The 288,358-nt window shown below is 36.1% G+C and overlaps 3 protein-coding genes across 9 annotated transcripts in view; 1 reads left to right on the top strand and 2 right to left on the bottom strand.

The window, feature by feature from the left end:
• Positions 1 to 4,559: 4,559 nt before the first annotated feature.
• Positions 4,560 to 138,097, bottom strand: UNC13C (unc-13 homolog C). Of its 5 annotated transcripts, none has more exons than XM_064668743.1 (33): positions 137,536 to 138,097; positions 125,462 to 128,541; positions 110,027 to 110,049; positions 109,433 to 109,497; positions 104,296 to 104,373; positions 99,555 to 99,624; positions 95,967 to 96,186; positions 89,671 to 89,898; positions 87,602 to 87,743; positions 79,740 to 79,909; positions 78,166 to 78,281; positions 76,698 to 76,861; positions 68,555 to 68,705; positions 66,030 to 66,098; positions 65,193 to 65,282; positions 64,029 to 64,157; positions 55,829 to 55,962; positions 49,947 to 50,032; positions 39,369 to 39,495; positions 38,362 to 38,458; positions 37,797 to 37,940; positions 36,712 to 36,789; positions 33,449 to 33,526; positions 33,059 to 33,088; positions 26,636 to 26,724; positions 24,279 to 24,428; positions 23,230 to 23,353; positions 20,699 to 20,755; positions 19,539 to 19,619; positions 15,732 to 15,879; positions 7,817 to 7,909; positions 6,917 to 7,076; positions 4,560 to 5,961 (listed from the first exon to the last, which is right to left on the bottom strand). In XM_064668743.1, exons 2-33 carry the CDS (start codon positions 128,421 to 128,423, stop codon positions 5,676 to 5,678), a joined length of 6,639 nt encoding a protein of 2,212 aa, XP_064524813.1. In that variant the 5' UTR covers positions 128,424 to 128,541; positions 137,536 to 138,097; the 3' UTR covers positions 4,560 to 5,675. The 5 variants fall into 5 exon arrangements, with proteins under 5 accessions (XP_064524813.1, XP_064524812.1, XP_064524814.1 ...); XM_064668742.1 differs by having other exon boundaries at positions 125,462 to 128,685; XM_064668744.1 differs by having other exon boundaries at positions 99,555 to 99,626; positions 104,304 to 104,373; positions 125,462 to 138,097.
• Positions 136,857 to 172,527, bottom strand: LOC135420615 (protein unc-13 homolog A-like). Its single transcript, XM_064668262.1, has 8 exons — positions 172,301 to 172,527; positions 170,976 to 171,005; positions 167,905 to 168,004; positions 165,941 to 166,058; positions 164,091 to 164,214; positions 160,343 to 160,478; positions 148,380 to 148,446; positions 136,857 to 136,910 (listed from the first exon to the last, which is right to left on the bottom strand). Exons 1-8 carry the CDS (start codon positions 172,320 to 172,322, stop codon positions 136,857 to 136,859), a joined length of 651 nt encoding a protein of 216 aa, XP_064524332.1. The 5' UTR covers positions 172,323 to 172,527.
• A 10,089-nt stretch (positions 172,528 to 182,616) lies between these two features.
• WDR72 (WD repeat domain 72) overlaps positions 182,617 to 288,358 on the top strand; it is a 108,241-nt gene continuing 2,499 nt past the window's right edge. The window contains exons 1-20 of one of the 3 annotated variants that reach the window (XM_064668747.1): positions 182,617 to 182,927; positions 190,779 to 190,940; positions 191,981 to 192,087; positions 195,060 to 195,138; positions 198,032 to 198,206; positions 198,698 to 198,774; positions 200,293 to 200,412; positions 202,291 to 202,436; positions 202,800 to 202,896; positions 205,337 to 205,478; positions 205,769 to 206,014; positions 206,552 to 206,772; positions 208,066 to 208,261; positions 220,263 to 220,468; positions 235,333 to 236,150; positions 239,840 to 239,931; positions 241,553 to 241,635; positions 247,842 to 247,953; positions 282,217 to 282,315; positions 288,117 to 288,358. The exon at positions 288,117 to 288,358 is cut by the window's right edge and continues 2,499 nt beyond it. In XM_064668747.1, coding sequence (XP_064524817.1) covers positions 190,788 to 190,940; positions 191,981 to 192,087; positions 195,060 to 195,138; positions 198,032 to 198,206; positions 198,698 to 198,774; positions 200,293 to 200,412; positions 202,291 to 202,436; positions 202,800 to 202,896; positions 205,337 to 205,478; positions 205,769 to 206,014; positions 206,552 to 206,772; positions 208,066 to 208,261; positions 220,263 to 220,468; positions 235,333 to 236,150; positions 239,840 to 239,931; positions 241,553 to 241,635; positions 247,842 to 247,953; positions 282,217 to 282,315; positions 288,117 to 288,172 — 3,225 coding nt within the window. In that variant the 5' untranslated portion in view covers positions 182,617 to 182,927; positions 190,779 to 190,787 and the 3' untranslated portion in view covers positions 288,173 to 288,358. The other 2 variants (XM_064668748.1, XM_064668749.1) reach the window with 2 other exon arrangements.

The following is a 288,358-nucleotide window of genomic DNA, read 5'->3' on the forward strand; positions in this document are numbered from 1 at the left end:
TGAGCTAAAATCAAGCTAGCAGGCATTGTCTTTGCTTAAACAAATCTAGGAGACTGTTACCTAGAGGAGGGGAGTGTATTCACTGTGCTGTAGTTTTCCATTAGTGTTCTACTGTTCAGTGCATATTTTAGCAATTCCTTTTCATTTTTTTGATTCCACTAGTCAGTAATTGACATTTGTTTTCTCACTGTCGTGACCTCAGGCCTGGAGGCTTAGCTCTCGTTGCAGTCAGCTGCCATCACTCAGCAACTAAAAACTTCCTGCTTAAATGGGTAAATATTATTGAACAAAACGTGTAAGCCCTCTTAGGCTTCACAGGAATGAAAGTTAGAGCTGCCTCTGTTATTGTCAAGAAGCCCTGATATTTTTCTGAGTCTGTTACAGCTCCAGTAAAGTCACTTGTGCTTACCAATGCAGGTTTATTTTTTTCCTTTATGTATATAGTCAAACAACAGTATATGCCCAGTTTACAGACCAGAGCTGGGAACAGCTCCATGAGCTGGTTCTGTGGCCCGGGATGCTCTGTGGTTTGCCCCCTTTGCCTGGAACTCCTACTATTGTTCCTAAAAACCAGATAAATAGGTGTTAACTTACATGAGACTCCAGGGCAATGCAGATCGAGCTCTGGGACTGTATTTAGTCTACTACTGTAACTTCAGTACCGTGGTATGCAGAAATAATAGAAAAATATTAAAGAGCAGACTTTTCTTCCTAGGATTAATTTTTCAAATTATCTTGTATTTATTTATTTGAAAATTAATCTATGACGTTTTAATGGCTTTCATTACAAAGTTTGCAGTATACCCACTTGTTATTTCATATTCTGCAGTGATTAATTAATGTAGCTAAATTCATAGGGAAGGCTTTCAGCTGTGATTGCTGCAGTCTTTGAAACCTGAAACCGAATTCTCATAATGAAAAAGTCGTAAGCTATGAGTCATTTAGGAACAGTTTCTTTAGGGAAGCTGACTTTCAGGCAGAGAATCTGTTTGAAAAAATTCTTTTTCAATAATTTTCTTCTCTATTGGGTTTGTCTTCAAATTAGATTTTGTAGATTCATCATTTAGAAATTAATTCATACTCTGTAGTGTGTGCATGCATTCACTCAGTGTAGAACACACAGGAGAGGCAGATATTCTCCAGACACAGAAAAATTAAAGTATCTCAACAAATACTTACAGTGACATCTTTTTTGGAATACGTCAGTTCTGCTTATTAGGAACAGTGGAGTGTTTGTATCCCATGCCTTGATTATAATTTCTAAAATAATTTAGAATTTCTTTCCTGAAAATTAATTTCCGTGAATTTTTGATACTACAAGTCAATCACACATATCTGGTGTGAAAATGTAAATACAATGGTATGAAAATATCATAAAAATAAGCACATGTAAACAACTGAATGCTTTCCAACACTTGCCCAGTTGTATTTTACAAATAACACTGAATCCATTTATGTTAATTTTGTGTCTGCTGGCTGAATTTAATACAATAATTTAATATTCTCCACATATTTGTTCAGCTCTTTAGATTTCAAGGGATTTGTAAGAAATGTATATTTAATTCAGACTAATACGGTAATGGTAAATTATTATTCTGTTTTCAGTATTTGCCCACAAATTTGATTTCTACAGTCACTAGCATGAGAATACCAATGAAAACAGGTAAAAAAGATTAGAGAAAAATAATGAAAATTATTGGTTTGTTATTTCTGTTCTGTAAGCTTCTCAAGTAATTCAGTAGAGTGATGCCTCCCTAGGCCAAATGGTAGCATTTGCACATGCATTTCTTGAATTCCTTATGAAATCCCTTGGTTCTTTTAGCATACAGACAAACTTTTTACAATTACTTACAATGCAGTAAAATATGTCTTAGGGGGATTTTCAGTGATGGAACATAGGTGACATGAGGAAATTTAAATCTTACTGAAGTCTAGATTTACTTGTATTGAAAAGATTATAGATAGGGAGGAAGTTATTTGAAAAATCTTTTCATATTTTGTTGCTGGGACTGGTTGAGCCTCTTGGTGATGGCCCAATACTCATGAATTTATTATTTGGATGTAAATTTAACTCCCTAGAAGAGACAAAAGGTATGAATAACTATGCACATCTAGTTCCATCTCCAATGTGTTTGCTTTGGTATTTTAGTAGTTTCCTGGGTTCAGAGTACATGTGAAAAGGAAAGGTCAGTTCAAGTGCTGTGTTCTTAAATGTAGGAGTTGTTTAAATATGACAATAGACAAAAATTAAATTATTTTAGATAAGTTGCTTTAGGTTTCAGAATGACAGCTAGTGTTAGCTTCTTATATTTATGTGTTTAATTCACACATTACTAATTCCCTTTTTTGTCAGCTATTAGCTGTGAAACACTTTGAGAAAAATTTAAGTCAGTTCCTATATTTGGTTATTACATTTCCATCCTAGAAAACAAAATAAAAAGGGAAAAAATCTCTCCCTCAACCCTTATGGAACAGTTATATAAAACTGTCAGTCCTGAGTATACTTGTTAACTTGAAGTGCTGTCATATCACAGGCTTCTCTAAACATATTTGTTTTATTCAGGTGCACTTCAAATGGTTCCCATGTAGTAACTGTTCCTTGGAGAATGGAAAATTTGTTCTCCAATTAATCTTGCTGCTCTTCCCTCTTTCTTTTCTCCTTTATTTCTCTAAGTGTGTGTATTTATATTTGCTATCTTATCAAACCAGTACAAATGGCATTCCAGTTAGAGTTTTGATTACATCAGTTGTTACAGAGAAGTGAAACTGCAGAACCATCTGTCAGTTGACCAAGTTTAGCTCAGTTGAATTAAGAAAATTTATTCATAGATTGAAAATATCTTTTTTTTTTTTTTAATGGAATATTTACTTCCCTAGAGGAGATTATAACAGCTTTTTAAACAGCACTGAAAACTCTTCCTTATCAAGCATTTTTGATTACATGAAATGTGTGAGTTCCAACTGCTTGTGCTACAGAATTGCATAGACTTGTATTTTGATTCATAACAATGTTGAAAACAGTCCTGTGGTCTAGAGTTAACATCCTTTCCTCTTATCTTCCACTTGACAAATTTTGATATAGCAAGTAAATATCTCTCTGTTAAAAGCAGTGAAACATTAAAGTGCACTGTGTAAAGCTGTAGATTATAAGGGTTGGCTTTATCAGCTTGCCTGATTACTTCTAGTGCGTGCAGCTAAGAGCCCACTAAGAGCAGTAACTGACCTCCTTCACTAATTCAGTTATTACTCCTTTATAGGTGAATCTCAGGGATAAATAGTTAAGTGGGTGGTGATTACATTATACACCAAAATGTGGGCCATTTTACAGTAGAATAAACAGCTTCAGAAAAAGATGAAGTAAGTGCTTCAGGGAAAAAAACCCAGCAGCTGTTTACTCCAACCTTTCAGAATTCACAGAGCCACAAATGAAAAATTGTGGAATTCTCTTTGCATTTTATCCACAACAATGTTATGTAGCAGGAACCACCTCATCTCTTCATTATTTCTCTTTTTTATTTGAAAAAGAGTCTGCTGATATCTTCTTACATTAATTTTTGTTAACTGTTAATAGATTCTGTGTTTTAAATGCCATCTACTGTTGACACTTTGGGCCATACCTTGCAGAAATATAGTTAGGAAGTGCTGTGAGTGACTTACACATACAAGTGGAAATTTCTGAGGAGGGCAGTATTATACTCAGATTAAATCCTCTTTAATTTGTTTGAAGTTACTGGTGCCACACCTGATACTATTAAAGTTACAAAGCCTGAATTGTTTAAGAAGTCACTTAATGTCTACATTGATGCTTACATTATAAAATGTTTAATTATCAGCCTAACTTTTCACATGGAAAAGTGGTTTTGTTAAGTTGTGACTTAAAGAATGTCCCCACCAAGATGTCCCTCTGCCATGTTCTGCAATGCTTCTCAGCAGGATATGCACTAACAAGATGACTTGGGTCCAGCCCACCCTGATATGATCTTAGTGGAGCATTGTTAACTCTCTAAAGGCTGTGCAGATTTTCTCTAAATGTCTAAATATACTTATGACAAATCTACTTTTTACTATTCAAGCAAGAGGATTGAGGGTATTGAAAGACATCCTTAAAATCTCATCTAAATATCTCCCAAAAGAGTCTCCTGGAAAGAATCTGGATTACCTGTGTGGAGTCAGGCACTACATTTTTAGAAGGCTGGCATCAACATTCCAGCTACATGTCCTCCCTCTCTCTTAGTTATTTCTTCCCTAAGCAAAGCTGAAAACCCCAACCTGTGTAACTAGAACCACTTGTGACCAAAAGCAATGACAAATCTGTATCATTACAGAACATTATGTGTATTATTGCACAACATTATATTATATATATATGTATACCTAATTTATTGTATTTTTTAGGACACTGAAATGTCAAATCTTACACTTATAAAACAGCCAGATGCTAGACAGTGCAAATCTTACTTTAATATATTATAAAGTTATATAGTAAGCCCACTGCATGGGCTTCACATGCAGATAAACCCAATAGTTACATAAATAATATCAAATGACAAAACTAGAAAGCAGTTTCTGCATACTTTATTTTACAATTCCTCACTAAATATATTTACAGGACACAGAGTTTGCTTTAGTGCAATACATAGTAATGTTGCATAAGTACAAACTGTTGAACATTTCTAAAAAAAAATTAAAGAAATAAAGCACTTAACTGATGTTACAGCTAAGTATGTAAAGCAACGTTATAACTCTGAGTGAAAATGCTCACAGCATCTTTTCTTTTCATAAACAATTTCTAGAAACAAACCACAAACCAACATTACATATCCCAAACTACCAACCCTTGTACAGTACCATATCATTTAAAAAATGACTTTTTAAAAGCACATATACTGTACTGTACAGCAGTCTGTTCTACAGATACTGACTTACTCTTTTAATACAAATATGATATTACCATGGCAGTTTTGAAGAACAAAGTTATCTCAAGATATCAAACATCAGTAACAAACTCTGGTAAGCACAGCTTCTTGAGGACCTGCTTAAACAGCATTTCTTCACAGTGATATTTATGAAAGGTTGGAAAAGAGATTAGCATAAAATATTTCCATCCTTTTTCAGTTTTTATGCAAAAATCATTACTTTATATTGGTAATTATAAAATTACAAACACTTTCTATAAGTAACTGCATCTGTAGTAATGATAGAAAAAGTTATCAGTAAGACACCTAAAATGAGGCTTGCATAAAATGACAGTTTGAAGAAAACTAGGTACCTCATTTTTAAAATAATGGTAAAGGAGGTAACTTAATTTAGAATAAGCAACACAGTAATTTAATAGAGACAATCTATTAATCAATTAAAAAAGCTAATTATTTATTAATAAATGTTAAAAAATAAAGGAATTGTGATGAGGTGAAATCAACATTTCAAAAGATATGATGAAACATTTACTCTTAGTTTTGGCACTTCATTGGAACAATTACTTTACCAAAGACCAAAATATGTATAAAAGATATACAGCTCCTTGACATACCTTGCAAATATAGTACATAAGTACTGGCAAACACTGAAAACATAGTTAGTTAAACATTCCCACAGATTTGCACATGCATGCACTATTCAGACAACAGCATTGTATCTATGTTCTGGCGGTGACAATCTCGCATTACTTGGGGATTTTAGGCCGTTTCTTCAGCAGATCTTGTTTCTGTTTTAAGTCTTACAAACTCTTTAGCAACTTCGTCATTGTTCCTCTGAGAAAGTATTCGAAGGATGGTGAGCCCAGTCTCGTCCACAGAGATGTTTCTCAGCAGGGGGTACCAGGAGGCACAGCTCCCTTTCTCGGCGATGGTTTGCAGCTGAATGACCGTCATCCCGATGATTCGGTCTTCCCGAGCAAAGCAGTAATCTTTCACTGAGAGGTGAAGCTCGTAGGCTCCTGGCTTATCTTCGTTACTCAGCGTGCTGTGTGGATGAAAAAATGTGAATTTAGAACAAGGAGTTCAGTTTAATTCCCCCAAGGGATGAATTCACTGTAGAAATCTTGGAAAAATTAAAGTGATAGTGGTAGTTTAATTTCGTAGTTCCATTTTGTTGCAACAAATATCATTTAGTTTTAAACTTCCCACACAGTTAACTTTTCAGATGCTACTGGTGATGTAGCTTCTGTTCCCACTGATCTGAACAGGAACAGAGAATTTGTTCAATGTCTGAAATAGGCAGGTACCTTTCCCTAGAAAGCACATAAAATATTCAACTAGTTCTACAACTGTCAGCACCTCAACTTTAAATCAACTGCAAAAAATATAAAGAAAATCACTGGCAACAAACATCAAAAGTAGCTTTGTGGTCAGACACAGTGATTGAACTCATTCCCAGTCAGGGCTGAAGGATAAGAGGATGAAAATAAACTGGTCTCACTTAAAAAAGGGGAGGAGGAGTAAACATTGAGAAGTGCTGTGAGAAGTACTAAATTTAAAACTCCAGGTTAGGTGAAAGTTTCTAAGTTTTAAGGATTAAATTATACCAGCATTAGATAAACAGTACTGGTAACAATGTGCAACCCTTTACATATTTAGATAGCTCTACAGTCCTAAAGCCCCAGATATGTAGCAGTAATAATCAATGCTTCAGTCCAAATAACTACTGAGGCCAATGGATTCCGAGGTGTAAAACCAGTTATTCCTCTATAGGGAAATGAATTATACATTTTAACCAGCTTTTTCAAGACTGAGAGCTTAGTGGCTGCCATTCATCTTCATATAAAACTAAGATACAAATTAGTAAATACTTTTGAAGTGGTGTCTATATCTATGGATTTTGATGTGTATAGCAGCCTCAGGATGGGTTTTTATGTTCTTACTGATTTAACTGCAAAAATTTGCACAAAATAGGCAATTAGCAGACAAAAGAGACTTACAATTGAAAAGTTTCATTGTATTTTGGTGACCAGGTGTTGCTCTTTGTCTTGGTTCCATGTTTTCTTTTCTTGTCACTTAGTTTAGGACCTAACATGCAAACCTCCACAAATGGCCGGAACATGGCTGTTGTTTGCCAGTTTAGATTATTAATTGCCACAACTACCAAGAAAGAAAAGAAACAAAGTTAAATAAAATTCCATTGGAAGAGTTCCAATTAATTACCCTCCATGACTTTGTATAGCCAACAAAAGGTGACCTGAGAGCTTTCCTACAGGATACCAATACCTGGCAAGCCCAGGAGGAGCTTTGCCTGTTTGCTGCCAAGTAAAGATGTCTGACTACTTTTGAGCTCAACAGTATCAAACACAAACATATGTTTTACAAATCCTTTACCATTTACAGCTTTTTTTTTTTTTTTTTTTTTGCCTGCTACCTTCACTGTAATTAAAAAATCAGCTTATACTAATCTCAGTGATACTGGGTTTCTCTCTGAAATTCCGGTTGTGCAGAACAAAGACATTTTGTTAAAAAGGCAAATTCTTAATACTTAGTGCAGTCATTCACCACCCAGCTTTGCTGCAGATTTTAGAGAGTTAAATAATATGCAAGCAATACACAGGATATTTTGACACATTATAGCTCCAGCTTTATAACTTAAAATTTAACTGTCTACACAGAGAAGCACAGACAGTACTTAAGTGCATAATCTGGACTTCTGCTGATGTTGAGAAAGGAAAAAGTACATTCCCAATCACCTGAAGCATACTCACAGCTTCACGAGTATTGCAATACATAACATTTGTTATTTTATTATTGGTACGTTTTACTTAGGATGTAGTGCTTGGGGGGTTTGCTCTTTGTTCTTGTTTTCTTTTTAAAGGTAGCTGCTGGAAACTTACCTTTTACAGTGACTTTATGCTCCCCAGTTCCAGGATGTGTGGAGACATCCACCTGTATAGATATCTCACCCACAGAATTATTAGCAGTTTGAGCTGAAACAATAATTAATAGGTTAGCACATCTGGCTTCAAGAGAAATTGTGGAAGTTGAGTGGTGTTTTCTCTTCTCATCCAGTCACTCATAAAGTTATTGCAAGTGGTAACTAGCAGTATTTTTGCCCCAAAGTAGTCAAAGACAATAAGCTAGAGTCTGGAACAGTTTGTATGATTGTATTAAGTTTCTAAATCTGTGGAGGCTTACATTTGTTTCCTTTTTTTTTTTTTTTTTTTTTTTTATTCCGGCTTTTAGGGTTCAGGATTTCAAGACATTCTTTACCTCTCTGAGAATTAGAAATCTAGCTCTGAAGAAAAACAACTACCTGCAAACAAATCATCATGCATGACATGATTTTATTACCCAAGACTTAGAAAAGCTCACTGAGCACTGTGAGCCAGGCAGGAAAAGCAGCTGACCTGGCAACGTTGCCTGTGGTAACCCTGCCCTACCCTACCCCATTTGCTCACTAGCTGCTTCAGCATAAAGCTGTTTATTTAAACACTGGACCTATGCTTTGACCTTATTTTCCATACAGGATGTAAGAAGGAAAAAGCTGAACAAATATTCAAGCTTCCACAGTGCCCAATGCTCCAGTAATTACACAAGCTATGAAATGAGCACTTTAATTCAGACAAGCATCTGTCATCTTTTGATTGATGATGCCAATAAAATACATATATTTGTCTGGCGTTCATCTACTAATTTATTAGAAGATAAGAGTGACTCATTGAGTTGTTTTTCACAGGATCCTGAGACTCTGTGATTTAGAGGAAAATCTTGAGTGCATTTTTAACCCTTCCATTTAATTCAAAGAGTAAGTTAAAGCTGAAATGTTAAGAGAAAAGGAAAGCATGAGGGAAACCTGATTTTATCGTGATAACCACACTAACTACAACATGTGCTTTGCTTTAAAAGGTTGCTGTCCAAATGGTTGATAACTGTTTGTTTTGGGGGATTCTGAGAACCAAGTCCAGTTTCTTGAAGGCTGACTTCAGCAACCATTTATTCACCAGGCTGCCACGAAAAGATTGAAAAGATTTAGAAGGTTTGTATTTGATTAGAAAACGGAAGTAATTTCTCTTACGGATCGCTTGGTGTGACGGAATTAAGGCTGACAGGGGATTCGGCAGCATCTGTAAGCCTCTCTGTGCAACTGTACAAAGCCACACTATCAAAATACATTCTCTCCTACTGGAATTTCTGTGGTGTCAGACAGAGCGATTTGAGGCATTCAGAGAGCATAATATAAAAGCAGAATATTACAGTGTTAGCAGAAAGTACTGGTTTGAGTGTCAGAGTGGAAACCCAGTTAAGGCCTTTCCCTTCATCTCTGCCATGTTTTACACAGCAAGGGCTGGAACTGAACAGCTCCACCGTGACCTTCCCTTCTCTGGAGCTGCTGCTCTGCCCGTGTGGTGAGAAACATGGATGAGGCAGCTCTGATCTGGGAGGAGTGTATCCAACTGGCACATCCCTCCATGTATATGTATGTGTGTGTTCTGTCCAGCATTTTAACCAGGCAACATACAGGCCTCTTAAGAGATTTATATATGTATTGAATGCTCCACTGATACTAATAAGAAGTTATTTTTAAAAATTAATGACATATAATTGATGGATATCTGTAGCTTGTGTTTATTTTCTTGAAGACTTAGAGGGAACTGATATACAACTTGTTTCTAATTTAGGTGCTTTACTGTGACGTTTAAGGAACAACCAGACATCTCCTAATGTAGCAGCCTCTTAGGTGAATATTTTGTAAAGATCTTCTGCTTTACCAACAATCTGGTTTTCTATATGGGAACTTTAAAAGTATTTGTTTTCTACCACTATTCTGAATGCATTTATTTTGTTATCAGCATACACTAGAATATTTCTACTAGTTGTAATTCTACAAGTTTCTTCATTGTTATATTTCCTGCTGTTTGTTCCTATACAGAGCTTGCAATTGTGCACTGATTCCTGCAGCTCGTAATGCAGGTCTGGTTTTTTTCTTTCATGAAATAAGGTTGTGTAACACACGATTCTGACCTCAATTTGAAACTACAGTGGATGAAGCAGGGATTATTTCTTGAGTTAAATTCTCTCTGAAGTATAGGTTATGAGAGAACTGCAGGACTTGAATTTCCTGATAGAATACAAGTATAGCTTTCAAAACATGACAGTTGATTGTAAAACAGTTTTGACAAGCAAAAGCAGAAACAAATCTTTCTTTTTGCTCTTCTAAGAGCTGCTAAACAATTTTTATTTTCTTTAATCTGATGTCATCTATCTGCTTGCCTAAACTATAGTTAACTAGCAGTTTATTATTTTAATGTGATTCCATATATTTAAAAATATATTGAGGTTCTGCTTTGCCTGGTACCATTACAGGTTGCAAAGGAACACAGAAATGAATTTTGACTTGTCAGTTGCAAAGAATTTCTCTTCAGTTTTGTTTGTGTACCTTCCTTCCCTGTGTAGGTGACTTCACAAGACGAGTGTGGAGCTCCTGTTAGAGATACTCAATCTCATTAGGTAAATATGCTTATTATATTTTCTTGGTTTCAGATGCATCTTCCCCTTTTGCCTTTCAGTTGTCTGTCTCAAGAATGAAGAAATCTGATACAGACCAGCTGATGTGAGAGCAAAGCCTTTTCTGCAGCCTTGTAAACACACAAGTAGGGATTGCAGTATGAGCTCTGTGTTGTGAGATGAATATTGATTTTTCTGCTTAAGTAATACAAACGATTTAAAGTCAAGCTAAAAAATACATTGCAGTCCTGCCACTACCTATTACTGTCGTTTATCTTGCAATAACTGTAGCATTCTCTAATGAGGTTTATTAAACTAAGCTAAGCTGCCGTAAATTTATAAGAAAAAATATTTCTCTATTTCCAATAAGTAACCATTTCTGATGCAACCGTGATACTTACTTTGGAGAAATTAGTGCTAATAAATGAGAACTAATTCAGGACACTCTGTTTGAGGTGCTGTCTTTTTATGTACATTGCTAAAGCTAAAATAATATTTGTTCAAGTGTTATTAGAGTTTATGCTAACCAAATGTAAATATTCACAACACAGAGTTTATGAAATTACTGAAGATTTAAGGCACTTCCTTAACTACAGGCATAAATCTCATTTTAATTTTGATAGCCTTTAAACTAAGTAGTTTAAGAGGTGAAAGTTAATTCAGTAAAAAGGTGACTGCCTCTCTGGTTTTTTAGGAATTATTTTAGAGAAGCTTCTGCAGTTCTGATCTCAGCTTTGAGTAATGGTGAGGCAAATACACCACAGAGTAGGAAAGTTTATACAATAGGCCGGTAGCTATGGATGTAGTTTTACTTCAGCATTCTGAGTCTGTTCCCTCTCTTCTGAAATACAGAAATACAGTAGGAGTTTGCCCTTTGGTTTCTATAGTTTTGCCTTCATTGTGAGAATGTAATTGAATTTAGCTCAAGTTTACTTAAAATTAGCTTATCCTGCCTGAACTGAGATTTGACCATTTTGTCTAGAGCTGTTGTAGGTTGATAACTTGAATAAATACATCGATATACAAAATATCTTGTCGTTTGCAGAAGGCTTGGAGCTTTCCCTGATACTCTGGGCTGTTTTGCTGGCTGCTTTCCACCTGTTACCCAGACATGGTGTGTTCTGGCCATCCAGCACTGAACCCCCAGTTCCTGCAACTCAGTTGGGTTTTACAGGTCAGGCTTGGCAATGTGCTACTATTTTACAATCGATTCATTCTTGGCACAAAGTGCAGTATGCACAAGCAATTGTTTGGTTACAAAAGATTTTGAAAACAATCCATATTATAGACTGAATTTATGCAAGCATATTATCCTGCAGCTGAATTTAGAGAAAAAACCACCCCGTTTTACAACATGTTTGTTATTATTACTTTCAATCTAATAGTGACAATTTACAGCTGACAGAAGTCCAGAGGAAGGAAGATCAGTTTGAGATCTGAACCTCAGGTGATCTACTTGGTAATGGTGTACTTATTCCACAAGATCCTCACTTGGCTGTGTTTTATATGCTCTTTGCAGAGGTATCAATGACCACAGAGCTTGTTAAATACTGATCACTCAGGCTTTGAAATGCAGTTCTCTTCACTAAACTGCCTTCAGGTTTTAAAAAATCCTTGAGGTGTATATCAATGTCCATTTTAAAGACTCCAAAAGTGACCTGCTCCATGAACTGGTTCTTGGCAACATTAGCACCAGTGTATGGTTGAATAAGAAGAAAACACTGATCCAGAAGAATGCGCTTACAACAGGCACTGCAGCATCACCTGACTACCTCCTGGGTAATGTTAAATGTGAAATTCAGACAGGTAGAACGAAATTCATTAGCAATTTATGATTCATCCTATGTAGTATTACAAAAGTTTTCCTACCAAAAAGTACTGATAATTTATTTGCCAAGGAGAATGCAATGCTGCTCTGCGTGTTTTCCGTGTGTGGGTTGGTATTAAAACAGGACAAGTGCTAGCAGGTTTTTCTTATTTTTCTGGAAATTTTTATACTAAGGGACAATTAAGAGATGAAAGTCCCCCTATTGATACCAACTTTAAATCTGTAAAGATCAGAGTTTCTGCAGTATGTAATTTCCAAACAAACAAGTTGAAAGTGTGTGGCAGATCTGGGATAGCAGTAGGGATGTAATTGAGGAGAAACCTCTCTCTCCTTTTGTGCCAGGAAGAAATCTAGGTTTTAATATGATAGCATATGACAGAACTTAAGCTGTCACTAAGTGTGCTAATCTGGTACCTGTACTGTCTGTATGAACTTTAAAAGATAGCAGAAAAATGTTGTCTAATAAATAATTCTCATAGTGTGGTTACAGATTTGTTTCCACAGTGCTGTGTGAGCATTAAATTTACAACTTTCTGCAGCATAGAATTGTTACAATTGAAAAAGATCTTCAGCCATGATAAATCTTTATATGGAGAAAAAAGAAAAGCAAAAAAACGCCCAATATTTTCAGTTACTGAAACAGTTACTGCTGGCTTATGTGCTCAGCATTGTCATTTACTTATTCAAACACTTGTCTGCTTTGAAAACAGTCTGTGGTGGTGCTTTGAAGAGGAAAAGTCATCAGAGTAAGATTACAGAAGTTAATTTCCTCATTTAAAAGCAAGTGTGATAACTTGCTTTTAAAGCATATGTCCATAATGATGTAGTCTCATGATGTATTTGAAAAAGGCAGTAAGAGTTTAGCTTTCAAATATTTAGTGTAGTTAAATTGCCACAGGAAAAACTATGAATCCCTGAATCATCATTTTAAAAGTTAGGAATGGTTTTATTAATATTGTCTATGCAAATTGCTTTGTTGCCAAGAAGTTCTTTAGGAATGTGTAGGCACAGAGGCTGGGAATGGAAATGTTGGTTCAAGCAGTCATCCTTCTTTAGAAATGGTGCAAATCATAGTCTTGGATAATGTGGTTATTCCTACTGAATTTGATCCTGCTTCTACATGAATACAGGATGTATCAAGGGCCATAACATACACTTTTACAGAGCTATTATCATGGAATCACAGAGTCCAACCTTATGCTTTGTGTGTGTAACATTAACTCCCCCTTCTCACACCAATTAAATAAATTTCTTAGAAAAACTACAGCTTAATCATGGTAAGCGAAAAAGTATTTTCACCTGTGGTTGAGTAAGCCTGATTGTTGTCTGATTCCAATAGTCATTAGAGGAAAAACTAGCATCCACTTTTTTCTAGTCACAGTTACTCAATATGCTATTTTCTTTTTATTTAAAATATTCCTTTTTTTCCATTGCTTTGAGTTTAATTACATCCAACTATCTATTGATTATGGATTGGAAATGTGCACAAATATGAGGGCAAATTTAAGTCCAGTTATACTCCAAAGAAAGTTTCTGCTTTGTAAAGAGGGTCATTTGAACTAAATGCCAATGATACAGCTACAGCTGTGAGGCTGGAGGTCATAATAGATGAGGATTTAATTCTTTTAAATTAGACATTAAAGGATAATGAAAAGCTGTGAGTCACTTCTCCTTAACTTTGTTCCCAGTGCCTACATGTCTGACAATATTGGTGTGCAAATAGAGGCCTGCTAATGTGTACACAGAAATGAACACAGACCTCAGGCTGAAATCCCAATGAAAATCAGAAAATTCAATTTTGCTGTTCAGGATTTATACAAGATCTTTACTTATGGCTACAACCTAGATAATTTTTCGCTCCTGAAGTTACAATAAAGGTATCAAGGTATATAGAATATAAAAGTATAAAGAAAAGCAAAATATACTAGTAAGTCACAATTTTCTGCCTAAATCCATATTGTTAATCTCCTTTTTTTTTTTTCGAGAGAGGAAAAAAGAATCTATTCCCTACATATTAGAGTTTTACAGCAATTTTCTTGCTTGTAATATATGAATTATTAACAGAGATATCCTCAGTTTAATACAGAAATAGCTTAGGAAATCATTCCTTGGAATTAATCTTGGGGCAAACTGCAAAACTCATGTTTCATGGCTTTTATACTGTGAGTAACATCCTGTACTTTAGAAGTAAAAGCAACTGATTTCCAGCTTAACTGTCAAATTAAAACTCTTCTGATTCTTATGAGCAGGGTGATTTATTATAGATCAGCAAATTGTATTCCTAATTTATTATAGATCAGCAAATTGTATTCTTCCCCAAATATACTAAATGGCAGACAGGCCATTTTTACAAATGCCCATTTCCTTCAAAAGAAATCTAGTGAAGATTACTATTGTGCAAAAATTTGCAGTTTCTAGAATAAGGGAAACATTCAGCTTGGAATATGGTGCACATTAGCTATATAAAAGCAGTTCCTGAATGTGCTGTCCTAGATCCATAAGACCTACTTTTGAAAATAGAAGGACTCTTTGCCTTAAAGTATAACCGTGAACTCTTGTCCTCTTTTTGAAACCACAGAAAGTCCTCTCCTGAAATAAACCATTAATGAATTGCATGTGTATTTTAAATGAAGAGAACTTTGTACTTCAATTTTTTTGGTGCCCTACACCAAAATTCTCAAGCAGGAAAAAGTGGCTTCGGTGTTACTGATGTCCAGATTCAAAGTATATCTAATACCACACTCTTGCACGTTCCCTGCCTTGGTTTACTTTTGGGAAAGTATAAAAACTTTGAATTTTGAATAGCAGGCATAAAAAAAAAAAAAGTGCCATTTTTAGCAGAGTGGCTTTGAATCTGAATTCTGAAATGCACACAGAGAAAAAAATCTAGACAGGGAAAATCATGGTGAATTTTAACCTACAGAAACCTTCTAATCCTTTTGAATCCAAGATGAACTGCTAAAAGGAGAAATGTGGATTCTGTAACATGGAATCAGTGTGCTACATTAAGGGCATGTTGCTCATAATTTATTGTCCTTAATCACAAAAGGAAACCTCCTAAGGGTTTTAACCTTCTGCAGTTATCTGTGATTAGTAATTAATATCCTCCAGCTCAGAAGTTATCTAGAGCTGCCAATACACTCGATGAATTTACTGTTTCTGCAGTTATAACGTGCACTCTGGAATGGCCTCCCCAACCCTGGCTGTGTGTGGAATGCTCCTACAAATAACCCTGATGTTCAGTGTTCACAAGAGCTCCAGACCTGTGCTCCCTGGGAAGTGACAGCTCACTAAAGGAACTGCCCTCAGAAAAGCTCCATCGATTGGCAACAGCATTGGATGTGGGATAACGCCACCATTTGTGACAATAACCTCTAAAATACAACAGTGTGTGGAGAACATGACTGGCATTCAATCATTTAAAACACTTAAAAGATAATCTGATGTACTTTTTATGTCCCCTATAGGTCACTTACTTTGAGAAGTCTGAGTGTTTATAAACTTCTTTATCAAGGCGTCAGTAGTTTGTGTGTAAAGGCTCAGAGCGTATTTGAGGGACTGTAGGTCTGGGCTCTTTTCCAGGAAATTCTTTTTCAGCCCACTCCCTCCAGCATGGAAGTATTGCTAAAATGAAAAGCAAATATGGTTGTTCATAGAGGAAAGTTATCTGAGAAAGCCCTCAGTTGCAGACGTACAATTTTAAGTAAAATTCTTAAGTGAGCTTTTAGAAATAACAGCAGGCATGTGTAGCTGGATTTATGACTAAACCATTTGATAACTGTCATTATCTCTGCTACAGAGCTTCTCTACCAGGGTAAAAAAAAAAAGTGTTGGGGGAAGAAAAAAATACAAGATTTTAATTTTGGTCCTCCAGATTGGAAGTACTTCTCTGCCAAAACTGGATAAATATTTGCAGCATTCCTGTAGGTTGCAGAGAGTGGAATCAGTTTAAATTCTTTATCTAAAAAAACCCCAAACACCAAACTTTCAAATCAAGGCATATTTACAAGCACAAGTAAAGAATATATTGCTTTTTGCCCCTAAGATGTGGCAGTTCTTCCCTCTGCAAGCAGCTGCACCGGTGTAGAGGTCACTGCCAGCTGGGCAGCAAGGCCTGACAAGACAGCCCTGCTCCTTTTGCTGTCCTACTTGTCCCTTGAGTGGTCCCTCCTTCTTTCATTAAAAAACCCAAACAAACACATATATATAGATAAATACATATTAGCAGAAATACCTAAAAGAGAAAATGACTACTGATCTACTAGATTTGGAACAAAACCTGTTTACCTCTTTGATGCCATGCTGTAAACTATATTTATATAAAATATATGTAAACTGAATATAAAAACATATTATAGTCCCTTTTCAGTCCCAAAGCTGACTTCAGAAAACTTAGGACAGATTCTTCTCTTCTTCCTCCCTCAATGAAGAATTTTTCCTAAAATTTCAGGCGACACAGTCATTGATGAATTAATGCACTTAAGCTCCAATGAAAAGATAAATGTGCTACATACACTCATTTTGTTCAAACACCTTGCAAAGCATTTTGCAATCTACGTTACAGCTCTAGGTCTCAAGATCAATAAAGCTCCCATTTACGGCTAATTAGTAAAAACAAACAGTGTTTTTCAGGAACACACTGTGACTACTTGATGACATGGTCCCCTCTGTCCAGGGAGTGCTGGGGACTGTAAGCAGAATCTTCTGGCTGCCTTTTTGGAGTGTTGCCAGAGGAATATATGCAATATACACTCTCTACATACATATATATCCACTAAATGCTGTATCCTAAACTTATGTGGACAGTGCAGACCTACAGTCCCTTTGTATTTAGTGTACACATTCCACCTTCTGATTCTCAAGGTTTTGCAGGAGATGAAACATAAATGTACTTTTCATAACAGTTATTATTTACATTTCTGTGTTGAAGGATGCTGGTCATCATAGGGAAAAAATATCTGTAGCAGCAAAACAGGATTTGAAATCATCAGGCTGCAAAGTTTTATATATTGCTCTATCACTATGGGGGCACTTTGTGTCAGCTTAAATGGTTCTGCCTAAATCACCTCTATCTTCTCATCACTGCATACTTACATAAAATTTATGTCTTTCCTAGCAAATTATTTCATACTATATATCCCAAAGAAATCTCTCTTGTCTTAATTGCTTAAAAGTGTAGTCATGATTTCACTAAGGATAATAATCAATTTATAAGCAAGTGTTAAAAGCTGTTAATATTTCTTGGTATTGTGACAATTACTGTGTTTTTTTTAAGTTCTGTCTCCCAGTAAAATGTTATCTGCAGTAGCAGCTGCAAATGGCTAAAAGCTCCATGAAAGCTAACAGATAAACAAGGACACCTGACCCTTATCTTCCTGAGTTTTTTACATTGCTTTGCTTTTGCCCATAAATGGTAAATTTTGCAAGCAAAACCAGTAATGTGAACATATCATTACTGTATGGAACCAAATATAGAAAAATAACGAGTAAACAGGGTTTTACAGATTCAGCTGGATGAGTGATATCCTGCTCCTGAGAGATGGAAACCTCAAAATAATTCACCTGCTCCTCATGTTCCTGTCTGAGGGGTTTCAAGGTTTGTAGGTGACACAAGAGGTTTGAAGGGCTCAGTGACAAATGAAAGGGGCAGATGTCAAGTATATGGAAATCAATGCAGGAGCCACTGCAGTCTCAGCCCAAACTTGACAAATGTCACACAAGCCCTTTTGGGTGTGGGTGTCACTCTGCAGAGAGCCTCTGGGTGCACAATGGAAACTAGGACAATAGTATCAATATACATATTCTCTGGGCTGAGATAATGAGACAGCAGAGAGAATTCAGTTTGAGATAACTGAGGCCGGAAAGCCACTTTTCCTAATAGTAAACTGCAAAATAAGATAAAAAATTTATATATATATATATATATTGCTACAGTTCTTTTTACATAATATAAAACCTCATGATATGCTATATATATTAAAGACAAAAAAATGATTCCTTTATTTTATATTCTTTGAAGCCTTAATTACATCATCAACTATTAAATGATAATTGTTTCTCAGTGAATTAAATGAAAGGAAAAATAAAAAAGTCTGCAAATACGGACATACTCCTCCCTGTAATACCTTTCCTTACCATAATCATGTACTTAATTTCTGAACACAAACCATATGCCATTTTTACCATTCTTCTATTCTTATTTGGGCAGCCTTGTTTTTTTGCTTTTAAACGAACCATATTTACTTAGCATTACCAAAAACATTCTATACTTTGATCATTAAATTTATGAACTGGATTCCTAAATCAACAGAGCAGTCTTTTTTTCTTGAGGTAACTCACAAAGTTTGTCTTTCACTTCCTACCAGTGTAAGCCCTATTTCTGCATAGTCAAGGTTATTTGCTTGGTATTTTGGAAAGCAAAGATTTTGCCATATCAGGTTCCAAGTACAGTAGGCAGTTATAATGCCATGTCACTGCCTTAGCATTTGAAAAGAGGTTTCTCAGAAAGCATTATTTAGCTCAGTTATGTAGCACACAGAGAGAAGAATATTGAGTTAATAAAGGTTTTCCCCTATTTAAGCATTCCCTCAATTTCTGGACTTTTTCTTTAGTAAAATGATCAATACCTATCTCTGTCTCTTTAAGTGCTGGAAACTCAGGCAAGGTTAGAGTTTAGATTTTTCGCAACTTTCATGTGTTTAGAACAAACGCCTTCAACGGAAAATAGATTCACATACTGAACAGAAGACTTCACATGGCTTAATTTGGGAGCCTGCAGTACTTCAACATTTTGTTCCATTTATGTTTCCACAACATTAGTAATCCCCAAAGATTATTTTTATTTCTCAAAGAAATGCCAATTCCACTGCAAATCAAAAAAATGCAATTGGGCAGCCCTCTCTGATGCTTTTTTCTTGTCCTTTGAGACTCTATTTTGTTGCTTAAGACTTGATCCTAAGTATTTCCTCGTATTTATATCTTCAACTTTATACTTAGTAGCTGTCTCCTTACCTTCCTGATGTGCTGTCTCTTCACAGCAGACACAAAAACACGCTGTTATTCTAGTAACTGATTGCTTTTAAGTTACACCAAGTAATGATACAGGCCAATGTGAGAAACACTGATAAATACATTAAATGATATTCCTTAATGCCTTCTTTTGACTTCAGAAACCCAATCTGTGAAGACTGCATGAAAGTCTCTAGTTTTTTTTTAATCAAAAAAACTGTCAGTCATGTTCTTGGTCATTCCAGCACAGAACAGAAAAACACATAAAGCTGTACCTTTATAGTAACCAGTGCTACTTCCATTATTGCACATTGCCTCAGGGTCAGGCTTTTGGCTTCCTCTCGAATCACATGGTCCTGCAAAGCAAGTGAAGACTGCAATTGGTTTTGAAAGGAAACTATTGTGGCTTGGTCTTGGAAAAACAAATACACAAAAATTCTGCCAAATGCCCTCCAAGGACATATGATTAACAGGCATTAACTCAACTTCAGATTTCTTTTACAAAAAATTATAACTTAGAGCAGTCTTGTTGTTTCTTGAAAATATGGACTGCAGGGGAAAAGATCCCCTGTTTAGTACTGAGTATCTGCATAGCTTTATTTATTTTCCTAGGATGTGTTATTTCTCTGTTCTAGGGAGTAGGGGAGAGGTTAAAATTGAAGTTCAAATAATTAGATGATACAGAAATTATTACTCTTATTAATAAACATGAGAGTTTAACTAATCTTTGTTAATGCCCCATGTTTTTTTTAAAAGAAGGGGCTCCTGTCAGAATATGTTAAAGAGTCATAAAGTGATGCACTCCTGTGAAACCTTTGTCTAATGTAAGCACCAGTGACTTACTTATGTAACATTTTAACTCCTCTAGCAAACAAAACAATTATTCATAGAAGCACGAGTTAGCACATATCTGCACAAATCTGAAGTCCTAATGGCAAAATTAATTGGCAAACAACTGACTTCAGTATCAAACATCTCAGCTCTCCATCAAGTGGACTCCAGCACTGTACTGCTGAAGAGTTTATTGCAGAGGTAAATACTGTGTTTTAATGCACACCATAAATAGTGCACAGAAAGAAAATTAATAGCTTTCTCACCTTAGAGCTTTTTAGAACTGGTTCCAGGAGGTAACATAAAGATCTCATATTTTTTTTGGTGATGTTTCATACTTTTAAAGCCTAGTTTTGCAATATGGGAATGATATCTTCTTGACCCATCTAGTGATCACTTACCATATAAGTAATCAGTCATTTATTCATAATTGGGTTTTGATGAAACTGTAAAACCATTATTCACCTTCCAGTAGTTACTGCCATGTTCAACCTTATTACAGTAAATAAGAATGAGGCCTGAGGTTTGGCCTCACAATCACTAATTATCCATCTATTTTTTTTCATTAGCTCAACCCATTCACAGCTTCATCTGGCTCCATTACCTTGAGTTTTGACAGTTGTCCAAGATCTTTGGCTGCACTGAATATCATCTGGGGCCCCTGTAATCACATTGAAAATTAAGGAAACAGACTCACTACGGCGCATTTGCTTTTTATGTCAACATGATCTTATTGTCTGTCAGGACATCAGCCAAAAGTGTTTTGCAAAAACAGTGTTTTGCAAAGCTAAATAAAAGTTTCAATTACACGTGAGACACATTTTCCCTCAGCTGATAAGGCCAAGTAGTTGAATTCCTCAGCACGATTCCCTCCAGGATCCTGCACTTGAAACAAATATTGCACATTCTGCTGATAGTGGTTTCGTGTCCTCCTTTCTGCTATCTCATTTTGTGTTTAATATTTTAAGCTGAGGCTGTGATTGCTTTCACACAGAGTGTCAGTGAGATATTTGTGTTTGACCACAGCTCTCAGGCATTATGCTAAAATAAACAATCATCCTGGGAAGTGAGCAGCCCCGAGGAACCTGCAGAAGCATGACTGCCTACAGTGAAATCTCAGTTGAATAACACTCAGAGGAAAGGTGGACTGTTAAGACAAAGCCTTTTTAAAAAAAAAAAGAAAGCAATATTTTACAATAGCAAACTCCTGGCATGACACCAAAGGCTGATATCTACATTTTTGTCTCAAACAGAATCCTACTGTAATTCCATGCTCACATCTTTTATCACAGTTACTCCAAATAATATAAATATTAGTGCAGTTACTTGGCAGTTCAGCAAGACATAGTTCTGAATAACAGGATTTCAGAGAAAAAAAGGTTCATCCAACTTTCATTGGACTAATTTTTCATCAGTCTTTCTGTACCAACAGGTTTCAGTTTCCAGAAATAACTTGGCTTCTATATCCTTCAATTGAAGAAGATGCAATATAAAACTGCAGCTTAAATCTTCATTATTTATTAGTAGTGAGAATGGTAAGATAAATATGAAAATTAAAAAATAAACCCTGCTTCTGAATACCTGTGCCTCTCACCCTCAGACAGAAAGAAATAATCAGGGCTAGAAAAGGAAAACATTTCTCATGGTATCCTACTTTTTATTGATTTTCTTTAATTGTGTGTTTAATAGTAAGCAGAAGTGCACCAAAATAAATGCAGCTAGTTAATACACCTTTCTCCTGCCAATGGAGACACTTTATATAAAGTCTACCACAGTAAAGCTCACCTCTGACCCATGCTGTTCTATGAATGGAAGTGTAACAACTGATCCTGCATAAAGCTAATAAAAGCTCCTAGAGCATGATGGAAAATGCCAGTGTTTACCCAATGTAAATTCTACTTACGTATTTGCAGATAAGATTTCCCCCCAGATGTTGGAAAAGCAAATTAAAGATCTCAGAAACATAAATTTGAAACACTTGTTCATTGAAAGAGAGGCCGTTTCTGATTATGCATAGTAAACAACGCCATTATGGTAAATATGAAAAAATTAGGTGATTGGAGTCCTGGCTATGATTTTAAAATTAGCTCTAGTCTAGAATTTTTAATAGCTCAGGTCATTTCATTACTACCTTAGCACCATTTATACATGTCCTATTAGATTTTTTTCCTGCCTCTCCAGCAATATTCTTTCATGTATCTTTAATGTATGATATGATTTTATAATATGCCTTTAACTTATGGACACTGACTAATAGATTTTTAGCAGCTTAACTGATACCATAGGAGGTACATGGCAAAATTTCCCAACACTATGACATCATCATGATTATCTCGTCGTAAGATGGTCAATTTATTTTAAACAATATTGAAAACAAGAAGATTTAACAGTTATGTTATCCTAGTCCCTAAAAAACACAAAAAAGCAATTAAAAAAAGGCCCTCCAAGCCAGGCTCTTTTTTTGTTGATCCTTAGACAGAATCAGGTTTTACTGGTCAGCTCAGTCACCACTCAGAGCTCATGTCAACGATCAACATGGGTCTCGTGTGTAGCAGCCCTACTTTTGTATTTACAGTTTTGTTCCCTGTTCTTGTCAGGCTGTAAATGCAGTTCTGCCCAAAAAGGACCTCCCATCAAGCCTGCTATTAAAATACCCCAAAACTTTAGAGCTATATTATCTTAAGCTTCCTGATGTTAATTAAGTGCTGCCTCAAGATGAGGAATGGCAGAGCAAGCAAGCCTGGAGACTGGGATGGGGCGTTCCTGCCTTTCTGAAACCTGCAAAAATGGAAAGGATTGAATTTCTGCTGCAACAGGGAAGGGCAAGGAATATACTTCATGTTACTGTGCACAATGAAGTCAAGAGCAATCAAACTTAAAAGCCCTTACACGAAAGCACACTACTAAGTCAGTGATGCAGCTTCTTTTACATGACTGTTCACAAAAACTGCTCTGAGTCAGGGCAGGCAGTAAGTGGCAGGAGCAAGGTCTTTCCCACCACCTACATACAATCCATGTGTTATTCCTCCTGGTCAAGGTACGGAACAGGACAGTGTCAGACCCCTTGGCAAACAGCTGATCAATCACTTTATTGCAATCCTCTAGAACACAGGAGAATTACTGTTGAACACTCACGGTTTGGTCTGTCAGTGGTGGAAGCACAATTTGTTTTTCTATTTTGTTTAAGACCAACTTCCAGAGCTCTTTCAAAATCCGTTTCAGAACTGTTTTCTCACAGATTTTTGCCGAGATGCTTAAACTGGAATAAAACAAAACAAAACCAGTCACTGAAACTCGTATTAAGACCTCAGAGGTTCTATATTAATGGCCATTAAGGCTTAGCTTTTCTCTACCAATAAAAATTTCTCAGTAACTTAGCTATTTTACAATATTACCAGTAAATATTTTTGGTAAAAATTACTTGCAGATTACAAACTCATGTAAATCTCCGCTATCTAATTGAATGCTTAGTATATAACTGATGTATATTTATCAGAAATGCATAATGATGATGAGTTATAAAGTTTGATGGATGATAGAATTTAGCACTCCCACACCCTTAAATTAAAGATTTGACATATAATTTGTGTCTTAAAAATAAAAAACAAATGTCTCCCTTATTTTGTATTTCTTCTGGGATTTAAAACTAGGTGCTGACAGCTAATACAAATTCACAGTTACTGCTTGGAAGCATTTATTTCTATATACTGACATGTTTGTGCAATTATGCTATCTATTACTAACAGTAAAATTACATTTTTGGAGCACCTTTTCCATCTTAACTCTGAAAATGTCTGGCTAGGGAAAATAGGCATGAGGAGCCAAAAGGGTATGTAATTTGTGTCCGTGTGACTGCAGATCTGAAGTGCAGGATCAGTGCCAGGCTGCTTGTTCAATCACTTCCAGTGAAAGGCCACTGGTGTTTCACAAGTACCAGTAATGACATGACTGTACACCAGTTCCTTTGCAATGACTCAAAACATGACAAGACACAGAAAGGCAAGTATGTAGCTCATGTAAAAATTGCTTAGCAGAGGTAAACAGGTTAAGCATGGTATTCTGCACACATGTGAGTGCTGCAAGTATTAAAAATGCTACAGAGTGTTTCCAGGTATTAACAATCCTTCAGGGTAAAACCAAGAATGCCTGACTGCAGCATCCAGTTCCTAATCTGCCACACTTACGTTTTGTCCAGGAAATCCATGAGAGGCCGAAGCACAATCTCAGCATCAATGGCTGCACTGTTCTTGTTGGCTGCTGCATTCCCATTGCCTCTCATTTGGTTCAGTTCATTGCTCATTTGTCTTACACAATCTTCAATAACAAATTGGAAACTATACGATGAAAAATAAAAAAGAATAAGGGAAGAATTCAACATTTATCGTTTTGCATCAGAGTCTTCAGCAAGATTTAAAGCTTTTCTGCAGTGGTGCAAAGTTCATAAATGAAGATACTGTGGTATCTGAACATAACTTTACTAAGAATCATAGCTCATATGACTAATCCATGCAGTGTTCTGATCTTTTCCCCCTTTTCTATTCTGTGATGCTTTTCATAGCCTTGTAGAGGTGCCAAATATTTATTTTCCCAAAGCACCAGATGTGTCAGAATCTGTAGGTTAGAGTATGGTTGACTACCAGCTAGGGACGGTTTCTCAAGATTTGATTTTTAGTGTCAAAGAACAATAGGAACAGTTGACGATTAATAGTTTTTCTCTTGATGGTTAATATGAACCAAGCTTTGATATTCTGCTTGAGGACAAATAGGAAACTTCTACTGATTTTGCCCCATTTGGCTCAATTTGACTTCTTATGGGCATCACACAAAGTCAGTGCCATCAGAAGCTTTGTGCACTTCTTTGCAACTAGACAGAGCTAAAGCATTTGGACTGTTTAAAATACCCTTTTCAAAAACCCCTGCTTAAAAAGTACTGAAACTTTTCCTCCTGGGAGGAAACTTTTCCACTTCAAAGTGACTGTGAACACATTCTCGGTCCTCAAGTTTGTATTTCAGCTTTTCTGAAAGCTATTCTCTTTTCTAACTTATCTGATTAAGTGTCTGACAGTCTTATAGTGCTACTGATGTGATAGTCTTTGGTCAATATATTATACAATGCAGAACAGCAGTAAATCAGAATCATCAGTTCACAGGCAGAATGAGTCTCTGCACACATGGTAATTTGGTTTATGGATTGATTTATAATGAAGTGAAATGGTTTAGGATTAGTTTATGAACAGAAATGCCAAACAGAGGCCAAAAATATATCAGGGCTATTAAAGTGAAAAGATAAATGGCAAAGATTAACTTGAGAAAAGTGAAAGAGAATTTACTGTGAGAGAAAAGAAACATTATAATTAGGCAGTAAGCTTTTCCAGTGACATGGCTAATCATAAAAAGAAATTGCAAACCTCCTTGTGAAAAAACTGGAAAACTTGGAAACTTTTCCAAGTACTCTTGGAAGTATACTTACCTACACACATCAAAGCCCTAGACAAAATTACATGAGGTTGCTGGTGATGCTGCTCATGTACATCCTTGGGACCAGTCCCTCCAACAAGTGCCAAAATAATTCATTGCCTTTCTTGACATTAGCCATCTTTCTAACATTGTTAACCTCACAAATCCAAGAAGTAAACTGACCCATGAGGAATGTTCTAGCTACATGGAGCATATCCTAGATTGAGCTATTCTGGGTTCTCTTTTGCAGAAACCCAGTCAGCTCATTCAGAAAGAAGCCCTGGAAAGAAATAATATTCATGCACTGTCAATGATCCGAGAACCAGGGCCTGGGAGCAAAAATAAAGCAAGACAATACAGCAAACTAAGCACACAGAAAAAAGCAAACACTGTCCACCCACACAGTTCATTGGTGGATTAAATAAGTAACTACAGACTCTGCTTAATGAACACCACTACAGCACTAATCCCTCTCTCTTAGATTTCTTTCTAATTTGAAGCAAAAGTAACTTACTGCTTCTTATACCAAAGGCACTCCTGGCACAGCACCATACTCATTCAAGACTGCACTCTGACTAATGAAAGATTTTGAGAGTAAGGCTCAGTAGACAATTCTTGCAGAGCCACAGGCAAGCAAATGACGCAAGAAGGCCATTCATGATGACCATTTGAAGCAGGCTAAACACAGGCAGACACCCCTGATTGAAGCAGGCCACTTGGAAAAAGCTGTCAGTCTCGGGAAGTAACAAAAACATGGGCAGAGAGAAAAGTTTAACATAGCATCAGGCAAGACCAAACCAGCGATTTTGCTTTCCAAAAAGCAGGACAAAAGTCATCATGTTACAGAGCCTCACCTCTGTAACACACTCATGCCCAGAGATGATGTTCAGTTTTCTTTACAGCGAGGTTAATGTTGCTTGTTTCAGTCTAAACACATACACAGACACAAATGCACACACCACTTCACCAGGGCAGAAGCAAGCCATGCCTTAGGACATCCAAACAACCACCCAGACTTCATCAGCGAGGTAGCTTTTTGAGCAGAGATATTTCTCTAAGGTTTGCAGTAAAATGGGTTTGTTACCTTGCAGCATATGTTACACTGAGTTCATCCAGTACATTGCTAAGTTTCACCTGAAGTTCTTTTAGAACAACACTAGCTTCAGGATCCAACTGCAAAGAGATAAATAATGTTATATTTTACTTATACACTAGGTTTCTGTGTTTTCCATTACAATTAATTAATTGGGAATTATGTGCAATGATACACTGCACTATGGAAAACCAAATGTGGAAACACCCGTTGCAACACAGAATTGCTTTAGTAGGCCTAAAAATCCAATTGTCATTTAAAGAAAAATATGGAAAATATTTGATTATGATAGTGAAGAATTATATTGTTAGGAATCGAAACTGGGCCATTGAAAAATGACTTCCTATGGGATTGTGCAAATAGGGTTGTCAGTCACAAGGACAGAAGTACCATTATTGGGCAAGCAGTGTTCACAAAGCACAGGAAGGGAAGGATGCATAAGAAGTTAGTGCTTATGTTCATAGGACTGCAGATGTTTTTATATTTTTGTTGGTTTTGTATATGTCATCACTTGATATTTCTTTTTTTGTGATTTGCATTGAAGATGTTTCCATTTTTCCATTAATGCAGTGTAAAAGTAGAACAGCCAGCACTGGAAAAGATGGCTTGAAGACTATCCATGCTGCTTCTACTGATATAGTATGCAGGAAGGGAACCTACCAAATTCCAGTACTGCTGTTTCTAAAAGCCATTAAGGCATACATAATTCAAGCACAGAGCAACACATTCTGATGCACAGGGAGAACAGCTCCTGTACCTCTGATACAGGTTTACTGAACACAGGAAAAAAGAAAATGCAGGGGAGAAATATATTTTTTCACTTACAGAGATGAGGATCCATGCATAGATATTTAATCAAAAAGGTACCATGTTGATATTGATCAGCAGTTTGTTTATTTGCTATGCATTCTTTTTCAAATTAAAAAAACATAATTTTTTCATCTCCTTGATCTTTAGTATTTAGGAAAAATAGTGACAGCCCATTGGGAGATACGACTGATGATCATCAGGATCAGCAGCTGAATGTGAATCAGTAGCTCATGTTCCAGGTCTTTCAGTTATCTACCCACAATGTTAAGGAATGATTTGCAATGATAACCCTCAATTTCTGGACTCTGTTCTGCAGTAAGGTCAGGTACAGATCTGACAATTTCAAAGGACCTGTGCATTTTGAATATATAATCAGCTCTGTCTCTATTTGCATTTTCCTATCTTTCAACTGCATGAGTAGCATTTAGTGCTTATCCTTCAGCTGGTGCTTCAGAGTGCTGTGGTGCAGCAGGTCAGTTCTCATAATCACACTTCAGAGACAAGGGGAAGCTATCACAGCACATTGGATAATTTACATGAGACTACACAGGAATTCTGTAGCAAAGTAAACTCTCAAAATAGATCCAATGATCTGCTCTGTTCTGTCTTAGACCATCCTTTCTCTCTTTCAAGATTGTGTGGTCTAAAAACATAGAAAATCCAAGATGTTCACTGCAATTTTTGGCAAAACCTGGAATAGGTGACAAAGAGGGTTTATCACACATCCTTTAGAAGATACTCAGCACTCTTCTAATCTGACAAGCTCACTTTTTACTATTGCAAGTACTTACTGTGGCTACTTACAGATTTAGTTTTGAATTACTTTGCATTGAGAGTTCTGTTGCTTCTCTATATCTTAGTAGTTTTCCTGGCAGATACACTGTGACAGTTCATACACTTAAAGTGATTGTTTTCCTTCATATGAAAAGCAGGGATTAAAGAGCCAATTTTACTGCAATGTCTACATTAGTTAATAGAGTTAGAGTTTACTAACAAAGGCAAAGATTTTTCCAGGAAATGCATTTCACTAGGGAGTTATACTGCCTCCTTTGGTGGGATACAAACAAAACACAAATTTAAGACCAGAATATTAACATAACTAGAATATTTAAGACTAGAATATCAACATTTAACAAATATTGAACACATAAGCATTCACACTGAACATGGCACATATCAAGGAAAGCACAAAATACCAGGCAGGCAGAAGACTCAAAATTTCTTAGCAGGTCATGCACAAGCTAGAGAATCACCTTGTTACTGGGCCTACAGAGGTCAATGGAGTTACTTTCTATCAGAGGTTGTTGTGATAACCAGAAAACACAATACATCTGCTAAATTCACCTAGAATTGGACTCAGTCTGGCCAAAATTGGATTAAATACTAATGCCAGATATAATGACACACTATAAAAGGGTGCATGCAAGTGTTAAATGTTTTAGAGGGCTTTGTGCTCACAAATTGCATGAACAAGTTTGTGTGTGCACAGCTGGAGGCATCTGGCAGGACATCCAGCCTTGTGTGGACACGTGCTCATGCTTCTTAATGCGGTGTCAGAGGGAGGAGTGGAGTATAAAGAGGTATGCGGGCTGCCCACCAGGTGCTGGACACCTGGGGATGCTCTCATGGCTAAGAATATGTTAGCAAGAGTTTTAAATGTCACTGTTCCTTTTGTTTTACTGGAAAATATGGTGATTTGAGGGTGCACTTTTCATTTATTTTAACCTGTGCCTTCTATGTGCTATTGATTGTCCTTGGGCATCACCCAAATGTACCAGAACCATGACCTGCCTTTTATTTTCTGCTATGGTACAGCTAAGGTGGGAGCATGAAAGTGAGACAGTAGGCAATGCTGATCAGCATCCAAGATGATGTCATACAGGGATATACAGATATGAAAATGAAGTATCTCCAGTATTGGGGACTTTTCTTTTTCTCCTCAAGTCTCATCAGCTCCACTGAATTTGATGAAGAAGGAATAAAAGCCAACAAACTTGCCTGAATTATTTTTCAGGAAAATAAAAGGAAAAAAGCCCTAACTGGGCAGATTATTTTTGGGAAAAAAAAAAAAAAAATGAGTGTCATTAGTGTGCCATATCTGATTTAAGCATCAAAAGAGAAAAGACTGTTTATCCCTTAGCTCTTTGGATTTCATTTCCAGTTCATGTGTGGGCTAGTCTTAAAAACATTCATAGGTTGCTTAGGTATCAAAACTGTAATTTTTTAAGGAGCAAACTGAATGTGTAAATCATACTTGTCTACCAATTCTAAATTTGCTTGGCTTTCTTAGAGTCATATTTCTGTTATTTTACCACCTTCTTAAATAATTGAGTTAATTTTTACTCACAGTAGAATACACTCATAAATTTGTTGGCACATTTCATGAGATCTGTTAATTATGGATTATTAAACTGACAATTAGAACTTTGATGTTTTCTGAGCGCTACACAAAAACAGAGAATATATTTGCTAAACAGCTGAAAAATAAGAAATACTTGAACATCACTGTTTCCAAATGCTGCCTGTCTAGAACTGTGACTATTTTTACACATACAAGCCTTGGAAAAGAGTTAAGAATCTGATGAATTTGGCTGCTTTCAACATAACGTGTTAGATTGAGGCATTCCCTGCTGTAATTTCATGTGTGCTAGTAGGGACATAATCTTGTTAACTGCAAATTTGGTAGTGGTTCAGTAGGAAACCACAGAGATGCAAATTACTTTTGCATGCGTTAAATGGAACCCCTCTAACCTGAATTTAACTATTTATCTGCAATTTCACAGGTTTAACTGCTTATAGTTTCCTAATGCAGTTAATTCTCTTCAGAAAGTAGTTTTACATATTGTATGTGCATCTAGGAAGGATACAGGTATTTATCAGATCCATCACTTCAGTGATTCCTTTTGTCTTTGATACACATCATCCTTCCTCCACCCCCACCCAGCTCTCCAGGGACAGTGAGATGTTTGGCTGCTGCTGCTCTAACTACACTTATGAGCACTCGGGCCTCTGATTTTACAGATTTAAAGATGGACACTTCAGAACTATCCTGCTTAAGTCTGCCCCTCTGTCATCCCATTAAATTCTATAAGGCCACATATGGATTCCTATTGGAATTCCTAAGCTTTACACATAAAGTGGGAACTGAACTTATCAAAGTGGAAATATGACTTATCTACAGTCATTATAATCCTGTCCTACATAAAGCTTTACACCTTTTTTTTTTGATCCTAATTGCTGTAACTCATTTCTGCCATGTTCTGCCATCTGACGAAAAGCAACATAAACATTAACTTTTTTTCTTTCTCTTTTATCAGCTTCCAACATGTCAGACATGAAAAAATTACTCAGTGTAAATGTATGTATTCCTTTTGGATGAAACAAACAGGAGCTAAACCAAAATTTTTTGACGATGAACCTGTTCTCATGTTTTTAGACTTGATTTAAAAAAACCAAAACAAACAGTGGGTTGAATCCCACTTTACTACTCTTTATTATGGCAGACTGTTCTCATTGACATAATTTTTAAATACCCTTTCTGCTTTGCTGCAGCAGAAAAGGATAGTTATAAAGAAACTCATATTGTTCAGACTATTTTATTTTAATGGTGGGGATGCTGAGAAACCAGTTTTTTTTCTCTATTTATAGAGCTCCCTGCCCTGCATTATGCAATAAGCCTACCCTGAACATAGGGACTGCTGCTTGATTGTGGTTGGTTTGACTGCACAGTTTGAAAGACATACTGCTCACAGTATGACACTGAGGAGATTAACAGCATTTAATTTTTCTTAGAATTAGTTTTGCTTCAACTGAAATAGGTCTCATTATTCTGCTGAAAATCATCTGACTTTTATGCCCTCCACAAGTAAAATATTAAACTATTTTTTCCCTGCGAGGAAACTGCTTACAGATTTTATTGCTGGCTTTGTTTCTTATAAGTACCAGTCCAATAAGCCAAATTGGCCATTAGCAGTTGTGCTTTTGGAATAGCTAGGGGAATTAATACTCTAACATGAGGACAAACATTTTAGGGGCACTTCCATGTGGGTGACAAAAAACTGAACATGAATGTACTTTTCCTCAAGAAATTGCCCTAAGGACAAACAAACAAAAGTGTGAATATAATTTTTAGGTCTTTTTTCTTAGACCGTGAATCAGAGATGCACTTAAGGTACCTAACAAAGGGATAATAGAAAAATATATCCAAATTCTCTATGAGGGTTGTATGTTGCACCACATTTGTAGGAAATGTTGCTTTGATACTCTAACAACCTTAATAATTCATCCTCATTAACATCAAAAGGAAAGCAAAAAGGAATGAGATGATCAGCAAAGTGATGAGAGATTTCGAAAGAAAACTGCAATGAAAAAGTCCTAATTATTTTTTGTACTATTATTTTTTATTATATAAGGTGTTGGGAGCAAAAAACTTAATATTTTCTTGAGGAAAATGGAACATTTTGGAGAATCAAGAAAGTATTCTGATTTGAAATTAATTTGATAGAAATAAAGTGCTACTCAGCTTTCCACTGCCCTTGTCTGTATCAGGATTTATGGACAATTAGCTGTTTTTATGAATCATGGTGTTCAAATGTGGGATTGGATCCAAGACCTAATACAAAAGCACTTTGCACAGAACATAAGAACACAGAAGACAAGTTTATTTGTAATATTTAAAGAGTGAAAGAGGATTAAGAGGAGCCACAAATCCAGCCATGTCTGGATGATAAATATATATTCTCCAAGTTTGGTAAGACGTTTTCAATGACAGCAGGGCTGCAGAAGTTTATTTCATGTCCTCTGGAGCCATGGCAGCTTCAAGAAGCTCCTACTGGCTCAGCAGAACCTCCTCACCACGGAGTTAATCTGTAGGTTTATCTGGAGGCTGCAGTTCACTGCATGACACAGGGGACTCTCTCACCTCTGAGTGCCCCACTATGGATGTGGGAATATGAAATGCTGTGTTTTCCAGTTCTCTCTGTAATGTGTCCACATTAGATCAAAGTTTTGTGAACTTTATCAAACTACAGTCTCAATGAGACAGAGCTGACGTATCTAACTTCTTTTTTTAAAGCCAGCTACTGTTAATAAGGGTAGTATGTTCATGGTCTAAACATTGCTTCTCAACAAGATGACAGAATTTTTTCCATGGCTGGAAAATATGTTAATGTCTTCATTATGTTTCAGAACGGTCAAAGACTACAGTCAGCAAAGTGCTGAAGCACATGTTTATGTCCTTTTACTGGTGACAGGACTTCAGGCACTTTTAAGCCTTCTGAAATAAAAAAGGAGACAAAACTAAGCATGTTCTGGACTGTTGAGTAGCAGCTCTTGGTGAAATGGTATCTTGAAAACAAGCAGGCCCTCAGATACTGAAAAGTGCACTTAAAATGTTTTATAGAATTTTTTAAAGCTTTGAAAGACTTTACACTATCTGCCTAGTAAAACTTTCCAATTTAGAGTGTCAAATGAATGCCCAAGCATAGCTCTTTTTGATTTTAGATCATAGGGAATTACACAAATGGAAATAAGTAGAAAATGTGACTGTTCTTAGCCTTAGAAAATAACGGTCAGGAATAATAAAAGATGCTTACTATCACAAACCTCATAAGAGAATCTCTCTCCTTCTTTCTTCTGCTCAGTGGATTGCAAGTCAAAGGCATTAGACAAAGACATGACACATTACAGACAAAACGTACCAATACATAAAAAGCAAAGTATAGTCCAGTACAAACATTAAAATAAAGCTGGCACTACAGATTGCAACACAGAACACCCAGTGCTGACTGAACGTTACAGATCATTAGCATTTTTCTGTGAAATAGAGGTAGGTCTTTCTACTGTTGTCAGGATGTTAAATAGGTCTTGGAGACTTTTTTTCTTAGCATTTTGATTTTCTTTGCAAGTAAAAGTGAAACCTGTTACTAGGTTGCAAACATGGTGCTAATGATCTCTAAGGAACTTGGAATGAACAAAGAAACAAATATGGCTCACCTCCTTTCCTCCCATGGACTCAAACATCTTCTCAAGCTGGACTCTTAATTGTTGAATGTTGTTCATCAAGATACAGGCCTACAAAGAGAGCATCAAATGTGAGGTTGTGCATGACCAACTCTTCAGCAGCCCTGCATTTGTAGAATTATAGAATCATTAAGGTCGGAAAAGATCTCTCAGATCATCATTCATGCAACTATGTTTTTCAGAGGAGATCCCCAAACAGTGCTGCCTTTCCTTTTTCTTTAATTGATGATCAGACCCCAGTGTTTCACATCCTGAGCTGTACATCCCAGGTAGTTGCTACTTCTACTTAGTACAGTTACATCTGGGGATTAATGCAAGTAGCACATCATCATCTCTTGGAGAGCAGAGGCAACAATGATCAAAGTGCTTTGGAGTGACAATAAGAGGGATGAAAGGGATTGCCAGATTGCTTTCTAGACCCAGCCTTCGCAGAAAACTGACAGCACCATAACCTGGATAATGGTTGATGCTTAAGTATTTGAATAAATCAACAGGCAGATCTGCTAAGAACAGAATATTTCAGAAATATGCAGTTTTGCATTACTTTTTTGCATTACTTGAAAAGTTGGTGAATTAGGCAACAGAATTCTGTAATCTCTAGAAATGTTGCTGTTTAAGTACATTTTCTTAAGGCAGAACACAGAGCCAACGAGTAAAAGAGAGTGATTTCTGTATAAATATAAGGTGAAAAATAAAATTAATAAAATTTAGGAGCTTGTTAAAAAAATTCTGGAAGAAAGAATCTATTAGTAGAATTTTGTGTACTCAGATGACCCTATATGCTGGTTTGTTATGATGCAGGAAAAGCAATATGACAATACTTGCTAAAAGAGCTCTGGCTGGCCAAGGCCAGTGTCTTTTAATGCATGTCTGGCTTAATTTAGGCACTGAAGTAGTGCATATAAATAAATAAAACAAAACACATATTTTTTTTCAGACAACAAGAAGGTGATGGAAGATTACAGTATTGATAAACATTTGTACCTTTCTAGTTAATAACATGTTCCAATGTAGTGCTGAAACATGGTGGGAATCAATAACATGATTTAGCTTTAATTATTAATACATTACTCTCAAAGGCATTTAGTATCGGAGTCTTTCTCAACTAAAGGGAAAAAAAAGAAATTTAACTTCTTAATACTTAGATTACTGCTTCCCAGGAAAGCATGCTGTGTGTGCTCCTGCAGAAGGCTGCTGGCTTTGTATAGCAGCTGAAATGTTACCTCTCTGCCTGTCTCTTCTTATATTTGTCTATATACCTTCTATTAATTCACAATCATGTAAGACTGTGCCCTCCTTTCCTGTGCTATCTCCTCTGTTCTAACAGATTCATTATTCTGGAAATTACCTGCAATATCACAAGTCAATAATTATAATTTCTGATGGGGGCATAAGTAGCTGAGTATGACACCTTGGTCCTTTTGTTCCAAACAAATGCAAATGCCTTTGGCAATGTACTGAAGCTACAAGCGAAATGCTTCATGCTGAAGCAGTTTTCAAAGTTTCCTTTGAGGCTGGCTCAGCTGGCTCTTTCAGAGCCTGAGCCTAACTTGGCTCACTGAAAAATTTGCTATTGTTGTCAGTAAAGAACATTACTTAAAAACATTCTCTTCGTATTTCATTATCATCTTGCCCTTCAGAACAGTCTTTGCAGCAGTTTACAGGAATCAGACAGCCAGATGCAACAACACGTAAAAGTGAGTGGCAATTACAATACGTAAACCCGGGTTTGTTTGTAAATGCTGAGAGGAGGTGGAAGATAAGATACATAGCTTTATGAAAAGCATCTTCAATGTGCTTTTTTTTGAACACTTTTTGTGCACATTTTTTAGTGTTTGATAAAATTACTAAAAGTATTGGCTTGAAAAAGAATGCCAAATTCTAATTTTAATAATAAAAATTATTTGTTTAAATGTCTTCTATCTAATCTAGTGCAGGAGATGGACATTTACTGTGGCTGAAATTAACAGAGCAAATGGTCTTTTATTAAGCTAAAAGCTATGTATTTCAGTAGGGCAACTTCTGTTAAAAAAAAAGTTATGTTCCTGAAGGACATTTGATACAATACTTTATACCTGCTCTAGTGGAAGGTGTCTCTGCTCATGGCAGGGAGGTTGAATGTACATGATCTTGAAGGTCCTTTTCAACCCAAACCATTCTGATACTGTGATACTATAAGGAGATTAATTCCATCTAAATCCTTAATAAAGATGGGCATATGAGGATGACTTCAGAAATCCCACTGGACAGGCCAAAAGACTACACAAACAGTTTGACTTGATGATTCAACACTGTATCAAAACTCATTCATTCTAGAAACCAGTAAGCTTTATTTAATATTAGCACTAAAGTTGTAAGAACCACCAATAATTGATATTTAGCTGCAATAGATGTCTTTCTGAATTCTATTATTGCATATTTTGGAGAGCTCTAGATCATCACACTTCCTCTCAATACAGAGAGCACGTCCTCAAGCCACGCACGGATGGGACAGGTACAGGTGAGATCTGTGATGGGCTGGGTGAGGGCTGTACCATGAAAGGTGCACAGAGTGAGGATGGGGCTGCAGTTATTTATCTGACTGTAGATTGTTACAGCTGTACAACATACCACTAAATACAGCAGTCCTAGTGCTAAAGGTTGCCAGTTGTGGGAGTACCAGCTTTGACTGAATATCAATGATACTGAAAAGTCAGTTTACAAGAATAATTTTCCTAGGTCTTGTGAAGGTATTGATAATGCCTCCATCTGCTCAACCACATCTTTAGTGTCCACATCTCATTTAATTCTGAGTCCATGGCAATCTGGTCCTGCATTAGGGACTTCCTTGTAAGCAGTGAGGCACCAGAACAGCATGTGATTCTTTTTCTCACTGCTGCATGGGTAAAGCACAGTGGTAGCAGCAGCAAAGTCTGCACACATTCCCTGCACAGGGAACAATGATCTTATAAACTCTCCAAGGTATTCATTCATATTCACCATTGCATAGGGCTGATGTGTTTGGATGTGTTTGTGGTCATCTTTTTTTTTTTAAACTTTGATACTGAAATTATTAACTAGGATTTTTAACTAATGTTGTCTATTCCATTGTACATGTCAATGTAAGCAGCTATGAAAATATGCTGATCTCCCTCCTTTCGTGCCTTTTCTCATATAAAGAAGTGATCACATTTTCAAAAAGTACAGTAAGTCATTTAAAGGTAATTTCTGAGGCAGAAAAACCCTCAGCTTCTTACCACGTTTTCTTTATCACAATACGAGCTGAAGTAACTTGAAATAATTGCAGCATACTGAAGAAGCACTTTGTTGATAGTCTAGAAGAGGAGAAGAATCTTTTAAATGGTAAATTTCATAATGTAAACCAAAAATAATAAAAAAAGAGGTTTATATAAATGATAGATTTTACAGATACTTACACATCTAGTATATAGTATTGTTTAGATATTATATAAACAATACTGTAAACACATTTTCAAATGCCTGCACAGCAGATGGTGGGTTGTTCTTACTGCAATGTAATCTTCAATAACAGAGAGAGTTTAATTTTAGCTGTACTGTTTTTGAGAAGCATTGAGAGCTCCACTCCTTGGAATGTTCTACATAGTTCTTGAAAGAATAGCAAGCTCAAAAAATCCTCTAGGGTGACAATACATAGATTAGAAATATAATGGAAAAATTATATGAGCAGCACTGCTCAAGGCCTGGCAATATGAATTACCTTACAATAATCATGTAAACAGGATCTTCGTTTGCAAATGGGAATTGTTGCAATGAAAGAACAGGATTAAATATAAATGTGAACTTTTTTAAAGTCAGCAGGACTATAATGGACATCTTGTGAGGAAATGTTACAATACAAATAGAAAGCTGCCCTAAGAGTTGAGTTTATCAAACAGCAGGTAAAAAAACCCGTCACACCTCAGGGCTTCAACCAGAAGTACTTTATTGCCACACCTTGAATTTTTACTTCAGTTGCACTCACTAATTAGCTAATTACACTGAATTTCTCCATTAATGAAACTGTAGTCAGTGCTTAGCAAGGCAATAATTGACTATATAACACATATGTACATGTACATATATGTATAAAATATATAAATATGAAATCTCAGAGAGGACAGAACTTCTCAAACTGGTAAATCATTTTGACAAAGCAGATGAAAACCAGCCTTAGGCCACTGACAGCCTGTCTTTCTGAGGATCCCACTCAGACAGAAAACATTGATTCTAAAAAACATTGGGATCACTTAGCTTTTAAGTACATGACAACACAATGTCATTCTCTCTGAAGCTCAGTCAAGACACATTGATTTTAATTTACCTTTGCAAATCTTCTCATTAAATGAGATAGTGCTTCTGGATTAGGACACTCCAGTTTCCTAATAATCTCAAAGCTTTGATTGAGCTGTGTGAAGACATCAACCACAGAACATGAGAAGAGGGCATGATCTGATGTTTGCTGAAACTGGAAAGAAACATTCAAATGAGTTAATATTTGTTCAGAGATCAAAAATGTATTAACTGATTCTTACACTTGAAATTCTTCCTGGAGTCACAAAAAGTAATAAAGAAAAAAATAATTTAAAAAAGTCTCACTGCTAATACTGAGAAATGTGTCTTTTCAGTGTTTCTGATACTTTCAAACCTATTAAAAATAAAACCAAAATTCTCCTTCATGACCTCATTATCACATCATAGGTCAGTGAAACCATAGATTAAAGTCTGTGGGGATTTAGACAGAGAGAATTAGAGGAGGAACTTGTCTATAGGGTTATCTTCCAAAAGGTCTAACAAGAATACTGTGAGACCAAATGATCTGGTTTTGCAATACTAAATCACTGTCTTAATACTTTATTTATTCTTTTATTTTAAAAGTAAAGGCTCACCCCATCTTTTTTGTCTCTTTCTAGTGCTCCATGAAGAAATTCCATTGAGACATCTTCATTTTCATCCAGCCACTGAATGACAAATGGTTCAAACCACCTGAAAATTAAAAGTAATTTTGTAAAGTAGGTATGTTGCATAAAGATCCTGAGAGGAGAGATGTCATACTACCCAGCCATTTAGCATCTCATGTCTTCATATCCATTCTTATTGCTAAAAAGCCTAACAACCCTGGAAAAATTTTTGTCATCAAAGATGCTGTGGCTGCCAAAAGGTTTTTTGGGCTTCAGTTTCATAATACTGGTGTGCCTTAGTGATGTAAAATTAGCAGCTAATTCTCTACCACATGGAAGGCACCTGTCTTGTCAATACTGGCTTTTTGTTAACATTAAATAACTTGCATAAAACTCTGTTTTAGTAAAACATCAGCTGTGTTTTATTTTTCTATAGTTTATTTAAACAAATTAATGTAATAAGAGGCCTCAAACCATCTCAGTAAATCAGCACACTTGCAGAAGAACAGGGAATGAGATTAAGGATAGCTCACATAAAATGACAGGACTGAATACATTTACTGCAGGGATAGAGGTGAAAATGAAAACAGCAGCTGAATATCAACCCAATGCAGTAAGAATCATTTCAGTAGTGTATCCCATTAGCACTGTATCTTCATCCAGATTTGGGTATGAAACAAATGCAGGGGCCTATAACAGTGCTGTTCCCACATCTCATACCTTCCTCAGACATTTTATGACCAAAATATTTTGTCATTTATGAGGACCTGCAGTTACAACAGTTGTATAAACTCTATGAAACAGCTGATTGCACATTTAACACCTGGGATACTTCACTTGATAGAATGAAGAATTAAAGAGGAGAAAGTCCAAAAAGTAGAGTTGTCAGTGCTACACACCTTGAGATCTTGCACAAACCTGAGCATAAATATTTGACCAAAATAAATCTTGTGCCAAGGCCAAACTCATGGAAGGGTTCCCGATCCAGCACTTACAGAGAGTATTCAGGCACTGCATCCTTGAAAGCAGAGAGTTCTCGCACATATTCATTATAAAACCATTTCACTTTGAAGTGCAAATTCATATAATCTGTGCTTTTGCATAACCGCTGCTTTTCATGTTCTGTAAGAGAAGGAGTGGAAAAAAAGCACTTAATAACATTCTAAGAGTAAATAACATTCTTGTGCCTCCATGCACTGGTGACATAATAATACAGGGCTTGCATTTTAAAGCATAATTGGCTTGATTTTTTTACAGTTAGTAGTACCCACTGTTACAATTTTCAGGTTCAGGAAAAACAAACCAAACCAAAGACCAGACCACAAATTAGGTTTTTTACCTCTCTTCACTGCGATGAGAAACAACCCCCGAATTTGCTGACTTCCCATTCTTTAGATTCTTTGGCTGTTACAAAACGGTTAAGAAGCTGTTGGGTGTCAAGTGAGAAAGGACAACCATAGGCTGTGTAGTAGCCATATGAAATAAGAGTTGTAAATGCCACTCCTGTATGAATCTGCAAAACCTGCATTGGCAGACAGACTGCATTTATCAGAGTTAAGAAAAACAAAGAGGAGACAATTCCACAGTCCTACAGCCATCTGATTTATGGCACAAGTAGAAAAGCTGGCTTAATAAAATGTTTTTGAAGTTTCTCAAATGGACTTCAGCTTTTCACTGTCCTCCTGTTTTCAACATACTGGATATGCAGATGGTCATGGGCGGCAGGGGCCACCTGTAACCACTTCCTGTGTTTTTAAAGTCTGATTTAATTTGTTTGGAACAAATGTCCATCTTTTTGCCAGGATTATGACCCTAATTTTAGCTTATACACTGTGCTCTGTAGCCTCTGCCCAGCTGCTTCACACCTGGACTACCCATCCCTTTGCTCCACTAGTAACAGGCACTTTATTCTTCCTCAAATCTTTCATTTCCTTCTCCCAGTGCATGAAGTCATGGATCCACAAATCTTGGGCAGAATAATCATACCTTTACTTACTGCTCACAGCTTCCTAAAATCTCCACAGATCTCATCTGTTTGAGGTGTCATATCACTTGCACATTCTTCCCTAAGCAAAAGGCTAATTTCTTTTCCCAGCTCCCTTAAAAAATGACCTGATACAGATGCTTAGCAGGAGTGATGTTCTTGTGTAAATAGTATGTATTAAGAACTTATCTTTTTCAAACCTCCTCTTTGCCACTTACTTCTGCTTGCTTTGCAGCACAGTATTACACAAATTTTTCATATATATTTGGATGTGAACCTAATTTACTGTAACAGCAGGAGCATCCTATCCTCTGTCACACAACTGAATATACCATTTGATTCTCTGTCAGTGCAAATGCACTTTGAATTACACATTCTGTGCTTTTCAGATCTGACCAGGCACATTAAAAAGAAATTTTTAGTTTTATTATTATGCCAAATCAGCACTCCAGTAATATCACCATGGCATATGAGGAGTGTTTCAGAAGCATATTATTATGCAATGAATTACTAAGTTTTGTGCAAATCAGCTTACCAAGTGCCCCTGTGGGCTCTTATTGCCTTTTTAGCATTGTGGTAGCATTTTCACCTTCACTGCCTTTTCATCACACTCAAGAAAAATCAGTAAATCAGTTTCTGTCTAAATATTGCATTTATTCATCTTCATGCTACTTGAGAGTACTACAAATTCTGCCCAGTATAATATCATTAGTTACTAGCCTTAAACAGAACCACAGAGAGAAGAGAAAGGGATGTGCCTGCTCTCATGGTTCACGCTTTCTACAGACCTGAGGCATCTTTTTTTGTTTGTTTCTAGGTAGGAATTTTTCTACAGCTTATTATTGTAGAAAGCTAAATGAGCAAATGTTTGCTCAATAAGAGGTGGTTCTTACAAGGTAGACCAGCCTTTCACTGAGAAGAATTACCTTATTGCTGTGACATTCCCTGCACATCTACTGCTTAAGTCAATATTAAAAATCTGACTTGCATTGCATCCAAAAAGAGTGGAATTTCTGAAATGAATAGCATTTTCTTCATTCAAGCATTCTCTGAATGGGTTAGTAGATTATACAATGTAACTTAAGAATGTTTGCTATGGTATCACAATCCAAGCAAATATTTATTTCAATTTTAAAAATGAGCTGTCATTAATGGGCAAACTTGTCCAGGAGGATACAACTTATACACCACCATTCATTGATATTTTCTTTTATAAGTTAAAATTTATAAAACATTAGAAATGAGCACAAAAGTCATTCATGAATAATTGAGCTTTTTTCTCCAGGCTGTTATACCTTGTATGGAATATTTAAAGAGTCTCCTAGGATATTACTTGTGAAAAAATGCATCCTCAATTCCCAACATTAATGAATGAGAACATCAGCAAACACTTCATATGACCTACAAAGTCACTTAGTACCCATGCATATTACCTCTTCAGTTTATATGAGCCAAAGAACAGAGAAAAAGGCTCCTGTATGAGTCAGCCCATGACAATTCTAACTGGAAAATGAATGGGTTTATCCACAGTAACCATGGATTTTGGTTACAAAAGAGCAACATCACTGTAGGTATTCTGAATTTAGGTTAGGACCAACGGATTGCTTTCTTAATTTCTAAAAAATTGGTACAAGTTAATGCAAATTAACACCAGAGGATACACTTATGCATTTTGAAGATCTGTGTCTTTTTTCCTGGAAGGAAAGCTGGTGCCACGTTTCCCTGTACAGATATGCCAATTTTGGACTTTCTGGAAGACAGATTTAGTAGCTGCACCATACAACGTTTTTTAAAAAAGCCCACTCTTGCTTTGCAAAATTATTATAACACTGAGTCAGTCAGTCTGGAAGTAAAGCTGCCAATTGTGTGCAAATGTGCCTGGGAGAGATGGTAACAGAAATACCTGAACTTTCTCATAATCGATTCTAGATAATGAAATCTCAGTATAGCAAACCTAATGTTATTAATCTTCTTTATTTTATGCTGCTCCTTTTATGAGACATTCCTTGTACTGCAGCACATTTTTATAAGCATCTATTAATCTACTGAGCTCCATTAAGAGGGCATTTTCAGTTCCCATTAGGGATCCTGGCATATCCTATGTTACTGTATCATGCATCAGTGAAAAAAATACTGGTAAGATTTCTGCAAACTGTAACATCTGTAAACTTCAGTCTGTGTGAAAGGGGCACTTCAGCTGCTTTTATGAATTGCAGTTCCAGTAAGTGTGATTTTTTTACAGCATTGTGGGGAGGGTTCCATATCTCCTTGTGGGTAATGCTCTAATGCACACCTGCTTTCCTTGGGCTTGCAGTAACAGGCATTGGAACTGCAACCATGAGGAAAACTGTAGAGAGTTGTTTCATCTCCATGGTACAAATTACAGTGACAGTAACACCTTTAAGAAGACTTCCTGCAAGCAACAGTGCTGGGGAAAAAAAATAAATCCGTTCAGGTGTTGTTTGTATAACCAAGAAAGAAGAGAGGGTTTTGGGTTTTTTTTTAAAGGCTGTTACATGGAATCCATTAATATATACAAATATATTTGGTGTGGGATGATATCAGCTACAGACCTGGTGACACTGTATCTTGCAAAAAATCTAATTGTAGGCACCTGTTCTTTTAGAGAAAAATCTATGAAGAGACATAATAGGAAGGACTGTATCCCAAGGTACTTTCCTCACAGGCCTGTGACCAAGCAACAGTACTTTGGAATCACGTTTCGTTTCTTGCTCATTTTCCCAGCAATTGATAAAGAAAGCTGAGAAGATTTTCTCAAAGCTACAAATAAAAGTCATAATGATAACTTATTAAGCAGAAGTAACTACATGACACTAAAGACATAATGTCATTTAACAAACTGGAATACAATTTTGTTCATACAGAATTATTTTTTCTTTTTAACCTTGAGGTAATAACATCACTCTGAGTTTCCATGTGATTTTTGATATGTATTAGTTGCTAAAAAAGGAAAACAGGGTAATCCAGCAACCTTCATAAAAGATGAACATGTTAAATATTCAGATAATCAATTTGATATTTTGTTCAACTCTGATTTTTCCTTATTTGGGTACAAAAACTCAGAGGTTTTTTTTTTTAACAGCAGTTTCTTAGCCACTGTTTTCTGTAACAATGTACAGTTAAACTGCTTGAAGGATTTTAATGAGATGCTTTTAAAGTATACTTCAAATCTTTATGAAGAAGAACTACAAAGAAATTAGTCTTTAAAAAATGAACAAATTGACTAGATACAAATAAATATATATATCTAACAAAAAAGCTTTTCCAGTTTTCAGGCTTTATAGATAATGTTGCAGGGATTAATAATTATTACAAAGAATATTGATGTACAGCAAATTAATTATATCACAACCAGTTGGTTTGACTGCCATACATACTATTGCACTACAGTTTATTAAAACAGAAATGATTGAAACTAAGCATATGGGAATTGTGTTTGGATTAACTGCAAATTTTCACATCAAAACTCAGCTGTTATTTTCAGCCATTGCAACATAATTCCATATTATTTGCAATAATTACTTATGAATTGTTCTAGAGATTACCAGCTGCATATTTTATCTATTTATTTCAGAACTGCTGTTTCAGAAAACCCGTGATTTCCAAACTTCCAGTCGTATAATTGGGAGGTGTATGTGTGACACAAACTGAGTATGGCTAGAGGAGAAAAGCTCCTATAAGCCATGATATTGATTGAGAATGAATTATTATCCCTCCCTCTGCATCACTGTGGGAACATCACACCTGTATGACACTCACATGTTTTGGATAAAAGTAGAAGTTAATGTTTAGTGTACCTGATCCCAATGCATCTTCCCTACAGTGCTATACTATTGCCTTATTAAATGTGAGTATTGTGCTTGCAGTGCTCTTGACTTAATCCCTGTACCACTGAAATAAGCTTAAAGGCCCTGTTTGCATGTAACATAGTGGATCAGGGCACAATGAAGAAAAATGTAAACTCAAACAAAGTTCCTAACTGATTTAGAAGAAGGAAACATTACATTGAACTAGACATTCCAGGATTCTTCTACTTTGCTAAAGGCAGTAGAAGTCACTGGTTATTAACTGAAATACAGAGTAGAACACAACTAATTGACAATTATGTATAATTTACATTGATTTTGATAATGTGAAATACTACTGGCCTTTCTGAAAGGGCTCTTCATGTCAAGATAAATATAATAAACCAAAAACTGAAAAAATTCTGTCATTACCTCTTTTTTGTGTTACACTTACTTCTAATTTACTACTAAAACTCACTCTAATTCTCCTTTTAAAATATATATTGTGTCTTTCATAACAGATTTCTACATATTCAATCTTTTCTCTACATTTGTTTCGAAATTTTCATCAAAATATCTTTGAATGCTTCACAAAAGTAATGGATTGTACCTTGAACAACTGATTAAGTTGTTCGAATGGTGATTAAGCTGTGCCAATGGGAAACCAGGGTGTAGGGAGACCAAGGGCATTTTTTAAGAGAACATGGATAAATTATGAAAGGCAGGGTAGATCTTGAAGATTCCTTAACCATGGAGTCATATTTCCTCCCTGGATAGGATCTACAGTCAGACATAAAGAAGCTTTAACTCTAAGATTACTGTAGACTTGTAATGCAGTAGTACTCACTGTTCTGGCTATGGTTCAATATGTAAAATCCAAGAAAATGGGTTAGAGAACAAGGAAATGATAGATATAGTGGGCACCTCCCCAAGTGCAAGGTTGTGCCATACTAGAGATCACTGAGGTAGTTCCAAGTAAAGATGACACATTGCTACAGCACAATATGGTGCCATGAAGAAGTATTAACTCAGCCCCTGGGAACAGTTCTATCCACTTCCTCTGTCTTAATTACTGGGTCTAATTAACTCCAACAAAATAGTGCCATTTGGTATGGTTACAGTGCTTTATAGGCAAGCCTGGAGATCCCTGTGTTGCACATGATAGGTGTGGATTCTCATACTGGCAAAGCTCAGCTCCCCAGCATGTGCAGTGTGCAGCTGCTGCTGTTAACATCCTTGTCTGTTATGCTGACCAAAGAAACTTCTAACTCCCCTCTTCCACCAACTGTGTCAACATTTTATCTTACTGTCTGCCAAAGAAAAGTTTAACTCCAATTTTAATCCCCTTGCCTTTGCCTTTACAGACTCTGAATTGCCATGGCACTACATATTCCTCAGGTCTCTGAAAAAGCCAGGATGGAATACATTTGTTCAAGTGTGCCAGTGCAGAGATGAGTCTGACTAAATGAAAAAGGTTTCATATTTTGATAGCGATGAAACCCTGCATTCTGGTGGATGCTGCCCTTCTGTCCTTTCCAAAACCTCAGCCTCACCTCCTCAAACCTCCTCTGCAGCCTCCCTCTAAGCCAAGGCTAAATGCTATTCACAAAGGGGTACTTTGTAAATTTGGAGTGAAAATAGACATGAAACGTGCCACCAAATGGCATGACCTTTCTCTGGGCAGCGCCAGCCTTTTTGGTTTTTTTCTGTGCTGTCTCTGTGCTCAACATCATCTCACAGACCTGCCTCTTCGCTTTCAAATCATTTTATCAGTTTTTGTAGTGAAAGAAGTATCTGCCAGAGAAACAGGAAAATGGTGTCTGCTTATGCACTGGGGACAATAGCAAACTTTAAAAGCAAACCTACATTAAATGAATAAAATGGAGGAATGACTTTCTTGTTCCTCTTCTATTTTTATAAGGCCTTCAGAATCTCAGCTCTGCAGGACTGAGACTGTCTATTGCTGTATTTACACAGCAGCTAATTAATTTCTGGCTGGATTCTGCTCTTGACTTCTGGCTACTACTGGAATTAGATTATCATAATAACAGCAATTAGGATGTTCTCCTTCCAACAGACTGGATAGCTTCAGACACTGGATCTGACCTATTCAAAAGTTGGACATCGGAGAGATCTGAAAATGACATTTCTGAGAACAAAGAATAAAAAAGATACTTTGCAATTGTGTGTCTAATTTCAGCTCATTACTCTCTCATCATCTTTTATCCTTTGCATCTTCATACTTGTAAAGGAAAAGATTTGCTGCCATATGAAGTCAGTAACAAATCCCTTGCACTACTGGTGAAATTCTCTCTCTGTTCTTATTTCTTTGTAGGATAAATGCAGAGTAATTGGGGGATTGGACCGTATAAAAATAATACCATCCTATAAGATCAGCTATGCTTGTGTAAATTGAATGCCAAAAACCAGCATATAATATGTCATGCAAACCACTGATGCTTCATGAATAACCTGTAAAGAAGAAAAAAACCTTAAAGGGACCAAATCTAATGAAGTCAGTTCTCAAAGAGAGAAGCCTGTGATACCTTCTCCATGCAAAATCTATACATGAGAATAATCTCAAGCTCCTTAGATCAGAAAAAAAATTAGAAGTAGTGTGAACTCTATTTGTTACAGTTTGCCTAAAACTTTTAACACTATGAAAAGGCTAAACATTTTTATTAACTTAAATTGGAAGAAAATCCAGAATGAAATTATGAACTTGATATCAGAATTTAGTACAGTTTTGTTTCCAAGGCATGTCAGCTTGGCACAGTGCAGCCCTGATCTCAGCAGCTGTGGAGAACTGTGCTTTGTGATGTCCTTTCCTCCCTCACCAAAAGAGTGACAGCAGCCTGTCACATGCCAGTGTTCTTCCTGGGTATTCACAGAGACACACAGCTGCTTTGCTCTTCTCCAGCAAAAGCCACTGCTATGGAAGCTGCTGTCCACTCTGCATTCTCCATGTCACAGCAGCAGCCTCCCAGCTGGACTGTCCTGGGCAAGGAGCGAGGGAGAAGAGAAGGCAGCAGGGTGTGATGCTGCTGGTGTCGGGCTCACAGGGCTGCTGGGTCCTACTGCAGAGGAGGTGGCAGCACTGCTGGAGAGCAGCAACTCTGCCCAGCAGCAGCTGCAGCTCCACACGTCCCCTGGGAAGATACAGGAGGCATCCAGCTCCACAGGGAGGGGTTTAACAGCCATTCTGAACACTCAGGGAAAAGCAATGTACAGTGGATGCTCCAGTACTGGTCTTCTTTTAGAGAATGGAGATATGACATGCTTATTTTCTGAAATTAAGCTGATGGGTGTGGCTGGGTATATTTGAGAATATATTAGGTGGGCAAAACCAGAAGCAGTATCTTGGATGAGCTAATTTAATCTTTTTTATCACAGGAGCAATCCTTTTGCAAACAATGTTGGACTAGTTCATTGCTTCTTGATTGGATGCAGAAAGGAATCAACTTTGTAACACAAAATATGCTGCTTCAGGAGATTAATACTAAATTGGATCAGGGAAAGATTGCAATCACAGCCCTGGACACTACGTATGAACAGATGGTAGCCTATGTTAATAACTTGGAAGGCGAGAGTGGCAGAGCAGAATGCAATGCATTTTAATGAACTCCATTAAAACCAGGAGAATCAACTGTGGCCATATTCAAGGACTTGCTTCTAATCTTATGGAATTCAAAGCAAAAAGTTTTATTGCCATTAACAACTGAGTTAAACTCAGTTTCTAGAATATCTATGGGAAGAATCAATGATTTAAAAACCAGCAGAGCTGGAAAGAGAAACAGAATGCTGATCTATATTTTATGACTAGATTTACTGAGGTTCTTGTTTAGGATTGAGAGTGAAATTGTGTATACTTATAATATTTTATTCTAATTTCAATTTTCATTAATTATTATTTATACACAGGAACCTTTTCACTATTGATTCTGGGAATTACTTAGAATTTCTAATGACAAGAATGGCATTTACTCTACTCAGAGAGACAGTATCCACAGCAACACAGAGATGAGACCATATTCGGGGATAGGTTTGGAATAGACAGAAAGAGTCAAGTGCCTTCTAATGAATTCTCTATATCACTCTCTGCAGAATTAGGATTAACGTTAACATTAATATTTGTTTTAAAGTCCTGATTCAGCCCTACCACCCACACTTCATATATTGTATAATCAACTCTTCCTCAAGAGCTTCCTGTTCTATTCTTTACAATCAAGAAACAAACCGTGGCTTGATCTGAAGACACCTCTGAGTGATCAGCATGCTCTACTTAGCAAGTAGAGTGAATTATGTTTTGTGAATTATCTTGTTGCAGTACAGAATGTTTATAGTTCAATGACTAAAGCACTATGAGCGTTGGGGTGCTCAGGGATGTCTGTGTGCAGACTAAAGCTACACAGTCAAGGTTATGAAACCATGGCAAGTAGTGGCTGTTGGAAATTCTTAGTGATCTGCGCTAACTGTATGTAAATTCAGTCCCAACACTGAGTTGCTGAACAGCAATTTTCTGGCAGCTGTTCTCTAGATAGGAGGTTGTTTCACCAGCAATATGTTCTAACCCAGAACAGTGGCTTTCATTTGGTTTTCATGCTTCTCAGCTCTTGGAAGCTTTTGCCTTCACTGATCACTCTCAAAGGATAATCTCCTGCCTGACATCAGCTTTCTCAGACTTGTGCTTTTGACTCACTCTGACATGACTACAGAACATCACTTTCAAACATTAGTTCGAACATCTCTTCTCCTACTTGTGTTTTAGATTTCTCATCTTCTGTTGTCATTCTACATATTATAATTACCTTCCTTCCTTTCTTCCTGTCTTTTTCCTCTGCTGTGTTTAGTATGCAAGTTCCACATTCAAATAACATAACAAAATAAACTAACATAACAGCAGATGAACAAAATAGTTTTTCCATCAAGAGACATTCTAGTAATTCATCTTTTTTCTGCTTTTCTTTGTCATCATAAAAATCTACCATACCATCAAAGCACCACTACCAAAGACATTCTGGACAAAATAATATAGAAATGATCTTCAAGTATTCATTTTGTTTAAACTTTTATGTCTGTTGAATTGCATTGTTTTTTAAGTCCAACCTCATACTTCTTTTTCACCCTGTCAGACTTGCTCTGTAATTAGTAGCAGACTTGACTAAAGACAATGGCAGTTTCATGCAGGTATTTTTACTTGGTTTTCTGCAGTAACCATATTTTAATGAGTAGGTTTGAAGCCATTAGTTGAAGACTATCTGCTATATAGAAAAAAATGTATATTTTAGCAATGGTTAACCACAGTAATATCCTAGGGGATAAAATGAAACTGCATTTGATTCTGTTGGAACTAGAATGAATACAACCTCCTTTTGAGCACAAAAAGATTTAATTATAGTGTGTGCTTTCTCCATAATTTCATTCTGTAAATGTTTCTTACAGCCAGGTTACCAATTTTCAGCTAGTAAGAAAATATGGAGTGTCTAAAATGCTCTCCAGCAAGGATATTTGTGGTTCTTTGGACACTTAGAATTTTTGTCAGAACTAGGCAATAAGAAACAGCATTTCAAGTCACAGTTCTTTTGTCTCCTTCTTCCACATATACTCACAGTGCAATGATTTCCTTCCTTTACAGCACTTCTTTTTCATTAATCTGTGAAACATCTTAAACAAGTACTCCACAAAGCTCTTACCACATGCAGAAATCTGATGCCAGGTGTCACTTACAGTGGAAATCAGTCTTAGTGAACTCTCTAGTGTAACTAATAGTTTGTTCTAATTACCTTCCAGAGCATATTTCATATCCTGGGCAAACAGAGTCCACATGATTTCAGCACTGATTTTCCCCATGTTCAACTCTTGAGGGAACCTGCAATCAATCACATTACATCAGTTCACCTGCTGTTAGAAATTATGCTTACAGCTGCACAGCAGAAAGGCAAATATTTCCACAAAATAATTCCTCTAGTATGCACTTACTGTATTTTATATTTTGTACAATTATATAAACCATCAAATCTTCAAATGCAAACTTCTTCAGTGCAGAGGCCTGGGTAAGTAATTAGTTGAATGTTGCACAAATTCCCTCACATGACATTTTAAATCAAGAACCATCCATCTATCTTGCAGATGACTCCTCAACTTCAGATAAATCAGATGGCTTATGAAAAATCTGATACAGCTGGCTCAGATGTTTAGCAGCTACAGCTTTTCTTCAATTCCCTTATTACACTGGAAAAGAGTGAAGCTGCCTGTGAAGCTATAATGGTTTTTACTAGTTGAATCCAATTCACTGTCTGAAGACTTCCATCTTGAAGTATGGATAAAGCACTAAAGAATATAACAGGTAGTGAAATGCAGATTTTAATTCAGAATTTTAGTTTTGGTTTTATGCTTCATGTCATCTTAGAGAAACAGTCCCTTTTAGACATGTTCTGCATGTCTGCATGTTCTGCAGGTATCAATTGAATATTTTTTCCACAACTTTTTCATAGGTCCCATCTGCTCCTTATTCTATGTAGAAGTTTTAACCTTTCAGTTACCATCCTCACTGTTAGCTATGAGAAAAAGCTGACATTTACGTGATAGACACTATGTTTTATGTCACATTTTAAAGAAGAGTTATTTGTCTTGAAAAGAAAGAGCCGTTCTTAATGCAGGTGTGGGATGTTCTCAGAAGCAGACCACACCAGGTCATGCAGCTGAAGAGCAGAAAGTACATCACAGAACCCCTGAGTGTTAAAGCAGTTGTTTACACCACAGGGTGCAGTGAGAGCCACACAGATACACTCATAGTTCACTGGGAACACAGGAAGTAAGGAAATTCTCATATTCATGAGAAAATACACTCTGTGACTTTTGTCTTGAGTTTATTACACCGTTTTACACGAGCAGAGAATTTGATCCAAAGTAGTGCTTTTATTAAAGCACTAATGAGATTCAGAAAATATTCTGTAATAATTTTTGTAAAAGTGTAAGAATTTTTAAAGCTCTTGCTGACAAAGAAAGAGTGAGAATTATGTGCAACTTTACAGTGGTAGCAGTATGATCTAATTAATGTATACTTTCTAGGCACATATTTGACCCTGATAATATCTGCAAAGAAAAAGTACTTAAACAGCTCATTAGCTCAGTCACTTTAATAGGAGGCAATTGCTATCTCAGTTCACTGAGCCTTCTTTGTGCTAATGGCTGCTCAGCTAAAGAACTCTGTATTAATTCTGTTAACACAAAATTAATTGCTGCTCAAAAGCTGAAATACATCTCAGCTGCCTTAATTTCTTAACCTTCAGTCCAGTCTGAGTGCTCTCTTAGCACCAGACTTGAACTTTGGCAGTGTTACTCTGAGGAAGTATTTGACAGCTGATTTAACATTGACATTGTCTTTTGACCCTAATGCAAAGCTGGCCAATAAGCAAGGCTGGGTCTGATAAAAATGCATTTTTTTGATTAGTGGGATACATATGTGTATGCATTTTAATTTGTGAAAACACACACACACACAAACTTCAATTATCTGTGTTGTATAAATTGCTGTAGTTCAACACAGTGTCCTGGATTCATCCTACCTGACTTCACTTAGACAAAGTCTAAAATCGATAGACTTGTCTTTTGCCAACTATTTCAGAATTTGGTCCCTAAGCAGCAAAATATCAGAGAAATTTCCTATGCCAAACTCTACAAATTGCATTTTCTAATCTTTGTAAGCCATGTATTATTACATTTCTCAGCAAAGAAAAAGGATGACCAGAAGAGTGCTCTGTTAGTTATTCTTTTTTGCTCTTGATACTGTTATTTGTTCCATAGGTCGTAGTTTCCCCAATTTCTATGTCATTCTTAGAACAATACCATAAAAATCTCAGTTTATCTAGAACAGTTAGGTTGCCCCTACATGATGATATTCATGTATTTCCAAAAAGACTAAACCGCATGTAAAAGGCAGCCACTTGTGGATGTCTTCTCTTTATTGATTTTAATTAAGTAAAAATTTAGTGAAAACTGTTCTCACTGGCTAGTTCTAACAAAGGGCTATATATAAAACCACAGATCAATGGAGTGAAATTGAACTCAAATGAAAATGAAAAGAATCAATGTATAAGCAAAACATAAATAAACCCCCAAAGCATTTATCCCAGGTAGTGCTGCATGTCTCCAGTTAAACCCTGAAATAAGAAAATCCTATCATGACAATTAAAAATGCTTTTTCTTAATTTGTGCTGTCAGATCTTCGGTCTGCTTCATTTTGAGAACATCAAAGTCCCTGAACCTCAGAGGCACATTCTCAGAATAGCTCATATTCCATACTTGGACAGTTCAGTCTCATCCAGGTACTAAATCTCATTGGTCCTGTGCGTGAATACATTCATTTTTGTGCTGTGCTTGCAGCAAGAGGTTAGATTACACCATCTGTGGAGTGCTGGCCATGGTCACTGCTTCACTAACCCTTAAGACAAAAGTTCTATCTGATTTTGGAAAATATGTATTCTACTTAAACTATGAGCAAAGAGTTCATCTATTCTTACTTTTTGTGCTCTATTCTCCACCTAGCCAAAGTTTTCATTTTTTAAAAAGTAACATTCCTTTTCTTGAAGAAAACATAACATGTAAGACAGATACTTTGCACTACAAAACTAATAGTATAACTAATCTGGTCTTTCAGTACTACATGAGCAAATGACAGTGTATGTAGTGAAAAAGCAGAGCACAGCTTTGTTTTGCAGGATAATTTTCACAAGTTAAATGAAAGAATTGATATTCATATGTTTCCACAGAATAAAGTGTAACTGATAAAGGAAAATATCTCTGAATCAAGTCACAAAACACATCAGATACACTCTCCACCATCAAAGAAACATCCTAGAGTTAGCCTGACACAGCCCAATTCTTGATACAGTGTACCCTGACTTTTTTGATCTTCTTTCCATAATTTTTTCCCCACTGACGTACCTTTCATAACTCACAGGTTGCTGTTATGCAATACAAGTTACTATCCTTAACTTCACAGATTTAGCAAACATCCTGGCTCCTGAAGCATGAGGAAATCTGCTCCCACAGATTTCACCAGCCAGTACTTTCCATAGTGTGGAATGGGGAGGGAGTGTGTGGAACACAGTGTGATCACAGAGAAAACAGATCCTTACATTGCAAAGATCTAAGGATCAGTAAAGAACAAACTGAAAAGTCCCACTAGAGCTGTCTTGTTTCTTAAATTTGTGCTACAATAACAACTTGACTATTCTGAGTATACATGCAAGAAAACAAAATATGTGCAGAGGCACAAAGTTTAGATTTTGCTTTCAAAATGCACAAGCATATTTCAGGTGAAGATTTTGTTTTTGATTTGTTGTTCCTTTTATTAAAATAACTCTTTTATATTGATAGCAATTTCTTCTGTCTCACAGCCTGTACAATGTGTATTTACAAGTAACAGGAAGCCGTAGATTTGCCTGTGAATCAGATTTCAAACACATTTTACATTGTTCAACTACTTGAATGAGAATTTCACACTTTAAACACCAGACCATGTTTTTCCCCTCAAACCTGTCGAGTTTCTTATGTCATATAAGAACTGCAGCTTCCTCCCATACTCCCACTGGATGGTCTGATCTGGTCTGTCAGTGGCTGCAGTGCTTGCTGAGGCATTCATGTCATGTTTCATTTGGATTCATAATCTGATACAGTTCAAACTACTGTATCACAGCATAATTTTTGCCTCTAAGGTAGATATAAAAATAGGGTTTCCAAAAATGGTTGAGGAAAAGAATTCTGAGCAACATTATAAAATTGTGAAAACTCCTATCAGAATGCTTGGAGGTCTCCTGAGGATCTTGAGTCACCTCATTTCTAAAATAGATTTCAAATGGATGTAGGCCTGAATATTCCACTGAGACACTCCATGGTCATGTATTCCTGATAAGGAATCATAGTTTTGCAATATTCTTAAGTATTCAGCTTATATTTCCTTTTCATTCATTTTAATCTATTTTCTTTTCTGGGGTAAGCAAAGAGGAAGAGGCTGTCATTTGTTCTCAATAGTTTTTACAAGCTGCTTTTGTTTTAGGAGAAGCTTTTTTTAAAAAAAAGGTATCCAAAGCAACTGAATAGTTTTGCAATTTTTTTCCTCTCACAGCCTCTTCATCTTTTGCTCTTCATGTCTCCTACTTCTCAAAGACATGTTATTCCCTGTGCTCACTCTTCCACTTACAAAACAACAGTGAAAATGGGAGAGAAGTCAGAGACACCAGCTCTCTCCCTTAAACTGTCCCAATTCCGTCCACTCCTGATTCTCTTTTCACATCTTACACAATCACTCAGCTGTACTTTAGGGAACCTACTAATCCCCTTAGAACTCTGTTATTTATCCCTTTACTTTCTCCCTCGCATTTGTATAAAAATATAGCCAGAACAACTTTTTAAGATAATTAACCCCCAATTACACTTGTTTAATTTCAATGAAGAGACTGAAATGAAATGCATGTGTGTATTTGTTTCAGTTACATGTTTTATAATAAGTGTATTTGTTACACAGCTGTCAGACAAAAAATTAATGGAGGAACTTCACACTAAGTTGTAAAAATCAGAAGGCAAATAAATATCTTCCAGGAGGTTTCTTTGTTGATTATATTTCAAGTCCATAAATAGTATGGTACCTTTTATCAACAAATAAACACATCTCAATGTGCAGAGTGCCTTCAGTATTTACCCTATCCTGGCTGAAAGAAACAGGCTTATTCCTGCTCCCCCTCAGACCATTCAGTTAAATGCAACCACAGACACCTCTATTACTTGTTCTGTCATAATACAGCTGTAGGTTTCAATTTTAACTTTTGCATAAGTCATTACAGCCAGACTGTGCCCAGATTTTCTGTCCCTCTGTAAAATAGCTCTGAAGAGCTAAAGGAGCTAAAACATTTCCCTGGGGCCTCATCACGTTGCATTTCAATTAGTGCTACGCCAGTTTCTGCAGCTGTAAGATGTGAAACATGTTCCTTTGCACTCCTATATATTTTGTGTTCAAACCCAGCACTCTGTCTCCTCCTTCTATATTTATTGATTGGCTCTCTCTTTTCTACTACTGCATCAACCTTAAGTTATTTGACTTGTCTTGGTTATTGATTGTACCTCTCTCATCTGTTGCACTGTCAATTCTGAGTAGTCAGCTTCCATCTCTAGGATATTGCTCTCTATTTTATAAATTCTCAAGTCAGTGTGGCTAGGTTTTCTCCCTAGCCAATTGTAAATTTGGAGAGGTTCTTTTTGTGAAGTTCATTATTCTGTTACAAATAAATCCCTAAAACTCATACCTAAAAGACTCTCAGCATGATTTGAACACTATGTGCATAAAGATACTATAATAACATCAATGCCATCACACCTTTTTACTGAACTTTCCCTTCTATCCATTTTGTTCTCTTGCATAGTATTTTGCTACTCAACTTCTTGGGATGGTTCATATACCACCTGTCTTTAGTGTTCCCAAAACAGAAGATTCTCTTTCCATTATCAGAGCACTAAGTTTTTATCAAACTATGCCAATGTTATATCCTGCATAAAACCCTCTAGCTAGATTCTATTTAAAATTACAAGTACTGATTCAAGTATATTTCCTGTCCTTATTTTAATAAATCCACGATTCTTAATTTTTTATGGGGAATTAATTACTTACTGGTTCAAGACTGGTGTATATGCTGTTTTATCTTCATCTATAATGGTGACCATCAGAGTAATAAGCTGTGCCCAGAAATCCAAATTCTTTGTTGTTGGTCCCTGTTCTTCTTTAGGAACTTCTTGTTTCTTACTCTGTTAAAACAAGATTGAATATATTTTTACTAGAGCAATTAGAAAAAATACTATGGATTTTCACCTACAGACTGTTACTTGGCCAGGAAGTGTGACATGCTAAGAATCTTCAGAAATTTTAGAAGAAGACTGGTTATCCAACTCAGAGTAGATTTTTATGGAGTACTGTACTTGGCTGTGGACAAATATTAAAAAACATAGAGCAAAGACTGTCACATCAGCAAAGAAGATCAATAAAGGCTTTATTTTTGGTGTATGTCTACACTTTAATTAAGTACATTCTTAAATTCTTTGTTGTGCTGAAACAGAGTGCAGGTAAAATTTTCTGCTGAGGCAGAACTTATACTCTACACAATAAAGACCAAACAAATCAATGCTGAAGAGTATTAATGTTTTGTTTTGAATTATACACTGAGAATATTCAGCCTAACAGCTGCTACGCTGTATGGTCTAAATGCAGAAGCAGTTAAATTGCCCTTTATTTTTTTGAGAATTTTGTATTTTTTAGTTTAATTGAAATGTGCACTTACAGCTAGATTTTGCATCTACAGTTTTCATTTATGAACTCTTAGCCTACAATTTCATAAACAAAGTATTTTGCACTTCTTTGCCTGACAGAACGGTCAGATTCCTTATTAATGTCCAATAAATAACTTCACTGCAGAGACCCAAAGATGAAAATAAATATTTCTAGCTCTGTATGGATACACACATACATACACACATAATTTCTGCCTCTTCTACACAGCTGTCTGAGATAGAAAGGGGTCTCAGCTAGTAAGTCAGAAAGAACATATGTCTGTGATCCTGCAAATTTAAACATATATTCCCTGTACTTTTCATTCCTAGTCCATATATGACCACTTCAGTGGATCCTGTATCTTTTTGAATAGACATAACATTGTATCAGTGTCATGGCGAATTAATTAAATGTAATTTTAACCTCAATTAACTTTTATCTATTAACGGCATTTAAAATGGCAGAAAGGGAATTTCAACAGCACTTAATTGAAATTGTTTCTGTGGCCACTGTGGAATATTTTAGAAAAGTGTCATTAATCACACAGCTACATACTCAGTTGCACTACAAATGGTACCACTTCAAATGTCTAAAGCAACTGAGATAAAGCTCAGGTACAAGGGAGGATGGGCCTGGTGTCACTGGCAATTAAAAACACATGTTAAGGAGAGTGCTTTTCAAAACAGAAATGAGCATTGGAGCATTAACATCACTCACAAGGGCTTTCATTGGTGTACATTATATTTTTTATTAGAAGGCCTTGTTTCTATATCAAAGATTTATGTCTGATATAACATCTTTTTCTCAGAGTTTTGTGCATGTTTAAATCAAACCAACTGAAAGGCAGTTGTAGAGGACAAAGCCACTTCACATTTATCTCAGCATCTTAAACAAAAACTATATTTCACAGAAAACAACTTGCAGTGAGTGACATGTAGCTCAGAGAGCTTTTCATGACTGCGAATGTGAATCGCAGAATGTGAAATTCATTTTTTAATAGAGATAGTAAAAAGTAACTAATTTACAAAGTAGTAGTTGCATAAAGAGGCTCTTTCTACAAAAATTCTCTGAAACATATATCTCTCAAAAATCAACATGGTCCTTTCAAAAGCCCCAGAGAAGGTATTTTTAAAATAGTCTCACATTAACAGATGGAGTTGTGTGCCTTGAAATAAAAGTGCATACTCTGCCCATGCCCAGCGGTAATTTCAATTCTTTATCCTAAAGTCTAACTAGTGTATTAGAAACACTCAGAATCATTCAAGCTGTTTTTACATTGTTAGCATAGTTGGCATTGTTATTTGTTTTATGTGGTTTCTAGCAACAGTTACCTTCATGGAAGCATTACAGAAACATAGAATACCCTGAGCTGGAAGGGACCCACAAGGATCATTGAGTCCAACTCCCGGCCTTGCGCAGGGCAACCCCCAAAAAATCACACCTTGTGTCTGACAGCATTGTCCAAATGCTTCTCCAACTCTGGCAGGTTTGGTGCAGTGCCATTATAATGGGGTAAAACAATGCTGGAAATCTGATTGCATTGAGTAGTTGCAGGGTTGAAAAAACAACAGAAGAAAGTTCCATCTTGGAATAAAAAATAACTTGAGAACAAGCTATTTTCATGTAGAAAAAAAATTTTCAGTGGTGTAGTGTGTTTGACTTCAAAATGTTTCTATTGACATGACTGAGAGGAACAGTAAACAGCATAACATTGTAGAAAAAGTGAGTGGGGGCACAACATCATATAATTATACTTGCATTTTAATATTTTTGTAACTAAAAGAAACACTTTTTAGAGGCACTGCAAGTTTGATTTCCAAACTGCTTTGCTGAAGTCAGCTTTGGTGACATGGGTTCATCATCAGTGTGTTGCGAACAGTCAGTAAGAACACCCCCTTACTACATAAAAGAGCAAGTTTTTCCTTCACTGTGGTCTCAAAAAACTGAAAAACCAAACAATTATCTTCTCTAATTTTGCAACTGTGATCATAATAACTCATGTCTCGATCCTGTGATTTAGTCCCACATCCAACCAATTCTCCGTGATTTGTGTCCTCTCCCTTTAGGAAATAATACCAGACACATCTACTTAGTACAGAGTATTTACAGGCTGTGCAGAAGTTGTGTAAAGGGGCTTTAAAATGCCAAGATTAGATTAGGTTGTACAGAGGCAAAATATATGCTTACAATAGCTTACAGACTGAGTTTCTGGAGTATAAACATAGTTAACTGTGTGGTCTATTAAGCGGAAAAAGCTTATCTTGGTAATAGTAAGTCTTTTTTCTCACTCTAGTTATATTCATTAGAAGAAACTGTCAGTATAAGAATATGAACTGCTGATATACTAATATACCTGATATACCCAATTAGTGCCATGTTGGCACAAATACAGTGAGAAGATATATGAGCCACTAAACACTGTGTATCATTGCAGAGGATATTAACAATACTGAGAATTTTTTAAAAATAAAACTGCAAAGGTCAAGAGGAAGAGAAAATCTCAATATATCAAGATGACAAAATCATTAATTAAACAGAAGCTATTCATGATTCTTGACTTTTAAAAAGAATAATTTTGTGAAGTGTCCTGTCTTTTGTTTTTGTTTGATCCAGCACTGAACAAGCTGAAATCACAGATGGCACTTACAGTAACCAAGAAACCTTTCAGGAATACTGATACGAATGAAAGTTTGCAGAATCACTTTCTTTTTCACCAGTCTTTTCATTTAGGAAAGTAAAACCACTTAAAATATCTTGATGTCACTTGGGAGGTAGTGCTGTCCCATGCACAGATCCATGAAATGCCATAAGATGTCTTGTACTTAAAAGCTCAACAACTGCCCAAAGGCAAAACAGTGATATTCCTGAGAGGCTTCTGCTGGCAGATCAAACAGACAATAATCCCAGATGATGTCTTACCATCAAGACATGTCAATACAGGTTTTTATACACTCATGTTAATTGACTTGGCTACTTCTTGTATTTAGGAACACTCTAAAGTTGTAGCAAACACCTTATAAGAAAAATATCTTTAGAGAGAAGTCATGTTATTCACTAAAGATTTACAAACACAGGAAATAGTGCAGATCCTATGTTTGTTTGTTTTTTTTTTAATGTAACATCCAAACTAGGTGATTTATAACTCTTTGTCTTTTGCCATAGAAGATACCAAAATCTGAAAGAGGAAGTAAGAGCAATTTTTCATAGGATATGTATCAAAATAAATTCCTGACTTGCATTAAACCATGTTTTCTCAGCTTCCTTTTACTATATATATGAGTATATATATATGACTATATATATGTATTTGCATATATGAACTGAATTCATATGTGTAACAACGGATCACGCAGCACACAGAGCCATCAAAATCAGTTGCTGGGACTTCGATAATAGAAAAATAAAATATAGAGGGATTTTTCCAAGTTCAAGTAAAAAAAAGGCTAAACTGTTGACAAGCAAACATATTTTATACTCTGAAACACTGACTGAAGGTGGAGAAAGCAACAGCAGGCACAGTGGGAAGCAGAATTAAAATCTACATCTGTATTACCCTGAGACAAATCTGTAAAGGCTGATCTGAGGTACACAGGCCTTTCAACTTCTCTCGTCATTGATTTTACCAGTTTGTAGAATGAATGTCTGGGTTTATATTGCTTTGTTTTTATTTTGTTATGTGCAATCAATACACGTTAGTATCTGTGTGACTTTGATTCAAAGTCCAATCCTATGATATCAGAAACTTATCTATGGCTGTCTAATACCCCAAGCTACGTTTTAGAATATGTTTTTTATATAAAGAGTGATGGAGTGAAAACTGAATGGAAACCAGCACAGTAGCCCTGATTAGCATGAGGCTACAGAGGGCTATTTTATATACCAGTCTTAGATGATGAAATATTAATTTTAACTGTACTTCTGTATTTTTAAACTGCTTAGTTAATATTACTTTATTTGGAAGATGTTAAGAATCCCCAGGGGATATACAATATGCATTATATATCAAACATACACATATATAGACATTTATATATCGCACACATCTATTTTTAGAATTTTATATAATTTTTATTTCTTTTTCTGTTTTTTTTGTATGTAAAATAATGAAAACCAGAAACTATTTGCAGACACTCAACATGCATTCACAGCCTGTGAGAAATTTCCCTGAGCAATGCTGTTGCACAGTAACTAACTCCTAAAGTGTTTTCTTATTTGAAACTGAATCCCTATTCATAGAATCATTACAGAATCATAGAATTGCTTGGGTTGGAAGGGACATCAAAGATCATCTTGTTCCACTCTCCTGTAAGTTAAGTCAGCAAGTTATCAAAGTGGTTCCAAAACTACTTTTTCAAGTCTTTTTTTTTTTCCACATAGGGAGACTAAACACTTCACTCAGATCAGTGTTAATTAAAAAGAGAGAATACTGCATCTGCTGCAAAAGGAACTAGGTAGTTCCTCATCAGAGGGCTTAGTCTCAAACAATGAGGACAGTAATATACATGTCAGTGAGACTGTCAGGCTGTCATGTTTTACTCTCTGTAGGACTCATTTGTATTTTGCCATCAGCTGTTCCTTGTATTCTGGTGTGGAACTGTATTATGATATTTTTGCATGCTGCTAACATTTGCTGTGCTTCACCCCAGGAAATATAGCTGTTCCCCAGGGTGATATTTTGCTGCAAGACATTAGCTTTATAACAGTGATTGTGTGTCTGACACAAAGGTAGAGGGTAATAAAAAGAGAGGCTGCCGAGCATATTTTGTAATTTACTTGTTGCGCTTCTTAGAGTGATAAATTCCCCAAAATCCCAGCTTGGGCACCCTCAAGGTCGTCGTTCATCGTTCTATTTTCACCCCAAAAATCAAACAATGACACACATCCAGACATTAAACATTTTCTAGAGCTACTGTGGCAGGCATCTCTGAGAGTTTGAGGTTGCAGAAAAAAGCAAAGGCAGGTGATGGTTGACATGAGTTACACAGAGATCTACACCCTGAGTGCCCCGTGGGCCTGGGCAGGACAGCAGCTGCCAGGTTTTCCCCTGAGTGAGAGCAGGTGCTGACCTGCATCTGAACCATTTCTTGTTGCTTTGGGGTTCATTGATTTCAGTTCTCAGCACTCACAGCTCAAACCTCAGCTGTGCAGCTAAAACATGAGCCTCCTGTGCTACACCTCCCCGGTGGGATGAACTGCCTTCCTGCCTCTGAGAGGAGGAGACCTGATCTGACAGGGAGGTAGGCAGAGATAGGAGAATGGGTAATAAAGAAGGCTTAAGGGTGGAATATGGTGTAGTTGGACTAAGGGGTTTGGACACAAAGCTAATGAAATGTTAATTAAAATATTGGTTACTGCTTCATTATTGTAACAGTGGTACCACAAGGCAGTCACCTGGATTCACTGGAAAACCTCCAGAGCTATAGGTTTGAACAAGCTGTATACTCAGCTGTTCCTAAGAGCAAATGTACATGTGGATATATTGATAGGAAACTATAAGAGGATAATGGTGAACACAGTTCCCTTGTACAACTCTAGAGTTGATGCAGAATTCACATAGTAATTTGAATTATTTTACTCATCTCTCTATTAAAGCTAGACTAATTATATTTCTCAGAATTGCCTCCCACCTGCTGTGAAACAAAGTTTTGTCTGGCATTAAGATTATATATGATTGTTGTTTGATTACTGCTAGCAATTAATTATTTTGAATGCAATCAATTTATTTGTATTTTAAATTTGGGGTTTCTTACAAATCTTCACTGAAGTTTCTTGCACTTCTTAATGATTGTAATTCTATAGACACCTGTCTGCTTAATGTTTCTATGTAAAACCACCCCTGCTGGAGATATTGTGAAAAAGAACACAAGAAACATAGAAATACAGTGAAATGCAGTTAATTCAGTTTTCCAACTGAGTGAATGCTTGTGGATTATTTATTTATTTATTTAATTTCAGGAGTTCATATCTTTAAGTAGATACCTTTATCCTATATTAAGGAGTTATCTTTAAGTAGAGGTGGGTGAGAGAAAAATAATGTAATGACATTGCCTATCCTGCTTCAAAAAGGAAATTGGGAGAGGACCATCACTTAAGTGTGTTTTACATTTGCTACCAAACAGAAGGACTATAATATCCCTGCATTTTAAAACCATCTTTTAAAATAGACAGGCTAAACTGTTTTATGAATTCAGAGAAAAAAGCAGTGAATTTTTTGACTACAGACAAGCTTTTGCAGGTGTTACAATGCTTTGCAGAAGTAAGACCACTTTTAGCTGTTAACTAAAATTGCTGTAATCTGCTGATGAACTGCAGACTTATGTAATACCCAGTGTAGCAGCACTTCATATTATATTTAACAGACAAGATCAAATTGCTGCAGAGTAAACATTAGCAAGAAAACAGAGCAGTTTATGATGTAAATAGATGTGATGCCTGAAGCTGCTCCTTCTACTACTTGATACTCCTACTCAGCTTACAATATAATCTTCTGTAGGATAAACACATCCACGAGCACTAAGGGTGTGGAGTGCTCATGGTGCTGGTGAGAAATTTGTATGTTCAAAGCTACAGATAAGTTTTCTCACATAGCAGGAATCCAACATTAGAAAATAATTTCTCCTTTCAGAAAAGTTGAAGAAATAGCATATACTACCTTTCCTGAAATATAGTAATTAATATTTTGGATTCAAATAAAATGTACTTTCAGATGAAATTTGATGTCTTATATCAATAGTATGAGTGTTCCTCACTACACTATATACTACACAGAAAATGTTCTTTTGTCAAACAAATAAACCTATTCAAGGATGGAATAGTCACTGTAATACCATTTTTTCAGTGTACCATCCAGAAAGAAAATTCAAGAAACAAGAGGCAATGTGATAAAGCAGTGATGCTCCTTTAAGTTCTTAATTTTAATGTTATAGAATGAACTCTGGCCATATAGTAGGAAAAAAATATGCAACATTCTCAAAGATTTTGAATCACATTTGGAATACAACAAATGCTATAATTATTTTGCATTGACAGTTCAGCCTGACAGACTAATATTAAGAATTGTTTTAGAATTATCCTCTGCTTTCTTAAAGTTGTTACTAAAGCTTGGATCCAAGCATCCATCATATATGTTAAAATATAAGGCTGGAAACACAGTATATAATTTTCAGCAAATTATAATATTTTTTTTTTCTAAAGCTGCTAAAGTAAAACATTAGATCTTCAAAAATTATTTTCCAGTTACAGATCTTAAATGAAAAGTAATCAATCTAATGTCATCTTCCCTAAAACCACTGGACAATTTTACAGTCATATCTGATGCGATGACTCAATTATAAGTTAACATGCTTGTTTTGAAACTCAGCTTGGTAAACATTTTTGAGTTCATAGCTGTCTGTGGGTGTATTTATGATATATTGCTCCTTCAACCATAAATAAAATGAAAACAACCTGAGAGCTCTGATATGAAGGAACACTGGAAGGCTTTCTATTCACTTAAGGTAAACTAACAATAATGAATGAGCAAGAAGTAAGTTCATATTGACCTTACCTGATCCACTAATTGGGAGTAGAGATCATAGCAATTGTCAAAAATGTATTTATAAGTTGAGTCCAGGCAGGCTCTTACACAGTCTTTCACCACAGTACTGGCTCGAGGTGGGCTCTGCAATTCCAGGACCTAATAAAATATTTGGTAAATGGTAGAATGTCAGAATTACATGGAACACAGCAAATCCAATCATTGAATATAGTTCTGTCACACAGGATGAAAAGCTTTGAAATATAATAAAATAAAAAAAATTAAAATTGTTTTGACTTAAGATGATCTTAGTTCAAAGATGCATTAAAACACATGCTTAAGTTAGGCAAGCAGATTGTATCACTAAGTTTTATTTGAATGAAATTACTCATATGTTGAAAGAGACCCCAGGGTTTACACCTTTACATCTTAGGGTTTGCATCCTGAAAGTTCTTTGATTATTTAGGAAATAATTAAACCATAAAATTACATGCTTTCCTCTGAATAAGAATATCAGCCAAATAGCACTTTAATTTTTAGAGCAAAGGGTTCAGCTTTTCCCTCCACTTTAGGATACATTAATTTCAACTTTAACTTAAGGGATTATTTTAATTCTCTTTATGTAGTGCCTAATGCAGTAAAATCACATACTATTACAACAACTGTTGTTTTGTGTTTCTGTTTTTTCATTCAGTAACATTAATAAGTATCATTCCATTCCAAAATATTTCAGTACGTGATCACTTAGATATCAACCTTTGGAGTTACTAAGGCAAATAGAGTTATCAGACCTATTTTGCTGTTTGACTTCTATGATGTTACTAAGAAAACATTATTCTATATGATACATGTTCCTAAGGAGTTTAACTGAGTTTGCTTTATGTGGTTTGATTTTAAACTCATTAAAAAGATGTTTGTTTTCTTGAGGAGATGTAACAACATAATTAAAAAAGGAAAATATAGTTGCTTATTTTTTTTAATAATGGCTTTTATCACATTGTGAATACAAAGTATGAATAAAATGATTTTCCTTCAATGATCATCAGTAACCTGAAAGATTTAAATTAAAATCAAAGAAGATTGATTGATCAAGAGTATTAACTAGAGTATGATTGTCCTGGAAAATAAATGGTAACAGCTTTTAATTTTTTTTTTTTTTTAATCTGGAGTCATTCTGCAAATAAAGGACAATACCTTCATCCGAAAAAAAGTAATGCTGGTAAGCAGGTCCACAGTTGATTTAAGATCCTGGAGTCTTTCAGAATTGCTGGCAGGAAAATTATCCTGGTGAATCAGGAAGAGAGGAAGAGTGCAAAATTTTGGTTACAGGTAAGATCCTTAAACAACTAGTTAAAAACCCTCTAGGAAAACTAAGATGCTGCTTGGAAGGATTAGAGGTGTTCCCATGTTACCTGAATTCTGCCTGTGAGGAAGTCAGTGACAAGTATCCCTTTGACATGACTAGGAACATTTTTTATGGTGTTATATTTCCAAAACATGAATGGAGTAAAAACGTACTACAAAAAGACTGGAAACTTGCTAATTTAAATAATTTATCAGTTTTCATGGCACATGCATCACTTGTGGGTATAAATACAGTAGTAATCTTAGTGAAGAAATAATATATATAATTTTTGCTATGATCTCTGGGTTAACAGACTGATGGGAAGTAGTGTTATTTCAATGGGTTCCTACTAACGCAACATGGGCCAAATAACCTCATGCTACGATATTATCTGGATAGCATTCCCAGATGAATTAACTTAATTATAGACTAATTTAATCAAAGTTGTTGAATCATACTCTTTCTTGAATGCCTGGCTCGTCCCTTCACCCATTCTTACCTTTTGGAAAAAAAATAGTAAGTTTTTCTTTTCTTTCTCCCCCCCCCCCCTTTTTTTTTCCCTTTACTTTTTTTTTTTTTTTTCAAATTGGAAAAATATTGTTGTTAAACTGCTTGAATTCTGTAAATTTTTGTTCCAAAGAATTTGGTGTCTCATGTCAGCTCTAGATAGAATACATTGTACATACCCTGTATTTGGATAAATCAATCCTCAGAGAATTGTGCAATTGATCCAGCAGTTTTATGAACTTTTCTCTCTGGAAAAAGAAAACAAGAACAGATTTTGCAGGTTCCTGTAACTGGTGGGGTTTCAGAAAGCTGCTATTCACTTTTAACTTATTGGAAAATCAGGGTTTTTTTCATTGTTTCATATATAAATGCTGGTTTGAAATATCTGTGTTTCAAGGCCAGGCAATGCATCTTTTTTCACTTGATTTTCCCTTTCTATCCTATATTGAGATTTACCTGGTATGCATTAAACTGCAGCTGTGCAATGCATTAGTGAGGTAACACAGACTATCTGATGCAGTATTTCCCTTTCTTTTATTTACCTTGTGATTGCTTACACTCTTGAAGAAAGCACTTCCCCCTCTCTTTAATGAGTGAGAAATTACGCTCATTTACAGCAGAATTTGGCATAAAAGTATGATTGAAAATTATACTTCAGAAACAGTGACTTTTGTAGGAATAAGCTAAGTAATACTAATACTGTGCTGTCATAGTTTTCTGTCTCAAATGTGGAGATTAACTTGTTATCATGACAGATGAAGGTGCAGTGAAAATATTTTGCTGTGAGATATCCAGCTGAGTAGTAATACTAACGAGAGTTTCTAAATACCATATTAGAACATATTCCCTAGTCTGCTGCACAAAAGTGTGCAGAAATCCTCGGCAGCCTATGTGAAAGCAGTAGACTTCTGGAAGTAGCAAGATCTGATACCTCTCAGGATGAACTGATTGTACCCACACCCTCCCCCAGATATGATCGGCAGTAATTTGAAAATAGTCTTTGTGCACTGTCTCTCATCAGTGGAGTACTAACCTACACCAAGAGCCACTAATTTTGGCACAGTTCCCTTAAGGGATCAATCAAAAGGGAACTTTTTGTCATGTTATAAATCTGTACTGAAACATTCAGTCAGCCAAATCATTCCCAGCTGTAGCCTGAGGACTTGAATTTGAGATGTTCTTTTTGATGAATGATATGCAACTATTCACTAACAAATGCCTTTTGACCCAAGAGAGAAAAATAATCTAATATTTTGCCCATAAGTCAATTGTCTGAAAAAAGAGCTCCAAATCTCTATTAGTGATGCTTACTACTATTTTTCCACCCATCTGTTGAACTATGAATTGGATTGGAATTGCGTCAAAGTTAAACTGGCATTAACATCAGAGAAAGGACTTAATCTCTGGGGATAAAAGTAGTTCTGATCATTAGAAAAATGGGAAAAAAAAGAATAAAAAATCCAGCAGAAACATTCTAAATTTCAAAAGTTGCATCAAACTCAAAGGTCTAATAGAGCTTGAACGTTGAAAGAGAAGCCTGGTTTCAACAACAGTATGGAGTCATTCCATAAAAACCCATCAATCTGCTCTAAAAGGAAAACCTGAGTAAGAACAAAGAAATATTGTACTGTCATGTTAATACAATAATTGAATCACAAATGTTCTAATATCGATTTTTGACCATAAAATGTTTTCCTTTAAAGTGAAGGAGCCAGGTTAATATTCCTCTTTCAAAGCAAGTCTCCAGCAGCAGGAGATAAGGTTCCAGTTCAAGAACAAGCTGTCTCCAAACTAAAGACCCAGCCCTGGGTAAATTTATATGTGGGCATTTCCACCAGACTGAACATTTAAAAGAAAAATCAATTGATACTGAGAGTAAATATTTCTCTAAAAAATTACTGTGTGGACTTGAAAATAATGACAACGGAATTCTTAAAGATTTTTTTTACTGGCTTATGACATGCCTTGAATTTCAAAATATATTGTCACTACTACTTTAGGAGTATTTAGAACTGTTGGACTATTTATGGCTGTAAGCAGTAGCATCAGATCCTGAGCATATTCAGAATTCAGTAATAATAACAGAAATCAATCTTTAGTGTGTTTACTACACAAAGTGAATTTAGGGACATAAGTTCTATCTCAAAGGTACGTGTTCAGGAAATACAAAATAATGTTTACTTTCATGTATTTGAGGCCCTGTATGATAAAAGTATGCAGGAATGCTATTCTTAATACACTGTTTGTTACAACCCAAAATTTGTTTTAGCATCCAGAGCAAATATTCTTTGCAAAACTAAAAATTTACATATTTTTCCAGGCAGGAATTGCATTTATTTACCGATGATAATCTGATAATTATGTTTCTGACTTCTGATGGGAAGACAAAAGCAAAACCAAAATTAAGTCTTTCCTGGTTTACTCACCCAAATGTACAATTTCATAATGTTGTCTTGAAAATCCTAAAATTCATAATGTCTCTACTATTCTAATTCTGAAGAAGAGTGCTAGTGCCTCTATCACTACTTGAAACAACTGTAATTTGTGTTAATAAATTTCAATTATGATTAATATTTTATTTCATGTCAATAAATGGTATTTTACGAAAACTGTTAAATCAAAAATACCTTTGATATCAGCCTTAAAAAAAAAAAAAAAAAAAAAGAGAAGACTAGAATTCTATTAAAAAAGAAAGTCCACTTACCCCAAAGTTAGTAGCAGCAAAGCGATCTGAGGCAGATACATTAGTTGCTGCTGTGGTATGAGCATAGAAAGCATTTATATTGGCCAACAATGTGCTCATAACTGCTGGAACACCAGGGCACATATATTTAGAAGATAGACAGGAAAAGTGCCTGCAATTCAAATAAACCAACAGTTATTAAAGGTGGCAAGGAATCTGTTCGTTTTCTCACCACAATTTCTTTTCAGCTCCAATGATGTAACTTTCAAGCTACCTCATGGAAAGTTGTGCAGATGTGTATGAGGAAAATCCAGACATGTTTGATATAATTGCTCCTTCCTTCACACTGATATTTGCAAATTGAACACATCAAATTCGCATTTGGTTCTTACCCTGTTAATCCTAAACAAAAACCCATGATTTAACTATCTTAATTACTACTAAGCAAAATGTTCATTACTAACAAAAACTTAAAACCAAAAATAAAAAACTTATCAACATAAAAAGCCACAGAAATCTACAGCATAAAAGGATTTAATTGTTGCCAACAAAAAGACTCAAGCATTTTTGTGTAGCTTTTATTTTAAACTACATTATTGATGAAAGCAACTTCTGGGTCCACCTTGATTTGATTTAGGCCATAACTGAAATTGTTCCACTTTGATTCAGGGCAGTAAAATTTAGGTAATCAGTCTGTTAAACCCAAAGCAGCCCAAATCAGAGTTGCAATGTAGCAGCAGCAGCACTGTTTACTTGTTTAACACAGCAGGAGATGCCGGATTGTAGCATACAAACTGTTTACAACACAAGAAAACATGAGAGATAAGATGGGTGAAAGATCTAACGCATGAGGAGAGTGAAAACATAAATTCCTGATGTCAAGATTTATAGTTAAGCAGGACTGGGAAGGAGATAAAGGGATAAAGAATAAATGTACATAGATAGGAAAGAGAATGAGGGGGATTAGGCAGAGAAGATGACAGTGAAAATGAGTGTACAGTCCTACAGAAAAGGATGAAGAAACTCCAGTCACTCTGGAGCTCTCTGTATGACTGAAGGTCCTGATTTGGCCACATGCTCCTCTTAGCTGGAGACTCTGGCTCCTCTCTCCTGTTTTTCCTCAGGAGCATAAGGCAGAGCAGTGTGCTGGGCCTGAACCACCTGGGCACTAGTGCCCTTCCAAGAAAAAAATTAACACAAGGTACGACTGAACTCCATCCTGCTGGACTTAGGCCAAGTACCCTTTACTGCTGTCACTGCCCATATCATCTTTCAAGACATCATTCAAGATTATTTTCATCTTGCGTTTGGATTCCTGTTCCTAAAGCTATAAAAAATGAGCTCTTCATACTTTCTTCCAAGCCTGCACACAAACTCACTCTACCTGCATTATTCTTTCTGATACCCGCTCATTGTCTCAGCAGTCCACTACATTGCTTCAATCTGCTATTGTGACTGACCCTATTAATTATATTCCTGCTTTCTGATGTTCCAGGACTGCAGAAACTTGCTTCTGCTGAAGAGACAACAGTATTTTGTTGTCAACAAGTCCCCCATGTCACTGACTCCGTATATTTGCAGATGCCTTAAGTGTATTTGTAGATGCCTTTTTCATAACCCTTGGGGGAAATCTGCAATTTTCCATCTACCAAAAAACTCTTGTTCTGTTAGTCTATAGATTTAAAAGGGAAATTAGAGGGAATGGAGTGAATCACAAGGCAGCATCTCATGAAGTATCTCTTGCTTCTGCTTTTCCAGTACTCCTGTCTCAGTTCACAGACTTTTACTACAGATGCCCATCTATAGATTCAGAAATGGGCGTAAAAGATGCCCTGGGCTGTCAGTCACTCACACCACTACAAACCAAGCACTCTGCAGCTCTTCCATTTAGTTGGCAAAGGAGACATCTCAACTGTAGTTTACTTCAGAAATCTGTGTCAGGTCACAGATGTGTTAAAAAAGAAAACTCTCAATCTCCCCAAGGGCCCAAGCTCAGGATTCAGGCTTCATTAATGCACTTGATATCCATTCCACACCTAGATATCAGAGGCAGATACCATAAAACTATTGACCAAACTGCTCTCCTCAAGCACTTTAGTGAACGAAACAGGCTACAGAACCTGGGAAAAGATTGAAAATAGAATCGGCTACTTGCAGTAAGGTAAATGTGATGCTGAACACATCCACCTCTCACGACAGTTGCATGATCTCTGTGGTCAACGCAGGACCAAAGTTTTCAAGTGCTCTAGACTGAAAGTGTGTTTTAATTACCAGTGAGTGCTCCAAACATGTGTGTGATCTATAAATGAAAGTATTTTTCTATTTATTTTTCCTAAAAAAAATAAAGCACAGGAGATGTATGTCAACTGATCCTGTAATTGAAAGGTAATTGGCAGGAAAACTTCTAAAATGGTAATTTTCTAACTCTTTAGCATTTTACTCAAGATAAATCCACTTATAATTTAAACCATAATTCCCAAGAAAAAAATCAAGTAATTAACTATGTATGTAAAAATACCTAAAGAAAATCCCAGCACGTATTCATGTTTTGCTACTTTATAGTATCATCCGAAATCTCTGACATATTAAAGAGAATCTAAGGCTACAGTCCTCATATGTGTGGTGTTTCTGTATTTGCAGCCTTTCTAGGCCAAGCCAGGTGGTCTTTCTCTACCATTAGACTCTCTTTAAAGTATTTTCAGGCTGGGTTTATGTATCACACAGTCTTGCCCCAATGTAGGGATATATATTGATACTTACAAGTTGTATCATGGTAGTGATGTTCAAAATGCTTTACAAGCATTTCTCAGCCCTCCTGTAAGGTTGATCTGTAAGTTTTGTCATCTCTGTTTTAGAAAACAGAGAAACTGCTCAAATCTACACACAAATCAATCACTTGGGCCAGAACCAGAACTCAGCATTCCCAGCTATGTGCTCATGGGATAATATTATCAAACCTTTCATTCACTGCCAGTACTTTCAAGAAGTACTTTTAAATGCCACTGTGTGAATCTGACAAAAACACAACACAGCTCCCTACCCCTTAGGAGAACCTGTCATTACATATCACATGTTTTCTGTCAAGTAGAAGAATAATAATTTCCTTTGTAATAAAATACAATAGTGATGTCAGGTGATTCTTACCACGAAAGATAACCTTCAAAGTTAATGGAAATCTCTCCTGATATATTAATCACATGAATTTTGAGAAATATAAGTACAAATGAATAGAATTATTTTTCAAAAAAAGACACCAAAATAATGAATATACACTTTTACCGGTGACCTTTAATTTCCAAAAATTTTCTAGTGGACCTAAAGGCCTTTAGAGTATGAGTAACCCCAATGTGGAGATAAGAAGGCACTAATAACCCCACTGGCCTTAGAGTCATACCTATAACATGGCAGAATGGTCTGCTGTGTGAGGAGGCAGGCAAAAGGGGCAGTCAGCAGCAGCTCTATATGAGAAGCCTTTGAGATTGTGCCATTTGCCTTCAGGGAACATGACAGACCACGGAAAAATAGTTCTGGTCAACATTTTAAGTTTGGCACGGCGTCTTCTGCAGGTTCTTCCAACCATTTCACACTGAGCTACCCATGACCTGTACTGAGCTCTTATATTTAAAATAGTCCCAAATTGCACCAATTTGTCGTGAGGAAAATTTAAACCTCTTAGTGTAATTTGTTTATGTCCTCGTTGTATCACTGCACCATTTCACCTGTGTTAGTGAAAATGATAATAAAGTATCAAGCGACAGGCTTTTGTTTCTCTCCTTTGTTTAATTAAAATCTCTCAAGCTCACAGAACCTATTAAATATATCACATGCAATATGGGTCATGACTCTGGGAGTGTTGATAACTCAGGTTATCAGCCACCTGCAAGCCACCTGGCTTTCTTCTGCTTGCTAACATATATAAACCAAAAGGAACCTCCTTCCTTGCTTTTGTAGATCTTTGAAAAGAGCAGCAAAAATAACATGAGTTATTAACAATTTCTAGTGTGTAGAAAATGTCACAGAAAACAGTGTTAAGTCTCACACATCTTAGAGTAATATTGCATTGTTTAAGCTAGAGCCAGATCTAAAACCAGGCCTGCTTGCTCCAACTTTCTTTTTATGCAATTTCTTGACTAACATGCAGTGCCTGTGATTCTTCCACTACTTCTGCTACTGTGAATTGGTGAAGAAAGAAGGCAAATTGATGTGCTGTACTCAGCAAGCAAATGCCATCAATAAAAAATTAGTTTAATGGGCGATTTGTGTGCTTTTTGCAATGTTGCCACAGTAATTGAAGACTAGCAGGAGAACAAGATGACATAGTTAATGTCCATTAACCTGCTGGAATGAGAGCTATGTCACTGATTGAGGAGCATTAGCTTCTACCTGTGGTGACTCTTGCCAGTAAGAAGCAAAGATCTTAGAACTTTTAATGCACTTGACTCCATTACACAGTAAATCCAGGTTGCTGATGTTATGTATAATTTCAGGGTCTAGTCAAACACTCTTTCAATACGTGCTCTGATTTTTGCCTCTTAAAGAGAAATAAATTACATTGAAAAAGGAATGAGAGGAAAAATGTTTGGGTTTTTTTGATGGTGGAGAGGAGGCTTAATATATGTAGGTAAATAAAGTTTCAGTATGATTCCTTCAAGACATTGAATTTACAGCATAAATTGCCATCAATCACCACAGTCATCAAAATAAAGGCCAACCAGATCACTGAGCTGGTTTTCTGCTGTCCCCTCCCGTTTTCTGTGGTAGCTCTTTTCTCTCCTATCTTCTCACACATATATGTTTCTACTTTTGGGAGTTACACATACTAGTCCTGTAGCTATCAGCATCTATCTGGCTGCTATTCATTTAAAAAAAAAATCTTTTCTGAGCCATATAAGAATGACTGTAATTGTCTTTCATTTCTTCTCCTAACACAGACTCCATGATGAGTGGAGGAACATAATAATCATAAAAAAGAAGGGTGGATTATGGAATCTGTCTGGTCAAGATTTCAAAGAACTGTAATTACTGCAACCAAAGCAGACTTTTTGGTGTATTTTGACTTTGGGTCAATGATTGTTTTTCTGCTCACATGAATTCCACATGTGGTGACTTATAAGCAGATTTCCTTGCTTAGGAACTGGGCAGTTGTAAGCTGTGTCTTGAGAGTAAGACACCCCTTCTAAGTGGGCATCTTCAGGGAAAAACTAACTGCATTTATTCTCACAGAAATGTGGATGCCTCTATCTCCAGCAACAGGTGCAATCAAGCTTGAATTCATTCTCTTATAAGTTTAATGAGAAAGGTCTCACTGGGGACAATGACTGAAAGCAGATAAGTAACCACCTATGTGATACCATTTGGGTTGGTATCCACATTCCAGTATGAGTATATTCAGTGTATTTGGAATATCAACAGCATATTTTTTAAGTGTTATTTCTTTGCTCTAAAGGAATAAATATAAATAAATATTGAGAGCCAGGAAAAAATCATCAGGGTTTACCAAGAGGATCACAATGACAAAGCCACCGGTATGAACCAGCAATGATAAACAAGTTGGGTTGTTTACTGCTGTACTGGAACAGGATGCCAAATTGTTCTAGACAGGGATACTTTAGGGAAGCTTAATAAGATTTTTGTTGTGTTCAGAAATACAGAATGGCATTTGTTTCTATTCCAGCATATGCCATCTACCCATACTTAAAAGGGTCAAGACTGACTATCATTAAGTGGCACTGAAGCCTTATACAGTAGCTGATTTTGAAACAAATCTGAATACTAAAAATTACACTCAGACAAAAAGAGCACCTCATTAACAACATCCTAAAACTCATGTGAGCCTGATAAAGAGCATGTGGATGCTCCTGGGGGTCTGGATCATGGAGTATTAAAGCACAGTCAGTTTTTCATTTACAAATGCAAACATTTTAATTTGCAATGTTATCCTGAGACATGCAGTAGAAGTACTGTGCAACTAGATTCTCGAGCAAAGAATGCTTACACAATATTCCTTTGGGCAAAGTGATTACATTCAAATTCCCTCTCTGATATATGGTAGAAAATTGCTTTTGTTTAGTAGGAGCTCTTCATTACCAAATGGAATCTGATAATTTTGTTTTCCAAATCAAGTAACTGTACATTTTCTTCCAGCCACTAAAATTGTTCCACAAGAAAAAGGTGATCTCATAAAAAGAAGTAAAACCAACAGATAATAGTCCAAAAGAAAATTCCTCATGACAGATCTATTTTTTTCACTACTCTTCTCCCCAAAGTCTGAATGCTCTGAGACATGTCTGCAGGTGAATCAGCAAAATGATATATATGAATATGTATTCTTCTCCAAGTATTATTGGAGATTATATTCATTACTGATTTTATTCTTAACTTACACAGGATGAGGCCTTCCCCTCAAATAGGGAGGGCTCATTATTAACAAGTAACATTTAAAAGGACGTGGGTATGGAGGCAGTGAAATCTTAGCTTTTATTTCCTGTGAGTACCAATACTAAATTAACTTTCTTATTATACCTGCCTTCAAATACTTCGCTTGCAGTCACCAACAGCAAGGAAATTTGGTGGAAAAGGTATAGAAGAAAGCAAGAACAAAAAGAGGACAAGGCAAAGTAGGTCATTTAACTTAAAATTTACTTCCTTTTCATGAATATCTCTGTGTTATGTTGTTTACCAAGATAAAAGTTAAGTACCTTCTTTATTAAAAGAAAAGCATCTTTATATGAAAACATAACCTGCTCATTTCTAACACTGGAAGTGAAAAAGTTCTTTAAATGCATCAGTTATATTGCTATTTTTGCAATGGTATTGAGATAACCAACTACTGGGCTATAGTTAAGAGGAAACACTAATCAAGATCAGTACTTTATTTCTTAATGCAAACCAGTAATAACAGCCCTCCCTTGGCATTAATAGCTCTTGAGAATTCATCTTTCATCAAACCTTGAATTCATTTTGATACACACAGCAGGAACAACACTATCATTAACATTTTGGTAAAAACACCATACCATTTTAAATCAAGTTATAAAACTATAATATTGTGCTAGTTAATAAGAGACTTGTTAAGTTAATAACTTAATCAAGATGTAAAAACATACATGGCTAAAGAGAAGTTAAACACGAAAACAAAAATATTCAGGAAACTCAATGCATGAATTTCTCCATATATAGTTAAGATATGTGATACCACACAGGAACTGTCAAGTTTAATAAATTATTCTGTGTAAGGTCCTTGAAGGAAAAGCAATAAAATGTATATATTACAAAGACATCCTCTGCCTTTCTATTAGCTGTACAGTACAATAATTCATAGAGAGCTACATAAAGTGAAAGACATGCTCATTGCAGTAGCAGATGGTGTCATTATATCCTGCAATAAAAAGAAAACTTCATACATTTATGTGCCTTCATACTTATTATATGACTTTTCAGGAGGCAAAGAGATGGTGAAAATGAGAGACACGTTCTGATTCAAAATTCCATAATATCAGCTTTCTGCAAGAAAAAAAATTCTCTATTTCTTCCTTAGAGAACTCATTTGGAGTCCTCTGCTTTCCTACAGCTCCAGTAGGTGCAGAGTGTAGTCCTTTTCACCAGAAAACTTTTTACTGGACAACTGAGAATACATGATGGGGCTCTCATGCCTCCAGGCCTCTAAGCTAAATGGTGCTGTGCTCTAAAGTGTTCAGGCAGCTGCTTAGAATGGACAATGTAGCAACGGGTTTCAATACTGTCAAAACCAGTTTGCATTTATTATTTACATATACTACGGAAGCTCACTACAGACATTGCTGCTGTTCTATGATGATTTCTGTACTCCTGGAAAAGAGCACAGAGCTTGTCAATCCCTGTTCTACCACCCCAGTCCCATCTGGAACACTGGAAGTCTTTCTGAGCCCTCCTATATATAAGTATCATAAGGATTAAGAAATGCATTAGCAGTAATACCAGTAACAGCTCATAAATGCTTATAATATATCTTAATTCCACTGCAGATGAGAAGCACTTCAACAAGAATCAAATGGATGAAAATTACAACAAAAATTTAAATCAGGAATGGAAGAGAAATGGAGAATGAAAGCATGAAGCCTTGGAACTCATCTATTCCCTCAGATTCTTGAGGGTAGAGCAGAAAAGCAGACCTGCTAATACTCACGTCATAGCTTGATAAATATATTCAATTCCATAGCGCATTGCAAATTCATCCACGATTTCTTGTGCAGCATCATCAAAGTACACCTTCCAGGCCTCATCGCCTTTCACCTCAGGGATTTTCACAACCCCGTTAGATTTAACTTCCGTCAAGTAATGGAACAGATTCTAAAGGTAAGAAACGTTTCAAACAGGGAATTTAGGCTTTTAAGTAGCATTCTGAAAATACATCCTATATATAGTCATTAATATATGAATTGCCAGGGATTTTTTATTGTTTATTTTTCTGAAGACTGGCACAAACTGCTCAGCAGGCTTGTGATGCAGAGCATTGCTCTGTCTCCTTGATATGAAGTCCTGACAGTCAAGTGGCACAGAAAGACTGCAACATAAAATAGTGCAGAAACTTATCTATTAATTGCCCTTGTTAATGAATGAAAATGTGATGTTGTAACACTTACTACATAGTGTTTCAACTTTAATTGGCTCTGTGAACAATAAATTTCAAATTCATTATTTGAGACCTGTAAGTTACAGGAAGGTAACAGAAATATGGCAGATGCCTCTCAAGCAGTGCAAGGGGTGCAATAAAATTTATGTTCAGTAACCTTGGGAGTAAAGCTAACTGAGCAGCCAATTTTATTTCCTATTTTCAATGGTGAAAAAAACCCTAAAACTTTGAAATACTTTCAGTTTTGCTAATTAGCCCATAACTGCCTCTGAAAGGATTATCTTAAAGCAATAGCAGGTCAAAATCTATCAGCACAAATGCCCTGTGAATATCCAGCTTTACAAATGGTGAACAAGGGGATTTCATGGATACACACCAGTGCTGAACTTTCAGCCATATATTAGCTATCAGCTTTCAGAAACTGATTGTATTTTCGGAACAGAATTTCTACGTGGTTCACTATTTGAGGGAAGGGGAACCAATTACAAGGAAAATCTTTCAAAAGACAGACTGCTTTGTCAGTGATGATTTTTTTTCCAATGTTGACAAAAGCAATCTAGATGACAAGAAAATGAAATTTTATATTGTCTGTGCTTCTCTTGCATTTTCTCACTGTCTCCAAGATATGAATTAATGTAGGAGGAAATAAATCCTTCAGAGTTAATAGCTCTATTTCTGTAATATACCAAAATGTTTGTATATTCTCTATGTCAGAAAGCATGTAAGGAGCATCAAAGTGCTAAATCCAAACACAGTACAGGGAGAGCTTATCTGGCTCTATCTCTTATTTTTCTAACACCTACTGGCAGGAATGATCTGTTGGTCTTACATTGTTCTGCCTTTGCTTCTGAGCCTGATACGCCATCAGCAATACAAAATGGGGAATCTAAAATAAACTTGTCCTGAGGTATGTCAGCAGTTATTTGTTACAGTGTTCTAATGTTCTGTAGCCTTTTTTCCTCATCCTTGCAACAGCAGAATAGTCATTTCTGTAGAGTATACTTTAACTTCTCCTACATACCTCATGTAGACAGGTGTATTGCACATGATAGGGAGCAACTTTCTCCTCTCCTTCTATTTCAACATTGATTTTCAGTCTAATGGCACCAGAGACAGCTGATTTATCTGTTCGCTTCTCTGAGGAGCAGAAAAATAATACATCAATTAACTACCAAGAACACATGTATGTCATATGAAAAGCTTTCATAAATCATTCTAGTTTAATGACTTTTTTAAAGTCAGAAAGTCCTGCTGTTGGAAAACAGGAATTTTTTAGTACCTCACACATGGTTCAGCCCATGAAATAGAATATCAAACTGTGAAATAATTAATCTTTCTTATTTTATCTGCCATATTCAAATCAGACTGCATTGCAATTTATTTATCACTCTTCCCTTTTCAAAGAAATTATTTTAATTTTCTATCTATTATCCGTACTAATTATTATTATTTTCCTTTATTTATGGAGACTTTAGCAAGAACCTGGACTACTGTGTTTGAGTGTGGTGGGTTGACCCTGGGGAGACACCAGATGCCCATCAAAGCCACTGGATCACTTCCCCTCCTCAGCTGAACAGGGGAAAAAAAACAGGATGAAAGCCTCATGGGTCAAGAGGACAGGGACAGCTCACTCACCAGTTACTTTCATGGGCAATACCAGACTCATTTTTTTATGCTATTATTAAACTGCTTCCTGTCAAATCATTTGTTTTAAAAATCCATTTCATAATAACTTACATCGGTTTAAGTCACTGAAATTTTTGAAGAAATAAAATTCAGAATTCATAATGACCCAATTATCTTACCTTTGAAAAATAACTCATTATAATTAGGAAAAAACGCAAGAGTTTATATTCATTGTCAATAAGAGATCAAATATCTATATATGATCTATATATGAAGTATATATATTGGGAAATGAAACACTAGACAATGTAAAAAGAGCTGTTGATTAGGAAATGAATTTCAGAAAACTATATCATGTAATTCAGCTGAAGTTTTTACAGAGCAGGCTAAATTAAATAAAATAAAAATGTTAATATCATATTTTTATGATCTAATATGGGAGATTAACTTTTAAAATTATTTTATGCTTCAGTTTAGATGGAGAAAATATATTCTGAGACACTATTCCATTAATTTATTTCTGGTTGAAAGACTGATAATTTTAAAGACCTGTCCAGACAAGAAAGTGCAGTCATTGAGGACAACAGAGAACAGTGGAAAACAGATGATTAAGCCCAGAATGGTAATAAATAATTCTTTAAAATATGTGATAAAATGAATGTGAAGAACAATAAAAATATTTGTAAATGTATTTCCCAAAGAATGCTACTGTTATGGGACTACTCTAAGATGTTCAGTTTTCTTACACAGTTTTAATTTTGCTTTAAATGAAATATTTTTCTTTAATATCATTGGGATTAGTCTGCTCTCTGTAATTGTCAGAAACCAAAAAAGGATGAAATTAACCTGCACTATTTAAGATTTTAAGAGCTGCATATTGGTATCAAAGCTATATTTTTTTAAAGTCACAAAATTACAAACACTGAGATTCCACCTCAATTTGTTTTAAGAAATCAGTAAAAATCATACCTAAATTATACCATACATCCATTTCTCCACTCAGTGTTCTTACTTCAATGATTGTTTGCCCCAGGAAGTCATCTGATTCTTTTTTGAAATGTTGTTTTACTCTAGACTTGATGTCATCATCTTCATCCCATACTCTCACTTTTATTCTATCTGTAGAATTATGGCATTCACTGGAAAAACAAAAATAAAATACAAAATGTGAGTAATACACAAGCTATATATCTCTGTACTGCTGTCTAATTAATTGACCTCGATTTTCATACACTTGCTTAATTGCATAAAGTGTCAGAATACAAACAACCTGCAACATCTAGTGGAATAAAAGGCCATCCCATATTGCCAGGGACAAAACTGGAATTGCTATATATATGAGAAAGTAAAGAGATTAACTTGATCGAATTATATACGCACAGAGATTTTATTTAGGAATGTCAAGAACTCCTCATTAAATTATTAATTAATTTAAAATGTGTACTTCTTGATGCTATTATTTAACAAGTATCCTAAGAAAGATACAGTTAGATCAGATTTATTTGTTTAGGAATGCTATATATTACACAGAGCAAACTACAAAATTAGTAGTCTAGAATAATACAAAAAGTGAAAAAAAAATTAAAGAACATTTTTACTGGGTGTCAGGAAGCTTTTGGAAAAAACTCAAGAAGTACCCACACACATCACTGCAAGACAAGAAGGTAAAAAGAAAAATCTAGGGAAATAAGTAGCTTCTTTCTTTAAAAGATATAGTAATTTTCTCCAAGACCTCCATTCCCTGGTAAGGAGGAGGAGTGGAGACAGGTTGCCATGTACTAAAAAATTTATTGCAAATTTAATTTGCTTACTAACCCCTCATGGATTGAGTGGATTTGAGAAACTACTGGATGTGTGAGGGAATGAGGAGGCTTCACTTGCAATCTGCAGAGTACCCAGTGGATAAAAATTTTTTCTCCCAGCTACACCCTGCATGTATTTGCACAGAAATGGAAAAGAAACTCTGTTGCTGCTTATTTCTGTAAGCCACAATGAGGACTATTCACAATTCATCAGTGCTGGCTTTTGGTGCCTTGATTGCAATATCTTAACGTTGACTGCAGCAGTCTGTGGTAGCGAAAACTTTTCTGCTGACATTTGATGACTAGTACAGACACCAGTTATAAGGTATGTCATACTCATGCATACTAGCTGTGTTTTTTAATATCCACTCAAGAATGCTGCAAAAATATTTTAAAAATTACATATCTTTAAATATAAAGCGTAGCAGCAAATTTTTATCTTCAGCGGGGTCTTAGTTTACACTAGATTAAGAGTTTTTACTTGAATTCTACTCAAGCACTATCACTGCTCAGTGATCTGTTTCAGTGTCTCCAGCATTAAAACAGTAATACTCTAACTTATCTTCCAACTGGCACCCCTCAGGGGTATTCTAAGAATTAATTAGTTGTGGTAATGGGCTTTGGAAGAATAAAGTGCTGTAAATGGTATTATTACTGTCAAGACCAATCAGACACTAAAAATGGCATGCACAGTTCTTACTCTGCTGCACTGTGACATCATTCAGTATCACAGAAATGCTTGTGTCTGCCTGTGTTCCAGATTTTAACTTTGCAGATATTTCTGGTAATTAAAACACACACTGTTCTGTGATTAGCAAAACTAATAAAGCCTAGTTTCCTTTTGTCTTATGACTGGCTTCCCTGACATCTAACAAACTGCAAATCACGTACTGAATCTTCCCCCATAGTTGGGATTTTTGTAAATTGCCCCTCCATGTGAACTCCCTGGTGTTTGTTATGGGGTGAGCTCATATTGAGGACACCATCAGGATCTCACCTCTCATCTCTCCCTGACCACCGATTTTCACAGAACGTGACAGGCAATCTGTGAAATTTCTCTGACTGACTACAGAATTCAAAAGCTATTGGCAAGGACATATAAAATATAGGAGGATAGAGATGGATAAAATAAACATCTTTGCCTTAAGAAATGAGACTAAACCCAGAAACCATTTAGTTTTCCTGAAATGTAGCTCTGAGTTATTGCTTAACATTGCTGGAGTCCTGAATTGCATTTAGGTGTGAACCCAACAGAAATATTAAGCAGAGGATTTCGACAGTGGCATAGGAAGATCCATCACTGGTGAGGTATTTATGTGACCCTCATCACCATATCTGTGATTCTAGTAGAAATCTTATTCCTGCTTTGCTTCTCAAGGAGATGCTGCATATAAGAGGTCATTAAGTGGTACTTCAGCACAAATACCATATTTTTATTCTCCTGAGACAGCAACGATTTCCCTCTGATGTATGCTTAGCTGATTAAGAAATATTTATTCAGGTGGTCAGGATGACTGCACTTTTCCCTGATATCCTCAGTTGTCTCTTCCACATCCTTTTCTCCTTTAACCCTAGGTCAGTGAGACATGGTGAGACCCATCACAACCATGTTCATCTTTGTGTCGAAACTTTAGCACTGAGTCAGCTCTGCTATGTTTGTAATGCTCCTGTGCAAGACCACAAAAACAGCATGGATTTGTGTTGCAAGAACTGAAGAGTGGATGAATAAATATTTCTACTGGCCTGTCCTGTGGCAGTGTGACTGCAGGGAGATTTACTATTAAAATCACAGAGCTGTCTCTGCATGACTGTACTTACCTGCCCAGACTCTTAGAAATAGCACTATTTAATGACATGCACATTCTGCCTTAGTCACTGGTAACATCTGTGCAGAAGCCCTGGGTGGGATTCCTACTTCTGCTTACTCTGTCCAGGAAAATCAGCCCAAGAAATTAAAGGCTAAGACAACATATGCTATTTTTAGTGTTCCTGTTCTTGCCATTCTGCTTTATATGCTCAGTGAAAGTGTTCACGGAGATGTGATAGAAGAAGGTGAGAAGTGAATTGTTCTTCAGCACACAGAAAATGAAGATACTGAAAGCTGGGAAAGTTGCAGTATATTTACAGATGCAAGACAGAAGAGACAGTTTTAATAATTTACCAACAATCTGGTGACACATTACTTCTGCATTGCCAGAATGCCACAAAGACACGAAATAATCGTCACAGAATTTCTGCTTATTCAAATGGCTAGAGTAATAAAATTGTAATAGTAAACTATCTCTACAACAGTATCTCAATGTAAATTTAATATTAGATGCACTGGCATGACCTGATTGTACATCTTCTCCAAGAGATCTTCACCCAGTGTTAAAATGACAACTAAGTGATATTATGCTACTTTCAGTAAGTTTAGGAAGCAATTCATTGTTATTATTATCCTCATGTTTATTATTACTGCCATTACTGCAAGCCAGAACCAGATCCACAGCATTGCTATGAGAAGTCTGTCCACTCTGTTCTTATGTGTTTAGAGGTAGTTCCATAGTCTGTCAAGAAATCTATTCCAGTACTTCATTAGCCCCACTATTGGCAAAATTTTCTAAAGTCTGATTTAAACCTCTCTAAATGGACTTTGTGCCTATTACTTCTTGTTCTACTATAACAGTAAGCATGGAAAAGAGATTATTCCTTTCCTCTTTGCAGGAGAAAGGATGTGTTTAAAGACATCCTTACCTCCACTACTTGTTTCTTCTCTAGTCTGGACAGTCCCAATTCTTTAGCAGTGTGGTCACGGGCCATGCTTTCTGATAAAGTAGAATGAGACTAATTATGTCTTTTCTTGCATTAGTTTATTCTGTCATAACAAAAAGAGAGTTGTATAGAATTAATCTGGATTGACAGCAGTTTGAGAAAAAGACTCAGACCAAACATGCTGTACTGTGAAACTGAAAAACACTATTGCTGAACAAACAAGCTATCATTTGAATTGGTTCCTAGAAGTGTTCTTCTCTTTTGATTTGGGCTGAGGCTGTGAGATCCAGTTATTTTAATTAATTAGTCTCTCAGAAACTTGGCTGCTTATTGAAGAATTCCTAAAATGGTAAGTCTAGTAAACTAATATGCAGGTTTTATCACTCAATTGGTTTTATGTAATATAATTGTCTGCTATATACTTTTCTTATGAGACAATCCTTAAGCTATTTCAACGATTCTCACAAAACTGTGTTTAGATATCAGTGGAACACCATTTAGATATCACTGGAACACCATTTAAACAGGTAACCAACCACGTTACCTTCACTTACAGTGAAGTTCATCCTTTTTACAAGTCAGTTCAGCTGATCAAGAATGTATAAAATGACTTATTATAGAAAGTGACTTTGGTGATGTCCTCTTGTATTTATTTCCTATACCTGGCTGCTTATACTAAATATTGCTTTAGATGAATGCATTAATAATTTATTTCAGAATAAATAAAATGTGTGTAATTCTAAGGAAGAACATCCACACCTGGATGCCTGAAATCAGTCTGCTCAAATGTTTTCATGCACTGAAGTTAGCAGTATATATACCAAATTAAGCTACTTATCAGAGCACATATGTGCAAAATAGAAAGAATAAATAATGTAAAATAATAATCCAGTTACTTGAAAGACTTCTGTATTCTACACTTGTATCTGAGATGTTAATAAATGGTCAGAGGAAATGTGGCACCTGCAAAGTCTGCAAGGCAATTAGAGATGTGTGCTTGCCAAACAGTGTCAGAGAAACCAGATTTCTATATCTCAGCAATCAACTGTTGAAAATGGTCAAGAAAAGAATGAGAGTAGAGTTTTATTATAGGATATAGATCCAAACGTTTCTACAAAGCTGAAAACTACACAGCCCGAATATATCTTCCTGTAACTAAAGCTGAAAATGCAGTCCCTTTTCCCATATCAGATACCACACTCAAGAAGGAAGAGAAGGTGACAAACAGCTCCTATCACTGATGTTTTAGTGAAAAAATAAGAACTGCTCTGTTATCTCATTTCTAATGATGCCAGTAGAAAGGACCAAAGCCCTTAACACCTATATTACATTCATTACACGACAATCTGCTGGTCAATTTGCTTTTCTACCCTGTGCACCAAAAAGCTCTAATGGTTTAGGAGTTGCCATGTTAAAATCTCTGCCAATATCCCATTTAGCAGAGGGTCACATTATAGTTTGTTAGAAACATTCACTCTCTGCTTACCATGAAATCATGTCAGGTTATGTGTAACTCTAAGAACTAGAACACTGCCCTCACTTTATCTGTTATGACAGAGCAAATGCACAGTGGGGAGCCAATGTTTTTTCCAGGTCCTTGTTTTGGAACAGATGGGGAGATTTAAATGCATATTTTGGTATTATGAGTAAATATAAGATTGTAAGATTTCGAGACACATTTTATTTCTGCAATTTTATCATTTAGGAGTTATAATGATGATTAATGTTAGATTTTAAATAGGACTGTCAAATATTACTAGTAGAGCCTAATTTAAATCATACTTTTTGAGTCAATGAAAAAATTATATTGATCTATTTTAGATTTAATCTTGGGGTTAAAAATTTATAGTTTATTTAATACACTTTAGAAATTCTCATATACTTTGAATTGAAATCCAATGCATTGAATAAGTCAGGAAGATTATTTTTGAAAGCACAAGTGTTATGAAAACGATTGAAAATACATTCAGTTCAAAGCAGTTACCCTGGAGGTTCATGCTATAGTAAAGTCTGAAGGGTTTTTATAAATGTTATTGCTAGAGCAGCAGATCATAGTAATACTTAGTGATGGGAAAAAAAACCCACAGAATTTTTTCAAGTTTCCAGGGATTTTATTGTAGCCCTGCTCACATCTTTGAGAAAATGCATTTAAAATATCCTAACAAATTTGCTGAATTGCTCATCTAACTTTTGACACTATGCAACTCATACAATTAAATGCAAGAAAATAATTAATCTCTTATCTTTGGTCACTCACGCTCATTCAATGAGGAATGACACTTCAACTATTACTGCAGTAGCACAAATAAGTCGAAAAGAAAACACCATCTGTATAGGGGAAGCCTGCAAAAAGTTTCTAAGTGTGTGTTTGCTCTGAATTATTTCTAATTATTTATTTCTAATAATAATCTGTTTGAATCTGTGAAAGGCATGAGCATATGTAGTTTAATACAGTTGGATCCCCTGATACCTTTTCCAGACAAACAGAAGTGGCACATTGGACCAAACCTCTTTTGAACTCACTACTGAAACAATAACCCCCTCAACAATAAGGGAGCAGATTCCAGTGAAAACCCGGGCAAGAGCTACATGAGAAGAAGGTAACTCCTCATGTTACGATATTGCACCTTCTGGAAGAAAACAGTGCTCTACTTTAAATGCCTGAACCTTAACAGAAATTGTTCCCACTTTTATGTAAATAGGAATAATGGCAACTCATGTTTTCTTTATAGGAGGAAAAAATATAAGAATAAACTAAACAATGTTATAGTCTGAAGACAATTATTTTAAATTGCTGTGAGTGGCAAGTTTGAAATTGCCAGTTGCACACAGGGACCAGCTGGAGCTTCTGAGTCTTAAATGTCTGCAGGATCCTGAGCTACTCTGTTGCTGCTTTAGAAATTCAGCATTGCTTCAAAAAATGACACATTGTTTTTATCATCACTGATACAGTGTTTCATCAAGTTGCAGCAAATTAAGACCCTGTTTTGAATATCACTATTAGACATAAACATATTAGACTTCTATAATGTAGTACTAAAAGGTTGGGCTATTAAAATGTGTCAACAGTTTGCATATACTCTCAATACAAATTCAAATAAAACTATTCTATTTAAAAAACATTTAAATTATAGATCCTTTATTATCATAATTTCTTATTTTCAGAATTTACCATCCTAGTGTTTTCACACAGCTTTCATAAAACACCTCTTAAACTTCACTTGATATTACTGTGGTAAGTGCTTTCAGAGTAGACTGGAACTTTTCTGAACAATTTAAAAAATCTGCCTAAATAAATGTTTCTTTTCCACTTAAAAATTTCCAAAGGAAATCTAGGGGTTTTATTAGCTTTTCAGAATCCTTGACTTAGTTTAATAATAGTAGTTAAGTGCACATCATATACTGTGGTACAGCATAATCAAGTTAAGAAAAGAATAAATACTCAAATACTTCTGCAACACGTAGAGGAATAGCACAGTAAATGGATATTACTGTCAAATCAGTCAAATTCTCAGTCAGGAATGCGTTGCATCCTCAGGCAATATTTTCAGGAAAGGAACAGTATAGTACCTGAGAATTAGATTTTCCTGTACTGTAACATGCCTTTCCAGGGGAAAAAAAAAATCTAGGGACTTTAGCAGAACTGGCATGAAATCCTATTCAAACCTTAGACAATGTATTACAAACTGAACATTTTTGCAGTCAGGGTTGAACTTCTGTGGTGTTCTGACCCCAAACTATACCCTATTCATTCAGAGGCTGTGGCCAAAGAAAGGAGACAGGAAAATCATAACATACTCTCCACATGTCTCTAAAAGCATAGCCATTACAAACAGCCCATCCCAGAGCCTGAAGCACATCAGTTCCTACAAAATTCCCCAGTTTCACTCAGGAGAATCACCACGTCAAATAAAAATGTATTTACCTTTCATGGCCAGTATCTGACACATGGGAAGGCATTACAATGTCAGTACTTGGTATGTAAGGTTGGAGTCTGAAAACTTACTGAAGTTCCCTAAAAAAATTAGAATAAACAGACACCACCAATAGATCCCCCAAAAGGACCTGATTATGAGCTGTGTGATTACTTTAAGATAAAGTCACAAAAAACTTTGATGCTCTCTCCATTCAGAACTTGCTAATGCATTAATGCTATGAATATGCATAGTACAGACAAAAAATATTTTCAAATTAAGTGATTATTTCACTTTGTAGCACTATATTACCTACAAGTAAATTAAAAAAGCAAGAAATAACTGTATTTTCTATACTTACAAATAGAATTTTTCATCCCATACGGGATTCAAGTTTCCAAAAATAGTTTTTGTTCTCCGCTTGTTTTTGCCAACTTGCACAGTAACGTATGGGTCACTTGAGCCAGTTTTGTCCTTAGCCTGCAAGCCCTGAGCACAAAGAACTGCAACAAAAGGAGAGAAATGTGCTTTAGCCCTCATGACCTTCATTATCAAGAGGTAAATGACAGTGACAACAGCAACAGGAAACAAAATCATCACAGTGAGGGCTCCTGAAACAAAGATTTCTGGATTATTTTCCCAGCATCTATAAGTCTGGAGCCTGACAAGGCTTGTCTAACTAACCTTTTAGACGGTATACAATTTTAAAATACAGTTTAATAGAGTAATAAATGCAAAGATTCATTACCAAGCACAAAACAAATACTTTTGATGCATAATTCAAATACTCCTCTCAAACTGAGGCTTAATCAGCATGGCAAACAATAGAATGTTGCTGTATAACTTGGTTTGAGCTTAATAATTCCCTAAAATTCCACAGCCCCCATCCCCAATACAAAAAAATAAATAACAATTTCCAAAATTTCTCCAAACTAACATTTACAAAGTAAAACTTCCAATATAAAAAAATCTGCTCTGTGGATTATGAAACAAAACATGAGGGACATGGCTATGATTTGTTATTTGTTCTCATGTGAGAGATGAACCATGATGGTTTTTGGAATACTTTCTATGCCATTACAGAGAGGATGACAGTTCAGATCAATTATCATGAACTGTTTATGTATTTGCTAGCTTTTCTGACAGTTATTGTGGGTGTATAGTTAATGGCTATGAATTTAGTGCCAAATATAAATCCACCCAATTTGACCATAATTCATAAAACTGGAAACCTCAGGAGAAAGCAGAATTGTCAAAGAGCAACCTGCCAAACCCAGAGAACTGCAGCTAAAACACTTACTCTGTCTCCTACCATCAGCTGAGCTTGGTTTTGTTATTCTGCACATATTATTTAAAGCATCTCAGTGGTAACATTTAGTTAACATTCTCTAATGTCATTCATTTTGGATAATGAAGCTCCCTTGGTATGCTCAGAAAAATGATTACATAAAAACGACACCTTCTTGCTCAGCAGATCAGCTCCTGTGTGGGTTCAGTCACATGTGCTGACTTCAGTGAAAAAAGTGAGATTCTGTCACTCTTTTATGCATCCAATTTCTGAAAAGATTAGCTCTCAGGAACAAACTAGCATATTTTGTCTTCCCCATTCACTCTAAATCCATAGTGAAATTTTTAGAAGGCAAGGAAGTAACCTTCTATGATTTATGCAGGAGAATTAAGTGACAGCCTAGAAAATGTCTTCCAGGGTTGTTAAATTGTATGTATTATACTGGCCTGAACACAAGACAGCCTTCAATATCTTTTAGACGTACAACTAAAAGTAAACATATGAATTAACTCTGTCCCTAGTGTTTGGTGACAGTCCCAAAATTCAACAATTATTCTTTTGAGTTTCGTGCACCATCCCTCGATCTTCAGCAGAAAAAAAACACTCCCCTGTTGGTGAGGTTTTAATTCAAAAACTTGAATGTCAGAGCCAGAAGACCTGGAAATCATCACGAGCAACCAGGCTAATGTGATTGGAAGCCATTTGGAGCATGTTCTGGGTGTGCAGCAGCAGCAGCACTGAACTGGAACACATCCTTAGCTAAACAACATGAATGAATGATGAGTTTCAAACCAATGGGGTCTGGAACTGCAAGCTCAAGTGTTTTTAGTCACTCAAAACCTTTTTGTGTGACCTTTGACTCTTGTAGTTGCTGGCAAAAAGCTCATCATTAGCACAGGAGATACTGGCAGGAGGTAGAGGAGATGCAACAAGGCCATTTACTCATCTTCCTTCCTAGAGCAGGAGAATATAAAGTAGTTTTGCCAACAGATGTAACTTAAAGCTTTTGCAGTTAGCATGCTATAAATTCAACTCTTTGCTGAAGCACCAAGTGTGCAATTGAACACACAGTTCCAGCTCTGCTTGCAATAAATCTTATTCCTGAACCAGGGCATGACTACAAAAGAAAGAAAAAAATTTACCTGTGATGGTTATTTTTGCTGACCATTTGGATGTTCCATCCAAAACACTTTGTTTTGCTGCTTTTGTATATTGTACAAAATCTTCTTTGGAAATATTAAACATTTCCTGGATCACTTCAAACACCTCTGGTCTATTTTTCTCTCTAATCTTCATTCTTTCCTTCATAGCACTAATAATATTCTGTGTTTTGTCTTCTGCACCATGTTTGGAACTTTTTTCAGCTGCTCCTGAAATGAGAGAAAAGGTCACTATTGTTATTAAAAAGCTAATTTAGTTCTTTTTTGCCTCTAGAGTCTCCAGTCAACTCTTGGTACTGCAGTACCTTTGTTTAATCTGAATAATACCAAGACTCTAGAATTTATTCTTTGTGATACCTAAAATTATCAACTGATTTAGTTAAACACGATGGGTTAATATTCAACTTCCATCAGGTGTGTTATACCCAGAAATATTTATTGAATCAGTACTGCTCAGTACTGTGCAAACATCTGAACACATGAACTGAACAGTAGGCACTAAATTGTGGTCTCAAAACTCCATCATTAAACACCACTACTGTGCTTGTGTAGTATTAAACTTTAATGCTTTTCTTAAAACTCGTCTTGAGGGATCACTCAGGAAAATAACATATCACAGGTACAGAACAGAGAGGTTCTTCTCTTCAGTAAAATGGTCATTACTGATAATTTCAGTAAGTATATGAGGATGGTAGAAGAGATCAGAGGATATTATCTATGTGAGAATACTTCTAGGCTATATTACCCTGTGGCAATATGTCAGGTCTATCCTATAAAACAAGTCTGGAAAACACAGAAAATTCTCAGGTAATTTTTCTGGAACATCAAAACCACTACAGATTTTATTGGTTTAATTAAAAAAAAAATAAGGATACCAAGTTGTTGCAGATTTTATTCACAGTTCTTTTCAGAAGTGCTCTGCAGAGATTTCTCTCTCGGACAATTGTAAATGATCTCAGAGGTCCTTTAAAAAAAAAGTGAAGTTCACCTTATAAAGTGTCCTTTGTGTGCCAGAGGAAAGAGTTTCTGATCAATGTCTCTACAATACCTAAATGTACATTGAAAAAAACCCAAATATTGATCTTGCAGTTGGGTGTGAGGAAAGAAACATCAGACCTCTACGATCAGGAGAGTATTACAAATGTAGCAAGTAAAAATTTAAATTCCTGCAGTGCTTAACAGGCTATTCCACCTCTTGATGAGACTAACATATAAAGCAAGATGAATACTACAAATTTTATAATCAGTGACACATTGCCACTTGCTACAGGCATTGCTGAATTCTGGCTCATGTTGTTAAACACTGCTCAAAGGCTTGTGGCACTGAATGTCACAATCATCATCATCATTATCATTAGCAGCACTAAGTACTTTTCCAAAAGCTTCTGGAAACATCATCCAACTAGCCATCCTCAACTCCTGGGAGGATCAAAGTATTATTGTTCCCTTTAAAAGGACAGTAAAATTAAGACAAAATTATGCTGAATAATTTGCTATGAAATTAGAATACAGATATTTCAATACTGAAGAAGAACAGAGTTCTGTCTTTACAATACCATCAAACACCAGTACGTTCCTTGGAAGGAGTTTTTTTGTTGAGTCACTCTCAGCTTGCAATGGCTAAAGAAAAAAAATTATCAACGCATCCACAGAACTAGAAAGGGTCATCTTTCAGCATAAAAATTCAGTGGAGTCTTACTAAACAAATATTTCATGTTTTTGTTTTCCTCATTTTTCAATGTGCCTGAAGGTATCTCAGCACATCGGAGGCAAAGAGATATCTATATATAGAGAGATAGCAAAGTGGGAAGGCATAATGTCATAAGATTGGAAAAGTGTGGGATGAGATAACAGATACCAGTGAGCCCAGATTGTCAAAGGGCTGAATTATATGCCTTCTTCAAGGTGTTTTCCATGGCACTAAATCTTGAAAAATCTTGAAAATCTCTAGGTCAGAATACCTAATTTTTTTGAATGCAGAAGACCACAGTTCTAGTGATTAAAGATTTTCCCGACTGAAAAATCAGGAATTAGTAAAAATAGAATTAAATGCTAACATGAAATTAAATACCAGATAAGGAATTCTCTAGTGATTTTATCACAAAAGGGATGATGGCTGATCTGCCTGGAAGTGTGACAGGTCATTCTTGGAAGATGCAGGAAGGAATATTTTTCATTTTCTCTTATTTTCTGCCCTTCCTCAAAAAGTACAAATGCAACATCAAAACTGAATGATAAACCATGGACACAATATGAACGGCAATAACATATTCCCATTAAAAACCTTACTGATAAAATTGTACAGATAAAATTGAAATATGTGTTAAAATGCAACTTCCTTTAACAAAATAGTCTTCTATTTATATGAAATTATTTATTGCAACTATTTTACATCCTCAGTTGCTGACAGTCTATCAACAACTCTTTTCATCCAGTATTGATCAAATTAATTGAGACAATATCGTTACCTTACATTGCACACAAAGTTAACAAGCCCCTTTTACCTTAGGGACTGATACAAACTCAACATGATTGAAATCAATTCTAACTTAATACTGCACCTAGTACTAGAAAGGGATATCTTGTTGAAGATGAGTGGTCTAATGAAAGTACTACTGATTTTTTTTTAAACTTAATTTAGAACAAGGTTAGATATTGACCTTAAAGAGCTTGAGATGTGACTTCATTTCTACAGTCTACATTAGCAATCATTGCATATGAAAAAAATCACAGAGGTTTGGAGGCCAATACACCCTCATGATTATGAGATGGCCCAAAGAATGACTGTGATAAAAATAACTACATTTCACTTTATGATACTGTTAGCATTAGCTTTCTCAGCAACAGAGATTTAACCAATCGGTCGATTCATTTTTCCAATGTAAAACAACGTGCATGAACCTAATTTTCAAAGCAGTATAATATTCAAACCCACTGAACAATTAATCTGTTGCAAAAAAATATGACAGGACGCTCAAAAACATTTGCATGCTAATGAGAAGAGCATGCACACACCCTTAGGTGTGTTAAATATTTTATCTGCAATTGGCCTTCTAGAGGTTTGTCCTTTCAAGACTTTGTGGCTCAATGTTTTCAAACTGTTCACACCACAGATGACTTCCAATCCTATTTCTTTTTTTGCAGGCCCTCTCTAAGACTTTTCATTTATACATCTATAAAAACTCTTCAAAGACAGCATTTTTTATTTTTTATGTCTTTTTGGGTTAGTGATGTGGGCCAGGGAACCTCTGGGCTGAATTTTTCTTCAGCTAAGTGAAAAGGAAGATAAAAAGGATACTTTTACTCTGTATGCCTTCTGTAGCTTTTCAATTTTAGCCAGATTAAATTATTTCAGGGATGGATACATCTCCCATGCCACCTGCATGATTGTGGCACCCTGAAAAACAGCTCACCTCTCAGAAAGTTAGCAGAGGATTATTGCCTTGACAGTTGGAAAAGGGAAACAGGAAGAGGCATGGTCAGCATGCAAATATGTGAAGGTATATCACCCCATAGAGAAAGGATTGCTTATTCTGAGGAGTAATAACAGCTCAGCTCCTTATTGGTGTTATATTCAGGCCTAGCTGGCTTAAATGTTGTTTTTCAGTGTGTGCAGTGACAAGAGATTTCGTCACTTTTAAGAAGCCTCACAAAGAACAACCTCTCTAACCATTCTCTGTTATGAGAAATCATAATATTACATGCAGCCTGTCAGTAACTTGTAACCCTGAAATTGTCAGGGACATGATCTTGGATCTTGTCTTTCTCACTTTGCTTTTATTATTGAGCAGAAATAGCTGTAGTAACAATTCCAGTTTGAACTGTGACTCTCTCAAACAGCAAAAAGAGATTAAAATGCTATACTTGATATGTGCTAGCTCCTACAGACACCTCAGGAAGCTTTCATTTTCCACTCTTCAAACTTCCACAGGAATGAAAAGACACTGACTTAATCACTGTTTTATTTGATAAAAATGAACCAAAATCCTAGAGGTCAGATCTAAATAGTCTTTCAAGCAGGGGTGACTGTATGTAAGGTATCTCTTAAGAATACACCACTGATCTGTATTGTGCTGTACTTGCAGAATGCACTACAGGACAGAGGATCCATGAGACAGAAATAAATGTTCTTGCCATATGAAACTCCCAATTAAAAAAACCTCCTAAGTCCCTCCAATGTAATTCAAAAGGGGACTGAATGCCATGCAGTAACCAGGCTGGAAATCCTGGTGGAGTAGAGGAGGGTTTTTACATGTTTGGTGAGATGAGAACCACCAAAGTAACAGTGACAGAAAGGTTCCTCCCAGCACAAAGACATGATTACCATGCTCATAACCATTTGATCTTTGCAACACTTCATAACACTACTGTTGAAACAAGGTTTGTTGTATATGTTTCACGGAGCAAATTAATCTTGATTTTCTTAAATTAAAAATATTTCTGAAACAAAGTGTTATAACATGACATGTTATTCTCTTAAATCCTCCAAAATAAAAGGTCCCCTTCTGGTGGAGTAAGTTTCAGCTATGCTTTATTTCTAGACCATTATTGTATGTAATTATGATACGGGAATTCCCACAACGCTCTACAGAAGATTTGATAGTTATCTCTTTGTCACAGAATACAATCAGCCTTTTCAGGGAGCAGCAAAAGTGAGTCATAGCAGAGTAGCTCCTAATCCCAGCAGTAGCCCAGTTCCTGAAGGATGTGTAGAAAGTAACCTTCAATTAGATCCAATGTGGTTCATAAAGACTTGGTTTGTGGCCCCCCTACAAGATTAATCCCACATTACATTTTGTGAATATCCGTATCAATTCAGTGCCCTTCCCCCATGTTTTCTTACCCCTGCACATAAATAGCACTAAACAACATAAGATGCATAAGGGGAGACATTAAATTTAGGAAAGCTATTCCTATTTTCTGCTTCCTCCATCAGGTTGGCAAGTGACTTGCACATATCCTGTTGCCAGCAGAAGTACAAGCTTAACTCATTTCCATGCCTATAAATCCAGGCAGTATAAACCAAGTGATTCCCAGCAGAAACAGGGTGTCAAATGACTACTCAAAACAGAGAGATCAATGGGCTGATGTGCAATTCATTATTATTTTTAGCCAGTCTTAAAACATACCCAGAATGAAATGAGACAATTAGTCAATAAGAGTGAACAGGAATTGACATTCTGAAAACATACCTGCTTTTGTTACTGTCCCAGTAACAGAACTATTTGCACTTATTGAAGAAGCTGCTCACGAGTATCATCTTTATACACCTTTGACTATTCACCACCAACAATCACATTAATGCTGCACAAGCTACTTCTGTACTAGTTGATTTTCAAAGCAAACATTCCTTTCTCACTTGTGAAACTATGTCAAAAGCTTAGTTGTCAAACACAGCCCAGTTTCAGCCATAGTGCAGAATCACAATTAAGCGTAGTTAAGCAGCTTGATTTAGAAATTCATCATTGGTTTGTGCTCCATGGGGTCAGTTGCTCTGAGAAATTTTGATTAGTTCCTTAACAGTATGAACCTTGAGAATCCATCCCTTGTGACAGCTCTTCACACAGAGAACACAGTGGGAAGAAGGAAGACCTCATTGAAATATCTATGTACTTTTCCTACATGTAGAAGAGCAGGAACATATCAGCAGTTACCAATGGGGAATAACTCCAGAGTTATAAAAGCGCCTTTCATCCCAAAGTAAGAATAGTGGACAATTTGCAGGTCTTGTTTTTCTATTGTTTAGAATCTTGTGTAATAATTGTGTTGTAATTGGTTTCAATGTACCTGGTATATTTTTGAAGGAGAATACATGGTGGTTGGAATCAATCTGGGCAAAGAAAAAGGTCCCAAATGACTTCCTAACTAAATTTTTCTTTCCCTTACCCATACATGGTTTGGTATTTTGAAAGGCAAGGTCCTACTCACTGTTTAATATTTTTGTCTATTATGCACCACAATAATATGACTACAATAAGTATCATGAATATTTTTTTAATCTTTGCCATTTTTTGGGCTTAGGCAGTAGAAAGCAAAAAACTCTCTGATGGTACCAAGCATTATTTTGTAACTGACCCACAACATTTGGCACATTTTAAGGACAAAAGCAAAATTAACAGTAGTTGTTTCCTAAAGTTTCTGGCTAGCTTCTCAACTGTTAAACATGCCCTCATTGATTTTGGATGATCTGGTCCTTTGTTTTAGGATATATCTGAGGGTACACACAAAATCAAAAGATGTGAAGTATTGCAATGTTTTAGTCGTCAAGAAATACTCACTCTGTAAACAGTCAGCATTCAGGAGGTCTTGGCACTTCTCATGGCATTTGACACCACACTCAGTGCACCTCATGCCTTGTCTGGCAATGCCCCAAAGTAGACCTTCACATTCATAACAGTATGTGGGAGTTGTAGCTGTCCAAATTTCAAAGTTATGAGGTGTGGTTGATGATATAGGATAGATCAAAGCCTGCAATGTCTTCTTGAAGACGTGTATTTTCTGTTGGGTAAGAAAAAAAAAAATCAAGACTTTGTTTAATACAAGTGAATTGTAGCTAAATTATATGTCATTTACACTTACAATGCTAGAAAATATCAGAATATACATAGAAGTATGAATTTGCAAAATACTGATTTACTCATTTTGCCTTATGCTTTGAAGACAAAAGAACCCTGGATGCCTGAAAGCAAGGAAAGGTCTGCACTGGTTTGATTTGGCAGACCCTAAGGAGGACTGGGGCAGTCACAGCCACCTAACTCTGGAGAATCCCTCTTTGCACGTGTCTCCACCTTCTGCCTGCCATGTCACAACTTGCCAGTCACAGGGATCAGAAAGAAACCCAAGGTGAATTTATGCAGCCTGCTGAGAAATGATGCTTCTCAGAAACCACCAGATATTTGAAGATTCCTTTGGAGGTTACACTGTCCCACTCCTAAACTCTAGTAGCCTCAGTACAAATCCTGCCCTTTCACCCTGTTCAGCTTCACTGTTTTTTCACATTATAAATTATTTTGCCAGTAACTTTTATCTTTTTCTAAAATGTCAGTAAGTAATGAAATGGCACAGCTCAACAGGCCTTGAAGTAAACATTTGAGGGTAAATGAAATTTTCAGCTAAAAGGCACAATTTGTAGATTAGTTTTGCTGCTGAACATGTTCCTTCCCCTGTTGTTAATAAAGCAAATTGCAAAGGAGAATTTTATTTATCTTTCTGTCTAGAGGCTTTCATTCCTATTACTTTTCTCTGTTTAAATGTTTCTGTTATATGAATTCACTGAGCTCTGGGCATGGCAACATTTAGCACTCAATATATAGGAGAATTATCTAGTTATCTGCTTATCCTCTGAATTGAAGTTTATTTCTGTCATATACTACTTGAAATACTTTTAAATGTCATCAATATATTATTTTTACAAACTTGCAGCCCCGTCTCTTTGTTCAGCAAAGCAATTAAATGAATGCTCAACTGAAAACATATGTTTAAGTATTACGCTGTTTAAAATGTTTTTGGACCTGTGCCTGAAAACACACAAACTCACTGTGTCATGTGTGTGCTCTACCAGAAGGCCAGCACTGCCAGGTGGCAAAGCTCACAGCCTTCACCTCAGGTTTTAATTTTTTGTATAAGTGGCATTTGATTTTTTAATAAAAGGCATTAGTTCAAAGAATTTCCATGCTGAATCTAGTCAGCCAAATAACCTGCTCCCACCAGAGTCACTAATATTCCCTCTAGAAAAAGCTGAGGGAGGGTAAAAGCCAGAAAACCTTAATGAGAGGAATAACTTGCCCAAAGGGATTTTTTTCTTTAACTCTCATTGGTGACTGCATTTCTTCATCTGCATTTCACATCTTCATTTTGTGGAGAGTATCTGGAGAGTTCTTTTATGCCTGAAAATGTCTGTCCTTTTTGTTTTCAAATCTTGCTCTACCCTGTTGAATGATGCCCTAGGTTATTAAGTTCAGCTGGCTACTTAGAGACCAAGTACAAAAGTATTATCTTTTCCATGTTTTAAATATCTAGCCAGTGGCTTTCCTGGCTGTAGCATTACATTTATCTGTGAAAGATTACTCACTTTCCTTTATATGCTTAGTGAGGGCTGGCTCACTAAATAATAAGAGGCTTCTCCTATTCACCTCTTCTCTAAATTACCTTTTTACATTTTCTCATCAAATGAACTTTGATATATCTAAATTGTATTTGCTGCCTACCTTTGGAATTACATTTTTATTTAAAGATTTCTTAGGAAATATCTATTTCTGATGCAGAGTTTTTCATATGGCATGGTTCAAAGGGAGGCCAAAGAGTATAAAGGCATAAAACCACACTGAAATTATTTTTCCATATCTCCTGAATCATAGTTCAGTCGTTTCTCCTGGTTGACAGCAAGCATTGGAGAAATGCTTACACTGAGCTGTCTACTGGGATTTGCTGCCTTCTTTTTTCCTCCTGAAGAGTACCCCTCAATAAGAATCTATAAGTGCAGCCCCCATCATTATTTGTTGTCCTGCATTTGTTGGCAATTAATATTATCTCTAAAACTTGCAACTAAAATCAGAGTCTGATAGTTTTTACAGGAAGGGAGGCAGGTAAATGAATAGCTGCACCTATATTAATCATCGTAAAAGGTAATAAATACATACATAGGTTTTTTTCAGTAAACATCTTTTAGTAAATCATATGAAGTATCTTAGTTTCTTTTACTGAACTTGGGCATTTTTGTAGAAACTATAACATAGATGAAAAAAGTCTTTATTTTGTACGACTTTCATGGTGTAAGTTTTTCTGTATAATTTTCTCTCAGCCTTGAACTTCTTCTTAAGATTCAATAGTTCTCTTTCATTCTGTCAACCTTTGTTACTATTTTGAGATAGAGAATAAAACAACTCCTTCTTCTACTGAAAGAACATTTCAAACACCAGCTGTTTTCTACCTCAGCAATCCATCCCTGAGCACTACCAAATTGTTACTTTATGATTACCATATAAGCACAGAAAGTTCACAATAAATCAGGTGAGATGGACGTGTGTGTATTTGTGCTGTGGGTTTCAGTTCCCAGAACACCTGTCAGTATATTCTGTTCTTCCATTCTTCTACTATGGAGCTTAACAACTGTGTAAGAAAAATTCAACACTTCATTTTTCTTCAATGTAGGATATATTTTAGAAGGCTATGTATGCACTAGCAAGTTAAGGAACACGAAATGGGCCTATATTCCTTCAAATTAGTCCTTTTGCTTAGTTTAGCCATGTAAATCTTCTTGCATCACACTTCAAGTATTCCTGAGGAAAATGACACCTTTTGTGGTTTTGTTTCAAATAAATTTCTTTTTCAAAATCTAAGTGAAGTCAATAATGGGAAACCACAATACACAGGTTTTACTAGCGATAAGATTCTTCAAGAATGATGTGTTATTAGTGTGAGTTACATTAAAAAAAGTCAAATAGTGTCCCAGCCACCTATAAGGACTGGGAAAACATAATGATCACAAAGAAATCTTCTTGCAGAGTCCTGTCATTCTGATTGCACCCATGATGTGATGAAGACATAAAGATGCTGAAAGACTGCAGGTAAAGCATGGTATAAAATGCTTCCCCCAAATAACTGCTTGGTAAGACAAAGGTTTCTTGCTCAGTCTCTTCTGACTGTCATGGGTGTGAGTCAGCAGAAGCAAACCTGGCCTTGTAACCGTGGATCAGGCAGCAAATTCTGCTCAGGATCCCTGAAAGTTCCTACACAATAAATGGAATATTTACACACTCAATTTCATCCAGTTTGGAGCGTCTAAGGCTGAAATAAATTTTAAAGATCTTTTAACAAAAATGTCTCCATTGTTTAAGTGATTTAAACGTGTCATTGAACACACTTACCATTTCCTCAGTGTTTATGGAGGTCCGGGTGAGCATGGCCATGGAAATACCAGACTTTCGAGCTGCAAGTGTCTGTTTGAGGCAAATGCAAAATGGTTAAAACTATACTTGTAACACCAGGTGTCAAATCTAATGGAAGGCAATTAGCACTTGATTATGCTATTGGATATAAACAAAACTGCAGAAGTTCCAAAAACTTTTAGTTAATGTTTGCAGCCCACAACTTTTAAGGTTTCAGTACATAATGGAAGTACACCTTCCATCATCATTACTGTTTCTTTCAGCAGTGCCCAGCTGAACTGCCATTTCTAATAGAAAACCTGTTATTCAGAGCTTTGTGACTTAGTTTTTTTAAACCACAGGCTGTCACTGTTTTTCCGCTTTGCCAACCAAATTAATGTGGTACAAGGATAGGCATCCTGCCCTAATTTGGGAGCTGACTGTGCCTGCAGCAACATGGGAGATCATTCTGCAGTACTCTTACAGTTCAAGTTGTCAGTGTGGATGATTTTTGTAACTCACTGAGCATTTTTAAACTGTGCATATGTATAACAGTGTTACTTGTTTTAAATAAAAAGACCTTGAAAAACCTTAAATTCTTATTTTCCTTAAAGAGAATATTAATTTGGTACTATGGATCATAGTATCCATATTTCTCTATATGAATATATGGACACATGGAGAAATACTCTGGTTCCTGGAGGCAAGAAAAAAGGCTGGAACTCTGTTGCAATCTGTCCTCATTTGGCCACATGAGGTTATTGGTTTATGAACACTTCCTGGTTCCAAATACTACACACTGGGTTGTAGAGACAATCTCGTTTGCTCTAGTACAGTACATATGATGTGACTCAAAATAAAGTATTTTCAATATACAATAAATAATATTTCGAATCTGAATATCACTTCTGCTTTCAGTGCTCCTTTTGGCCTGACAGGAACAGGTAAGATTTATTTCACTGTGTGAAATATCAACCATAACGCTGTTCTATTACTGCACTTCACCTGCAATGTTGTTCTCATTCTTCTTTCCCCCTATTCTAAATCATCCCACGTGTGTCCCTATACTTGTGCTTTATCTCTGTTCTTCTGTCACCCAGTATCTGCTTTGTCATGCACTGCTGCCCTCACAGCCCAGCACTGTGCAGATCAATGACACTACCCACTAACCATAAGTCTGTTGTTGCTTTTGTTGTGGGGATACAAATTTTCACCTAACTGTGCAGTGTGTCTCTGTAGTTCACCATTACAGACCTATTACAGCAAAAGTTTTGGTGATATTTTGCATGTGACATTTTTTTGTGAAATACGTATCGGGTCAGAAGCAATTCAGGCTCACATCAACAGAGGAATTGCATCATTAATCTTTGGATGAAGAGACAATTCTAATTTCTTCCCATTTTATCATTTTAAACACTGACATTTAAAATGGATTTTTATTTATTTATTTAGATATATTAAGACTGTTCAATTTTAATTTTAAATGTTCACTTCCCCTGATTCAATTTTCAATAAGTTTCTCTTGATAATAATTAAACTTGCAGATTGACACAAAATTATTAAACTTGTGAAACCAATTATAGGGTAAGAAGTCACCCTTGGTTTAGTAATATTTGATTTGATTTATCACTGTGCTATTACAGTTAAGATGGGATGCAAAGAACTCTCCTTTTCTTTTTCTTTTAAACTCAGCAGTTTACCCTCTCTATGCCATTAATTTGCTATCAGTTTTTCCATTCAATTATTATTGAGTAAATAATTCTGTTTACTTCTCTGTGACCATCTTTTCATTCTATTTCTGTGAATATGGGAAATTCCATCAGTGTGTGCCAATGAGATTGACAAAGTCACAGGAAAGATTAAACAGAGCCCAGAGGCTTTGCTGTTTCAAACTTTTTGTGACAAAACCTAATGCTACAGGACCCATGCATCAAAATAAAAAATGGTAAGTAAAAATGCAATGGGATCATTAAGAAGAATAGAAATAATTTTCATAATCAGTAGAGTTTCAGGTTAAAAAAAAATTACTTTAAAGCATCCATCATTTGATCCCTCTTAAAGTATAGGTTTCTTCTCAAAGTCTTGCATTTATATTTACTTGCCCGCAGTGTGCTAGTTTTATAGTTTTGAACTGTAGACTTCATGTCCCTTATACTTAGAAAGGGATTTGATCCTTTCAGGTCTCAATTGCACAATTCCAGTCATTCCAAGTGAGAGAACAATGTGGATGACTTGTCAGGGCAGGAGTAAAAAGGGCATAATAACATTAACTTGGATTATGGGGCAGTGACTGCTACTGTGTTCTGTCCTCCAGCAATTCATCCAAGTACATGAGCCAGCAGAACTGCAGTTTCATGATATCAGCAGAAGTCAATAAACAGATATCATTTCCCATGAGAAAAAAGGAAAAAAGGGAGGCAATTTTGGCCCTGTTCTGTGTCCTTGATGCTCAGTTCTCCCAATGGGTACTCACGCAATCGTGGAACTTTACCATTTTGCTCCTTAATCAGAAATGTGTCTAAAATTATAGTACAGTGCCCTATATAAAATAACAAAACCTAATAGAAAACAGGTAATTAGGTTGTTCTTAATCAAGTGTTTGTCATGTTGGAAGAAAGTGATGTCCAGAGGGATTTGTGATAAACCAGCATATTTAACAGTCATATGGATTAAATTTACAGGGATTTTAGTGAAAAAAAACCACAAGGGTTATTTGCATTTAGGTATCACTGTCAGAATAAACTGCATCTGCAAGAGAAAGTCCATAAGTAAAATGCTGCTGTTCTGAAATACTGTAGTTGGTGATAATTCAATAGCATTATGCTTGGGTGCTAAACGTTCCTGCTTGTATCATTAGAAAGGATATTTGGAATACATCAATACCTTTTTAACACCTTTCTAATAATATTGGTATATATGATGCAGAGGACAAGACATTCTCTTATGATTAAATTCTTAGTCATAAAATATTTTTCCTACTTTCCAATACAAGGTCATAATAAAATATGACATTAACGAAATTCATAAATGTTTTTATTATCATTTTAGAACATTTATCAGTATAAAAGTACTTACCATAGCCTGAAAAATCCAGCCAAGATAGGAAAGAAATTTTAAAGAATATTAATAATTTGTCAGATTTATTGCAACAGAAATATATATGAAATTATATCTATTTCAGTCAGTATCAAAAGAGTATATCACTCACTTCTAGCAATATTCTCTCTATTTTTGTGAAAGTCAGAAGTAAGCATAAAACAAGGATAATTTACAGTGTATCACATCTCACAAGGACCTGATCATTAAGTCATTGATTTAAATGAGGTGTGTTGGAATATATTGAAAGCTCAGGGCTTGCAGGAGGCTGCTTGAAACATATACCTTTAAATACAAATAATCTTTCAAAGATGAAGACCTACACTAAGCCTGAAATAAGTTCTTCTAATGTTGGTAGAAGGTTTTTAGGCTTACAGATGTAGAACTGAATTGTAATACAATTTACTCTTTTAAAGACGTATATAGTTAAAGAACACATAGCTAAGAATGATACTGTAAGTCCATAATGACTCAATTTCAGAATGAATTTTGGTTTTAAAACTCTGCAATTTATACTTATTAAAGATAGAATTCCTTCAAGAGGAGTTATCTTCCAGGGACTGGACAGTAAAGCAGCAATCATTGACATACTAGAATAATAAAATGAAAGTGTTACTCCTCTCAAAGTGAATAATTAACATTCTGATGTCTTAATGAATTCTGAGCTATACTTTTCTGCAAACAGTTCCAACAATTACAACAGAGTGTCATTTAATATGCATAAATGTGTCATAATGGGGCAGTAGATTATACTTGTGTAATACTACGTCACACACTGTAACATTTCATTGATTTCAGAAGGAATTCTACCCTAAAATGGTTGCTGTACTTTCTCTTTCTGACTGTTCAGATAGCACACTGTGTCACTGAACAGTGTAGCTGAGAAAACACAGCCATAATTTAGCAAAGGCTGATCTTTTAATGACAGCTCCAGTAACATTTACTTAGGTTAACTCCCCATCATTTCTTTACAATGTAAAATTGGTTTGGAGGCTCACCACCATCAGAGACTAAGTATGGATTTTCTTGAATTATGAATTCTGTACTTCAGGAAAAGAAATAGAGAAATGTGAATAGCACTCAAAATTCTTCAGAACAGAGAGATTCTACTTAATCTTGTTTAGGCTGGAAGCCAGAATAAATCTCAAAGGAACTGCCATTCTTTTCACCTTTCTGAAATTTATTTTTCTAGACTATTATTGTCCGTGATGACTGTTAAAAACCCCATGCCTCATCTTGTACCAAAAGTACGCATAAATCTTTAAAATATTCATAGTGAAAAAGGGCTGCTTTTTAAAAGGAACTTTCTTCCTCTTTCAGTATCAAAACAAATCAAGTCAATCACTATCCCAAACCCTTAATAGCACCTGTCTTCATAAGCTAACTTAAAATGAGAATGGGCAGTTTATTATTGCATGAAATGCACATTACTTGATTACACAAGTAATATCTAAATATTCCCTGAGATATTCAGACTTATCTAGTCCATTATAACACTGCCTCATTGACTTTTACTGGCCTCAATCCATTCTCTCAAGATACCTATTTTCCCTAACACAATTGTTGACAAACTGTCACTCACATGCACAGTAGTAATTACCAGAAAGGTGCAGACAACTGACAAACAAATGAACAGTTTCAGGAGTCACTCACCACATCTCGAACAATGGGAAAAGATTTCTTCCTGCGCAGGTCTGGCATGCTGTCAATGCCATACAGTCCACTGCAGGAGATACAAAGGAAAGAAGAAAACACAAACACGAGGCTTACAAGTCTGCATCCTTAAGAACTGCTTATAATATCTGTATTTACAGAGAAAATCAAAATTAGCAGTTAGCAGCTAAAGACGGTAAATGTTCTATTTCTTACAAAAAGCTGGTGAAAGTGTTCTTGGTGCTGCTGTCTTTTACTTCTGGCATTCACCCAAAGCAGAGTAGCTGAAAGGCTGTTTAATACCTCCTAAAACTTTTTACCATTAATTTAAAAGTTAGAACAGTAGCTTTACATCAGAAGGTCTTGTATATCTGGTAGTTGAGATGCGGCCCAACATTGCAGAGAATACCATTGTTGTAATAAATTTGATAAAGACTACAATATCTAGCAAAGTCACAGATTCACATCTCCATGTGAATGTGGAAAACAGAGCTTGTCCCATTTTAAGATACTTCCATGGTGACCATCATTATTTTCTCTTTCCCGATTTAAGCTTTCTCATTAAGCACACAATTAAACTCCAATTAGATCTCACATATAACTTGGAAACAGCAGCAAAGAGCAACTTGTAATCACTTCAAAGAATAAAAGGCTGACACAATAGAATTTGAAAGAATACATAGTGATAGAGATAACAATGTGCCTCATTCTTCCTGAGTCTTCAGAACAGTTAGCACAGGTATTATCCTCCCGAACGTTTTCTGCATTGGATATTGGAAGATTGTTACATACCTTGCCAGATCTAATTCAGAGATATATTCTCAGAGAAGGTGGTGTATAACACAGTTTATCATCTGAAAGTCCTCATTTTATTCGTACACAAAACAATTTTGGGGTGAAAAGAGAGATAACTGAAATCAGTGACAGAATTTTCACTTCCTTTTGAAGGGTCACCCCTCGGTCCCAGGTAGTCCTTTGGTGACTTGAGGATTACAACCCCCACACCCCACCCACACCACCTGACAAACTTTGACAAAAAATTTGACAAATTCTATATCTAAGGTAAGACTCTGGCTGAGGATTCCTGTTGGATGTAGATGTTACAGTTTAATTCTTCTAATGCATCAAGTCCGTATTGACACAGTTTTTTGCACAGAAAATTCCCAAGTTTCCTCTATTAAAATCAAGGCATCCCTCTGTTTTTCTTTGCAGAATTCCTTCTAGTTACAAGAGAAAAAAAGGTCATGCCTTTCATATCTTAGTTGAGTCAGTAAAGCACTTAGAGCATAGGAGAGTTTATTTTAACACTTATGAGAATTACCACTTTCCAAGTACTATCTTAACTCTTACCCTATAAATTTAGGGGATAATCTCTTTCTTTCATACCCCCTTCTGATGCCCCTGCATCATCATCTAAAATAGGGAAAGAATTCATAAGCTGTTTATGCAATTCCTTTATATTTTGATATGAACAGTCTTTGTGAAGGGTTGTGATACTAGAATTTTTTTTCAAGAACATAAAGATCAAAGTAGACCCAAATTGCAACTTCCAGACCTACAAACCCATCAAAAGTGTGATAGAAATAAAATAACATTTCTGAGGTTGTGAAAAGTAAATGTATGGAGGCTAAGAGATAAACTCAGGGCTTTTTGGTACTCAGGAGCAGTTCCATCAGCAGCAAATAAAACTCACCCTGTGTATAAGGAATTCTTATGCCACAAAGAGCTACTTCTGACAGACAATATCTGTAAAATCACTTCCATCTATTATTTTGCTCTGTAACATAAAATACGAGTGAAATGGAGGTTCTTACTGAACTCCTTTTACTGATCATTAAGGAGCAGCACACAGCAAGGAAAAATATCCAAATTCAAGAATGACTAATAGTCTTTTTATGCGGAAAAAAAGTTATGTCTGAGTTAAGCATGTTGATGATGTTACCAAAGAAAGAAAAGGTTGGCTTTTGAGGGAACAGCAAGAATGACAGAATAAAGGCAGATGAATACATAATGCAAAGATATTTTATTATGACATTAGTGGTGTAATTTATGCTCAGTCAGTAATCTGTCACAACTCACACCTCTGTCTCTTTAAATAGCTTAATCTTCTACTCAATCTGTACTTCCCCCCACAATCTTTTCATTGTGATTTTCAGCTCAACTTCAACTTGGCAGAAATATCTTGATCTGCTTTTTCCTCTGTGCATCTCTATGCTATAACAAATATTTATTTATAAGTTATATATGGTGAAGAGGTACCCATTTTGTTATTTTGAAAACGTATTACTAAAACTCATTCCAGTTATCATCTGCAAAGTGGAACATCAATGACATTAAATATTTTGGTTTTAAATGCACTTCACCATCTTTTGTGACAATACCAGGGTGGTACCGTAGCTATTACCAAGAAGTTGATGTATTCCATCAGAAGGTTCTGCAACTTCTCTGCAATTAATTTTTGAAATCTGGTAATGTCAGGAAATTCTTACACATACACACTTATTCACCTGAATACCTTTAAGAGAGTGAAGAAGCTAAACACATTTGAGGGAAGAACTGCAATCTGAAACTGCAGCTTGTGAAGGGAAACTGTCTCCTTTCTCTTGTGCAATGAATCAATGACCAGATGAACTCCTAGAAGACAATAACATCTCCTGCCTCTTGGCTGAAATCAATCTTATTTTTGGAGAACTGCTTACGTAGGACTTTTTCTTGCATCTTTACTGAAAAAGCCCCGATTCTGGGGATGTAAACTAGAAATCCTCCCATGCAAAATTCTCTGTATAAGGACAAATCGATCCTTCTAAGAGCATGTAAGAGGACCGTAAATATGCAAAGATTGTTGGCTATCGCTGGAAGTAAAGATTAATATACTGATCTGGATTGTGAGATCAAATTTTATTGAAAAACAGAATAGCTACTTCATCAGAACTAACAAACTGGGCAATGCTGAATTGACAATGAAATATTGGTCTTTGTGTATAATCTTTGGAACATTAAAGACTAGCCATAGAAAAACTGTTCATGTTAATATAGGTTATAAATTAAATTCTCTACTCCTCTCCCTATGCCCAATTATAAGCCAACAGCACTACCCAAGATTCATGACAAAAAACCCAGCTGACCTCCTTTTACTTTTTAAAAATATGTGAATAATGAACTCTAAAGTGTCTCATTTTCAATGAAATGAAGAAGAAAGTTAAAATGAAGAAGCTCTTATAGGATACTGGTATGGAAGACCCAGGAAAGGTGGTGCTTTTTGCCATTTAACAGAGAGGTTGGATGAGAAACCCCAGGAAAGCTGGGGTTCAAATAGTAACATGTTTTGGAGACTGTAAGAGGAAAAAAGAATCAAAGCTAAAACTGCAGTCAGTGAAAAGGTTGAGGGATGCTGGAATTTAGGATTAGTTTTTGTATGCAGGAGTAGACTGGGAAGTGTGACTAAAACAGAGCCACAGAAGTCTTTGAAATGACAGCATTCTTTGGTTGAGAGAGAAGTTAAATGAAAATTGCACAACAGTTTTCAGGGAGGCCTAGTGAAACAGAGGCTTAAAAAAGATATTGCAGACAGCAAAGGGGAGAGGCCCAATCTACCCTTTGTCAGTAGAAGAAGTAAAGTTTAATCTAAAAACATGAGCTAGTACTGAGCTATTGTCAGTCATTTGAAGTCATCCCATGCAGTGGTTACAGGATGTCCTAACAAAGGATTGACATATGTTATACTCAGGGGATTCAATACTTGAATTTATTCATTTGTGACTGGAAGAGAGGGCATAAAAAGAGCACCTTCAGTCTGTACAGTCACTGTCAGTAGCAAAAGTTCTCCTAACACTTATGAGACTGTTTTGTGAGCAACCCACAAAAAATTAGAATTCTATACACTCTTGTACATTACTTTTTAAAGGCCTGCATCTTTTAGGAAATGGTATTTAAGTAACTGGTTATGGAAAGTAGTGCATATGGCAAAACAGTATGGTCACATACAGCTTCCTGTAGGCATAGATATCCATACCTGATTGTCAGTACCTACACTCTTGGAGTCTGCTTACAAAATGCTCTCCTAAATTCCACAATAACTAGATGTTAAACTGCTTCTTTTCTGGTTTACGTTGAGCAACTAATCCTGCCCGATGTCACATGTGGCCTCACACCTTTACAGCAATTCTGAAGGTTCTGTGCATTGGGAAAGGCAGAAACATAAGACTTCGAGATATGACAAACTATATGGAAATTCCCTAAGCCACTGAAAAGCTGGAGAATGCTCTTAATTTTGTTAGAGGTCTAACAATAAGTACAAATGTTACCTTAACTATACCTTCCACAGAGGCATGTGAATTACATTAAGCGAATAAATGCCATAAATACCTTTTAGGGTAACCCCCACCCCAAAACATAGGAATCTAACCAGGAAAACTTCATAGTATGTAGCATCTGTTGTATAGCCTTTCAGATATAAAAACAAGAAGAGGAATGATTAATTTGATGTCATCACCTTGCCTTTGTAACAAAGCATATCTATAGCAAAAAGTGCTTTCAGAGTGTGCCAGCAAAATGATAATATCCCTTTCAATTAGGTACTAATGTAACTGATAAATTTACCAATGACTTTTACTTCTTCTCCTTTCCAGACAATTCAAAATAGGAAGGAGAGATTTTCCTCAAAGGAAGGAATCCCTACAACTAGATGCAAGATAACTTCATCTGGAGATAACAAAGCAAAATATTCTGGTTTCTGCCACATTCACACTCAGCCAACTGGAAGATCTTTTTCCCTTGACCTTTTAGTTTTTAAGTACTAGACTGACATTATATTACTAGCATTATATTACATTTACTAGAATGAAGACAAAATTGTGTTACAGCTTCAAAGGGCATCTATTTTATATGCAAAAAAAGGTAAAAAGATCTGTCATCCAGTCCCCTTGGCACCCGAACTGTTGTATTGATTTCACAAAAAAATAAGTAATTAAAGAAATTAAAAGGAGAAGAAATGGTCTGTTTTGTTGTGTATCTTCCCTTTAAAATAATGCAATTTCTTAAAATAAGAACACTTAGAAAAAAATACTACAAAGTTATGAGACTACTTTGCAGATATAAATAACAACATTCAAAGTCATATTGGTACTCACCCAGTAAATGCCTGGATTGCATAAAGCTTGGAAGCATCCAAGGAACTTCCACTTACTAACCGAGCCTTTAATAGAGACCAAAAAAAGTACAGTTACTTGGTTGCTTTTAGTAACCTTGGGTCAGAATTTAACTGCATCAAACATATAAGACATATGAAAATGTTTAGCAGGGTCAGCTCCAGGCCAAAGCTAGAATAGTTATTCCTTTGGGATACATTTTGGTAGCATTCAGCATGTAGTGAAACACACTGGAAGAACCCATGGGAAGATAAGGTATTGCTTCCCAAATGCTGTTGTCCTTTAAGTCCTATAGTGAATGCAGTGTAGGTGATAATTAGAGGCAAATATGAGATATCATGTTTGACAGCAGCAGACCCCTGTGTTGGCAATTATGATAAGCACAACAGTGAGGGTTATCCTGTTTATAAATGCAACACATTTGCAATACACTCAAAGGAGAACAAAAGAGTGGAAAGCTGGGAAAAAAACCATGCAGATTTCACAACTAAAATGGAGGAACAAAATAGGTCAAAGAAGTCACAAACAAACATCAACAAAATACATGATCCCTATAGCAAATAGGTGATTTTAAACCTTTTCATCCACAGAACCGCTATCTGAAAGAGAATTGGGAAGAAGGGGAATATAGGTTAGACAAAACAGACTCTGAGAAAATATCTTATGCCATAAAAATCTATCACTGTTCTAATCTGGATTCTGTAGACCAGAATCTTATGAAAGACTGTGTGGATAGTATATAATCTACATACCGTGTCCCATCTCCACATGATTTTTAATTTCATTGTTTTTTTAAAATATATTTTTAATATTAATGAATATATATTGCAGTTTTCAAAAAAATAATGGTCTATTTTCAAGGAAAAGGAAACTGTTTCTACCAAGGATATAAACACACCACAGCCCCCGCTCCAACTCCTGAAATTCTATCACAGCTACTCATATAATGATAGAAATTGTCCCCAATGCCAATAGAAGACCTGTGAAAGTATATGACATATATAATTCTATATTGCCTAATGCAAAACCATGATGTATTCACATTTACTATCAGACAGAAAATATTTGCTGATAGAAATATCTACCCCTTTTTTATTCACTTTCACATTTTATAGTACAGTGCATACATGAAACTGTTTTAATTGTCACCTTACTGATCTTTCCACTTTTTTCCCCCAAAGGGAGGACACATTCTATGAACCCTTTAAGTACTTAGGGTATTTTTGAGGTGTTTGGAGATATCTCAGGTTATATACATTACAAAATAATAATTTACATCTTAAATGTGTGCCACATTTCATTTTTAAACCAGTTTATCTGCAAGAAAATATCACATTCAAATGCATATATAAAAAATATGCCGGCAAATGTAAAGCTGAATACAGTACAGTAGTGACAATCCAGGGAACTAAAAGGCTCTATTATGCCACTAATTTAAAGGCTAATTATGTGATCAAAGTAAAGCACATACACAAGAATGGGCAGAATAGAAACTGGAGACAAACTGTTCAAAATGTGTTTTACAGGTCAAATTATATCTGATTTTGTATTATTCAAAAAGTTTAAAGAGGATTAGCTGCTAGGTATTAGCAATGTCACAACACCAAATTGGAATGCACAGAAAATCCAGCTGTGCAAAAGTCTCTTCTCCTTTGTTAGACCACAAATTTGTCATTTTCCTGTGCTTGAATACAGATCTTAGCTTTCCTTCACTGCTGTTGTGAACAATCCTTTTAGAAAGAGTATGCTTAAAAGAACGAACAATAGCTACTTGACCTGAGGCAAAATAATGCTCTGAGTTTTACATAATATTAAATTAAAACTCTTATTAATAGTAAACTCCACAGTTTAGTGAAAGTACAGTAAGCACATCTCTGTGCACCAAGTATATCTGCTTGATATGCTGTGAATTGGTAATTTTCATAGTTCATCTCCTGAATATAAATGGACATGATATCAATTTCTATTTTCATGTTTTAGAAAAATTCATTAAGGTATTTTGCTGCTGGGATGTGAACTATTCTGATGTTTTCACTTCAAAACTTCCCTACCCTCTCTTCTGAAACGGTAGAGTTTTCATTTAGCCTCAGAAATTAATTCTTGGCTAAATGAAACTATAGTGTTTCAGTTGTCAAATTATCCTCATTTGACTGAGCAGATTTATAAAAATGAGCTTACTCTTAAAGTACCTTTTTAAAATTTATTTATTTGTGAAATGTATTTGTCTGACAACATCAGATATGACTGGCTACTCTTTCTCCATGAGCACATAAAGAAGATTTGGACAACCATATGATCCCACTGTCCCACTACAAAATTATTACAGCATTTCATAAGCAGGGTGGGAGCAGAGCCAGGAGTAACGAGATGACTGGAACTGGGCTGGCTGGAAATAGAAATATGCTTTTATGAGGAGTAAGGAAAATATGAGGAATAGTTAAAACCAGAGTGTTGGAGCAGCATCTGCTCAAATGAGTGAGAGAAGAGGCAAGAGAGCAAATACCAACAGGATTCTAAGCAGGAGAGACTGACACTGCATGAATTCTCACACTTGTGAAAAAGGAAGGGTCCAGAAGGTGAAGAGAAATGAGGGGGCTGAGGGGAGTTTTAAGCAAGACACTCCTTGTAAGTTAAGAAGCCTCATCGTAATCTGTTCATGCAACCTACACCTTCTTTCTAGAATGTCTAATCAAAACATTGGTAATACTGTCATGTAAAGACACGTAATAAATCTCATATTATGTGGAATGCAATTTTTAAATAATGTGAAGGTACTTTGCTACAAGATGTCTAAAGAATCACATGAATTCTATGTTTAATTCACTTGTTTAGAAAGTTATTTTAAAAATTGTTGAGACTTGTCTTCCACATTAAATAGAATCTTGTATTTCAGAGCATGAGAGATGGACATATGAAATTTTCCTTACTTCTCTTGGGTCTCAGCCAACTTCATCAAATTTCACTATGTTTCTTTTATTGGAACCTAATTGTGCCTCAATTTAGGAAGGAGAGTGACAATCAAAAATTAGGGAGAAAATGTGGTTTTTAACTTGCTCTTCTTTGCAGTTGCTACATACAAAAAAACAGACAAAGAAACAAAAAACCCCCACCTATCTAATGGTCTCTTTTCTGAATAGAAATTGCATAAAGCAGACAACTGACGCAAATTTCCCAAAAAGAAATCTTGAGAGCATCTCCTATTTTGTAACAAATGACTGCATCTTCAGAGACTAAATTAGTTTGAAAACTTCTTCATTGTTTACTGCTTCTTCTGAACTCACCATGAGTGAAATAATCTGAATTGTGCAAGTGTTCTCTGCCTGTATGAGAGCACCAAGTCAGGAAGTGTCCAGAGTCACCAAGCACTTCACTTTAGTAGTCGTTAGGCTACCAGAATAGACAGGAACATTCCTTGATGTAGATAAGAAATGAACTGTGATTATGTAAGAGACCATTGAAGGTATTTTCAAATCAGAGATTCAAGGCCAGACATCTCAGATTATACTGCTGAATGACAATGATTTACTTAAAAGAGCTTATCATATGACAGAAATGAGTTTCTGTCATACACACATTCAAAAAACTAACCTAAAAAAGTTATGAGTGTACTAGGAGCAGTGTAAAAAGTGGTTGATTTAGTTAACCCTATAGGATACTTATTTTATTTGACTTAGTTTGCTCCTTAGATTTTTAAGTGAAAATTCACTACATTATGAAATACCAGTAACTGCCTTCATGTTATGCCTCTATACCATATGCCATTTTAGATAACAAGAGAGTGTTTTACTAGAATTATAGGAAAATTCCAAGGAGTGATAGTGCTCCTTAGTTGTTGCTATTTTATCTCTGTGCACTCCACATATACACACTCATGTAGTGGAATGACAAAGCGCAGGGTGGTCATCTGACTGCATACTACTGAACATTATATTTACAAATATCAAATATTGAAGGCAAAAGGAAAATGCTTCCTGATCCCTTTTTTTTAAAGGCAGTTAATTATATTTAATTAGGTAACTAGACATGAAATTAGTTAAAATTAGTTTTTAAATTTCCATTAATAAATTTCAGGTATTAAAAAGCTGAATAATGTTTAGCATAGCCACTAAATCCTGACTTCTGTTGAAAATGGTTCACAAGTATCCACCGAGGTAAGTTCATCCCCAGATGGTGAGAATGGGGAGGTGGAGCGAGAGAGGCTTATTTGGTATTCTTTCAGCACCCTCAAATAAGCCCCCAGGTTATTCTCTATCCCCGTATCAGTTTAAACCAAGGCTAAGTAAAATTTCCAACAAGTGTTTATTAATGTTGCATAATTACTATTTGAACTTAGTCTGAAAACTAACAGATCTTAGAAAAGTTTAACTTTACACAGTTCTCAACTGTTTTCAAATTAAATCATGCTCTAATTTATTCATTTTTAGTAGCAATGTTGCCATCTGTAATTCACCACACAACACAGGAATTCATCATACAAGATAACTAATTCCTATACCCAAACTTCTGAGAAAAAAAATCTGAGAAAGATGCTGAAAAGGCAGATTCTTCCAGTATGAAATATATATTAACAATGAAGATGTAGAAGTGAACCTAGAGACCTTTGCTTTTGTAGCTTGTGATACCATCAGAAATACAACTGGACAATAAGGCTTATCCATCAGCAGAGATATTTATATCAAAGAGGTTTGAATGGTTCTGTCCTCCCTCCCCACCATAATGATCCTTCAAGGCTTGTCTCATTATTTCACTTTTACATTTTTCTGAGCAGCAGACCATAGTCCCACTACATTCCTCTTTCTTTAATGACTGCAAAAATTGAGTTCACCATCACCCCCCGCCACAGCGCAAGAACTGTAATAAGGTTCTAAAAATCTAAGCTGTTAGGAAAGGCCAGGATGGAAATGAATCAAACCCTTGATTTTCCACTCCTGGAAGTGTGCGTAATTGCATAACACTAAATTGGAAAAAGAATTAAAGTTCATCATTCCTTCAAAGTAGCATTTCAATCTTTAGTTCTGCGAAGTGGCTGCGAGAATGTCAAACTGACTGATAATTACATCATTCCTGGAAGCAAACCCTTCAGACAAAATACTTGCTGGAATTAGATAACAATACAGCTGTTCCCTGGAAATAGCATGTGTAAAGTCCTCGTCTTCAGAAGTAGTTTGTAGGTTGAGCTGGGCAATCCTAATCAGCATGTATTGCTAAGGAAGGGAAATAATGGAGGAAAAACCATGTTCAAATAGAAGCAGCACGTTAAAGAAATAGATTGTCTGCCCGAAACAATGACACAAATTAAGCCATGCTAAAATAATAAATGCTGTACCCACAAGCTATTATTGCCACTGCAGAACAGAACATCACGCTGTGCAAGCCTAGAGGATGTTGTATTGCTGGAGTTTGTTCTAGGAAGATACTGTATAACGCTTGAAAGACAATATTAATGCTAGCACATCACGAGAGATGAGTGATGCTTGTCAGACAAAGAGAAGGTCAAACTTGAATAAAGCTTGGCTGACAGGAGAAATAGAAGAATTGCTGCTAGCACTTTACTAGCAGTGATGTAGAAAAATTACTAGCGGATACATTGAGAGCCAAACAGGAGGTCAGTTTGGTGAAGATGAAAAGTGCATTTGTGTCTTTATTAATAAACTGGTCTGCAAATCTGAAACAAAAGGACATGCTTTAAGATCATCTCTGGCACTTAGATATTGAGTCCCATTAGACTTCAAATGGCTTTTTTTTCTACTGTTTTTCAACAGCTACTAGATTCTTCTACCAAATTCTGGAATTTACTTCTGAAAGAATAAACTTTCAAGAGAACTATTTGATTACAGAATGTGGTGGTCTCAAAAAACTACCATCCTCTTGAAGACCAGGTTTTCTTGAAAGTCTCTGGCTCATCTGAGTGATGATAAGAAGTAAAAGACAGTGTGCATTTTAAGCAATCTCTTCTAACCCCAGGAAACATCAGTATGACAAGGCATACATTACCCATAAAGGACAAAAGATCAGAATGCAGTGTCTGAGAAATGGTCACATATTTCACAGCGTAGGATGTTCATGGCTGTTATTGGTATGAAATTGTCCTGTGGAGTTGTATCCAGTTCCTAGCTAATATTTAAGGAACTACCTAAAATAGTCTCAAATACTTTGAAGCTTTTCTTCAAAAACCCCAAACTAGGAGGCTAAAAAATTTAGATAAGCCAAACTAAGTTCAGGACTTACAGTAGTGGAAGAAAAAACGACTATGATCATACACTGAATAAAAAGATGACATCAGCCAGTGTGCTTGCTGACATTAGACAAAGTATCAGATTTTCTTCTGTTGATAAGCAAACAGGCTTAACTGACACAAGAGAAGGAAAATACTTGGAATACCACAATGCTAATATGATTAGCATTAAAACATTAAAAATTATTATTTGCCCCCTTGTCATCTTCTATGTTATAGGTAAAACCAGAATCAAATTACACAGTTTGTTTCAGCTCTGCTTGAAAGTAACAATAAGTTGGAATATTTATGCATAAACATGAAAGAGAGACACAGATGTTAAGAACTATAGACTAGTACACTGGAATTCAAAGCACAAATTTTGGTTCTGTTGGACTTTTTCTGCCTCATAGGACATGTATAAATCCTTCTGAATTGCTCAATCCTTTTTAATAGTTAATAGAAAAAGGCAGGTCTCCTTGCCATCTGCTTTTATGTTTTGGTTTGGGTTTTTTTTGGTCTGGTTTTTTTGGTTGGTTGGTTGGGTTTCTTTAAGGAAATTTCAACCACTATGCCTTTGAAAGTTCCCAAAGAAAATTCCACTGTTTGCAGTATCCTCCTTGCCTTAGGGATGCAGAGGAGCATCAGCTCCATCCTGTTGGTGCTAAACAAAACAGGAAGACCTACAGGATAGGATTAAAAACTGCTTTAGTTATACTCTCCATTTTATAAATATTCTTCTCTCCTGGTTTATTTTGCATTCACTAATAGTACTTTCATCACCTCTGTCTCTTCTTATTCCATCTTGGCCTATGTGCAGCTGAAGGAAAATTCCTCTGCTGAGGCTGCAGTTGCACTGGAGATACTCAGAGTTGTGCATAGTTTAGGGGTCTGGGACAGCATTGACAAATCACTTGCTGCTGTTTCAGTAGCAGCTCCAGAGAATCTGTTGATGTGTTAAGTCAGCAGCTGGCTCTTTACTACTACTAATTTAGTGGAAACAGATTACAGTATTGTCTGTGTTTTCATATCTTCTGGTTAACTTTTATCTTTTTAGACACCATATTTTTTATCAAAACATCTTAAAATGGCTTTATCAGCAACACAACTGTGAGACATGGGCTACCTGGAAAACCTTCTCTTTACACAGCTTTAATAAAAAGATTAGTAGTTTTTAGTGGACTGAGTAAGAGTTTTACACCAGTTAAGCGCAGAGGAAAATTCTTACAAAAATGGTACTTATTAAACAATACAAAAGTGCAGGTGTCTTTATGTATGCATTGATGTTTTTTGATAGAATTGGTTACATGTAAATCAACCCCGTCTTTATTTTCCAATTTACTAAAACTTCTGATCATGCAAGCTACCTAAAGAATACTCTCCACTCATCAAGGAGTCAAACCTCATGGTTAACAAAGTTTCATGAGTTTCAACAATAATTTTACATCAGCAGGAAGTGGAGAGGTTTTGGATATTTTCTGCTATTTAGAGTTCCAGGGAGCACAACTCTGTAGGTGCTCCACTGATCACCTGGAAAATGTGCATAAGGAATAAGTCTGGTACCTGTTCCATGAAAATAATCAGAATGTCCCTCTGGGAGCAAAACAGAGAATCTCTAATTTTCACACTTTATTATAATATTCTATTTCATCAATACACCAGAAGAAGATTTAAGCTTATTTATGAATTTGTGTTTTCCAAGTCATTACATCTTTTAAATGCATGTCTGGATATTTTTTCAGCCAGTTGCTTTAATGAGATTCCTTTTATCCCAAAGCTACATTACAGAATGATGCAGTATTATCTTTACTTCTAAAATACAACGATCTAAAGAAAATGGTTAAAGATTTTAGAAATAAAAATAGGAAATATTTTTTAATCTTGGTGATATAATATTGTCTTCATTTTTACAGCAAAACCAATATAAAAAAGACCTTGGAACTGACACTCATGGTCAGCTCTCCTCTTACTTCTATCAAATTTAAGTTTGTTTAAGCACAAAAAGAGCAGGCAAATTGCATGAATATTTATCAATTTACATGAATTCTAAAGTCAGAGACAATAGTGTTAAATTGTCTTGTTTTCAAAACTCTTAGTAGCAGAGAGTTTCTTCTTTTATGAAGGAAACTAGCAGTTTTAGTTAATTATTTTTCTTAAAACCAGAAGTCATCCTCAAATAGAAAATATTTGGGGTGGTCTGCTTTGCTTTTTTGTTTTGTTTTGGTGTTTTGCTTGTTTTTAATAAACAGCCAAAATACAGATTCCTGCTAAACCTTACTGACTAAGGATGTGAGGGGCTTTGTGTGTTTTGGATTTATTTTTAGTTTTTTGTTTGGTTGGTTTTGGTTGGGCTTTTGTGCGTGTTTACTTGTTTGGTTAGTTTATTTGTTTTTTTTTTTTTTATGATTAAAGAATAGGTATTCTAGCAAAAGGGCATCTGGTAGCAATAGAATTTTTCTGGAATCTGAGGCTGTTACACAACTGTAGTTGTGATACACATTTCCCTAATTTAAAGCACACTGATTCAGCAGGAGTTACTATGCTAAATTAAACTGCTGATCTTCAATCTTTTTGATAACTATCCTGTTTACAAAGAGAGGCAGTATTATAATCTAAGATTTTATGATAAGAATAAATGCTGTAACTACAGAATTAAAGTAAAATAAGCCATGAGAACACTTTTCTGAAAGATATATTAAACAGGTTTTTTAAATAATTTTACTAAGAATCAATGGGGAAAAGCTAACTTATCAATCAGAATTTGCTTTATTTGAATAGTAAAAGTTTTAAGATGATGATCAGAACTCTCAGTGTAATTTTCCTTACTCTAATCCCTCTTTTGACAGACTGAACATGTAGCAAGCAACTAATACAGAGCATCCTTTCATGAAGCCCTTACTTTAGAGTAGGTGATGAAAGTAACTACTTGCTCTTTCTTCACAGACAAGAGATGGACATATCATCTTCATCATTAACTGATTAGATTTCCTCTCATAAGTTTTCTAAAGCAACCTTTTTACAGTCCTATCAATCTCAAGCTGAACAGACTGCTATTTCTGTTTTAAGTGTCTGATATCCCTTTTCCCCATCAAAGGACAGAAGAGAAATAGGAAGGGAAGGGTGTAAAGACTTATGCCTGACTCTGGAGTGAAATCAGGAGCAGGAAAAAAATGCAGAGACTCTTGTGTGTTATGAAACAAGCATATGAGACTCAGTCAAATCAATGTACTTTGGTTCATCTACACCACCCTGACTGAATTCATGGAGTGGTTAATAATTCTCTAGAGCACTATTTTACATCCTGTAATGTTAGTGGAACATTTTCAGAGTGCACACATATGTATGCATATATATACATGAAAAAGGATTTTCTAGAATTTCAGCTAAGCAGGCTGAGTGCAAGAATATATTGTATTTACCAGTTTCTACCCACATCATCTGAAAATGTATTTTGTTCTCCCCCCCCTACAGCTTCCTATCCTACAAAAAAAAAAAAAAAAAAAGAAAAAAGAAGGAGTTAAAGGAGTTAAAGACATCCATCATTTTGTTTACCAACACAAGGTATGACATAAACATAGTGCTGGGAAAGGAAACAAAGATAGCTGAAAAAATGGGATTATTAAATTCTGTAGTTCATTCAATACTGCACCAAAATAGACTTCTTTACTCACAGTAAATCTTGTTTCCTCAGTACTACCCATCTATTCAAATGTACAGCAAGGGTAACTACTTCTTCCCCAGCCTGCTTACACAATACATCTGCTCCATTGTGACCAGCTTCTGATGCCAACACAGAAGGGAATTTACACTGATGAAAACTCCCTGTAATCTGCCTGTTTACATTATTTATATAGGAAGAGAAGAGCAACAGATTAATCAACTTCTGTTGAAATGTATTATGTCCCCAAATCCAGCTCTTTAGAGATGATACATTATGGGAATATATTATTCTTAAACATTGCAGATGAACTATATCGGTCACACCGAATATACAATCAGTCCTTACATTAATTAAGTAATTCATCACTCCTGGTGGGAAAAAACCAAACGAACCATAAACAAATGAGATGTGGGAGAATAAAATCTTGTATCACTGAATACTGTGGCACCAAGACTTTGAAACAGAACAGAAAACCTTGAGGCTTGGTATTGCTGTTACCTTTTATTAACTCTAAGTGTTTTTCTCTGGGCTATTCTTTCCCAATGATGCAAAGACTAATTACAGGGTGCTCACTCATTAACTTTTTTTCCCCCCATCAGGCTAGGCCTGAGATTAGAAAGATGAGAAATGCCATTGGGCTCAGTGAAGGAAAAGCATCGCAAAAAGATCACATAAAAAAAAGTTTCCTTCATTACTTTGTACAGGGTGATGCTAAACTTACAGAAAACTTAGTGTAGCCACAACTCTGCTTCAAGCCTTCCTGGGGGGGCTTCTGGGGAGTGTTTACAGTGAAGTGACCCTGAAGTGTATAAGCTATGTCAACACTAGAACAACTTAAAGCTGTATTAGTTCAAGACACCTTGTTTAAAACAAATTACACCTAAGCTTTCAATAGTGCCACAACACCATTATATGTTAAAGGGTAAGTGTAAACTAAAGCTAATATTCAATTTTTTAACAACAAAATACTTGAAGAAATGAGGTGTAGTGAGAACAGAAGGGTCTTATAGATTTCAAAGAATTACCACAAGACAACAAACTGTTCCTTTTGTTTTAACAAAAGCAGACTGATCAAAAAGGGGAAAAGATGACTGTTATCAACAACTTCTTTTATACTGTCTTAGGAACAAGACTGACTGGCAGCAGCTGTTACTACTGGTCAGTGAAGGAATAAGTAGCTCATTTTAGCACAATACATGCAAATATACTTGTCCTATCTTTATTAATTGCTGTAGTATCTTATACACCAGAATTCTATCATCTGTCTAGACATCCTTCCCTTCCCCAGCCTGCACCAGCATCCTGAGAAGGAACTTTATTTTCAAGGAAAAATACCCCACAAACCTGAACACAACTCTCAAGATGTTAATCAGCCGACATAACTACCTCAAGCAATTAAAAAATAAGATGGGATATACACCTACTTTCCATTTTTCTTTGTACAAACAGCAGTCCTTTCTTAAAGCCCACTTCCCAACACAGTTTATGTAGACTGTGTGTAGAACTCTTTAATATCTAAAAGCAATTTAACTTGTAACAGGCCACCAACAAATATGGAATTTCCATGACCAAGATAATGATTTTATCTATCCTGTTTCCACCTGAATGCCTATAAAATTACTGATTTGTTTACTAAACAATACCAGATAAATTGATTTTCATCTGGACCACAGCACTGATCCAGTCCAAATTCAAGATTTATATTCACACAACAAAACCAGTACAATACTATTAACTATTAGTTACTACTAGCTATCAGTTACCAGTATCTGGGTACCTATGCAAGTGTATTAAAAACAAACATGATGGAGGTAAGACATAAAGGATACAAAAGTCTTGAGTGCCACAAGACAAGATCAGATTAACTTCTAAAGCCTATACTCCTTGGGAAAATACAGCTAACTCAGGCAGTTCTAGCAAACAGTTATTATTAAAAAAGCCAGAAAAGGTGTCAAAATAAGAAAATGTATATTTGTTAAAAAAAATCCAGACATAGTTTGAATAAACAGAGATTGAGATATGCACTGAAATAAGCTTACTTATTTTACTGGCAGTTTTTCTTAATATAGAACAAAATGACCACACCACAAGGGTAGTGAGGTAATATATTACTGGTTCCTTTGGTTTCAGATGTTAGCAAGATAACAGTATTGACATATTTGATCTCTAAGTTCTGTTCTCCAGTCAGACATCATTAAATGTAATACAAATGCTTCCTATAAAACACTGGAAACACTTTCACCCAGTGCTAGAGAGGCAATTCCAATCTCTGGGCCCTGTCCTCTGCCTGGCCACTGTATGTATGTACAGAGCAAGATGAGTTCACTCACCTTGACACCAGAAGCAATCTATGGGTTACTCTGTGGCTGAAAATTCAGACCAAAGGCTTTTAAAAATCTGTCTGATTTTTAAAATCTGATATATCAAATGATCACCAAGATCTTCCTCAACGAGATGAAGAAGTTACTGCTCACAAACTACCATTCATAGAAAGAGACTAAGTTACCATTAAAAACAACTCAGAAGAAGGCATGCAACTCTGAAATCTTATCCAGAGAGATAGTTTTGTCAGCAGAGAAAATGATGCTTATTCTAAGGCACCTGTAAAAGATAATAAGATGGGTGGAATAAAAGAAGACACTAGGGAAGAAGAAAGCTAGAAAAAAAAACAAGTGAGGAGTGGAACAATGAATAAAAGGGTAAGTTATTCTTGATTACAATGTACAAAGAAACAAACCACTGGCTAGCATTTCTTTGATATTTTTCAAGCCATCAATCCTTCTATTAATACACACCTGTCATCACAGTGTCTCTATATCCTTACATAACTTTAAATCTGAGGATTACTCATGTACCACTCATGTCTCCTCTCATTCATATAACACATTAAGTCACCCCAGTATGTTTCTGAAAGTATCTTGTAATAAATAACACATAAGCAATCAGCCCACAGTGTATTTTTTCTCACCAGCTAGAGACGGAGAATAGAACTGTCTGATGGGGTTCTTGTGCACTAATAAATTATTTATGTACCAAAGCTTCATTGACCTTACCTCATGCATTACTAGAATAAAAATCATATCACTCTAGACCCCTCCTTTGTATTAAATTGGAGAACTAACACTGCTGTATTTTAAGGTTATAATTCTGCTTGGCCAGGTTTTTGTTTACCCGCTCCTGCCTACATGGAGGGATGAAACAATTCATTAAAGAATAGATTATGTTTTGGATATATAATGAAGATTAATTCAAAGAACTTGTTTTCTTGATAGTACTTTTCCATCCAAAAGTAAGAATTGGGAAGCTGACTGTGAATGAGTTATGGGGTAACAGAGTAAAAAAAAAATAAACCCATTCGTAAAAGTCATGTAAACCCTAGAGTGTCTATTAGTCACTTTTCTTGAAAGTTATTATTGCTCCTGCAAATATTAAAATGAAGATAAAAACCCTCAAACTACCATTTGCTGAAATACTTAAACTACTATAGCCAAACTACTATTTACTTAATGATAAACTAGGTATTTGGACATGCATGAATTCACACATAAAGAAGAGGGGGCAGGTTGTGATAACTTAGAAGTTACAAACTGTACATGCTGTGAATTTTATAGAACTCCTCTAAGAACTGATTTATAAGATGTTCTTTCCCACAATAATGTGCAATTCAAGTAATAAACAGAAGATGAATGTATTTTGTATTAGTGGACAAACTGACAATAAGAACATATCCTTCTTCAAAGGCTGCATACAAAGGGTTCAAAACTGCATTTCCTTATCACAGAACAGCTGAAGCTGGAAGGGAACTCTGGAGGCCTTGTCTAAGAACCCTGCTCAAATAGGGTCACCTAGAGCAGAATGCCCAGGACCACACCCAGATGGCTTTTGACTGTCTCCAAGGGTGGAGATTCCACTGGATTTCATTATCTGTGAATAGACTGTCTATAATACCAGTTATCCAGCTCAGTAAAAGCAAGCTGAAGGTAAAATAAGGGAATATTTGGCTCCAATAATACTGCATGCCACTCAGCAGAAGTTGTTCTTCAGGCAATATGTTCTTTTAGTAGGCTGCTCCAGCTAGAAAAGATATTTTGAAAGTTTTAAATTCTGAACAATTGTTGAATGTTCTGCAGACATAAATGTAAAAATATCATATTCATCCACTAGATATAAAAACATGAAAGACTTTTTGTTAAGTGTTGCCAGATATGCTAGAGGACCTGAAGATACACTCTTAACAAACCAGTTAGTGACTGCTGAGGCAGAATCCCTGACTGAAACACGTCCTCCTTGTTGGCATGAAAAACAGAGTGTGAAGGGAAAACAAAACTGCTACTCAAGAGTCAACACATACTGTTTTCAGAATAAGCTGAGGAGTAGTGTGCTGTACCAGTTCACCTGTAAATTCTCCTTAGCCACTTGCTGTATTCCTTTTCTCCTTTATAATAATTTATATTATTTTATTTGTGGAAACAAAAATGGAGGTCCTAGTATGACATCTTATAACCATGCAGACACACGTTGCCCAGAGACTACATCCAATAACATATTTTCATAACCTGGCCTTGGTGTCAAAAGGATTCTCTGTAAATATAAGAAATACTTCAGCAATTCAGAAGGAAAAAAACAAAAAGAGACTGAAAGACTTTCACCTGCTGGGTTAAAAGTAGAATCTAATTTATAGAAATGATTGCATGAGATGTAACATCAAAGTTAGTTCTTATTTTCTAACAATGTACACAAATGCACAGACTTTAAATAGTGCAACCAATTTGAGTTTCAATATTTTGGATCTTCCTTGTGTGCTATCTTCAATTATGTCCTCAGACCTTCATATTCTTATTGTACTACAACAACCAGGTAAAGTGACTGTGATTCCCCTCTCTCATGCCTCATAAAAATCAGGAAAAAATAATGAAAATATTAATTATTGATAGCTGTTTCTTCATATATACACCATTCTAATGTCTAACACGCTACTGTAGAAAAATACCTGCAAAATATAATTATATGATCTAGTGTCATTATTTGAATATACAAGTAGACATTAAAGTAAACTCTACCATTAGCAATATTTAAATGCTTGTGTAACAGACTTTCAAGTTGACTATATGTTTATTGTAAATGTAGTTGTTCATGTACCAAAGAAGTTCTATAGTAGCTCACGCTTTGGATGCTCATTACTACGAAATAAAATCTTTGGCTACAGGCACAATTTTTCATCTTTAAAATGAATGTATTAGATAATCACTTTGCCAAGGCAGATAAAGAAAGCAAAGATTCAGTCAAGGTGACAATTACCATCTGGCCAGCTACCGTAATTATTATGCTCCCAATTAAATGCACATGCAATATTATTACATTAACATTATGGTGTATGTTAATATTGAACATCACCAGATCTGTGTATTATTAGAGGTAGTAAAGTTATATATATGTCTGTCTGGTTTGAAGTCTGACAATACATCTGTGTCAACACCCTCTGTGAGTTAAGTTCTTTACTCTTCATACATGGATGCTACAATCTACACTCTTTTGTCTTTCCTCTGCACCCTTCTCTCTCCCAGTTTTGGGGACTGACTACCTGTCTGAGTGCTTTCTGGGAGTACAAATAAGGACTGAATTAAAATAAGGGCAAACATAAAATCAATTTAGACTTTCTCTGTTGTAAGTACCTAATAAATAGCCCAGACAATGGAGAGCAGTGCTCATCAGGGTGAATACAGAACCAACAATGCCTTGAAAACTGCTAAAGAAAGCAGGGTAATGTCTGAACACTCTGAACTGAATGCATACATTTATAAATCTATAAGAAAACCAAGAACAGTGTGCCATTTAGTTCTTTTTTTAAGATTTAAATCTTGTGAAATCTAATTTTGAAATTACTGAAGTTCAAAGCAATACAATAACCTACAAACACGTTTGACTAAACATGTTCAGAAAATTCTTTCAAAACAAACTTGTGAAATTTTAGCCTTTTGACTTCTATGGAACTATTTCACCTCATAAGCAAAACCAGACAGAAGCAGAATTTTTGCCACCAAATTCAGTGGAAGCAGGATTAAGTACTATACAAAAATTAACATCCAACTTTAGTGAGAACAATGTTTTACTTAAAAGAGTATTAAAATATTATTACCTCCAGCAAGGATCTTCTCTTCCAAATCATTCATTTGTTTCTTGTATGCTTTTAAAGCAGCTTCTTTGAATGATGGCCGTATTTTTTTTTTCTTTGGAATTTCAATAACTGTCTCTGGGACATTCTGATTTTCATCTTCTCTTATTTCTACCTCAGGAACCACATCGCTTTCAACTTCCAATATCTCTTCACTGATCACGCCATCAAACTGTGTGTCATATTGCTCCTCTGGCAGCATTGCATACGGAGTTTCATACAAAGCCTGCTCCAGTTCATATTCTTGGACTTGCTCACTAGTTTCACTACTATTAGTTCTGTTTTCTAGTTTAGCAAGCACCTGTTCCATTACTTCTACATAGTCTGTTTCATTCTCACCAGATGGTTCAATTAAGTCTTCCTCATACTCTGCTTTGTAGCAATAAGGCTCAGCATAAACATCTGAATCGAGTGTTGTACTTGACTCGTTTGCAGTAGACTGAGATAAAGTTCTAAACCTTCCCATAAAAGATGATCCACTGTCTTCGTATCCACTTAAACTTTGTGTACTTTTATTCCAGACTACTTCTAAAGCTGACTTAGCACGTTGAAGCGTAGATCCAAATTTAGGAAAGCTGAAAGCCTTATCAGAAAGGTCTATGCTCAACCGGCTATGCCACGATTTAGGGGCTGTTTCTTCTGAATCATCACTTGGTAGTTCACTCTGACTTCGGTACATCATAGGCAATCTGTTTTGATTCTGATAAGAGGACATAGAATTTGTATCCTGATAATCATCATATTGACCAGTCCACTGACTTTGTGTTTCACTATCAAGGCCTGGACATGATGGAGAAGTACCATCTAGGGTGAAATCATAGCTTTCAGTATCATACTGGAGGTCAGAACCTTGGCCCTTTCCAAAATCTGTCTGTTGATCTGAAGGGCTGCTCATATCATACACAAAAACTTCCTGTGTGGATGTGTCTAGGCCCAAATCTGCCCCTTGTTCCAACTGATTCCAGTCTTTCCACGGGGAAAGATCATCATGTAAAGCAAGCTGAGTATCACTATAGTGGTTTCTGTCTCCAGATGCACAGATCATTCCATTGCTTACTCCACTATCAACAGTTTCTATGTTTTCTATTTCATTTTGCTCCGGATGCTGTTCCATGTCTTGGACAAAAGTCTGTTCCTGGGAACTGCCATACCAGTTTGTAGAATCATCTTGCCTTCGTTGCCAAAGTTCTCGATCAGAGGAAGACAACAGTGAACTGCCATTTGTTCTGCTAAAATACTGGTTTTCTGAAAAATCCTCAGAGTAAGACTGACACAATTTTGAGAAATCTGACTCTGAACGGCTGAGCTTTGGTGTTGCAAAGTCATTCTGTAAGTGCCACAAAGGAGTCATGTCTGAATAATAAGCCTTTGATTGTTTCTCCAGATTGTCAAATTCTGGTGACTGATTGCCATAACTTCTATTTGAAAAGGTGCCATTGTCAGCAGTTCTTTTAAGGTCTTTAGTGTTTGGGGACTCAGTAATCCCCTTTGTAGTGCTTGTTTTTATTTGAAATGCTGATTTAGATATCTTTGCATAACTGTTCTTATTTATATCTGATTCCAAGTCTTTATCACTGTCAGGTGACTCCCAGTCATGCATTTTAGATTTTGTCTCCACAGTTAAAAGTTTCATATCCATACTTTCATATGTCTGAGAAGAAGGTAGTCCTCTTTCTTTTTTGTCTTTTATGTCATGGGAAAATATATCTGTAGAAATTCCAATGCCAGTTCCCTTAAGTTTATAAGACTTTTTTAAAATCAAATCTCTCTGTTGTGATGACTCAAAGTAAACAAGAATGGGTCTTGGTTTTGCATTTGGACAGTCTCTTTGTTGCCCCAATCTTTGGGCAAATTCAATTTTAATAGTGCTTTGTGCCTCTGAGAAGCCCATTTTATCTATCAGTATTTTGTAAACTATGCTTTCAGTTTTTTCCAGTCTCTCTTCAGGCACGTTTAGAAACCTAAGACTTGCTTTGTTTCCTGGATGGCCTATCTGCTTAATGTAGTCATGGATGTCCCGGGTTTCTCTTCTGGACTGTACAAACCCAGTTCGCAACTGTTCAATTTCATTTTGCACAACTTCGACACTGCTGGAAATTTCATCAATTGATTGTTTCAGAGCATTAACATGCCCTCTTAATTCAGAGAGTTCTGTTTCAATTTGACTTATTCCCTGAAGCTCTTTAAAGATCATTTCCATAACATCATGGGTTTGACTAATACAACCTGTCGAACTAAAGCCAGGTTCAAGAGTGTTTGATTTCTGGTGACGCCCAGTTCTGTCCAGAGATTTACTTCTTAATCCCCATGTTTTCTTCCATGTACTTAGTTCAGAGTCCGATGAGACACATTCTTGGCTCTTTTTCCATTTCCTTAGTTTTCGTAAAGCTCCCAGTTTCAGTGTGTGCAAAGTGCGTTCTCCATCTGAACTCCCATCGGATGGTGCGAGGCTGCTCAAGCTTTTCCTGTTGCGTCTCACAGGCATCGTGTGGGATGAGTATTCGTCCTTCTTGCTATTACTTTTTATTTCACTTAAAGAGTCAGAACACGAGCTATCATTTGAAGACAGATCTTGAACTATATCTTCATTATTAGTGTGTGCTACCAAAACATGCCTTTGCAGTCCATTGGCAATAGCAACTCTGTAACTGAATGTTGGCGAAAGGGAAAATTCTCTATTGCTTTCCTGTTCTTCAGTGGATAAGTTGCGAGCAGATGGGCACTTGGCAATCTTTTTAACGGTGCTTTTTAAAGTATTTGAAAATTTTGGATTCTTTGTATGTCCAATCTGAGTAAAGTCTTGTTCCTTTTTGCTCTGACAACTCTCTTTCCTTTTTGTACTATTTCCCGATTTCTTTGTAAACATTCCTTTGCGGATCTTATGTATGTAAGATGAGATCAGGCTCTTTAGGAGGGCAGAAACCATGGAGTGTAATTTATTTCAAGCTGTTTCCACAAAACACCATTTTTGATCCAGACAAGTATTTGTATCTCCAACAGGATCATCATCAGTGGGGACCATATCCATATAAACTATTGTTGCTCTGGAATAATTTGACAGAAAAATACAAAAAAAAGGAAAAAAAAAAAGAAAAGAATCACACATCTGCTTGTTGGAAACAAAATCCTGAAGGGGTTTTGTATGTCTTGCAAAATCTCCCTCTGTTGCTCATGGCTTCTCGAAGTGTCTAAAAAGGAGGGAATGATGTTACAATGGCTGCCAAGCAAACTTATCATTCAGTAATACTGATGTTGTTCTAAGTAGGTTACAATGGAAACACAGATGATTCCCCATAATTGTCTGAACAGATTTTTTCATGAATAATTGAAACTGAAAACAGTTCTAGGAGAATATTTTTAACATAAATGAATAAGCTATACTTATTTACAGGCTTCTTCCTCCACTTTAATTCTCTGACTTTAACAGAATATATTCGTATTAATGCTCTGTGTTTTCTTTCAGAGTAATGACATTTCAATTTAGATCCATATGATATACAGCAGAGATCAAAAAACAGACAGGGAAGCAAGTTGTTACTATCTAGTAAAACAGAAGTAGAAAGTTCTCTCTTGCTTTATCTTTTGGACCAAGGTTGGATTCAGATATAAGAAGTGAGTATTGTAGCCATGAAGTACTGTTCTATCTTGACATTGGATTATACACATGACTATGGTTTGGGAAATAAATGCTTTCTTTTAATATCAAACTTTAACAAGGTCTGGTAAGCCAGGACTCAAAGGTAAGCATATCTTCTTTGTTTCTTTTCTTTAAGAAGTAAAAAAAAAAAACAGACAAAAAAGGCATAGAAAATAGCAGAAAATCTTAATGACAACTGATGGACCTTCTCAACTAGGTTACTAAATTTGACATTGTTCTGGTCACAGAAAGAAAACATCAAACCTATACAAAACAATATACAGATATGATTTACAAGTTGCAGGACGGAAACAGGTGCCATTATAACAGGAAAGCTGTTTGATCTAAAAGAAGACTAAGAAAAGATTTCATGAGGTATCTGGAAGCTTCTATTCCATAAAACAAAAGCTTGTATTCTATAGAAACGTGGTCAACACGCTTTAAACATGTAAATGTATTTTTGTACAGCATATAATTCACCTCCCAGTTTCATTGCTGTGGAATAAAACCAAGACAAATAGCTCAGAAAAATCCAACAAAGAAGTTCTTAAAATGACCATTTTGGTTTCTAAAGCAGCTAAAAATTCTTTGGCAGAATATTATTTAGATACATGGTATATGAAGGGTTAAAAATTGCTCTGTGGTGTCTTCAGAGGCGCAAAGAATATGAACTGTCTGCAAACAGCATGGCACTGTGTGAAACATTATGGAACACTCAAACACCTCAAGATCTAGTCTTTGCATAACATGGTTTGTCTTTACTGACCTTACTGTTAAACTCAATGGTCAATAATAAACACTAACCACTGATTCACACTGCAGCAGCAAAATGCACTATGCTGCAGAAAGCACAGGGAGAGCTGCTAAAAGCCTGGTTGGCTTCTGGAATCCTGGAACAGAGGATGTAAACAGACTTATTTCTTTTTCAGTTATAACAAAATTGGAATGCAGACCAAGAGCAAGCAGAACAAGAATAAACAACATTGTTCATCCTTTCCAAAGTTACTACCTTACTATTTTATAAAACGCTGAAATATCTGTTGGATATGAGTCACGTTTATAATGTATCATCAGCACACCCCTTGCCACTTCTTTTTCTTGTAGGCTTATGCCTGAAGTCAGAGTATTAAGAGTGAATTAAGAGCAAGCAACGTTTGGAAGCAAAGGAGTGCTCAATGTGACTGCATGCAATTTTCAAGGAGTGCAAATGGCATCTCTCAGAATATTGCACAGCTTTCACTACAGCCAAGGCTGCCTGGTTTTCACATATTATTAGTAGCGAAAGGAACCATCCTGGGACACTTTTCAATGTCAAAGGCATCTTTCTAGGTGTAGAAACACTTGTTAACAATTCAGCTCTTACACTGAATGTTTGTAACCATTTATTGAATAGGATTTAAGTGTGACTGCCTGCCTTCTATGCACACACAGAAATAGATTTTTAAATGCCTTCTCATATAAACTTCACTTGGATAACTTGGACATTCTTCAAATGACTTCAAACCAAGAATGAATAAACAAGCTAGAAGGCTTGTTTCCTGTCTCAGCCTAAAAACATCAAGAAATAATGAAGTTATCACTGGAATCTGGAATATTTCCATTCATTTTAAATAAGCTTTAATGCTTCTCTGTAGAATAATCTTGATTTCATAGCCAGCCATATATATATATGTTTGACCTACTGTCTAACTTATGCTTTTTATCAGAGATAATTGAAAGTATTACAAGTAGGTACACATTCAGCACTCAATTTGTCAGAAACCCAGTTTCTGACAATGCCATAGTCAATTAAAAGCTGTACTGTTGCAAACACAGGGAGATCTGCTAAATGGAGCAGATTTATGTTCTCTCATGCGAGTTCTATTCCATCTCAGCTGTATTAGTCATATGATCTGTTAATCAGTTTACAGCCTACCATTGCACTGTCAAAAACTCATTTTCTAAAATTGTGTATCTACACACAGAATCAAGTTTGAGTCATTATAGGGCTCATCCATTTCTTTCTGTGAAGATTTACATGGGTTGTTCTTAACGTTTTAAATCAGTGTAGGTTAAAACTTTAGAAAATAAGGAACATTCTTTTAAGAAGCACATAGGGCTAAGTAATTATTTGAATGATCTGAAAGCTGTCATTCAGATATTTTCTGGTTTTATTCAGGTCTCCCAATAAGCCATCAGGACCTGATTTTTTAAATTTTTACTTTCCTTGTTTATTGAATTAAAACAGTTTATATTATAAAGTTGAACACCATTGAATTAACCCATTCTAAGCATAAGGAATCAAGTTGAAATGATACAGTAATGATGTATGGACTTTACGCTAGATGGTTATAGAGCAGGAAACTGGAAAGTCTTATGAATTGTGAGATTAGAATGAAAACAAATTGTTAAAGGGTTACTTCTATAAAGAAAGGACACAATGGCACTTCCATCAACTTTTTACCCATAGCAAGTCTGAAAATGGACATTTGCCAATCAACATGATGGTGAAAAGGTAATTTGGATACTGTTGACAACAAAGCATTGTCAAAATAAATGTCAGTTGGAAGCATCACTTATAAAGGATTCTTTTCCAAGTCTAAAACTAATGTGTCAGGTAGAAGGGGGGTGGAGTGGGCTGGGTTAAAAATTACACCTTTTTAAACAATGCAAGCAGTGTATTCTAGTTACATGTCTGAGCACCAGACCCTCATAGATTCCAATTTTTAAAAATTATTTTAAAAAATCCAGCCCTTTATTCTTATAAAGAAAATTGGATCATCTTAAAAACATGATTTCAGTATTTAAATAGAATAGTTAGATCACTGCTTGAGCTTCTGTTCAGACCCCAGTAAATAAAGCTGTAGAGCAGCAGCTCTCTCCATTCAGAGGTAGCTTTGTGGATGCAGACTGTCCCCTTTAAAAAAAGCAAGAACCAGGCAGAACCACAGCCTTGCTTAGCCTTTACACTACGAATCAACTGCAAGGGGCCTGTGGGTATTGGAAGGGGACAGGGAAGAAGATGAGACACAAGTGCAGTCTCCCTCTATAAAATGCCACACGAAAGTTTGTGTTCCCAACACCAAGACAGTAGAGGAAAACAAAACGAACCCAGACAGTCTTTTTCTGTAGCAATACCACTTTGTATTACTGCCAAAATAGTCACTACTCTCTACAGACAGCAACATCTTTTTTTGATGTGCAAAATGCTTCACAGGAATTAATTAATCACACATAACAAAAAAATGTAAACAATTTACTCTGCAGTCACAGAAACTGAGGCTAAGAAAGGTCCTCTTACTTTCAGGAACACAAAGAATCAATAAAAGAATTCATATGCACAGATTTATTAAGCATGGTATTTTACTAGTCTTAAGGTTGCCTGGGAATAAGGTTATCTTGACATAACTGTACTTGCCCTCAGTGCATGTCTCTTGGGTGAAACCTTTGCTACTTTCCTTTAAACAAGGTGTATACTCCAGAGAGCTTCATTAATTTACTATAACAGTGGCATTATACTGACAATCATCTCAGATGACCTAATTCAGAAGAACTTAATTTAGAACAATTATCTGCTCCTTTACATTCTTCTGAAATTCTCCTCGTAATCTTAAATACTGACACTTTTAATGTGCATTATTGGTGAGTCTTTCAAGGTAAGGTGGTACATCTTAATACTGCACAAGCTACAATGGATGGCCTGCCTGCAGACCCTGGCAAAGGTGGGGGCCATAACAATGGAGTAGTCCTGCTTTCTCTTTTGGATAATTACTCTTTGTTCCAGGAATTCCTTAGATTTTCACCAGTAGACCTTTGTCCTACTGGATTAGCCCCTCCAACATTCCCACAAAAGCGTGGAGTGTTATCAGCAGTGTCTACTTTTGGCTAGAAAGCTATTCTTATTTTTCACCAAAATGATTTGGAAAGTTCACTATATCTGCTTATTTATCTAGTGATATTTCTTTATGGATCCTGCTATTAATGTATCTGACCACCACTAAACATGTTGCATTCTCTACTTATAGGAAGTGTTATAAATACAACTAACCACTAACTTGTTTTTTCAAACCCCAATCTAAGGATCCTACAAGCTGCTTATGTTTTAGCCCACAAGACCTACCACTGTCCTGAAGAGCTTGCATGTATATTCATCAGGTATAAGGTAGAATCCAACCTAAATTTTTAGCAGCTATACTGCTCATTATACTGGTCATTCATAGCTGTAACATTCCTGTTCTTTCAACACACAACTTAATTGAGTTTAAGGATGACAGACTCAAGCAGCACAGGCTTAAAACTGATTTTCACTCACTGCGATTTAGAATAGAGTCCGAAACAGAAATCACATATAGAACTTTGTGCATTAGTGAATGAACTCAGTTACTTGCAATTAAACTACTTTGTAATATATAGAAGCATATTGTCTTCAGGAGAGCTGAGAAGAAAATGTAAATTCCCAGCATGCTAGGATGAGTAATTATTCCGGAAAGAAAAGTCATCTTCACTGCTCCCCCACTGCTATGACCACTATGGGAAAAAAGAGGACTTTTCTGCAGTAAAAGATAGGGGTTTTTTTCAATTACTGTTGAAGACAGACATGAGTTGAAAAAAACCCCTCACTATTTCGCAATAATTTCCATAATTACTTTTTTTAGTTACACTATTCTCCACACCTTTGTGTGTATCTGTAATATTTATGTTTTTCTCTAAGAAATTTTGTTGCACCAACTGTGAGGCTAAAGTTGTCATTCAGTTATTTATGAATTACTAATGAAATTGTTGAAGACAATTTTACAAAAATGAAAATGATATTTGAAGCAATTGTTTTTAAAGGACAATGGCCTTGACTAGAACTAAAACCAAAGGAAGAGATGTGCCAAATATAGCAGATTAATACTTAGATGTAAAAAGCTACTGAACAGATTCTAAAGGTAAAATGTGCTCCATTGGGAGCTGTCCACAGACAGCTTAGCATGGGGTAATTGAGAGTACTAATGCACACAAGAATAAGACTGCAAATGACTTGGAACACAGTTTCAATGCTGTCTGACTAAATGTACTAACCTTTTTCTCTTTAATGTTTCTAGTTGCTTCCTCAACTTTTTCAATTAAAAAGTGTATAAAGAAGGTGGCAGCAGTGACTTTTCCCCCCTTTTCAGCTGACTATATGATGTGTGCTGTCCTACATAAACTTATTTTTAGTCAATACTCTTACTTCAAAAACTGCTAAAATTGAGATGGTTCCACCTAAGAGTTCATTACTATTTAAGTGGAGACTACAAAAGGAATGGAAAATGTGGGAAGGGAAAAGTTATTTGCTGACAATATGGGGATTATTGTATTACTAAGTTGGTACCAGACATATTAACTTCTGAGTTAGACTATTACCTGCATGCTATTATGTCAGATTACCCCAAATGAACAAGAGTTATACAGTACAGAATATATAGAGAGTACAGAATAATCAGAATCTATGTAATGTCTTTTAAAAGATAGAAAGCATCAATATACAATTGACAAAATCTCACTTCTATCCTTAATTTTGTCTATGTTTTAATAAGGAGAGTTTTTCAGACATTACACACTGAGAAGATAAATGATTTAATTTACAGGGAAGCATAACACATATGTAGAGAATATGCTTGCAGTATACTGAGTATATTCAAAATTTCTTTTAATAGTAACATTTCAAACTTTTCAGCAACCTAAACTGGTATTGATAATAATTCCATCAGAAAATATAATTAAAAAAAAACACCCTCAATTTTCTTTCAGGTATAGATTTTTAATCCTCTAACTGTACTGGCCTGAGCCTTAGAACAGGCAACACACTGCCCTGAATTAGATCCCTCTTGGACAGAGTTTGCCATGAGGTCTGTGACCATGTGTACACTACACCACTCTACAGCTTTGATTTTTTTTGTTTCCTTGGGGGTTTGGGGAGGGTTTTTTTAAAAGTATTTACAGAAATTCCTGGTGAAATATTTCGATTAAGAGAACAATTTGATATGGGCAAAATGGTACTTGTAGCCCCCTAGATTCCATCCCATGTATTTTCTAAATTCTAGTAAACTAATAATTACAGGACATTTTTAGAACATAAAATTATGAAACAGGCAGCTTTTATAAAGAGGCCTTTCATTTGATAAATGGTAGCAATTACTGAATTTGAAAAATGCCACAAGCACAAACCACTACAAGTACTGCTGACAACAACATACACCAGGATGAGTAGGCACACACAGATAAAAGCCACGCTTGTTAAACATGTGACAGGACTTTCATTGATGAGGATGGTAGATATTAAACACAATTTTAAATTTGTTGCAAAACTTTATAAGGAAAAAAAATCTCTGCTTTCTTTGCTACAATACAGTGAGTAATACTTAGATTTACACCTGAAAGTAAGACCCTCTGCTTTGGAGATGTCAACTGAAGTGAACGACACAAGTGAGAAAAACAAAACCTGCATAAGAACCTTCTTGGGTGCCAAAGAATTTTTATGCTTCAGAGCTGTATTGGTCTCAAAAGTCAGAAGCTGTTATACTACATTCTTCCCAGATTTTCACAACACTACAGTTAAAAGAAAACTTGGAATTTTCAGTCCTCCTTGATGCTTTAATGAATTGTGAGATATTCTGAGCTATCAGTCTTCTCCTCCTGAGTAACACTCTGGAATCCCAACACTTCACCTGAGATTTCCTAAGTGTTTTCACAGCAATATATGGTCATTATGATAATGTGGTGACATCACTACAGCACCAAGCACATAGATAGTGACAGAAGACCTTTATACAACTCTCCAAGTTGTGTGCATTCCACCTAAGGAAACCTCATATATATTGCATCATGGCTTCTTTCTGTAGGAAAGGTCTTTGAGATGACAGTCAACCATAATTTCTATCCTACTACCCTTTACAAAAATAATTTATGACAAACAAAACATGTTTTAACCTTAAATTCTACTTTTGACTCTTAGTGCTCTTAGACTTAACAGCATTCTCTCATTGCTTTCCTCAGTATGTTGATTTAGATTGTAAGAATTACCACTGATTTTTAGAACATTCAAATGTATCAAGTAACCTTCCATTTTCAATTGTCAAATCATAGCTGTGTATTACACTAAATAAAGGCAACTATTTTATATAATCACCAACAGCTTCAATCAGAAAACAAGCATTGTATCACCTTCTCTGTGAAAACTAACTACAACTTTATGGACAGAGTTTATTTCTACTTCAGGAAGCAATTATTGTTACCCCAATGAATGTTTTTCAGGCATAAGAGTTCCTGCCAACCAAGAGTTAACACCAGTATTAAGATGCTGGAATTGATATTAACTCTTTTTGGATCAACATGTTATTAAAAAAAAAAAATCATCTTTCTTAAAACTGGGCTGCATTCAAATTTGAAATGCAACAGAATACTGTGAGATATTTCAGGACTAATGAACAATCAAATAAGCATTACCTAAGTGGGTTTAATACATTCTACTGGACATTATAAGATGTGTCCTTAGTTTAAGGGCACATAGCATTATGTTCTATTTCACTTATTACATATAATCAGTAGTCAGCAGAAAGAAAATATTCTTAATAAGACAAAAAATGCAAAAAAAGAGCCAGGTGACTAAAGAAAGTTAAGGGTTAATGAATACAGTCAGATTTTTATATCTGCATAATTCTTCCTCTTAAAGCAAAATGAACCCTCAATCTCACAGTAAGGAATTAGTTGCAGCTACTATTACTTGGCCTCTAAAATTGCAGAAGGCAAAATGCTGATGTTATCTTCTTGAACCTAAAAGGATGGACAAAAAAGTATTAAATATCTCTGGTGGTTTTTTAGGTTGGGCTTGGGGGAGGTACATGGAGAGGGTATTCTAAGACACAGATTTAGCTGTGGAACAGAATCAAGCCTGTAGTCTAAGCAAGCTGCCTCTTCAAAAGAAAGCTGCAGGGTGTTCATCTTGAAGATTAATCAAGACCCAGAAATACATAAGCATCCATAAAGCTCAATTTATTACTAATCCTGTCACAAGTTAGGAAAAAAGTACTGACACATATAAGAAAAATATAGTATATTTTCACTGTGTATTTGTATAACTAATTTATTTATCTTTTTATACCGATTAAAATGTTCCAACTCATTGAGAAATCAAACACCACGCTGTCTTACTCAACTTACATTGTGAAGTTGGTACCTTACAAAATTACCCCCCCCACTTTTTAATGAAGTGTTAATTCCAGAAGCCCAGACAGTTTCATCAACATTATAGCATTAGAAAGCAAATCAGTTACAAATCAATGCATTGCATTAGCAAGAACAGTGGGAGGTACATTCAGAATGAAAATACGAAAAGGAAACAAAGGAAGCCGAAAACTGTATGTAGACTAGACACAAAAATAAAAAAAAGCATACATACCTGGATTAAATTCTTCTTAAAAATAAAATACAAATTACATACCACCATCTTTATATTATTTTCCATTTATGCAGAAACACTGTACACAAATCCATTACTATTTTGCTGTTCTTCCTCCAGCCTTAGAAACGGTACGATACAACATGAGGCTGCTGCTCAGTGCTCGCACTCAAGTGCAGTCAGGCATGCTGCTAGTCCGCAACGGTATCTGCCCGAAATTCCACAGTATTCCCTAGGCAGCGTTAAGTGGGGGGGTTTATCCTCCCTCTCCCATTCCCCCCCCCCAACAACTTGTGCTAACAGCTGAGAGTAATCATGGTGTTAGCTACTAATTCATTCCGCAGCTCAGTTTTATTTCTCCTCTATAATAGCAGGGCAGGAGTCAGTGTCCTGCTCCCGTTCAAAACCAACATCAACACGGGAGAACAGTAATCATCCTGGTGTTTTATGTGCTGGGAACTTCACCCACTGCTGTTTTCTCCTGCCACTGCTTCCGAATGCAGCATTCCCTGCAATAGGCACAGCCCTCCTGCGTGGAAAGGCAGCCCCTGTGCTTCACGGAGCCAGGCAAATGGGCTGACTGAGAAAGCTCGCTCACACAGGCAGCACATGCAGTGCGCCGTGAGAGCTGGCAGGTGCACCAGTGGCCGCAAGGATAACAGTGCGAGATGGTATCTCTTGCTTGGCAGGGCCGTGTTTCAGCCTAACCTTTTATTTATCAGTCTGACATGACCCAGAGAAACAACTGGATAGCTGTTCTTTCAGCAGTGCTTTCATCAACAGCTGATCATTTTTGCTAATGAATCTGCTAAATAGCTTCTTAACTACCGTCATTCCACGATGATTTAAGGGTGCTCCAGATAATAGGAAACATATCACTCAGCTTCCATAAAAAGTACTTTGCATGTTCCCAATTAATACCTAGACAATAGGACTCAGTCATTTGTTTACTGCAACTCAAATAGCAGAGTGGATTATTATTGTGCATGCAGTGAGTAAATTATCCTGTGCAGAACACATCGGGCGTTTTTTTCACAAATGTTAACAGGTTTAGCAGTGTGTTTAAGGCCTTGGATGTGTTGATATTCAAAACTAACACCTGAAGAACATGAAGAACTACCAAAATGCATCCAGAATGATCCTATATAAAACCATACTACAAAGTGTACACATAGCCCAAGTGTAAATCTTTCACAAAACAGGTGTACAGGCATAAAACCACAGGTATGTTATTATCCTCTTTAATCTTGGGAGACAGACTGACTGAAATGCCATAACAAATACTAAATTATGTATGTTTCCTGTATAAAAATAAAAACCCCCAAACTTTGGACATTCTGGTAATAGTTGCCACATTTGTAACAGAGAAGCCTGTAATTCAGTTACTTACTTAAAAAACGTATTAAGGATACTTTGAGTAAAAGGCAGCACTTAAGAGTGTTTAATGATTTCTAGTAATAGTTAAAAGTTATTGGTTGTAGTTTTCACTTTGTCCAATCCTTGTATTATTGTTAGCAATGTCATCTTGGATGCAATGCTTTACATACAACTTATCAATTGAAAAGTTCTCTTACATACAGGTGTAAAATTAATATTTTGGATTTTTTGTATATCATTGTAAAAATAATTATGTACCGTTATATTTATTATGTCTTGTTGAAATGAAAGCAACCCAGAAATACTCCATTAATTAGATTTATAGTTAAGAGCCAGATGAATGGATGCTTTGTTCTTCAAATCTTATTGTAGTTATTAGCCTGCAGCAATTACTTAATATTCTGTCTAAACTGAAACCAACTGATTCTTCATATCTGCCATGTTGCATGCCAACAAAATATACAATAAAACTTTTATTGTACAAGATTGTACAAAACTTCTATTGCACAACAGGAGATATTCCACTGGTATCAATACTCAGTGATACAGTCATAACTACATGAGATGTAGCAATAATCCCTCTCAAAATCAACAACACCACTCATGTAAGGATTAAAACTGGTCTTGAGACTACAGACAATAAAACCCATAAATATTGGGACTGTTTTGCAAAAATATAATGCGTTTTCATTTAATAAAAAAATGTGTTCACAAAAAAAGTTAACTCATAACACTTAATGTCATCTTCAAGGAAGTTCTTAAGTATTGATGCTGTTTATACTAATCTATTACATCACCACATGTTGAATGTTTCATGTGGAAGCCACTTATTTGATAGCCCAGCACAAGCAGGACATTTTGCTCTCCCACTTGCATCATCTAATTGATATTTCAGAAAGAAATATAAACCCAGACATCAATCCAAAAACCTCCAGAATCAATCGTGACTTATCTTCCCTGGAATTAAAATTCTATGTAGAACTTGCCAAGGCAGAAAAATGCTGACTTCACTTATAATGAGACCAACCAAACAAGAATCAAGTTTCATATATAAATACCTACTAATTACTCACTTACAACTGATGTCATAACAAAGGTGTCTTATACCTCTGTTCAGCCCACCCTCACATAGATATGATGTCAGGAACTTCCTATAGTAAGTCTCTGAGCAGTATTAATTGTGTCCAGTAGCTAACATTCTCACAGTTCTGGAAGCCAATACTTGTAAGTCAATGACTGGAAGGAAACTCCAGTGAACCTAGAGGAGGCATCCATGCCAGCCTTTGATAAACTAACACAAAGGAGCAGTTTGCATGTGTGGGCCACAAGTGTTTTTGTGGTTACTTGCCAGTATTCTGACATGTCGATGAAGCTGACCTTAGAGAACCATAGCTTTAAGTATTCCCACTGATTTACTGTATTTCCCAAACATAATGCTAAAGATGAAACTCCCATATGTAGAAGGAACAGGAGAAATACACGTATTTACAGGTGAATATATACACAATATACAGAGTTGCAATTTGTTACACAATTCTACCTAATCCCTGTGGCTTAATAGACAAAAAAGTGAAAACCCACTCAAACCAAACACCATCACCACCCACCGCAAACCATATCCCAAACAAAAACCCCAAACCCCAAAGGGCAGCTGCAAGCCTTCATCCAGAAAAGTGTTATTCTATGTGCCTTTTTCCAGGATTACATGATTATGACTTTCAGAGATGATTCTTTGAATTCTTAGAAATAAAAGTCCATCCTCTGAAAAGATTTCAGTAATTTATATCACTGTTTTTGCACAATAAACCAGACATGAAATAACATGTGACTATTTTAGATATTATTTGACAATTTCTATTGTTTAATACCTATATTGAAATGCTGACAACAGTAAACTGACAGAACAACTTCGAAGTAATTTATATTTTGTGATGGATTTCATGATGGAAAGTTGGAAAAGCTGTCACAGAGTTAAGCTCTCTCCCACATGACACCTCCCCAGCCTGCTTAAGGGATGGTTATTTCTTCCCTTTTATCTAAGAAAGGACCGTGTCAGTTCTTAAACCTAATCAATGAATGTAAGAGAACTCTAACCCTGCAGTTAAACCCCGCTGCTGTGGCCGGAGCAGGCGGGGGATGAGGCCGGGAAGGGCCGTTTCCCGAGGGATGCGCCGCTCCCGGCGGCCACGCCGCTCCCCGCGCGCCCCCTGCCGACCTCATCCCGGGGAAACATCCCACACCCACAGCCCTTCCCAACGTTTCTGAAAGCGCATGGAATACATCCTCTCCCCTCCACTTTTTTTATTTTATTTTATTCTTGGAAGCGCACACACAGTTTAAACTATATTTTCCTTTTTTTTCTATGCAATTGTTATTTTACTTACTGTAAAGCTCAGCGTTATCACTAAAAAGATAGGGGCTATGTTTTGGATGTATGCTGAAAACAGTACTGATAACACAGGGGTTTTTGGTTATGCTGAACAGTGTTTACACAGAGCCAAGGCCTTTTCTGCTTCTCACCCCACCAGCAAGTAGGCTGGGGGTGCACAGGAAGCTGGAAGGGGACACAGCTGGGACAGCTGACCCCAAATTACCAAAGGGATATTCCATATCACATGACATTATACTGAGGATATAAAGTTGGAGGAAGAAAGAGGAAGAGGGGGGATGTTTGGAGTGTCACTCTTACCCTCCAATTCTGTCCCCCATCCCACTGGGGGATAAGCAAGTGAGAAGCTGTGTGGGGCTTAGTTGCTGTCTGGGCTTAAATCACAATAGGGTAAACTCATTGGAACAAAAGTGACCTAGAGAGGAAGAATTACAGCATCTCCCTTCCACAAAACCTGCAGTCATATACTTAAATTCAAGTGTATACTTAACAGTGCTACTAACTACAGTAATTAAGAGCTGTTTCAAGATTTGTCAAGAGTGGGAGCAGCACAGAAAGGTACAGCAATAAAGAGCACACCAACAAACTTGAAAAGAAAAAAATTATTTGGCAGTGAACTAAAACAAACAACCCCATTAATCTGAAAATGGTTAAAGAGGGTAGATGGCAAGAAAGATCCATAATGATGAAGTAGACAGATGCTGCAAGGATTCTAGAAAATTAGTGCTTTCAACGATTGTACCCACAGTGCTGGGATTGCCAGAGCCAAGAGTTACATCTTTTATCATAAATCTGGAAGCCAAGTAATTTGCTCTCCTGGATCTCTTTTTCCCAAGCTACTGCTCAGATTCCATCACTATCATTCATTGGCTTTTCAGTGTATGACCTGTCATGGTCTTTGCTGGGACACTGAGTTCCTCAGTGCTCCATTCGTGGCTGCTCTCAGCTCTCTGTCCGATCCCAGATCTCCCACTGATATGACTGCAGGTTATCCCGGTATTTCTCTCTCCTCACCCTAGGACTTCTTTCCCTTTCCTGCATCATGAGAGGTACTCTGCCAATTCTTATAATTAACAACCTCTAACATAACGGATTCTTGCCCTCACAATCCTCACTATTTATCTTCACTGCATTCCAAATGGCAGCTTTTGCCTCCACAGAATGGTGCCCTTAAAGGACAGCCCAGTTGATTCACAGTAACTGGCTTATTTGTCCTGGTTTTTGTGAAACACAGATTATCACTTGTAAACTTTCTCCTATGGGAAACCTGTTGAGTTTCAGCCTTCTAAAGTATTCTCCTTTTAAAAGCATTGCCTCAAATGCTCACAAAACTCTCTATAATTCAATTACAAATACGCACCAGGACCTCTATAATTCTATAGCACATTTAATTAGCCTCAGGTTACTAATAAAACCAGTAAAAAATCCTTTAACAGAAGTCCAAAGACAACCTGCAAAATGCTATAACATGGTTACTCAAAACAGGAGGAAGAGAAAGAATGTTACAATGATCCTTTTTTGAACTATGAAGCAAAGGAAAGAACTGAAGTTTCATTGTGGAAGAGAGCATGTTATATTCCTGTTTATTGATATTCTATTATGACAGTCAAGAGCAAAAGCTTAGGTTTCTTACCCTCTGTTGTGAATCATTGTATCTCACTTTTTGAAGAGAAAAGCAGAGTGATAATTCTTTTTCTGACCTTGCCTAACAGAATCCTCAAATAATGGTGCAGCAGCTCAAAGGTTTCTCCCAGGGTCTATAATTCTTAATACCTTCAATTAACTGAAGAAAGGAATTTTCAATTTTCACACCAATTTAAGAGGTGAAGGCAGGGAATAAATTACAGAATATCTAAACTCACAATACCATAGGAACGTCTAAGTTAAAATAAGTCTTCAAATAAGTTAACTGCAGCTTTATTCAGATAGAAGACCTCTCCATTTTCTTTTATTCACAATTGTATCAATTTATAAAACATTTTCTCCCCAAGAAACTTTCAGAGGAAGTAATTCCAGAAGGGAAAAAAAAAAAAAATCAAGTATGTTAGTGTGTTTACCTAGAATGATAGGAAATAAAAGAAACAAAAGCAATTTGGTCAAAATTGATGGAAGTGTGATTTGATCTTTTTACATGGAATCTATCCTGCACAAAAGTCATAAGACATGGAAGACAAGGTGGTGGAATAAATTTTAACTTAAAACACATTCCAATTATAATTAATCTGAGCTGGATAATTTACAGGGCAGCATAAAACTGCTGTTGTATGGAAGAAATTGCAAGTTATATTTATTGCTTTTTGTGACTTTCCTCCATGCCTCAGATATGGGAGCTGTTCTCCTGAACCACAGCTGAATTTCTAACCCATTATCTCTACTTAGAGCTGTGCATTCCAGGCTGGAATCAGGGTGAAGTTGTGCACGATTTTTGAAGCCATGAAGGAAGATGAATTAATCTCCCATGATCTCTTTGAGGAAAGAATTGATGTTATTTGCAATCATTGTACTCCTTGTTTTGGGTTCACTGGTTGCGAGTGAGATACACTCTTGAACTTCTGCCCTTAATGTGAATCTCCTTTTGCCAAAGTAAACTTTCTAAGCACAACTTTTTGAAAGCCTCAAAAGCAACTATGGAGTGATCTTAGAACTGTCAGTCCAATTGCCCCACATCAACCTTTTTACCTTCATGTAAACTCAGGCAGTTCAGACAGAAGGTACTCAAGATTATTTCTATTATAGAACTAGGACTGCTTGATATAGCCAATCAATAATTTTCTTCATGTAAAAACTGTGATTCATAAAGTAAAGACATCCCAGAAATTCCTTTGAATCATCGGGTATTTTCATTTTCCTCATGCACCAACTAACCTTCTAATCGTTGTCAAAATATCTTCAAGCTGGCAAACCTGCACGGATTCTAAATTCATTTAATTGAAAAGAAAGTGCACCTCAACATTTCTTTGTTTTCGAATTGTCAGTTTGTCAATTTTTTGTTTAAATATTTCATCTTCGAAATAAATTCACAAGACTAAGAAAAGCAGCTTGTTTGTAGCCATTTAGCTCAATCAATATGCTGATTGTCACTTGAACACAACTTTTTAATTGCATCAGGATACAAAATATCTATTATTCATACTTCAAGAAAAGGAAGTAATTGTTTATTTCCACTTCAAGACACACTTGCATACAAAACATTTCTTGGAATGGAGGGTTAAAAGATTGTTCAACTGGAAGATGGATTAAAAAAAAAAAAAGGCAATTTCTTTGGGCCTCCTGGAATATTTTAAAGGGAAGTTTTGTGTTAATCTCATAGCCCCATGGCTCCTAAAATAAGATTGATTTCTGCTTACCCAGCCCTAAATTCCCATTGCTGTCACTGTGCAATACCTGCCTCAGTATTAGTCTATCAAGTTTTGTTTCTGACTAAGACAGTAAATCAATAGTGCTGACAAAATCAGGCACCTGATAACTTCTCTATTAGTGAGCTTTCTCATCCTGAGCTTCACCACTGCGTCCATCACGTAATTCACCACAAATCACAAAGAACAGTACTAGAGCAATCCACAATGAATATTTAATTCTACATAATATTTTTTTAATATTGAAACACACCAATATTTTTTGAATTAATGGCACAATTTGTGGTCTATTGATGTATTATGCTCATTTTGCAAAGTCAGGAATAAGGCATCTAGAGAATATTTGTTGAGGCAAATCTGTACCACTGTCACTGTTGACCACCAGGTTATAAAACTGGTTAATATAGTGCCACTATTTCACTGTCTTTTGTCTCCAGTACTCACAATTGTCAGTAGTTGGGGAATCATAGAAGGGGGAACTTACAAGTGTAGCCTCCCACTTAATGTCAACCTCAGGAATCAGTTAGTATGCTTTGTATTTTATAAAAAGCATATCCATCTCAGAGATGTGACATTTATTTACTTGAATATATTTCAGCAGCAAAACACTCTCTACTCCACTTAGGATTAGTAGCTACAGATATAATCAAAGTGACAGACACAACTGAGGTAGGAGGGAGGAAAGGGGAAAATCCACTTGATTTGACTCATGGCTGACATGGAGTTCAAAGAAAAAAAACCCTCTAAGTGAACCCTTTCATAATAATTGCCAGGACTCCATAGCACTCATTTCTAAGCTGTTAGAGAACTAAGGCAACCAAAAAAAATCTGTTCACCGTTCCTGGCAGTACAGTGAACATGAAACTGCAAGCCAGATCTAGGACTGGGTTATTGTAAAAGAATTGTGGTTTGGATTTTTGTTTTTAATCAATATGCAGAAGTGCAATTAGAGGACCCCCCTAGTGTCTTTTTAGAAGTGATTAATTCCAGATATTAAGTTTTCCCTCAAATGCTTAATTCCTCTCCCTTTTCAAATATGGGAAGGATTTCCCTAATGCTTTTATCTTACTATTGCTAGATCTTATATGATTGCAAAAACATTTAACTATGTCAAGTAGGCATCAAGGCAATTTATTATTTGGAAAGACACACTGGTCAAAACAGTTTGGCACTTTTCCTATCTAGTCAATGTTCAAATAAATATTCATCAGCTACAGTGCCTCTGGTGAACCACTGGGCTGTCATCTCATATCTGATCAGAACAGCCTAATTCAGTTTCTTATTTCCATAGATTATCATTAAAAGCATACATTTCAAATATTCTTACTGGAACTTCAGCCATCTGAATATTTTCTATTGCAGTAACAATTCATGTTTGTTCCACCTGTGAGGAAATACCTGAAGGCCATCAACCTCAGCAAACCACATTCTATTCTATAACCTCCTCTATTCAAGCTAAACCCACTTCCCTACACTTCCAAGAATAGCTAAAAACTCCCAGAAATTTACTGTTACTTCTCTGTTCTTAAAGGCCTCCAGTGATTGATTCCCTGCCTACAGCCTGCTCCAAAGACTAAAAACCTCCCTCATGGTTCCTAAAGGCTGTTATTTCTTTTTCCAGCTCTTCATGGATAGAGAAAGTTCCCTTCTTGTGGGAGTAGTATCTTACAGTAGTTGCCTACATACACAGATTACTTTCAGTGGAAAATTACTTACTTTGCTTTATGTGTTAGTTTGCCTCCATTATGAGGCTCTGTGCATATTGTATCTTCTGCAAAATACATCAGGATTGTCTATTCTTCTGATCTTATTGTGCTGCACAGGTTTTTTTTAATTGATGGCCCTTTTTATCCCCAATAATACTTGCAAGTGTGAAGCTTATTTTGATAGGTATTGGCAGGGGTTCATCCTTCATGCCTCTCAGATTTTCTGAGCAAACAATGGCACTAAGTGTCACATCAATTGTGTTATATCAATGATGAGATGATACCAGTGTACTGTTTCTGAAAACCAGTTTATCTTCAGAAAGAAAAGACAAAGCAAAGTGACCAAGACAATCCACAATGTAAGAGACTGAAGCATAAAGGACTAAAGATGTAAGTGTATTTCAGGCAAAATAATTTTATAAGGAGAAAAAAAATCTCATTCAAATTAATCTGTAGCTTAAAAGAAAGAAAAAGGAATTCTTTACATTTAAGCAAACTACAAAACTGATGTAACAAGTGATCAGACCTTACATTTTGTTTTGCTTTGTGCAATATCTCTTAATGTGTGTATAGGCCCAGGAAAATCAAGAGCTTATCTGAGTAAAATGCTAGCATGTAACTTTGTATTATATACACATCCATACTTTTCACTTTAAAAGGCCATTAATTAGGAATAGCATTAGAATGAAATTCTAACAAATATTCAACACTAGACACATGCTCGGTGCAGGAATCATGACAAGAGCACAAACTACACAACTGAAAATACAAAAGTTGTCCATTTCCTCTTATTCCCTTTTCCATTAGGATGGAAAAATCTTAACACAATGTTCAGTTATATAGCATTAGAATGATTTAAATACTTTTTAAGTTAAGGTTTCCTCCCCTCTACTTCCATCTCTGCAAGACAACTTGGCCCTTCAAGAACTGTGTTTCCATAGTCTCCAATGTCCCAGATTTCTACTAAATTTACAACTAGAAGCATATGAAGAACCAAGTTTAACACATGGTTTATAATGAAACAGTAACTTGAGATTTAAATGACTCTATAAGTATTTATAGAAATTTTCCTCTTCAAAGACTTCTAAGTGAGGTAAATATTTACACATCCCATCCCACGTAATCTTCAAATTCTTTAAAGACTTACAATAAATTTGCCACCATCTTTCAGCCCCAAACTGATGCTACACTAACTGCTGAGCAATCTGCTCTTACTTCAGTGCACTGAGATATTTTGACGACTTTGCTAAAGAAAAAACTTCAATGGCACAGTGACAAGCCAAAATTCCAGCTCATACATATTAACTTGCTTACTTAACCATCTTCTAAATGCTGACCTCGAAATTACTTTGAAGAACTGTAGTGGGAAGAAGTGCAATATTAATATCCCTTTATTCAAATACTTCTTTTAACATTTGAACAAAATGCAGCTGAGTCATCAAGTCATAAACTTGCTGACCATATGACATAAGTGATTTGGTTTTAAACTCAGAAATGAATGTATCCCACTGACTGGGCAACTAAACACACACTGAAGGATGGTTCTTCACAGAAGAATTTTTGAATGAGCATCTTAAAACTACTGCAAACTCTCTCTACAAAACAAAACTGGATTACTTGGCATATCCAACTCTTGTGTTTGATATCAGTTAGATCAGGACTTTTTGTCCTGCCTTCCTCCTACAGTGAGATAACATTTGGCATAAAAGAAAGAAGAGATCAAACCAGTGACAGACACAGTAAGACACACAAACTGAGATCATGTGAATCAGATAAGTATTTTTCCCATGACACCTCAGTAAAAACAACATTTTCCCCATGCTTTTCACACAGGCACAGTCTATGGATTATCACAAAGGCAAGAGAATTCAGTAAAAAATAAATAGGACTTGCCCCCAAAAGAATAGGAAAAAACCAGTTTATATGAACTACAAACCTTATACTAAATTCTCCTTCAAACCTAGGAAATTTTTTGAATTACAGTAACACATCAGTAGCTTTAAGAGCTGTTCTTACCTTCTGAATAGCCCTGGCCCATCGTGCTTTTGCGAAATTACCTCCATCACCCTGGAATGTATTTCTCCTGGAGAAAGGGAGGGGAGAAATAGTCAGAACATGAAAAGAAATAACTAAAAGAGCTCTTTGACCCACTGTGGGCAAGTGGGTCAAAGTCAGATAGCTCCATCATCCATTTCTTCTGTATATAGTATTCTCTATATCCTAGAATATATTCGCTCTGTGGAAGTTATTCTTGACATCGAGTTATGGAAGCTTATCCTGGTAATTTGCATAAGGGTAACTTTACACTTAGCAGGATGTGCTGGTTTTGGCTGATCCAAATTTCACACTCTGTTATCCTCTGACTCAATATGAGCTGTTTAGTAAGGACTGTTTCAGTGAATGGTTTGCTTTGTCAATATTAAATCCAAACAAGCTGTGGAAAATAATGGAGGAAAGCACTTCATTATGATCTATTTAGGCCTCAACATGGAAGATTTATTTTATTTATATCTGATGAATGACAGGAGACCATGAGCTAAGTTAACAGTTTTTACAGAGATGAACAGGTTAAAGATAATCAACTAATGCATTTTTACATTACTTCAGTCTATTTTCAAGTCCAGTCCACTTTTTCCAAAAGGCAAATAAAAGTAACAGTCTAAGAAAATCTGATATTGCTGTTACAAACAGCTCTGTTTCTCTTGTAGGTTTTGAATGTTAAAATAAAATATTGAAGTTGAAATTTTTTTTAAAGTTTGATAATTAATAATTTTGTCTTATTTTCACCAGACTTGAAGATAAGGGTAGAAAAATTTATTTTTTCCCCGCATTTCCCTGCTTATTTCCAAATACTGTGCCACTCTACTTAGGCAGCTGGTTGATAAAAGAAACCAGAATGTATACAGTAAAGAGTCCCTTGACCTGATGGTGATTTGACTGTGAGATCACAGCACACATATAGTTGATATACAGAGAAAAAATAAGCAGATGCTAGACAGTAACTACAGCAAAGCACATGGAAGTATTTTTATATGCTGATTTTCTCTGCTGTAACAAAATACTAAACTGCATTCTGCAACAATTCAGACATACTCAAGCAGAGAAGACTGGCTCACACTATCATCTTTGGATTACAGGGGGTTCCCTGAAATCTAGGAGTTCACTGGCTTGAAAAGACTTGATTCCTGTTCCTCATACTATTATCAGGGTATAACAGACCCTTGGCAAAGGAATATATTTCCAATTATAGCAGCTCATAAATCAGGATTACAAGGTCTTTTGCATCAAATGGCAGGAGGAGAAGGGGAAAACAACAACAGCAAAAAAACCCCAAACCACCAAGAGAGGGAAAAAAGAAAAAAGGGAAACCTTTGAATTTCCTCAGTAAAGGCATTTCCTTCTGAGGCACAGAGTGCTACCACAAGTCTTTGCAAACTGAATTAAGGGAGTTACTGAGAAACCACACTACACGAAAACAGAAAACCACTGCCCCCCCCAAAAAAGCCACCATATAGAAGCTAACATTTAGTCCAACTAATCTTTGAAATATAATCTGTTCTGTGACTGATTGCCCCCACATAGGAGTTGCACACTTGCACAGGCCTATTAGAACGAGAGCTCATTATTCAGCTATTTCACAACCCCTGTGAAGAATGTTGTTTTAACCTGAAAAATGCTAATTCAGTTCATGGCTGCTAAGCACAGGTTAAAACAGTTAGTGTAGGCTCTACCACTCTTGCCAGATTCTAAGTAATTCAAAAGACACTTGTACAAAAACAGTTAAGTTGCAAAATAAAAATGTACAGTAACATTCTATAGATACAGTTTACAAAGGACAGTAGCAGCCTGTTTACTAAGTAAAGTTGTTGGAGCGTATTTTTATTATATTTCAGTGTCGTCCCTTGGTCTACACATTACTATTTAATTATCTTGGACTTTTGGAACAGTGCTCTTTTATTGGAGGAGAAAAATGTTCTCTCTGATACACACAGCTGAGTGCACATGATGCAAACTAAGTGTGAAGAGGCTTTTCTTCCCCTGCCCTCATCTCTGAGGCTGCATCCTTGCAGGTTCAGCCTTTTTCCTTTTCACAACTATTTTTTTTTTTTTTTTTACTGTAAGGTAAATCAACCAAGTGATACTAGTAATGGTTCCACTCCATTCTGCAGCTGTTAACTAGACTGGAAATACTAGGTAATAATTAACCTTAGGAATTATTAAGGTAATTAACCTCAAGGTCAGATGGAGAGTGCCAGTGTTGATTCAGAGGGAACAGAAAAAAACAGCTTTTATTGTCTTAACTGAAGGTAGGTAAGGTCAGGAGCACTCTTAAATTTGGAGGCATAATGTTCATAGGCAGACAAAAACATTTAACTGGTTTGCACTTCAGGAAGACATTGGGCTGTGACCAGACTGCTGAGCAGAGCAGGTAAATGAGGCAGTTGAATACACTTCTGCTTGTGCCACATAGAAACTCAGCACAGACAGACACAGCCAGGAGCAGCTTTTTACCTGTCCACTGCCTGCTGACACAAGGATGGGTCCAGCTTAGACAAACGATTGTTAATTTTCTATTCAGATCTAGTAAAACTAATCAGTTACCTGGCAGAAAACAATTTATCAATACTGAACAAAGCCTCCAGAAGACACATGATTTGCAGGAATTCTGAGTAACAAAGACCAAGAAGATACTGCTGGGAATCATTTGTCCTGGCAACTGAACTATGCACAAGGAATGCATCATGTTCCAGGCAAATGCATTGCTACAAATTTTTGAAACTAAGAACTTAAACAAGAACAGATTAGGAGAACTTCAAACAAGCATTAAGTCAAAAAATAAGGCAATCACAGCTATAATTAGAAAAGCATTAATTGCAAGTGGTAGAACAACAAAAAGCTTGAAAACAAATGACAAATGCCTTAGGAGTGCCTGAAAATCACAGATTCGCCATTCCTGCAACATAATGCCCAGCTGCAGGCTCTGAACCAACACACATCACAAGAACAACAGGCTGTAGAACCAGAAGAAAAGCCTCTGGAGAAGTCCAACAATATTTAGATCCAGAAAGCTGAGCAAGCAGCCCAGGTAAAAATTTTGATGCACCATGCATCAAACCAGCAGGCTTCCACATCTCCCAGCGGGAAGGATCAAAATAACGAATTTTGTTGCAGTGATTTACCAAGAGAACACAGTTATATGCACAGGAAGGCACAGGTTAGATAAACACGAGGGCTCTTCAGGCTGTTATTGAAAGAGATCTTTAACAGACAACAAAAGTCACACTGACACTTTTATTTAATAGATGTGTTCCCTGTCAATTTTGCTGCACAATTACATTAAAATTGGTCTAGTATTTCAGTGACGATTTGCATTTTCACAGCACCTCTTGTAAAATTAAATCCCACTGCAGACTTCATTGTAAAGCAGTTAATTACAAAGCAGTTGCAGTGTGGCCACACATGGACAAATAACGACATCTTCTGAATGCTTATTTGTTTGTAATAGGCAATCCTGAACATCTGCATGGGTTTGTAAGCACTCATCACTAGTGTCAATATTGTCAGCTTTGACTATAACTGGAAATAAACTGGGGAAGAAAAACTGAAATAATCACACTCTATTATGACATATTATGACAATTTTTTACTCAGCAACTTCCACTCCCCACTAGCAGCAGCCAAGCTGAAACAAACATCACGTGCTCAAATCAATCTCTAATGGACAGATCAAGCAGATTTGTACTTTGGTAGTACAAATAATACACTATTACAAAGCCGGGATTTTTAATTTTCTTTTCCTTTAAAATATGCTTCCCAGAACATTCCAGTAATGGTAATTCTTGTACAAATATAGGTTAAGGATGCTAATGGCAATTTTGATCTTTATTTTACATTCTTTTATAGTTCAGGAGGAGGATAGAAAAGAATAAATAAAGATGAATAACAGCTTCTCTGTTGTTTATAAACCCTAAAAAGTACTTTCAAGTGCTGCACTTCCAGTGCTGTAACTTCTGAAACAATTTAATGTGCATTGGAAGTCTGTCAAGTTTGTAAGAGACTCAAAACTTTAGTGTGAAGATTTCCACATTTGTTACTCATTTAGGCTGCAGCAGCACAATTCTTCGGGACTGTCTCTGTTGGTGCAGTTGCTACCCCAGCCTTGCACATCAGGCCAAAGTGTCATTACTTGTATTAACTGCACCTGGGCTACCAAACGTTGTCCTCGTTATAGCACCTGCCAGGGATTATCTGAAGCTGATTGCACTGAAATGGTTTCCAGCTGAAAACAAGGTGCTCTAAATCACTAGCTTTCAAGTCAGCTCATGCACTTAGGATAAGGGAACAGTGTTCTTATTGGAAAATATATCTGGGATGTGGAACTATGGAAATGGTATCCCATTAAGGATTATTGTACTATAAAGTTATAATTCAATTTTAATTTTTTTCATAGGCCTCAATTATACAGTATAGATAAAAAAAATCAGTATAACATTAAAAAGCTGTGCAATAAGTAGCAGTTTAGTAGAACACTAGGAGTAACTGTAGGTACTACTTGTCCATCTTAGCTATAATCACATTAAAAGGAAATTACTGATGTGGTAAAATTGCAAGGGAAAATTAAGTGATTTAGGCTTTCCACGGTTAGCTCTATCACAGTGAAACCTACTTTTTTAAGCCTCACATAGATTAATATAATTTAGCATTACCCAACTGCCTCATAGATATTTTTGTGTGTCAGTGGCAAAAGAAGGCAGATTTTCCTCCAAGATACTTTTTGGTAGCACTAAATCTATACCCTTACACAAGTTCCCTTTCGCAGATGCTTAAGTTGCACTTAAAAACTTAGTTTCCAAACACCAACCAGTTACTCAACTCTACAGTAAAATTTTAGTTTTAAATTTGACTTTTATTTTGTTTTCCATCTGCTTTCTTACTGTCCAAAATCAGAAGTTTCAGTAGCTGTATTATCATCTTCAATCACATGTTTATATCAATTAGATTACTGCTGGCTTTCACTTCAAATAGTTTACATTTCTGAGTTCTTGGTGGGGTTTGTGTGTTTTAAAGCTAAAATTGCAAGACCTTAGTTTCTTTGGGACAAGGTATTTGATTTTTTTCAGCTTGTATTTTGAGAGCAACATTATTACAGTAACGAAATAACATTTTCTGATTTCTTTGAAATCACCTTGTATAAGTGCCTAAAACACATAATACAGCAATAACATGTTTTCTAACCATTCAGGTCCTAATGCTTAGCAAGGCATGAACAGAAACAAAATTATGCTTACATATATGCTTTACTTAAGTTCTTACAGTTTTTCCTCCACCACTCTTACACAGGTTACTCACCTAATCATTAAGAACTTAATTCTTTTACAAGACCTACATCTTTCGACTCACCTCTAGAGAAGATGAATAGTTTGAAGTTATGAATTTATCCTCATAACAGAACTCATGTTTTGACTTTTTCCTCCACTTCTTCACAAGATTTTTGTAGGCACAATCCACATGGATGTGGACCTTCGCACCCTGAAGGAAGATGTCTGCCCCTGCTTGTTTCTAGAAATACCCCTGAGCCAAGTGCACTGCCAGCACAGCTGCTCAAGATAACCCAGCAATTACTGCAGCCCCCCCAGCACTGCCCTGCCGGGGGATAATTAACTATTTGTTGCAAGGAAAGTACTTTCATCTGCTTGGTGTCTTTTCACCCTTCGGACTATTGTGAAGTCTGATCTCAGTGTGAATTATTTATTGGTTGTTGCTGTCTCTGTTAAAGCTGATTCAGAAAGTCCCACCTTGCTTTAACAATTACTTTCCAGTTAGGTTACTGGAGTATTCTGCCTTCCCATATGACCCAGCAAACTTTTGTTTTATCACAGGTAGAGAAACAGCAAACTTTTCTGTATAGCTGAGAATAGGTACTGGGAAAGAGAGGTGATAACTACTTAAACTTCTGTATTTAGGCCACTTCAAACACTTAGACTTCAAAATATGCATTTTGGGTTCAACATTGTGGGATTTTCTTGTTCTTTGATCAACTACTGTTCTCAAACATTAATGTGCCCCTTTCTCAAAAGGTGGCACACTCAACTTCACGGCTTCTTATTTTTGTTATGTTGGGGGAACTTAACCAAATTCAGCCTTGTTCTGAAGAACCACTGCAACTGAAGGCCTGATGCTAAAGAGTGTGCAAAGAGAGATGTACAGTAATCCATACCTAAAATATTTAAATATCAATTATTACCACTCAAAACTCTGAACTGGACTGTAAACTGTCATTCAGATCAGTCAAAACCACTGCTTGTGATAATTATCTAGTATAGTTCATAGAATGTCAGTAAGTAACAGCTCATATTCTCTCCTACCTTACCATAGAAAAATAGCTTTGAAGAAAGATTCTATTTTTTTTAAAGTGTGCCAAGACAGTAAATCAAGATTTTGCAAAGTAACTTCCAAGTTTTCTGCTGGACATAAGGAATCTACAAGGCAGTTTTGCTACCTGAGAAACACTCACAAGATACATTATCTCCTCAGTGCTGAAATAACTACATTAATTGTTTCCAAACTGCAAGATATTTATCAGAACAAAAGAACATGCAACTAAAACAGAACAAGACCAAAGGCTATCACAGAAGACAGAGGACACAAAGAAACACATCTTTGTACAAATAAGACATTAGCAAGACACTGATCTGCTGTCCAGTGAAGTTGCAGCTTTTAGTCAATCTTGAATCTGTCAAAGTGTCATCTTGGATTATTCCCAGAAAGCAAACAATGTCTAACTGACACTTAGAGAAACTTTATGAATTGCTCCAGATTTTGCCTGGGTTTGCCACTGTGCAGCTACTTGGTAGTCACCAATTTTAAAACATTTTTTTTCTTCTAATACATCCAACTCAAAAAATAATAATGTATTTTTTTCCAAATATGACATATTTCTTCATTCAACTGAACTCAATTTTCTTTTACATTATCAAGTCTCTGTATTCAAAACCAATGCCTAATCTTTCAATTTAAAATGAAAATAAAAATCAGTATTATAAAAGTATTTGATTGTGTATGCATGCAATAAACCAAATAAATATGTAACCTTTAGATGTAGGATGGTCTTATAGAGTGTGTTACATCACACTTCCACAGCTACATCTCTGCCTGAATTTCTGAATCAACCTTAGAAAAAATGTCCAACAAGCTTGATTTCATGTCACAGAAAGAAACTCCCACTGTTTCTAAGAGAGGTTTCATAGAAGACCCTGTAGGTAACTATTGCCTGAACCTGGCCTCATGCATGAAACTATCTGACTGTTATAAACTTCTATATCAAACAGATCCTTAGATAGATTCAATCTGTCTCTTCTTCTAAACAAAAACATGGAAAGACATAACTAGTCATAATTCCATCAGGTTGAACATCTGTAGGATTCTTTTCCTTATGGTTTTAGCTAATGAAAGGCCATAATAATAGTGAGATATAAAAATAGCTACAAAAATAACTTACCAAAATCTATTTGGGACAACTTTGGGAAAGAAAATGTACATCAACATATCATATGAGCTCACCATCATTTGTTCTAACTGTCAAGTAAAGCTGTTTTGTTCTTTACTACACTTCTAAGCAGTTTTATACATAATTCATTGTTGTTGTTTTTTTTCTGACAGAATCTTCAATTCCCTAAATGTTTCTCAATTCCCTCAATGTCCTTTTTCTCAATCTCTTTCAAGTACAATGTTTTCTCTCTATATTTTTAACTGCTAATTTATCTCCTTTTGTATTTTTTTTGCAACCGAGTATTTTTTAAAATGTAAGAATAAAACTGGTAATGATTGTAAAGCTGACATAGCCATAAAGTAGAGCTGTATAACAAAACACATAAAAATTGCTTCAACTTCAAATTCATTATATTTATGAGACTTAGTATTCTCCAGTTCTAAGTTTAAATTTTGTTTGCAGTTTTCCTGCTGTAGAGAGCTGCTGCAACATTCTTTAAAATTCTTTGGAACCTTTTTTTTTTTTAAAGTAGTCTTTTAAAATACTACTTTTGTTCCAATCAAGAGCAATAGTTCTAGGGTACAGAACATCTGAAGGAAACACATTTGCGAAAAGCAAGAGGGTGGAACTGAACTTGGAAAGGACAGCAGAGCAGGAAAGATCATGCTCTTTAATATGTAAAAATATTTCATATCTCTTGGTTCATGTGTTTTGATGTAAACAACCATTTTACCTTGCCTTTGGAACACAGAAGTATTATATGAGTTAAACAATCTGCATTTTAGAGAACAGCCTCAGAATAATAATTAAATGCAAACCCACCTGTCACTAGTTATAATGTCAACTGCTTTTTATATTTTAAAAATAATATGCCAGTTCTGAAAAGCTGGGAACCAGTGGACAGTCATAGCTAAAAGGCTTACATGTGACATACAACTTGTGTTACCCTGCCTCCTTCTTTACTTTCTTTTGGACCTTATTTGTTTTTGGCAGTAAATATGAAAGGAAACAACAACACATTATGCAAGATCAGTTATGCTGAACTATTCTGTAATTTAACTTTGAGAAACAATCTCTCAATGAATGATCACAACAGAAAACAAACTTACATGGACAAACATTATCTGCTTAAACAGCTATGGCTGTGTACTGGAAATATGGCTTTGGTTTAAGGAGTTCATAACCTGTAGCCAAGTGGTAGAGATGGAAATTTTCACGGTTTAGAAATAATTTTATGCCTGCCCATCAATTTTTCTGTTATCTAGGCATGAATAATGAAACAGATTTTTGGAGAAATGGCTGTAAAGTGATCACTTCAAATTAATTTAGACCTTAGCAATCATTTGGTTCTTTCTGTATTTAAAGCCAGGGAAGATTAATTACGTTCTTAAAAGGCCATTTAATGCTAATGATGCTCCAAGCATTAAGAAACTTTTAAGTCCATCACATTCAAGCTTTCTTTTCAGTATTCACCAGGTTGAAAAAATAAACCTGTATGTTGCTGTCATAGATCACTAATTTGCTTTAATTAATATCAGTTTAATGAATACTACATTGAAAACAACATTGCAATGGGTGCAGGTCATGAAGTCCACTTTTAATAATATATCTCCTTTTAACACTCAACAATTACCACCACCCAAAACATTAGATCAGGGGAAACACTGTTAAAACCAAACACTTTAGAATCAGATTTTATGGACAAATCCAAATTTGTCCATGAAATCTCTATAGATCTAGCATGGGTTTGTTGGTAGCATATCCCTCCTTCATTTCCTGTGTGTGTATGTATGATATCTACTCATGTGGCCTATGCAGGTAGAAATAAATAAACCCGAATAATGGATTTGTAATTTTTTTAAATGTAACAAAGTCTTTTTTTCTCCTTGTCCAATGACTGATTTTCAGTTCTGCAGAGAAGACAAGTATCACAGGACAAATCAATATTCTTTTTAAAGGAAAGATCCTTGTCCATGTTGCTGTACTTGGGGTTGGTTGGTTGTTTTTTCTTACATTAAATGGAGAAATACTTAGGTATTTTTGTTTGGGGTGTTTTTACCAGTATTTTCCCTTTCTCTCTCTCTCTTTCTCTCATTTCTTTTTTTCTTTTTAAGCCTCTGGGGGAAAATATATTGCTCTAATAAGTAGTCATTTAATAATTTACCACATCCTTCAAAATCTGATTTAGTGAGTTTATGCTTTCTGGAAAAAGTTAATCAATTACACCTAATTAGCTATCAGTCTACATTTAAAGTTAGCTGCCATAAACACCATTTATATATATAACCAAAGACTTGACAAATAAATATCAGTGTAAAAAAACTTAATGAAGAAATTTTATCCCCATTAATACTTGAATATTTACAGGATAGCTAAGGTGTTTAATACAGCTATTCAAAACATATAGTGTAATCTAACTTCTCAGACTTTTAGTACAAAACAGTTATTTTGAATAAATACACATCTCTAAGTAAACTTTAAAACAATCATAATCTTTCGGCTCATAATCTTTGAAAATACCTATTATTAGATGAAAGAACTTTTCAGTTAAAAATAATATGTAGTTCAGTGCTTACTCCTAATTTATTAATATAAAGGTTTAGTTAAATTCAATAAAATTATTTGGTACAAAGAGGTAAAGGAAATAATTCCACAGTCAGATCAGGTTAACTTCTTTTGGTTTAACTTAACCTGCTCAGAGGCTCAGATCTCTGCTGAAAAATACATGTCAACCCAGATGATATGCTAATGACTGGACGTGTGCTTAGAAAAACATAGAGAAGCAGCTCTTGAATGCTGCCATTACTGACAGCTCTCCCCCTAAGGAGGCACTTGTACTCCTCTGTAAATACCCTGCAAGGACTTACTAGTAAATGTAAACAGGCTAAGGATGACAAGAAGCAAAGAGATGCTGTGGCACCTTGTCCATGTACAGTCTCTGACTCACTGCATCCATGTGCTTGATGATCCTTTTGCAGACTCACTTGTTTCCTAGTAATTTTGTGTTGATGGTACATGCACTAGGACTCTGCTTTTTTAGAGTCCATGAAAAGGTCATTTAAGTGCATCCATATGTCATTGCCTCAGAGAACACATAACTTCATAATGGAAGAGGTTTTATCCTATTTTCTCTTGTGTTTGAGCTAATTTTCTGGAACCACCACTGTTAAGCACGACTTAAACATGAGTCAAGTGCCTGACACACCATATATTCTTGCTGCTTTTTCCAAGAGCCTGTTCTACCCTTCATCAAGAAAACACCTTTTTTGAGTGTCAGCTGCTCACAGTATCTTTCCTGCACTACTATAGATAAAGGACACCATAATGAAATGTAACAGTCTGTGACAGCTGACATGAAAGCCAAAATGAGCAGTAGAGACAGAAAACTTTTTTTCTCCCCAGTTTGCCTTTGCAAGAGAAGAGAAGTGATTATACCAAGGCATAGAATGCTCTCTCTGCTCAGAGACCACTGCTGAGAGATGTTCTTAGAGGCTGACTGGACTCCCTCCTGAGCATTCAACTCCACTCAGCAGAAGGTGATGGCATCAAAGTAATACAGTTTTGCCACCTTGCCCCTTCCTCTCTTTATGCATCATCATTTTCCACACTCAGGGAAGCAGAAAGACAGCAATTATCTTTTCCTTATTTTTTTTTTTCCCCCATAGCATTTGTGTTTGCTCAAAGCAAAAAGACAGAAAATATTAATTCTCTTCTGGAAAACTTGCAGAAGTGAAGGTAGCCTGTCTAGGTAAATATATTAGCTTCAAAAATGGAATCAAATGTCTTTCCTGATTTCCAGATGCAATCAGTTACAATATCTAAATCATGTTAGGACTTGGTACCCTTTTCTTAAGTTTTCAGAAAGTCACTATTGAATAGGTAAACTCTATGTAGACACATGCCCAAGGGTGAGAACAGGACAGATATACATGTATCTGCCATAAAAGAACATAGCAAAGCTAATTAATACCTGCATTGTCTTTAAAACATTATCCTTTAAAACATCACCTTAGATGAACACCAATCAATCAATCCCCGTGCACTTCTGAAGCTATGTGTATATACACAGCAATCTGCTGCAGAACAGTCTAGAATGGTACTTACCCCTTTTGCATCATTAATAGTTTATATTCTTGTCTTGTACTAATTAGCCAAATACAAGTTTGGTTGCCTTTTCTTTAATGCCTACATTTTTTGTAGGTTAAAATCCGCTTCACTTACCACCAAAGATTTATTGAGAAGGCACATGTTTGCAGAGTGGTTTCACAGGAGACAGTATCCTTCATGGTTTTTCTTTCATTAGAATATGAAGATTTATCATGCTCTGTCCCACCATAATAAGGAAATATATCCCTTATGGGTTTATAAGTTTATGAAACTTTTTAAGTTTATAAGTCACATTCTTGCTTAAAATGATTGTAAAGTATCACTCTGGCGTTCAGACATTTAAAAAAAATCAACAAACGTCTGATGTGACAAGGCAAAATACCTTGGTTTGCTCTCTTGTGTGCTGAGACCACTTTCCATGGGTGACCAAATATCAGATGTATCTTGATGTGAAGGTCTTGTACTTTGGAGGGGTGGCCCTCTGTGCCAGGCTCTGCAATCTAAGTCTTTGTGGGTATCTGTAGAGAAGGAAAAAGCTGCTAGAAATCTTTCAGCCCATTTTACTTCTCAAAAGAGGAAGTACACATTAAATTAATTAACTTAATTCGTTAAATTTACAGTAATAGGGAATTAATGAAGTCAATTACAAACATTAGAATGATTAAATCACTTATGATGAGAACAGCAGAAATAGAGTTCCAGTATGATAATTTTGCTCTATAAATCATACTTTTAGCTGTAGTGAGAGGAAGGGGTTCATGACCTGACCTTGATTGTGGGGCATTTTCTTCCACAATGATGAAAAAAATTTGGGTGCCCATGTCTTTTCTCCTTTTTTATTTCTTCTCTCTTTTAAAGTTTTGTTATGTATTAGGAACTATGCTTTGATTTATTTCCTCTCACACTGTTTACTAACACCAGGTTAGCTGCCAAAAATTTGTGTCATATATTCTGCTCAAAGTGAGTGCAACACTGTTGTGAAACAAGGAGAAGATAGAGATAATACTTTGGAAAACAACAGGATCTTTTGGTTTTCCTACTGCATAAGTTAATCACAACTTTCAGGTTATATGTAAGGTTATATAAGTATATGTTTAGGTTGTAAGAATATACATATGTAATATATACTTATAATATGTGAATTACTACACTAACTAAAGTGGTCTGTACTTAGAATTCTATGCTTTGGCACATGAGTTTTCCTAATCACTTCATTGTGATTTTTCAGGACTTTTGTTTATGCTGATCAAAATTGTATCAGAACAATTAATGCTGTCATTTGCTAATCCCTTGGTGTATCAGTGACTTAGTATGGTGACTAATGCAGAAACAGGGATTAATCTCATAATTGTTCCTTTATTATTGTTACCTCATTTGCTAATTAATGTATATGAAAAATGTGACAACGAGCTGAATTTCAGCCAAGCCTCAGAGGTGAATACCTGCATGGCATGTTCCAAAATTATTCATGAGGTAAAAATTCTGTTGACTTTCAGCGGGCTACTTGTCAAAATGAGATCTTAGTTCCCAAGACACATAAATGATTTTCAGAATTATAGCTATTGCAAATTACAATTCACTTCACTAAAGTTTTCTTTAATTTCTTATACTCTTTATGTAAAGTGTAATTGAATGTTAAGGAGCATGCCATAGGTCTCTAATGCTGAATTTAAGAAAAAAATAAGATATGTTCTGTAAATTTTCTTCTGTCTCTTGCAAGAAAGACCTCATAAAATTGAAATTATTGTATTTTATAACAAACCCTGATTATCTTTAAAAAACCTTGAGTTTTAGACACATTAAAAATGTTTGCAATCCAGCTGTAGTATTTATCTAAATAGGATTTTATTACTGTGACTTTGCTTGCAGAATTTTAAATATACTAGATCCTCATTCTACTTAGCAGCCTTTTAATGGAGCTTAGTATAAATGGCAATGGTGAAATGACAATTTTGTTGCTACCACATCAGGTGATACATCTAGAAAGAAGCACTCCTGGTGAGCTAATGATGTGAAAACATTTCTCTGTTACTACACACAAGGGCTTCAAGTCCACATGAAGTCATATTGTTAAAGCAGCAGTATCTGGCATTCTCAAATAGACATCCTAGGAACTGTCAGAAGTAACTGCAGCCTTCTACCTTCCCAATGGAACTTTGTCATCATAAAGAGGCTGTACTGACTCCGACAGTCAAGGACAGACCCTCAGCTGCTCACAGCTGAGCTGAGAGCCATTCAACAGAGTAAGCCATCGAAATGGAATGTCCAAGTTCAACTCCAGGTAGAGGGTAAACGTGGCTTTCTCAGTAATGGAGACGGAATGCTTTAGCATTCCTTCCTCTGTGCAGAAAACTACAGTGTAAGAGTGACCTCTACAGGATTTCACACAGTCCCAGGGACTGTCTTCAGAACATTTTCAAATGTATTTATTTGAAAACAGAAGACAAAGTGCAACATACAAACCAACACTGCCTCCAAGTATCAGCCTGAAATCGGCAACAATCTGAATGTACAGCTTGTAAACACAGATTTGCAGTAGGTTTCTAGATATGAAAACTATATAAGGACTTACTTAAAATATTCAGCTGATTCAAAGGAGGTTTCAAGAATCATTGGGTTTCATTTGGAAGGGGCCTTAAAGATCATCTAGTCCCAACCTCACTGCCATGGACAGGAAAAACTACCACAGGTTGTCCAAAGTCCCATCCAACCTTGCTTTGAATACTTCCAGGCATCTACAACTTCTCTGGGTGACCTGTGCCATAAAAGTACAATTTGTACCATTTTTTTTCTCCTTTTTTAATGGGCCTTCCACTGTTAGTGGACAAACTGTTGTCTTTCTCTGTCATCTTCTTTATAAACTGCCTCTTCTTTGTTTTAGTTTATTTTTATGCTTAAAGACTCAGTCCATTTGTCTTCTGTACACTTTCCATCATGCTTAAATGAAATAAAATTATGACATAAGTGAAAGATGGAGGCACATGTGAATAGCATGAAAATATTCTTCCATAAGAATTTTTACTCAGACAACTGAAAATTGCTTGTGGCTGCTGGGGAAAATAAACCAAGCAAACAAAACATAGAGTGTGACTAGGGCTTAGGTTATCTTTTAAAATGCTTTATTGGCTAGGAAGTAGTAAAGAAGGAGTAATTTTTTGTTAAAAAAAACTTGGACCCTGCTGTAACTCATAAGAATCCATAACAGCCCACAGTCACTCTGTGAAAAGATATGCATTCTACCTCACATATTAACAGCAGTGTAGTTATGCAAACTACACCCAGAAACATCAGAAATAACTACTCTACTTAAATCAGCATGAGTTGTAAGTATTGCCAACTTCAGTCTCAGGCAATGCATTTCAAAAAGAACCTTAGACAGCTGGTAAACCTTCTAGTCCTCCTTTCAAGAGATAAATAATGTTTCTCATTCTCACTTCTTCACTTTTTTAAAATTTATTCTTTTATAAATTTTAGTATTAGTCTTTTTTAGACTAATAATATAACAGAATATAGTTCATTAGACTACATTAAAGAGTAAAATGTTAAGCTAACTTATCTTTGAGAACTTATTTGGCATAGACTACCATATAGATGGATTGATAATCTTAATAAAGTCTATCTCTTTGTATTGTATCTGGAAATAATGTGTGGAAATGTATATTTTGATGTTCAGTTTCCATTTCTACTTTCATATATATATATATATATATATAGTTTACATCATCATATGCACTATTCATAAAGGCAGACAACATCTGCTAGTAAGGTAAAAAATGCTGTGAAAGCCCTGGATTTTACTACAGTTTACATCATGCAAACAGCTGATGTGCTGCAGAGCTGTAACACACAGGCTCTCTATTGAGCCTTAAGGAGATACTTCCTTATATGGAAGACACATCCACATATGGATGAACAGTGAAACTCTTCATCCAGCTTCTTATGGAAGTGGCTCTCAGTGATTCCATTACTTACCAGTACCAATCACCTGTATCAATTGTGCAAATGCCCCAGTGATGAATAAACATTTAGGATTCTACAGAAAAATTGCTATTTGGCATTGTGTTTCAGAAACTTAGAGTGAAATATAGAATGGCTGGAATGCTGGAGAGAGATCTTAATCTGTGACTCACCAAATGGTAATGCAAAGTAGACATCTAGTAAGATCTCGTGTGAAGTTGGTGTTTTTGTGCCTTGAATCTCACTTCCATTTTTTATTACTTCAGAATGCAATGTCCACCAGGAACCTGGGCCTTCCTAGGAAAAAGAAGTTATGAAAATTACCTGGGCAGGATTTATTGGATTATGTACTTTTTACTGGATGAGGTTTCCTCTGAGTCAATAGGAGTTTCTTTGTAACAACAATATGCTTAGATATCCATTCTAGACTCTTCCAACTTTTCTTTGTGTAAGTATTACTTAGGACTTCATCAAGTTTTCTCACAGTCATTGAATTCAAAATAATATAACATTTGCTCTACAATAGAGATGAATACACATTAAGGTTGTCAGATGATTAAGACACAAGAAATATGAATATTGAAAATCACACTTATCAACTCAGATTTTCCAGTTTCCCTTTGAACTGGTGCCAAACAAGTACACTGTAGAAAGACTGAAACAATCCATATAAACTAATAACAAAGCCAAAAAACCTTGTTTCTGAAGTAATGCTCCCTTATAGTTTATTTCTGAACTATAAAGCCCAGAACAGAACTGTGGGGTTAAGACAAGCAGCATAACTAGGAAACTTCCGCAGTGGATTAATTATAAATGAAGGTTTAGAGGATCTGAAGAAATTAAGAAAAAGTCCCTTATCTTTCATCTGTGTTTGTTTAAAGTTTCAATATTTACTAGTAAGCCACAACCTCTGTGTCAGCAAGTTGTAACTCAACAACAGCCAGGGCAGCAGAGCAGAACCACTTGCCTTGGGGCTGGAAATGGCACTTGGCAGCTGTGATACAGAGCAACTCCTAATTTAAGCAGGAACTACTTTCTTCCTCTGCTTCCATTTTCTGAGTAGAATCACTGAAATATCAGTTCAATGTATATATGAATATTTATTACTTCCTGTAAAGAAATTGCTATAGGGTCTGATGAGAGATACTGTAGGAAGTTGTTTTCTGATTTTCTCTCCTTTACCTCATCTTCAATTGCCTTTTTTATGTTTTAGAAAAATTAAAGAAGGCAAAAAATTTTTCAAAGATTAAATTAATCTTCTGTCATTCAGAGCTACTTTAAAAACAGACTCCACGGACTATGTGTAGCAGAGCATATTCATGGATGGGAGAATTGTGGAATATTAGAATGAGGTAACTCTTATGTTTTCTGAATTCAGAAAATTTTGCAGCACAGGCAGTTTGCTTCTGTATTTCCACGGTCCCAGAAACCTTTTCTCCTTATTTGATATCCTACTGAGGGCAAGTATGCTCACTCTGGTGGCCAACTTACTATGCTGGATACACAACTCTTGGTATTGACCCAATTTCTCCACTCATCCTTCTCTGTGCACTCTACAATTTCTTCTGTAGTTCCACAAGGCAAATTTCAGCTTTTCCCTCTGAGACAGTGGCCAATTTCCTTGAGAGAGAGAACAACAGTATTTTGCCCAGTTTAGTAGAGATTTACCCAAAGTCACACAATGAAGAGCCAGGCCTGGAAAGTTAATCTAAAACTCTTTCACTTTAATCATATAAGCCAAACCACCCCTGCCTCCTTAGCAGTTCATGAGAGCAGATGAACTAACTCACTGCCTGTGGAATACCTGCCTCAGTATCTGAGCCATTTCTCCAGGATATATGGATAATGCATTTCAGTTTTCACTTTGTCACATGTACATTATGCCTCACCATTGCAGATTGGAGCAAAGGAGATAGAAGTATACACTGATCATAAATGTCCTTACAGTATTTGGGGAGATTAAGAATGAGAAATTTGTTGGATTTTACTCAGTGTTCTATAATTCCACAGAAAGTCAACTTACATCTGTTGCATATTCCACAGTTGCAAGGGGAATCCATAAAACTCCCAAAATGCTATCCCAGAGCAAGCCTTTCTTCCACAGCTCTACAAGGAAGCCCTTTCCATCAGCACAGATTTCACTAAAAAGAATGAATACAGGAACCATTAAACTGAATCTGAAAATGCAGTTTCAACTGCTCAGTAATCTATAATAATAAATTAGTGACTTACAGGAGATACAGAGGTGGGGTTTTTCCTATATAGTCATAAAACAGTAGGCAGTGGTGTCTCTGCTGTGACTGATTGCACAAAATCTTCATTTGACTGAATTAATTTTTATTAAAATAATCTTCAAGTTACTGTGTGGTGAACCACAGAGAATTACTGTGTACTGAAAGTTATCAGGAAAAGAACAAATGAAATCTGAGAAGGGCAAGGGCTGCCACCTCTGAGACAACTTTTTAACTCATCACATGGCTCTCAAAAATCATTATGTTGGCTGCATCAATGTCTACTTTTCTGCTGTATTCATGCAGTTGAATAGATTCATTGAATTTTTGTTTTGCCCTGCTTCTCTCTTTATAAATATGTTATGGAAGACAGATTGTAAATTTTTAGACCCCAACTTTAAAACTGTTGCACCGGCAACAATGAAAGTGCAGACTGAAAGGTAAAAAAATATGCAATTTTTAAAATGCAAGCTGGTAATATCTGTGTGTAAAAGAACATAGTTTTTACTGTGAGAGAGGGAGTGACAGCCCTTAAGAAAATGAACCACAGTATGACTCACCAAAGTCTACTTAAATGTATTTGTAAATGCCTACTTTTAATCCCTTTTAAAAGTCTGCTGTGTTGTATAGATGAGCAGGCAGTAGATGGAGCTACAGCAACCTTGTAACATGCTAGAAAAGTGCTTTAGTATTCTTTGGCAAGATTTACATTGCCAACTGAGAAAATAATCCTAATAAATTGCTCATTTTCAATGATATCATGCAACACTCATTTACATATAATATGATAAAAAGAAAATCTTTTAAACAACAGCAAAGCAAATGTATTAACTGATATTTTGACATGTTCTTCAGGTAACCAGAAAGTACGAAAAAAGTCATTCAAAATAACTCATGTGTCTGACAAAATATTAAAATACTTGAATTAGAAAATACCCAAAATTGTAAAAATGACATTTTTTCATAAGAAGAATTACAGCAAATTAAATGTTGAATTCTGCAAAAATATTTCAACCAACTCTAGACCTCAGGAATTAAATTTATGTTCCCACAACAGGAATGTGGTGACAGAGAAAGATTTGAGCAGGGAAAAAGAAGGGACCAAAAATGGTGGAGATTAATGTGCTAAATCAGGATCCAATTAGATTACATTTATTGGGTTTAACTGCTTTGGAATTGACAGTTGGAAGCAGATTTCCTCAGAATGTCAGGCAGTATATAAATGCTTGGACCTCCTGACCAGTGAGGTGCGTAGAAGGCTCTAGAGAAAAGAGGACAATAACAACAGAGTTACAAGATGGAGAGCTGAGTGAAGCAGACAAAGATCTGCAGACAGAAGTGAGAAAGAGCAGGGGTCAGTATTAAAGCGACTACCTAAATTGGCAGCTGAGGAGATGAATTAATGCATAAAATATGAGTCACACCAAAAGGAAATTGAGTGAACAAAAATCAAGTTGCTTGAGGATCAATTTGAGTTCTCTTTATTCTCATTCCTATATTCCTACAACATTATATGAAATTAAATTCAGAGACAAATTCTTCCCCTTGTTGGTCCTGGCCTTGATCTGCAATGTATCTTGCAAAATTAACTTTAGTTCTGTTCCCCAGGGCTAGTCTGCACCTTTTCTCTGAGCTGGATACTTTTTCCTTGCTTCTGTGGTCTGTACATGGCCTTGCAGGTACTAAACTGTTCTAAACTCTACAAATAAAACAAAGATACAACAAAATCAATTGATAAGAATTCCCTGTTACTTACAACATGAAGTCTTGTTCCCAGCAAGGGTCACTTCCTCGTCTGTCGATTGTAGTGCTTTTCAAATTTTGGACTTTTAAAACAACATAGGTTTTAGACACATCTGAAAAAGAAATAACCAGCACATTAAACCTCACTTTTCTTCTTTCCAGAAACTGGAAACATATAACCCCAAGGCAGTAAGGGTTTTAATTTTTACTCCATACAAAACATTTAGAGGTGTGGTTCAAATATGTGGATTTGAACAAGAAAATTCTTATTAATTCTAATGGGATTATGCCAGAAAAATCTCTGCCCCTGACAGGTGAGAGAGAACATCTCACTGAATGTATTTTAAAGATCAGCTTCCAGACAGGGCTTTTTACTGTTTATCAATCTCCCTGACAGCTCTTGCATGAAACCAGCATGCAACTCTTTTTCTGAAAATTTCTTTGCCTTTCCATTGCTATGATAATATAGATGATTGGCTGATGGGTTTTTATGTCCAATTAAGGCAAGGCCACAGACTTATAATATGTAATTCAGTCTTGGTGCATGAAACTAGTTCTGTTATAGATGCAGCAGCAAAATGGGTTTCAGATGCAGCCCCAAATGAACTCATATATTTTTGTAAATGCCTTTGTAAAAGCACAGTATGAGTATTCATAAATTGGACCCAATCAGCAAAAAGAATAAAATTTTAAAAATTTCAAAGGGCTTGAAAATATCCCTGCCAGAAAAAAGCAAAAGAACTGAGGGAAAGCTCTATCCTCATATCCTACATATCCTGTAGGGCCTCATACAGGAATCTAAGGTGGTAAAAGGCATATTATATCATCTCAATGAATGTGGCTTTTTAGCTTACATGTAGGTAACACATCCTTCACTACCCTCCAGCATCCTAGATAAGGATCAACATTGACATAGGACTGAAAAAAACCTTTTTTTTTTTGATAGAACTACTGCCAAAATATATATACAAGAGGTAGCTCAGAACAGAATTTTTGAGCTGTGTGTTTTACCACAGGTCAATCAAACAGTCTGAGTTACAGGGAAGGTGTCAATGTCTACAACAGATTACTGAATAGGTTGTATCAAATTACACTGCAGTTAACAAGAAGTGTGAAGGAGAAGAGTTAGCTGTGTACATCCTGTATGTAGATCTTATTGATTAGAACTGATTATAATGTTTGACCAAAGGACAAAAGATATCATGTAACAGGAACTATTCTGTTCAATAAACACATTCAACAGTGGCCAATGTTATCTATTTATTTTCTATAATTCAGTGCACCAGTCCTCTCAAACAGGACTTTGTTTTTTAGCTGCAACTCAAGGTTTGAGAAATTTTCAAAAGAATTCTAAATGACTTGGCTGAAAAATAGCAACCCACAGTCTTTAACTTCAGCCATTTAGAGCACCCATGTAAATTAAAACTACAATAACCAACCTCCCTCATAATTAAAACATATGTCCCTTAAATGAAGCCCTAAATGACAAGATAGAAACTTAAAGACACATTTTACTGGTAGTCTGTTTCATTATACTATTATCTTTATATTCAATTATAACTTCACGGACCAGACGAGGTGACCAAACTTAATCACCTTGTATCTTTCCCCATCTCCTTTTCTATCACAAAAAATAAAAATATTTTGGACTGCTTGCATTATTGTCTTGCCTGAAACCCTGCCATTTGTTTTTTAAAAGAGCTATTTTTCCAGTAGTTCCTTTTCTTCTTTGGCTCTTCTCTAGATCCAAATATTACCCTTCAGTGCTTTAGGACTAATTCACCTTTAGATGTCATGAGTTGTGTCAAGTAAGAAAAAGATACTCTACCTCGTAAATAACTGTGAGTATATAACCTCCCTGAGGAATAACACTGCCCAGGGTGAATATTATTAAAATACCCTGGCAGCAGAAAGGAGCTGTCAATTTTGCAGTTTTGTTTCCATGAAGCCATTATTGCGGCTCCCAAACCTTTCAGCTGTCAAAAAACAGAGGCATGTAGTGCAATTTTTTGTCAAACAGCAGGTTATCCACTTGCTCAAACCTTCAGCTTTCAACCCAGAGCACAGCACAGCAACTTCATAGCAGTTTACACAAAGGAGTAAATAAACTACAGGATAATCACGGAATTTTGAGAAACACGAGGGCATTTCAAGGCTGCTCTTGGTCACCACCTGCATAAATGGTTCTGCCCAAGAAAACATTATCAGAGAATACACCATTCAAATTTTATTGCCATTATTTATGGTGTTAACAAGTCTTCAACAGCACTCAAAAGAAACTTGAAACTACATCTCTTTTATCAAATTATTCTGTTTGATAGTCATATTCTGTACGTTATCACCTCTTTTGAGCATCAACAAAATATGAGATTTGCTGAACCCTGCAGAACATTTTTCTGACTGCATTAGGGTTTCAATGAGAAAGAGAAGATTCTTCAGTCCATACTTTGTACAAAGATTTCACAGCCTGCTTTTAGAAGTGTCAAGAACAAACAGCTTGATCTGTGCCCATTCAGGTTACCTTTCTTTAATTCAAATAACTGTAAACAACTTGTATTTGCTTAAATGTATTAACCAGCAAATTTTGCTGCACTGATTTGGTTGTATATCAGCTTCTCCTGAGAACTAGTAATTACAAAGATCTTGAAGGCCTTTAAATTTATAGTCCACCTCTGTGTGAGAAACCTATGGCTGAGTTCAGACTTTCTTTTCCATCCTGGCTAAATCCTGGTCCTGGAAACAGACTTAGAGAGTTCTGGGCAGCTTGGTTTTGATCATATTTATTGGCTGGGGCACACACCTGATCTCTATAACTGTCCATCAGTATCTCCAACTTGTATTTTCTCTCTGGGAAAATTCAGACACAATCTCCAACTGTCTGAGGCCACAACCTTGTAAAGATAATTTGATCTCTAAAACATATGTATAATCTTTAATTCTTTCCACATTTATTCATTTTTATTGAACTGTTGATCAAATATATTAAAGTAGTCCCAAGCTTAGGTGATTCTTTAGTGTGACACAGACAAGCATGCCTAAGAAAGAAAAACGTAAAGTAGAAATTGAAAGGGAAATTAAACTTACCAGTCATTTTATCCAGCCTTCCTTTTTTCACTGTGTTAAAAAAGAAAATATATATTATTTTCAGATAATACCTTAACAATGCTTGCCAATGGATTTTATGGAAAATAAAATCTAAAGGACCTATGTGGTATAAAAAATCTCAATCAAAAATGAAAACAAGTAATCTTCAAAAATATAAACATCATTGTGGGACAGTAATATGATTTTTCGGAAGTCTTTGGGAAAGAGAACATGTGAAAACTCTTTGCACCTTACAAGAACTTAATAAATACATGGATACAACACAGAGGGCAGAATGAAGAGCAGGTATCCAGGAAGGGTAGTGTGCTATTCATCACCTCGTAACACTAGTTCAAAATTCTTCCCAATAGATACAGATGACTCACAGACTGTATATAACCTCAAGTAGCTTCTATCATCTTACAAAGAGTCCTTTATTACATTGTATTTACTCTGGCTATTAGAAAGGATGCACTTCAGTAAATACCTTACCAAATAAAAAGTGAACATTTCAAATCCTGATTTTGCTCAGCAACCTTATGTTTCACATTATGGTATCTCTTCCATTAATGAAAAATGCCCTGAAATTAATAGGATTGGGATTCATATAATCATAATTATGAAGATCTAACCTGATCATAATTTTTTATTTCACTCCTAAAGTTCATTAAATTTAGACTTTTAAACAATATAACTAAATAGTCTTTAAATTTTCCTGCCATATCAATTCATGTAAGACAGTTTGGTTTGAGTGAAACATCACTGCAGTCCTACAATAATTGAACAAACTCCAGCAATAAACTAATGTATACATGATATATTTCACTGCTACACTTAGGACAGTAGTAATTGGCAATAAAACAAGAAGTCCACAACTTTACAATGCAAAGGTTCCCAAAAGCTTGCCACTGTTTTCCAACATCCTTTCCACTTGCTTAACCTCACCTACCTTCCTATTACTTATTTTTGCTTTCATCTCTCCCTAAACTTCCCTAAGAATGCCATGGAATTGCACCACATTTGCAGCCTGAACGATTGCACCACTGTCACACTGAGAAAGCTTCCACTTTCCACACCAATGGTGAGGGGCCAAAATGTTGCTGAGCTACCAGCAGAGTCTAAACACTGCAGCAGCTCAACTGCACTGCAAGAGTGCAGAATTTACACACTGCATTTACTTGACTTCCCTGGAAGGAAGTACTGCAAGAAATATTCTTATCAGCTTAAAACAATGCACATCTCCAGTCTATGAGGTTACTTTTTATAGCCACGTACTAAATATTTGTCACATGGGTGAAGGAGCTTCTACGAGAAGAAAAACCTACCTTTCACAGAGAGAAGTTCCATTTCAGTAGAAAAATATTTTAAAGAACACGCATTGAAATTCAGCTTTTTCTTCCCAAGAGGAAAAGAAATAGTTTGGCTTGAATTAAATGACTCTTCTGCTGCTGTTCCCTCCCTGCAAGTGTGTTTCACTTTTGCTGCTCGCTCCTCCCATGTTTCTCATGGAGCAAAGCCAATCAATTGATGGAGCAGTAAAATACTGACGACAAATTCCTTCTCCCTCTCTACACACAGAGATGGAAGAGGAAAAGAGAAATATTATAACTGTTGGCTTACCCTCATTTCCTCACCCTCATTTCCTCAACTTCTATCTGCTCTATGCAGCTGTCTCCAGTCTAAACAAATTTCTGAATGCCATCTTTTCCAGAAATAAGAAACTCAGTGCAACTATTTTATTAAGGGCATACTTTTGGAGATCTGACACTTTGATTTTAATACTTGCAAAGCATCTGAATTGGAATACAGAAAGTTCACAGGTTTTTTATCTTTTAACACAGTCACATAGTCAGGACACATATTTTACAGTATTTGCTATAGCTAGGCATAAGTAGCCTTAATTTTCTAAAACAGTGTGAATAAATATTGCACAAAAAGTTGGATTTTATTATACTTCATGAATTTCTAATTCTATTGCAGCAGTTCATGGGATTGTAAATGTTGTCATAAAATGTTAAAATATTTTACAACAATACTCAAAACACTGAAATTATCATAAAAATAGTGGTGTTTACGACTAGTTGTTCAGATTAATACTGGGGGGTTTTGTTTGTTTGTTTTTAATTGTGGTTAACAGTATATATATTTCCACAGATATACAGTATTTTTATATAATTTTCTCCATTATATTATAATTGAATACTTAGGTCTTAGAGACAGGTTTCCACCTTATGCAAGCAATGGAGTTCCACTGCAGTTAACAAAGCTAGTCTGGTACACACTGGCTGAGAAATTATCCCAAACTGAGTATTTGGATCACATGAAAAAAAATATTTACTTGGAACAAAAATCTAATCACTGCTGACTTAAGAGTCAGTAAATAGAGTTCACAGTAAACCTTAGCATGAATCAAAGTTACACAGCTGCATCTGAAACTGTCTCTGAAACTGTACAAACTTGACTCTTCTTCCTTTCTTCCACTCCCTTCCTCAAATATCAGGGCCCTTCCTGTGGAATTTTCTCCTTGAATTCTTGGGTTGCAGCTGCAGCAGCAGCAGCAGCAATTGTGGCTCATTTACTTTACTGTGATGCCATGGCTGTTTTTTACATAAGCTACTGGGAAAGATGTTATGACTTTATGGTAAGAAATATGCAGAGAATACCTGAACATAGGCAGAAGGTCACCGTGGACTCAGAACAGTGCATGTACAAATGCTCTTTCATTTGGAAAAAGCATTTATTATATTTAACAAAGGAATAGTGAAAAGCACTGAGCTGGAACAAGCTGTCAGGATGGTGTTTGGCTACAGGGCATAAGAGTAGAGGCCGCAGTACAACATGCACGTTTCACCAGCTGAGAGTTTCAGTACCTCAGTTAATTACCCTGTTACTCAGCCATGCCTTCCTCAGTGGTTTCCCTTTTCCATATTACAATTCCCTATTAATGCCTGATACAACACTTCAGCCCTATATGCTGACTTCAGTTAAAAGGTCTCAGCATTCCAGATCTATATACAGAATCAAGAATTTAGAAAGAAATTTGAAAAAAAAAAGGAGCAAAATTGTTTACATTGCATTTTTTTACCTAAACTATTTCAAGACTGCCTATAGTGACTTCACTCTATTCAATATGTTATAACAATATGTATAACAATGCTGTTATGTATAGATGTGTCACCTGAGACCTGACACTGTTGAGTGATCAGCTTCCAAAAGAGCTATCTAATTATTTTCCAAGTCAAATTCTCAATTGATATGAGGATGATATGATTCTTTTCTGATTCTTTTCATTTGTGAGCTTACTTTTTTCTTAGTGAGGATCTGCCTTTTTTTTATTTAACTTCTTTTTTTAATATGAATTCACATAGCATCCATTAGCAGATTAAAGCCTGCTACCATCTTCTAGTTAATTCATCAAAAGCAAGGAGATTTCACTCTGATGATTTACCTACTTGGCAGCAAAACTACATATTGTTCTTTTCAGGAAGTTTCTTGTCTACAGGATACTCGTAATGCAATAACTAAGGTCATGTACTCATAGATTTTAATACAATATGTTGCAAAAGGAAAACAAGGAACAGAGAACATTGGAATACTGATTGCAAAAGAATGTGGAAGACAACTTCTAACTTCCAGAGGGAAAGGAGACACAGCCTACTGTTGTTTTAATATTTATCACTTATGAAAGAGAACATTAAAAAATAAACTTGGTGGGAAAAAAAATCCAAATTTCAATTGATATTAAAAATACAGAGTATAGGAGCAGTTTCCTTGCATACCCTACTTTTCTGAGACCATCATGAAGCCATCTTTTCTTGGTTATTTTTATGCTGACCCATGTGCATTTTTAAAGAGGTTTTGGCCATGGTACACCAACATTTTAGCTACTTTTCTTCTGAAGTTCTTCTCTTGAGGAGAAAGAGAATTTGCTCCTATGCAAATTATTATAGACAGTGAAATTTTCAGCTGATCATTCATCAGCATCTCCTCACCACTAGCACATGAAGAAATACTTCAGTCACCTCAGAAGACTAAGTGATAAAGTGTATTTTTGCGTTCCCCTTGAAGTCAGTCATTAGTTTAAAATTGGAGCTAGTGGGAGAAGATTTTTGTCTATTACAAGGGAAAAATTATGCACAATTCAGGTAAAATTCAAAGATAAATAGTTATATTATCATTATGGTGATCCTTTTAACACACAAAGCTGAAACCCATGAACAGGAATTCAACCACAACAGCAAGAAAAAAAAAATCACTTTTCCTAGCCAGTTCATTTCTGCCTTTCAGAAATATAGACTCTGCATCCCCCAGTGTATTCTATAATTTTCAGTAGAGTTTGTAAGTGATAAAAGACAGAAATAATGAACTCTGTAACAAAATATGCTATCAAGAGATACATCATCAGAGCGACAGGATAAGCAGAAAATCAATCAGCTGATTTCTGACCCTGAGAAACTATGAGCAATATTGCAGATAGGAACTAGAAATTAGATCAGTTTTGTCCTTGTCTCCAAAAGATTGGAGCAACTATGGTTAGGGATAATAGGGGATGTGTTCTGGGCTTCACAGGAATCACCTTGATAAATGAGTTTGAAGCACTCCATTTACCCTTTTCCAACAGGACACAAACCAAGGGCCCTCCTTCAAAATGTTCTGTGTTATTAACCACCAAGTATATAGATATAAATTTCATTGAAATATCTACTTGTTATTAATCTCCAAAACTGCAGTGAAGTCACAGCAATAAAATAATCTTGAAGTTTTAACACAAACAAAAATACAATAACTTGTCATATATTCATATTCCACCTCTCATATTTGTGATAGTCACAGGAGATAGTAGGTTATTGGACTAAAAATAGACTTATCCCACAGGTTTGATCTTAATATATTATGGTATTTAAACTACAAATAAGTGCCCCAAATTTTAAAATTTTGAATAATTGAATACCTGGAGGTATTAAAAAAAACATATAATTTTCTTTTAATTTGATCCTAAATTCTAGAAAAAAATAGATTAATCAGTTCACATTAACCTGAAGGATCTTTTTATGCATATCCCCTTCCTTGATTTCAATTTCATGAAGACTCAGAAAACTGTCACTTACCTGCCTTTTGAAAATAGTGTTGGAATTAGCATTTGTACGGTGCTTTTGGATCTTCCAATCAAGGATGCTGTGCAAAGAAAAATATTTTTACTATTTTGCATAAACAGAAATTGAATACATACAAACATTGAACTACTGCACTAACTGGGAAGGGGATCACAGGCTCTGATTATAGTCCTTAAGTTTGGGTCCAGTTCTGCCTCCACTGCGACCTCTGTCTCCTCAGTGATGGAGTTTTTTGGACCACTGAAGCCTCATGCCTCAGAAAACATTGACCCTTTGTGAAGCAAGACAGATTAGAAAAAGTGACCTTAAATCCTGCAAGGAAATATAAATCTTGTAAAAATATGCGGTTTCTCTTTTGGAGTCTATGTCAAGTTAACCAAGATTTTCTACAGGTTTTTATTTCCCTGTTAATATTGCTCCTCATTGGTATGACTTCTGTAAAATTGCTTGCTGCCACACAAAAATTACACCGGGCTCACTGTAATTGAGAAGGAATAAGTTTCAAAAGAAACAAACAGATTATCAGAGGCCAAATCAAATATTTGTACTCAGTAACTCACTGTTAGAAGTACCAATCTGTTCCCTATGAAAGGAAATATTTTCCAGTCTCTTGCATTGCTCTTCCACATGTCCTGCTGTAGCCTTAGCAACGCTCTTGACTGCTTTTATTTTACGTTCAGAGACCTCTGGTGGCTCGTGTCTGATTTGCTCTGGAAAACAGCAATGATTTCTCATTTCCAAACGTACTTCAGGTGCTTCCAGATCTGAGTCTCTTAAAACACAGCATGGTAAACATTTTACTTCACAAAAAAGAAAAAAAATACTAAAATACACAACTGTATTTCATAGTGCACATGAAAAGTTGGAGACAACAACAAAAAGTTTGTCCCTTTTTTCATTATTTTCAAAATGAGTAAACATACCTATTTTTTTAAAAAATACCATAGAGCATGTACCTAAATTATTTTTCCTCAAGAAATTCAATTTTACTAATCTTGTGCACCAGATTTATTACTCTGGCCTCTGTATCTTGTCCTAACTATAAATCTCAACTAGATGTCATTTTTCATAGTTTCACGTGTGTTGGTGCTCAAACAATCCTCCCTCTGAACTTCTGGTTTAATGGAGCACTTGAACCCAGGCAGCTCTCTCGGTGTCAGTCGTGTTGTTCTACACGGGAGTAAAAGAAAGGTGGCAGAACAAAGCTCCTACCAATAAATCAGGCAAGGCTCAGTAATTCCCTCATCTCCACTCTAAAATGAGCCCAAAAGTTCCTGAGCAAACAGACCAACAGCTTCAGTTTGACCACTCTGCTATTTAGCAGAATTTTTTCTAACCCTGATAATCTTATGAGTCCACAATTAGTTACATATGCTGAAATTTAATGTTCTTTTTCTTAATGCTTTCAAAAATCCTCCATTCCTGGGACACTCAATGATTGCATTTAATCTGTATGAGCTCTGCATCCCTATTTTTGAAATTGTAATCCTTTCCTCAGCTCACTTTAAAATATTTGTAGTTAAGAAAAGCCATGAAATCATAGTAGAAATCAAAATGTATGAGACATCCTATTTCCTGTATCTCTGTTAAATGAATACATACAAAGTACTTAAATTAATATTTCTAAAAAAAAAAAAATCAGTAATAGCTCAGCATTTTCAGCTTTTTCTTTTTTTTTTTTTTTTTTAAATATTTTATATCCTAAAGCCACATTAAATACAAACCTATAAGAAACACAAATATTTCTGCTTCTGTAGAAAAACAGAATAGATCATTTCTTTCTCCGGGATTCTCATATCCCCCAAAAGTATCAAGTGAGGAACTCTTAGAAACAAATAGATATGGTTTTACAGGACCAAGAATACTTGAAAAGTTGTGGTTGGGATCCTTATTATGAGACATTTTAAAATTGGGAAAGGTTTTACAAAAACTCCCTCATGTTTTTCCTCCTTAAAAATATAATTTATTATTCCACACTTTTCCTCAGAAAAATGCAAAGAATTAAAAATAAATCCACTTTACGCATATAATCTTGCAAGGAAAAAAACGTGAAGTGAGGAATTAAAGCAAGGAAAAAGCCCTTAAATATATACGAGAAGGACAAAACAAGGAGGTTACTTCTACAAGCTCAAAATGCAGTTAAACCACAATTCAACAATAACAAACCACGTTTTTGCATTCCAAGCAGAATTAAGCTGTAAATAGCATTTTTCCTTTCCCCCTGTTTGCACTTTGCTCCCTCTGGTGTCTCAAAGTGTGTATGACATCCCTTGGTCGTTACAATAAATAAGCAAAACCATTCTGATTACTCATATTTTAAAATTATTAATATTGTGAAACTACCTCTTTGTTGGACATAGTGACTACAAATTTATTATTTTCTGGGAAAAAAGCCAAGCAATAAACTACATTTTGTAAAGCCAGTAAGCAAGTTATTAAGAGAGAGACTTCTGTATCACCAAGCACTGCCTGGCTTTAATTCCACAACGTAACAAATACAGACTTATCTCACCCTTTTATCTCACAGCAATTTGTGAAATTACATTTATTCTCATAAAGGTTTGTTGATTTAATCAACAGCATTCTTAAGTCTCCAGAAGTCCAGCCAATGGTGAACATACTCACAGCTTATCTTTGCAAAACAATAGCTCCAGTGTCATGAAATGTTACATTTTTTTATCAATATTTCATCACATTATACATAGGATAATATAATAAATTCTCAGTACTTGACAACTATCCCCTAATGCAATCTAAGCTAGTGCTGTTTCATATTTCAGTATGTAACATATGTCAACAATGTTGTTAACCACTAATTGCTCTTATTCATCTCAGAAACATGCCTTGATTGCTAATTGAGGCCAGATAAATATTTTAGTTTATTGAAATTGCTTTGCTGCCCATTGAGATAAAGAGGAAAAAATTTCAAAAGAAGCTGAAGGGAAGAAAACTAGAGAAATTAATTACTGGATGATGATAATCCTGACAGAGACTGAAATTATTATATGGCCTGAATGGTTAATAAAATAGTGGCCCAATATTGTTTCTAATGAGAAGTATGAATGTACAAGTTCAGGTTCATACAACCCCAGATCTCAAGAAACAGGCCCAGTTTTTCACATTCCTGAAGTTTTTTCCAAGTTTTTGAAGTGCTTTTCATTAGTGGATGTCAACACTTTTCATAATGGAAGTAAATATAATTTTTATGAAATTACAGCTGAGAAATTACAGCACCAATGGGGAAATTATCTGCACAATGTCTCCAAGTAGCTGAATACCCAAGTCTGTAATGCAACATTGCCTTTCTGAATCTAGCACTAGTTCACCAAGCCAAGATAAATCCTCTTCAACAAAAGAATCTGAAAAATACTTTACAAAAATCTCATTTTACCCCTTCTGTTAAAAAGAATTATGTCGGGATGAAATGAGATGAAGTGGTTTGCATGTCAGACCAAAAATTAAGCAAAAGATTAGAATCAGAATGCAAGCCTTCTGTAACAGCCTGTGAGAGCAATGCCCAAGGAATACAACTAACAACTGATTTCTGTAGCTGTGGTGTGGAAAATTCACTTTAGAAAAAAAGTCTTACTTCCTCCAGGAGAGATTTTTCTCATGTCTACATTGTTCACTGTCTCCACCCTTTTCCTCTGTGTGTGTATTCATCACTGAACTGCCCTTGCCCAATGCTGATTCATTATGGATTCCAAATCAAGAATATTCTGTAAACATCACAAGTTATTCAGAAAATTAGAGCCAAAGTAATTCTTAGAGTTTGTTTTCATATGCAAACCCAGCTGGTGTCACAGCAGGGAGGTTGATGAGTCTGTTCATTCTGTATTCCCCATAATGCAGGCTCTTGCCAAGAACCAGGGCCACAAAACAGGAATTTATACATGAATACTTAGTCTTTGTAATTCTGTCTTCCTGTATAAGTCTTGTCTTTGCCACAACATTTTCAATTTAACGTGTATGTGTATATTTACTTGTGTAAAAAAAAAAGTGTTTACATTAAAAAAAATACTGAACATCATAAAAACAAATAAGGATCAAATCTTTAACCTCATCTAAGTACTTTGCCTACACCTGCTATGGCCTACATGGGATTTCTCAGTGGCACAACAGCACCATTCCATGACTCCCTTTGCTCAAGGAAATAATGAGATGGCTAAACCAGGGATAGTGAGAAAGGGACATAGTGAGGGAGTATTTCACAGGAAAAGGGCAATAAACCAGACTTCTGTGAACCTGATCATCGTATCAACCCTTTCAGAAATAACATGCCAAAGTTATAGTAATGATTTCAATTATTGTTTCACCCTCATACTCAGGGCAATTATACCTAAAATCCTAGATTCTGTTCCTGAAACACATAAAAATCTCACTTTCTGGTCTCTTAAAAGAAATTACATCAGAGTTCCCAAACATTGAATAATATTATATAAAAATCCTGTGATATCTATAAATCAGGTAATTTTTTCAGAGCCAAATCATTGTTTTTAAAAGAACAGTAGAATGTGAGCAGAACAATTTTCAGCAAATTTTTTTATTTTCTGCCTAAAGGGGGGGCTACAAAGAAGCTGGAGAGGGATGTTTGACAAGGGCATGTAATGACAGGGGGAATGGTTTGTGGGCACATTTAGGCTGGATATTAGAAATAAATTCTTTCCTGTGAGGGTGGTGAGGCACTGGCACACATTGCCCAGAGAAGCTGTGGATGCCCCATCCCTGGAAGTGTTCAAGGTCAGGGTTGAAAGGCAACCTGGTCTAGTGGAAGGTGCTCATGACAGGGAGGTTGGAACTAGATGATCTTTAAGGTTCCTTCCAACCCAAACCATTCTGTGATTCTATGAAATATATTCATATGATATTAATGTGTATTACTTTTATGGAGTGATTTGTTCTACCAAGGCAACAAGTATGGTGTTGAAAGACAAAATACGAATCACAGTTTCATGACCCTGTCTGAGCAAAAGATGCAATTAAGGTCTTCGATGTGACCTTCCCTTTGTGTCAAATTGTGCTAAAATGTATGTGACAGTTTTTCTTATGGAAACCTCCAGGTATTGATGATTAAGGAGAGGCTGTCAAAATAATTTATTTAGGTTCACAGGCAGAATTCACAACTCACACAAAGTGTCAAAAAGCACAAGCAATATCTAGTTTATCCATTAGGCTACTTGGTCTCATACAATTATTTCACTGTATTGATAAGCATCTTTTGACTAAAAAAACTTTAGCTGAGGCTCCAATTATCACTACTGACTTTAAAGGGCCAGTGCTCCCCTTTTCTGAGAAAAGTAGTATTATGATTTTTAAAGTATGTTGACTTGTATCATCTCATTTTGCTTTTGATATGATTATTACTAAAATCCCCATAAACAAACCCAGAAAAGAGGCACCTTTGTAAGTTTTCACCTAAGACACCATGTTTCACTGTTCTACACTGGGCCTGATGCAGTCTAATTAAACATCATTCTTTATATTGAAGTTCCATTTTCAGGACTTGTCTACCTAAAAGAATTCATAAAGTGATGTGGTTTAAGAAATCTGATCTTTAAAGTCTTTTATTTTATTGTACTAAAAATACTTTGAAATCCAAACTACAAAACTGCTAAAACAACAAAAAAAGTTTGCAGGAAATATGGTTCAGCATGTTATAAACTTTACAGGCTTTTGTTTTTATTTATTGTATTTACTTACCTACAAAATGTAGCCTGTTGATGCAGACTGTGAAACACATTTGAGAACAATACTATTTATGTTGAGGTAGATGTCTTGGGCAAACAGTCTTAGTGTAAATGCAAATTCAGTAATGCTAAAATAAAAACATTGCATACGTTAGCTACCACATTTATTACATTAAAATAGGCATTTATTACATTAAAATAGGCACCAAATATATACTTAAATCTCTTAGCATCCTTTCAACTCCCTGGGGATTTCAATGTAATTTTTTAAAAAGAATTGAAAAGCATCAGGCAAACAAATTTAGGAAGACGTGATTTTAGAGTTTTTTTTTTAATATAATGATGTCTCATGATTTTATTTGTAGCCCTAGATGTGACTGTGACTAAGTATTTCAGCAGTTCAGATGAGCTCACGTGTACACTGTACAGCCAGTTTGCCTTGCCCACTCACAGGAATCTCTTGCAGACCCGAGCTTCTCTGTGACCGACCTTGGAACCAAGAACAGGAAGACTAGTGAACTGACATCTCCCTTCACTTTCCTAATGTATTTATTCACTATAGTTTATATTTCAAACAGAAATGCCTGAACTTACAAAACTCACATCCTCGACAGCCCGCACACCATGAAGTGCCCGGCTCTGTGGGCATCGACACCCAGCAGCTGCTGGTGCCCACACCTGTGTGAAATCAGGCTGCCCCCGCCTCCCGAGAGCGGAAATAGTCTTTTCACTGTACTTAAGGTAAGGGCAGACAGGTGTAAGTTTTCCTGCGCCTCATTACCCGGCGGGGGTGTTTTAAGGAGCAGCTGAGCCCTCGGGGGTTGGTTCCACCGCTGGTGTGGAGCGGCCCCGCCGGGTTCTCAGCGCCGTGATGGGCAGCCAGGTGAGCAGCGAGGCTGCAGCCCTGCTGTTCCTAGGTACCTCTCCTCCAGCCCGTGCTTCCCCCTCACCATTGCAGAGCAGGGAGCGGCCCCGAGAGCCCGTTCGCTCATCGGGCTAAGGGCGGCGGTGGCAGGGACAGCGAGCTGGCGCCAGCCTGCGCCGCCCTCGCTGGGTGTTGCCGCTGCCGAGTGAGATAAAACCTGTCCCGGCTCCCTCCCCTTGTCCTCGGCCGGTCCTGCCCCCCGCGCGGTGCCCGGGAGCCGCTGGAGGTAAGGCAGGGGCTGCTTCCCTTAGTCCCGTCCCTCGGAGGGGCTGCCCCGTGCGGCCCCGGGCTCCGCTCCCTCGGGGATGGGGTTGGGTGTCGCCGTGGCCAAGAGCGGTGACCTTGGGTTCCACGGAGCTCTTCGGTGGGTGCGAAGCCTTTTCTGGGTGGTGCGGCGTTTGTTCTTTCTTTCTTGGGCAAACTTCACCAAAGTTTCTGGGAGGTTCTGTTGTCCTGTATGTGTTTAGCATCCACTACGTAACTTTGTTGTATTTTAACTCTGATGATAAATGTCTGTAGCTTCTCTTTCCAAGGTAGTCTAGTGAATTGTATGCGTTCCATCAATTGTCTTAGAGTATATCTATTCACTGGATTTTTTTGGAGAAAACCATTAATGTGGAGGCACAGAGTTCAAGATATTAGCTCCTTGAAATGGAAAAATGCTTTTGTGCTATTTTAGTGATTTCTTATCAAATAAATGCAAAGCTTTAGAGTAGAAACACTTTTATTATTTTTTACAGGAGTTCTAGTTACTCGTGAAAGTAGTTTTGCTTGGAGGTTTTTATTGAGACTTGCTCAACTATGAAATTAATTAGAATGACTCACTTTTAGAGCCTTGTGTTTGTATCATGATTACTTTCCTAGTCACTGTTTGGAACTGTAGTAGTGTTTTCTTAACATATCATGGAACTTTAGTATATTAGTGATGCCAATGGTACAGAACTATGGGATTTCTGGGATTACTCATTGCAAAAATGGCTGTCGTGGTGAGGTAGTTCTGCTCAAGAGGTTTGTGTCAGTAGGATTGATTACATGACAAGATCAGGTTTTTCTCATTAAAAACTTTTCAGTGTTAGAATTAAAAGTTCACTGTAATGAACACTGCAATCCATGCATTGCAATACATTGGATCAGTTTTGGACTTTGATCCTGCTTCATAATAAACAGAGTTTTTTTACTTGAGCAGGTTTGACTGTACATATAATAAATCATTTGGAGTTGTTTACAGCAAACAACTGCATGCCCCATAGCAAAGAACACTGCAGAGAGATGTTTAGTAATTGATAGTATTCTAAGAGTGAAATGGAAAAATAAGTAGTTCCTCTTGTCACAGTTTAGAAATCCTCATTATGATGCAATTGATTACAACAGTGATTGATGATTATTACATCACAATCTAAAAAACAAAGGCAGAGGATATATTTTGTTTTATTTCCAGCATCTGATTCTAGTTTTGTTTGTTATTTAAACATCCCAGAGTACAGTGTAGCTGAACCAAAAATATTACCTCTCTCTGATCAACGGGGTTTTTTGTCTTAAATGAGCTCAAGGTCACTTAAGAAAGACAAAATTAGTGATTTAAAGCTTTGATTCATATTCATTGCCTCTGTTGATTATTCTTGTAAATTTCTTTTTAAGCTTTCTGTGTCTTTACTTGACTGTATATTTTCCTGAGTTAAAGCAGAGTAAATAAGAATGAATTCTGTTATGGCTGATTCATGAAAATGAAAGTCTATTGAAACTCTTGTCGCTTGCAAGTGACTTTTGCTTACAGCAATGGGAAGTCTTAGCAGAGACTTCAAGTTTGTAACTCTCTACACTTTTCAAGTTATATAGGCCATAAACTTCAAGTAGGTACTATCTTACTAGGCCCTTTGATTTGTGTGGGATTATGTTGGCATCATCGACTCTTTCAAGGACATAAATGTCTCTGCTCAAAAGAAAATTTATAATTGAGAAAATGAAGGGAGCTGTGCCTTTACTAGCATGAGGAAGGAGCACTTCCTCATAGAAAACTGTTACTTTCAATAAAGATAGGGATGACTGAATGTATATAAAACTAAGGGCAAGATCTGTCTTTAAGTAAGATGCAAGTTCTTAGAAATCGTACATTCTGCAGAAATCGATGGCTCTTTCTATCACATGTCCTTTCCTGTAAGAATTGATGGGTGAATGTCCTAAAACCTGATTAAAACTCTGCTGCAGCAAAGCATTTCACCATTTGGATGTGAGTAACTCCACTGAAGATGACTTAAGTGATACTTTTTCTGTGCCGAAGGCTTTGAAAGGGGCAAATAACTCCCATTAGTAGTTCTGCATAGTGCCTAAGCAATGTATAATTTCCTATAGATGACTCTTCTTGTAGCTGATAGGACATTCAGACACTTCTTTAAAGAAGACAACTTTTATGGCTCCACACACACTTGTATTTCTTTTTTCAAACAAACTTGGTTTATATCTTTGATATATGTGATTTAAAACCACCTTTGCTAGGTCACATGCATTAATTGTTGTCTAACGTGTTTAAACAGCTACTAAGTGTAATTGATTATTGTTGAAGCCTTTAATGACATTCAGAGAGTGGAAATTCATATTTTTGCACACATTTTTAATTTATCTACTTGGCAAAAGAGCATGTTGAGAGACTTTTCTAGGGAGCTTAATATAATGTAACAGTTTATGGGGTAAAACAGTAACTTCAAGGAAGTGTAGATTATTTTACTGTGCCATATGACAGTAAGGAAAGCACAAGTGTTCTGAGTTGCTGATGTTTTCACTGCCCCATTTTCCAGCTTAGGTGCAACATAAACTATTTTAATTAATATTGTGTCACCAAAAGGTTTTGAGATGGCCAATTGAATTCTGCCAAGATAGAGTCTTTTGATGAAAACATATCTTTATTGATTGTAGAAGAAGAAAATCATTCTTAAAATGAAATCCAGAGAAAAAATCATATCCCTCAGAGAAAATTTCTGAGTGGCAGGTTGAGATTAACATCATAAAATTGAATTTGTGCTGCAAACCTTTGATGTAATCAGCAGCTGGGAGATGGTGTTGCCCTTACTGTGCTCCTTCTGATTGTGGTGAATTATTGTGTGGAATGAAATAAGTGTTTCTTGTGTCACTCGTTCAAGAAATACAAACAAGGTATTACTAGGTGGCTCTTGCTGGTTAAAATGGGTTGTATCGATTGCTGGTCCCAGTCTCTCCTCCCTTGGACTGCAAAAGCAGGACGTTCCCGTCCCGGGAGAGGTGCGGGTGTCACTCAGCGCTGACCGCGGCTGATGAGGGAGGAGCCCGCCGGGCCTGCAGGGAACTCCCATCACCTCCTGAACTGGAACTGCCGGGCTTGGCAGGGAGGGGCTCCAGGGCGGCACCTGGAGCAGAAAGCAAAGTAGGGGAAAAGGTGTGCAATAGTGAGGGCTCTGGTGGGATGCACTAAGACACGAGAAGTCGGGACATAGGATAGAAATGTTGATCATTAGAGTATTTTACTTGTTGCCTACATCTGATTAGATATATCAACTAAATATTTGAAATACAGAAATATTTGGTTTTGCTGCTGGGGCAACAAGAGAGCAGATTCTGCCTGTTAAAGGAGCCAGTTATTGTTTTACTTGTACAATGTGCTGGTTATGAACTAGTTTTTAATTTCCTCTATAAACCTTTCATTGTTTTACTTTTTGTTAATAATTACTTGGAATATCTTTTGTTACCTTTATCCTGTCTTGCTGTGTTTAGTGTAATTTATTTGGTCATTTCCTTTCTGTACTTGAGATACTTTTACCAAAAATCTTGTAAACTTAATATATTATTATTGATTCTTAGATGACTTGCTATACATTGTGGATAGTTGGTAAATACAGTTTTTTAGTTTGGGAAATGTTATCTTTGCTGGTTACCAGAGATAATATACAACATCCTTAAGGAGAGTGCAACATTTATATCATAAAGTAAATTGACAATGTTCTGAAAGCAGTATAGAACAAATCACTAGACTGCAAAGCTGTTTTTAAAAGAAATAATTAGATTTTTACTAGGAGTAAAACCAATATTGATGAAATTTTATTTTCTTGTGTAGATAGTAAGAGAATGTCAGATAAAACAAAAGACTAGACAAGAATCAGAGAATGAGAGAGATTAGAAACACACAAACCTTAGGAATTTGTCACGAAAACCTACCAGGCTCTGCCTAGATTTTACTTCCTAATGCTTCCTTTATTACAGTGATGAATCTAAAGGGTTGTAAATAGAGGGCATTTATTTAATCCAATACAAATAGTTAAATTCTGCTAATATCTTGATATTTTCAAGACTGTGAGCCAATTTCTGCAGGTTTGGGGTTTTTTCTTGTGCCTGCATTGGTTGCCAAACATTTAATTGAACTTCAAAAAAACTGCCCTTGTATTGACAGTTTGGAATGCACAGGAAACATGAAATAAGTATGATTACAAATTCAGAAAAGTTTTTTTGGCAGGTTGACTGTTACCTGTAAAGTGATATTTTGTTGTATGAAGTCTTTTCTCCTTTTATAGATAAGCCATGAATTTGTATTTGGTAGTTTTTGTTACGGGTTGTAGTGTTGAGAAGGAAGGTTCTCTCACAACCAGTGTTTTACGATGTGAAATGTTTCAGATTAATTCTCTAGGTGGGAGCTCAGTTCCTAATTTTAAGGACCTTGATATATATAAATTGTTATTTCTGAGGTCATTGAAATACATACCCCGATTTGTTTCTTTATTAAGAGATGTGATTCTGAAACTATAGTTAGTAGTTCAGTAGTGTTCAGAATGCTCCCTCCAGTAAAGCTTCCTTTATGTTCCTCAGTAAAGCTTCCTTTATGTTCCTCCAGTAAAGCTTCCTTTATGCTTATGAGCAAACATTGCATGGAAATACATGGAGGAATAGGGAATGTTTTCTACCAACTTCAGTGTGGCAAAGCAGAATCCAGATTTCTCACTTCAAATCCCTTAGAGATGTGTGGCCATGCTCCTGAGGTATAAGCCATTCTTCCATTCTAACCTACGTGTTCCCAAGCCACTTGCTTTAGGGTTCTGTTTTTTGTCTGGACAAAATATAGCCCAGGGAAGGGCTGAGAGGTAGAGCAGTAATTAGGTGGCAGATCGGAAGGTCCAAGATGAGCCTCATGGAGAAGCTGGCAATTTTTCCCTTTTGTTTAAGATCAGTAGAGGAGCAGAGCCAAGATATGCTCACAATACTGGAGTTAGGGTTCTGTGGGGAAGGCTTAAGTTATGATGGCACTGTTTCTTTATGGTATAATCTGACCTTTTTCATTCTCCTCTGTTTGTGACTAGTCAAAAAAGCTGAGTGATGAGGAAAAGACCTTGCATTAATATGTGCTTAGTAAGGCATTCAAGGTCAGACCTCCATCTTTCTGGCCCCTTAAGACTTTTGATTAGACTTTTAAATACCTCATGGCTCCTGTAGAATAAAGAGTGGTGTACTTAGCTTTCCAAATTAAACTTTACTACACAAAGTTGCTAAAGTAGTACAACCAAAGTCTTTGAAGCTGTGCAAATTTGGATCATTTTCCAAGTTAAAAGAGGTTTGTGGTGTGGTTTTGGTGTGAGAAATCTTACATCCCTACCACCCTGCCTCTAGTTCTATGAACAAGTTAGTGATGAGATGAGCTGGTGTGTTTAACTGAAAACAGGGAACTTTTCAGTAATGAGAGCAGACCTTTTGGCAGTGTAGTCACAGGGGCAGGACAAATAAGCTTATTAGGCTGTAAACAGGGAGAAACAGGAATAGAACTGAGAAACATGATTTCAAGTTGAATTAGGGGTTAGTGCTGCAAATCAGACATGCTTGAGTGGGCAGAGCTGTGGGAATTTGACACGTGCTGATAAGCTCCATGCAGCTCAGATATGCCTTGGGCAATATTTGACTTTGTGGAAACAATTTTTACCTTTTTTAAAGGAACAGTCTGATAAATATCTGACTTTATTTCAAAGAAATTTGCTGCAGGTGCCATCAGCATCACTAACACATTTGATAAAGCTGAGGATTTTCAGACAAAATGTGTGTATGTGAATATGCTCCATTCCTAGTGAAGTCATGGTACGCTTAGAAGCAAAGGTTTCACATCAAACTACTTATGCATCAAAATATGTTAATCCAAAAGAAAAGTTAACCAAGAAGCAAGGAGGGGGAAGTTAAGGACTGTTCTGTTAACATGAAAGCTCATATACCTTCTGTTTTCTTTCTCTTGTGCTTCATTCATAATGTAAAGGAAAATGTACTAAATATTCTCATAACATTTCAGTCTAAATTAATTCTCTTATAACCGGTGTTTTGTCTGTAGTAGTAGTTTTTTATTAATTCACCTCACTCATGGGTACTTAAAACTTTTGCAAATAGATCTATACATTAGTTAATTCTATCAATTTTTTTGTTTTTAACTTGTTGATTTGAGTTCTGTTACCCATCACTTGCTGAGCAGTAGGTCTTCTGCTAAGAATATTGATCTTGATTCTATGCTTCCTTTACAAGAAAATATAATTTATGACTTAATATTCAATATTCATTGCAGTACAAACCTGAATTCTGCTTCCTTGTGCTGTCTTACACTAATTGAACACTCACGTGGTACAAGTATAAATGACTACATGATATGCAAGCAAATGTACTTTAAAGACCCAGGATTTGAGTTATCAAACTGTTTTGGCAGTCACCATTTTATGAACCCTTGGCAACCTTTTTTTTTGCTGATAACTAAAACCATATCATTAGATTGGTTAGAACACCTTTTATTTCTGCAAGAGAAAAGGACTTCATGGTTACCAGTAACAATAATACTTCATATACCCACAAAGAGCTTTAAAATGAAACTAAATGGGATTTAACTTACCAAACTCATGACATCTGTACAAACTCACTGGAAAAATGAAGAACCCCCATCATAGGATACAGGAAAGGAGTGCTGGATGCTGTTGTGTACTCCAGTTAATAATTTGGGAGTTTCGAAACAGGTGGCTTGTATATATGGGAATTTTTGGGTTTGGGTTAAGGTAGACACTGGCAGTTTAGTGTAGGGCTCTTTCATTGAAAGATGCTAAAGACATTGTTTATCTGTGTCAGTTTTTTTTTTAGCAGTCAGTACTTTCACTTAAGTTGACCCAAAGGAGGCATACTTGCTGCATATATTACTAGTTTCTACAGAATCCAGCTAAAAAGCAGAAGTGGTTTTAAAAGGACCAGACATCAAATTTAAAAATGAGCAAAGTAGAATGTTTTGATAAGAACATTTTTGAAGTACTTCGTAGGTACTGGTGTTTGCACAGACATTGAAAGAGTTTCCTGGAAATGCAGTTCTTAAGAATGTATACTGAATTAACTAATGGCCATCAGTCATTTTGGACAATTCCATTAAATTAGTTTTATGCAGCAGGGGCAAATCTATTAGACGATAAATTTTTTTGGACAAGGGACTCATGACTTGGGCAACAGGAAGAGTCTCTTCATTCTCCCTGTTTCCCAGCTTGCAACTCTGCCTCCACCTTTCTTCTGGTTCTTGTCCCTAGGAGATGGCACAGAATGATTGAGTATGTAGTGCTTTGCTGTCTTGGGCCTCATTTTTCTCTTCCTCCCTGACCCACCACCAGTTCTATCCTTCCAGCCCTGTTATTTTTCTCTTGCCTTATCCTTCTAGGGATCCCAGACTATTGACACCCTGCTCTTGTGCCATCTCTGTGCTCCAGCAGTTAAGTGCTGCTGAGGATGAGCAGCACTGTTGGTTGGAGGGAATAGGGGAGCCATGGTGCACTCATGGTGTACCAAAATCAGGAAGAAAGTCATATGGGCCCACCAGAACTAAACCAGTTTGTGGGGTAGCACACAGCTCCCATTGCTGATATTTCAGTATTGTGGTAGTACCTGTCCCCAGAAGTGTCAGTGCTGGCAACACAAATAAAATGTTTCAATGCCTAATCAACTCCTTATAGCAACATTTTATAGCTTCCCTTCTCAGATGTTGATTACATTGCCCTATTTTTAGGTTATTTTATTCTTACATTTCATGTTGCTTAGAGTCATCATGGCTTGTTTCTCTTTCCAGGTGCTGACTATGAAGAGATCAGTGCCAGCTGTGGCCCTGTGGGGCAGAAGAGCTCCCTCCCACAGCATCACTGCCATTCTGATCACAGATGACCAGCAGACCATAGTTACAGGGAGTCAAGAAGGACAAATATGTCTCTGGGATCTTTCACCAGACCTAAAGGTTTGTGTCCACTGTGCTACAGTTTGCCAAATAGACAGACTGGAGTTTTATCTTTTATTATTGACAATGGCGTTATCCAGACCTGCACTTATATTCAGATGAATTTTTAAAGATAGTGTGGTATTTGTTATAGGAAACTCATGAAGCAAAAAGTGAAATGCCTATATGAGCAACCTGCTATTTGCAGACTTGGGAAAATTTTTGATAAATTAGCATGACCTGTGGATTATAATTTGAGACTCTGTGCTATGAGTAATGGCAGCAAGTAAATATATAGAATTATCATGATTTCTATCTTGTGAAGTCTTTTTTCCCTTTTGTAAATTAATTGCTGAGTGTGGCCTGTCATTTAAGAGAAAAGAATCTATTTATAAAACCACAGCTATCTGCCAGGTTAACAGCAGAAAAAGTCAAGAAAGATGGAAGATGAAATATGTATTTTGGGTATAATTAAGATGCAAATTATTGCTTTGATTATTTCATATTTTTTCCTGAGAATGTGAAAGAGTCAAAACAGTTCCTATTGTTTTTATTCTGTGTTCCTAGAACTATGGTTCTAATATTATTTATACTTACTTGCCTCATCTGTACTTAAATATAGCCTAAAAGGTTGCATTTTTATGGTGCTACCTTTTTCAATTAAGACCTTTGCATGCAGTGAAGCTAATCAGAGAGATTATTTAAACATGTGGTATGAAACACATCCTTAAGAGCTTTGGTGTATCAGTTCCTACTTCTGATGCTGTAGGGTAAAGGCCAGAGGTGTTCTGCACATTGCCTGTTTTATGACATTTGATGCTCCATATATTCTTCAGAAGCTGCAATTTTCAGACTGCACTGAATACAAAACCTGTACTTTATGCAAACTGCATAATTCATCCACATCTTTGTGCATTCCAGAAACATGGCTGAAGAACATAAGCATATAAAGCAGGTTGACAGTTGTTAATATCTACAAGTAGTGTTCTCTTGGGTTTAGATATCCTTAGTTTATGTGGAAATTATTATGTTTGAGTTAAACCATTGTATTATTCTCCTAGGTTTCATCTAAAGAAATTCTCTTTGGCCATACTGCTTCTGTAACTTGTTTGGCAAAAGCAAGAGAGTTTGAAAAACAACCATATGTAGTAAGTGCTACTGAAAATGGGTAGGTAACTGAATATTCAATTATTCATTTCTTAAGTCATGAAATGTATGTCAGGTGTAGGTCAGATTATACATTTGCAGAAGTGTTTTAATCCAATTTCATGATATGAAAATGATAGCAGCTTCTCAGGATAGTTACTATATTGCTTATGTACAATAGTTTGAGATCATCTCATGGACAATAGAAAGGTTTGGCAGATTGAGATATCCAGCTAGACCCATTCAAAGGGAGACTGATGGGTTATTGGGGGGCATCAGCAAGTTCAGAAGCATTTTAATGTCATGGTGCTTTTCTCTGTTTCCTCCTGAACTCATCTTGAGAACTGAACCAGTAAAAGAAACTGATGGACTCTGATCTGGTTTATGGTTCCTCAGTCAGTACCTGTGGAAGGATAGAAAAGGCTGCCCTTGAATAAAAGTCATATATGTTCCTTGTCTGCCTTGAAATCTGACATGATGTTTTGGAGTATATCCTGATCTTGCAGCTTTTCTCTTATGTGGTTGTTGTGACATGGCCCATCACTTGAGTCAAAGTAATTTCTGCAGTTCTGCTAGGTTAGTGTTCAAGAATTTTTTTCTCTCTGAATATTTGATAATCTTTTCAGCTGGGGTTTGAGGCCCATCTGTTCAGGATTTCAGCTGCTGAAGGTGGTTAGGGGTAGCTGCTTACTTCCATAAGGGCCCTCCTAAACAACTTTGTCTCGCTGCTTAATTATATTCTTCTCTCATTTTGGATTCATCTTTTCCAATTATAACAGGGCAGCTCTGTTGAAACCTCTTTCCACAAAGAGTTCCTGTCAATTGTCCTCCTTCAAGCTACACCTTGTAGCACCCTAAGGCTACTACTGTCTCACTTAGGAGCTTATTTATCCTTTCGAGCTGCTAGGATCTCTGGATTCTCATTCAAGAGTATACAAGAAAAGGATAACTTTAAGAAGCCTGAAACAGTTTTTTTTCATCTTGAAAGGTTAGACTGTCCCACCAGACAGGTAGTGGTAAAGAGTTCTGGTTATGTACAGAAAGGAGGGTGAGAAGTCTGCAGAACCAGTTTTGTTCTAGAATTTTGTTTCTCTTACAGTTCTACTCAAGGGTTTTGAGATGAAGATGTTTTTCATCTCGGTTCTGAAGTTCTCTTAGCACAGTACTGTTTCCAGATCATACTGGAAGCAAAGATACTGTATTTCAAAAAAACTGGTGTGGAAAGTGCTAAGAAACAAATGAGGATTTTGCTATGGATATACCATAGAGATGTTCTCATCCTAAAGATTCTGCCTCTGAAGGGAGTCATTGGAACGTGTGTAGGTAGAATTGAATTGTCTTCTGGTCCCTTTAAATGTTCACTTTTACCAAATTACTGCTGACTTCTCATCTGTTACATAAGGGCAGAGCATCCATCACTAATCCCTGGAAGGTCACAACATGAAGTTGAGATAATCACAAATAGAAAACCTCATCTTCAGGAGATGGAGCATTTGTCCAACTACATTTTCTGGCTTGTGAATAATTCACTTCTGCCATTTTCGAGCCTCCATCTCCTTGTAGTGAGGGTGGAAGAAATTGTATGGAAGACGATTCCATGGTACCCTTCCCTGAACAACTTCAGACTCTTTTAAGAGTTTGTGTACCTGCCTAATCCCAGAAGAATGAGCACTGAACAGTATTTTTGTACTTTTAACATGGAAGTCTGTCTATAAATTAATCTATAATGCTTTGTAAGTTATCACAGGTGTCCTGTGTCTGCATATAGCATACGTTGTAGGACAGGTTTATCAATGTGTGATACTGCTCACTTCTTGCTAGTACACACAGTAAATTAAGTACAATATACAGAAGCTGAAGTTCCATTCTGGTCTTATTTGTGCATGTTTGCATGTCTATATCACAGTAATGTAGCTAAAGCAGTAAAACTGTTATTCTGATATGAAGGAGAAATCACTGCCTTGAAATGTTTAACAAACAGCATAAGCATTCTGTTTAAGTTATGACTGAGTCTACAGACTGTGATGCTGTGCTACAGATTTATAGATTTCACTGCTATTGCTCAGCTGAAAAATATCAGTTAAGTAAGATTTTTATATTATCATAAAATGTGACAGTAGGTAGATTAAGATGTAAATCCCTGATTAGTATTTCTGATGTAATAAAATACTTTCCCCAATGTGTTCTCTAAGTCTTTATCCAGAAAATGCCTTACAATGTAATGTCAGAAATCATAAAATGAATGTTTCAACTGTGAAAATAATGCTTGTTGCTTAAATGAAATCTAAAAGCATCGAAGTTTAACATCCAGTTGTTGAACTCTGATAACATACCTTATACAATCTCATTTACAACACTTAATTTGTTTGGGTCTCTTGTACTCCAGACCCATCTCATGTTGAATAATGTGTAGATAAGGAAAATGGGCTAAAGTGTCTTCCTCAGACATCAACCTTAAACGTAACCGAGTGTAGCTGGGCTGTCACACGGGTATTCAGGCTGGCAAGCGTCGACAGCAGATTTCGGGAGCAGCCTCATGATGGCACTGTTTCTTCTTAACAGAAGTTGTTCCTCTCGAGAAGTGAAGTCTGGTGCGGCAGATGATGCATGATGCCTTTCAAAACGTGTGGTTTAAGTTCAGTGAAATGAATCATTTTCAGGAGGATGTAGTTCCAATGACAGATAGTTCCAGTGACGTGTTGATGAGCTGTAATGGCAGTATACCTACAATTTGTTGCAGACCAGAGTTGGCCTTAAAGCCAGGTTTGTTGCAAGGCAGTAGGGTGTAATTACCAAAAGAAAAAGAAACAGATACTGTATGTCATCCCCTGCTAATGACTACAACATTTTCTTACCCAGTAATCTGTAACAAAAAGCTTTATAAATGACCAGACTGCACTTAAATACAGCACTAAAGAAAAACTTGGTGGCACAAAATTATTCCAGCCAATTGAGTGGAAATGACAGAGAATAATATGAAGTTATCTTTGGCAGGGAGATGTGTGTTTGGAATGTCACTAGTGGACAGTGCATTGAGAGCACAAAGCTTCCTTATAGGCATACAGCAATCCATGTAAGTATAGCAACCTTTCCTGGGATATCTCTGTTCATTACAAGAGTTTTGCTTTATTAACATGATGTTTTTCAGAAACATACAGTTTTAAATGTATAGATCGTAACCTAGGAATTAAAACACTGTCACAATATAAGTAATTTTATATCTTATTTTTTTCTGTTTTGCCTTTTGACTAAGAAAAGAATTGAGATTTTTTTATGTTCCTTTGAATTTCTTAAATCAAACTGATTACTTTTAAGCTGCAAATATTTGGAATGCAGTAGATTAACTTACTGTTTGTGAATCAGGTAGCAAACTGAAATGGTCTAAACTTTTGTTTTGTGCGTGGAAACTTCAAGTTTAACGTTGACTTTTTCATGACATGTTTTAGAAGCACAAGTAATCTGGCCAAACATTTTAAGACAATCTGCTGAAAGACTTATTTTTAAACTTTTGAAAGGCTTTGCTGCTGACCTCCAAAAGACTGTTCCTCACCCCACTTTCAAGAATACACTTTCATTCATTGCACTGCTTGGGACAGATCCCTTATTTGCAGAGGCCAAATTGCTTTAAACATTACTTCAGATAATTTCAGGTGTCTGCTTTGAGCTGTATCCAGGTACAATAAGTATCTAGATTTTGGAATGTGGGATTGTTTGAAATACATGTGTGTATGTGATTGAGGGGCCCAACGTGTCTGGATTTGATAGAGGGACACAGCTTATTTCTGGGTGTGTTTGTAAAAGAGCAGCTCAAGGCTCCAAGGTTAATTAAAATGCTGTTTTTCTTCAGTAAGGAAGTCTATGGTGGAACTAAGTCTCCAAATGATGGAAATCTGAGACCTCATGTTACTCCAAACTGTAGCCACGTTTTGAATTCAAAATTTTCAAAGCTTCCAGAAGAAACAGCATTTTTCCTGACACTGATTCAGTTGACATAAATAGTTCAAACACTTTTGTTAACTATCAAGAAGAGGAAAAAGCTTGAGTAAATAAGCAACAAAAATTACAGAAGATAAACTTATTAATTATATGTTTTTTTCTGTGTGCGTGTGTATAAAAGCACACACTAAGAAGTTATTCTACATTTTTATTTGTGCAGAGGTTTAAAATACATATATTCTTTATATGAATGTATATATACAAAACCCTCAATACTTAAATTATGATTTAATAGAGGTGCAGTATGACCTGCTTTGTGCTCTTGCTTAATTAGGTTTTAATAGATGAAGTTACAGATGAGTCCTGCAGGACAGTAGGCAACCCTGGCCCAGCTGACTAGCTGACAATTGGTACATTTTTTGTGGAGATCAGAGGCAGAATATTCATTCTCACCCTTCAAGGAGGAGTAGCAAGTACTTTTATAAAATGGGTCCTTCACCTCTATTAGAAGTGAGCTAAACCTAATTGTAACTGGATGATGATTTTTGTTTTATAATTTGGGTAAAAAAGCGAAAGGAAAATAGGAACTTGTAGTGGGAGAACTTCCTGAAGAAAAACAGTAGATGTTGTTAGCAGGTGAAATTTTCTTAAAATGCAACCTTCAGATAGTTATAATAAATTGGGGTCTTTTTTTTTTTTTTGTGTGTGTGTGTTTTGTTGTAGGCTTTTTGTTGTTCCATGAGAATGGTTGCTTGTGCTACAGCAGTACCTGTGAGAATATATTCCTTACAGAATCTTATTGTCTGGAAGATTTAGTGCACACTGATTTCAGTGGCGTCATAATTTGAAATTGTTACTTGATTTTTTGGTTAGGTTTTAATTGAACTCCTAGCCTACCTATTCTAGTAGGTTCCTTTTGTTCAGGGTAGATAATTCAGCTATGAATGGCAGATGTCAAGTAGTGCAAACTGAATATTTGCCATTTGAAATGAAATTTAACACCAGGGTCATCACTTAACTGTTTGTGGATCTTAACCAGTGTGGGATTTTCTCAGAGGAATAACTGACTATACAGATCCTCTAGTTCAAGCCTAATTTAATGGTAACACTAATTGCAAATTCTAAGCATTTCTGCCTCTGTTTATTCATAATATCTGTAGCAATATTTATCCTGGTCCCAGTTATTTATACTTCTTTTGTTTTCAAACTTCAATTTGTTAACTGATAAACTAAGAATTATTATATCAGCAAAACTCTACAGAGGTACAATTTTGTGGGTCTATTTTTATCTGCTTACATGATTGTGCTCTATTTTAAGGTTAGCATTTAAATGTAAATTCTATTTGAGGTGGCTTCTTACTTGTTTATAGCAATTTTGTGTAAAATTACAGATAAATACATACATAATGCAAGTGTCCTTGCACATATAAAACACATGGCAAAAAAGAACTGTTCGTAGTCCCTCTGTACCAGTGTCATCTCTGTTCCTTTGCTGTGTATCTGTTTTTTTTTTTTCTTTGTGATTGTTGTGAAAGAATGAATCTTCTGAACAATAAGCCATTTAATGTCAAAATAAAGAATATCTCATGGAGTAGAAATCCTTCCTGGAAAATAATCAGAAATTCATTACGAAAAATTTAATAATGAATATTCTACATGTTCACCTGTTTTTAGTGCTTTAGATGCCTCTTGATAACTGGAGCTTTGTCAAATGCTTGGAGAGCGATGAGAAACAAGTTCCAAACTCCTTAGCAATTAATGAAAATTAACACCTTGATTCCTTCCCCAAATTACAATAATCCTAATATTTATGCAAGGCAGTTACTGCTTGAAGTAGGAAGCAGCTCTTACTAAGCTGTATGCCGTGCTTGTGTTGGTAACAACACTGGGTATGATTTCACATATGCCTTAGATTTTTTTAGTAATGCTACAAGTGTTGATTATAAATCCAAGTATGAAATGCTTAATGTGAGAAATATCCATGCCATTTGTAGCTCTATATGCTGACTCTCTGCTTTCCACTTGTCCAGTATTACCATTGCTCATTCCGGATGACAGGTGAAGGCTGGCTGCTTTGTTGTGGAGAATATCAAGATGTTCTTATTATTGATGCGAAGACTTTGGATGTTCTTCACACTTTATCATCATCCCAGTCTTCTGACTGGATAAATTGTATGTGTGTTGTACACTCTGCAAGAATTCAAGGTATGTGTTTTAAGTGTGTTTATGTAGGCAAATTAAATTGTGATAAAATATTTATATATAGTATGATCCTACCTGATTTAAAAATCCAATCATGTTTTACAGAGAAGCTATGTACAAGATTTTAATGTTTCGTTGATAGCACATGAGGTGTTTTTAATGCTCCTGATGTTGATCATGTTTCATTTAATATATTTTTTAGAGAAAGGCCTGTACACTGGCTGTAAGCAGTTCATTTCTTGGATTTAAGCACAAATTAGTTTTGTAATATCAGGGAAATTAAATGCACTAAACCACAGTTCTCTTCTTTCTGTTAACACATTCACTATTTGCTTACGTGATTTTTGTAATAACCAGTTAATTATCTTCTTTTTTAATGTAAAACTGATATTTCATCCAAGCAGTGTTGTACAGAATCCATGTTTTAGTGCTGAATAGGTAGGTACTCTCTGCATTGACTTCAAGGTGACTGTCTCACTGTTAACTTTTCACAGAAGACTCTTTGGTTGCAGTGTCTGTAACTGGAGTTCTTAAAGTGTGGGACCTGTCATCATCTCTGAATAGCATCCAGGTCAGTTTGAGATGTGAAGCAGCATGAATGTAGTAATATTCTCAAATAAAGCCTGCATTGAAGCAGAATATGAATAAATTTAAATCTTTTGGACATATATTAAACAGATTTAGTTACCTTTGTTACAAAATTCTGAAAACATGTTCTCATAGTATTATTTAAGATGAGTTGGGCCATTGGACAGCTCTTGCCTTGACAGCTGCTCTGTCCTGTGCCCAGGCTTATTGTCTCTTTTCATATTCCATGATGCTGAAGTTGCTGTGCTTTCTTACTGTCCTGATAATGCCTTTGAACCCCTTCACTCTGTCCTTTAAATGTAAAGCTCTTCAATACTGGCCTTTGTACTCCCTCTTCACCCTGGTTTCTTTCTTCAAAATGGTCCTTTAAACTTGGTTTTCCTCTCTCTGCCTTTCACAATGTTGTTTTCACTTGGAGAAGACTCTCAGTGTGTCAAGTGTCCTGTTCCTCTCTTCAAACTCTTTTCTGTGCTAATATTCTCAGCAGCTATCACTTGACATGAACAAGTGCTAGAAAAGGAATACAATGTTTTGGGTTTGAATTAAACCCACTGTCATGTTGTAAAAATTCTGAGAATGCTAACAACTGAATACACATCAGAAACATGGTGTGGTGCCTTCTTTTTGCTGCCTGGGGCCACCTTTTGTGAAGGGACTGGTGCAGAGTTAGTAATAATTCACCTAATTCATAAAGAGCAATATTTTAATAAATATTGTTAGATTTCTTTGGAGTTAATTGAAGCTGCAAGGTGTAGTAAGAAAATGGTTTGCAGTGTTATAACCATGATTCCAAGCATACATATACCCCTTCTCTGAGAGGTGTTGATACTGTTGGTGTCTTTCAAAACAGAAAATATCAGTTTTAAGTGATTTAATAAATAATTAATACATATAATTCCTATAGCATAATTTTGAGCATGACAACCTTGATAAATCTGATATTCCCATAAAAAGTGTGAAAATGCATATATTATTTTTAACAATCTATACGTTCAGCAATACAAAGCTAAAAAAATGAATTACTTTTTCACTACTTTTTAAGGGTTCAAACAAGTTCAAACACGACATGGCAACACCAACATCTCAGACTGTCCTGGTCACAACAAGGATGAGTGGGAAAGTATAATATTCACCCACCTTTCTGAATCTCATTCTGTCAGTTTATAGATTGTTGTAGGTATTTTTTTTTTCACTATAGGACATTTTACCAGATACTTATTAGAGCAGATGCTGTTTATGACCTGTCTTTAGTCCTTCTCCATGTTCATTATCACTTTAAGTGAGATCAAGGTCTAAGCCACTCTGAATGTCTTCTCTTTGCACGGTAGTTGTGAACCCTGTTGTCTTTCTATCTCATTTTTAATTAAGAATTATATGCCGCTTTGAATTTTGAAAGTCTGTTAACAGAAAGTTCTTTTCAATGCACTGTTTCCAACCTAAAAGTAAAAGCTCAGCTATCTGTAATGAATCTTATGGCTTTTTTTTCCTCTGTGCTGTAAAGGAGAGACAAAGTGTGTGTGAGAAGGAATCAAAATCTCTGGACTGTGTAAGTTGTCAAGCAGTTCGATTTTGTACTTACACAGAAAGGCTCCTTCTAGTTGTGTCCTCCATGTGCTGGCAGGTATGTTATTGAGCATTATACTTTCTCTTTAGTTTTGTTAATAATTTTGAAAAGCTAGTATGTTTTCTACATGAAGACACTTTGTTTTTCTCCCTAACTTAGTGTTCACCAATTGTCAGATATAACAATGCCTGTAACCCTTCTCTGCTTATCTGAACTGCCTGAATGAGAGGAAGCTTTTACTTTTTATCAATGTGTTTCTGCTTTAAGAGTTTAACACTAAATTGACTGTGTAGAAAGGGGATTACTTTAAGTATTAGGCAGTTTTAGAGTTCTGGGTGCATTATAGTCCCCCTCCACAGGGAGACAAATATGAAAAAAAACCCTGTTTAAGTATGACAGAAGTGATCACAGCTGGCAAGTCCTCAGTAACCAGGGACCTTTGTTTGTTGATAGAAGCCAGCAAAACTGAAGACCGTACACTATAGTGCTTCTTCTTGTAGCTGTAAGAAAATAACTACCATTTAAAATAAGCTAATAACAGTTGCAGACAATACACATTTAAATGCATTTAAACTGAAGTTTATTGTAAAAATTCTGTGTTTGTCTTTCCCAGTGTTATGAAATTTCATTTAAGCCTGAGGGCTTAGTTCAACATATGTAACTAATTCAAGCACCACTGCTGAGATTGGGTAGGGCAAAAATTTCACATACAGCTTTGAATAATGTAGTTGTAGGCTACCCTGGAGATGTCTCTTGGGCTACTTAAATGCTGTACAAAAGCACTTATAGGGAAATTTCATGTGTAGAATGGATAGACTTTTCATGGAAAAATATCTGTAATGTGCATTGTTTTCTATTAGTCTCTATAATGTTTGTCCACAAGAGGTGCATTTGTTTTGTAATATCTCCATTTGCATAAGTCCTTTTTGATTTTCAACTTCTAGGTTTCAGTGAATGTAAGGAGTAATATCATGATCATATTTTAAATAGAAAGGTGTGTGGCAGGTAGCATAGGAGAAATACAGATGTGTGTTCAGAGTGGCTCATTAAACCACTTCTGTAATAATGAAAATATAGAGGATATTAGCTAATGAATAGAAATTACCTATTAATAATTCATAAAAATTGTTCTGATATCTATTTCCTCACACTGCTGGAAGAAATAATAAGAATGTGACTATGAATATTCTCTCTGTGAAGCCATAAGAACACAAACAAGAAGAGAATATCATAGGTTGTCCTCGTCATATCATGTCTTGGCTTAAAATGGGAAGGTCTCATAGGAAGCAAACAAATCAATTTTTTTACCAGATCTAGAAACAAAAAAGAGAATTCTTGCAAGGGGAATTACATGTTGTTTACTTTCAATTAATTTGCAAAAAAACCCCCCAAACCACAAAAACCAAATCCCCCCAAAAAAACCCCCCCAAACAAAAAACACCCTATGTGTCTTGCTCCCCAAAGAAGAAAAGAAAAAATTACATTGCTAAGATTTGTGCTGTGATTATGTCAGCAGATAATCTTTTCAAGAATCAGGCAGAAGCATTTATACCTTCTGTTGAAGTCTTGAGTGTCATATTTATGTTGTAAATTCATTATCTACCTCTTTATAAGAAATTACCAGTCCACTAAATATTAATAATGAGTGCAATGCAAAAACAAAGTAAATCCCATCCAAAATCCCCTAATCTAACATAAGACCCTAATGCTACTTTTCTTTTTTAATTGTCAGTTTCTTTAACTGTGAAATGTATGGTTTGATTCTGACTTTGCAGTAGTTTTAGTATCAAAACTGTTTTGGCTTTAAAAGAATCAGTCCAGCTACAAAGAGTCAAGCTCACGTTGTACATAGTGATCCATTGCCCCAAACCAGTTTAAACGAAAATGAATGTGCCAGTACCAGTTGTTTGTATTTTATTGTTTTTCTGAGCTTAGGTCTATGACTATTGTGATTTCTCCTTGCTTTGTACTGAGTTCTGTAAAAGTGGTCAGTGCTTTGCTGGTGGAGAAGTGCTGGCAGCTTACAGACTGATCATCTGGACAGAAGATGGCCACAGTTACATCTACCAGCTGCTGAACAGGTGGGCTCAGCTGGGAAATTCACACAAAAAGTTCAGGTACAAGATGAACTTTGGGAGGGTTACTATGGAAAATCTCTGCGTGTTGCAAATGATCAAAAACCAGAACAAAACCCCTTTGGCACTCAAAGGTTTACCCGGAGTTTGACAGCCCTCAGTCTTTGTTTGGCACAGCAGGGGAGGCAGGAATAAGATTAGTCATGTAGAACTTGGGCAGCTGGTGCTGTGATTTCAAAAAGTCGCTTGTAATTACTTATTTGGTAACTTTTAATTGAACTTGTGAATCTTGGACGTTGCTGTTCTGCTTTCTAAAACAAGACGACTTCCTAAAGCTTGTTTGTTTGTTTGTTTTTTTTTATTATGCAGTGGGCTTTCTAAAAGCATATATCCTGCTGATGGGAAGGTGCTGAAAGAAACTGTTTATCCTCATTTACTCTGCTTTACTAGTATGAAGGAAAATAAGGTAAATTCCTAATGGTTTGCAGCGAGCTTTGAAAGTTGATTTGTCTGTTTGCAGTTACATGAATAATCCCTAAAAAAATGATGGATTCATCAACAGATTTAATTGTTCTATGAAAACAATGATTAACACTTCATTTTAAAATCTTTACTTACAAACTTGAAGATGCTTATAGTGTATTTTGTCTTGGATTCTGGCTATATCTGTTTTTTTTCACAGGGAAAAAAATGCTTTTCTCTTCAACTATAGGTAGGATAATTGTTGAAATGGTTGATGTTTCTTTTTCTAACTTTGGCCAGAGGTTTTTTTTTTTTAAGGTAAAGATGTGCTCTATTTTACAGCTTTAGCAACTTCTGCTTTCAAATCCATAAAAAAAGACAAAAAATAAAAAATAATAAATAAACAAACCCAAAGAACAAAAAAAACCCTCCATAAAATCAAAAGAGCCAACCCACAAGCAAAATGTAAGCAAGTTAGTCAGTTCTTATTTTATTAGGAAATATATGCATGTTCCTATGTAACTACATGAATATGTTGCTTCCCTTGGGTATCCATCCTAAACTGAAGGGGTTTGGATAAAATCTGTGGCATTTTAACCAGAATAAACTGTTGTCCTGAGCCTTCAGAGGCATAATGGCATTCCTGACTTTGCTGCACTGTGTGAGGACTGACAGTACCCACAGTGCATAAAATCAGACACATGTGACTCTTCAGAACCCTGGGCTCTGCTTGGAGAAACCTCTAATGTTAAGAAAAGAGGAAGCTGAAAAAGTAGGTGATCTTTATACTTTTGTTTGAGAATTCATGTTTAGCAGAGCATGTCATACCAATTTCAAATTTAGAAGTTAGTGTGTAGACAAAGTATCTCAAATGGATTCAGCTTTTATGGAAAATCTGTATTTTGACTCATTTTTTGAGTAGTGCTTTCTATGACCACAAAGGAATAGGTAAGTAGAACCAGTTGTGATTTAAAAAGTAGAAAATGGTTTATAATTGGGAAGTTGTGGGGTGGTGGGAAGGAAAGATATGGCAGGGCTTCCTTGGCAAAAAATGAACCAAAAACATACAACAGATTATTCTGTGTAGCTTTGGCTCTGGTTTTGTTGCTAAGTCTTATTGCTAATACTGTTTATGTACTTGTAACTGCTGGAAGATGTGGATTTAATTCCTGCCTGAAGTTGCATTAGTTTGTGTGTTTGTGTGACAGCTCAAGCAAGTCTTTAAACAGTTTCTGAAGATTTTTATTTGTACCTGACTGTTAAGTACATGCCTGTGTGAGGTTTTCTGGTGTTCTCTCTTTCTGTTGACAAATTTAGGCCCTTAGGAAGCATTTTTGTTGTGTAATCCTCTGAAGCCTGACAGATCTAATTTTTAGTTGAAGGGAAATAGCATAAGCCATTCAGCTTTTTCCCCAAATGCTGTGATCTAAAATCAGATAGGGGATAACTGCTGAAGGATGCCAAAAGGTCAGGAAAGGTGAGGGAAAAGAAATAGCCAAAACACATGGCTTAGCAAATAATAGGGTTACAATGGTGGTAGAAAGTTCATATATGCTTTCCCCCAAAAGTATGCTTAAAAAAAAAAAGTGCCCTGCTCTTTTTTAATATTTCTACTTTAATATTTACTTACTACCTGAATGATTTTTATAGCAGATTGGTGAGACAACAAAACTGCCTGTGTGATGATCTGTTTTGATCTCCATTCTGAGATTATAAACTGAACCACATTACAGTAAAGTTGGTTTTAGTGGAATTGACTCCCAAACTTCAATGTTGTAAATAAATATATCCAACATATGAGGTAGTTGTACAGAGTGTTAAGATCACCCCTGAGCCTCCTTTTCTCCAGGCTAAACAACTCCAGCTCCCCCAGCTGCTCCTCATCAGAATTATGCTCCAGAGCCTTCACCAGCTTCCTTACTCTTTGGACTTGCTCCAGCACCTCATGACCTGCTGCTGGTGTTATAGACTGTTACCTATGTAAAAGCATAATTCTTACCTTTCCTTATTTGTAGTCATTCAAGATGTGATGATTGATGTTCCACTGAATTTGTTGTGATGCACAAATTACCAGTGTTTCACTGCAGGGTTTTTGGTCTGATCTTGATGATTACGCTGCCATTTTTTTTAATATGCTGGTGATACTATTGATGGGTTCTCTATTTGGAGACAGTAAACCTGGGGAGAATTTCCATTCCAGTTTCCATTTGGGATGTAGGTTTAGCCAAGAGTACTGACTGGCAAAGCAGAGGTGACCTTTGAGAGGTTTGCACCAGGCAGAGTAGACTTGGTCTGAGCAGGATGTAGTGGCAGGTGAGAGATTAACCATAGTTTGTTTGATATTTTTACAACTTTTGATGAAAAAAGCCTTTGCATTTGCAATTAATTATTACATGGATTTTATCAGCTCTTACAGAATATTGATTTGCTGTTCTTTTTGGCAGAGTTTTCCTTTTGTCATGGGCTTCATGAATGAAAGAAAGGAGCCTTTCTATAAAGTTCTTTTTTCTGGTGAAGCTTCAGGAAGGATCACTTTGTGGCATGTTCCTGATGTCCCTGTGTCAACATATGATGGTTCACCAAAAGGTTTGGCACTTTTGGCACTTTGCTACCATCTTCTTCTTTATGTCTTGAGATCAATTTTCATTTAAAATCTTTTCACACGAAGTGTGAACACAACACATGAAGTGATGTTCATTTATTCATTGTGTGATGATTATCTGTAGTTAAAAGGAATAGCAGCTGCTGACTTTCCATATCTAGGCTGGAGAAAGGATGAGTTAGGGGAAGTGATAGAGATGAAAATGTGTATTTTGTTTTGTTTGAATTTTTATATCTTGTTTTACATAAAAATCCTCTCTTGCCCCACCCTCTAGAGATCCCAATTACAGCAGTGTGGACTCTTCAGGATAATTTTGATAAACACCATTCGATGTCAGAGGGCATTATTGATCATCTTTGTGCATCTGAAGATGGAATTGAAGCTGCAATTGTCAGTTCCTCTGTGTACATATCTGGGCTCGATAAGCTCGTGTGTGGATGTGAAAATGGGAAAATTTTTGTAACTTTAGGTTTAAAAACTGTAAGAGCAAGACTTTTAGGAAACGTATCTTTGCTTAAAGGTAAGTTTTAAAAAATTTAAAAATTTTTTTCATCTCAGTGAAGCACAGAAGAGTGCATCCTTCTGGCATCTCTTCCAGTGATCCCTCTAAAAATTCTCTGAAAAATAGGGCAGATGGTCAGAGATTGAATGAGGAAAATGGAAGATTATGGGTTTTTTTCTTCCTCTGTAGCTGATCTACCAGATCCCATCTTAGTAATACCAAGATGCTTTCCACTGTTAGGAGTCTGGGAGTAGCTGTGGGGATGGAATCACCTGGAAATGAGATGTTGCATGTCACAATCTGGGTGGTAGTTTCTGTAATTTCCTCTTTAAAGATCATTCTACTGAAGGGAATATAAAGGATATGTCAGTAGAGGAAGCTCAGGATGTAGACCTTTGTCTTCCCTCTTAGGAGCAGGTCTAAAATTCTTTGACCCCATATAAAGGAGTGTTGTATTTAGTCCTTTGAATATCCTGACTTTTAGGAAATATACTGTAAAATGTGAAACCCCTATTCTAAAAGAACAAAATTAATTTACATACCATCTTGTTTCAGATAATCTACCTTATAAGGTTCTGAATGGTCATAGTAGCAGAGTCACTTGTTTGCTTTATCCACATGACAAATCAGTAAGATTTGATCCAAGCTGGCTGTTATCAGGGGGCCAGGATTCTGTTGTGATCTGCTGGGATATGTTTACTGGAAACATCTTACACCAATTTAATCTGCAATCTGGTCCAGTGACAGAGCTCTTGCGATCTCCAGAAAACTACAGAGTAAGTAAAAGAATAATCAATGATGTCTTAAAAGAAAAAAATATCTCTGTATACCTATCTCTGGGGGGGGGGTGTGCATGTATATATATATATGTAAGCAATTTATTCTTAATTTACCCTCACTTAATTTCCTTCTTCGAAAGTTGCCTTTAATTTCAGGGAGTTGGGTTCTTGCAAGTCTGTAACTTCAGTGACATATTCAGTTGAAGCTCTTAACATTCTATTCACCATTTTTAGTATCATGATTATGAACCTATATGTTAATCTGATTAAATCCTACTTCTGAAGTTGAAAAGTGTACTCAGTAAGGCTAGGAGCTTGAACATAGCAAAAAAAGATTAGATTAAAATACTACTGATCCAAAATGCATATGCTTTGTTTTGGCTCCTGACACATCTTTGTGGTCCTTTGCATGTACGCTTTTGCATTATATGAGATTTAGAGTACTTTAAAGTTGTTTTCTAATAGAATTTTGAAGTTGAATTTAAGTGAAGCTCTATTGCACTGAATGCTCTATGTAAGTTTTCTGAACATTGTGTTCCATGGGGCTGGGGTTTCTACTTTTCCTCTCAGGAAGCCTGTGAAGACATTTGATGTCTGTGACTGACTCAGTTTGCTCAGAAGCTAAAATACAGTAGTCAAAAAATATTTTGCCATAACAAAAGTTTATAATGCTTGTAAGAGTCCTCTTAGTCCTTTTCCTGAAAGCTGGGTAGGATTTAATGTCTTCTTGGATGGTGCTTCAGTCTTCTTTAAAGAGCTGAATTTTTCCATAGGGGAATTTCCTCTGTGTGTCACCAAAAATTACTTGTAGGAAGGGAAGGCTTTTCAGAATCAGATCCATAGAGTGTAAAATTAATTTGAACTTACCCAGATTTTCATTAGAAATACATACTTTTGTCATAAGACCTGACATAATTTTATATCAGATGAACAAGAGTTTGTTTTAAGGTAATTTTTTTGCAACTTTCTTATCTAGGACAACTGCTTCTTATATTTGGTTATATAATCACTGCTATGAAAGGCTAAATATTGTGAATAAATGGCATTTAAATTATTGTATTTAAAATATTAACAAATGGAAGAAGATTGTATGCTTTCCTGTCAGGAGATGAGTTGTACAGCTGGCCTGGTGAAAACAAGTTGAAGATGTTGTTGAACGTGATTTTCTAAAATGAGTATGTTCTGGGAAAGAAATTACTGGACAACTTTTTTTTTTTCTACTAGGCTTGTTAAAGTGATGTGGTCAGGAATGTGGTTACAATGTTGGAACTGAAGTTTTCTGATTTGCAGGTAAAAGACCAGAGTATTGTGTGCTGTGTGTGCAGTGATCACTCGGTAGCAGTTCTACACCTTCAGAAGAGAGTATGTCTCTTACATGCCAGAAAGCATCTGTCTCCTGTGAAGAAGATAAAATTTGACCCTGTTGAAAATCTGCTAATTGTTGGATGTGAAGACAATTCAGTTTATATTTGGGAAATTGAAACAGGTAATAACAGAGGGGTGTTCACTTCCCTAAAGGTTTGTTTGTCTGTTATGTGGTGTTATATAAACAGGACTTATAGAAGACCAAAAGAGAAATACTAACACACTGAATATGTTTATTGAGGAGTTTAAATGTTTATGTAAACAAGCAAGAAATAAAATTTTCTTGTGGTTTGATGTATACTAGATAGCATAGCTTAAGTCAGGTCCTGACAATCAGGAGTTTAGCTGACATGGCAATGAACTGAGTAGAATATTTCTGGAAGCTATAAATAAAAATGCAAGTTACTCTCTTCAGTTATTAAAAAGAATGACATTTTCAGTCCTAACAGTCTCAAGTTGGAGCACAAAGTTCTGATTTCTTCAGAAGAATCATAATCTGAGAAATCTCTTGATTTAACTGATAAACAGGTAATAGCAGAAGATAATTGCAAAGCTCACAACTGTAGTCAGGGAAACTAAAGCTGAGTGTTTCAGGTTAAACTGTAGATTCCCAGGTGATTTGACTGTGTCATGCTGATTCACATAGCTAATAAATGTAGTTATTTGAACTTTGACAGACAGAACTATTAGAGGTTATAATGGTACTGGGCATTACAATACAGTGTTTTCATGATATTCAGAACTGTGTGTCCTGAGAGAAAGAAGGTGCATCACAAGTCTGGACTCACTGTAATGCACAGCATATTAAAACTGTATCAAAACACAATTTAGCTAATGTAGCACTGAGATCACAATTTACTTTGCAAGTTATTACACTGCCTGGACTGTCTGCTCTAGACAAAAATAGTCCCTTGTTTTAAAGTACAAAATACCTGCATTTAATGAAGGACTTGGTAAAATGAGTGCAGCATAAATTACAAGCTGGTTGTGTTAGTAAAATCTTTAATATCATTACGCTGGGATAGGAAATACCTTCTGGTATTTATTTTTTCCCAAATGTACCGAGTTGCTTCTTGAAATAAAATGTTTACAAATAAAATTAAGTTGAACTAACAATTATAGACAATTATAAACTCTGGGTTTACACTGGTTTCTCTACAGCTACTCAAAAGTATGAAATTCTTCTAAAGTTTTTATATTTTTGCATTGTAATTTGAGATTTAAAAAGTATTTAAACTTTTTTCAAAAACATCAATAAAACTTTGAGAAGATGCAACCTTAGGAGACAGTTCAGTTGTATATAATAGTGTACTTCCTTAATGTGATCTGAGTGATTTAATGTGATTGCTGAGTGATGGTTTTGCATAGAATTTTAGCTCTAGCTGTGGTACTAGAAAAAAGAATACAATGCCAAACTGTCAAAAGTAATATTAGACTCTCAGTTGGAGTACTTTGAACTTCTTATCTTGCTTTTATTTGTTGGATTCTTTTCTGCACAACCTTGAATTCTGTTTTCTGGTAAATATGTAAGATTCATCTTATGTGTGTTCTATTTATGTAGATGCATAATATTACAGTTTTTTGTGCATTTTCTTCAGTCAAGGGGAGAATGGGTTCTTCTACCCTTCTGCTGAGTCCTCTTTCTGCAGTGTCTGTGGAAAAACTGTCTTGAGATCCTTCTTCCTGTCTTCTTGTTCCTCTAATCCCTTCATTTTACCAGACTGGCAGCACATCTGCAATACTACAAGTCGTCTGGTGTTGGAGAAGGCCAGGTCTGCACTGCTCAGAAAGGTACCTTGCAGGATTAAGTGACACTTAGAAGTGTATACTTCTGAATTAACTGCTGACAGGAGGGATACTTTTATCCCTACAGTGTGGTGGAGTGAGGATCCTTCTTAATTAAAAACCAAAAAACAACAGTCCCCTCACCCCATCACCCCTGCCCCTGAAAAACCAAACAGAAGACCCCCAAGTGTATAAAAGAAGCACTTCTTTCCTAGATTTCTGGACAAAAAATATTGTGGAGAGAACTTAGTGGTACTACAGTGTGTGCTGAACAGCATGGCAAATTATTTTGGCTCAGTTGTATAGAGGTGCTGGGCCAAAATGCAAATTTCTGCACTATAAGAACTAATAGTTTCTATCCTCATACAATACCCAAGGCAGCCCAATGCAGTTAAGGGGCTGGAAACAGAATTACACTTCAGATGCAACCTTATTTAGTGCAGCTGGATAGCTTTGCACAGAAGTACAGTGAATTCTTTGTAAATCAGTGAGATTTAATAGCATAGGACTGTAATGGTACCACAGAGAGAAAATTCAGAGTATATTTGGTCTGTCCTCTAGTCATAAAAATGCTGCCTATTGCAACATTAAAGAGGAGTTAAAATTGATGCCACTGCTCATATATATTACATATTCAGAAAGAGTGGAGATGGTTAAGTGTGTTTTAAAGTTTCTGTATCTTCTGTTACAAAAGTATCAAGGAAGAGTGAGTGCCACAATCACCACCTCTTTAAGAAAACCTGGAACACAAGAAAAAATGCCATTATTTGCTATACAGTAGCAATTCAAACAATTAATTTTTTTTCTCTCCTGTTATGCAATAGTGACTAAAAGATGCCATCTGAGGTGAATACCTGAGAAAGCCTGGTAGGGTACAACTGTAGTTACTTTAATGTTGAGTTACATCTGTATTGCAGCAGAACACAAGAGGTCGTGGCGCTGATCCTTGAAATTGGCCTGGCCCACATCAAAAGCTATGCAGATATTTCAGTGCCACTGGGGCAGACAAAGCACTGCTCAGAGGTATCAGGAAGATGTGCACAACATCACAGCCCAACCTCTGCAGCAGCACAGCAGCCTTTCCTGATGATTTTCATCTGCTGGCAAACGAACAGGCAACCAACCACACGTGGTACTACTTGTCTGTACAGTTACTTTGTGAGCATGTCCCCGACTCAGTTAAAGAGGACAAAAGTCTAAGTGCTTGAATTCCCTTATGGAAAGGGACATAAGACAGTTTTTGTTGTTTCTATAGTCAAAAAGTGTTTATATTTCTTGTGGCTATGTAGTTAACTTCCATCTGAAGCTTTGCCTCTTTAGCTTCAAATCAGTGGAGGACCTGATTTTGTGTCACTCATATATCACTGTTTGCAGTTAAAAAAACCTAATCTGAACAGTGTTCTTGTACTAAAGTTAATGGAGGACTGGGAAAACAGCCAGTCTGTTTATAATTTCAGGCTGTGGATTACGGAATTTCTATGAATATTTCAATATTTACGCTGTTGTACAGTCAGCAATAATTCTGTTGAATTTGAAAGATGACTTCAGAAAAGTTTAGAGGCCTAGTACCATTTTAACTCCAAAACTCTCCTTCTACTGGGTAATTAATAGCATGACCCCTGAAGAAGATTGAACACTTCATTGTGCATAACAGTTTGTTGTCCAGTTTCCTGTGACAGAGGCTGACATGCTTTTATAGAAAAGCATTCTGAAGACTTAAAAATGTTTGTCTTATGGCAGGCTTTCATAATAGGACTTTTACAGTTTAGGGGGTGGGAGGAACTTTGTCTCACAGATTAAAATCTCAGCCAGTACTACTTCATGTATAGTAATTTGTACCCTCTTTTTATGAGTTTCCATTGACCATGTACAATAAGATTATCTTTGGCAAAGTTTTCTGAGTACAATAGGCTGCATGTATTCCAAATAAATAGGCATTTCAGCATAGTTTGTGCTGAAATGTTGAATATCAATAGTATAGTTGAGTTCAAGAGGAATTTAAGTCTGTATCTTTTTTCCCAGCGACTACAAGGTGAGTCTGAAAAGCGTGGGGGGAACAAAGCTAATTACCTGCTGCTCTTACTGGTCTAGAATAGATAAATTTAATCCCACCCTTTTATTCCTTTGATTTACACAGCAAAGTAAAATTATTCTAAGTGTAAATGTTCTTATTGCACCTGCATGTGGGTAGTGACCGAGAAAACAGTACAGAAGCCGTGAATTAATGGCTGTGTAGTTTAATTTATTTTGCCTAAATTTTAATATATGGATATGGCAACTTTCCATTACAGTGGAATATCTTTCCATGACAATGAATATTGATCTAATAATACATTCAGAATATTAATATAACATGTGTACAGGATATGTTGGAAACCTGTGTGCTAGAAGACAAATATGAAAATCAATAACAAATTTTATTCTAATTAAAGTGCAGAATATTTCTTCCAATAGCCACCACTTGAAATCCACTTCAGTAAGGAAATTAGCTGTTACCTGTATTGCTTTTACATTTTCCTAACCAGTTGGTATCTTTGCCTTTTAAAAAGGTAAATATCAGTATGATAAGATGTAGTAATAAAAGGATCAATGGATTTTTTCTTTGTCTATGCAGCATATGGCAACATGTCCACCAAGCTACCTTTATATCTAACATGTATTAAGAATGAGGAAAAAATTGATAGATTTTAAATAGCAATCTCCCTTGCTCAGAGGTAGCAATCTTCATTTATCAGATACATTATTTTTCAATTAGTACTAGTTTAATATGAATTTATTCCTTGATGTTTATAATACTTGCAGAATGAATCGTCTGCCAATTTCCTGTTATTTTCTTTTACCTTATGAGTCTTGTTCTGTTTTATTGTGTTATGATGTGTTTAGTTTGAGCTTAAAGTCAAAATAACATCACTTAATAAAACTTCAATTTGTTGTTCAATTATCATAATACATATTTAGCTTTGTACTGGCTACATTGTGTTTTTCATACCCAGGGAACACAAACTTTCAGGACTGTCTTACATGTTGGTAGCTTCAACATGGAAAAAAAAAGTTGAAACATGCCTAAAGTGTATTTCTGCTGAGGTCAGATCTCCTGAACAGTCAAAACTAACTGTATGCTAACAATCCTTACTAGAAAGGGTCAAAATGATCAGTAAATAATAGACAATTACTAAAGAAATATCTATATAATATAGTTTTATTCACACTGTTTAATATATATTGCTTTCTCTTTGTGCTCTACTTGAATCCTTTTCTGAATATATTACTTTTTCTTGTATTTTGCCATGTTGATTTTCGCAGTAGAATCATACTGCCTTAAGATAGCTGTCAAGCATAGAAAACTTCACCTCAAGCATTTAGATACTGCAACAGGTACTATCAATAGTAGTATTGATAGAAGATATCAATAAAACAAACTAGGCTTTTAATGAGATTGTCAGCCCTCATAAAATATGCAGTGTCTAACATTAATCAAATCCATCAGTATGATCACTAAAACAATCTTTATAAAATTAGAGAAGAGTTCAGAAATACTTTGAAAGTATTTCTGATTGTGTTAATGTCACATTGTGAAATTTAAATAAAACCTCTGCTGTTGCAGAAATATGTTTGCTGTGGGAGAAATGAAATTACTCTGCAGATAGTGATGTTATAGATCAAACCTTTGATCATATTGATGGTCAAACATGCTGGAAGATTTTCAAACACTGTTCAGAGGTAATTTGTGTGTGCTATTCATGCTCCAATGTTTTTATAATTGGTGCCAACAGTAATAAGTCTTATAAACCTCTGGTAAACAACAAGTATCACGTGAGTTGCAGAATTCATGGGGGCTTGTTTTGGTTTGCTTGACTTGTTTCCAAGTAAACCTTCATTTAGTATGTCTGACAACCTTTCTCATCTCATAAAGAAATTAGTAATTAAACTGCTTAGAAAACTAAGGCTTAGATTTCACCAGGTGGCTGTGAGGAAATAAGTTGTACAGTTTCATTAAAACTTAGAACTCTATCCAAGAAAATTCAGGTGCTACTAAGATTTATGCCTACTTAACTGTAGAAGCAACAGAACTTTTTGTGTGTGGAAAAATGCTCTGGTTTAACTCTTCTGTTCTCCAGCTGTGGTCTGACCTTCTGCATTAATAGTTAGGGCAGACAACAGTGAGTTGATCTTGATTTCTCTCGCCCTCTACCTTCACGGTCAAGAGGCATCCTCAGAGTAAGGGGGGACCTGAAGGGAGAGAGATGAGCCAGGTATGCACTGTTGAACTGAGACAAGATAATTTCTTAGGCCAAGAGTACTGGACCATCGCACAACTGACACAATGCAACGTTAAACAATTTCTGGTCTAGACCATCTTTCTCTAAGAAAGCAGCTCTGAAGAAATTCAAGCTATGATGCAAATGATAGCGTGCAATAAGATGGAAGGTTGCCATTTTACTGCAGTTTCTCTGCACGTTATGTCACTTTAAATCCCTTTCTAAAAGACATTAAGAATGAGGAACTGTTAGTTTGCATGTTTTGAAGACGTGGTTTATTCCAAATAAGCTTGAATATATGCGCGTTGTAGAAGTTCAGCATTTGGATTTGGGTGATTTTGTTTTAATTTGTCAACCTTAAGCTAAAACTTAACTAATGTTTTACCTCCTTTTTTTATTTTTTTATTGCATCTTTTATATATGTAAGCCTTAGGTCAGTCTGTAGCTTGCACCTGAATATTTCATAGCTCTCTAAATTTGAGTCATTGTTCAGTAAATACTTATTGATGTAGAATAATAAAAGGTAGTGGAGCTCGGAAAAGTCTGAGGGTGGGGAAAAAAAAAAAAGCAGTGTCATCCTTTGCCCAGTCTGCAGAAGCTGAGGACACACTTTTATACTGACAAGAGTTGGGTACCTTTCTACTCATATGTGTGCATGCACACACATACATTTATGTACTTTACATATACTAGGTGGAACAAGTACAGGCTTTAGCTGTATGTGTCTGGTCAAAAGGATGTGTTCCCTCCAGCTCATAGTTGATCTTCATTCTTATTTTATTGTTAATAATGAAGTAAGATTATATATGTATATATTTATATACATTTTTAAGAAGTGGAAATGAAGACTGATTGCTATAGTCAGTGCAGTCAGAAGAGTTTGTACCAGGGAGGGCTTTCATTCCAGACACTAAGGGACAGATTCTCATTCTCATTCCATGTTTCAGGCTTTAAAAAAGGAGTAGAGAGAAGCTGCTCATGTATCATCCGAGTTCAGATGCAATTTCTTCCATTCAGCCCAGTTCAGCACACTCACTGTGTCTAAGCAATTCCTGCTTTACAGGATTATTGTTCTTTACTCTTTGGAATAGTTTAGATGGGGTCAGGGAGAGAAGAGGGGAGTTTTCATGTCCTTTCTTTTGGGCTGTTGTGCCTACATCAGAAATCCTGAAATGAGGACTGGCTGCATGGGGGAATTGGTCTTTTTACCTACATATGTAAACCAGCATTATAAGTCATATTTCGGTTGTTTTCTTTATGTTGTTCTTCATTGCTTTCTTCAGCTAAAGGATATTCTGACAGGGGTTTGCTAATGCTATTCTAGAAGTGTATATTCTGAAGAATGTCAAGAACACCCAGATTTGGACATGACAGAAATCTTCCAAATCCAAAAATCACTAAGGAGGGTCTGCCAAGAGACTCTGGGTGCTCCTGTATACAGAGCTGTAGTCATAGAGCATCTCCATTGTTAATCTATTTCTATACGTAAAATATCCTTTTAAATATCATTAGCTTTTAATAGGCTGGTTCTTGTGCAATCTATCCCATTTCTGTTTGCTAGATGGCATTTACTATTGTCTTGATATTAGTTGGAATATATATTCTTAATGCAATGTTTGTTCCGTTTTGGGCCATTTGATTTTTAGACTGGTGGCACCAGGAATTAGGAGAAATTTTTCAAGCAAAGTCCTTGTCTACTGTCTTGGAGCAAGACTGCAGAATTGTAAAATTCAAGCATTTTTTTTAGCAAGGGACATGAAATTTCTGAATGCCTCACTCTAACAGCAGAGGAGAAAGTGTGTGGGAGGGTTTTTTCAGATTAAATTTTTCAGATTTATGGAAAGGAAAATCTTGACAGAAAATAAACCAACTAGTGTTACAGATGATACTTGTTTTGAGAGGTGAGTTTTCTGTTTTGGCTGCTGGTAAAGAGAAGGATTTGTTCTTGGCCATGTGCTCTTTCTCATTCCCAGGTCACTGTTATGCTGTAAGATTCAGCTGTTACTGGGTCACAGCAGCACAGCAGTACTGAGGATTTTTGATACTTCTGCTGTGACAGCAAACAGAAAGCACTGGAGCCTGATGATATGACAGGCCATGTGATGGCAGTGAATTCCTTGTCTCAAGGCAGGAAAATGTGTGTGACCTCCCCAATAAAAATGCATCATTCAGTGGGAGCAGAACCCAGAGAACTGTGTGGACAGCACTAACACCAAGAGACACAATTTGTACTACTTGGTCCAGAGGAAGAATAAGATGTTGTAACAGTCTCTAACCAGTCACATCTGGTGGTCCAAAGCTGCCCAGGAGAGTGAAATACTCCACTCTTGTCTGTTCCTGAGACTTGGTTGCCATGGTCACAGCTTTAGAGATAAAGACTTTCTTTTCCTGTATTTTGTATGTATAGTAGGGGGTCAGAGCAGTGGTGTTGCTGCTGTACAGACACCCTTATCTTTTCTCCTTCATCCATTGTTGTTTTATACTCCCCAACTGAGATCTTTGGGCTCATTTGTGTTTAAAATACTTCTGTTTTGAGAGTTGTCTTTATTCCTGTTCCCGTTCCTGTACTCTCAAGTATAGGCTTTGTTTTTTCTTGCTTTTCATTATTTTTCCTTAAAATCAAAGACAATATATTCCTGACAAATAACTGTTTATGAACAATAGCTGCTGTGCCCCAGTGTTCTTCTGACTGTTTACAGTGGTCAGAAAGTCCTTGTCATATACACAGGCTTCTAACTCCCTCCCCCTCACCCACCTCCCTTTTGTGCCTCTGAAAGATGTATTCAGAAATCATGGAATACAGGGCTCTTCCTTTATTTTGACTCTACCACCTACTCTCTTTGTAAATGAGTATTTTGGGCTCTGTACAATGATAATAATATAAATACTTTGTAATACTTTCATAATCACTCCTCCTCTTCATACACATTTTGCTGTGCACTTAGTGCTATTTTATTGCAGGTCCAGCTGTACACACAAACCTCTACAAGTAGATGCACACATATAGAGAACATGATTAGGCATTATGTGCATGTATTTGCATGGATTTTTTTAAAGAAAGTAACCATCTTCTGGAAGGTGCTACTTAAAAGGGATTTGAGACAGCTGTTAGGCATGATATATAAATTATTTAAAGATGTAAATCTGAGTTTTTCTAATTGATTTTATGATATAATGTTCTGTCAGTAAGAAACCAAGCTGGTTGTCAGGGCAGTTTCTATTCAATGTTTCTCTCTATAAAAATGCCTTAAAAATAAAAATTAAAAACCCAAACCGATTGTAACTCCTCTATGTGAGAGGCCAAATATGAACCTAGAAGGGATTTTTCAACTGATAATTTTCTCTTCTCCAGACTACTCATAAAAAATGGTATTGCAGTGGCATTGTCCCCACCATTGACAGTCAGAAAGGAGTTTGGTTGTAGCAGAAGTGTTCAGTAACCCAACCACCTGCTTGGTGGGTTCTCAGTTCGCATCCATAATTCTATAATATATAGAAGCAGATCTGTCATCTGTTTAAATAAGATGTGTATGTGTAAAATATATGAAATAAAATATCAATTTGCTTTCATGTACATCAAGAATACCTGTATATTCCATTCAGATGGTGAAATTCTGACCCCCTTTTTTTTAACTTACCACTCATTCTGATCTGTTTCTTTTTCTGTGGATTAAATTCTTTTTCTTCAGCCAGGAGGTGAAAATTTGTCTCTGAAGCTGTTGCCAGGGAAAAGCTCTGATATATGGAAAATAACACAAGGCTTAAATATATTTTAATTTTTACTCCTATGTGTATATGTACACACAGGAGGATACAAAGTCAGACAAATCTTCATTTTTGTTGGAAACATAGTTTTATCCTCTTTTCCCACAGTAATATGGAAGCCTTAACTAAATTGTATTCTCTTATACATCCACAAGATCCTCCTGCAGAATGATCTGACAGAGGGATGACTGATGGTGAGGCATTTGTGCATCTGGAGCTCACAAAACCTGTTTTGAAGTTCTCTCTAATATTAAAGAGTGTGTATAACCAGGTCTTTTAAATTTAACACCATCCCCCCAAAATCCTTGGATTTATCAAAAATTTATTGCAATTTCTGCCTTAGATCCTTGTCTATAAAAACAGCAGGATATCTGTAATTTCACAGAGAAATTATGGTAATAGTCTTTCTGAAGCACTCGAGGACTCTGGCAGTGAGTTGCCCTGACAAAAGTGTTACAGAAAAGGAGTCTGGATATATATAAATATGTACAGACATACGAATATTCCTGCATAGTGAACTCTCTGGTGAAGGTGGTAGAGAAAGCTTGGTCTCCACACTTGACAGTAGGGAGAACAGCTACTTCCTTGGTGAACTTTGTCTTTTGCTCTGAATAATCCAGGGAGTTCTGTGGGGAAGCAAGGCATGCTTCCAGCTTTACAGTTTAGATTACATGTATTAAGAGACCAAAATAATATTAGCTAAGTGACTGTTATTTCCAAACTTCTTAACTTTTCAAACACTACAGTACTTTAAGAATGTGTGTGCTCATGTCTGGTGTGAACTGCATAATCCTCCTTCGTAGGCATCTACTGAGAGTTCTTGTGTTCCTGAAATACTGGAATGTTGCAATGTTGGGATCTTTATAGCCAGTGTTGTTTTTCCAAGTATTTGTAGAGAGTCTAATTATGAAGATCTTCGGGCAACTTACTTTCCTTTCAGTAAATATCCAATTCTGTAATGGTCCTTCCACTGGCTGCAAGTGCTGGGGAGGGATTAAGAAAATTAAGAAAACTTAAGAAAAACAACTGCTGATCCTTATTTTTTTTTCCATATAATATTACAGCAACCTATGGCATTCCACTGATTTTTGAAGGGGGCAGAGAATCAGTTGCCTTTTTTTTTTTCTCTGCTCTGAATTCAAAGACTCTTTGCCATGTGAGTAGCAGAGGTGATGCTACAGTGAACAGAAATGGATGAGTTTCAGAGAAATAATTTCAGATAAAGAGATTTTATACACACATATACACACAAACACTTATTGTGTGAGATCCCTCAATCCCAGTCCAATATTTTTAGCAGGTGTTACTGATAGAACTTCAGTGTTACACATTTTTTTTCTTGTAGCAGTGAACGGGAAAATTCATGTTGTATTACTTGAGGGTAGAAAGAATTCAAACTTAAGGGAAAAACATTTCACATTGTAGCTGATATTTAATACTTGAAAAATCCTTCAGATGTACTCTATCTCTGATATTTATAGGAAACATGCTATTTCAACAATTTCTTTTAATTCCTATAGGAAATGTGCAGTATATAATAGTAGCTCATTTCCGAGACATTTAATCTCAGTTTAGATATCTCTAATGCGAGTTACAAATAAAGCACTATTACTAAAATTATTACTAAATAAATTTTTACTAAAATAATATAACTGGGTATATCAACTGGAGGAATCAAATTCCCTAAAGCCACACAAGAGATGATACAGTCTCTGAAACATTGAATTCAAATCCCTAATGACTGAGCTACATATATATTCGGGTGTTTACAAACTGTCTTTACCTCTGACACTTTTAGGAATGGAATGAAAAAAATTGAGCTTTGTCTTGCTATTTGTAATCTAGAACACTAGAGGACAGCACTAAAATATTACATAAATGTGTTATTGTTTACACTGTTAATGATATAGGTGCTCTGAGAGGGCTTTGTGAGAAGAAAACCAATTACTCTTTTGAACAGTTTGGGCAAGTGGTGTTTTTGTGAATATTCTTGCCTCCCTTTGAAAACTGCATCTCACTTCACACATATGAAATATCTGGAGTTGCTTTTGATATGAAACAAAGTTTTGTTGCAGTGATTTCTTTAGACATTAAGCTTTATTTTTTTTTTAATAGCAACACTGTAGAATAGACCTTTGTGCAAAGTTATATTTTTAAGTTCCAAAAGATGAGGAATTAATTGCCCCATCTATAAATGTTTTGTGATATATTTGCTCACATGAAGTGTGCTATGTTAATACTGTGATCCTTCCACAGAGATATGGAATACTGTAGTTCCCTGAAAAAGTTACAGCCTCTCTTGTGTTTGTCCAGGCACACTGGAACGACATGAAACAGGTGAAACAGCGAGAGCAATTCTTGCTGCTATTGAAGATTCAGAATACTTAGTGGCAGATGCTCCACTTCCTGTATCTCAAGAGTCAAAAAAAAATAAGAATTCTGGATACAAACATTCGAGCTCCTATAAGCATGGCATGGGCCCTTACAACTTTATTCATGCAGAAAAATCTTCAGATAAGGTAAGAAGGAAGAGTAGAACGTTTCTCAAGAGTCACGAGTTGTTATCCAAATTCTTTACCCTTAAACCCTCACTGATCTATAGCTGTGTGTAAGTGCCACGTGGCTTGGGTTTAAGTTTATAAAGGCTTCTTCTGACTGGCTCAGTTTTTATGCCTTCAACAACCCCATTTCATAAAAAAACCACCACTTTCTAATCAATGTATTTTGGGAATTCTGTTCTCTTCAATAAATAGAGGAAGTCATGTCTGCTTTCCTCAACCCTCAATGTAGATAGAAACTATTTTCCCACAAGTAACAAAAATGAAGAATACTTTCCCTGAACTCACGTGTGGAAACAGACTTGAGGATGGTCTTTGGCCTTTTTCTGACTTTATTAATTATAATAAATGAAGTACTGGATATTTCAAAACTGTCTGATAAAGTACAGCTTAATTTAAGTCCTAATTCTTGAATTATCTGGTCTTTTCTTCATTGTATCTACAAATTTATGCATAACATTGAGTTTATAATGATTGTAGTTTAACTCTTAATATTTCTCTTTGACCTTTTACTAACCTCAGTCTGATTTCTAAAGTTCTTTTTGATCCCATTTTCTGAAAAGTCTTATTAGAGCGAAATCCTGCTGAGCATGTTGTGGGGCAGATGGTGCACTAGTTGGCCATTGACACAGAATCTGATCTCCCTGTTTGTTAAAAGGAATAGTTTCTTCTTTCCTTTTTAAATAGGAACAAAGGCAAAAAGTTTTGGGAGTTGTTTGGAGTGAAGTTTTAGGCATATGTGTTAAAATGAAAATTGCATGGATTTAACAAAGTGGCTGGAAAGAAAATGTGCTGCTTATGGAACATGAAAAAATAGTTTTTTGTCAATTTTCAAGTGTGGAGTTTAACCTGCTTTGGGAATTATCATGATCTTAAATGAGAAGAAATATCACAGTAGGCAACAGTGGAATTGTAATAATTTTTAGTGTTTTCTTGATCAAATATTTATCTTGGCTGCTCTGATTTCTCAATACAATATTCCATATTCTTGTTTAAATGTTCATTAATTATCTTTTCCAAATGAAATTGTTTTATTGAGAATGTTATTGATGTCTTTTAGACTTTTCCTGTCAAAATACCTCCTTGGTCTTTTTAATTTCCCTTTTTCTTTTTTGTCGTTATAGACCTGTTAGGTTAGTCTAATTTTGTAATAAATTAAGTTCTGTACTTGGGAAACCACTTTTCATTCATCAAAAATGTGTCACCCATTGCATCCAGAGCTTCTTCCCCTTCAATCTGCATTAGAGAAGGTTCTGTAGATTGGTGTGGGAGATGCTGGAGGCTAAATATATATCTAGTGTAGCTGAACCTGGGAAGAATATAACAATGGACATCCCCTTAATGCTATTCCAGAAGGCCAACACAGGCTGCACAAACGGAGTGTGGAGCTCTGCAGCTTTTTTTAGCCCTGTTTTGTTCTTGCTGAAATGAAGGCTTGTTAGGAACTCTACTGTTTTTCTCATTTTTTCTGCAGGAAACTTTTTTTAGGTTTTTCAAAAAGTGCTGCATTGACTCTTTTGAATTCTTGGATTTTAGCATCTTGAAATAGACTGTGGAAATTGAGATCCCATGAAATAACTGAGAGGACCGTGGGTATCAGCCTTCAACATTCCATACCATATTCATAAAAGCATAGAATTAGCATACAGATGACACTATCATGAAACTCTCAGATTATAAAAGGTTTTAATATAGAATGAGTATTTCATTATGAATTTCTTTCCTTAGCAAATTGTGTATTAGAAATTTAACAACATACTAAATTGTTAATAACATTTCTGTCAAAAGCCCCCAACATCATCAATTTTAGCCTGTTTTAAGAACTCAATTTCAGAAGAATTATGTAACTGAAAAAATGAAGGGGTAGCTATTCTATCCTCTTGGCATTGTACTTGTGAGTGATCCTTTTGTACAATGAGATGATCCACATGAAGGCTGCAAGTAATATTCAGCGTTTCTTCTTACTCTTTATTATTATGTTGTTTTACCATTCCTATTATATTTAAGGCAAAAGAAGATTTCCAAAATAATGGTCTCTCTCCACTCAATCCTAAGTAAAAAGATATCCTCACATAGTAGTCCAGCTTCAAAGGCTTTCTTTCAAAACATTTGCCATCATGTAAATCACAGATACAAAGGCAGAATGTTTTGATTTCATGGTGTTTTGACCATTTTAATTCTTTTATTGTGCAGCACGTGCCAGTGGGAGTACCAATAACAGATGACTGTGACAAATGCAGTTAACACAAGATCCATATTAATGTTGTCAAATCCCCCTGATATATTTAAACAGATTTTAATTATTTTTAATGTCAAAAGACCCCCAAATATACAGCTTAATAGTTCTTCAAGAAAGCTTTACTTAAAACGTGAATGTAAAACCTCTCATAAAAATGAAACTTTTATATTGGCCTTAGTCATTGACGTAGGGTATTCATCAAGTCAGCAATTTGTGTGGCAAAGTGCCATTTGAATAGTGTATTGTTAGAATACTTATGGTCCACTTGACAAGGGCTCTTGCTGTAAATAGTGCAATTTGACTCCAGCTGTTAAAGAGTGGCTTTGACAGCAGCCAAATAGAATGGAGATGCTTTACTGCACCGCAGAAAAATCAATATTGGGTTCTTGTTCATAGTAACCTGTTTTTTTCTTTTTTTTTTTTCCCCAGATTTATACAAGACTATCTAGAGTTCATTTGTGAAAGTTTAAATATTATTTTGAAAGTGAGGCTGTTTTACTTTCAGAGTAATGTTGGTGATGAATGCTGCTCGTGTTTAGTTAAAAAGGAAAAGATAGTACTTTGTGGAAATACACTAATGTGATAATGCAGCATTTTTTCAACTCTCAGTTTATTGGGATGGATATTAGGATGTGGGTGCATAAGTTGTGTAATGAATGACAAAAAAATGATCTTTTCTTCCTCTTAGGTTTTTTTTTTTTCTTTTTGTAGTGTCCCTGTAGTATCCCTGTCAGTTTTCTAAGTATAGGGGTTTTTTTAAAGCAGATTTCTTTGTTGTTCTCCCTGTAACAACCCCCACAGATGTTGACTATCTGTAGTGCCATTGTAGATTTTCCTGAAGCATAGTCTTGCTAGTGCTGAACAGTTTTCCAGCAGCATTCAGTGACACGAGGTTGCTATGATACCTGGCCAGTAGCAATAGGTATTGAATCACTGCTCTTAATTACAATAGACTACACACTAGACTCTGTGCTCATGGTGTTTATATGGAACCAGCTCTCATTATACCTTTAAGTCATAGTTATATTTGAAAATTGGAGCTGTGTGAAAAGCTGATTTTAAAAAAAAAATTGAAATGCTCCAGTGCGTCCTATGAAGATTTCATTGATGCACATAAAAAGCTGGATGTGTCTGGGAATTGTTTTCCTGATGTTCCAGAAATCTTTCATGTTAGAAAGTTTCCTAGCTTTTCAGCTTCAGTAATTTGGATATGGATGTGTGTTTTTCACGCACTAATATTTGTAGTGATTTCAGTAATGTAATTAGAATCTTCTGTGTAAAAATGTTGGAGGAAGAGCAACTTCTAAAACCTGCCAGTAGTTGCTGATACTTGAACTCTTGAATTATGCTACTGAAGAGCTACATTAGAAAAGGGAAATTTTTACTGTGTATCTAAGAAAAGACAAAGATGGGGGGAGAAATGTATTTATTTATATGAGAACTTTTGTAAGAGTGTTAGGTGTATGTATTGCTTGATATATAAACCCAGCAATTTCTTAAAATACCCAGTGTTAATAGTTCTAAAGAACTTGGTATTCACTTAAATAATAGCATACGTAGCTACCCTAAAAAAATATGTAAAGTCAAGAATGCTCAGAAATTATGAATAATAAAACAAATATCTATTTTGTTGCTGCACAGAATAAGTAAGAGACAAATGAAGACTGTAGGACAATAGTGGTTATTTGTTTTAGTATAGCAAAGGAAGCAATTTGAAAATAAAATTGTTATTGGAAGTCTGGAAAATCACTACTAGTTAAATCTTACTGATGGAAAAATTGGTAGAAAAATGGAAATGAGATACAAGCACAAATACAAAATAATACTTAGCAAATAGGAAATCAAGAATGGTACCATAAACAATGGTGTTGTAGGCATGGATTCCTTTAATTTCTTTCCTTTTATAATATTTAGAGCATTGTTATAGGGAATTACAGATCTTGATCATTTCTGTGAAGTGGATTATTAAGAAAAAAGCAAAAGAGAAAATAGATATTTCTCCTTGAAGTTGGTAACCTTATGTTGTTGCTTCCAGGATATTTCTTTTTTTTTTTCTGGAACCAATATTCAGTAGCTTTATTTAGTAGTATATTAAGTAAGTGTAATAGGAAAATGAGTGAAGAAAAAAAGAGCTTGATACGTACAGATATATTTTTTTCTCTGTAATTCAGTTGCAGAGCATTTCAGTACTGTATTTCCTGTGAAATTTCACAATTAAGTATTTTATCAAGGGACTGGAGTAGCCACATAACTCCAGTGAAGCAATAGCTTTGGAGTTGTGAGATGAAATTTGTACCAGTTAAAAGGAATCCTGATCCTGAGAGCTATTGATAGCTTTGACCACATGCCATCTCTGATGAAAGTTACTGGAGTTTTTGAAATGGTCCACCAAGTCAAGAGTTTGTTGATTTGTGTTTTCTCCATTGATCACCTCAAAGCAAAATGGAAGCAAAAAGTTGCCATTGTGATCTTGTAGCACATTTTAATCTTGTAGATGAGGCTGGCAATCAACACAGGCTGATAGAAATCTGAGAATAAGCCTTAACTATTTATTTCAAGGCTTCTGACCCTGTTTCTATATACATTTACAAGCTTTTCTTCTCTTACTATATTGAAGGTGACTGGCTTAAAATTTTGTTTTCCCTGCCTGGACAACTAATTGAACTGTGTGATAAAGCTAAAGAAGGTGCTGGGGTGTCCTACTAGAAATAAATCTGAGGTCAATGTCAACAGTCCTTGTGAATTAGTCCATGTTGAGGGATGATTTTTGAAGCTAACCTAGCTATTGCTGTCATCTTTGTCTTCCCCATCCCTCCACCACCATGCTGCAATTCCCTTCTCTGTCCCTTGGACACTGTAGAAAATTCACATTTTGTTTTTTACGGGACATATCTTTATAATTAGAAACATATAGTTTCTGTCTTGTGAAAGTGCTGTTCATGATTTTATTTGCCACTTAGGACTGTTTCTTTTAGGTCTGAATGTGGAATTGGGCATTTTCCCCCTCTTAGACTTTACTGTTACTATTTTCTAGTCCATAAATTGTGATTTCTTGTGTAGATCAGCCTAATTGATTTTCCTTCTAATTGATTTCCTTCCTACCTAGTTCTAAAATAAATTACATCATCTTTGTTCTAATATTTATATTTTCATATTATCCAATGGTGTTCTTGAAAATTCTTCACTATTCATGACAGGCATGTGGTGGAATCTTCATATGTGTGATAATCATCTTTTTATTTCTAAACATTGAATTCCTGACCTCTTATATTTTTCTTCACTAAAGTAATACTAATTAAACAATTAACAGGAATTCAGAGTAAATTCAGGGTGAGACTTTCCTAGGTTTCCACCTCACACAACTATTTAAAAAAAAAAAAACAGTGACTGTCAGAAGCACATCAGCATCTGAAATGTATTTTAGAAATTGGACTTGCAGCAAACAAACCTTACTCTGCAGAAGAAAGATTTGCTATCTGCTGCTTTCCTTCTGATAGCTAAATCTCATTTAAATAGCAGAAATAAAATCCTAGGCTAAACTGTGGCTCAATTTCAAACTAAGTAGCAGCAGTAGTTACATATTTTTTATATATTAATATTCAAAACCTGAATTGTTCTAGTGGTCAGATTTGGTTCTTGCAATACTTATGGGAAAGGATGGATCATCCAAGCAGGCATCTGAGCATGTTTCTTTGTTGTCCTTCTGGAAGCCCATCAGTAAGACTGAACAGATCTCCAGGAAAGAACAGTTGGAAATCTGTGCACAGAAACTGAGCTGCCATCCTGATACATCCTTAGGGGCTGAAGAAAGACCAGCTTGCCTATTACTGAGTTTTCAAGAATGGCACTTCCTAGGATTCACAGGATTTTAATATTTAAGAATTTAATCCCATGATTTTATTCTGTTCTTTTTCATGTGATTTGATCCAGAACTTTTATGTAGACAAATTTTCTGGGTGGAATTCTTAAAACCCAAGGTAGGAAATGCACTGTCAGAACAGCCTGGGGCAAGTATGTTGTTTCAGTTGGAGTCAGCAGTCAGACATGGTTTGGTAACTTAATTTTTATATGCATCAATCCTTCTTAGGACAAAGCAATATTCTCATGCTTTTACCCTCCTCCTGAGGTCATGTTGGCAGTATCTGTGTTCAGCATTATTCTCCCAGATATTTTGATGTTCATTCATCCAGTAAATTGTTCAGGATAATAATTCCTAAATCCTGAGTCAGTAGTCTGTGTTTTTGGATGGCTGTAGCGTTGTTTGTCCAGCTGATGATCATGGAAACTTTAGAGATGTTCCATCTTATGACTTTTCTTAAGTGCCGAATGAGGATGAAAATGCTTTTGCTACCACCCATCACTGAGCCCTAAACGTTTCTGAAGATATGGTTAGGAAATTTACTTCTACATTCCAAGAAATTAATATATTAAAATATAAACAGAGTATTTGAATATTGAGTGTATAAATAATACGTATTTTAAAAACCACCTTATTCTTTCCTTCCATCTAAGCTTTTCATGGTACAGAGACTGTCTGTGTTAGAAATGGATCTTAGTCTGACATGAGTGGATCTCCAGTTCACTTTTATGTTCTTTCTATGGTAAAATTATTAGACAAGACTTTGTCAAGAGCATTTGTTTAGAATTTCTGATAGTGTACCCAGAGAGGTTGTGACATGAGTTTTAGAGCAAAGCAAAAGTTGTCTGTATAAAATAGTCTGTATATTGTATATATTTCTTCAAGTATTTTCTTGAAAAACAAAAAATATAGAAACTCCTTTCCTAATGTTGAAAACTTATGTGAAGAATATTCTGTATACTAGCTTTACTTGCCTGTTATTCTTTGATATCTTTTTATGGTTTGTCTCCAGGATGACCTTTATATGTACACTTTATTAAATCCAATAAAAAAACCGAAGTTCAGTATTTGTGATGGAGAGAGAGAAAACAAAATTGAGAAGCATTTGATTTTCATACCAGATCTCTACATTGACCAATAGATGTGTTAGCAATTCTTCCTGAGCAATTAAAATGTTTGTGCCCAGGAGATCCATCTGGACACCAATCTGCCTGACAGTGCCTTCCACATGTGATGGAGAGGGTTTCTTCAGTCCTTAGTCTGCTCATTACACAGCTTCAGCTTGAAGACTCCTTGCCTTAATTACTTATATTGTGCCACAAACTCATCAGGAGCGATGGTACAGTTACTGTTGGAAGTGCTGTGCAGATAGTAATGCTCTGCACTGGGATTTTAAAAAAGAAAAAAGGGAGGAAGGTTACGGTGTTGGGAGGAAAGAGGTTCTTACGATTAAGTTCATGGATAAACACCGGTGGTGACATCTCAGAAAAAATTGTAGCCTTTTCTTTATGGGATGTGGATTTTAGGATGATCTGGGCATCCTCAATAATATGACCAGGGCTGTTGTAATGAATACTATGATAAAAGCAATGAAAGGCAAGCTCAAAGCAGTTTATTTAAGCTAGTTCATATGGGAAAATTCAGCACGAATTGACACATTTGTTTGGGACTGCATTGTCCAAGTGAGGAAGCCTCAGGTCAAGCATAAATTGCATGTGAAAGCAAATTGGGGCACTACTATTGACTCCAGGCTTTGTACATATAGTCCTTTATATGTGAGTACTGAGCTTTAAAAAGGGTAAATTAATAGGAAAAAAAGTTCTGAATGCCCCCCTCAAGAGGATCCTCTGTCTTGTGGCTAAGTAAAGTGTGTGAAGGTGAGGAACATGAGTGACCTTGGTATAGTGACACCATGACTCTGTATGACACTCCTGCACAAGGCCAGCATTGCTCTGGAGTGGATGGGCCTCCCCTGTTTGTGCATTCTGGGAGACAGTGGATGCTTTTAGTGACACAAACTCTTCACATGCTCCCTACATTCAAAGCTCCAGGAGGTGGGCAGGGTTAGACACAGGAGTGTGATATGTGGACTGCTGATTCGAGCTAATATTGGATTAGAAAGTGGATAAGGTTTTTATGGGGAGATGAAAGTGTAGCTGATAATTTGCATCCTTTCTTCCTCTGCAGGTTCTTTTAGAGATGGTACATGGTGTATGTTTAAGTGCTATTTCAATTATATACCTGCTGTTTGTGTAACTATTTTTAACTGAATGCACCTTTGCACATATCCTGGATTGCTCACCCTTTCAGCAGAACAAGAAAATAAGACAACTGTGTATTGCAAAATGGTTATGAAGTGAAGAAGGCAGGTTTGCTGATGCAATTTACCTCAAATAACACACCATTCGATGTTATTGTTGAACAATAGGTTATTTTTCAATGACAAATAGATAAATATGATAGGAAGACCATATTTATATCTAATTATTAACAGTTATTCAAGCATCACCTGGAGAATTTGAAGTTTCTCTGATGTAATGTATGGCTAGAATTTTGATGTAATCTTTTAAAAAGCAAGCACTTTAAGAAATATAAGGTGGAGAAATCTGAAATGAAGGTCCAAACCTTTTCTGAATGGTCTGTACTCTCCAACACTTTTTGTACTCTTCCACTGAATGATCTCTTTGATGGTTTGCTGTATGCTGTGCCACTGTCATGGGAAAAAGCTGTATTAATTTTTCTTCTTGATTTTCTTTTAATGATCAAACTAATTAAATTAGGCTTTCTAAATTCAGAATTGACTTAGTGCTAACTAGACATGTAAGTTACACCAAGGTTTTGGTTTTATATGTAGAAATCACAGCAAAAAAAATTATTTCCTAGTAGATAAAGAGATGTTATGTTCATGGTGTAGATTTAGGATGAGCTATTTGAAATCCGAGATTTTTGTGGAACTTGCTAACAATATTTTATGCTCATAAACCAGTTTGAAGCCCCAAACACAATTTCATTTATCTTTATATTCTGAGCTTTATAGACTCTGCAAAAGTGTCCATCTGTTCAACTGAGATTGCTTCAAATAGTGAGTGGTCAGAGAGACTTAGCTGATAAAGGTCAAAGGAGCCTCTTGACCCTGTGGTACTTGCCAAAGCAATTGGAGCAAAGGGACTGATATACAGTTAGATACAGCTTGCTAACGTGATCTCCACTTTAATTGGTAATGATAGCAAGAATACACAGTAAAGTCATTGCTGAAAGAAAACAAAAAGTATCCAATATAGTAATTTATTACCAGTCAGTGGGTTTCACGCACTGGGTTGTTTTACCCCTGCAGTGGTCAGAGAAAGCAAAAAGGTACTCTAACACTTAACTGAAAATGGATGCCCTGCTGCTATCAGAGATGCATGGTGGTCAAACGATTGCCTGTGCCATTAGCTTGGTAATGTTTTCTCTATTGTAAACTCAGCTCCCCATGTTCTTCCTGTGCATCAGCTGCAGATTGAAGGCTTTCTCGTTTGTCTTCTATTTGTGCTGCCAATCATCAAGCTGCTGTCCACCAAGCACATTTGAAGGAGGCAATTTTTTTTGCTCCTATCGACTACCATCTCTAGCAACTGAGGGCTCAGAGGATTTAGAAATAAATTTAATGCTTTAATTTACACCGTGCCAGCCATTTTGTGCATTGTTTATGTATTTGTTTTCTGAGAAAAATACAAGTTTCCTATTTTGCAAAACTATACATGAGATAGCACCTGCAAACGTGTCCCCAAACATAATTCATAAGAAAGAATTGCAGGTACTATATTTATATTTATGTAATAGAAAAAGGCTGAAGAGAAAAATATCTGTGCAAGTAAGGACAATTTTTAAGCTATTCTGTAGCTAAAAAAACAAACAAACACCAAAACTGCAACCCCAAACTAAACAAAAGTAGAATACAGCCATTCTTTCCCGCCATCAAAAATAAAACATCATGGAGAATAGAATAAGTTATGGCAATATGTTAATGTTTAAGACCCTTAGGTGTGGTAGCCATGCTTCAAGTAAAAGTTCTTTGAGCTCCACGAAGTACAAATGTAAAAGATAGGGTAGAAGTACCTAAATAATTTTACAAGCAGATGTGTGATGTGCTTATTTTTTTTGTGAGCCAAGAGCCAGACCAATAACGAGATGCAATTCTGAGAAATTATGAGCTCTGAACTTTTACTGACAATCCAGTGACTGGCCTAATCAAGAGACACAAAATTCCTAATTTCAATAAATTTTGGTTGACAAGTTCTACTGTCCTGCCCTTCTCTGTCATTTCTGTAACTGAGGTTATCCACAATTTAGTTTTTAAAAACCTAAATAATCTTATTGTTGATGTCATTGGTTGCTGCAGAGGTAATGAAGAGTGATTCAAACATGTAAATAGTATTTAAAGTTTCTATTGGCTTTGTAGTGTAATAAAAGGTCAGATTACAGCAAGGACAGATGATGAAAATAAGTGTTAATTGAAATAAGCATAGCTTGGTTGATGTTAATGGATTGTAATATACTCTCTCACAAGAGAAAGCTCAAAGGAACAGAATTAAACCCCTTGAATATTACATAATTTAAAAAGTTATTAGAATCAGTAGGATATCTCACAATTATGCTTTATTCAACATGATTCATTCTGCAGGCACTAGGAACTTTGGTACCAGTTTTCTGTCATTTTATCCTGTTGTGTTTGGGATAAAGTGAGAGCGCAGTGGATAAAGAAGGCCAAAAGTCTGAAACAAATATCACATTTAATACTAAAGGACTTGTTTTATGTAGAAACTGATACTACCCATGCTTTGAGAACTGAGCAACTTCTTGTCAGTGCTATCAAAGTGGTGTCTGAGTATATTTTGAGTCCGGTTTGCCTTTTAAAAATCTGCCTTGTGGTTTTGCCACTTTATTTCCTTTACGTCAAATGAATGTCAAGATCATTCCTGTCAAATCTGTTTTTAGTACAAAACCCACAATAGAACACATCTGGTAAAGGAAGAGGGTGTGTGGAGAAAGTACATATATATGAAGAGCTGAAACAATATGGGAATCCTTGCCAGCTAATGGAAGTGTGTATTTTAAGTGGAATAGCATTCTCAGGACAAGTTAGATCCCTGTGGAAAAAGACCTTTAGAGATGAGAAGGCAGCTAGGTAAAATAACACTTGAGTTGTACTTCCCATGAAATTTTTATGTGATATGTCTGTCTTAAACCTGTTAAAGATAATGGCATATATTGGTGTGGTTGGGGGCCACAGCATAGCCCCCTTGCTGCCCCTTTCCCATAGACAGGGGGAAATTTTTCCTTGGATGCTAAGGTAAGAATGAATAAAGGAAGAAAAGAGGTAGAAGAACAGGTTTGTAACTTGTAGAGCAGTGATGAATTACGTGCCAGAAGGAATCAATTAAAGTGAGTCTTCCAAGTTTGTTGCCCCATCCCTGAAGAATGGGAAGGTCCTTGAATGTGCACAAAGGAGGGGGAAAACTGGTGAAAGGGCTAAAAGGAATATTCTAAGCTCTTTGGACTTGTTTAGTTTGGAGAAAAGGAGGCTGAGGGGTGGCCTCATTGCATTCTATGGCTTCCTGAGGAGAGGTGCTGAGATCATCTCCCTGTTATTTGGTGATAGGACACGTAGGAATGGTTCAAAGCTGTGTCAGGAGGTTTGACCTGGGCATTGTTTTACCAAGAGGGTGGTCAAGCACTGGAACAGGTTTCCTAGGGGGCTGTTCAATGCCCCAAGCCTGTGAGTGGTTAATGGACATTTGGACAATGTCCTTAACAACAGGAGGCCTGAGCTGGTCAGGTAGTTGGACTAGATGATTACTGTAGGTCCCTTCCAACTGACATAGTCTACCCTGTTCCAGCTCTTGTCTGATCCTGGCTTAAACATCTTCAGTGGCAAAACAGGGAGGTGCTGGGAGATAGTTGCCATGCATGGAATATAGCTTGGCCTTTCAAAGACTCCCTGCATTCTGCTCTGTCCTGGATTTAGAAAGTTTGTTCTTCTGCTGGTCAGTGATGCACAAGAGGTTCATGAATCTCAGGATATTTTAGTCTGTAGCCAGACTTCTTGCTTTTTTAAAGCTTTAAACTAGAAAAGGGAAGGGTACAATACATAATGTAAATATCTGCTTTTCAATATCCACCTTCAAATGCTATTCCCAGCTCTCTAGTTTGTAGTTAGTTTTATGGGTTTCCCTCCTTTTTCTGTCATCTTCTGTTACAGAAAATAACTTGTCCATATTTCCTAAATAGCATTTTATGTCTTAAGCTTTAGATGTCCACCTTCTTTCACTGGAATGAAATGCCTATGCCAGAGAGCTGAGATAACTTGATAGATGCTTTTAGGATCAATGTCAATAAGCTTTCATATTGCCAATAAACAGTAAATATCTATTGTGACTTCACGTGCAGAAGCATCACCAGATGTCTCAACAGATTGACATTGTCACAGTATTTCCCTTTGTTAGGATGGTGATTTTACTGAAGGTTTCTAAATGTTAATCAGCCAAATATAAGTGTATAGACAGAGAAAATGATAGGCCAAATAATAATAGCTTCTATGAATGTCAAAGGTAGCCTGTGAATTCCAGTGTTTGCATTCCATGAGGTTCTCCCTATGTATTAGGAAACAGCATAATTAAAGATTAAAATAATCCTAGTGCTTAACTACAACGTGTTATTTTTTAAAAAAAGGAAAAAGGAAAGGGATAAAAAGAAAACCTGAACAAGCAGTTATAATCTCTTACTTATGACTCCCTATGGAGATCTTTAAATGAGATTATGTATTTAGAGTGCATCCTCATCTGGTGGGAGCATCATTCTCTAAATAACAAAAAAAGCCAAATTATATTACTGCCCAAAACTAAATAGCCAAATAACTAGAGGTTAGAGAGTTGATTCTTTCCTTGTGTTGTTCTTACTACAATATTAACAATTTTAAAATAGCTAATGCTCTAAAATCATAGTTTGTAATGTAAAAAGAGTTAGGTAAGGAGTAGTCATGAGAAAGAAGATGTAATCAACATTTCACTCCAGTTAAAGCTGCCCTATTTACTAATACTTGCTATTTTCTTTTAAGATTTGACTATTTTCAACAGAAAGTTCCTTGCGCAAATGGAATATTTCAAATTATCTAGGAAATTAATGCTAACATAGTGATCTGTGTCACTTGTGGTATGGAAGCTGGCACGATGGTTTACAAAAGTATTACTGAGCTAAAAAGTTGCTTCTTGATGCTGCCTTCCTGCTTGTACGTGTTTGCTTGGGAATGTGCAGGAGACTGAGCACAGTGCTGAGAGCACGAGCTTGTGCAGGACAACAAAAACATCCAAGTCATAAGTGCTTAAAGAAAAGGGCAGAAGTGTCAACAAGGAGTTTACACTCCTTCACTTCTGGTATTTTCCTGAAGGTGAAAGATACTTCTTTACTAGATACAGTCAGGATTATGATACAAGGTGTTGTAATCATAACTGTACCCTCAGATGATCCTTCAGGTACCTTCATGGAATGCTGTGTGTGGTGCAGCATGATGATTCCTGTGAAAGAAAGGAGGTGTTCTACAAACTCATGTGGAGTCTCCCTCTTGGACAAAAATTTAGGGTTTTGTCTTTATAAAACAAATTTATTGGAGTATTCTGAAAGATTTAACTCTGTCATTTAGTTCAGTTTCTGATTTTTTTTCTTTTAGTATTGTGCAAAACATTTGTTCCAAATGACATTTTTCATGTTTTTTCCCCTCAGGAAATTGGTCTTATTGAAAAATTAAGATTATCCTTTTAAAATCTGAATACTCATCATGAATTGTACACTAGTATTTTTGTCATTGCAGACTCTTCATTGGTTGGTATGTAGATTTAGGCCTTTTATAACAAAGGAAAAAAAAACCAGTAAGGAAGCAGCAAAAGGACCTGATACTTTATTGTGCCCCCACAGTAAGTTTTATCTTCTTTCAAAGCCTGTAGAAGCTGTGTCATAAAAATTCTGTCATTCTGAGAGTGCACAGGCAGAAAAAATTATACGGGGAAAAGGGCAACACGAGCAGGAAATGCTTTTCTTCTGAGTTTGAAGATGTGTCAAGTGGAAAGTCCACTATTCTAAGTGGATTTTGATTGGAATGTGGGATCTGAGGTGATGGGCCATGTTTCCTCTCCTTAAACACTCTCACAGGGAGCCAAAACAGAGAAGCTCTTCTGAAGTGTTCATGGGAAACTGGGAGTGTGACAGCTCAGAACAAAGTAACTTTTAGATAGCTTTGCGTGTTTTGAAATGGCAAAAGGCATGGTCTTCATCCCATGCATATGTCAAATTGCAACAAGGCATTACAGACATTTGGGGTGTGCAAGAATTTTACAACATCATAGGATTTGCTTCCCTAGCTTTATTTTGTAAGAACAAAAACTGTATGCTTTAAAGCTTGCCGAGAAGTCTTTTAGCTTGAAATGAGACTTAGCAGAAGAAATACCAGCCTAGAGTTTTTGTAAAGATAAATTCAAGCCGGTGTTGTACCCTTTACATGTGCATGTCTCTGTGTATCTTAAGCTATTTAGAAGCAAATCTTTTTTTCCTTAGTAACAAGTGAATAAATATAATTAAATTGAACTTAATAGAGTTAACAGATTTCATCTATTCCATTGGCAATTCTCTGTTCATATCTTGAAAATTACAAAGTGCTCTGGATTTGTGTTTGGACATTTAATATTTTTCTTTCAGCTAACTGATACCAGCTGCATCCAACAGCCCTTTACTATTTTACCAGTTAAGACAAAATGGAACAATGCAAACTTTCATATTCTCTTATTTGATCTGGAGAAACTTGAGGAACTTCTGCTGTCATCTCAACTTGATCGATTGAAGTCATCGAAATCATTCCACAACCAATACACTCTAGAAAGAGCTAAAAGTACTGCTGAGAAAAGGGCACTGACACTAAAAAGAAACAAAACTGCTGGCTCCATACCTCCAGTGGATGGGCAGGGAGATACTGTTTGTTCGAACCAGGTCTGTAGGGGTAATAATGCAGCCAGGCCTGTGGAAGAAAGTGGTGGCATGAAAAGACAGAAAAAAAAGAAGAGTTCCAGAAAGATTGGAATGCAAACATCAGGAAACATTGATGTGAACATCGCCACTGAGGCAGCTAAGCTGCTTTTGTCCTGTCTCCTACCATGGGGTGTAGATAAAGAATCAGACAATCTGTGTGTTGGACACTTGGATATCCCAAGGCTTCAGCGTCGTGTTTCTTTTGGACTTGTGTCAAATGAGAGCCACCTCTCACTAATGTTGCCAGGATGGAACTGTGCTGATTGTGCTGTGCTAGGAGAAGGTGAAATTTTCAACTTGTTTTCCAAAAGAGTGCTCGATTTATCAAACAAATACCTTGCTGCAACTGAAGGAGAAACTGGAAGGAAGGAGGGACCTCAGAATCTTTATGGAACAAAGGATTTGGAAACAATATTCTTCTTATTTAGCAGAATAGCTTTAATTAACAGGATAATTAATATACCTTCAGCAGTTACAGATGAAAGTGAAAGGTAAGAACTTTTTCATTATGAATCTTCTCTTCCTTTATCATGGTTAAAATCATTAAAAAACCTGAAACAAACTTTTCTTAAATATGTACTTTTGCAATGGAGCCTGTATTCTTTCTCTAGGGCTTTTTAAAAGGATGCTCTTTGAACAAGAGGATATCACGATAAAATTAGGTATCTTTACGTTTTTCTGTGTAGCAGATGAAAAATGATGCAAGAATTGTTTTCGTCAGAACAAGAACTTGAATTATCCAGCTTCACACCCTGCTTTTCCAGAGATGACTCTTTTCTTCATGGTTTAGACTAAGTAGAATAATGAGGTCTCTTTATGCACATTGTGAGAAGTGCATTAAGCACATTTGTGCTGTTTAAACTTCCACTCCCTATAAGCAACATATTTCCTTTGCCATGAGACCCTTGACTTCACAAATAAATAAAACATGAGAGCCAAGAACAGTCTGCCCTAGTTATACTATCTAAAGTACAACACCCCCAGTGACAATAGTAGCTACTGGGAATGAATGCCTCATCAGCCTTTGTGTTGTGAGAAGAACCACCCCAAAGAGCATTTATGTTACTCAAAACAAATTTATTGACTAAATGCTTTTTCAGCAATAAAGGAAAAATAACATGCTGGACATTATTTGACCAAGCCAAATAGAGCATGCTAATCAGGCAACAGATATTGCCCACAGATTTGTTGTTGTTCAGCAAACAGAGGTTGGTCTGTATTTAGTATTTTAGGGACAATTAACTCCAGTGTTGGTGATGCTGTGGCCCTCAGGCAAGAAAGGGGGGACAGAAAATATTGATCTTGACGCTGCAAATATCTGTGTCTTCCATAAAGCTCTAGGCATTGAGCAGATCTCAAGACATATGCACCATCCCACAGGACAAAAGCAAGTTTCTCAGTTGCTTTCACTGCTGATCTTGTTGCCTGTTGGTTCCATATTCACACAAGCTTATTTCAGGATTCCAGGCTGAATGGGAATTCCTTTTATGCAAAACAGTACTTACTTGCATTGTGTATTCCAGTACTCTTTTGGAAAGACATTGTATAATTGAAGTTAATCATCATACCAGAATCAAACATTTTTCCCCGACACGCACATGTTGGCTTTGGAACACATCTCCTGTAAAATTATAAGAATTAAACTTGTTGCTAGTCAAAACAGCGCTTTTTTTTTTGTCAAAACGGTGCTATATAATTTTAAGTTTTCTCCAGCATATGTAAAGCCATAAAACCTAGCATCCTTTGTAGAAATAAGTGGATTTTTGTACAAAAGAAAGAAAAAAAAATAGCATAAACTTTGGTTACAAAAATTGTATGAATTTTATGCATAGAGTTGGAAATGTTTTATTTGGAATTTTTACATGATATAGTTTGGTTTGGATTGCTTCTTTTTCCAAAACAAAAATAGTATACCTATTATAACTGTCTTATAGCTAAGTTTTAGTTTGGTGCCATTTGTGATGCTCTGATATGGGTTGTTGCCTCCCAATGGCCTCATCTAGAGAAAAGCATTTGAGTTGTATCCATTCAATTCTTCTATTGCAATTTTGGTTTGTTCGTGGCTTTTGGTGGGTTTTTGTTGTCTTTTTTCTTTGTTTTTCTCCTGATCACTATATTTTCCTTTTGAGTTCTTAAGCAACAACTGCAAGTGCTGTGGGTCTGCACAGAGACAACACACAATTATTTTCCTGGCTGTAGTTGCAAACACTTGCCTACTACAAACCTGCTAGAGGTTACGCCTTCTATATTCATCTCTTACACATCCAGAAATTAGACAAGTAACCATAATTTTTGTTATTGAAGGGTAAAATGTTCTTTCTCAGGGAACTTGATCAGAACTAGACTGTGTTTGCTGCATTTCCATCAATGCAGACCTCAGAGGTTTTAGTCACCTGGGCATTTTCCTCTTTACTGTTGGTGACAGGAAAGTTTTTTTTTTTTCTCATTATGGCTCTGTCCTGTAATAGCACTGAGTTTATCTTTTCCCCTGCCTTCAAGAACTGTTCCAGAACTTTAGATATGCCAGTCATACTTTTTTCCCCCTCCAATAAATAAAGATAAGAGCAGTTGAGATAAGAAATAGTGTAAAATCCTTTACCTAACCTCTGTTAAACTGCAAATGACATCCCACTGCAGTCAAGAACCATCATTTTCACATAGAGTCAAAGTTCTTTGGGTGGCACCAGTGAGATGATGCTGTTGTGTCAGCATTCATGGGAGAAATGTGTTAGAGTTGTGGGAGAAGTGGATTAGAGCCATGGAAAAGAATTCCATGCTTCAGACACTTCTTTGAAAAAAACCATAAAATACTTATTCCATATATGCTGTGATGTTGTTACCTTTGTGTTTGAGTATAATGGCATAATTTTGCTGTCTGAATGTATCTATACTTCCTGTATTGCCTCAAAACCAGTTATGTAAAGCAAAATTATCTCCCTCTCTCTGCCTGGGGAAGAAACCCCTTTCCTGTGATGTTCCCTTTCCCTCTTTCCTCCTCTCCCTTCTCCAATAATAAGCAGAGTGTGATTAGGACTTGGCCTATTTGTTAAGGTCTTAGTATTCAGCCTTTTCTTTAACTCTTCCTCTTGCAAATAACTGGATTCTGAATGAACTCTTGTAATCTGCATTCATTCATTCCTTAAATATTTTTATATGATTGATCCTTATTTATAATTTACTCTGTTTTCTGAGTTTGAGTTAATTTTGTTTTCTATTATCTATTACAATAATGTACTTTTGTCTTATTGGAAGTTTGGGGGGAAAAAAAAGAAGCAAATGCTGTTTTGTCCAATAAAGGAACCTGCAGCAAAATGTGTCAGATCATAAAAGTGAGACAGAAACAGGAAGAAGCTGGGAAGAGAAGATCTTCAAAGAATTTATGTTCTCTCCTGCCTTCTGACATTTGTGTCTCTAACTGAAAGCTCTCAAGCTGCGAGCTTTGAGTTGTTTAGAATTGTAAGGCCATTTGAAATATTATGACTTACTGTTGATTGTAGTGAATTTGAAAGGTGAAATATATTGGTTTTAAATGACATGAAAATGTAGTTTTTGCAGGATCACATGGTGATATGTTTAAAAGAAACAGTTTAAAATAGTGCAAGGGTTTGGAGAGGTTTTTCACTTCCTTTCTCCTCCATCCACAACTGCTGTTTGGAAGGGTTAGGTTGCTGAATTAGTGATAAAGTACTAAAGAGCAGGAGATATACACACTAGTCTCCTAAATTGTAGCCAACTACTAAAATCTCAGTACGGTAATGATGTTTTAAATTATTTACCACTATAGGAAAAAAAAAGAAACCTGTTAAAAAAAAGCTGCTACTTTCCCTTGAACTTTTTTCCCCTACATATTAGGAAAAAACCCCAGCACAAGTTCTTTATGAAAATTATATTTTAATTAATTTCTTCACATACAATTTTTTTTTCTTTATTGCAACATAAAACTTTATATTTGGCTCAAAACTTATTATAGTTAAGTTCCTGCATGTGGATGGTGCTTTTCACTACTTGTGCACATGTGAATGTTTCCATACCAAGTTGTAGACAAAACAATGCAAGTGACTTCTGAGAGAAAACTAAAGTGTGGTTGATAGTGATTGACAGCAAAAAAACCCCACTACCCTGAGACAAGATTTTTTGTATGTATGTTCAGGTTCTGTTTAAGAGTTTCATATTCTTTTAGTCCACAGAAGTCAGAATCTGCACATGACAAATGGCGAAATATAGAAGCAGCAACCCCTTCATTGCCCAGTTTTTATGGAGACTTACCAAGCAGTAAGTATATGGAGCAATGGCAATATTAGTTTTTAAGTGTTATTTTTTTGCACACCTCTTTTGCTAAAATACATAATTTAATTTCAGTAATGAAAAAAATAATATTCTTTAGCTTTGAGCAGTCTAATCTGCAAACAGAGAAACTGCATTATTCAGTTTTCTTTTGTGAATATCACCAGAAATATGGAAACAAAATGTTAAACGGAATCGAGGATATTTTTCCTGTCATGGCAAAACATTTAGCTGAGTTTCTAAAGACATTTTCTAGCAATCTGAAACCCAACAATGTAATAAGACAAACACTGTTGTCTCCCCCCTCCCCCATGTCCCTCATCACCATTATGAGCCCACCCAATAATATACACAGCCCTCCAAGCAAACTGTTGCCTTAGTAATACAAGAGCCACCTTGGCTGTTCAATAATGCCTTCAGACTTTTGTCTTAGGGCAGAATAAAGTAATCTCTTCACATTAATGTCCCACAGGCCATTGCTCTCAATCTTGGCTTTGCAAGCCAGTCCGGGTTTGTTTGCAGTATGCAACTAACCTGGGAAGGTTTAAATAAAAAGTTAAACAGAATATGGACATTTGTCAGTATTTATTAGCTGATGAATATAGTGCTCCTCTTATAGACTAAGTCCTGTCTAGACTGAAAACAGAAATTCTTTCAGGTCAAATCTTGACCCTCTGCCATGTAAGTAAGCCATAATATCCCCATCTAAAACTAGTTTTTAGTTACCTGTCCTTCTCTGAGTCTTACATGCACCACAGCTGTAGAACCTGTGATGACAGCAGAAATGCCCATTGGAAGAAAGATGGAATATTAAATTAAGTGACAATAGAAAATAAGTAGATGAAAGGCATGGAAATGGTGTAAAGATGACTAAAATGTCCATGAACATAAAAAAATAGTTTTATTGAGTGGCCTAAAACTTCTAAGGTACTCTAACTCATGTGCCCTATCTCTTGGTTCACACAATTGTTCAGATTTGCAAATTAAAATCTTGTCTGAGGTTTGCAGGTGTCAGACATTTTAGGGATGACCTGTTGTTTACCATCAAGGACACACTGGACAGCAGAACAGGGAATGCTAAATCTTAATTCTGCTGGTATTTCTGGAGTTCCTGTATACATTTACATATGTGCAAGGGGATGGGAGTAAAACCTAGATAGAACTTGAGTTTTCAATGCTTTTTTTGCATATATGGACGTAAAACTGAAGTCCTGCAGCAGGGGATGAGGATGGAGGATATCTGTTCTCGGTCTAAAAAAAAAAAAGTAATAAACTAAGCTAATTTAGGGTAAGAATGAATGTTCAAACAATAGATTGTCTGAACATGAGGTTTAGGTTAGGTACTAGAAAAATGTTCTTCCCCCAGAGGGTGGTTGGGCACTGGAACAGGCTCCCCAGAGAAGTGGTCTCATGACCAAGGCTGAGAGAGTTCAAGAAGTGGTCACTTTGTGCTTATTGCATCAGATGAAAACATACTCTAAGAAATTATGCTTTTCCAGATCTTTTCAGGTATGTTGCTGAAGTAAAAAATTAAAAGCGTTAAAATATCTTTCTATTTGTGTAGTTCTCTATATATTGCCAGTTCATACACTGTGTGTGTGTTTTTCAGGTAAGGGTAGATATCATCCCCCAGACTTGGGAATCATTTCATTGCTGAAACTGGTTTGTTGTTGGAGCGAGGAATCTGTAAAGGTAGGAAAGAGCCTGTGTCAGTTGTTGCAATGGAATCCTTTTGTAACAGTGCTTGTAACTTAGTATTTGAAATCAGTAATGTGACCTAATAGTTATGATTTATGGTGAAATTATTGCATAAATCATGCCATTCAGATCTGTGGAAAGCAGATTATTATTACAGTATGAAGTATGTTGCTCATGAAACTATTCTGCTGTAAAGTACATGTTTACACGTGGCAAAGTAACTGTCCTACTAATTTTTAATCTTGGTGATCTTGTTCGTAGCATGTATTTAAGTAATGAGTTACCTGTTCTCTAATAACCACTTATAACTTAGATCACAAATGCCTGTTTTATGCTCCAGGAAAATAGAAGGTCAAATAATAGTAGTGTCATATACCAATGTGTTGTTACAGAAGAAACAAAATGCATTCGTAAAGGGCAAATAATTAATCCCAAGTCCTTGTTTATTACAACACTCTTTAAGAAGGACATGTAAGTTCTGAGTTTCCAGGACAGATGATGCTCATCCCTATTGTTACTGAAGAATCTGAAGTCTTTGAGAGATAAATAAGTTTCTTGAGAGTTGACAGGTAATAATAAATCAGTCTGAACAGTGAAATCTAGTGACCATTTTTTTGGTTTGGAAATATGTCTTTAAATAAAATAGTGTCATTTATTTGAGAGAGTTAATATCCAGGAATACAAAACACAGGATATTCTACTATGACCACAATGAATTTTATTCCAGAAATTGGAAATACCTGTTACAAATTTATTTTATCATGTTACTTTTGAAATTGAATGCAATCCTGTGCTGCATTACAAATGCAAAGAATGTTTTCCAAAGCTGAGGTTTGCAGGGGTGCTGCAGTGATAGTCCCCTGTTCTGTTAGATGGAAATGGTTTTTGCAAATATTCATGTTCAGTTGATTTCAGCATTTCATCTTAAGCTTATCAATTGTTTATTATATCCCTGCTGTCTGCAGGTCTTCTATAGCAGTTCTGTGTTCTTCTTCTCTCCCCTTTTTCTTACAATAAGGTTGTTTTTCTTCTTTTTGAAACATTTTTCTGAGAAAACCGAATACAGGAGCTGCATTTCAATAGTTGCAGTTGTCATATGAAACGCATATAATCTCTTGCTGACCTGGTCAGCCACTGGAACTCTTTAGAGAGGAGTCACATATTCATGAAAGTTGTATTTGCAGCATAGCTGATTTTGTGAGATGTAGGTATTTATATTTTCCAGTGTATTTAGCAACTGATCAGTGTACACAATGATAATGGTCATATCTACCACAGGAGGTTGGTGTGCAGGAAGATAAAGTGTGGAATAAGCTGCCTCACAATTTTTTCACCTGAAAAGACTTTAAATTTAAGACACTGAAATTGTCAGGTACTGCAAATACCATCAATGTTTCCCAAATTTTAACATTATCCAGGCACAGCTTTGCAGTTGCTATGAGCTTTGTTACCCTTCATCGTAGTGAATATTTTGGATTGTTTGCAGCCAAACCACCATAAACCTTTTAACACTCAAAATAATTTGCAATGCTGGCAATAGGTGTGCATGTGTAGTGACCAGGAGTTTATACAAAATTATAGCTTTTGTTGACAATAAAGTGGCTTTGTTGAAACTCCACTTATACGAACACAGATTTATGGCCAATTTATTAATCCTGAGCATCTCGATTAAGAACTTGTGTACATTTGCCAAAAACATCACTAGTTACCCTGTTTTTAAAACCTTTTTTGTTGTGATCTCTGGTGAAGGATACTGACTCTCAGACATGACCCAAAGGAGTTGCCATTTATTGATTCCTCATCTCCTTACAGTACTGTAGCAGATTCTGTGCAAACAAGGAAACCGAAAAACCTGCTGCAAATGTTTGATGAAAGGTTCACTGACTTGTTGAAGTTGAAGGATTGAGGGAGGTCTTTGTTTGAAATTTTAAAAATGTGTATATTTTTAAAATATTTTTCTAGTAATTTCTTTTCCCCAGTTGATTTTAAAGAAAAGGTTGTCTTCATGTGTGTTGCTGGTCTTTCAAACAAAATATAGCTGCTTCTTGCCACACTCCCATCCCACCCAGAAATTACTTAAGTGTGCTCATCTTTTCAGACATATATATATAAAGCTTACTTTAAAGCATTTAATACGGGGAAACAGTGGCTGCATTTCTGCCCTTAGTTGTCCTCACTCCATATTTAAAACAGCCCATTCCTTAAATATATCTGTGATAGGTATTTGATTATACTTTCATTTTTTTAAAAATAATAATAATACTGTATTATTGAACCTTTTTGGCTGAAAGGGTGAACATTAATATAGAACTTAAAAAAATTTATCAGAATAGTCAAATGTTGTGCAGTCAAAAAGTTTTGGCTGTTGTTGGCTCTAGTAGATACAAGGATATTTTTTCCCACCAGAAGGATTTATTTGATAATTATTTCCTTGTTCTTCCATAACTCCTTAGTCTTCAAATGACTGCTGTTGGAAATGTCTTCTCCCTATATTTTAATTAAGGCATTTCAAGAGGAAGAATACAGTAGGAATAACTTGCTTCCTTTCTTTCCTTTCCTAAGATCTTCTTAAATCTCACTGAGTGAAGTTAGTTCTTGTTGGATTGGCTTTTCAGAAGACTGAAGTCTCTTTATAAAATGAAGCAAGCTTCTCCCTACCATATGTGTTACTCTCTGAGCTGGACAACCATTTGTAAACCAGTAAATGACCCCACTTTCACAGCCAACTTCCCATTTTCAGTGCCAGTCTCAGCAAAGAAATTCGATGATAAATGTGGCGATGAGTTTTGTATGAAACTTAAATAAATCAGTAGTTCCACAAACAAAACCTTAAGTATACAGCCTTCATCTGTAGCCAAGGATTTCAGTTGCATAACAACACGGGGGCTGTCTGTCACACCTCAGGGTACCCATCAGCTTAGGGGGCTTCAGCAGTTTGCCTCTGTGGTTTGACAAACCAGGATAGAAATAATTGAGCTTTATCAGAGTCATTAGTGGCACCTTTGTGATCAGTAGGAGTCATACACCAGCTCTTCCTAGTTCTGAGATAGCTAGTCAGGAATCATCTCTCACCTTGACATCATTCCTTTGTGCAGCCCCAAGTAATTAGACCTTGGTTAGAACTTTGATGCATTAATTCAGGAGCATCATTTATACAGCATTTAGGCCCTGCTTTGGAATTCCTCCAGTGTCATCCTGATGTTGCAGTATTCCTTTTGTGTAAGGAAATTTGTTAATCTCCCCTTGGGAAAATTGCTGATGACATATGTAGATCTCTGAAATAATCATCTGAATGAGGATTGTAGGTGCTTTAATCTTCCTTCTTCACCAGTGGAAAAATATAGGCATTGTGGGGGCACTGCTGAGATTTTAGGAGGAATGAATCATCCTGGGACTTTCTCATCTCTCTGTATTGATTCCTGCAGTGCATCTGTATTTTTTTTGCTTTACTTCAGTTATTTCACTGCCATTAGTACCTAGAATTAGGTGGAATGAATCTGAGAGATATTACAAAGGACTTCAGTTTCAAAGAATAAACATGTTAAGGCCATTGCAGACAGTAGTACTGATAAGCTAGCACTGATATCCCAGTTTGGAGTAATATGTCTAACAAGCTCTGAATGTATTTGATTTTACAGCCCTTGACTCTACCTGAAGCCAATATACTTCAGTATAAGTATCTAAGCTACTGTCCTGACAATTACTGTGGAGAATTAGGGGGAAGAAGACTGGATAATTCCAGTTGATGTTTTATCTGTATTTTTTTGTTCCCTGATGTGACCATGTTATGTATGGAGGCTTCTGGGAGATGGTTTCTGCAAGGCTCGGCCCTGCAGAGGTTGTGGCCTGAGCAATAACCAGGAGTGATACCTATTGACTTCTCTCCTTAAACCCACTCATTATAAAGGGAATAGTAATCCTTGGAAGTAATTGATAAAGTGTAGAAAGGAAAGCCAGTATAACTTACTATAGATGTAACAGTACAGCTTGTCTCAACTTTTGTTCACTTGTCTTTTTGAATTACTCTCTGGTATTGCTGCTGCAGAGTCAAACAATTACCTTTCACTCTTTAATATCAGTATTTATAGTTGGACATATGCTATTTATACTTTCTAAGTCAAAGAAGCAACATAATTTCCGCCACATTTAACGCTCCCAACTGAAAAGCAGATAGTATTTACAACAGCATTTACAGTTATGGGGCAAAAAATGAAAGCATATATTACTAGCCAATAAACTAGCTAATGTATATCCAGAAGGACACTAAAGATAAAGTGGAAGTGATCAGAGAAATTGAAAAGTGCTCATGTAGATTTGTTTTGTGTTAGGAAAAAAAAAGCTTCTGGAGATTGTTAGACTTGGTGATAATGACAGATGAATTCTTGGGGAAGATGCAGTGACAGGACAAAACTAAACACGTGGAACCACACCAAGCACTGTGGAAATGCAGGTTCAGCAAAGAGATAGACAAGTAGCATGCAGAGGCATATACAGGTGGCTCTACAATAATATCATGTTGTGCCATCTGTTATTTTTTTATTTTGTTTTAAGTTGTTAGAGGAAATTTTTACGAATGCTTCCTGACTGGCACACACAGCAATGATACAGATAATGAGTATCTGATCCAGATTAGTGACAGGTTCTTAGCAGATTTCTTTTGTGTGCCTCTGTAAGAATCTTTTTTGTCAAAAATTTCCCCAGGACAATGAAAATATGTCTTTGTTTCCTTCTCTTTCTTAATTATTGTAGATATATTGTAGGAGTCTGCTGTAAAGTCAGGATCTGTAATCCCCAAAGCTCAGGGTTGTGTAGATGTGAGGAATTGGAAACTGCCTTTGTTTTCCCCTGTAAAATAAAGTTCTATTATAACAAGATGAAGGTTTGTGCTGTGTTGAACCACACAGGACTGGGTTCACTTGCAGTGAACTTTTACACTGTGGACCTTACTATGGTATACTTATCTACAATAAAGGGTTTTGTCACAAAGGATACCCACAGCCTTTGTTCCACTTAATGATTTGAATTTACAAGGGCAGCTAGACATATGATTGAGGACATGTACTTGATTAGTGAGATGAAACCATCTCTTCCAGGCATTTTGAGGGATCCTGCATATCAACTTCAATTTATATAAATCTTAAACAATTTTAATAGTTTTTATAATATAAATATCATATAAGCTTAAAATGTTTATAATATTAAGATGATCAACTTAAAATTTTCATACTCAATTTAAATTTGTATTGAAACTGAGGTGGGTTACACTGTCCTGGAAACTACAGTCACTCTGTTTTTCAGGAAATTTCCTGTACTTGAGAATGAATATCTTCCCAAGGGGGAAAAATTGTATTCCTTTTCTGCAGGAAATACCAAATCAAGAGAAGACATTCATGCTGCCATTCTGCACCATGCTGAAATTTAGACTGAGAATTGCAAAAGTTTGGGTCTTCATGTGTGTTTTATAAGATCTTACATCTTTAAATGTTCTTAGTTCTCCTGGGGCTTCTTGGCTAAAGAGAAGTAATAACTGTCATATCATCTCCACACTACCTGTTTGTGGTGCATCAGCTACTGCAGGTGCCATTTAAAGGTGTTCAGAACTCCAGTAGATGTTCCTTTTGCATAAGAGGAGTTTGAGGAACCGTATTTCCCTTTGTGTTAGACAGAAAAATCTAGTGGTATTATGTTTGAGCTAGAGGAATAGGGCATCACCACTGATAATAAAACATTCTTTAATTTTATCAGAGATTAGATGCCAGAAATTCTTTAAAAAGGCAGAACACAAGGTCATTATTCAGTCTATCAAGCATTTTTTGCACACGAGAAAAAAAGAAGGTATCTCTTTTTAGCCATTATCACCATGTGCTTTACTCACAAATATTGTCATGACCCCTTGAAATCAAGGAGGCAGTAGGTGACTGATTCTAGATATGACATTAAAGAAAATGATGATTATTGGAAAGCAGCCCTAACTGAAAACTTACTCCACTCTGTTGATACCTAGTTATTTTTTTTCCTCAATGTGTATGTAGAGACACATGATTATCACTGTCTGAAAGATTAATTAATAAATGTCGACTTCCTAATGACATTCGCCAGGACAGTCTTAAGATTTTGTGCTAGTTGGTTAAAATTGTCAAATACTTAGATAAATAATTGAGGTACTGCTATCATCCAGTAATAATTTGCATTTATGACAGATTACTGAGGCAATGCAAGCAGTGCTACTGGCAGAAGTTCAGAGGACTATCAACCCCTTGAGAAAGACGACAATTTTCGGAGAGTCCTTGGCCATAGTGGAGAATGGAAATGGTAAGTCGTGGACACTGCCAAAGACTGAGGAGTGGGATTTGCAATACATTAAAAATCATAGTGGTTTAGGTTGGAAAGGACTTTAAAAATCATCCAGTTCCAACCTCCTGCCATGGGCAGGGGCACCTTCCACTTGACCAGGTTGCTTGAGGCCCCGTCCAGCCTGGCCTCAAACACTCCCAGGGCTGGGGCAGCCACAGCTCCTCTGAGCAACCTGTGCCAGACCCTCACCACCCTCCCAAGAAAGAATTTCTTCCTAATATTTAAGCTAAATCTCCCCTTTTTCGGTTTACAGATATTACCTCTTATTCTGTCACTACATGACCTTGTAAAATGTCCCTCTCAAAAAAATTTTTTTGTCTTGTAGGTGGAAAATTTGTTGGTATATTATTTTAAAAGAACTTCCAGTAGTAGTCAGAACAAGTTGGGAGTGGGAGTGTGTAATACATTATTTCTGTGTGAGACAAGCCAAATGGCCTATTTCTAACCTTATCAGGCTATGAGTTTTCTCATATGATTGTCAAGGAGTTAAAGGACTTTCACACTCTCTCATCTCCTTTGAATAGTAAAGAAGAAAAGGTAAAGTTTCTATGATTGTATGATAGTTTTGGTATTATAAATATATTTGCAAATAAAGGAAGCAGTGTGTTTGGAATAGAATCAATAAATCATATTGGAAAGAAGTTATAAAAAATTATCTTTCCAGTGACATCAGACCTTACACAGTACTAAAAATTAATTGCTTAAATTTTATAACTTCATAACGTAATATAGAATATTTTATTTTTCTTTTAGAAATCACCTCCGTGCAAGGAGATATCAAATGCATTTTACAATTAGATCATTTCATTTTACTAGAAGCTTATTCTTTGCAACTTTACAATGGTGCAAATGTTTATGGTAAAAAAGATTGAACCTGAATTTATGTTATGAAGTTATACTCTTTTTTTTTTTTTTTTTTTTTTAGCCCATTAGCTGAGCCTTAAAATTAAGTGACCTAAATTTTAGATCCAATCTTATTAGTGAGCCTTCACTTGGGAAACTAATTTATTATCTCATCGAGTGTGTGTGTCTGTCATGAAAATTTGTTACCCATATCCTTGTTCCAGCATACTAAAAATGATCAGTTGATACTTTGCTTCAGGCCACAATACAAAGTGGTGTCTCTGTAATTCGGACTGTTGGAATACAAAACACTTTGAATAACTGTCATATATGAGTTTATACTTTGCTTACCCTGAAGATTGCTTTGAATCATTTTGTTTATATGGTTTGGGACAAGATGCGTTGTAATTAAAACATCCCCAGCTGTCAAGTTCATGGATTTAATTTCCAATTTCCTGATTTTTCAGCATGTATTTCAATGTAGTGTTTTGGCATAGGTTTTACAGCTAAAATGGAACCAAATGAAACTCCAGATGTGTTTGGGCCTTTGGGTTTGTTTCAAAATCTTCCATACTGGAGGAAAGAGCATTTCTGTTGTGTAAAAGGTGCTGGAATGACTCTGCAATTCTAGTAATCAATTGTTGTTTAATTCTAATTAAGTCTTAAGGCTCAAACAAGTTATGAATTCAGGGGACTTACTTCTGCTCTCTGAAAGGGGATTTGTTTGTTTGTATGTTTAGTAACAGATTTTTACCGTCATTTTGTTCTTAACCTGATTATTTGATGGCTATTCAAAAAACAACTAGAAAATTGCTTTGCTAGAATGAGCACAGTATGCATAAATATTCATACTAGCTAGGAATTTTTTTCATACTCCATGATCTGAATTGCATAAATGTCTTGTAAAGCAGAGTGGATTTTTTTGACATTGTTCAGCATTTTACTGTAGTCGGGAACAGGCAGAAAACATACAGGAAGATGGGAAAAGAGATGTTGCACTATGAGTATTTAATATTATATTAGCTTTCTTTTTGTTCTCATTTCCACTCATGTTTTACCTTGTTGCATTATTTATCACTGCGTGTAAATAGCAGAAATATACTTCTTTTGACTTGTTTGGTTTTATAACATGCATTGCAAAAACTCAGTAAATTCACATGGAACTGAATGAATTTTTCTGTGATTTCTAATATATGAAAGAGTAAAACTATTTGTGGCATGTAATCATATGCAGAAATGATATCTATAATAATATGCATATATGTAGTAATATGCATTATTAAAAACCCATGCCAGAGTAAGTCCACAACCAGTGTAATTCTAAGACAAGTAATTATATCTGGGTTTAGTCATTCACCTGATAGGTATGTCATCTTTTATTTTATTAAATACTCTGTATTTATGGGTTGTACAGTAGCTGTCATTTTGTGCAATATCAAGGTAAAGGTTAAATAATGTTCCAGGTTTTTAAGTCATAATTCAAGACCAAGTTCATGCCCTCTGACCCAAAGTAAAAGTATCTGAATCTTGGCTGCCATCATCATTGCATTGTATTGCATTTTTCTTTAATTGGAATGAATAGATTTGATCTGGAGATATTTAGCTTTATTTAACTCCACAGTTTCTGCTGAATCAATAGAAGTTCTCCTTAAAAAGAAAAACTTTCAAGATTTGACATTCCGTTTTTATCTTTAAAGTTCATAGTATGTTCTAGAGTTGCTTTTTTCAGAAAGCTCCTTATTCCTTTGAAGATCCTGAATCCTTCATGGTTAAGGGTGATAAAATGTAGACATCAGCTTCTCTTGATGAATAATTTAAAATGCCTTATTTTTCTGTGGTTCCATACCAATATTTTATTTGAATTAAAAAAAAAAAACAAAACAAACAAAACAAGCCACCAAACTTATGTTTTTCCATAAACAAAGATAAAGAATTAAAAGAACTATTCATGCAAAGCGTTCCAGAGAAAGGGTTAACTGTGTTGTGTCCTAGTACATTCTCCCACTGTTACTAAAAGGAAATATAAATGTAAACAGCTGCAATTTCTTTATGTTAATGTCAGAGATAATAATTTTGGACCTGTTCCAAACACATTGATAGCAATCTTACCATTGATTTCTGCAAGATTCACTTCAGTTCTTCAAAGAAGCTGAGGTTTTCCCTAACTTTTTTGACATTCATCAGAAAAAGTTTATTGGACTTAATCCCTTCTTGCTTTTTTCTACATACTGATAATCTCAGATTAGTAGTACCACTTAACAGGTTGTCAGTGTGATCTTGTTTTCCACTGTCATGTGCATCAGAGGCAGTGATTTTCAGGTCTTAAGGATTTATTTATCCACTTTTATTTGCATAAAACCAAGAGGAGCTGAGTTTGCTGGCATTCATTTTTCGTTTTCCAGTATTTGATCTTGTGACAAACATACCTAGTCCATACCCAGCCACGTGCAGAACTTCTTTGATCAGAGGGAGTTTGGTGGTCATACCACTGCTGTCATTCACTGGCCTGGTGGTTGGACACAAAGAAATTCATGATCAGTCCTTTAGCTGATTTGAACCTTGGTCTTTGTCGACAGTAATTCATTGCTCATCCTTGAGGCATTCTGCAGTGAGTCATCTGCAGAGATTGTTTTGTTTCCCATGGAAATCTCAAAATATTTGCGAGGCTAAGAGCTAGAAATGAGATTTCTCTCAGCTTCTGGGATCTCCTTATACTGCACTGAATTCCCATGTTCCCATACTGAACTGTTTCCCATATGCCATCCTTTGATGTCTATTTCTTCTAATGCACAGGGAGCCAAAAAAATCTGAAACATCATTATAGCATATGAGTTCTTGTGGAATTGTGTGCCTCAATTTTTTTGTAAAATGTGAAGAACTGGATTTTTTTACTTCCTAAGTAAATCGTGGGCATAAATATGTTTTAAAACTTAATACTCAGATATTAAATTGAGGAACTGTTGAATGTGATATTCCAGGAATGCCAAAAACTGGAAGTTTTGGAAGTACAGGCTCTATTCCCAAATATAGAATGTTATTTTAACTACCTCCTGTATTTGTGAAAAAATTAAATGTGAAAAATCACGCCACTAAGACTAGCTTGCAATAAATTCTGGCTTACACTTAAAAATTCCTAGTTTAAGCAACTGCTAATGATTCAAGCTTTTAAGTATATTTGAAAGCTATTAGCTATAACCTCATCTTTTGTATGTGGTTTTGGAGCCCTTTAAACTATTCAATTAAATAAATTGGTTCTTGCAGGAAAAAAGCTTCTGCTGATAAATACCAGAGGGAAATTAATGGTGGCAATTGAATTCCATAGGTTAGTGTAAAGAATTGTCAAAGACTTATCTAGAATATAACAATATGTTTTTTTAAAATGAGGAATCCGTTCAGTAATGGCAAATCAATGGAAGGCAGGATGTAACAGCCTCTGTTCACTACAGAGGTGCAGTGATGTGCAGAACAGGGTTTCAAACACTTCTGTTGTCTGGGTTTCAGAAATCTGTCCAGTTGCAGACAACTTTTTTTATTTCAGCTCTTAGGAAGTAATTCTTTGACTGTCTTTCTATATAGCAAATGAAACTTCTTGCCTGCCTGCCTGCCAAGCCTGAAGGTTTTGTCAAGGAAGGGCAGATAAAGAGAAGGGTTGTTCTGTCTATATTTTCTTTAGTATTGTTATCTTGTTACAATCTTCTGCCTGCTCATGTTAGTCTAAATGTACAATCTAACTCTACATTTAAACAAACAAAGAAGACAAAAATCAAATTTTTTTGACACTTCAGGAATTGCTTTCATAAATGGATCCTCCAAAACAGATAAACTAAAATGTCCTTCTGAGACTCATAGTGCCTGTGATTAAAACTTGTAGTATTTCAGGTGAAATTTGTCAAATCTGTCTCTCCTCCTATGTAGTCCCTCTGTGTTTTGAAGTATGCCCAAACTTTAGTTTTAGAGCAACATCTGAACCAAACAGTTTAATCATATTTTCTTGCAGTTTTTACTTTTCAACTGTTTTGAGGCTTGGCTTCAGATATCTCCCGATTTGGCATCTCTCATACTTTTCCAGTTTAACCCTCTTCTTGTGTTTGCATGTTACATCTTCTATCTGGATTTCTTCCAGCTAGTTTTATTCTTTTTCATTCCCATCTTTGACTACCTCTTTTTTACCAAGAAATAAGAATGTTAAAAATTATCTCTGACATGAAACTTCCTTTCTCGATCCAATCTGTTCTTATTAGTGCAAACATTTCATCCAATAAAACAAAGTTTTTAGATGGAACTGAAATTTTGTGTTCTTGGGCAAGATCTTACACATAACAAAATTCGCTAAACTTTCAGACATCAGGCTGTTTTCAAAATTTCTCTGTTAGGCCAATTTTTTATGTGTGCATTAGCAATAAACAGTGTACAAAATGATTGTATAATCAACATTTCATCATTATTAATGAGAATTAGATTAATCTGTAATCTCATTTTAGACTGTGAAACAGCAAACCAATCAATCTAGCATTTGTTTGATGAATGGCCTTTAAGGGTAAACTGGTGACAGCAGTAGCTTTCCTCTGTACTGAATGTGCAATAAAAATGAGTGTATTGTATCCTAGTTTCATATTACAAATATTTCCAGTAAAAGAATACAAATCAATGTTATATTTTAGCATCTATCCTTCAGTTTACCTATACCACTGTATCATGTCCAATATATCCAATTAAAACCGTAGTTTGATCCAGTAGTCTTTAATATTAGTGGTCAAGTACTAAAGGAAGTGAGCTTAAAGACTCATGGAGAACTACAGCTGATTTCATTCCATGCGTCATATATTTTACCAGAGGACTCCTTAATGCAGCAGAAATCAGATTTGGTGTGTATTTTTACACAAAATCAAATTCTACAGGCGCCATCTCAGACTCCTCCAAAACATTAGGAAGGATAGGATTCACTGGTCAAGGAGGCAGTAAGGGTCACGTGCATTCTAAATTCAAATGCACAATAAACTTCAGTCAATTTTGGTTTCTATGTGCTTTTTTCAGTGTTTACTGAATGGGAAGAATCTCTAATGTGCTTTCTATTTAGATCTTTAAACACTCTTTTTGGGGGGAAGGAGCTGTTAATACAGAGATAAAATTATCATTGGTTCATTTTTAGTCTCTGCTGTTCATTTAGAAGTTCATTTTGTTGCAAAGTGCAACACAAATCTTACAAAGATTTGAAAGCTGGTTTCCAGTTAGGGTTTCAAAATAACAAGTGAAGGAACTGCAAGTACTCTGTGTTACTCACGTAATCTCCTCTGTCTTCTACTGGTTGCTTTTTGTTTGTTTGTGTTTTTTGGTTGGTTGGTTAGTTTTGGTTTGTTGGGAGTTTTTGTTTTCGTTTGTTTTTTTTTTTGAAGAGCCACTCCTTGTCACATCTTGCTTTCTTAGTCAGAGTGTCTCTGCCTATATTGTTATTCTTAGCTGAACACAATGTTCAGACTTGCTAATAGCATATAATTTGTAGTCCTTATAGTTCAGCTGGAGCTCTGGTTTTCTTATGACTCATTTAGTAAACAGAGCCATGAGTCAAATAAACCAATAGAACTGGAAGAGCTGTAAACATACCATGGAAAATGTGTTTAAGTCACAAAGTAATGCTTTAATTTCTTGTGTATCACGATTTTTGGTTAGGTTACATTTTGAAGTTTATCCTTTTACTATTTCAGTTTAGAGACTGATGAATGCTGACTGCTCAGATTCTGCCCTCCCTATTGTCTACACTGTTAAGGAACTTCCAGGCCTTAGTGGTGTTTCCCTGCTTCACTGTCCTTTTTCACTCACCCAGTGTCTGTAAAAGAAGCTGAACAAAGAAGCAAAAATAGAGTACTTTAGTTCTAAATGTAACACCTCCTCTAGAATGTGTTGTGCTAATAATTCTTGCAAAGCTGGAGATTTTCTGTTATGTGGGTCTATTATGAGAATCAGACTGAGGTGGAGGGAGAAAGTACTTATGTGTAGTCCTTTATTAGCCCTGAAGCTGAGCCCTGTGCCAACAGTCATAGATAAAAACACAGTATCAGAATACCTTAATCGTATTTATAACACTCCATCTAGAGTTTTTCTGTGCTGTATTTTGTGATCTCCCACCTCCTGATACTACTTTTATTAATTTCTTTGCTGTTCCATGTTCATGTAGAATACTATAAGTACATGGAGGTCAGGAAAGACTTAAATAGGTCCTACCCTAAAAAGATTGTAGAGCTGGATGCCTTTCTGAGAAAGGAGTGGTACTGAACAGCATGGATAAGGGGGATGATCCCCAGGCAGAAGGTTTCTTCTCCGTGTTATGTGATTACACAGCTGCCCTACTTGAAAAAGGTTTGCAAGAGTTTGGTTATATTTTCTTTGGGCTCTGTTGCCTGGATTTTTCTTATTGGGGGGAATAAAATCTTGCTGAGAGGTTTTGACTGCATTTACCTCTGGCTTGTACTGGGCTGTTGGGAGGGCAGAACAATCTACAGTGTCCACTTAATTTTTCTAATGCTTTGGTTAGTCTTCTGTCATGTAATCAGAATATCACTTATTGACCTTTTTTTTTTTTAAATGACATGTGAAGTAAAGTACCTTCTAATTTTGAATCTTGTATTTTTAAACTTTTAGCAGATACAGAATTGATTCCTGAACCTGGTCTATAACTGTGTTTGAAATGTTTCTGTCCTTGAATTTCAGAATATTGGACTCCTGTAACTTAATTTTATAATTTCCTTCCAAATAAGTTCACTCAAATATTGAACTAACGGTATTACTGTAATTATCTGGCAGTAAAACAAGTTAAATGTTTTAATAGTTTTGTTTGTTTAGAAAAAAATCCTTGCAGAACGAGAGAAATTACTTCAAGCCGCTGCTAATAGTTTTCAGCAGAGATGGAAATTTTCCATTATGTGTTTTGGGAAAAACACACTGAAAGGTAGAACTACTTTATTTATACAAGAGGTTATTAGTATGGAAGTAGAGAGTCTGGCTAACACTCACACAGCAGATTAACACCACTGAGCAGTGCTTGTCTCTAATAATGAGATCAAGGTATCTGTCTCAGCAAACAAAAAATGGAAATGGCTCAAAAGAAGCCTTTCTCGCCTACCAAGCTTATCAAGAAAATATTGAACCAGTTGGATGTACATATATCCATCACTGTGGAGAATGGATCTCAACAGAACTGTCACATTTCAGAATGGACAATGTATTCATCTCTGGGTGCACTTCTGCACCTGCACACATTCTTAAAAGACTTAATACGTCCATTTTTATTTCCTGCCTCATGTATTCCAGCATTTGTTTTTCTTTTTATATAAAGATATGATCAGTGTTATTTCAAAGCAGACAAACATCATTAATAGAAATAGTATTTCGTAACTGGATGGTGAATAGAATTAATCAGCACACAATGACTGCCAAATTCTGAAACTTAAGTAAATTGTTCACTAATCTCTCATGCCTGGTTCATATCTAATGTTTCAGTGTATGCTTTATTTTAAAGACCAAAGTGAGGTCCACCAAGTATCCTATCTTGTTTCAGCATTATGTTTTAGTTTTTCAATTATATTGCTAATAAAGATGGCAATTCAAATGTTAAAGAATATAAAAACCTTTCTGGTATATCAGAGGAATTTTTTTCTCAAATTCCAAGTGTACCAACAGAAGAATTTTTTTCTTTCTACTCTTGGAAAAATTCAACTTATATCACACTTAAGATACCTATCACTAATTCCCTAAAGACCAGGTGCCTGTATTGTTCTCATATGATGGATGTTGGTCACATCACCTGCTGCACTACTGGAAGATGCTCAGATAGCCTAGTGAAGAGGGTGAAGTAGGAATCTGAATTCAGGAGGTATTTCCTGCAGAATAAATAGCTGATCTGTGCGTTCTTCTCTACCACCCTTGTATCTGAATAAGTTTTGGATTTCCTTTCCTTTTAGCTTCAGAAGTAAGTTTAAAAAGACAGAAGGAAAATATATTTGACATAATTAAAGCATGTCAGCTCAGTTTTATGTACTAATAGTGTTCTATTGCTAAAATTTTTGTTTCTTTTGGAAATGGAGTGCTGTCAGGGTTTTGCAGATCACCAGACTGTAGTTTAATGCTGACAATGAACGTTAAGTCTTCGTCTTGACTGAAAAGTCAACCTACTTTTTTACGTAAGTTAAGCAGACACTCGTTTTAATTTGTGTTTTCAGGATGGAGTAGCATTTTGGTATGTTAGACAGATGTTTCAAATAGATGTGTCCCAGATAAATTTAGCAGATTAAGGCCATCCTCAAGGCACAGGAAAGAATTTATTATTTAATTAGTATGTGCCTCTTAGAAGGTTCAGTAGGAGCCCCTTCACTAGTGACCATTGTTATCCATGTCAAGGTGTGATATATAGTATATCATATGAATTACACTGCTGTCAACAGACTATATTAAGGAATAGTAAAAAAAAAAAAAAAATGACCATGACTTTAAACCTGTGCTTTTATGTAATGAAATGGAATGGTTTAGTTGCATGGTGAGGAATGTTTCAAAATAGGTCTTGTATGTGGTCAGGGGCAAGCATCTAGAAATAAAGCAGAAGCATCAGCACAGGGTCTAATCTACCAGGCACAGCAGGCAGAGCTACCTCACGTGCACAGGGACAGCAAGGCATGTCTCAGAAAAGAATAGACAGACAGGGCAGAGAGAACCATTGTTTCCAGTCCTCTTGTGATGATTGTATACAGCAGACATATTTGCAAAAATATTTCTTTCAAGTTTCATGGCTTATAAGGGGCTGTTTTCCCTCAGCCTGGTTTTTGTGAAGGGTCTTGAATGTTCAGCACAAATGGATGCTGGTTTTTAGTTACGTTCTGACACAGCTCGTCGATAATATAAAACAATGTTCTTTTTCAGCCTTTGACTGTGCTTCTTAAAATGTGCCTTTCACACCTAAAGAGGATTTAAGGGATAGAGCTACTTTGGAATAATAACTCCCCCTTTCCTCACTGACCCCAGTCCCACTAAAGTTGATATTGCAGTTTAAACCTTAGCTGTGTGATGTGGATGCATTTTCCCTGAATTGATGAATGAATAACATGACAAGTGTAATCTAATTTATGGAGAAACAAAATTGATAATTTTGGGATCAGTGGTCAGATGTGTATATTTTTTATCTTAAAAATAGATACTTAAGATCACAGTATATTTATAGGTCCATTACATAGTAATATAATAATACAAAATGAAGAATTTTCAGTGTTTTTTCAGATGTCTTTGTGTGATACTTGCAATTATTTGAGATTTTAGAGTAGAATGTGAGGAGGAACTGTCCCTCTTATAAAAGATATTGTGCTCAGTGCTTTTAGGAGTCAAGTAGTAAAAAACTTGCAACAAAAGAAAAACCTTTAAGAACCTTGTTTATTGAATTCTGTTGGCTAAAACTGTCAAAAATAAATTAATAGCTGCTACCACTGCAGTGCTTTTTTTGTTCACAAGAAAAATATCTTGACATATTTTTTCATTCTGTGATTGGTGCACATTTCAAGGGTATAAATTAATCTTCAAAGGATCCTGGGGAATATCTTTCCTGGACACTTCACTTATACATCAAGTTGGCCATGTTAGCAATCTAATCACAATCCTGTAATTCAGTGGACAACAATTCCTTATTGTGAACAGCATAGCAGCTTTTACTATCATTTAGGTCAGCCTAAGATTGCTGATGCACCATATGTTTCAGGCCATGGATGATGGATGGTATCCTCTGGTGCCCATCCCTAAGTGATTGGAAAGATTGAAGACACACAGTTCCCTTAAGCTTGCTTACTATTACATCAAGTAATCAGTGTGATAGGCAAACCTGTGCTCTCCGTGTCACACTGCCCAACTTTCTGCAGGGACACTGTGTCAAAAAAACAATCTAAGAACATTTCCAGATGACAGGCCAGTTACTAGAACAACCATTTAACAACTGGATTCATCTAAAAAGCTTAATAACATGGAAAAGTCAATACATGTTTTTAAAACACTTTTATTTATATGAACCAGACACGGTGTTTTGTTTTTTAAAGGGTTTTTATTCCAAGATTGAGCTTATGTAATAGATATAATAAAGCAATCATTTTCAAAGTTCAGCCTTTAGTGTGTCAAAACATAGTGTTCCAAATATTAATCAGAGAGAAATACTACTTTAAGATAATATTGAATTCTTTAGAAATTGTATAAAATGCTGTGGTTAGAAACACATGACATCGCTTTAGAGTTTAAGACTGAAATCTTTTTTTATTTCCCAATGCCTGTCTCTACTGATAGCACTCAATGTTATTTTCATTTTCCTCAACTTTCTTGGACCAGTATCAAACCCTGGCAATTGAGAGCATCTTCCTTTTTATGAGGTGATACTGTGCTGAGGAGTCTTTTATGTGACACAGGAAGAAAAGAAAAGCCAGGATGATACTCTAAATATCATTTTGCATAAAAATCCCACAGTACGTATGCCATCAGTCAGAATAAACCCAACCAAATAATATCAGAGTGAGGTGTTTAAAATACTATGATTTAAAACTACTGCTGGTGTATGTTATTGCAAAAATGGATATTTTTTTGTTGCAAAATAACTGAGTTGAAAGCTCAGTATACAGGACCATTGTATCTTATACCACATCAACCATGAAAAAGGAGCTCAGCAGTTCCGTGAATTCAAACTCTTTAAAATACCCATATAGACTATCATTAATGATCATATTTTTGTGTGTGCATTTTGTAATTAAAAAGCATAGCTATTGCATGCACTTTGATTGAATAGCTCATAGAACTGCAAAATGTTTTCCTAAGGTAACAGACACTTTATTTTGAACACTAAATTCTGGCAGCTATTCTGCTGTTATTTAAATTTGTCTCAACTTCCAACTTCTATCCTTTACTTGATCAGTTACTTGTTGGCCTAGTTAGGTAACTGTGGTGTAACACCAAAATAAACACATTTTTCACATTTAAAGTGTGCAGTTAGTGAGAAGTGCTGGAATTGTAGCTGTAAATGCATTTGAAAACTCGCCACTCCAAAGTCGGAATTTCAGGACAGGTTTCCTTTTGTCAGTCCTTTGATAGCTGAGGCACTGAATTCCATAACCAGACAATTTAGGCAGCAGCCTCTAAAGTAAATATTAAACTAAGGTAATGGAAGGAAAAAGCTATTCTGAGGAAGAGAGTTTGGGGAGTAGTGATTAACACTGATTTTAAAACCAAGGCTGTCAAAGACAGGAGGAGATGTGCTGGTATTAGCAAGGCTCATCACTTCCCTGCAGAGCAGAAATGTTGGAAAGCTGAATAAGAATAATTGTTTTAAATGGTGTATGAATACATGAACCTGTCCATGTTAGAACTGAGGTTTTTGCAATCATTGACACTTTCGGAGACACTTCCTGGGGAGAGATGTTTACTGGGCTTTGCTGTCATTTGTTCTGCCATGAGGATGTTCCCAATGGAGCACTAGAGCTGAGAGAGTAACTCAGATTGAAGTCTACAAATGAATGGAGGGATGAATTAAACATTTCAAATATAAAATGCACTGGGATAGAATAGTTCATCTGGAAGAGACCTATAATAATTGTTTAGGACACTACTTTGGCCTTGTCAATGAGAGACAGACCTATAATTAAGGAAAAAGGACTTTAAATGTCTGATAACACATTTTATTCAAAGGACATTTGAGAAGAGTGAGTGAGAGCAACTTCTGGAAAGTTGCTTTAGCAACCCCAAGTATGCAATAGGAACTTTAAATAAACTAGAACCCAGAGTCAAACTCGTATACTCTGAAAAATCTTTGTGGGATTTTTTGCTTTTCTAAAATCAAAACTGTCAGTCAGCGTGGAAATATTTTCAGAATAGAGAGTTGTACTAATTTTATCTTTTCTTTCTTCTTTCCACCTATCTTGACTTGGATAACAGTGAAAACATATTGGCCATCTTAACTTGGAAATGACCTGCAGAAGTTAAAACTATCACCTAAAAATGCATTGAGGCACCTAGAGGGAACTTTATGGAAAGAGAGAGGGCCAGAAGCCCTGTAAAACACAGTTTAGGTATTTAAGCATTGAAGAAAATCTTATTAGCATCCTATAATTGTGTTAATATCAGAGAATAACATGGGGCTCAAGCCCATTGATGTGAAATGCTGAGGTCTCTTTGCTGCATATTGTGACTATTATGTGAGAATAGTGATGGGGATGGGCTGCAGTGGGAGAACCTGTGCACTGCAGGTAGGAAGTCTGGAAGTGACTGGGTTCATAATATTTGGCTCCAAGCTGGGACTTCCAAAGTAAAAAGGCAGTGCAGCCTCAGCCAGTGTGAATCACAGGCAGCTAAGTGCCTTTAAAATTCCAAACAAAATATCCTCAGCTCCTACTGTGAAGAGAAGTCACTGCTCTCACCTGAATAGTGCCCCACTAGTCAGGATTGTTTAGGTGACTGTAAGCACTTTATATTGGCCAGGTAGTGTTATATCTTTTCCCTAAAAAGAATGCTTCCTAGATATGACAAACATGGAGATAATTCAAAATCTTCTAAAAGCAAATGTGGTATAATTATCCCCAGGTTTTGCAAAGATGTATTCTATGATATCTGTAGCATCATGTCATTGAAGAATGGAACCACACCCAAGTCATTAGGAAGATAGGATTTATATTTTGGAAAAAGTAAATTACTTCATTTCTGAGGGAGGCAACACAGCAGGTACATTTTGGCTGTTATGCACAATTATGCACCACGGGATTTTTTGCAGTATCTTTTAAATGAGGAAGTTCTCCCTCTACAACCAGCCCTATCACTGCAATAATAAGCCTGTGATAAAACTGATTATATTTTTTCAATTGCTGCAGTTAAACAGAAGGGAGGTTAAGCTTTTAACTACTGCAGTCTGCTGTCCCTTTTTAAATCCCGTAAAGATGGCAGACACTTATGTTAAACACAGTGGATTGTTGGTAAAGTTAACCGTGTGCATCCAAAAGTGGCAGAATATGGACTAAGGTGCAACCTCAATCTGCACTGTAATAAAGTAGCTGTTCATCTGTGGTCAGAGATCGTCATGAAAGACCTTGAGTTCCTTCACTTTATTTTGCAGAAAGGCCATCAGACAGCTTTGCATCATCTAACTCTATCAATCAAGGACCTCAACCACTGCTTTCTGCTGAAAGCTTTCCTGTTTGGCTCTGTTTTTCACAGACAGCTCAATAACTTGTCTGTGGAGCTGTGATAAATGTACCATGTGCTTCTAAACTGTCTCTTTAACACTGAACTGAATTTCAGCTCTTAGTGCTTGTAACTAATTGTTTTTATCAGAAACATTTTTTTTTCAACGATTATCCCAGAGTCTCTGATTATCTCTTTTTCATTTGTTCTCTGGCAATGGTAATATTTGAAACCTGCCCTGCATACAATGGACTGCTAGAAAACTAGATTTTACTCAGTGAATAATCTGCATAGTATAAAGCATAACATCAAAAGGAATATATATGAACAAGAACTATAAATTTCTAATACTTTTTTTTTAACCAAGTGTAAATGAAGACAAGAATTTGAGCCAGTCCTAAGTGAAACATTCCTGTGATTTTTTTCAGTGTGTATATAAACATGCCTGGGATCACAAAACCTTATGCCATTTGGGCACAATTGCCTGGTTCTGCTGAGGAGGCCCAAAATAGAGCTATTACAGCAAATGAATAACTTTTCACTCTGAAAGAAGGTGGTTCTTTTAGATCAGGTTGTAGGTCAATGGCAGGGCAAGGTGAGGAAACTCATATTGCAGCTGTCTGCAAACGAGCTTCACTCCTGATACAATATAAAGAAGACTTAGAGATTTTTAAAGGTTAAAAGATGAATATGGATACAAATATGTAAAATATGGGGAGGCAGAAGAGTTTTCTTAGACACAAACTCCACAGGCAAGTCTGTAGCTCATGCATTTTTAGCACTTACAGTTTTACAAAATCCAAAAGAGAAGACTCAAATTACATGCAGTTCAAGGATTGAGAAAATATGATGACTTTTGACAAAAAAGCTTGTAAAATATGTTGTAGTAATTAAGGTATTAAACAAGAATACAAAAACCTTATGCTTTGGGCTATTAGACATCTTGGAGCTTATATGCAAAGAAACTGTTTCTTCTAAATAAAAAAAAATATTGATTGCAGTATGTTTATCACTGTGATAATGTGCAGGTTCTACTTAGAAAATCCTCAGCTCATTAGTTTATACAAGTTGCAAAACTGTAGTACATATTCAGCATCGAAACAAAATACAATCTTTTCAAGGGAAAAGTGGGTATGAAATTACTCAATAGAAAATAAAAGCCACAGATAGCAGAGACTGTTCTGGAATGTATGGACATGGCTCCTATCGAGCTTAATTGTGCTAAAAAACTGGCAACCAGGGCTTTCTTTGGTTTGGCCCAAAGTTAGATAAAACATACCAAGATGAAGAGCTAGTTTTCCAGTTTTGTAGTAGTTTTAGTAGGAGGAGAAGAAAGAGCATAAGGCATGTTAATTGCTTTTGGGAATACTCTCTTCCAGGTTAAGAAGAATAAATATTGTACACCCTGAAAAGCATGTTGATTTTTAGTGGACAGTACTAATTTACACATTCTTCATTTAGAGCACAGAAGTAAAATGGATCCTTTGGTGGATGTAATCACTGCATAAATGGGCAGAATAAAAACTAAAGGGGAATGGTGATGTTGTACTGCATGAAAAGCGGGACAAGTGGTGGAAAACACCAGCCCACAATTAGCTGTCACTACAACGGTACAGTGGCAGAGGGTGCATCACAACACAGCTAGATTTGTTTCACAATTTTATTGTGGAGTACCTGTCTGGGATGATTTTCTATAAGAGAATTGCTTCCTGTTATTACAGTACCAGTTAGGTACAGTAATACTTCTGACTTTCTGACTTCTCGTTCCCATACATTTCCCTTGCAAGCCCAGAGTGAGATCCACACTGTTGTTTGCATTTGTTTTCTCCTGCTGAGCAACAGAATTTCTGCTCACAGGTGATCCTACTGGGTGGATCTCTCTCTCTCTCTCTCTGATAAAAGCATTTTCAGATGTTGGTTAAGAGATGTGTCTCAAAACTGTGAATCTAATTAACATAAGCCCAGCTGATTTATATAATGGAAGATTTACTCTGCTAGGCAGCAGCTTCTGCCTTGTTAGGGTCTTTTCAGGGGAAAATAGGTATGAATCTGCTGTGAACAGCTCTGACTTACAAAATCACTTGTACTCTCGTGGCTATGAAATAGAGAAGCCGTTGTAAGGCAGATTGAATATAATGTTTTTAAGGAAATCTAGCAGACTTAAAACAATACAAAGCAGCAGGACTAAGTACATTTAACTGATGCACAGGTGCAGTAAGAAAGTCTTCTTTGCTAGTGGAAGGTTCTGCTGTCTTTTAAATATATGAAGCAAAGCTACCAGCAGATTTTTGAGCAACTTTTATAATTGAATCTACTTCTAATCAAATTGTATCTCAATTGCGTGCAGGCCGGAAGTGCAGGAGCTGGTTGCTGTTACTGGTTCCCTAAATGAATGCACTAAGGTTTAGAAGCTAGGTTCACCAACAATGAGTTTAATTGCTATCTACACACAGTACTGAAGTCCTATAATTGTATTCTGGGCACACACTTGACTCAGTGAAAAATTGGGATAGTTTATGTAGAGACAGTGTGTAATTCCCCTTGCAAAGTCCTCACAAGTGCAGAGGGAAGATGTGTGGCCAAGACAATCCCTTGTTTCAGCTTCCCAAACTATTGGCTGCTCCAAGGTCTTTGGAGGCAGTGATAAATTTGAGGGTAGTCATCTGACTTGCCTTAATCAGCACTGATTAAAAAGATCTAAATGGCTCCTGGCAGCCCCTGGATCAGAAGGATACAGATGCTCTCTCCCTAGTGGTATGCCAGTCACCACTGGGTAGGTAAATTCCATCTATAAATGTCAGGGATAACATTTCAGTTAAAAGTTGTACAGTGGCACTCAGAAGAGCTGATGCACTGTGAAGGTGTAAGAAGAATTAAAAAAACACTGTAAATATTACAAAGTTATTATGTACATTGATTGTGGGACCTTTTGGGGAGGTCATGCTCTTTTTTTTTGACTCTGAAAAGCTATGGATTAAATAAAGAAGACTTTAAAGATAGGCAAGAAAAATTAACAATGTCAGTGTAATTTTAAAAGCTGGTTAGTTTAAAGAGGAGATTAATAGGAAATAATGCTGTAGAACTATACATACTGTTTGACAAAATTAAATCAGCTACTCATTCTTCTTTATCCTTTCTCGCAATTCAAGAACATGCAGGCATGCAGTTAAACTGAAAGGTTGAAGCTTTAGAAAGCTTTTTTCTTCATGATGCCTAGTGCCTCAGATTCCCCTTCAATAAAATGGGGCAGTATTTTTTCTCCATTTTCACCAAGTATTTGAAAGTTTTTGAGTTCTCAAACACCAGTTGTTGTGTAAGTTAAAATTAGCTTATGCGGAGCAACACAGAATTGAATAGACCCCAGTAATTTCTCTTTAGTGTTTTTAATGTAGCCTCTAGACTTCAGTGGCTAAAAGACATCCTCTGTAAAAGTAATAATGGTGACTTTAAAAAGACATAGAAAAGCTGCTTTAGGTTTTGTGGTTCCTGTAGCTAATTGTATTCACAGTGAAGTATTTGGAGATGAAGAGAACCCAATCAATTATCTTTCCTTACAAATCAGATCTCAAGAATAATATTTAGAAATTTGACCTAACATTGCTAATTCATGCAGAAGATAAACATGTAGATATATTGCTGCAAATTTGTACAAGCAGTGGTAACATACCTGAGGCATGAGATGTGGAAGTTTGTGGAACTCAGGCCCAGCACCCAGAGTGAAGTCAAAACTCTGGGTTTCTGAGGTCTGGAATGGAATAGGATTCCATTTGTCCAGCAGTACATTTGCACAATGAAATCTAAGTTAGGTGAGAGAATGAATTCTAGTACACTGCCCTCTCTTCTTCATGAACCATGTGTAACTCATTCCTGAGTGCAAGTGTTCATGAAGCGATCAGAAGAAAATAGTTGTTGGCCTTGCATACTCTAGGCTTGTCTTTTACTCACTGAGGAAGAAGTATATTAGCTCGAATTTAAATAAAATAATTTTAAACTTATCTTAAAAATAATTTTTGTTGACTTGTATTAAATGAGGTGCCAAACAAATGCACTATCAAAGTATATCTTTTCAGACTACATCCACTGAATGGGAACCATGTAAGCGTGAAAAGACCTTAAAGGAAACGTTAGTCAGGTATTATATTTTCTGGCTAAAGGCCACCTAGGAGAAGCAGTAAAATAATCATTGTACTGAGGATTACAAAGTATGTCATATTGCACCTCACTGTAAATATCACTTTAATTTTTTATGGCACAGATTATTTGTAAGTTTATTTTATATACTGCATAAGACTTAAATGTCACTGGCTCTAAAACCTTTATCCGGGAAGCTCATTAGTTGAGCTGTCTGCGTCTGTATATCTGCCATCAGCATCTGGTGAGAGGGCTGCTGCTGACCCTGCCAGACTTGGGTCATGAGGTCAGCAGGTCTCATTTATTATTCAAAATTGCTTTCTGACCTTTTATCAGCTAGGTCAAAGAATGCTGCATTCTCCTTGGTTGAATTTTATAATGAAATCAGTATCATGCACAGATAATAAAATTACCAACTCAGGTGAATCTCGTCCCTCTCTCTCCAAAAATGTACTCACTTGGAGGTTGATGAAGTTGGAAGAGTTGCCTGTGCAAACTCATGTGTGATTCAAGACCGTGAATGTACCTTGTCATCCTTGTGAAATAACACATGTGGCTTCACATCTGGTTCTTGGTACAATTGTGCATCTACTTTCCCCTGATGTGGTACAGAGGCAGCTAAAGGCAGAGCTCCATAGTAACAGATGACCTCTCATTTTTACCACTCCCATAGTTTTCTATAGTTACTTGTTTACTGTTTATATATTCAATGTATTTTCACTGGTAACTCCATCTTCCCCCTTCAGCTGCACCCATGTATCAGTTGAATATAGGAGAACTTAGAAGAATGGTAAAGCAAGAAAAGTCAATAAATATGAAGACTTCTTCTTGCATATTATAACAGATTCTGGAAAGAAAAAACACTGAGTCTAAAATATTTAAAAAATATTTTTTGATTAGAGATGTGATTTAGACATAGGGAATCACTGACCAGCATGATTTTAGTCCAAATGGAATCCAGAATACCCAGTGAAGTGATCTGAAATTGTCATTCTGTGATGAGTAAAATAGGAAGCATAAATGGCAGTACAACAAAAACCATATTTTGGGGAATTTTAGAACGCTAAACTTTGAAGAGAAAATTAGCCATCAGATCTTAACAAGTCATACTCCAGTATGGAAAATTGGAAACCATAAATGGCAGATTGATTCCTAAAGGGAGCTGTGCAGTTCAGCATTATTCCTCTGGAATGATTTCATCCTTTTTAAAAGAAGGAGCCAAAGGTCACATTGGTCTTGCCCTTGAAGCAGACAATATGAGATGTCAGCTTGTGCTTTCTGACACTGCATATGATGAATAACCTTGACGTAGTAATAAACAAATAACCTGGATTAACGTTTAGAAGCACGGTGAAGTATTAATGCAATATATACTTCAACAGTATATTGCAAATATACAGCTTTTCATAGAAATGGATTTCCTCCAGTAATACTGCTGAAAATTTATGATTTCTTAAATGTTGCTGTAAAATACATATTCTTTAAGTAACGGAATGTATACATACCTGAAATATGGCCAATCACATGCACATAAATGAAGATAATTACTATGAACAAGTAGCAATAAATTGAAATTATGTAAAAAAACCTCTGAACATCGCTATTGATATAGATACTCAAATTGCTATGAATACTGTATTTCTACTGTTTCAAATTGTCTTTGTAAGTGCAGCTCTGTCATAAATTAGTATTCAGTAAGATTGTCAGTTCTTCTATTCTTGTATTTCCAGTAGCAGACAGATAAACATATACTGGTAAGATGTTAAGGTGTGCATAATATTGGTTGGAATAAGGTGTTTTCTTCTAACTATGGTAAGCTGGAAGTCTGCTTTTTGTGGAGAGAGTTGTAACATGGTACAGTACTCCTTTCAACAAATTCCTTAGTCTTGTACTCTTTGTAGTTGGCTTTATGGCACATTAAAGGTTTTTGTGGTTGGGTTGTTTTTAACTGGAAGTGAAACAAAGCCATTTGATATTAATGAAATCGAGAATAGTATTTAGCAGGGTTTGAAGAACAGTTTCTCTTGTCTATAAGTATCATCTGTATTTTGCAGGTCTTCTGTAATTTTATACTTAATACTTACCTACACACCGTGGTCCCAAAGAAGTAATCTGTTTTTAGTATAGATGAGCTGTGCTGAGATTTCTCAGCATTCCCTCTGAACCTTTTAGGGACATCTCCATGTGCTTTTATATGTGAGTTAAATCCAGCTCTGACACCAACCTTTATTATCATGCAAACTCTGTTATAATCATGGCACAATAGATATTTAGCTTATATGATAGTTTGAGAAATATTTTCTGCCTTAACACGTGTGAAACACCCTAGCACGTATCCAATGCACTTTAGGAATTGAAAAAAGGAATTTGTTGTTTCTGCTTATGCATATTATGAATGTTACATGTCCAGGAAAGACACTTTGCAGGTGGTGTGTATGCAGAAGAGACCAGTGTTATGTTTTGTAGTATCATAAAAACTTTTCAAAGGTTCTAAAATTTAAATTCACAAATCTGGAGGATATCTTGCCATTGATGGAGATGAATAAAACCAAGACTGCTAGTTAGAAGCAAAAAGCAACTGAACAATCACACTTGCAGAAATATAATGAGAAGAAAAACATATAGAAAACAGTACTTAATAGATTAATGAAGCAAAAAGTTTTATCTCTCTCTTTTAACAAACATTTAATTGCTCAAAGGTTGACATGTCTTTACACACACTCATTGTTTTCCCTATGGTTAAGTAAGGTTAAGTGCTAGAACTATATGACTTTGAGAAGTCAGAAGTAAAGAAAATAAATATATATGCAGAAGAATGTGCAGTCCCAAAGAAACCAATAAATAAATCTGTTCTTTCAGGGTAACACTGTTAGAATAAAAAATAAGACAAGAAAGAAAGTGAGCCCTGACTATTCATTTGCACTCTGTAGCTGTCTTTATGAGCTAAAACAAATCAAGTGGTTGGTTCTTCTAAACCACATTTTCACTTTCTGTTAGCTCTGAGTCACTAATTCCCTGGGAATGGAGCCTGAAGTGGCAGCTGTGTATGCAACTATAAAAGTGTCAGATAGATAATGTGCTTTATAATAATACAGTGTAGTAATACTGCTGTGATCCCTACTTTTTAATCCTGAATTTAACACTTCACATTGATAGAGTTATTAAATTCTGTTCTTTAGCTTTTCAGTATTTTCTAGGGAAAAAAGAGTGTCTCTAAGTGAATTAACATCCCAGGTACTAATGCCTTGTACAACAGTAGACCTGTTTGCACACTCTTCAGGTCCAATAGGCCTCATGCACTGTAGGTATTCTTTCACCTAATGCCATGAGAATTCTTGAAATTCTGTAGCAATGTAAAAATGTGAAGTGGAGCTCCCTTGCCAGAGGTACGGTGTTCCCCTCTGGAAAAAGCTTAGGGCTATGGGAGCAGTTTATGGCTAGAAGCTCACCTGCATTTGTCATTTGTCTGTGATAAAGGATGTGCAAAGACTGGGGTGCCTATGAGCTTCAGTGGGTTTTGCACATTTAATTAACAATTGGAAGCAGGTATACTGTAGTGCTACAGCTGTGTGGTCTCAAATCACTGGAATAAGAAGGCTGAGGCTCTGTTTTGGAGCTTAGAGTTTATTTGGGTTATTTTGGAAAAGATTAAGCAGATTCCAGAGTGCCAGTTATAAGTGAACTTGTCTTGTGCTCTTTTGAGCAAAGTTGTGGAAAGTCATATTACTTCTACAGCATCTGTTCTAATCTTTTTCATTATCCATTAGAACTTCTATGCTGCTTCATTTTGGCCACCTCAGCCAAACTCAGATTGTGGTAAATCAAGAGCAGCTCTGTTGCTTTTTATAAAAGTGCACGTAGTCAACACAGAGGTGAACTCAGCGCCCGAGAAGGGAGTGAGCATTCTGTGATTTATTTTACAAGACTGCTGTGTTTTCTGTTAATTATGCTACAGCCATTGCACAGTTCTTTTGAAACCGCAGTCAAGGTCCTGCTGCACATTTGTACCTTTTTTTGTGCAGAAGCCCTTTTGGCATTTCCACTTCAGTCATCTTACAAGCTGGAGTGCAACCTTCAGTGATCTCCTGAACTGTCAGTTTTGTTTCCTGAAACACTTAATTTGTTTTTATCCTTCCATATGTAGAAGGATATATATGACTGTCCCCAGATTCACCTCTGATTGTACAGACAAGTTGGTAGCTGAAAGCATATAGAAACAGAAACAAATCAACCAGTAAAAGAGAAGAATACCAACAATAAAATTGGAAGTACTTGCAGAAGACAGGTGGAACACTTCATACAGAATTTCTTGTTGAATAATGAATAATTTCCAAATAATCAGTGTTTAGCTACCTTTTCTATGTGTAGACTGGAATATAGATGTGCACAAATAATCAACACTTTAGTACAGGTAGGTACTAATACCTAAATAAAGGTATTCCAGATACTTTTGACTATGTGTATTGCAAAAAGCAATAGAAATATTTGTTTTCAGAACTAACAAGAAACTAATGATCAGAAATTAATGAAAAATCAAATTCTTATCAGTGACCTGGCCACCGTGAATGTAATTCACTTGGCCAGTGAATGTAATGTTGTTTCACCAACCTTCATAATTTTCTGGTAAATCTTGTGATACCTTGTGTGTTTCTTTCCCAAAAGTCCCAGATCATATGGCAAAGTGATAGCATACAATTAGTGCTATAAGCAAATTCCTCTTCCTGAGGAATTAAAGCTCAACACCCAGAAGGGCTAACACTTGAAAAAACCACTTGAATAAAGTGAAAAAGAACCTAAAAATGGGCAGTACCAAAACTGATTGCAGGCTTACATTTGACCAACCTTATTGAAGCAAAGTACAATGAATTTGACATTTTAAAATATCCTGCCACTTCTCCATCTGGATTGTTTCTGCCTCATGCTCGCATGTAACACTTGAATGCATCAAAGAGTCCATGGAAGAGCTCACACTCGTGTTCCTCCTTGGCTCTTTATCCCCCCGTGATCCCTACATTCAGTAAGAACATGGGCTTGTACAATGTCTCACCTGTCAACAGCAGATTATCTGCACTTTTTGGAATCATGCTTTTTGCTCCCTCACACACGTAGGTTCTCACGGTCTCTGGAGCACCGAGGCAGTTGTCAGTCACCTCCTTAGATGTCCATCTTCTTGGAAGTGCCTGTAGTGTCTGTCTTGCCTGTTTATTACCTGTCTCAAAGTGGAGGGTCCAGGCTCTTTCGTCCACTTACAGATACGTCTTGCTGATGGCTGGAAGAATAAGGTTGAGTGTAGGTGGAGGGAAGGTGCAGTATTTGACAGGGGTCATCTTTTACCCTTTAAGTACTTCACAGCTTCTTGCTTATCTACTCATTGGAGGGAGTGCCACATTTGTTTTCTGGAGGTATATCCAGTGGTGCTTAAAGAGAAGAGTTGTTTTCCCAAAACTCTGTCTGTTTTGTAACTAGAGCAGATGGTCCACATTCATTACCAATATAATTATGTAGCATTCATCATTCCAACAATCCACCTTTCTGCTACTTATACACAGCAACAAATATTGCTTATTAATTCACAGAATAGCAGTCCAAATTCTCTCCTCAGTTGCATCAAGAGAATAGCTGCCTTGAAATTAATCTAAACTCATGCTTCTGTAACACAGCCCAGAACCATTGTCCACATCTACAAAACTGATTTCCAACCACAAAAAAAAAAAAAAAAAAAAAAAAAAAAAAAGAGGGGCTAGCAGCAGCCCCTAGTAACTGGTGTTTGGGAAAAAGTACAAAATTATATTGTGAGATGCTAGTTTGTTGCCCTGAATGCCAGTTTGCTACAAATCTTAACCGTGTAACTGGAAATCATTAATTAAATCCTGTGCAGCCAGGATTCATGCATAATGTAACAAGACTACTGCAAACAGTTCACTCCTGATCATTTAAATTTCCTTCTTGCTCTTACCGACATGAGGAGCCTGTATTTGAAGTAGTCCCTGATGAGATTTTGCCTTTACATCCTTGGAGAATGTCCTTGTGCATATTTATAGGACAAAGTAGAAGGATTAAGTATATGGAGTTTTTTTGCTTTTAGGGTATTAAGCGTAATAATGTACAAAATACACACCTTGGCACAATATAGTCACCTCAAAAATCTTTGGACTACATGGAAAACAAATGGTGTAATGCCTTAAGCCTTTAAGTAATAATACTATGATTGGGTCATATTGGTAAGGTGGCCACTTTTAGATTGAATATGCAATACCCTCTGAAAAACAGATTTACATATATTCTATTAATTTTTGTGAAGAAGATTTCAGTCAGCAGCCCACTCTATATTATTTCTGTAGCATTGTCATGTTTGTGGTAAGATTAGATAGGTTATTCCACCAGCTGCTAATGTTCAAAAAGGCAATTTGTTTCAAGGACAGGCACAGAAGGAGAAGGAAGTGGACTTCACAAATTAAAAACTGCACAGCAGTTTCACTGCAAACCATCTACTGGTCATACAGCACTATCCAATTAATCCATTACTCTTAGAAGAGGAATCCCTGTATATCCAGGTACAATCCTTGCCAAATATCTGGACACAATCATAGGCTTTTAGGATTACAAGTAACATAATAAAGGATAATGATCAAAAATGAAGCACACCAATACAGAATGCTTGGGTTAACTGGACTTACCATGTGCACTGTAAGGCAGCAGTCTGTTAGGTTTAAAGTGAGATTAAGGAGTTGTGTAACCTGCAATTATGCTGTTTTTCATTAAAAAAAATAAGATGATTTGGCTCAGTAGGGCCTTTCCTTATATTTACCTCTGTTTAATTGGATTTGGAACTGCTTAAACATCTTTGAGTTGGAGCTTATAAGAAGATGATCCCAGCTGTTTTTCAAAGCTTAAGACAGCAGGCAGACAACATGATCATGTCAAGACTCATACTAAAGCCTTAATCCTACTTTTTCATCAACTAGCACTACAGCTGAGTCTTTAACCTCCTAAGTACTAAATGTGCTTTGGATCTCTCACAATACATTTGCTGGCTGTTTTTCCCTAATAATATTAATTTTTGCTTCCTTTCTGAAAAGTACTTTAAAGAATAGTCTCTGTCTATCTGAATTTGGAGAGCTATGGTGTCAGCCTGTATTTTCAGTCCTTTTAAAAATACAATTTATAAACTTGCACATATTGAAGTCTGTTGTTCTCTATGGAGGGAAAGCAATGCATTGACATATAGCTCACATTGTTATAATGAATAATCAGCTGTATTGATATCTGTTTTTCATTGTACATTAATTACTAGATTGAATATAATTTTATTTTCTACAGGAGAGAAATGACAATGACTATAGGTTTATTCAAGTCATTTTCCTAGGAATGGTTACCATGACCAAAAGAAAATTTTCCATATTCCTATCCTCAAAACTTGCTAACCAGTACATTATTTTCTTTAATAATCCTTGAGTTTCATAGAGATTAAATGTTCTAATGCAGTTATTCCTGCATCTGTTAACAGTACTCATGCAATGCAGTAATCTGCGCTCCTCAGCCTCTGCTTTTCTCCTTTCTTTTCTCTTTTTCTTTTCTTTTCTCTTTTCTCTTTTTGTTTTCTTTTCTTTTCTTTTCTCTTTTTCTTTTTTCTTTTCTTTTCTTTTCTTTTCTTTTCTTTTCTTTTCTTTTCTTTTCTTTTCTTTTCTTTTCTTTTCTTTTCTTTTCTTTTCTTTTCTTTTCTTTTCTTTTCTTTTCTTTTCTTTTCTTTTCTTTTCTTTTCTTTTCTTTTCTTTCTTCTCTTTCTTTTTCTATTTCTTTCTCTTTTTTCTCTCCTTTTTTCTCCTCCTCTGTCGGGTGGTGCTCCGATTTGTCCTAGTGACACAGGGCTGCCAGCAGGAAAGCAAGCGTAGTTAATGCTCAGCTGCTCAAACCAGTCAAGCAAGCTAGCAAGTCCCAGCTGTGCTACTTGATGTTTTTTGATTGCACCTAGTCCTCAATCTGTGAACTGTTTTCTGGACTTAGATTCATCAAGCTCTGCCGCTTTAAAAACTCATGCAGGCAGGCATCCTAGGATATGCCATTATAAGCTGCTGCCAGGGGATCTTCTAGGAGATAAATGGAATCTGTGTGAAGTAAATTAGTGTGAACCAGTCAATCTGTGTGTCAGCCTTGAGCCACATCCATGGGTAACTAGCTTGCTGACTGAAAAGTCCAGTCTTTTGCCAATCAGAGGTCTCAGCCACCAGGAAGCAGTCCTATACAACATTAGTTTCTTGGAATAATGCCTGTTTGACCAGCTAGTGAAACTCTCCAGTATACAGTATTGTACTGCTTGAGTTTACTTATTGCTTACAATTGAACTGAAAATCTTTTAAAGTCAGATAACATTTTAACAGTAGGGAGCATCACAGAAATATCTTGGAAATAAGTACTTCCACTTTCCTACAGCAGCCATTCAGCAGAGTCATGCTGTGCTGCAGTTGGCTTTACCTCCCTATCAGTAATACATCTTCAAGGCCATAATGCAAAAGAATAACAATAATCTGGCCAGAAGAGGTTAATGTAGAGGTTCTGTATATATTTTTTTCCCCATGGATTAAGCTATTTGGACAGCTTTGATCGAGAGATGGGGAGAGTGTGCAACTATAACACATTATGCACAGGGATGTGTCAGTGCCATAACTGTCCTGCACTCTTTTGTTTCATTTTGGTTTAAAAAGCAAACTGAGACAATCTACAGCAAGAATTTCTCTGTAGAAAGGGACTGAACCAGAATTCTCTGAAAATTTCCTGATTAATGGTTTTACACTTGAATATCAAATCAATCTACTATCATGAAAATAATAATGTCATTACTGTCAATAATGTGATTATAAAACCAGGAAGTGTTCCTTTCTTTGTTTGTTGGTTTTGTAGGTGTTATTGATACGCTGATAGGCAATCCCATCTGCAGTGTGCTCTGCCACACCACTGGTTCAGTGGACAGAAGCAGGGGGGAGTTTTGCTATATTTTTTTTTAGAAAATGGTTCTTCACCCAGAGGGTGGCTGGGCACTGAACAGGCTCCCCAGGGCAGTGGTCACAGCACCAAAGCTGACAGAGCTCAAGAAACATTTGGACAACACTCTCAGGCACACGGTGTGACTCTTGGGGATGGTCCTGTGCAGAGCCAGGAGTTGGACTCGATGATCCTTGTGAGTCCCTTTCAACTCAGCATATCCTGTGATTCTGTGATATTTTTAGAAAATTGGACAGATGACGAGATGTTATATACTTTAATTAAAAAAAGATACTAATTATCTAGTAACTAATAGATTTGAAAATTGGCCTTCTTTACTTTTACTAATTCTGTAACCTTTTTTTTTTCCTATTATGTCTCAGTTACTGGTTGAAAAAAAAATGAGGGAGAGATAAATAATGTTGATCAAGTAATTCAGTCTTACATCATGTTTGATTAAAAGACACAATACCCTACATTTAGGGAACTGGAAAAGAGAAAATTAGGCTTTCTAGCCAGAGAGGAAATAATGTATAACAATAGAAGAATTAAGACAGTTTGGGGTTACGTTTTCCTTTTTTAAATCCTCCTAAATTCTACAGAAGCTTATGCTTCAGAGCTGTGCAGTAAATGCTGTATGGGATTTTATGGGAAAGTATTTTATTTCTTGCCGGAGAACCCACTGAGACAAATTTAACTAGTTAGGTGTTTTATAATATATACTACACAGAATACATGGACAGAATCTGATATAAATCACAACTACGATCAAGACAACTGCTTTAAAATTGAGTGAATGTTTCATTGCACTAATGAAACAAAAATGGGATGTCCTTTGAGAGCATAATTTGTTATGTGCCATTATATTTTAGTTGAGAGAAGCAGGGGAGTCCCTCTGGGTGAATAAAACTTCAAGGTATGTTGGGAAAAGAATCACTGAAAATTTCAGTTTTTCTGTCTGGAGGAATGCTGCCCTCATAGATATAAGGAGAGAGGAAAATGGACTTTCAGGGTTGGTGGTTTGTTGGTTTGGGTTTTTTTTGATATATTAAAACCTTTCACACATACAGGAAGCAAACTCTTCTTTAGTAGAAATTCACCCAGTGAGTGGAAGGAGCTCTGTTTGCACGTGACTCCAGAGGGCAAGAGCCAGCTTGGGCTTCCCCAGGCACATGGGTTGGTAGTTCTGCAAACTGAGCTCTGCAGTGTGATATTAAGTCCTGCTTCTGTATTCACTGTAGTGCATTTAAAATACAGTATCTTCCAATTTGAGTGGCTTATTTCAAGGACAGTTCCAACTTCTATATGCTGCAGCATTTACTTCAGAATAATAATGTGTTTCTCCAAGTTAATTTCTTAATCTTTCTTTTTGAAATTAAAATGTAATGAAAACTGGGCCTGTGTGATATTTAATCATCAGAAGATAACAATCAGCCATTCTCAATTAAATGACAACTACATACATCAGTGCAGGGTTTTTTTTAACTACAGTAAAAATTATGAAATGACCAGCAGCTGATGTCTTCTGTCAGTGAGATGAATTACTGGTTTATATGGCCTGAGAAATGGTCTGTAAAAAAATAGGGTTCAATTCAATAAGGATGAAAACAAGGATCTAGACTGAGGTAGGATTAATCTTCTGCAAAGAGGTAGGATGGGGAAGAAAGAGCAAGGTAACAGTTTCTCAGGAAAATATCTGAATTGCAAGCTGAGCAGGAGTCCACAGCACTTGTGGTGTGGCAACAAAGACAAGCACTGTACCAGGCTCTGGTACCAAGCTCATTCCAGGGAGTGTTGCCTGTAAAACCTGGGAGGGATTCCCACTGTGCTCAGCAGTGGTGCCATCAGGGGCACATCCCCAGCCAGCCTGGTGCCTTCCTGCTGGCACCTGCTGGATCAGTGTCACCCACCGCAGTGGCAGGACGGGTGCTCTGACCGGTGTCACCTCAGTGTCACAGTGTTTTCTGTGTCTCTGTGGTTTTGGGGAAGTGCTGCCAATATTCGTCTTGCCACTCCAGAATGCATTCTGCACTTCTTATATTAGTGAGATAATATCACCCAAATATATGGGTAAAGCTAAGTAAGATAGTGACCCTCAGCATGGAAAAGAGATGAAACAAAGGACTTCAGTCACAAGGGTCGTGGGGAGAGTGTGCAGGGCTTGTATCTGTGCCTTTTCTCAAACAAAAATAAATGGCACATTAAGCCAAGAGGGACTGGGCAGACAAACAGAAGGGGATGCCTTCCTGGGTGGTAAAACTGTGGAGCTTGCCAGGTTACAGTGAGTTAGGGTGTAGGATGTTAAGGCTGCAAAAATTCCACATGTTTAAAGGAAAACTGGAGAAGTTTGTGGAACAGAAATCTACTATGAGTTATTACAGGAGGGGGAAAATATTGTTTGGAATAACCTGAGTTTCAAATTGGACTTTAGGAGAAATTTCTGGTGAAGTATAATCTTATGGTTGTTGGACTCTTATGCTGATGGTTTTTAGTCTCAGTAAATACTGCTGTTCTTATGCTTTTCATTGTATTTTTATGATATCTATGAAATGTGCTTTTAAAACAGTACTCTGGGCATTTATTGTTCCATCAAGCTTCTTAGGTATAATATGGTGAGTGCCTATAGAGACCATACAGCTCAACATTGACATTGCAGCACAATTGTTTTACCCACTTACAAAAATAAAAAATACTAGCATTTTGTTTCCCTTTACAGCTTTGTTTTCATGCATCTTTTATGTAGATTCAGGTTCCTTTGTGTTCCATATTGGACCTTATATACATTTATCACCTATAACTTATCTTGCCTAATATTTTTGAATGAAAAATATTTTTTACCTTATCTACTTTAGTTTTCAATGACAAATATGTTCTTGTTTTCTATGCAGACTGTCTTTAAGTCACTAATCCACCTTATGAATAAGACAGGCCTCTTGTCAGAAAATGCTAACTTGTTTATTCACTTGTGTTATGCAAACTTCTTTCTCCAGTGTGTCTGCCCTCTGAAAATTAGTATGCAGGGCAGGTTATTTAGACTTTAGTGTGTTATATTTCCAGAGTGGAAGGAGGCTTGTCAGAGTTTCAACCCGAAGTGTAGCAATAAACGACGGTGATGAGGTGTTGCTGTATTTAGTGATTAGTCTGTATTCACAAAGAACAGGTCATTCAACAGTTTGTTCACACAAAGACTGTTCTTTAAAGGCTGATCACCATTCAGTCTGTGGTATCTTTCTAGAAATAATTTGTTTTTATTTTATGAAACTGTTTGAAATATCTTGAAACTTGATGCATAAATATTTCATTAAACACTGTGTTCTTATGACATTCATTTATTACTCTAAATCCCATACCTATTTTAATGACTTTTTCTGTTTCAATAATGTAAGAGAATGGGTATCGAGTTCAGTAAACAAGTCCTAAGACCTTAATAAGATGCATCAGAAAAAAATACCACAATTTTCTAGATTGATCCTGTACAATGAAGATTTATGTCATCTTTATATGCTAAGTTCAAGGTCATTTGCCTCAATGAAATATGTCCTTTTACCTTACTTCCATGCTAACAAAAGTAATCTCTACTGTCTAATAACTGAAATGACATTGTGCTGAATAGAAAAATATGTTATTGCAGTTATAATATCAGAAGTGGTTGTTTCTTGACTTTTTCTCTGATTTGTAGATTTGGGGCTCATTTATACTCCATTTATGTCACTTTGGCTACAGACATTAGCCTCCAAAGGGAAGCAAAAGTAATTTTAAGGTCCATTTAAACCCAAAGTAGGACAGAGTATCTTCTGAATAAAGATCACACTGTTTATGTTTAAATAACTTAAATTCCATCAGCATCCTTAGTATAAGCAATTCAGAACAATATTTCTCCTATTGGTATTTATACATGAAATCCTATTCCCCTAAGGGGATAGGCAGTAAAGTAGGTGTTAGTGTTGAGATTCTTTTTTTGTATTTTGTCTTGATTACATAATGCCATTTATTACTTTCACTCTTTATTTAGGCCAGACTGTACTTTCCTTATTTTTAACTTTTCAATTCCCTTTGTTCTTTTATGATATTTTTAAGCAAGCTTCCTTTTCAAATTGAGCATGTAACGTGATGTTTAAAAAAAAAAAAAGATCTGAAGGTCTCTGCCTTGGTCCCTTTCTTGCTCACTGCACACACTCATTATGTAACTTCATAAACCAGGGTCTTGTGAAGTTTATTTGCCTGAGTTTTGCCTAGAGAGGTATGTGCATTTCTAAGTGGCAGGGCTAAGATAGATCCCTTGCTTACACCAGTGATCTGATCCTAGTCTGTCCTGGCCTGGCTCCTGGTTTTATGAAACATGTACTTCCCTCCCTTCACTTGCACCTGCTGAAGTGCCTTCTCTGACAGCTTTTGCACAAGTTCTCTTGACAGTTTTTACACAAGTTGTCTAGAGTCTTCCTCTCTGTCCCCATAAAAACCCTTTCCATTTGTGCTTTCCACTCCCTTCAACTGTTCCTAATGATCCTTTGACTCCAACTGTTACTGTGAGTGTTTCATGCTTTTTGGCATTTTCCAGCTGTATCAGCTCTGCCTGTGATCTGTCTCATTTTTTTCTTTCTTGGCTTTTAATGACTTCATCCTCTCCCAGATTGCCCCAAATCTCTCCAATCTCTACTCAGATATATCAACTGGAAATCCTCCTGCTTTGTCCAAGGATCTTGCTGGACTGTCTTGGCTTCTGTCCTGCCTTGGTTTCTTTCTTGTTCACTTCCCACCTTCCTCCTGATGTCTCTCAGCTGTGTATGGACCTGCTTCTAGTTGTGTTTTATTTGTTGTGCTCTGAGTTGCTTCTCAGCTGAATCTGATACCTTCCCTAAAAACACTGCTCAGAGCTGCTTTGTTGTAATATCCACCAAGTTAGTTTAAATTGTATGACTTATGCTGACATGGTCTGGGACAGGGGAGAGCACTTCAACAGGTTTGTCCTTGTCCCATTCAAGAGCAATTGCAGCACAGACTTCCGAGGGGAGTCCCTGCCAGATCCTGCCTGGGACTGATGCTGGTGCTGTGTGTCTCCCCTCCTTGGTTCACTGTGAGTTCTTTATTGGGTGAAAATACACAATTAGTTTTGAAAGGATGATTCTGAATTTTTGGTCACTACTCTGTGAGCAAAACAGACAGCTCTTGTGATTTTTTGCTTTTTCTGCAGAGACATAGCTGTACTTTTTGATTTCTCTCTTTTATCACAGGATACTCTGTTGGAAATGTTCCTCTTGCTCTACTTCAGAGTAGTTCTGACTTTTAAATTCATGCAGCTGTAATGACTCAGTCTGTCACTCAGCACAGTGGAGCTGACTCCACTGTGGAAAGAAGTGTTTTAGAAAAAACATGTTCAAATAAATGTGACGCAAAATATTTAAAAATAAAATATATATACTTGTATATTCCAATTTTTCATTTTTGAAGTGGCAGTCTTGGTCTTCAGTTAATGTATTTGAAAAGTATTTCAGTGTTGTAAAAAACAGAGAGAAGCACAGATATCTTTGAAGACATTTCTTCCTGTACATATCGTAGTGTTTCCATGTGTGCACAAGAACATTTGTTGTTTGTTATTGAATGTAATTGTTGTTCAGTGTCAACTCACGTTATGCAGATTATCATGTCAACATTTCCTGCTTTACCTGGGCACAGTTTTATGTGCTGATTATTTGCTATCCATGGCAGACCTTTTAAGCAAAATTTACTGGCTTTTTGTTTTTCCAGATGAAATGCATGGTGTCACTATAATAAACTTCATTATTTATTATGTTTTAATATTACATGTTCAAGGATCTAATTACACAATTGTATTGAAGCCTTGATTGCTTCAAACAGACTCTGTGTAGATGCAGGAGTCCAGAATGATGGAACCTTTTGGTGACCTGGGATCAATAGTTGCAAACCCATGGAAAGCTCAGCACACAGAAGTGGAATATGTGTCTTTTGAGCCCCTCGTGCCTACCTCTGAGGCCTTGTTGATTCACTCATAATTTTGGAAAATTTAAATAGGTGTTTAAATTACGTGATCCTTCAGCGAATATTCATTTGGTTAAAAAAAATCATCAAAATTTCTTGTTTTGAAAAGAGGACAAAAGTACACTGGTGTTGCACACAGCCGTTGGTGTCCCACATTGATATCCAAGCTTCCACATGGAAGTTTGGAACCTTGCTTAGTTTTCTAGTTATTAGAATAGAAGGAGTGTTTTCTAGTCACTGCTATTGTCCTAGAAAATAAGATCATTTAAGTGTTCTAATGGGATAGAAAAATTGGGATCTAGTCTTTATAATATATTGTTTATTAATTGTACTTCATCTTTAAGCTGTTTTTGTGGCTCCATACAGAGATATGAACCAGAAGAGGGGTAAATGGACACTGACAAGGGAAATACCTCTCTACTCCTGAGGAAAACTATGTGGGATTTGTTCAAAGGCCAAGGGAATTAAAAAGTCCTATATAGACAAATAATTGTTTCCCTGAAAATATTTTTCTGCTCTGAAAAGAAAATGGCTTTAGCAATTAAGAGGAACATATGATTAAATTTGGTAATCTCTAAACCACAACTCAATCTGGGTTTTACTGCACTTTGGAATTATCACTAATTTCCTTACACATTCCAGCTTGTTGCATTCAACATATTTTCATCTTAAAGCAAACACCATTGCTCTCCCTGGTGAATGACTCCAGTAATTACAAAACCACCTAATTGATCTTTTCTGTTGTTTACTGGCTTCTTTGGTGAAACAGACAGGCATTTTTTTATGACTTCTAAATTAGTTTATTATTTTTGGATTCTATAAGAAAAAAAAAAGCTGGTTTTCTACTTCAAAGGAATCTCATTTAAGCTGATGCTTCAAACTTCACCCTGCATGAATTCTTGTCTATAGATTTTTCAGCTGCCCTATGGTTGCATATAAGTAGGTTGAGTTTCTGGGAGTTTTTTTCAATCTATTATTTGTGTTTACAAATTATGTCTTCAGCATTGAAAGCTCTGCAGAAAATCAGGAAGTGTTGGTTTCTGCATACATTACATTTCTCCTTCCCTGTGTTTTTATTCTTTCTTGTTCCAGTCAGTGTGCTGAAGCATGGCAAGAGCTCCAACTTGGCAAACTTCCAAGATGTGGAGGATACGCCTGACAGATGTGTCTTGGAAGAGTCTGAGAGTCCAGGTGAGAGGCATTTAAAGACAGTCACCAAGTATCAAGTGATAAATCTGACACAGCTTTTGGGTCTGTAAAAAAAGCACATTGTAACGCTGTTTCCTTTTTAGCAGCTGCAATGTCAAATTAATGGTCACCTCCAGGGGTCACAGTGTGGAGCTGTTATCCTTTCCTCTTTCATCAGGAATTCAGGTCTTAGAAAGGATAAAGGCTTTATGACCAAAAAGAAAGCTGACACTACTAGTTCATTATAATTACTTTTGGACTACACTGCTTACTTAATATATGTACAGTGTCTGACCCTTTGAAGGTAGCATGAGATGATGAAAAATTAGAAGTACTGTATATACTGCAGCTGAATGTAGCAGTGGACAGTCAAACACTGTATCTCTGGAGGAAAGCAAATTGGTGGCATTAAATAGCTTGATTCTTTCCTTTAAATCAGCTCACAATCATTATTTCATTTTAATGACTCTTAACATTGATTCAGCTAAATACAGGAACATCCATAAAGTGCATCCTTTTTGGTGACCGAAAGATTTATCTTCATGTAGTTTCATTATCTTTCTCGTTATGGAACATCTACGAAATTTATTAAATGAATCCCAAAAGGAAACAATTAAATATAAATTGTATCGAGTCACAGCTGATTAAAAACATTCTGTGTGACTAAATACTAAGATCATCTAAGCAAACTGTGAGCTTGTCCCACATATACCATACCCATAACCTGTACACAGTCCTCATTAGTGAAAGAGTTAAACATCTTTCTTCGCTTGGTATTTTCCTTCCCTGCTTTATCTGGTTTCTCTGTACCCTCCTGCATCTCTGTGTGCTGATCCGTGTATCATATTTTTGATTCATCGTCTCTGCGGCCTGTCAGCTTAGTTAAGAGATTTCCAAATCTTGCAGCCTGTGCTGACAGGGGGCAGCTGCCAACAGTCCCCTGATCCTTCCCCAAGGAACACTGCTGAGATTTAATTTTCAGTCAAAGGGTGCAGTCTGAAATCCATGTCAGGTCCCCTAAGTCGTCTCAGAACCCAGATAGGACCCATGTCTGGGGGATTATATTTCAGCACACTCCACTCTTCCAAGATTCCTTGGGAGTTCAACTGCTGTCATATACCTGATTTGAACTACATTCCCTTTTCATCTCTTCCACAGAAATGAACACCAGTATATGTTACAATAATTGAAACCAATGAATTGTAAATCTCTATTCATTTTAAAGCCACATAGACTTGGACTCAGTGTTGTCCAGCAGAAAGCAGCATGAGATTTGGAAAGAAATAGATAATCTGCTCAGGAAGGAGCAGAAGTTTGACTCCAACAGTCTATGGTGTATAGCACCTCATTCAGAAACTGTCTGTAGTCCCTTCAACAATAATTATGGGCCAAAATGCAGATTGTCCAAGATTTGATCAGTTCTGAAGTGAGAAAGTGTTAAGGACAGGTGGCACGAAAGTGTTCAGGGGAGAATTAATGTACTTTAAAGATAACATTAATTTTGATCTCAAATTGGTTCTGTCTGGCCAAGTGTACCCATTTGGATGGGAACTTGTATATCCAATTCTGCATATCTATATGAAGTAATGGAAAGAATAAAAGCCTGTCAGGAGGTGAATATTGACTGGCAAAAATACATGTTGATAAAGCATCTAAACTTAAAAACTGAGTTCCAATCAGTCCATCTGACATCATTAAACTAGTAATAAACAATGAATTACTCTGGCTTTTGTTTCTGTCCATTCCTGCATTTTAAGACATCTTGTCTTATAGGTCTGAAAACCTCAGGAGATTTCACTACTGGTCTCACTGCTTTCCACTGAGAATTTGTGGCTTGGTTGTCATGGAGACATCGTATTTCTCCAAGAATTGCTCATATTGATCCGTGGACAGGCGTAAATGGCCAGGCGAATGTGAGGAGTAAAGGGGGTTGGGCAGTACTATAAAATGACCAGAGGTTATGGGTCGGAAATAAGCTCATAGCAAACACTTAGGTAAAGAGAAAGAAACAGTTTCATTTTGTTTCAGGATTTCGTTTTTGCACTTTATGCCATTGTCTTCTTTCACTATAGACTGAAAGAAACTTGTTAGTCACTTGTCATGTCAGATCTTTGGTGCTTGTCCTGACACAGCTGTCAGCCTTCCAGCTCTGTGCAGTTCAGGGACACACAACAAAGAGCCAGGAACATGAATTATTTATTGCTCCTTGTGCGGATGAAATTCTGTGATAAGAAATTAAGACACTTCTGACAGAAGTGCTTGTTTGAAAGGAAAGATTTGGTAACACAATACATTTACTTAAAGCTTAACATTTACTTTTAGTAGCAAACATTGAAACAATAATATGACATTCAGTTGGCTATGATTTTCTCAGTTGCTTTGACTTTGAATCATGGAACCTGAGAATGCCTGAGAGGTCAGCATTTAGGTTGGTGAAACCTGTGACTTTAGAATCTCTCTTACACATATTCAAAGTCTGGGCAAACTTAAAAACTTAATTTGTAAGTTTCTATTAATAAAGCCATATATGTCTTTTTCAGAGTCTCTTGTACTTCACTTACAAGATGTTGTCGCAGGTGCAAAAGGGGTGTTAAGAAATATATTTATTTTATTATCTCTTTTGATGAGGAAAAGGTGAAAATATGATAGTATACCTGCAAGGAATTCCAACTATTCCTGGAAAGGGTTCTTTATTACAACTTCAACCAGAATCAGGAAGGCTGTAGAGCAGCCATCACACTTCTGCCTGTGCGTTGTGGTTTTCAGTGGTGAAAGGTGCAGTCTCTACCCTTGACATTAGACTGAGCTTTATTTTCAATGTGATCTTTATTTTCTAAAGTCAGATAAAGCTTACTCTTTTTCCTTTCACATTTTCTGTGTGTCTGCACATGTTCTCACTGCTCTGGACATGGGCCTCTAGCAATTGTAGAAAAGGCATATGCTCAGATGAATAGCAGGAATCCATTTGACTACCCAAGACACCAATCTAATATTTGCCTGTGATTTTTTGTGTTCAGTGTGTGATCTGAACTACTCTCAGATAGGTAATGAAACCCCTCAGCCTGCACTTTTCTCTTGGATAATTCACAGTAAATACTTTTCACGTGTGATGGACACAGGTAAATATCAGACTGCAGTTTCTTGTCTAAGTGAAATGGATTTTAGTTGCTCCCCTCATGTGCCTACAGGCTGCCATTATCTGTGATAGTGGCTCATGTCTATTGTGGCCCCCACACAGAGGAGATGCTGGGCTTCTCTCCTAGATGCCTAATAGTAGGTTTATCACTGCCATTTTCCCCCACATGCTGAGGACTACTTCTGTTTGACATGCAAAGCCTTGGCTTTTCAAACTTGTCTCTGCTCTGGCCTTGAACATAATAATCAGATAAGAATTACAACAGCTTTTTGTAGAACTTGTCTTTTAATCATATCAACCCCCCATAAAGAATTCACTATCTCTTAGAGTGGTTCTTTTATATAAATAAATATTCCCAGCAGTTTACTATTTTATCAGGCAAATTTTCCTCATTTAAGGAAACTGAGAAAGAGGCTGAAAGTGAGGGTACATGGATGTGTCAGAGACTTCTAGGTGTGGGCTATTCACTTGAGTTTACAAACAATGGTGGAAAATTTACACTTCCAGAGGCAGATCATCTTGTCCAAAGGGAGTTGCTTGAGATGGGTTTTAAGGGGATTGAAAATGCTCTGAATTTTGTCAGTCAAAATCAAAGAGGATTGTAGCAGGACTAGACACAACTTGAGGTGTCTTAGCTTTCATGTGAGGTGCAGTCCCACTAAGGAGGATTCTGCAAGTGCAGCTCTTCTGAAAAAGAGAAATGGATTTGAGTTGAAGTCACATGAAACAATGTAGACACAGATGCCCCTTCCCCTTTCTTTCCCACAACAGAGATTTTTGCAGTAGAGTAGGAAATAGGCTATTAGTTCACTTGGCAAATGACCCTCCCTAATGGAAGACTGAATGGGAAGCTGTAGATGGAAAGTATAGAGTGTTTTCTATCTTTTGGATAGAAACCAGGTAAATGGTAAAACCCACATACGCTTCTGGCCTTCAGTACCCAGGCAGTCTCTGCCTGAGTCAGCTGGTCTCTTCTGCAGCTCGTGATCTCTCCCACCCCTTCATTCCAAAAACATGGCACATGTTAAATTTTTCCCTCTTCAATTTTTCACTTTTGAGGATGGAATGTAATTCTGGGTGCATAACAGATAATAGGGAAAATCTGAGCAGTTTTTGCAGCCTTGCTTAATTGCTTTTCCTAGATAGACCTTGGCATAGAGATGAGTAAGATCTCTGAGTTTCCCTGAAACCCAATCTGTGAGAGGCAGAACTACAGCAAATAGAAATGAAAATGTATGAAGAACATCAGATTCTTATTAGCCACAATGTTCCTAAAAATACAGCACTAAAAGTGTGACTGTGTTGTTATCAGGCAAGTTATAATTATCGAATAATCACTTACCAGCTCCAAGTTCCATCCACTGAAGAGTGTTATTTGAATCAGCACTGTGTCACCTCTGTGGCTGTTGATCAGAACACAGGCAGAATATAAAAGCAAATATTCTGTAAGTTTTCAAGTACAAAGTACCCTAGAAAAGCGTGGCTTTCTTTTGCTGTGTTTGCATCCTTATGAAAAGCAGATGGCAGTAAATGAGGACTGCCTTGGGAATGGGGTGCTGGAGGCTGTTGCTGATGATGGTGCCTGGAGCAGGAAGAGGATGCAATGTAGGGGCAGCCCACTGGGCACAGCCACTGGGAGCCCAGTGTACTCAGTGTATCAAATGTTGGTGCCTGGGAATAATTCCAGAAGGAAATTGTGAAATTTCCAATGTAGGCACGTTTGAATTCATAATAATTTCACTGCAGTAGATGTAGTGTCACATCCCATCAGTATTCTGGGTTACTAGAATATGACTCACAGGTTTTGGTTTGGTTTGGGGTTTTTTTTGTTTGCTTTTGGATTAGTTTTTTTTTTTTTATTACTAAATCAAACTGTAAAACTAGAAGACTACATAATAGACAGTAAGAAAATGTGTATCTCTGTTCCTATGACACAGATGGAAAGATATAGATAATATGAAAAATTTACAAGATATCCATTAGACTGGAAAAAAATAGCGTGTGCTGCTTTCTCAGTGTTCATGTACTGATGAAAAATGTTTGAGCAGTTTCTAATGCAAGCAATATTTAAAATTCAAGTTGTAAATATTACAATACAGCAAATAAGAAGAAATCATGAAGGTAAAATCTGAAAATTGGGAGTGCTTTTCTGTGGAATTGTAAAAAGCCCCGACAGGATTAAAATATAATGCCTTATGAACAGAACTTCTTTTTACTTCTGTTTACAGCTATTATAGAATTATTTCTGCTGAAGGAAAATACATCTAATTTGGCAATTATATTTACTGAAAAAAACATAAACACCCTATTAATTTAAAAAAGAAATTATCTTTCTGCCAATCCACTGGAGCATTTTCCTTTAAATCAAGAAAGGAAGAAGCAGAAGACTGTTCAGGAGAAGAGTTTTGAGGAATGCCATACATTTTCCTGAGCTGTTTTGGGTTCCATATTGCTTCCTGTTATAATGTTATCAGTCTTCTGGAGGTAGATTTGTGGTCTTTTTTAACACTAGCATGAGGGTGCTGAAAATTTTTATTCCATTACAAAAATTATAGGGTTTGCTACTCTATGAAAAGGTGGTAAAATAGATTACATTTTATTAAAAAAGTCTTTGCTATTATTTCAAATTGTAAAGTTGTTAAACCAGATGAATTCATTTCTTTTCCAGATGACACGAAGACACATCCCTGGATATCTAAAGTGTGCTCCTGTAAGGTGTGTTAGAGAAACCTATTTAACTGAAAGAAGATGTACAAGGATAGCCATGAAACAGGACATCTGTGGGTGGCATGGACATGAAATGGCTTCTTGTATTTATTATGGTATACTTTTAACAGTTCATTTTCGGAAGAAATACCTTCCATAAGATCCACTTCTTTTGACTGATTTATTGGCTTCAATTCACAATTC

This window comes from Pseudopipra pipra, chromosome 12 (genome assembly GCF_036250125.1).
Source record: "Pseudopipra pipra isolate bDixPip1 chromosome 12, bDixPip1.hap1, whole genome shotgun sequence".
In the NCBI taxonomy this organism is placed as follows: domain Eukaryota; kingdom Metazoa; phylum Chordata; class Aves; order Passeriformes; family Pipridae; genus Pseudopipra; species Pseudopipra pipra.

Coding starts and splice junctions, on each gene's coding strand:
- UNC13C (XM_064668743.1), bottom strand. CDS start 128,423: ATGGTTTCTGCCCTCCTAAAGAGCCTGATCTCATCTTACATACATAAG. Junction 66,099..68,554: donor TTGCTGCTACTAACTTTGGG/GTAAGTGGACTT, acceptor TTCTTTTTCCAG/AGAGAAAAGTTCATAAAACT. Junction 33,089..33,448: donor AGTCCATGGGAGGAAAGGAG/GTGAGCCATATT, acceptor TCCACTGAGCAG/AAGAAAGAAGGAGAGAGATT.
- LOC135420615 (XM_064668262.1), bottom strand. CDS start 172,322: ATGGAACTTCTCTCTGTGAAAG. Junction 164,215..165,940: donor CTGTGGAATATGCAACAGAT/GTAAGTTGACTT, acceptor TCTTTTTCCTAG/GAAGGCCCAGGTTCCTGGTG. Junction 160,479..164,090: donor CTACTTTGCATTACCATTTG/GTGAGTCACAGA, acceptor CCTTCTCTACAG/ATACCCACAAAGACTTAGAT.